At 46.4% G+C, this 288,358-nt stretch overlaps 3 protein-coding genes, 3 long non-coding RNA genes and 1 other non-coding gene across 13 annotated transcripts; 2 read left to right on the forward strand and 5 right to left on the reverse strand.

The window, feature by feature from the left end:
* Window positions 1–28,115: 28,115 nt before the first annotated feature.
* On the reverse strand, window positions 28,116–42,314 carry LOC123282492 (uncharacterized). The gene is made up of 4 exons (XR_006522614.2): window positions 42,182–42,314; window positions 36,480–36,660; window positions 31,723–31,776; window positions 28,116–28,526 (listed from the first exon to the last, which is right to left on the reverse strand). It is a non-coding gene; the product is annotated as an uncharacterized lncRNA (long non-coding RNA).
* Window positions 42,315–51,763: 9,449 nt separating this feature from the next.
* LOC139042003 (uncharacterized) lies at window positions 51,764–77,305 on the reverse strand. The gene is made up of 3 exons (XR_011498176.1): window positions 77,186–77,305; window positions 56,142–56,328; window positions 51,764–52,216 (listed from the first exon to the last, which is right to left on the reverse strand). It is a non-coding gene; the product is annotated as an uncharacterized lncRNA (long non-coding RNA).
* A 1,047-nt stretch (window positions 77,306–78,352) lies between these two features.
* On the forward strand, window positions 78,353–190,908 carry RASGRF1 (Ras protein specific guanine nucleotide releasing factor 1). Of its 4 annotated transcripts, XR_006522625.2 has the most exons (28): window positions 78,353–79,088; window positions 102,274–102,380; window positions 111,251–111,398; window positions 119,599–119,691; window positions 121,843–122,096; window positions 130,417–130,496; window positions 132,603–132,796; window positions 133,369–133,478; window positions 136,903–137,021; window positions 139,158–139,318; window positions 142,852–142,915; window positions 144,964–145,100; window positions 147,360–147,442; window positions 154,815–155,063; window positions 157,835–158,208; window positions 160,296–160,421; window positions 162,068–162,238; window positions 162,856–162,962; window positions 163,469–163,581; window positions 165,649–165,709; window positions 169,427–169,530; window positions 171,004–171,088; window positions 174,909–175,106; window positions 179,305–179,384; window positions 180,851–181,119; window positions 185,627–185,744; window positions 186,761–186,829; window positions 189,596–190,908. XR_006522625.2 is itself a non-coding variant. In XM_014856406.3 (27 exons), exons 1-27 carry the CDS (start codon window positions 78,813–78,815, stop codon window positions 189,686–189,688), a joined length of 3,774 nt encoding a protein of 1,257 aa, XP_014711892.1. In that variant the 5' UTR covers window positions 78,506–78,812; the 3' UTR covers window positions 189,689–190,908. The 4 variants fall into 4 exon arrangements, 3 of the variants coding, with proteins under 3 accessions (XP_014711892.1, XP_070353503.1, XP_044619656.1); XM_014856406.3 differs by lacking the exon at window positions 180,851–181,119 and having other exon boundaries at window positions 78,506–79,088; XM_070497402.1 differs by lacking the exons at window positions 180,851–181,119; window positions 185,627–185,744 and having other exon boundaries at window positions 78,506–79,088.
* Window positions 182,101–187,394, reverse strand: LOC139042006 (uncharacterized). The gene is made up of 3 exons (XR_011498179.1): window positions 187,260–187,394; window positions 187,042–187,108; window positions 182,101–182,217 (listed from the first exon to the last, which is right to left on the reverse strand). It is a non-coding gene; the product is annotated as an uncharacterized lncRNA (long non-coding RNA).
* A 21,793-nt stretch (window positions 190,909–212,701) lies between the features above and the next one.
* On the forward strand, window positions 212,702–232,879 carry CTSH (cathepsin H). Of its 2 annotated transcripts, XM_044763733.2 has the most exons (13): window positions 215,049–215,221; window positions 216,077–216,185; window positions 217,318–217,349; window positions 217,997–218,102; window positions 219,108–219,178; window positions 219,772–219,876; window positions 222,629–222,715; window positions 223,577–223,632; window positions 225,398–225,479; window positions 226,927–226,995; window positions 229,552–229,658; window positions 231,487–231,612; window positions 232,439–232,879. In XM_044763733.2, the coding sequence occupies exons 3-13, from the start codon at window positions 217,341–217,343 to the stop codon at window positions 232,512–232,514; spliced, it is 894 nt and encodes a 297-aa protein (XP_044619668.1). In that variant the 5' UTR covers window positions 215,049–215,221; window positions 216,077–216,185; window positions 217,318–217,340; the 3' UTR covers window positions 232,515–232,879. The 2 variants fall into 2 exon arrangements, with proteins under 2 accessions (XP_044619664.2, XP_044619668.1); XM_044763729.2 differs by lacking the exons at window positions 215,049–215,221; window positions 216,077–216,185 and adding an exon at window positions 212,702–213,072.
* Window positions 232,880–260,035: 27,156 nt separating this feature from the next.
* Window positions 260,036–282,878, reverse strand: MORF4L1 (mortality factor 4 like 1). 3 transcript variants are annotated; one of them, XM_044763749.2, is made up of 13 exons: window positions 282,600–282,863; window positions 278,266–278,312; window positions 276,277–276,344; window positions 272,662–272,778; window positions 271,512–271,598; window positions 270,627–270,707; window positions 266,454–266,479; window positions 265,867–265,955; window positions 264,463–264,564; window positions 263,201–263,289; window positions 262,535–262,707; window positions 262,128–262,212; window positions 260,036–260,425 (listed from the first exon to the last, which is right to left on the reverse strand). In XM_044763749.2, exons 1-13 carry the CDS (start codon window positions 282,637–282,639, stop codon window positions 260,341–260,343), a joined length of 1,089 nt encoding a protein of 362 aa, XP_044619684.1. In that variant the 5' UTR covers window positions 282,640–282,863; the 3' UTR covers window positions 260,036–260,340. The 3 variants fall into 3 exon arrangements, with proteins under 3 accessions (XP_044619684.1, XP_044619695.1, XP_070353543.1); XM_044763760.2 differs by lacking the exon at window positions 272,662–272,778 and having other exon boundaries at window positions 282,600–282,878; XM_070497442.1 differs by lacking the exon at window positions 272,662–272,778 and having other exon boundaries at window positions 271,512–271,594; window positions 276,276–276,344; window positions 282,600–282,763.
* Window positions 282,879–286,937: 4,059 nt separating this feature from the next.
* On the reverse strand, window positions 286,938–287,010 carry TRNAK-CUU (transfer RNA lysine (anticodon CUU)). Its single transcript has one exon. It is a non-coding gene; the product is annotated as a tRNA-Lys (tRNA).
* Window positions 287,011–288,358: the final 1,348 nt, after the last annotated feature.

The following is a 288,358-nucleotide window of genomic DNA, read 5'->3' on the forward strand; positions in this document are numbered from 1 at the left end:
GGATCCAGGTTCATTGCCTTTTCCCTTTCTGCCATCATCAGCTTAAGGTGGCTCAACTTCCCTCCTGGTCTCAAAATGTCTGCCACTGTTCCAGGCATCACACATAGACCAATAACAAGCAGGAATAGAACATGACTTCTTATCTCTCACCTTAGAGTAAGAAAGTCTTTCCCAGAATTCCCCTGCCAGTCTTCCTGTCACATCTCATTGGCCAGAATTGTGTCTCACACCCATTCCTAGGCCAATCACTGACAAAGGACATGGAATTACCATGGTTGGCTTAAACTAATAAAGAGTCACAACCCTGGGGCTAGAGCAGGACCCTGTTTATCTGCTACTGCACTAAACTGGAGTCTATAAGCACGGAAGAAGGGGGTGGCTGCTGGGGAGGCAATTGCCCTGTCTGCCTTGATATTCCAGGTGTGGCCAGTCCCACTCCAAGGACAGGCCAGGGCCTGGATCTCGGAGAAGAAGACTGGGGGATGAAAAGGACTAGTGGCAAGCAGACAATGAGGACAAGATTGCAATGGTTGAACCAAGAAATGATTAACACAGAATGATGGCAGTGGTGGTGACAGTAGAAAAGAAAAGACAGATGCAAGAGAAATTTTAGCATTAAAAATAGTGAGTCTTGGCAATTCCTTGGATGTGGAGGATGTGGGAAAAGGAGGTGAATGATGATGGAGTTTTTCAGCCGGGGTGCTTTTGAAGATGGTAGAGCCATTGGTGTTGATCAGGCTGGACTTATTTATTCCAGATAACTGAGAAGGGCAATGGGAATGCATGCAGGACTTGCCGGTTTTCAAGGCCTTTTCATGCTCATTAGTCTCATCTGTTCCTTATAGCAACCCAGCAAGGCAGGCAAGGTGGGAGAGGTAATGGCATTCCCGTTTTACAGAAGAAGATGGTGGCACTTGTTGGCATCATGGGCCTCATGTCCTCAGAATGACAGAGCCTGGGACTGGAACAAAATCTGGGCACCTGAACTAGGGGACCAGGCTGATTTGGGCTGGAATCTCCTGGAGTGCTACATTCGGTCTTTGCCCAGATTGCACCTGTCTCCATTTTCTGGCTTCAAAAGTTGAAATTACTCCTTTCCCTCTGGTTCATACCAGAGGTCTTTTCATTGGTAAATTTCAAAGAAACAGATTTCCTTTTGCCATATTTACCTGATAGTTTTGAAGCATTATAATGGGAATTTTTATTATTATCTTAGAGTAGGGAAGAATTTTCTAAGTATGGCAACCCCAGAAGCTGTGAAAAAAAGGAAGAAAGAAGGAAGGAAAGTAGGAAGGAAGGCAAGAAGGGACAGAGGGAGGGAGGGCACGTGTTAGGAAGAGAGGGAGGCAGGAAGGAATAGGGAAGAGACGGGAAGGAAGAAGAAAAGAAGGAGGGAATAGGGAGAGAGGGGAGGGGAGGAAAAAGGAGAGAAGGAAAGGGAAAGACTAATAAATTGGAGCCTGTAGAAGTAAACATGCAAAAACCACTATAAACAAAATCAAAATGCAATCTAGGCAAAATACAGTATTTGCAATTCATACCACAGACAAAGGGAAAATTATCCTAATAGATAAAGAGCTCCACAAGTCAATCTGAATAAAAAAAAGACCAAAAGACAAATAAGAAAGTGGGTAAAGGGTATGAACAGACATACTTCAGAACAGAAAATACAAACCTGTAGATTTCTTAAACCTATGAAAATATACTCAACCTCAAATTAAATGCACTGATAAACCATGTTTTAACAGATGGTTTGTCAAGAAGCGAAAAGATTGATGCTGTCTTGGTGAGGGTAAGAGAAACAGGGACTCATATGTTGTTGGCAGAAGAATGAACTGTTGTGAATTCTCTGGAAGGGAGGTAATATTTATCACTATTATAAATATATATATATATATATATATATATATATATATATATAGGTATATATCTATTTTAAAGATATATGCCCTTTCACCCTGAAATTCCACTTCTAGAAATTTCTTCTACAGAAACACTTATACTTGTGCCAAATTACAAATGTACAAGGTCATGTTACAATATTGTTTGTAAGAACAAAAAATGGAACACTACCTAGAAGTCCATTAACTGGAGACTGGTTATAAAATGATGATACATCCTAACAAAGAAAGAACTTTGGTTGTACCGATGCAGAATCATCTCCAAGACATATTAACTGAAAAACAAGGTGTAAAACAATATACATAGTAGAATGCCATTAATGCAAAATAAAAATCTATATGTAATGGTATTTGCACATGGATGTATAGAACTTCCCTGGAAGGATAAGCCAGAAACTGGTAATACATGTTTTCCCAGGGGAGGGAAACTGAGTAACTGAGAACAGGGAAGCAAGAGAAGACTTTTGACTATAAAGTCTTTCACAGTTTTAAAATTTAAAATTAAAATTTACAATTTATAGTTTAAAGCTATAAATATATAATTAAATATATAATTAAAATTATGAAATTTAATACCATATGAATTTATCATCAATTAATAAATTGGATATAGAACAAAATTGGAATGAAAAGGCACACTGAAAGGATGAAAACTTTAATTAGCATAGACTGGTTTAAGAGAGTTGGGAATGGATATTGCATTAGTTTTCTATGCTATATAACAAATGATCACAAACTTAGCAGCTGAAAACAACACACTTTCTCATCTCACAGTTTTCATGGCCAAGAGTCCAGGCATGGCTTAGCTGGGCCCTTTGCTCAGGGTCTCACAAGGCTGCAGTCAAGGTGTCGTCTGGGCTGCATTCCCATCTGGAAGCTTGGCTAGGGAAGAATCCAATTCAAGTTCATTCAGGTGGTTGGCAGAATTCATTTCCTTGCAGTTGTATGACTGAGGGCTTTCGCTTTTTGCTGGTTATTGGTGGCAGGCCACTCTTAGATTCTAGAGGAGAGATGTTTAATAAATAATCATGGGGAAAAAGCATCACAGAATGAGGAGCTAAACCTCAAGGCAAATCTGATCACATCCAGCATGGGTCCCTAGGTCCCAGGACAGAGCTCAAACTCCCCAGTGTGATTCCAGGGCCTTCACCCTCAAAGAGCCCCAGCATCATTCTCCAGACTCATCTCCTGCCACACCCCATCTCTGCCTCTACACTCCAGTTAGACCAACAACACTCATTGCTCCCCAGAAAGACCCTTTTGGACCCCTACTTAGAGAGATGGTGAGTCCCCTCCCAGGTGCCCTTTCTTCTCCACTTTCCTTCACATGTTCTTATTCATCTTTTAAGCCTCAGTTCAGTTGTCCACTCTTCTGTGACACCTCTGTTAGCCCACCAGGCATTAGTCCCTCCCTCCTCTACATTGCTCTCAGCACCCAAAACAATGTAAATAGCTTCCACCATTTACTGAGTACCTAACATGGTCCAGGCACTGCACTAGGCCCCATGCATGCATCAGCTCTAGCTTTTATTAAAATCCTTCCTAGAGAGTGACGTCAGCAACATGGCACAGTGAGCAATTTTCTTTGTCTCTCCCCCTTCGAACTACAACTAATTGGACATTCATCAGTCAACAAAGGATATCCACACAGCATTTCAGGAGGCCTGAGAGACCCGTGCTGCTATACATCGGAAGGTGGATGGATTTCCCCCCAGTAGGACGTGAAGATAGGTGAAAACTCTCTGACCCCCAGACAACCTAGTACCTGCAAGTGACTTTCTACCAGTGGATATGCTCATAGCATCACCACAGCAATGAGGACAGGCGTGTGCATGCATCAGCGGAGCGACAGTGGAAACATGTGACTACAGCCTTACCTAAGCCCACCACAATTGTCCCTTAGCCCAGCAGGAAAATCCATGGTCCCACAGCAGCCACAGGGAAAACCTCTACTCGGCATTACCAGAGAGGTCCCGCCCAGCATTCAGAACACTGGGAGTCCCTGGGGCAGGAGGAGCCCCACCCAGCACAGCAACCCACCTGCCGCCTCTAACACACAAACTCTTGCTGTGGCCCAGGGGGGAAAGGGATACCCAGAGAGACTGTGTGACTGGGTGGTGGCTTTTGCAGCCCCAGCGAGCCTGTTCCATGGTCCAGGGGGAAAATCCACAGTCCCAGAGCAGCCACAGAGAAAGCCTCTGCACAGCATTAGTGGAGAGGCCCCACCCATCAAACACAAGGATGGAAGGCCCTGAAGCAGAAGTAGCACAGCTGGGTGAGCTAACTACAGCCTGCAGCCATAACTCTGCTGTGGCCCATAGTGGACAAGTGAGATCTTGCAGGCCCTGATGGTGGCAGAGCTGCAAGTCTAGGTGAACCTGCTCCTGGCCACTGTGAAAGCCCATAACACTGCTGCAGACCCTAAGGAGGGAGCATGTCTAGGTGGTCTGTGACAGTAGGCACCAGCAACCTGAGGCCTCCTTGCAATTGTCCCCACAACTGATGAGAGATCCCACAGGGCCACTGTGACCATGAGGAGGGGCCCAGGTCCAGTCAGCAACAGCAGACAGGGATCCAGGTTGGTGCAGATTTCACAGCTGCTCCCCCCACTAACTCCAGTAGAAGCAAGGGGAAGCAGTAACTAAACCCTATCTCTATGCAGAGGAACAAATACACACCATAAAGCAGTATGAAAAAATATATTAAGTCTCCAGAACAGAAGGAAAATGACAAGTACCCAGAAAACAATCCCAAAGACACTGAAATCTATAACCTAAATGACAATGAATTCAAAATAGCCATCTTTAAAAAACTCAATGAGATAAAAGAGAATACAGATAGACAACTCAACGAGTTCAGGAGCTATGTCACAAAAGAACTTGATACTATAAAGAGGAACCAATCAGAAATGTTGGAGATGAAGAACACAATAGAGGAGATTAAGAAAAATCTGGACTCTCTGAACAGTAGGGTCGATAATATGGAAGACAGAATCAGCAATTTGAAGGATAGGAATATAGAAATGCTGCAGATAGAGGAGGAGAGAGAACTAAGACTAAAAAGAAATGAAGAAACTCTCTGAGAAATATCTGACTCAATTAGGAGATGCAACATAAGGATTATAGGTATCCCAGAGGGAGAAAAGAAGGAGAAGGGGGCAGAAAGCCTGTTCAAAGAAATAATGACTGAGAACTTCCCAAACCTGGGGAGAGAGATGAAACTCCATGTGACAGAAGCTAATAGATCTCCAAACTTTGTCAACGTAAAAAACCAACCCCAAGGCATATAGTAGTGAAGTTCGCAAAAGTCAATGACAAAGAGAAAATACTAAGGGCAGCCAGGCAGAAGAAAATAACCTACAAAGGAACCCCCGTAAGGCTGTCAGCAGATTTTCTCAGCAGATACCTTACAGACTAGAAGAGAGTGGAATGTTATATTCAAAACTCTGAAGGACAAAAACTTGCAGCCAAGAATACACTATCCAGTGAAAATATCCTTCAAGTATGATGGAGAAATAAAAACTTCCCCAGGTAAACAAAAGTTAAGGGAGTTCATTGCCACAAGACCTCCCCTACAAGAAATTCTCAGGAAGATCCTCATACCTGAAACATCAAAAAAAGGAAAGGGGTTACAAAACCCAGAGCTAAGGAGATAAGTAGAAAGACAAAATCAGAAAGTTGCAACTCTCCATCAGAACAGGTTAGCAAAGGCTAAGTATAACATTAAAGATAAAAGGAAGGGAAACACTAAGAATAAACATAATCTTGTCATTTTAAGCACAAACTCACAACACAAGAAGGAAGGAGAAAAAAAATCTGACAATAACAACTTAGAAGGGGAAGAGGAAAGGGATGGAACAGCTTAATCTAAGGAAATAAGAGGCTATCGGAAAATGGACTATCTCATCTATGAAATGTTTTATGCAAACCACATGGTAACCACTAAACGAATAACAAGAATAAGGACACAAATTACAAATAAGAAGAAAGCCAATATAGAAATCTACCTACCTGAATTGGTAGTCCAAAAATCATGGGATGAGAAACAAAGGAAATGCAAGAGAACTGGAAAACAAGCAATAAAATGGCAGTGTGAGGCCCCCACATTTCAATAATCACTCTAAATGTAAATGGATTGAACTCTCCAATCAAAAGACACAGAGTGGCAGGATGGATTAAAGAACAAGACCCAACAATATGCTGCCTCCAGGAAACACACCTCAGCCCCAAAGACAAACACAGACTCAGAGTGAAGGGATGGAAGATGATACTCCAAGCTAATAATGAACATAAGAAAGCTGGTGTTACCATACTTATATCAGACGAAGTAGACTTTGAAGCAAAACAGATAAAGAAAGACAAAGAGGGGCAGTTTATAATGATAAAAGGGACACTCCACCAAGAAGATATAACACTTATATATGCACCCAATACAGGAGCACCAAAATTTGTAAATCAACTATTAACAAAATTAAAAGGAGACATCAACAACAATACAATAATAGTAGGGGACCTCAACACCTCATTAACACCAATGGATAGATCATCCAGACAGAAAGTCAACAAGGAAATTATAGAATTAAATGAAAAATTAGACCAGATGTACTTAATAGATATATATGGAACACTCCATACAAAAACAGCAGGTTACACATTCTTCTCAAGTGCACATGGAACATTCTCAAGGACAGACCATATCTTGGGAAACAAAGCAAGCCTCAACAAATTCAAGAGGGTTGAAATAACAGCAAGCATCTTTTCTGATCATAACGCTATGAAACTAGAAATCAACTACAAGAATAAAGCTGGGAAAGGGGCAAAAATGTGGAGACTAAACAACATGCTACTGAACAAACAATGGACTATTGAAGAAATTAAAGAAGAAATCAAATATTATCTGGAGACACATGAAAATGAAAACACGTCATACCAACTCACTTGGGATGCAGCAAAAGCAGTCCTAAGAGGGAAATTCATTGCAATACAGGCTCACCTCAATAAACAAGGAAAATCTCAGATAAGCAATCTCAAATGACACCTAACAGAATTAGAAAAAGAAGAACAAACAAAGCCCAAAGTCAGCAGAAGTAGGGAAATAATAAAAATTAAAGCAGAAATAAATGAAATTGAAACAAAAAAGACAGTAGAAAGGATCAATGAAATAAAGAGTTGGTTCTTTGAAAAAATAAACAAAATTGACAAACCTTTAGCCAGACTCACTAAGAAAAAAGAGAGAAGACTCAAATAAAATTAGAAATGAGAGAGGAGAAATCACAACGGATACCACAGAAATACAAAAGATCATAAGAGAATACTATGAAAAACTATATGCCAACAAATTGGACAACCTAGAAGAAATGGATAAGTTCTTAGACTCTTACAACCTCCCAAAACTGAAGCAGGAAGAAATAGAGAATCCAAATAGACCAATCACAAGTAAAGAAATCGAAACAGTAATCAAAAACCTCCCCAAAAATAAAAGTCCAGGATCAGACAGCTTCTCTGGAGAATTCTACCAAACATTCAAAGAAGATTTAATGCCTATTCTTCTCAAACTATTCCATAAAATTGAGGAAGATGGAGCACTCCCTAACACATTCTATGAAGCCAACATCACCGTGATCCCAAAACCTGACAAGGACAATACAAAAAAGAAATCTATAGGCCAATATAACTGAGGAACATAGATGCAAAAATCCTCAACAAAATTTTGGCAAACTGAGTACAGCAATACATTAAAAAGATTATACACCATGATCAAGTGGGATTTATACCAGGGACACAGGGATGGTTCAACATCTGCAGATCAATCAACATGATACACTACATTAACAAAATGAGGAATAAAAATGAGAAAAATAGGACAGTTGGTTACCTCGTTCCATTTGGTGCATATGGGTTCCAGCTTGTTCTTGCTCTCCTCTACTTTCCATCCAGCTCCCTTCCCAACTGTCTGCTGTGTGGAATTCAAGGCCTAGCCTCAGATGCAAATAAACAGCCTTACAGAGACTGCTTAATTAGTCCCCACATTGTGAAAGTCAAACCCCTGTAACATGATAGATAGATAGGCAGACAGATGGATGGATAGATAGATGGACAGATGGATAGATAGATAGATAGATAGATAGATAGATAGATGGTAGATAGAAGATTAAATGGATAAATAGGTGGATGGGTGGATGGTTGAATAAATGAGTGGATGGATATCAGGTGGTAACAGTATTTGCCTCATATTTGTGAGTATTAAGTGAGATATGCATATGCACAGTGCCTGGCACAGAGGAAGCAGTCAATATGTATTAGATGTTATTGTTGTTACTTAACAGGGGTCACAGATTGCTCACGTGTAAAATGGTGGTGGCAATAGCCACTCCTCTGACCCTCAGAACCACGAGTTGTAAGCAAAATTAATTTAGGGTGAGAGTGGTTATCTTTGGTGGGGTCCCGATTGGGAGGAAGCATGAGGGAGCCTGCTGGGGTGCTGGCCATGTTCTGTGTCTTGATATATGTTGTGGTTACACAGGTGTATACATTTGTGAAGTTTCATTGAGCTGTACACATAAGATGTGTACACTTTACTGCAATATGTTATAATCTGAGAAAACATTAAAAAAATTTTCAGTGTTATGGGAGAACCAGAAAAGCTATCTAATGTCCCTCTTCCATCAATTTGGTGTATGATCTCAAATAACTTCTTTGGACCGCAGTTATCGCATCCATAAAACGGGTAAGCCTTGCCAGAGGTCAGGGAACTGGTCCACCTGACCCCCTTGTCCCTAAATTTTATAGATCTTTGTATCAAAATAAGCAAGAAAAAGGAGGCAGCTACAGAGAAGGCATATTAAGAATTGAAGTATGATCCAGTCTGAAGTATTGGTGCTCCCTTTATAGAGTGCCTGGTGCTTACATTTCCAGGCAGTGTGCTCTGGACAAGGACAATTGTGGGTTTGTGTCCACACCAGAAATACCTATGAAAGCACTTCAGAAAGACTAATGCTGGAGATGAATGGAAGCTATTAGAACTGAAAGGGAAGGTGTGTGCCCAGGACCTGGGAGAAGGGGGACAAAAAAGCCTATGACTTGTGGACCCACTCTGTGCAGGCTGAGCACCAAGTGCTGCACGTGTCCCACCTCATTCTACCCAGCAATGGAGTAATGTGCCATCACTAAAAATGACATACATGGCTGAACTTAGAGAGATAGTGTATTTTTTATTCATTTGCATTCAAAAATACAGCAAAAAAAATACTATAGAAATTAAAAGATGAAAAGTGCATGATTGTCAAAGAAGCTATTTTTCTCTCTGAGGGAAGGGGTGCCTATGCTCTGAATCCTGGAATCAGTTGAACATAATCCTAAACAGTCCTAAATTAGTGCCAAGTTTGGCAGTCAGTGCACGTGCTGTGTCATGCAGGGACCGTGATTCTCCCAGTTGCCACGTACTTGATTTCAGCTTTGACTAACAGAAAACGAGCTTGGTTGGAGGCAGAGAGACTAGTTGGGAGGCTACTGCACTGGAAAAAAGTACAAGTGCTGTTAGATCCTGGTGCCATAGCAACACCACTGCAAAGCTATTTTGCTGTTAACCCCTGAGAGAAAAGACAGGACAAAAATTAGCATAAAGTTATAGTGCAATTTGGACTGTGAGTATTTAAGCTCTTTCCCCCCACACTCGTATGAGTGTACTTAGCATGTTTCCAGCTAGCTGTAACTACACTCCCACTCCTCTAGTCTAAAAACTATGTCTGAACTAGAGACAGTGCAGGATTTGGGGATGATCCCTAGAACAGCACTTTCAAACCATAGTGTAAGAATCCCCTTGGGACTGTGTTAAAAAGCAGAGTCCCCTCAAAAGCAGGTCTGGAGTGAGGTCCAAGATGCTGCATTTCTAACAAGATCCCAGGTGATACTGATGCCACCGGTCCATGGACCAAACTTGAGTAGCAAAATGTTGACATAGACTGTTAAACCTTGATGAAAGAGAGAACTAGGATGTGCATGTCTTGTTCTCTGCTGTCTCCTCCCGGCCTAGCATGGTACCTGACACAGAGGTGGAGAAGAGCGGGGGAGGAGGGGCAACACATCCTATATGATTGAATGAACAAGTGGATGAATAGCTGAATATTGGATTCATTCACATGTTTATACTGGTCATCTTAACTGAAAAGTAATATATGCCCATGGTAAAAATTAAAACACTACAGGGGCTGGCCCCGTGGCTGAGTGGTTAAGTTCATGTGCTCCGCTGCAGGCGGCCCAGTGTTTTGTTGGTTCGAATCCTGGGCGCGGACATGGCACTGCTCGTCAAACCACGCTGAGGCAGCGTCCCACGTGCCACAACTAGAAGGACCCACAACTGAGAATATGCAACTATGTACCAGGGGGCTTTGGGGAGAAAAAGGAAAAAATAAAATCTTAAAAAAAAAAATTAAAACACTACAAAAGAGCAAGGCTTCTTCTCATTTGAGTTTTTGGTCATCTGTTAATAAGTTTTTACTTATATTATGTTATCCTTCCAGAAAATATTGTTAATATATATCTTTTTTTCTTGGCACAAATAGGAGCATACTTTGGGCATTGCTCAAGGTCTTGTGGTTTTTTCCTTTTAATATATATATATGAGATTGTTCCACATCTGCACATACAGATCTATATCATGCCTTTAAACAGCTGTATAGTATTCTATATCAAATATATACAATCATTCCCCCTTTGCTGCACATTTCTGACTTTACAACTCTTTTGCTATTTCAAACCATGCTACAACAAACACCCTTATATATATATATGTTTGTGCATGTGAAAGTTACCTGTTGGATAAATTCCTAGATACGAAATAGCTGAGTCAAAGTGTGTGTATATTTTTATGATGCTAGATAGTGTAATTGCCCACTAAAAAAGTTGCACCAGTTTTACACTCCTGTTGATATTTTATAAGAATGTCTATTTCCCTACACTTTTAAATACTACCCTTTTAACCTTACCAATCTGACAAATGAGAAAGAGTCCTTGTTTTCATTAAAAATGAATGAGATTGTGCATCTTTTCACGTTTCTATGCCATTATATTAACTAGTAAAGTATTATTTTCTTTAGGAAACATCAATTTTTGTATATTGATTTGGGAACCAGCAGCCTCACTGAATTCTCTTACTGTTTCTAGTAACTTTTTCAGCTGATTCCCTGGATTTTCCAGTTATGTAATCATAGCTTTTGGAAATAATAATAATTTCGTCTCTTCCTCTACAATTTTTATGCCCCTATTTCTTTTCTTGTTGGTTAGTACTCCAGAAAAACTATCAGTAACAATGGTGAGAGTGGGTGTCCCTATCTTGTTCCTGACTTTAATCTTGTTCGTAGGTTTCCATCACTAAGAATAATGCTGACTTTGGCTTGAGATATTTTTTTTTTGTTTTGTTAAGGAAATATCCATATTCTTAGTTTCCTCAAATCCTATTTTGTTAAAACTTTTTAAAATCAAGAATGGTAATAAACTATAAGAAAACATTACCTAATATTGAACCATCTTCAACTTGTGGTATGAGCCCCACTTGATTATAGTGCTTTCTTTTAATGTGCTATTAAAGGAAATGTCTTTCTTCTAATAGTTTCCATTTGCTATTATTTTATTAGGATTTTGTACTGATCTTCATAAGTGAAGTTCATCTCTATTATTCTTTTTTATATTTTGTCAGATTTGAAATCCTTATCATTCTGATGTAAAGCAAAATGTGTCATGCTTCTTCTGTAGTCCTCTAAGAAATTTTAAGAATTTTGGGGATTCTCTTTTCCTTCAAGTTCTGTAGAACTCAAACTTTGTTTGAAAAAGACTTGGAAAGTCATAAATGCCCAGCAACGGGGAATGATTAAATACCTTTGGAATAGAGTGGAATGAAGCTGTTTAACTGTGTGAGCTGGGCAGAGTAGGAAGGAGGGGGCAGCTCTTTTGGAGGTTTCTCACTTCATTCCAAGACATTCCATCACGCTGGTTTAGGTTTTCTATCTATAATATAACCAATTTTGGAAATTTACATTTTCCTAGAAAGTAATCCAGTTTTTTAATATTTGCATAAAGATAAGTAAAGCATTTTCTTAAAACATTTAATTTCCTCTGTATCAATGATTATTTTTCCATTCTCACTTCCAATTTTGCATATTTGTGCTTTTCCCCTTCCTGTCTTGTGTAGGTTAGCTAGTGATTTACCTATTTAATTATGTGTATATTTTTATTTCAGTTTACCTAGCTCTTGGGTTTCTGTTCTAGGGTCCTATTTTCTGAGCCAGTCATTTCTCTTTTCATTTTTATAAATCCTTCCTTTATTTTCCTTATGTTTGCTTTTTATCATTTTTCCAATTTCCTAGGTTGTAATAATTAATTAATTTTCACCCCTTCATGTTTAGTAATGTAAGGCTCTGAAAGCTTTAGCTGTACCCTCCAGATCTATGCTGTCCAATACACTACCTACCAGCTATTTAAATTTAAATTTTAGTTAATTAAAATGAGATGAAACTAAAAATTCAGTTCCCTAGTGCATTAGGCACATTTTAGTGATTCAGTAGCCATACGTGTCTAGTGGCTATAGTATTGGACATCCCAGATGTAGGCTACTTCTTTCTATTAGACAGCATTGCCATCGAATATAACATATAGTTGTACTGGTTCAAACTCCTCCCCTTACAAGTGACAAAACCCAACTCAAACTCATTTAAAGTCCTAAAGGGAGAACACAGGCTCAGTCCCTGCGAAGCCCTGCAGCACAGCAGCTTCAGCTCTGCTGGATTTAGGGCTTCATTTCTCGCCACCTTCTGGTTCTCTTTGTGTTGGCTTCCTCAGATCACATCATCAAGATTCTTTTGCCCTCTCCCTCTCCCACTTCTCCTTCTTTCTATTTGGCTTTTCTCTGCTCAGCCTAGCAATGTAGCATAGCAGTTGAAACCCCAGCCTACAAAGTCAGACTTCCTAAATATGAATCCTCGTTCTATCATGAGTGTAAGTGATTTATCCTCTCTATGTCTCAATTTCCTAATTTGGAAAATGGAGATATAATAAAACATGTCTCATAGAGTTGCTGCATAGAGTAAATAAGATAAAAAATTTACAGCAGTTAGAACAGTGCCTGGTACATCATGAGTGCTCAAGAAATACCAGCGGTTCTGTTAGTAAGGCATGTTCTCTCCCTGGGGCAGGCTAATTTGGCCGCTGGCAGCTGCAGGCTTCCATTGTCCAAGCCTAGTAGAAAAGAGACAGTCTTCTCCATTAGCTGAAAAATCTCAGCTAGGACTCTGAGAGCCCAAATTGGGTCAAATGCTCATCTTTAAAACAATCACTGTGGTCCAGAGCATGGTAACTCTTGACTATACAGGTCTGGGTCCTGTGGCCCAATTTTGTGGCCAAAACAATATCGGTCCCATTGATACCCAACCTGAAGTGAGTTCTCTCACCCGTTGCGCAGCAAGCCAATCTCTGACACCGGGTGTGGTGGAAGGAAGTAGGAATTTTATTTTTGCACAGCGGTGAGCAGGGAGAGAGGGCAGCTAATGCTGAAATTCCAAACTACCTGAAAAGCTGAAAGGAAGGGTTTTTATTTGGGGTTTTAGGTAGGGGAGGGGGAGCACATGGCCTTGCTGATTGGAGCTTTCCCACAAGCCTGTCTTTGGCCTTGAGACTACTTGCAGAGAGGAGGGAACCCGTGACCTTGCTGGTCAGCAGCTTTCCCACCAGCCTGTATCTCTTTGTGGCGAGGAGATAATCCAGGTGCTTGTCCTTGATGGTGTCTGTCTCCATGGAGGATAGTGGATTCTGGAGCCAGGAAGCCAGAGAGTAAGCAGGGAATGAGTGTTTTGGTTTTAACCTCATATATGCTGGGTTTAATGTGGGGAAACTGATATCAGGGTCGATATCACCATGATTAACAACCCCATCAAAACAACAGAGTACAGGGGCTGGCCCAGTGGTGTAGCGGTTAAGGTCCCACACTCCGCTTTGGCTGCCTGGGGTTTGCCAGTTCAGATCCTTGGTGCAGACATGGCACCACTTAACAAGCCGTGCTGTGGCAGGCAGCCCACATATTAAATAGAGGAAGATGGGCACAGATGTTAGCTCAGGGCCCATCTTCCTCAGCAAAAAGAGGAGGATTGGTAGCAGATGTTAGCTCAGGGCTAGTCTTCCTCAGGGGAAAAAAAAAGACTAGAGTACAAGGTAGAGATAGTTTTCCAAAGAAAAAAGTGGACTACTTTTATCAGAGGAAGGACATGGAAAACTGTGCTGAATAGTCAGAAACTAAAGCAGACAGAGTCTACTACATTCCACCCCTTGAATACCCAACATGTGAACACATACACACTCACTTCTTCCCATGAGTATAATTTTTTTAAATGCCCACCTAATACAATGCAACTATCCTACATACATCAAATATATATATAAACACTTTCTCTCAATCACGTCTGGATGTGGCTGCTAATGGTCATGCAACCTATGACTAAATAACACATTTAACCACCTGCAAACACACTCAGTATACAACGATAGAGGGATAATGGTATAAACACACACACACACACACACACATACACACATAGCCCTACCAAGAAAATGGGAAAGGGGAAAACAACAAGCAGAGTCTCCGATGAACAGTGTAAACCACATCCTGCTTCACAAAGATTACAAGGGCTCCATTTTCTGGCCATGGGGTGAATTTCTTGGTCTGTCACTATGGACGCCCCAAATTTTGCATGCTAAGAAAATCTCCCTTGACCATTGTTCTCCATGACCATGTATTGGAGGGGCTTGGGGACTCCCTTCTGAAAAATATACTGCCCTAGAAGCCTGTTTCCTGTTTGTGTAACTAAGGAGCCCTGGTGCTTTCCTTTGGTTTGAGCAATCACAGATCCACTTTGGCCACAGTTTTGGGTATCAGATCACACAGACTCCTTCAAAATTCTGATCTTCTGCTAGGAAAAGTTGTTTTCTGGTGTCTCCTTTGAGCTGGAATTCCCAGAATAGAAATCCTGCCAAGTTATGCTCTTTGAGCTGAACCCCTCTGTTGTCATTTCTGTCACTTAAAAATAATCCTTCTAGAAAATTTGAACTGAACTGACTTTTCGGTAAATAAACTTTTGGTGCATTTTCACATTGAATCTGAATTTCTCCTGAAACTTTTAAAGAACAACTTGACTTAAGTACACTTGCAAATAACACAATGAAAACATTTTTTAAGATATCCAAACCTTAGTTCCTTCATAATCACATGCAAGCAGAAAAATCCACCCACTTTCCAGAAGTTTAATGAAGAATAAACATCTACTTTTTGTGCAATGTAAGATGACTGAGAAGCACAATCATAATTATATTGTCAGCCATGTCTGCCTTCAGAGTCAAACTTAGCTAGCACTCTGTTTGAAAACCAAATAAGGGGCCAGCCTGGTGGCGCAGCAGTAAAGTGCTCACATTCCGCTTTGGCAGCCTGGGGTTTGCTGGTTTGAATCCTGGGTGTGGACACGGCATCACTTGGCAAGCCAACGTGTGGTAGGCGTCCCACATATAAAGTAGAGCAAGATGGGCATGGATGTTAGCTCAGGGCCAGTCTTCCTCAGGAAGAAAAGAGGAGGATTGGCAGATGTTAGTTCAAGGCTAATCTTCCTCAAAAAAAAAAAAAATAGAAAACCAAGTAAAATGTCAATGTATCAAACTTTGGGGTGCTGTCTCTAAAACCAGAGTTGAAATTTCATTCATGTCTATAAGACATCAATTTCTCCACCCACCCTTAATAATATGTGGGTGTCTATATAGAACAAATAAATAAATTCATGAGTACATAAATGAACCACACTTCTGTTAAATGGCTATATTTCATTTGACAGTGCAGTCTGACAATTATCGGATTCTTTTGATTAGCACAGACCACTATGTCTATCAAGGTTCTTGGCTACAAGCCACAGATACTGTGTCTAGCTGATTAAGCAGCAAAGGAGTTTATTAAAGGATGGTGCATTGCTCTCTGAATGGTTGAGAAAGCTGAGACTTGAGTCTAAGATTCCTAGATCAATGAAGCAAAACCACACCAAAGAACTGTCCTGTTGATGAACCCTGCTTCAGTGCTGCCACCTCCACTATCCCACTGGTGCCACTCCACCTTGCAGTCACTCCACCTATAAAAGTCATATGTCTTGGAGCAAAATGGCAGGGTGAGCTGACCCGGGACTTTCTCCCCTCCAAAATACAACCAAAGAAACGGAAAAACTGAATTTCAACCAATGACCCCTAATGTTGAGACCATCAGAGACCTACAGAGCCAGAAGACAGAGAATGGAGAGGCTGTAGCCAGGGTCGGAGGAGCTGGAACGGGGTAAGAGAGAACTTCACTCCTTCCCCTAGAGACTGGGATCGGGGCGGCGGGTGAGGGAAGGAGCGGGGCAGGGGCCACACAACTGGGAGATCATCCAGGACTCCTGCCACTGGTGCAGTGGAAACCCACTGTTGGGGGAAAGCTTCCATGTGGGGGGACCCCATCAAGTCAGGGCCCCAGGAGACCAGAGAATGAGAGCTGATCCAAATCCAGATCGGTGCGTGAGAGAAACTGCCCCTCCCCCACAACCCACACTGGGCGCCGCCATCTTGGCTGAACACAGAGGGCTCAGAATGTGTGGCTCTCGACTCCCATCTAGTGGCGACAGGCTGTAACTGCAACCAAATACTACCATCATGCGCAAAAACTGCTCCTCTACCATTCAGCAATTCATAAAAGCTCAAGATCAGAATGAACACAATAAAAACACAGAATTAAGTCCTGAGGACTTAGAAATAGGTAAACTAAGTGAAAATGAGTTCAGAGTAGCTATCATCAGAAAACTCAATGAGAGAGAGGGAAAGATAGAGAAACAAGTCAATGGGTTCTGGAGTTACTTCACAAAAGAGATTGAAACTATAAAGAAGAATCAAACAGAAATACTAGAGATGAAAAATACAATGGACCAGATAAAACAGAATACGGATTCCCTGAATGCCCAGGTATACACGATAGAGGAGCAAATTAGCATAATCGAAGATAGACAGGCTGAATGGCTCCAAACAGAGGAAGAAAGAGAACTAAGGATTAAAAAGAATGAGGAAAATATCAGCGAAATAGTGGATTCAATGAGGAGAAGGAATTTAGGAATAATCAGAATTCCTGAGAACATGGAAAAGGAAAATGGAGCAGAAAGTGTGCTTAATGAAATTATAGAAGAGAACTTCCCAAATCTAGGGATTGAGGGAGAAATGTGTGCAGAGGAAGCTTTCAGATCTCCTAGATTTTTCAATGTAAAAAGGCCTACTGCAAGGCATATAGTAGTAGAAATGGCAAAAATGAAAGACAAAGAAAGAATACTCAGGACAGCAAGACAGAAGAAAATAACGTACAAAGGAACTCCTATCAGACTTTCAGCAGATTTCTCTACAGAAACCTTACAAGCTAGGAGAGAATGGAGTGACATATTCAAAACTTTAAAAGATAAAAATCTTCAGCCAAAAATACTCTATCCAGCAAAAACATCCTTCAGATATGAAGGAGAAATTAAATCTTTTCCAGACAAACAAAAGTTAAGGGAATTTTTAACCAAAAGTCCTCCACTACAAGAAATCTTCAAGAAGGTTCTCATACCCAAAAAAAGGAAAAAAGGGAGAAAAGGGTCACAAACCACAGAGTAGGGAGACAGATAGATAGAACCAAAATAGGATAGCAAATATTCAACTATAGCATTAGGATAAAGGTGAGGAAACCACCAAAGCAAAGACCATCTTATCACTCTAACTAGAAACTCATAACACAAGTTGGAATAAGAAATGAAAATAATAATTTAGGAGGGGAAGAGCAAAGGGACTAAATCAGTCTAGGCCAAGTAAGTAAGAGACCACCAGAGAATAGACTATATTATACACGAGATTCTAAATACAAACTTCAGGGTAGCCACTAAACTAAAAAACAGAACAGAGCCACAAAACGTAAATAAGGAAAAATCTAAGAAACCCAGCATAAGAAATTGCAGTAGTCAATGGGTAGGCTAAAACACACAGGACGAGAAACAAAGGTAACGCAGGAAAATCAGATAATGAGTGACAGATTGACAGCATTAAGTCCACATGCATCAATAATCACTCTCAATGTAAACGGATTGAACTCTCCAATAAAAAGACACAGAGTGGCAAAATGGATTAAAGAACAAGATCCAACAATTTGTTGCCTCCAGGAAACACATCTCAGCCCCAAGGACAAACACAGGCTCAGAGTGAAGGGGTGGAAGACAATACTCCAAGCTAATAGCAAGCAAAGGAAAGCAGGTGTTGCAATACTTATATCAGACAAAACGGATTTCAAAATAAGGCAGGTAAAGAGAGACACAGAGGGACAATATATAATGATCAAAGAGACACTTCATCAAGAAGAAATAATGCTTATGAATATCTATGCACCCAACATAGGAGCACCAAAGTTCATAAAGCAGCTATTAACAGACCAAAAGGAAGATGTTAAAAACAACACAATAATAGTAGGGGACCTCAACACCCCACTCACATCAATGGACAGATCATCCAGACAGAAAATCAACAAGGAAATAGTGGAGCTAAATGAAAAACTAAAACAATTGGACTTAATAGACATATATAGATCACTTCATCCTAAAACAGCAGAATACACATTCTTCCCAAGTGCACATGGAACATTCTCAAGGATAGACCATATGTTGGGAAACAAGGCAAGCTTCTACAAATTTTTTAAAAAATTGAAATAATAGCAAGCATCTTCTCCGATCATAATGCTATAAGGCTAGAAATTAATTACAAGAAAAAAGCTGAGAAAGGCACAAGGATGTGGAGACTAAACAATACACTACTGAACAAGCAATGGATCATTGAAGAAATTAAAGAAGAAATCAAAAAAATACCTGGAGTCAAATGAAAATGATAACATGCCATACCAACTCATATGGGATACAGCAAAAGCTGTATTAAGAGGAAAATTCATCGCAATACAGGCACATCTTAACAAACAAGAAAAATCCCAAATAAGCAATCTTAAACTACACCTAACTGAATTAGAGAAAGAAGAACAAACAAAGCCCAAAGTCAGCAGAAGGAGAGAAATAATAAAAATCAGAGCAGAAATAAATGCTGTTGAAACGAAAAAGGTGGTAGAAAGGATCAATGAAACAAAGAGCTGGTTCTTTGAGAAGATAAATAAAATTGACAAACCCCTAGCCAGACTTACAAAGAAAAAAAGGGAGAAAGCTCAAATAAACAAAATCAGAAATGAAAGAGGAGAAATAACAACAGACTCTGCAGAAATACAACGGATTATAAGAGAATACTACGAAAAAATTATATGCAACAAAATGGATAACCTAGAGGAAATGGATAAATTCTTGGACTCCTACAATCTCCCAAAGCTCACTCAAGAGGAAGCAGACAATTTTAACAGACCAATCACAAGGAAACAGATTGAAACAGCAATCAAAAACATCCCAAAGAATAAAACCTCAGGACCAGATGGCTTTCCTGGGGAATTCTACCAAACTTTCAGAGAGGAGTGAATACCTATCCTTTTCAAGCTATTCCAAAAAATTAGGGAGGATGGAACACTTCCTAACACATTCTATGAGGCCAACATCACGCTGATACCAAAGCCTGACAAGAACACCACAAAAAAAGAGAACTACAGGACAATATCGCTGATGAACATAGATGCAAAAATTCTAAACAAAATTTTGGCAACCAGAATTCAGCAATTCATTAAAAGGATCATACATCATGACCAAGTGGGAATCATACCAGGGACACAGGGATGGTTCAACATCCACAAATCAATCAACGTGATACACCACATCAACAAACTGAGGAATAAAAACCACATGATCATCTCAATAGATGCAGAGAAAGCAACTGACAAGATCCAACAGCCATTTATGATAAAAACTCTGAACAAAATGGGCATAGAAGGGAACTACCTCAACATAATAAAGGCCATATATGACAAACCCACAGCCAACATCATACTCAATGGGCAAAAACTGGATGCCATCCCCCTGAAAACAGGAACAAGACGAGGATGCCCTCTATCACCACTCTTATTTAGCATAGTACTGGAGGTCCTTGCCAGAGCAATCAGGCAAGAAAAAGGAATAAAAGGAATCCAAATAGGGAGGGAAGAAGTGAAACTCTCGCTGTTTGCAGACGACATGATCTTATATATAGAAAACCCCAAAGAATCCATTGGAAAACTCTTAGAAGTAATCAACAACTACAGCAAAGTTGCAGGGTATAAAATCAATTTGCAAAATCAGTAGCATTTCTATATTCTAATAACGAGCTAACAGAAAAAGAACTCAAGAACAGAATACCATTCACAATCTCAACAAAAAGAATAAAATACCTCGGGGTAAATTTAAGAAAGTGAAGGACCTATACAATGAAAATTACAAGGCCTTTCTAAGAGAATTGGATGATGACATAAGGAGATGGAAAGACATGCCATGTACATGGATTGGAAGAAGAAACATAGTTAAAATGTCCATTCTACCTAAAGCAATCTACAGATTCAATGCTATCCCAATCAGAATCCCAATGACATTCTTTACAGAATTAGAACAAAGAATCCTAAAATTCATATGGGGCAACAAAAGACCCCAAATTGCTAAAGCAATCCTCAGAAAAAAGAACAACACGGGAGGCATCACAATCCCTGATTTCAAAACATACTACAAAGCTACAGTAATCAAAACAGCATGGTACCAGTACAAAAACAGATGCACAGATCAGTGGAACAGAATTGAAAGCCCAGGAATAAAACCACACATCTATGGACAGCTTATCTTCGACAAAGGAGCTGAGGGCATACAATGGAGAAAAGAAAGTCTTTTCAACAAATGGTGCTGGGAAAACTGGAAAGCCATATGTAAAAGAAAGAAAATTGACCATTCTTTCTCACCATTCACCAAAATAAACTCAAAACGGATCAAAGACCTAAAGATGAGACCTGAAACCATAAGGCTTCTAGAAGAAAACGTAGGCAGTACACTCTTTGACATCAGTATTAAAAGGATCTTTTCGGACACCATATCTTCTCAGAGAAGGGAAGCAATAGAAAGAATAAACAAATGGGACTTCATCAGACTAAAGAGCTTCTTCAAGGCAAAGGAAAACAGGATTTAAACAAAAAAGCAACCCACTAACTTGGAAAAAATATTTGCAAGTCATATATCTGACAAAGGCTTAATATCCATAATATATAAAGAACTCACACAACTCAACAACAAAAAATCAAACAACCCAATCAAAAAATGGGCTGGAGACATGAACAGACATTTCTCCAAAGAAGATATATGGATGGCCAATAGGCACATGAAAAGATGTTCATCATCGCTGACCATCAGGGAAATGCAAATCAAAACTACACTAAGATATCACCTTACACCCATTAGAATGACAAAAATATCTAAAACTAACAGTAACAAATGTTGGAGAGGTTGTAGAGAAAAAGGAACCCTCATCCACTGCTGGTGGGAATGCAAACTGGTGCAGCCACTATGGAAAACAGTATGAAGATTCCTCAAAAAATTAAAAATAGAACTACCATATGACCCAGCTATTCCACTACTGGGTATCTATCTAAAGAGCTTGAAGTCAGCCATTCCAAAAGTCCTATGCACCCCAATGTTTATTGCAGCATTATTTACAATAGCCAAGACATGGAAGCAACCTAAGTGCCCATCAACAGATGAATGGATAAAGAAGATGTGGTATATATATACAATGGAATACCACTCAGCCGTAAAACAGAACAAAATCATTCCATTTACAATAACATGGATGGACCTTGAGGGAATTATGTTAAGTGAAATAAGCCAGTTAGAGAAGGATAATCTCTGTATGACTCCACTCATATGAGGAATTTTAAAATGTAGACAAAGAGAACAGATTAGTGGCTACCAGGGGAAAGGTGGGGTGGGGGGTGGGCACAAAGGGTGAAGTGGTGCACCTACAACACGACTGACAAACATTAGTGTACAACTGAAATTTCACAAGATTGTAACCTATCATTAACTCAATTAAAAAAAAAAGTCATATGTCTTGGCAGCACCTGAATCAGCAAAATATATTCCACCCAGAGCCTTTTCCTCACCTTTATCTCTTTCAAATTAAAGCCTCAAGTAGATGAGTCTGATCAGTAGAGATGAGATCATGTCCTTGTGTCTGGGGCAAGCTGGGGAAATAAGTTTCCAAGCTCCTCCCTTAGGGAAGAAGATGGGACTTCTAAGCCTGGAAATTCTCTAGATGTAGCAATACGGCTCAAAAGGTTCTAAGCATCCATAAAATGTGGTCAACACCCACTACAATCATCAAACTACATTTTTCAGCCAAGAAATCCACATCTGGAAATTTAAATTGGATGACTACCAACATTCCATATCTTTAGGAGTTATGGAGATCAGTTCCCAGAAGCCTACAGACTATCTCATGGATAAATGCCTTCGGGACCAAGAAATCTCTCTCTATCTTTTCCCCCAAAATCTTATTAGGTCGGCTCTAAATAACCATTGTTGAATGAACTTCATGATGAACAAGTTTGGCTTAGGATTCTCTGCTCTCTACCAGATGATAATGAGACAGCTGTTCCAGGCAGAGAATGTGAGACTTTTCTTGGCATTCTGGGCCTTCTGTTTATATCTGGTACACCTGGTTGGTTGTTCTCATTGTGATTGGTCACCTGACTTAGGATCTGTCCTTTTGGTTAGATGGGGTCTTGGAGGTTTCTTTCTCTGTGCCTTTTTTCCCCTTCTGAATAGCAGGAGCTGCAGGTAAATCCAAGTTTCAATTCTGCGCTTGATTTGATGAACTGATTTTTCTTTAGCATTTGGACTGATCTTCTAATGCATTCACACAATGGTGGCAGATGACAGATCAAGACTTTTCTAGGAGCCTCTCCTTGGCAGTCATGGTCACCACTGAAGCTGCTATAAGAGGAAACATTGTCTTCTATACCATTCCACCCCTCACCACCAGCACGCTCCACAGTTCTCCACTGAAAGTATAACAAGTTGTGGCTGATAATAGGGAACATTTGTCAATCCTCCTACAGATTTAGGATTCAACAGGAAAGAACGATGTTATTTGAAAAAGAGTGGGTCTTCATTTGCATACCATGATCTCTGAAGGCTCTTCTGGATCATTCTGATCCAAATTTGATATATAGGTTGAAAGAGAACAGACCGATTCTGATCCTATCTCCCCCGACCTAAATATCACAAACACAAGATAAGGATGAAGTCAGTCAATCTGACCATGTATATTGGTGGCCTGGACCACACAAATCTTTTTTTTTTTTTATGTCCTTAAATTAATTTTCAAACACTCAGTTAATAGAAGCAGCAACTCCTGCCTTTCCTCTTCCCACCTCAAGATTTTTAGCTGATTGGGCATTTACTTCAATATCACAAAATAACAGGCTCCTATTGCTATTTCTTGATTTGACGATTTATTGCATGGTTGAGTTCTTGCCATATTAGACGAGGATATGGCTGTCTAAAACCTCTCCCTTTTCTCTGCCCTTCTCCCACATCCTGAGAGAGTCATCGCACTTGTTAGAGTTCCTCTTTTGTAAATGTGAACAATAAATTAACACTGTATTTCCTGTTCCAGCAAATGCTTTCCCCTTTTCAAGAGGAGAAGCTCAGTAACCCTTGCTTCCCTTCAGCTACGTCCCCTTCCTTCTATATCTCCGTTTCTGTCAGCTGTACTTCTGCCTTTGCACTTTAGCACTGAGAGCATGAGCATTCTGTTCTGTAACAAAAATTAAGCTGTCTTTGCTTTGTCTGTAGGATGCAGTTAAACACTGAAGTCAGTAAGCAGTGTGTGCGTTCTGGTGATTTGGGGACAGCCGTCCACTGCAGGGCCATGCAGTAGAGGATTACTACTCAGTCTTCTCTCACAGCTGTTTGCTTGTCCTGAAGTTTATCATTACACTCTATTTTCCATTATCAATAGTTCTTTTTTTGTCCACTTGCTTCATACTGTCACCTGTTCCCTCAAGCCCCTCTCCCCCCAAGGACCTCTTTCACAGAGCACTCTGCACGACATCCCTCTGGCTTTCTCTTCACTGATTTCCTGGGTTGGTTCCTCAGTTTCCCAAATGCCAGGCCTCCTTCATTTACTCCTTTGCTTTGCAGCAGTACATTCTCAAATAGCTTCCTTAAAAAATAAAAGTTGCCTTTGTAGGAGGTAACATTTCAGAGTCCCTGCATGTCTGAAAATATCCTATTCCTGTCTTCTAACTTCAGTTTGACTGGGTATAGAATTCTAGGTCAGCATTTTGTCCCTCAACCAAAGCAAGTCACCACAATAGACTGGACACGGAAGCAGATAGGGGACTCCAGCTGTCTTCTACTAAGCCGGACATTGAAAAGACTTCCAAAAATGTTATTTTTCATTAAAATGTCATTTGTGCTAACATGTAATAATAATTTTCACTCAAAACTTAGAAGGCATTGCTCTATTGCTGTCCGAAATCCAGTGCTGCAGATAAGAAAGCCACTGCTACTCTACCTCTGTTCTTCTTGAGATGACCTGTGTTATCTCTGGAGTCCTTTAAGCTCTCCTTGGCAGCCTGACACGTCACAGCAGTACATCTGGGTGGTGGTCTTCTTCCCTTGTCCTTGGCACTCAGTGTGCCCTCTTACTCAAAAGATTTGTGCCCTCAGTTCAGGAAAATAATCCTGTGTTGTTGTGGGGTTTTTGTTTTTTTTTTTAATCATTTCCTTCCCTCTGTTTCTCTGTCCTAGGTTTCTGGAACTCCAGTTATCAGACATTGCCCTTCTTTAACTGATTCTTTTGTCTTTTCCTTCTATTTGTCTTCTTACTCAACTTCCTAAAGTATTTCTTCAAATTTGTCTTCCAACTTTTCTTTGAACTTTCTTTTAGCCATGTCATTCTTAATTTCTAAGTGCTTTCTTCTTCCCTAATCATTATTTTTTTCACGGCATCCTGTTCTTGGCTAATGAATATATCTTCTAGAATCTCTGTGGATACTAATTCAAGGTGTGGTTTTTTTAAAGTTCCATTTTGTTCCCCAAAATAATCCATTCTTTCCAGGGTCATGTTTTCTGTTGATTTGTTCTGTCTCTTTCATGCTGGAGGATTTCTTCAAATATTTGATGATCCTTGACTTCCCTTCACATGTGAAAATGAAACAAAAAAGCTGAGAGAGAATTCTGTGCTTGCAGGTGGCCTTGTGAGCTTAGGGTGACAACCAAGGAACCAGTTGGTGATCTACAAGGGTGACTCCTACATACCAGATGGGATGTTCTTGGCTCAGGGCCACTCAATTTCTTTAGAGAGAATCCTCCAGTGTATTTCTTTTTCCCCTGAAGGATGTGTGCGTGCAGTCTGGGGCGCTGGGAAATGGAGGATCAATTCCTATGATTCCTTTATTCATCCACTGGATCTTAGCCCCTCTGTAATGCCCCCACCCTCCCACCCTCCCCCGCCCCCTGAGCTTGGTGTTTGCACGTTCAGCTCTGAAAGGAGATTATACCAGGAGGTGGCACTCTAACAAATGACCATCTCTGCAAGCCGATCATCTCTGCTCCATTAACAACCAAAGTCTCTACTTAAAGTAGCTTCTGTTACAGTATAATGACTTTTATCAAAAGAAAAAATAGATTATATTCTACTCCTTCTCTATATTATGTTCTTCTCTTTATCCTATTTCTCCTCCTTCTCACCCTCCTCCTCATTCCTTCTTCTCACTTCTCCAAGCCAGAAGCTGGCCAAAAGCACCATTTGCATTTGTTTCATTGTTTCTTAAGGCATCAGAGAGAGTTACAAATAGTGGAGGCCAGCCTGGTGGTGCAGCAGTTAAGGCCCTGGGTCCAAGGGGTCAGGTCTTGGGCACAGATCTCTGCACCACTTATCAAGCCACACTGTGGCAGGGATCCCACATAGAAAGTACAGGAAGATGGGCACAGACATTAGCTCAGGGCCCACCTTCCTCAGCAAAAAGAGGAGGATTGGCAGCAGATGTTAGCTCAGGGCTAATCTACTTCAAATAATAATAACAATAATAATAATGAACTCCCTTCTATTTGCGATTGTGGCACTTGCGTCTTCACAGTCCATCAGGTGGCATCATTTAACATTCTAACAGCTTCATCACGATTACCAAAACCAAGGATTTTATTACATTGAATATGCTCCTGCCATATGGTTTTGAAAGACAAGTCATTTCTCAGAAGAAAGACTAGTTTAAGAGATGTGAATGTTAAAATTCCCCCACAGTATTATAGATTTTGAAGTTCTTTTGCTCCAAAGATGAACTTCTGGCAGCTTACTTCTCCTGCTTGGGGATGGATTTGAATGTGATCCTTTATGTTCAGAACATCTCAACCCCCATCTCTCCAGTCTTTGGGCAGGCTTGTAACTTGGGATCTGGGCCCCACTCTGATATCAGCCCAGGGGCTTGTTTCTACTCATAAACCTTTTGCCCTGAGGAGCTCTCTAAGGCCCATGGTTCTGGCTGGAATTGCTTTTTTACATTCAATTTGATCCTTACTCTCACAGTTGAATTTAAATTCTAGCAGAATGGACTAGGATCTCTGCTTCTGGACTCCTTGCAGCCCCTTCTCTGCCTTTTGTCTGAATGCCAATAGCAAGGGGCAACTTGGGTCTCAGTGGTCCCTTGAGTAAAGGCCTTGTTGGCTTGAGTTTCTGCTTTCATCCGGACATCTCAGCCCTCGTGGGAAATCCCTCTTATGTCACAGATTATCAGGTTTCCCAAAGATTGAGAAAAGATGCTTCCACCAGGAGACTTTTGAAAAGTGGGAAATTTGAGAGTCTATTAGATGAGATTTTTTTTCAGAGATTTAAGATCATTCTGTTCAGTGATTATAAAAGTCAGAATGGACCAAAGGCTCGAGGTGAAAAGGCTCCATCTGAAATATCTGAGGGGCTTGGTGGCCAGGCAGGAAGCCAGGCTTACAGATATAAGAGTCTCTTTCAAAGCTTCGAGAAGCTGGTGCTAAATGCCAGCCAAGGAAAGAAGCAAACGCGTGTGCCAGCCTCCCCACTGAGGGCCTACGAAGCGCCGCGTGCTTTTTCATGCTGAGGGTTCAGGAGTCAACAGGCAGACGAGGTTACTGCTCTTATGGATCTCGTATTTTGATGGGGGAAATTAAGAAAAGAAGAAATGAAGGAAGGGAAGAAAAATGTCAGCTGATAATAAAGGCTATGTGATGAATTAAAACAGGGCAACTGAACAGCAATGGCTGGGGCTTCTTCATGTTGCACAGTCAGGGAAGGCCTCTCTGAGAGGGTGAGATCTGAGTAACAAGGAGACAGTTATACCAAGTCCACCTCTTCCAGACACGTGCAGGCAATGCAGGTGATCCTGTGAGGTGTGTGCTGTCACCATCTTCCAGATGAAGAGGACATAGAAAGTTTAAAATAAATTACTCGTGGTCACCCAGCTAGTAGAGAACAAAATCAACCCAGTGCTTCTACCCTGCATGGCTAGCTCTGTATCTTCACTAGACAGAAAGAAGCAGAAACAATTCTCAGGAGATTCAAGGGTTTTCTATCTGGACTTATACTCTGATCTTCCCCAGGCAGCAACAGTGGGTGGTTATAGGTAAATCAAACGTGGGTTTTCTGAGAGAAACTCTTTAAGGGACACAGACCTACAGCTATGATATAAGAGCTGCGGGCTGGCACTGCACAACTCTAGGAGCGTCATCCACAGGGGTGACAATGTGAATAGCACCCCCTGGAGTTGCAACAGACCCTTAGATGCTTCCTATCCCGTGTGGCATACTGCAGAATCAGCATCTAAGGTGTAGGTTGAGTCTGAAATATCAGATGAGTTTTCATTTTTCTGAAAAGGCAAAGGAAAAGATCCTACATCATTATCTGGTCAAGAACTCCAGCATCTCCCGAGGCTGATGTCAGAGGACCACTTGCAAGGCTGATCCTGAACAGCTCGCCTTCTTTGGTGCATAGGAAATGAAGGGAGAGCTGGATCTATTTTTCTTCTCCTATAATTCCCTAGTGCACCTTTCTCCAGAGCTTCTAACAAAAACTCATAATGCTATCCTCCATGACTGCTGTTTTAAAACGTTTGTTCTGGTGGGCATACGGGAAATATAATTAAAAACAAATCCCCTCCCAACCCAGAAAACCTCTCCACAAAGGTAGAAGAGAAAGCAAACAATTTTATTATTGAATAAGTATTAAACCAGATTGTGATGTGCATCTCAGGCAATTCACTAAGAGATCGCAAAGATAGAAAGGAATCTTACCCTTTTACAGAGCCAAGCAGATACAATCCATTACATAGGTGTTCTCAAGCTAAACAATAACTAGTCCTCAAGTAAAAAAACTTGACAGCACCATTTGTCACGCATAGCTCATCTTAAATTCACTTGGCAGCTGGGGTGGCCATCTGTGTTAACTGATTGCCTTTGTCCAAAGGAAACATAAGCTTCTCGTCTCTTTATGGCAGGAGGCAGTTCTGCAGCTCGGACGCTCCTATTCTCCCACAGGAGCTGGCAGGTCGGGCATCAGCTTCCTCAAGGTGACATTTTTAAGAGACAGTTCCCAGGTCCTTGAGAAAGATATTCCTAGGTCTTAAAGCTGGCAAAAGGCTTATTTAGCTTTAAAAAAAGATTTGCACGCATTTCAAAGGGAGACAGAGAAACAGCTTACACAATGACAAGTTTTCTAAAGTAAAGGTTCTAAGGAAAGGGAAGGAGCAAGTCTCTTTTTATTTCAACAGAAGAAGTAAGCCCCTTATTTTTAATTTGTATTTGCCCTTACACGGGCATGAAGAAACCACTGGCAAAACTTTGTTTTAAAATGGTTCTTTGAAAAAATAAATTATGAAATGCTTCTAAGGGTGGAAAAGCTACAATTTCTTAAAGCAGAATCTTGAGGGGAGATGAAAACCACTGCTCTTGGTGACGTAAAGCCACTTTATGCAAAACGGTTGGCACATTTTTAAGTAGCTTCAAAAGTCAGCAATTGTGCAACCAATAGCAGTTGCTATGGTAGCAAAAGTTAGTGTTATTCTAGTCTATTTGGTGATGAATTGTCTGGAGCTGCTGCTGGCTGCAGGAAGTCATATTTTCTGTGTGGATTTGTTAGTTTTTATACCATATTAAGGGCAGGAAGAGGCTGAGCGGACTGTGTGGAAAGCAAGCTATGAAAGCAGGGCATATACAACATGAGGTCTAAGCAGCAGTAAATCAGAAATCAGAGAAATGTTGAAAATTAGAAGCGCCTGGGTTCCTCCTTTCCAACCAATCCTTACTGAGGACCGGGCTAGGGTTGGAACGGGAGACGGCAACTTAGCGGTTGCTCTTAGTGTGGAGAACACACAGCAACTGCGTGCTGCACAGAAATTTCCTGATTGTATACGTGATCTCCTCCAACCCCTCCAATCACTCAGCAGGATATGCACCATTCCATTCATTTTACAGATGAGGAATCGAAGGCTTATGAAAATAAAGGTGACGTGTCCAAGATCATGGAGTTAGTGGCAGAGTCAGGAACAGAATCTAGCCTTTCACTCTTAAAGTGGGAAGAATTGGTAGTATTGATCTGCAAAGAAATTCAGGGAAGAAATCTGTTTACTGGAGGAGGGAGTGGTTGGTTTCAAAGTTAGAGGAGGGAATAGAATCAGTATCATTGGTGAATTTCAGTTCAGGTTATTTAGAGAGAAAGAGAGGGACAAAAAAAAGAGAGCAAGCTGACGGCACAGACGAGTGCTTCACTAGAATATAAGTCACAAGAGGGTGAGGATTGTGTCTGCTTCCTTTACCATTGTATCTCTAGGCCTTGGAATAGCACTAGGCAGACAAAAGATCCCCAATAAAAAGTTGTTGAATGATTCTTGAATGAATTCTTGCAACAACACAAAGCTGAGAGAAGAGCACAGGGGGAGTTTAACCAAGTAGATTTAGGGTCTGAGTAAAGATGAAAATAACACAGTATCAAGAACTGTGACAAGTCTAAGATATCCTACTTACAAGCTACCAAGTTAGCCTGTCACAGTTTCAAGGATGCTGGCAGAAAACAGAAGACTCCTGGGTCAGAGACAAAGGACTTTGTGACTCTTAGTGATAGCAATGCCAGAATATCAGCATTTTCTTTTTTTTTTTTTTTTTGTCTCACAGAGTGACATAAAGAGGTGTAGGTGACACTTGCATTTCAGGAGAAGAACCCTGAATTAGGGAACCTGAATCTTTTTTAATTGGCAGTAAACATGCCCGCCCTTCGCTTCAGAGGGAGACACTATCTCTATCTCCCAGGGCCATTCACTATGTAGACACAAAAAATCCATAATCAATCTATAAATCAAAATTGGAGTGAGTTTATCATGGGCCAGATCTGAGGACTAGCCCAGGGTCTTCCTTCCCCAAAGGAGGAAGGGCACCAAAGAAATGGGGTGTACAGAGTGGTTATATACCTTCTTGGAACAAAGAGCATACATCACATATGATAGGAATGTCCCTTTTACGATTGTCATGAGATACTTAGCTGGCACAGCACGTTGGTGGTCACAAGGGGAGCACAGCAGGTCAGTCATTAATCCTTAGTTTAGGAAAAGATGCTTATCCTTAAAGAAATGCCAATATGGGGGGAAGTTACATCCCTATCTTTAAGGGTATCACTCTTATTTTGGGGACATAGTATGTTTAAAGCAGACATACAACAATGCATGCTCAACAGGGCACATCAGGCCCTTTTGGAGAAACAAGGTCAGGCCAAATTAATTTTAACCCAAATGCCTTTCTCGTATACTCCAATATATCCTTTGCTTGTCATTTATTTATCGTTCCCCCCTCCCCTTTGATCTATAATCTTTCAATAGAAAGCACTGATGATCAAAATATTGTCCCTTGGTGCCAGGGTGGTTACTGTCTGCCTTGGGTCCATCATGTCCCTCATTGCTTTTATCTCATTTATTTTCCCAGTTGTCCACATTAGGGGGAAGTAGTCAGACAAGCATAGAGGTATACATTAACAGAGGAAGCATTTCATAGATTATATAATTTTTCAATTAATTTTAGGTTGTTGCATAAACATTGTACATGTGCTTTTACCTGATTCCTTATGTTCACATTGTTTACAATTATAAAAGATTCATTTAAGACATTCACTTGCTTTTTCATGTGCTTTAGCAGAGAGGACACACTGGAAGATTTACCACATATAAAAGCACAGCATTCAGTTTGAATAATTATATATGTACCACCTTGGGATGCAGTTAAAATATCTAACGCCATTCTATTTTGAAGGACAGTCTTTCCCATTCAAGACATTTTAGTATTTAATAACACTATTCTTTCTTGACTACCATTAAGGGCTTGTTGAGTAAATTTAGTCAGGACTTCTATATGTGATATGACATCCTCTAGCCCCAAGAAGCAACAAATATAGCCATAGGTGGCCATACCAGTGGAACACTGAATGAGCCCATCTGGCCTTAAAGAGAAGAAGATTGGCAACTGGTGTTAGCTCAGTGTGAATCCTTCCTTGCATCCAAGGGAAGCTCCAGGTGCAGTGTTTTAGCCATCCAGGCAGTAGCCAAGGCTAGAGATTTGTTCCACATGACCACCAAGTTCCATTAGGAGCCACCCAATAAATGCTTGGCCTTTGAGACCAGTCTGTTCCAAATCAATCACTTTCTTTAAGTATGATAGTATTCTGAAAACCTTAAATGGAACATTATAAAATAGGTATACAGTTTAAGCATTACAAAGATTTAAATGAGGAGCTACAAGGTTGAGAATACAGACCTGGTCTGGAGTCTTGGGACAGCTGTCTACAACAGATGCCGTCTTCTTCTCATCCTGTTTTGGAGATATTTGCATTGATCAGTTCAAGTCAGGTATCAAAAATAGGAACTGAAACCCACTCAGGTGGAGAAGCCTTTTTTAAATGAAAAATGTGAATGCCTTTTGATTCTGTAGTGCATGAATTGGTTAAAAGTACTTGGTATGGTCCTTTCCAACAGGGCTGCAGAGAGTCTTTTATTTGATGCCTCTTCTGATAAATTCTCCAGGTGAGTCCATGAACCTCAAGGTCTTCATCTTCCAGGAGCTCTCTGTGAAAAGAATCAGCTACCAACCTCTCATTTCTTTTAAGTGTCTCAATGACATTTGACAATAATTAAGATATCTCAGGGGGCAGGCCCAGTGACATAATGGTTAAGTTCACACACTCCAATTTGGTGGCCTAGGGTTCAAGGGTTCAGACCCCAGGTGCAGACCTACACACTACTCATCAAGCCATGCTATGGTGGCATCCCACATATAAAACAGAGGAAGATTGGCACAGATGTTAGCTCAATGATAATCCTCCTCAAGCAAACAAAAGAGGAAAATTGGTAACAGATGTTAGCTCAGGGCCAATCTTCCTCACCAAAAATAAATAAATAAAAACAATTAAGACATCTCCTTTAAGCAAAGTTGGTTCATACATTCCTTTATCTAATTGCATAAGCCATCCAGTTATTATCTCAAGAGGAGACAGCCGATGTTTACCAAAGGGTAAGGTATAAGATTGAGGAGCACTAGCAGAAGAGCTCTTGGCCATGAGAGATCAAACGCTTCTGAAAGCTTTGCCAACCGAGTGTTGACTGTGCTGTTAGTTAAAATGTTGTATTACTGGCCAAATGTCACAAATAGATTTAATTATTTGTCCAGCGAAATGAGTTCCCAGGTTGCTGTATAACTCAGTAGGAATTCCTCAAACAGGAATTATCCTTTCCAATAATAATTTACCTAAAGCCATCACTCTTCTGTAAGTAAAGGCCTCAACCCAATGTGAGAACATACAGATCATTACCAAGGTACATTTATCCTTGAGATGGCGGCATTTGAACAAAGTCCAATTGCAAAGAGGAAAGTGGCCTTGTGATTCATGAAATAGTTTTCCTAGATTATGTTTTGGTCATATAGCACAATGAGTATAGGTTTTATGAGGTACTGTAGGAGAAAGTATCTAAAAGTATTGTTTTCCCCCTTTTGTTGCCACCTTTGTTTCTCTTCTTCTTTAGTGATTTCTTGAGCCTATAGAAGGAAATCTTTTACTCGGTTAGCAGAGTTAACAGAAAGTAGCAGGCATTCTCGAGGGTAGACAGCATATCCAGCCTGATAACATCCTTGCTTATCATTTAAGTAAGACCCACATGTAAACCAAATTAGATAATAGAATGCAATGATGTTGGAAGCAAGGTAGCAGGGTTAAGAGAGTGAATAATATTTATCTATACACTATAACCTAAGAAGGTTTATCATCATTCACTTGACAATGCTTCCCATGCAATTTAGCACCAAACAAGCCTAATTAGTATCTCCCTTCTTTATAGAAGAGAAAACAAATTTCTTTGAGAAGTCCCAGGGGCCCTATGAAAATTCTCCGAGAAAGCTTTTTTTTTTTTAAGTCCAAAGAAAGACTTCATTTAGGATATGAATTTTGGGGATCCTGTCAAAAATATCAAAAGGTTTTAAAACACTTGGTCAAACAAGATCAAGGGGTTGCTGATCTTGTCACTGTGAAACAAGGGACACTGTGAAACAATGCTTAGTTATCCATTCAACCAAAGTAAGACTCACTCAAAAGTAAAGAAAATCTTCTATAATCTCTTCATCAAAAGCAGGCTAAAAGTCCAGGAAAATTATCCTTTTTAAGAGAAAGAGAAAACCAAATTCTAATTTGTGTACCAGCTTACTTCTGATATTAAAACTCATTTACTTAATTAGATTTACTTCAATCTTAGCCAACTTGACCATCCATAAAATTCTTTTTTAGAGTTTGTTTTCAACAAACCTTTTATAACTTTCTTTTCACATTCAGAATTTGCCTTATGCCTTTCCTTTTTTTTTTCCCTCCTGGTACTCTGAGGCAAATTTATCTTTCTTAAAAAAACAAACAAAAATATTTCCATTCTTTATACCTTCCTTACCCAAAACATACATCTTTCCTTGAATTCAAAGATGTTTTCCTTATCAATTTTTAGTAGCTTTAATCACATACATTAATTTGAATTTTAACCCTTATTTATACACCTTAATTTTTAGTGAAAACTAAGAAATAAGCAATAGTAAACTTTCTTTTACATTAGCATTTTGTGGCTTGGCAAATTTATAAATACCTTTTGTAACTTCTAGAAACATGTTACTTCACAGTAACTTTAATAAAATACAAGACATGCTTTCTAATAGACCCAAACACCTTTTAGTTTCTCTGGAATAAGAAGCCAAAAGCAGATAAACTTACACATGTTTAGTAATAAGGTTTCAGTATTTTATCTTATTTGAAAATGACCTAGATATTCAATGAATTTTTATCATTTAACTTCACCTAGCAAAACTTCAAAGTTTCAAGTTACCAGAGAGATTTTGGAAGTTACCTTTAATATACATGCCATAACACACAATTATTCTAAAAAGTTCACCCAACATTTTTATTTTTTTTCACATCAGTTTAGTTTACTCATTCCCAATAATTACTTAGATTGCCTACAAAACTTCATGAGACATTAGGCAAAATTAGCCATTATTTCAAGTTATTATTTTTACTAACCAGTTTTGCAATAGAGATAGCATCAGTTTATTTTACCAATAAATGTAGAATAAAGCCTGCATCATACCCAAACACTGACTACTCTGAGGGCATGCCTATTTCAATCAAACCAACAAATTTAAACAAGCTTTCATTACCAAAGATTATTTCATATCACATTAACTTGAAAGACATTTGGGTTAGCTGCATTTAGAAATAATTTATGTAAGCACTTACTTTAAGCCAATTAAATAGAGCTCTTTAGAAACCATACCATCTGGAGATAAAAATATCACACATACATAACATACATATAGACACACATACGTAGAGACTCCACAGCTATTATTTTAAAATTACTACCATAAATCAGGTACACTAATAGGAAGCTCCCTAGCTATCAATCCAAATTTTGTTTTAAGCTTTTTTTTACTAACATTTTTACAGAAGACACTCAAGATGCTAGATTTGGGGCATGGGTGCTCTTATGGCCATTTTTCTGACTTTTTTCTTCAGTTTTAGGAATTGGTGACGAGCTAGATAACAGTTCCCAGAGAGGTGAGGTCGTAATCCTGTCTGAGATAAAGGAGCTGGGTGGAATCTGAGCCGCCTCCAGAGCTGCTTTTTCAGTCTTACATGAGATTGTAAGTTGAGGACAGTTGCTCTACCTGGCCAACCGCATCACCCTAATTTGCTTTTTTCTCCCCTGGGTGCTTAGTTTTATTTTAATTTAGGGAAGAAGGCCTAAAAAATTCCTATCAGGCTCTGAATATCAGCTTTCAGTTTGGCCAAATTCCTGGTCCTAAAGTTGCTAAATCCTTTCAAATACTTTGCCAGGTTTCAGCCAGGACAAACAGTACCTACCTGGTGGGACTGAACAGTTCCAGTAATCTTTAAAATATCACTTTCCCAGAAAATCTCTCAGAGTCTCATTAACTCAGAGAGTAGATTATAGCGGTGTCTGTAAAGTCATGGTCTATATTTTCCTTTAGGTAACTTTCCTTTATAATTTCATTTTTATTAGCTTTTGGCAACAAATCTTTCAACAAGGTTATTTTGGAATTTTGAAGTCTTTGCTTTTAAGTGCACTTATTAAATGATCTTATCTAATTAGAACATTCCTTCTAATGGCCAATGTAATTCCCCTGAGGCTGGTGGCAGTTTGGTAAGACCCTTAACCACGAATGGAAGGCAACCCATGTTTCGTTTCTGTCTGACCATCTCTGATGGCAAAAAGGGGTTCAACCACAATTTGTCTGACCATATTTTCGGACCACCAACCTGACGATTATTAAGCCAAGACCTCAGGACAAGAAACAAGCTTGGTAAGATTTTTTTCTTTTTGTGTTGTTCTTTATAAATATTTATAGCTTCCAGAACCCTTAGTTTGAGGAATTGTGCTGGCAGTTGGCAAGCTGGACTCTTTAAAAATTTCTCTGTTATCTGGCTCTTGAAAAGGAGCCCCACAGTGGCCGCTGTAATTTTAAATTATCCCAGTCATCTTGTCAGCCATTTACAGCTATCCTTATTTCGTCAAGCACTTGGAAGCTTCAGTATGAAGCCAGCCAGGGTTCTAAGGAGAGGCTGCCCATTCAGGTTAGCCTTTAGAAGCTTGATTTCCTGCTTTTCTTTCAGTTCATTTTACTTTAAAGTCTGAAAACTTTCTAGGGACAGTTTAAGGAGCTGGTATCCCTTCTCTTCGGAGCTGAACAAGTTCAGACTCTCACTTCTCTATCAAGCAGTTCGTTCAGACTTTACAAACATGATTCTTTTCAATTTAAAGCCAAATTAAAAAGGTCAACTTGCCCCATTCACTCCAAAGTTTCCCCTAGCCTCCCCTGGCCTAGGATATCCCCCCTAGGTTCCTCTTACCTAGAGTATGTACTGGTACCCCCTTAAGCCATTTAGTCTTAAGGTTTGAAACAGCTCTTATAAACTCTGAACCATCGACTTAAAATAAGGAGGTCCGGGTTTCAGGAGAACTCACCGGGGTCACCTAAAGAATGCAGTGATCCGGGGGTGTGTTCAGTGGGCCCCTATCGGTATGACTGCTGGTTCAGTGTAGATTCCAGGTTGTCTCTGTTGGGTTTCTCTGCAATCCTGCTGCGACTACATTAAGAACTCTGCAGACATCATTGAAAAATCCAGTGTAGAACAAGGGCCTCTGCCTATAAGACATGCAGCAATGTCAAAGTCCCACAGAGAATTACCTCCCAACAATAAACTAGCACTATTTGACAATCACTGTCCCATGCACACAGCAGCTTCTTACCTCAAGCCCTGGAGACTCCCCACCCAAAGGCTTCCTCTGGCTGTGGGAACATGCTCAGCTCACTCTCAGAACAGGTCAGAAGGCAGAGGAGCGGGCACCCTGGGGATAGTCTGGACCAGTGATGAATAAGAGTTGGTAGACAAACACCCCAGCTACGTGGCCCCTCTGGTGAGACTGGGACAATTCTGAGGCATGTTCACACCATCTCCCGTTGCCCACAGTGGTGACCTGTGATTGTTAACATACACGATATGGACCCGCTTCCCTTTCCTGTCTCACCTTCTCACTTCCATGCTGGTGTTTCCTGGGATCACTCCCAAGTTAACTATGCATCCTCAAAGTCTAGTCTCAAAGTCTGCTTTGTGGGGAACCCAAACTAGGATGATTGATACAAGAAGTGCCCCAAGGGAGCAGACACTCAGGCTGAGATTCTGGAATTGGACCTCTCACTGGCCTGGTGGGAAAAAGGATCTGAATTCTGCCAGTAAGTATGGTGGTAAGAACCCATGCTATGCTCAATATCCCAGTTACTACACAGGAGGAAGGGGATGAGCAGGCTTCAGCAGTGGGTCTGGCACTTGAAAAGTAAGGGGATGATGGGAATTACAAGGATAACAACAATGACTGTTATTAACAGCCATAGAAAGAAAGCCCAGACCACTGCTGTCATGCACTCAGCAGCTCCTTACTTCCAACACCAGTGCTCCCTGCCTCGGGGTTCCTCTGGCCTTAAGACCATGCTCAGCACCCATTCAGTACAGGACATAGAGCTGAAGCCCCTGGATCAAGCCCTGGGAGTTATACCTTGCTCCTCTGGAAAGACAACTCTAAGGCATGTTCCACATGCCTCCCAGAGGTCCCCAGCAGGAATGAGGCCCAGTTTCCCACAGCGGCAACCTATTCACTAACACCCTACATTGGCTTCCTTCCTCCATCTGTCTTACTTCCCTACCTCCCTTTGGTATGTCCTGGAATCATCTCCCAAATAAACTACCCACACTCAAATCCTGGTTTCAGGGCCTGCTTTTGGTAGAATCCACTCTAAGACACCAGTATAATAACTTTCTATGCCTCCTGGTCCACAGGCATAGCTTCAAGTTCAGAGGAACTCTCACTGTGGGCCCTGATGGAACCATTCCACACTTTGAGAAACAGGACCTCTAATCCAACCAAATCAAAGTTTACAGGGAAGGAAGCACAGCCTTCTTAAGTGTGTCACTGGAGCGATAGAGAGAGCAACTATTCCTCCTTCCCCTCTCCTCCGCTCCCCAGACCTGCGCATTTTAGCTACTGGCAACACAGCTCTACCAATTGCTTATCCATTCAGTGTGCATATTGCATCCTGGACTTCAGCACACCAACCCTGCAGGTCATTCCACTATTATGTTAGGCTGGTTCCTTCCAGCTAATGGGATGTATGGGAAGGCCAGTGGAAGCCATTGCGTGTGCCATTATCAGTACTTTATCCATAAAATTGGTCCCTCATGTTGAGGCCACTTTATTCAGAATACCATGTCATTTCTGTCAGTCCACATATGGGAGTGCTGGCAGCCACACTGTAGACAGAGAAGGCAAACCCATATCTGCAGTAGATAAAAATCTAAGAAGAACAAATTGCTGCCCCATTAGGAGAGGAAGGGGTCTGATGTAATCAAGCTGTTACCATTGGCTGGCAGCCTTCCTCAGACAATGATGCCTTATGTAGGGCTCAACATCACTCTCACTTTTATTCTCACTGATCTATGACAATTCTTAATATACAAATGCTATTAATAATTTGCCATATATGCAATAATATTTTCCCCAGTTTTATTTTGCCTTTAAGTTTTATTTTTGATGAGTTTGTAGATATAGAAGTGTCTGATTTGGGGTTTGGGTAGATCTATCAATACTTTCCTTTAGGTTTTTGCCTTTGTTGCTGTGCTTAGAAAGCTTTCCTCATTCTGAGGTTATATAAATTTTCACCAGTATTCTCTAGTCTACTGATGACTTCTTTTTCCTTCTTCCTTTTTGAACATTTAGATGTTTCATCTATTTGGCATTAGATAGGGATCTAATTTTGCCCCCAAATGATTAACCAGCACTTCTAACATTGTAAATTGTATCACCCAATCTTTCATCACTGTCAGTCCACATATGGGAGTTTGAGATGCTGTCATCTCCACATGCTAAATTCTTCTAGATTCTTGGTCTGTGTTGAGATTTTCTCTTCCATTCCACTCATCTACCAATTCATACACCATAATAAACTGTTTCAGTTGTCACAGCTTAAGGCACTTCAGTATCTGGTAGGAAAGCTCCCCTTCTTTATTAACAATCCCTAAAATTTTCCTCGCTATTTTGCATATCTTTTTAAAAGGAGGCTTCAGTAAGAATTGGTGAGAACTACTCTGAAGCATCAGAGATAGAGGAAAGAGGGAGAGGTTTCAAGGTTCCAGGATTAGTGGGAAGGACATGAGGGCTAAGGCCTGAGGAAATTGTGATCCAAGCCACACACGGCTTGCCTCAGTCCAAAAGAGAAGATCCGGTTGTGGTGGGGGTTTAGCCAGCCCTAGGTGAACTGCCCTCTGATGGAGAGTGAAGGTCTTCACTTGCACATTGAGAGGCAGAAGGGTTCGCCAAGCCATAGGTCAGGTTATGCACTGTCCCAGCAGTTGTAGAAGGCTCAGGAACCTCCGGGAAAACTATTTTTGCCTAAGTCTATAACTACAGGAGTCAGGAAGGCAACATGTCAAAATAGAAGCTACAGAAGGGTTTGTTTGGAGAGAAGGATTCAAAATATGAAAGCTTTTCATAGATTTCCCATTGGAATCCTTTGAGAGAGCTGGGGCTAGGTTGTAAAAGAAACAGAGACCCACTAAATTTAAGGGAATAGATTGCCCACCCACTGAGGTGACCAGAGAGTGGCCACCAACTCACAAGGAAGCAGGTCTCCAGAGCAGGCTGTGTGGGAACTGCCACTAAATGGTGAGCTGCCACATCTGAACGGGAATATGGACCAAAAATGTCAGGGCTTGGAAAAGAATGAAAGAGTACATCGAAAACTCTGTCCTCTGAGTTTGTTGGACAGTTTGACAGGTTAGAGATACACTGTAAGAGCTGTAACTTCCCACAGGGAAAGAGGGCAGGTTGAGAGCCATCCTATGTCTGTAGATGTGTCTGATGTTTTTCCCTTTCAAGTGGGAGTTAAAATTGCAAAGAGAGCGAAGAATGCTGTTGCTGCAGAAGCAGGCTGTGCAAGAACAGAGACCATGTGCTGGCGAACAAGGGCCTGTCTGATCCATGTGCTCAGTGATTTAGGAGTCCCTCTGAAACATCGTAATATTGCTCAGCTGGAAAAATGCAGTCACCGTACAAACCTTGGGAGGTTCTACTGGGAGTGTGTGTTTGTTTTAAATGAATACAACAGATTTGATTTTTTTTAATGTTCTTTTTCCTCATGAGGTATATACCGATTAGGAAATAATTTGTTTCTAAAATGATTCTCTGTGTTTTCAAAGTCACGATGTTAACTGAACTTTTTGAACATTTTCATTATGAAAATAAAGAGAGAATGTGAGAAATCTAAATTCAGCTTTATAAATCTGTGTGTTTACTGGATTTTTTTTTTTTTTTTGGCATCACATTTAAAGGCATTTGGATATGCACTGTGGTTTGTGAATAAAATGGGTGAACATTTGTTTTATCAGCTCTGTAAGGTGACATGAACAAAGACGTTTAATACTGTATTGTTTAAAGTGGCAGGAATTGGAGGCTGTCTGGGTGTTCGTCCGCAGCAGAATGAACAGGTGGAGCTGGAAGATGCACATCAGAGTGTTCCATAGCAGTCAGAAGCGCCAGGTTAGATTTTCATACAGCTCCGTAAGAAGATCTTAGAAACACAATGTTGAGTGAAAAAAAGCAATAAACAATTGGATTTATAACATAACACCAATAACAGCAATTAAAAATACATATCCACAAAACAACAATGCACATTTACAAGAACACATACATACAAAATAATACACATTAAGCACATTAGACGGCCTCCTGTGGGGAGGAGGGTAATGAGAGTGCGGAATGTGGAGAAAAAGAGAATAAAAGAAAAAAGACTAGTCTACAATAGTTTTTCAATTTCTTTTCCTTTTATGTCCACTTCATATTTAAATTGTGGTTTTTTTCCTCCTCTAAATCAGGAAAAAAGCCTACCACCCACAATATTCTAGGAAGAGAGATGAATATTCACCATCTAACTTTTGAAATTGAAATTTATTTTGTGATTCAAGAAGAAGATGGTGGGAATAAATAACAGCTAGGGAATCTGATCCATAAAATTTGGAAAACAAATTAGGTTTTATTAATAAAATTTGAACTGGGTATATTCATCAGTTTTGGGTATTTATTTACTTGGTGATCTTAAATTTGGATGGGGAGAAATTTTAATTAGTCGTTTTGCTTATTTTTATAGGAATTAAATTTTTTCCCTGTGGTTTGGGTAGGCACTCACCACTGGATGCAAAACCCATTGCTCAGATAGGGCCATTTTCATTCGGTAATGATTTCTGCACACAAACAGCAATGGAACTCCCTGACACACACTACAGAAGGATCCATCTCTAACACTGTTTTCTGCTTCTGTTGTTACGTGGCCCTGGGATTGCAGCTGCCTCTGTGCCTTTTCTGATCTGGTCCTCAACAGCCTAGACAAGACTGTCAGCAGCACCTGGGTCCAGCAGAGCCTCCTGCTGCGGCAGAACTTCCAGCTCAGACGGGTTGGCAGAGGGATCTTGAGCTGGCCCATTACTCAGGGTTCCCTGTGCCTGCCTAGGCAGGGCCCACAGAGTTGGGCATTCCATTTCTCCTCTTGGGTGAGAAGTCAGAACACCACAGTGAGACAACACACTCACCACCCTCCTTGCTGAGGCATCCAGTGATAGTGATGGGAAGTTCTGCTGGGCAGCTCCTTCGGACATGCTGCTGGAAGGCCCATGGGGCCTTTCAGCAGGAGAATGCCCTTCCACAGGAGAGGCACTTACCTCTCTGCCACTCCTATCAAGCCCAGAAGCAGAGAGGTAGCACTCATTGTCCTAATGCCCCACTTCCTCAAACTGGTTAGTGAGTGTCTTTTGGTAAGCACCCTCTCAACTTACAGAGGAAGGGGGTGCAGTGTCAATAAGCTTAGGGAGCAGTAACTGCAAAGATGCTCATGACATAAGGGCATGCAAGGCCTAGAGTGCTATTTCAGTTATCTGTTGCTGAGTAACTGCTCAAAACTTAGTGGCTTAAAACAAGAACCAGTTTGTTTGCTGGAGATTCTGAGGGTCAGGAATTCAGACAGAGCATAGATGGGTGGTTCTTCTGCTCATACACTGTCCCTCCACTGCATTCAGCTGGTGACTAGGCTGAGTGGGAAGGTCCGAGAAGCCTTCACTCACCTGTGCAATGGCTCAGTGCTCCTCCAGTGGCTTACCTCTCTCTTCATGTGTGGTTTTCTTCATACGATCTCTCTCTCCAGCAAGATGGCTTCGACTTCCTTATAGCACAGCAGCTGGGTTGCAAGAGGAAAACCCCCGATGTACAAGCACTTATCAAGCCTCTGCTTGCATCATGTTTGCTAATGTCCCATTGGCTAAAACAAGTCACATAGCTGAGCTCAGAGTCAACGCGGGAGGGCTCTACACCAGGATATGAACACTGGGAGGCATGGTTCTTTGGCAGCCACGAAAGTAACAGTCCACCACAAGTTCTAATTATAGTTCTTGCAGCCAGAAGAACCTGTTGGGTTAGGACAAGCAGGGACAGCCTACAGATCCAAGCAGAGGGAACCACTTGTTGCCCTGGAAAAGTCTGGAGTTTTACTGCTGCTAAAGAGCCTGGCCAGGTTGTTGCATGTAACTTCACGGTAAACAGCAGTAGGGCTTCTCCAGCCCAGGGACCATGACAGAAAGAAGACTCCAGAACTGGGAGTGAATGAAGGTGTCCTGAACAAGGCCAAAAAGGAAAGTCAGATCAAGGGTGAGTTCCATGAGTCTGGGAGGGGACCCATGCACCAGCGTGGGAAGTGAGAGGATGAACACCCCAGCTTCCTAGCCCCTCAGAGGTGTTCCACATCACCTCCCAGAAGTCTCCAGCAAGACTGGGTTCCACAAGGTAAGCTGCTCATTTAGTTTCCATCCCTTTGCTGTCACACTTCTCCACTCCCCTATCAGGGCTTTTTGGGATCACCTCCCAAATAAGCCACTGACACTCGAATTGGTCCTCAAGGTCTGCTTCTGAGGAAACCCAGCTCAAGACCCTCAGGGCTGTGGACCACTAGATGATCTCAAGAGTCATTTCCAGCTTAAAAACTCCATGATCTGATCAGTGATGCTGAAGTGTGGACCCGGCATTAAACAGCCATAGGCTTGATCCCAGCTCTGCCGCTCACCAGTTCTGTATGTAGACCTTTTGTTTCCCAAGATGGCCACCAACGACCCTTCTCATCCCTGTGTGCATGGCCTGCTCCTCTCACCAAGAGATAGAGTCTGTTGCTCCTCCCCTTGATTCTGGGCTGGCCTGATGCCTTGCTTTGACCAGGAGGAAAAAAAGAGATATTTTAGAACTCCTGAGCCCAGACCTTAAAACTCTTGTAGCATCCACTCCCTCGCCCATTTGGAAGCCAGCCACCACGTAAAAAGCCCTGCCACCCTCCTGGAGATACCTCCGTGGAGAAAGAATGGCTCAGCCAGTCCCCAGCTGTTCCAGCCATCCTGGCTGAGGGTGGGTGGGGCTGGGGGCTTTTGCGACGTCCAGGTGGGAAGAAGATACAGATAACTCCTCTGTATTTCTCTGAATAAAACGCAGGGCCTTTCTTTTGTTGCTTGGGCAAAGAGCTGCCTTGTGCCATCTGAGGAGTTTACAATCGTAAATGGCAAGGCTGTGCGCGGTATGGGTATTTGCGTGTGTGGTGTGTGGGCAGAGTGTGTGAAACAGGCTGCGCAGTCTCCCGCGACCTCACAGCCTCCCTCCTACAGCCCCGCACTCAGCCACACCTGCCCCCTCGATGCCCTGTCTGCTAAATCATCAAGCCTCCAGAACGGCTGGGCCCTCACTCTGTCAGCGTCTAACGCAACACTTGAGGCCAGCCGACGAAGCCTTTCCTCCCACGCCCTTTGGAACCGTCTAGTGTGTTAGCCTCTTCGATAACACTCTTGGTTCTCCTGGAGGATGCCCTTCCCTGGCATTCCGGGGCGGGGGGACGCTGCTCATCCTTGTGCGCGTGCACACACACACCCATCTCAAGGTACCGACGTTGGGATACAGCCTTCCACTGATAAGCATCATCTCCTCCGCCACACCACCAGCTGTAGGGCAGGGTAACCGCACCCGCTGCTCCAGAGGGTGGACCCTGATTAGTCTAAGCCAATCATCGGTCTCTTGCCAGTGATTGGTGCAGGAGTCAGCATGTGACCCAATTCTGGCCAACGAGATGTGAGGAGAGGTCTGCTCAGGGACTTCTGGGAAAGGATTCCTCGCTTCTAGGAAGGAGACTACGGAAAGAGTGCCTGTTTTCTGCCGTTGAGCACTGATGGGCCTGAGTGTAATTCCTGGAACTGCTCCGACCATCTTGCAATCGTGAGGGTCAACAGTGTTTCGATGAAGTTGAGGCAGTGCAATGGAAGGAACCTCGATGATGTTACTGTATTATTGAGCCCTATTACACTGAAAAATCTCCTTCCTCTGGACTTCCTATCAAGTGAAATAATAGAGGCGTTATTATTTGTCATCTATAATCAAGATATCCTAGCTGAGGCAGCCCTGCGCTTCTCCCACCCCCTGGGGACTCCTCCCCTATGTAAGGCTCCTGTGTGGCTCCAGACGGTGGGAGGCCACCAGGGTGTCCTACTGCCAGGACCTGCCTGCCAGATTGAATACCCTGGTACCACCACAAAACATATGTGACCTTGACCCTGATGTCACCCTACAGCCAGAACTGATGATGGCCACCAGTGCCTGTCCTCCAGAACCCTTTGCATGGTATTATCCAGTATTTCTGTCCAGCCTCACATCCAGACCTGCTTCACTGGGCTTCCTCTGCTTCAGGTACACTGTTAATCGATTCACTTAACAAACCTTTCTCCCACACTTGACATGTGCCTAGCACTTTGTGAGGAGAGAGGACACACAGGTGAGGCAGGGGCAGCCTCTGCCCTCAGGGAGCTCAGGGTCTGGTGAGAGACTAGGGTGTACCTGACTACGGTATGAGGTGCCAGGTGCTTTGAGAGATGTACATGTGCATGTCAGAGACTTAAGGGGATGGACTCGGGGAAGCAAAGGAAGGTATCACAGAAAAGTTGACATTGGACCTCTTTGGATGGATGAGTCAGGTGGATGGGAGAAGGACATGAGTACATTCTTGGCAGCCTCTTTTCCTCAACCCAACCATGCAGTTCCAGATCTCTGTGCCTTTGCATAAGCTGTTCCCCCTGCCTGGAATGCCTTTCCTTTACTTGTTGGCCTGGAAACTCCTCCGAGGCCCCAAGTCATAGAGTATGTCCTCTGAGAAGACTCATGACTCCTGAGTCAGGGTCGTGTGCTCCCCTCTCTGTCGCCACAGCTTTGCACTCATTTCCTTGTAAGAATTTGTTCTTACTTTATTTGCCTATCTGTTCCCTTCAGCAGACTGTCAGGAAAGAGGCAGAACTCACTCACCTTTATATACCCAGCACCTGCCCAGTGACTGGTGCACGCTAGACACCTGATAAATGTTGCCTTCTCCCCAAGCCCCTTGTCCCCTCCCAGCCATGTTTTACAAAGGGTTGAGGAGGCTCTGATATGGTTGAGGGAAGCAATGACTGACAACAGGAAGTCCTGTCTGCTGGGCAGGCCCTATAGGAAGGGGTCCAAATACCAAGGCAAGTGGGACAGTCCCAAGACTCAGAGACTTTTCCATTCAGGACCTTTCCATGTACCGTGGTGCAGGTTGTTTACTGCACAAAGACACTCAACTAAGGGGGCAAGAGGGGAATGAAACCAAACAACTCTCCATTTGCCAAACCTTTTGCCTTTGCCCAGTGCTGCATCTACCCACAGGGGCACCTTTTCTTAATTTGCACAGAAGCTCTATGCAGACCAACCATAGCCCTTGTCCACTCACAGCAGAATGCTCACCTGTCACAGGGCTCCCCCAGCAGCCCCAAGCCCCAAGGGTACCAGGGCCTCACCTGAGGGCTCTCGCTGAAGGACAGTCCTGGTGAAGAGAAAGCATCAGTTGCCATAGCTCTGTTGCACTGTTTACACTGTTCTGGCTTCTGGGAATTACACAAAGACAATGTGTCTAGCCTGCAGTGTCATCATATTTGCTTTAAATCATGACGGAAAGTCTGATTCTTACTGTAAATTATAAACATCAGTTACATGGGTCAGTGCGAACAGGGTCCACTGAGGAAGGTGAAATCAGATAAGAAGTCAGCACACACATCTGGCAGGGGATCTGAAGGACATGGGCAGTCACTGCAGCTGCACTACAGATCTGGCCCTCAGTTTCCAGGCGCCAAAGTTCAAGGGGACTCTTGATCAGTTACCTGGTTCTCCCTTCAGTCCACCAAAGCCCCCACCAATGTTGATGGCTATCTACTCCCTGCCAGGCACTGTGCTAGGCTTGGGGGGGGGAGGGGCCAGGGGGGCAATGGTGGCAAGACAGACATGACTCTTGTCCTAATGGACCTTACGTTCTAGTGGGAAAATAGATATTTTAAAAATACCAGTAAACAGACAAATAAGTAAAATGATTAAAAATTCTAATACATTAATGAAAGTAACAAATAAAGGGTGGAGAAAGAGAATAAAGGATACAGGGAGATCTATTTATAACAGGGTGGTCAGGGAAGGCCCCTCTGAGGAACAGCAAATAAACTGAGGCCAGTAGGACAAAAAGGAGCTAATCATCAAAGGAGGCGGGGGGTGGGGGGGTGGGAATAGCATGTGCAGAGGTCCTGTGGCGGGAAAGAGGTTGGATGAAAACGCACCATTTGCTCTAAGCCATGCATTCCATGGCACTGACCCCCCTCCTCACTCTCCTTACCCTCAGTAAGCATCTGCTACCAACACTTTAAGGCATCCTGCCCTGACAGAATGTATAGAAGAAGCTTCATATCAATCTACTCATCCCAGTCCCCCTACTGCACATTCAGCAGAGCATGCCCCAGGTGCTGGACCAATTCAGATTTGAGGCAAGGGAGTCTCAATCAGCCCAGATCCCCACAGGGTGAGTTAGATGTGCAGTCACCATTCCCACCAATCTGAGTCAGGATGCAATCTTTAACCCCTGGGATCCCAATAGACCTCCTATAATAGGCTCAGAGCCCTGGGGTTCCTCTCATTAGGATAATGGAACATCTGTAAATAACACACGATGCTTGGGGGCCCCTTGTAAGTTCTCTGCATTCTTGCCCCTCAAACCATGTATTCTTGAGCCAATAACACCCAAACCAGTCATGCAAAGAAACTCATAGGAGCAGAGAAAACTAGACAGAATTTGCTCATGTCCTTCCTTCCTTCCATCAATCAGTCGTTATATGGCACCTACAACGTGTCAGGCCCTATGCATTCCATACTGAGAGGATGTGAAAAGGGTGGCCATTCAGTCTGGGCTTTTCTCCCACCCAGGCTCATCTCCCCATCTGGAGTAGCTACCATCCATCTCCTCTGGACCAATTCTGCTCCTCCTCCAAAGGGAAGCTGTCATCATCTACTCAGCAGCTGCTATGTACCCAGCATCATTCTAAGCACTGGGGTAAATCAGAGAGACGTGATCTACTGGCAGGGAGCTTCAAGTCCAGTTAGGAAGGCATCAAATGCCTCACTCTACAAAGGATTAAGTAATTCCACCAGCGATGTGGGCTGCAAAAAATAAGCACCAGGGCCTCTGAGAATATAGTGCTCAGACCACCTGGGTGGGGCAGGGAAGGCTGTGTGGAGTTTTCAGTAGGATCCAGCACACTCTGGTTTACTATTCCCATACTGGATCAATAAATAGACAATATAACAAATAGAAACAAAAAAGAGGAAAAACCCAGACCTGCATCATTAGCTTTGCTTCTCACAGCTTGCATTTTGCAAAACACAGACCCCATGCTTCAGAGCATGTCGGTGTAGAAATGACCCTGCCATTAGCAGTGGGTTCCTGGGGTCTGGTTCTGTTATCACTCCTTCCTCACTGTATCACCCCGGCTAGTCTACTATCCTCTCAGAGCCTCAGTTTCTCTATCTATAGAACAGGGCAACATCTCCCCCATGGGGTTGTTAGGAGAATCAGATGAGAGATGCTTATCACATGGTACAGTGTATGGGACCGTGGTTAATTTCTCCCACTGCTTCCTATCATTGTGACAGCTGCATGTTCCTCTCTTGTCATTAATAGCGCTCTCTTTCTGAAACTCCCAGAGCTTGTCGGCCTGATCACCCCATGGACACGCTGGTGCACACCAGTCTTTTTATGTGCGCCTCACAAAGGTACAAGATTCCTACCTGAGCTCGGATCCCCTGTCCTCTCTGTCCAATTCGATTTGACAGCGTGTTGCAAGTACCTATTTGATACTGTCGACAACCGAAATAGAAATCCTGTCTCCAGCTACCCTGGATACAGCTTGCCACTGTCATTAGAAGACCAACTTGGTGATGGCTTCACTTAGAATTCTTTCTAGTAAAGGAAGGGATCACGGAAGCTCAACATTGAGTCCCTTCATCCAGATGTGCGGCAGGAGGCATTGTAATCAACTGAGAGACAGGTGGGACGTGCCCTCACCACGCTGAAAGCTGCCTCCTAGTCATGCCTGCACTGCGCTCCAGCATATTTTGCTCAGTTCATAGAAGCTGTCATTTAAGAAAAATCTACTCTGAGCTGGGCCCTGTGCTGGGACTCCACATCCAACACTACTAATGCTCGTGACCACTTTGCAGAGGGGAGATGATTTTGTTCATTTTATGGATGAGGAAACTGAGGCTTCAGAGAGAGTTAATAATTTGTCCAAAATCACCCAACTCCAGAGTGCTGGGCTGGGATTTGAGCTCAGGTGTGCGGCTGCCCCACCCCAAGCTCTGCCCATGGCCCAACTGTCTCTCCCTCAGTCATGGGCAGTTCCCATCTCTGCCTCCTGTTTTTGGCCTCCTTGGGTCCTGGCAGGCACAGCTGATGTCCAACCCCTTTAAGACTCGTTGTTAAACAGATCCAGGAAAGGCTGTGCCAAATGTGTGCCAGGCCCTTGTGCCCATGCTGCCCCAGTCCCTGCTTTAACACCTACTTCATAGTCTGGCCTTTGCCCTGCTGAAAAATCAGAAAGAGTCTGGAACGCACAGCTGGAGTCAGCCCCAGGCTGCCTGCTAATCTCCATATGCTAATCCTACTCTCAGACCTTCCAACTGGCCTCACTTCCAATCACCCTGCCGGCATTGGGCATGACCTACTCTACCCTTTGGGCACTGGGGCTCAGGCAGCCCTTCTGACCTGATTAAAGTCCTGCACTCATGTTACCTGAAGTCCCCCTTTAGAATGCCCTGCCTTTACTGACATTTCTCTCTGCTTATATCCAGCCCCCAGGTGTAAGGCAGGAACCATGGCCTGGCAGGTGCTCTGCCATGCACACTCACCTGGACTGCTGATGCAAGAGGGGTCTTTACACCCATCCTTCCCAGCCCACACTGCACAGGAGAGACTGAGGCCCAGAGAGGGGAAACCGCACAGGGTCTCACAGATAGAGCAAAGTCTAGAACTCAGGTCAGGAGGCCACTGTGGGTTATTAGGATATGTGATTAGTATCTGGAATGGTTTACAGAAGATAGTGCTATAACAATGCAGGGCTGGGGTCCTGTGGCCAGACCAGGGCTCACCCACACAAGTTTTTCACCACTAGAAAAAGGTACCCTTTCTTTAGGCAGACTCAGCTCCTCACTAGGGCAAAGGTTCAGCAAGCAGACCAAGGGCTAGATTTCCAGTCCCACTTCCCCTTCAGCCAAGTACCTTTGTTCAGTGAAGCACCTGAACAACTGTACATAGAACACTGGAGTTATTTGCTGAAGTGTCTGCTTCTTCACCAGGACTCTGAGAGTGGGAGTCCTGTTTCATTAATCTTTATGTCTGTCCCCATCCTGGCATAAAGCCTGGCAGATAAGGGCTCACTGAAGCCTGTGGAATAAACCGATGAATGAATGAATGATTCACTCTCCCCAGCTTCACCACTACCCTTTGCATATATTCACTTAAGTGACTCTTATCTCTATACTACTCCATTTTCTTTAAGTTTTAATAATTGTTCTGCGTCTCAGTGTTGCCATCTGCAACATGAGAACACTCACTTCTGCTTGTTATCCTCCTCACAGGAGACTGAGAAGGTGGTTGGAAGCAACAGTAGTTTTCTTATCTCCTTGGAGAAAGATCAAAGCTGTTACTGAGATTTTATAGATGAGATCTCCACTGTTCTCCATGAACTCATGTGTCTGAGCCTCTGTCTCCCTGGTTATGCATTACTGGCTGGCTAACATTATTCCGGGCATTTCTTCAAGTGTCACTGGTAACTTAGAACTCACCAGTGACAAGCTGGCAGATTCACTTACAGAATGCAGCTCCTGAAAACTACTAATAATGCTGTGAAGAAACAGGAGACAGAAACCAGCAGTATTTGGTCTTCAGTTTAAGGCATAAATATCTGAAAAGGAGAAATTCCTTGGAGCCAGCCTTCCAGACAGAACCTTTAGTGCTTGGTTACATAAAGAGCGACAGAAGCCAAGAGGTCAGGACAGAGCTGCAGCATGCTGTGCCTAGGCCCCAGCAGGAGTGTGCATGGGGTGTGGGGACATCGAGAGTAGTGCTGACTTCCCTCCTTCCACTCCCAATTCACTACACTGAGCCCAGAGCACAGTGCCGGGCGCTGCAGGGAGGGATTGCACTGCGGCAGCGTTTCCCAGTGACGACATTGGTTGTGCTTTATGATACTACAGACTCATCCAAAGGAGAAAGTTGCAGAAAACGAAATAAGAGGAATCTCTCCTTTCTCCCCTCAAGACAGTCACAGGGGCTCTGCATTCTGAGGTCTGACCCAGGGGAACAATGAGAGGCTTTGATTTCATGAAGTCCAGGCTCCAGGCACAAAGAGCTGGCTTGTCCTGCATGGGCAGGGACTCTGGGATGGGCAGGAAGAAGCTCAACCCACCGAGAGACCCAGGTTTCCCAGAGACAGAGAGCAAAGATGTGATGGGAGATGTAGTGTGTGCTACTCAAAGCTAATAACCTGCCTTCAGGGCAGTGGAGATGGGTCCTGATCTGTAGTGTTTACCAATTTCTGTAGTGTAAATATTTCTACCATGGCCAATTTCAGGCTACCAGCTTGATGTCACTGAAGAGGAAGTCAGGGAAAGCGGTGCAAAGAGCCGGTTCTCACAAGACAGTACAAGCCAGCTGCAGCGGACCAGTGACGCGGAAACATGCACCCGCCTCCAGACAGCGCCTCAGGAGCGGGCAGGACCTTTTACGGGGTGATTCCTGGGTGCCTGGGACTGAAACCCTAGTTTAAGACCTTGTGAGCTGCTGCAAAAGATCTCGGAGCCTGGCTTGGCACGGAGGAAGTGGAGCCACCCTTCCTCAGAATAAACTATTTGAGCTTGAGGAAGAGGTTCCCGCAGCGGCCACGTGGGGCTGAAGAACAGGACCTTTGCTCAAGCTTCAGGACATTGCAAACCACCCTGGCTCACCCTAAGGACGGCATGCTCCAGACAATGACTCCACCGTGGTGACTGGGAGCTCAGAGCCACATTTATGAAAATAAAATACTGTGGTAGTTCTTGCATATGATCGTTGGGATGCAAATTCATGCCTGCTACAAAGAGATGACAGCCTTCTTCCGAGTTATGAGGGCTTATGCCTTCAGGTTTCTCAGTCTAGGAGGGAAAATGAAACTAGTATTCAAATATGCCCCCAAAAATGTGCTATGCACCACAATAAGGAACATCAGTATAGTAAGAAGACTATCACACAGTTACATATTATCACATGTGTAAAGAACTTTCACATGCAAGATCTCCTTTTATCCTCCTCACGACCTTGCCAAGCTGACTATAGTTCCATTTCCCAGATTTGGACGTTGACAGTCAGAGAGGCCCAAGACCATACCGTCCATCCGTGCAGAACCAGCACTCTCCTTACTATCTTCTATATGCCATGCTCAGTGTTCCTCCCCCTACAGAATGACAGACTCATCTGGGTGTGCCCAGAACCTTCCCACTTTTAGCACTGACAGTCTTGCACCTTGGGAAACACATCAGTCCTCCCTTGCATTATGGCCAATAGGATATAAGCGGAGGTTCCTTAGCTGTATTTCCAGGATCAGGTTCCTTAAAAGGATGAGCCAGTCAGGCAATGCCCCTTTGCTTCTTCCTGTTTTTCTTCTTGCTTGGAACTTGCATGTGATGACTAGAGTGCCAGCAGCCATCCTGTGACCCTGAAGATGAAAGCAATATGCTAATGAAGTTGGAGCAGAAAGATAGAAAGAGGCTGGGTCCCTTGTGACTATGAGCTGCCATAACCACCCTGGACCACCTACTTGCAGACTTCCTTTATATGAGAAAATAAACCCTTATGTATTTAGACCACTGGAGTGAATTCTCCATTGCTGGCAGCCAGTCAGAGAATAGCTCAAGCAAAGGCATGAAGGCGAGAATGCACACAGCTTTTGAAATTGTGTGGTTATTCCCCCAGGGTTTAGCTAGTTTTTTAAGATTTTAATCTCTTTAAGATTTCTTCCCCTGCTCTCACTCATGAGCCTCTCCCTGCAATTCACGATGGTGCATAATGGAGTCCTGAGACCCAGGATCTCATGTTTCTTTTTTCCCTTGGTACTTCTGTTGATCTCCTAGCCTTTCATGCATTTAATCAATGGCGTTAACGACCCCTGGGAATGAGTGTGCAGAAAAAAGCAGAAAACAAAAGTGTCAATTCTTGGCTTTTGAGTTACAAAACAGCCTTTTGGAACTCACAGCAAAGACATTAGTTGGAGAAAGGCTTTTTGAATTTCAAAAGCCTGGATACTATACATTATTGTGGAATTTCAGAGTACTGAGGACAAAAGAAGACTACAAGCTTTCCAAGAGCAAAGAACAGCTGACAAACAAAAGAAGAAGAACCAGAATAGCTCCAGAGCTCTCAGCAGCAAATTGCTAGAAAACAGTGGAGCAATGCCTTCAAAATTTGGGGAGGAAATTTTCAACCTAAAAGTCTATTCCCAGCCAGATTATCAATCGAAGGATAGCAGATTAAAGATACTTTCAGATATCCAAATCCTCGAATATTATATCTCCTACAGACCCTTTCTTTAGGTAGCAAATGTAAAACAAGAAAGAGAAAGATACTGGATCCAGAAAGCAGGGGATCCAACCCAGGAGAGCAATAAAGGGAAGCCCCAGGAAAATGTGTTCAGTTGGCCTAACGAGCAACCAGGAGATGGAGCTTGTGGGAAAACCTGTAGCCACAGGTAGGGAGAAAAACAGACAAATGAAAAACGGGGCAATTCTTAACTCCAGGACAAACAAAGAGTTAAATACGATAAAGGCATGGTGATATTGGACTCTTTGTTCAGCTGGGAACAATATTTGCATATTTGTTATGGTATATACACCATCTAATAAATTGACCACAATTGTGATGGAATTGTTGAGCATGGATTAAAAGTGGGAGGGTTGTGGGAGAGTTAATGCACATCTCCCACACAAAACATGAACCAATAATATCTATAATTGCTAAGTGATACAATATCCATATAAACATATTATTTAGAGACACAGTAAATGCAGGAGGAAGAAGTCAGAGGACTTGAGGGTAGTTGTCTCTAGGGAGTGGAACTCAGGACATGGGGAGAAGTGGGATACCATTAACTTTTTTAACTACGTACATTCATTATATCACTAAATATAAATAACAGCTTTGAAAAACCTGTAACAAAAAAGTAACATGAAATTTTTAATATGTTACACAAGTTTTAACACACTGGAGAGCAGCAATATAATCTCTCTGCATCTGTAGTCTGTAATAAGAAAATGCTATAAATTTGAATTAAAAAATAAAATTTTGGGGCCAGCTCCGTGGCCGAGTGGTTAAGTTCATGTGCTCCGCTGCAGCGGCCTAGGGTTCGGATCCTGGGCGCAGACATGGCACCGCTCGTCAGGCCACGTTGAGGCGGTGTCCCACATCCCACAACTAGAAGGACCTGCAACTAGGATATACAACTGTGTACAGGGAAGGTATGGGGAACTAAAGCAGAAAAAAAAAAAAAAGATTGGCAACAGTTGTTAGCCCAGGTGCCAATCTTTAACAAAATAAATAACTAAATAAAATTTTAATCAGTTTTTTCAAGCCAAGGCCCTAAAGGCATAAGCATAGATTTAGAAACATACATAATGGGTCAGAGCGAGTTTTTTCTAGTACATACATATTTTTAGCTTTTTATTTTGAAATAACTGTAGACTCACAGGAAGTTGCAATAACATTATAGAGAGGTGTGATATACCCTTGTAGGGGAGGAAGACATTTCTTCTACCCACTCCGGCTCCTTCTGGCCAGACAACTAATTAAATTCACATGAGACAGACTAACAAGAGAAAATTAAACAAAGCTTTATACCATGTATACACGGGAGACACTCAGGCAAACTGAACAACTCACCAAAATGGCAGAAGCTCTCACCTTAAATACCATCCTCAGCTAAAGACAAAGGAGGATGTTGGGGGTGGGGGGAGTCAGTTTATGGGAGATTACCAGAAAAGCACAGTAAACAAAAGTAAGGTTTTTATGCAGATTTAAGTCCTCGCCTTCTGCACTGATCAGAGTTTCTAGAGATAAGGTCATACCCCCTTCTTCCTAGTACAGAGAGGGAGACACCTTTACAGATGGAGACTTCCTTTACAATGTAAATGTTTCTTACAAAGGGTAACTTCTACTTCTCAGAGTTTCTCTCGTGTCTGTAGTTTTTTAAAAGTAACCAGCCCAAAATAATCCTCATGCCAAAGAGACGTATCTTGGTTGGCCAATTCCAGTCCCCCACAGTCCTGCCTTTGAAAGTTTTAAGTTTCACACTCGTTTGAAACTTTAAGAAGTTTCATAGTCCAGAAGCTGTGTGGTAGATTGTTTCATCTCACTGATCACATTTATTAGTCCTGGCAATAGATCAGTCCAGTTAAGTTTATTTTAGAAGGCGGTGATGCAGCTGGGTTCCCAAAGTTAGGCCTACATTGTAGAAGCAAGCAATCAGGTGTTTAATAAGAAGTATTTCTATGGAAACAAAAAGAATTTTTTCTTAACAAGGTTAATGGTTGGAGCAAATTACAAACCAGTTTCTGACCCAAGGGGCAGCCAGTCAAGATTTCTAGATGTCAGAGTCAAAGCATCTTTTGCAGCTTGAGCTGTCTCTGATGATATCATTGGGCATTCAAGTACCTTTCTGAGTGGCTTACAGCTTACACAGCAACAGACATAAATCTCTCTTAAGTTTATATCAAGTTGTTCAGCTTCAGTTTGCAAGGCTTCAGGAAAAAGGGCAGGTTCAGTTCTCAATGATTCCAAATGAAAATGAGGGAAAAAATTGAAATGTTAGTTTGGAGATTTGTAGCCAGATATTTCAGGAGACTAGAAGAACTGAGGATCCTGTCCAGTTCACAGGTAGAAAAACCCTCAAAGACGATCAACAGAACTAGGATCTAATATCCACAAATAAGTATTATAGTTTTCTATAATACTTTATTATAGATTATAATTTATTATAAATTATGTTTCTGAAACATAATTTTTCTCTCTAAATCACCCTCATTTTTACCAAAGATAGCCAAATTAAGACTAATTGGTTTGCAAAATGTTTAGTTTCAATAAACTTAGTCCAATTATTTACATAAGTACAGCAAGAAAAGCCATTGATCATATAGGCTCTTTTAAATCTGCTTTGCTGGAACTTTTTTTTTAATTTATTTCTTAAAGATTTTATTTTTTTCCTTTATCTCCCCAAAGCCCCCCGGTACATAGTTGTATATTCTTCGTTGTGGGTCCTTCTAGTTGTGGCATGTGGGACGCTGCCTCAGCGTGGTTTGATGAGCAGTGCCATGTCCGCGCCCAGGATTCAAACCAACGAAACACTGGGCCACCTGCAGCGGAGCGTGAGAACTTAACCACTTGGCCACGGGGCCAGCCCCTTTGCTGGAACTTTTTATAAGGAATCTCAGATTGAACTTTAAAGGCCTCTCAAGGCCAGGAAAGCCAAGGCAAGGATTTGTCAGCAGGCCTCACCTACAATACCTTAGATTTGGGTAAATTCCTCTTTCTTGAGGTTCCCCAAAATATTGAGGTTCCTTGCACCTGCCAGATAAATGAGCTTCCTTACTTACCAGGTAAGACTGCTGGAATCTCTGTAAACAAGGTGCCAGGCCCATATTTCCAAGTGGCCTTATTCCATAAAATCCAATCCTTGTTTCTCAAAAGCTGTTCGATCATATCTGAGTTTATGCCTGTTTCTCTCAAATATGACGTTCCAGTCAAAGCTTTGGTAAGATAACCACTGTTTCCAATTGTGTCCTGTTATAAGGAGAACAGATTCTTATTGAACTTATGCAAATAACTATATTGCCATGAAAATAACAATACTCACTCACTAAGTTTCCAAATTCTGAAGGGATCAGGTAGGGAGAACAAGATAAATGTTTCAGTTCTGCTCACAAAGGCATAATATCACCAAATTGCTCTAAGTCATAGTTAGCATAAGAGAAAAGAGAAAAGAGGAAAAGATTTCCTTAAATCTGAGAAAACAAAACATCAAAAAATGAACAATATTTCAAACAAAAGTCATAAAAAATTATAATCATCCTCATCAGTTCATACAGTCCTGTATGACTGATTCTTGATCTTAACCTTCTATTAGCAGATTTATGAGGTCATCAGTTTCTCCATTAGATTTCTGTAATTTCTTACCCAGTTCATTTTATAATCAGAAAGTTCATCAGAAACCTACATTCCAGAGTAAGTGTCAGAGTCCTTTCCATGAATCTCTCTGAAGATGAGACATATTTGCAAAAGCAAAAAGCATCAAAATTTTAACTGTCTTTAAACAACAAGACTCAAAAATGGAAATTGACAAAGAAATTTGGTTAATTTTGTGACATAAAACACTTTAAAATAACCAGAATTATGGCTGACAACCAGGAAAGATCTGAATTTTAGGAATGTTATATAATTTCAAACCATTTATATCAATAACATTTACCCACATAATACCATAGGTCCCTTTGAAACAATGTTTAGTTATCCATTTAACCATAGTGACAATTAAAGATTTTTAGGCAAATCCAGAAGATTAAATAGCTGTAAGACCTTGGTACCTGTGATTAAAGACTTGGTAAACAACACAGGAAATTTATTTTGATAAAACATAAAATCCCTACCCTTCTGCTAGACTACTTGAAGAAAAACTTCCCATAACCTCTTTACCAGGAGCAGACTAGAAATTCAGGGAAATTATCCTTTGAGAGAAAAACCAAATTTTAATTTCTGCACCAGCTTATATTTTTTTCATTAAAACTCATTTACTTAATTGGATTTACTTTAATTTTAGCCAACTTAACCAGGCATAAGAGTCCTTTCAGAATTCTCTTTCACAAACCTTCTATAACTTTCTTTTTACATTCAGAATTTGTCCCATGCTTTCTTTCTTCCTTTCTAATACTTTAGGACAAATTTATCTTTCTTAACCCAACAAACAAAAATATTTCCATTCTTTATACCTTCTTTACTGAAAACATACATTTTACTTTACTTAGATACAAAGATGTTTGCCTTATTGGTTTCCAGTAGCTTTAATTATATGTATTAATTAGAATTTTAACCCTTACAGACCCTAGTAAAAACTGAAAACTAAGTAATTATGAACTGTCTTTTACATTAGCATACTGTAGTTTGGCAAATTTAGAAATACTTGTTATAATTTCTAGAAACATGCTACTTCATGGTACAATCTTAATAAAATACAAGACATGTTTACTGATAGACCCAAACACCTCTTAGTTTCTTTGTAATAGGAAGCCAAAAGTAAATAAATCTAGACATGTCCAACAATAATGTTTCAGTATTTTATCTTATTTGAAAAATGACCCAGATATTCAGTGAGGTTTTTTTATCATTCAATTTTACCTAGCAACACTTGAAAGTTTCAAGTTACCAGAAAGATTTTGGAATTTACTTTAAATATACATGTCATAAGACATAATTATTTTTAAAAGTTTACCCAACACTTTTATCTTTTTCACATCTGTTTAGTTTACTTGCTCCCAATAAATTATTTAGATTGCCTATAAAACTTCATGAGACATTAGACAAAATTACCCATCAATTTAAGTTATTATTTTTGCTGACCAGTTTTGTAATAGAGATAACATCAGCTTATTTGACCAATAAATGTAGAATAAAGACTGCATGTCTGCAGCATATCCAGTGCTAACTCTGGAGGACATGTCCGTTTTAATTAAACCAACACACTTAAATAAGCTTTCATTTACCAAGGATTAATTTACATCATGTTAACTTGAAAGACATTTGGGTTAGTTTCTATTATATTTACAATTTACATAAGCACTTACTTTTAGCAAATTAAACAGAGCCCTTAATTTTGGCCATACCATCCAGAGATAAAAATATCACACACATCTGACATGCATATAGACACAGACACACAGAGTCTCCACACCCATTGTTTTAAAAATTACTGCCATGAATCAGGTACAGTAATACAAAGCTCCCTAGTTATGAATCCAAATTTTGTTTTGAGACTTTTTACTAATATTTATGAAGAAGACACTCAAAATGCTGGAATTTTTGACAAGGCACACTTATGGACTTTTATTTATTTATTTATTTTTGGCCTTTTCCCTTTTTTTTTAATTCAGTCTTAGGAATTAGTGATGGGCTAGATAGTCCGCAGAGGACTTGCAAGCCCTTTGAGATAAGAGAAATGGGTGGAATCTGAACCACCTCTAGAGTTGCTTTTCCAGCCTTATAAAGATGTTTGGTTTTCGTGGTTTTTTTTTTTTTTTTTGAGGAAGATTAGCCCTGAGCTAACATCCGTGCCCATCTTCCTCTACTTTATATGTGGGATGCCTGCCACAGCATGGCTTGCCAAGTGGTGCCATGTCTGTACCCGGGATCCAAACCGGTGAACCCCGGGCCGCCAAAGTGGAATATGCGCACTTAACCGCTGCGCCACCAGGCCAGCCCCAATATAAGGATGTTTTAAGGGCAGTTGCTCTTGATTTCCCAGAAACTGGGTTGTAACTCAAATGACATTATAGGTTGATCTACCTGTCCAACTATATCACAAAGGCACAGAGAAACCCGTCAAGTTTTCTCCAAGATGGAGTTTCTGGGGCATAATCCATCCAACTGAATGTGTCTCCAATTAAAATGCACCCCAGGGGTGAGTCTCCAGGGATGCTTGGGGTGTTCCCCATGGCGGTAAAGGCGGAGTCTGACTGACAGCGGCCAGAGAATGGTGCAGAGCCTGACTATGGGCATCGATATAGTTATAAGATCTAGTCAAGTCCCACTCAGCCTGGGCACTTAGTTCCTGAGCCAGCACAAGGCAAGCCAGGGAAGCAGGAGGCAAAGGCCTGGAGCTGACTAGGGGCTGCGGCTCCCAGTGCTGGGGTTGAGAGTTAAGTCCCTGGCAAAAGGGTTTCAAGCTTTCAATCTTACAGAAGGTCCAAGCTCTGCTCAGGTCCAGCCTGAACTTAGTCTTCACTTGGTGACAGCAGAGGAGGTGACGAATGAGACAGACAAAGAACGGAAAAGAGATCAGGCCTCACCCTCATGGCCTCTTCCCAAGGGTTATGAAGATAAGGGTCATACAACAGTTCCCATGCAGGGGCACAACACCAGCAGGACAGTTCACAGAATGAATCACAGGTCTCCTATCCTCATAACTGTTTCAGTAGGCACCTAAAATAGTCAAGGAGTCAACCACCAAGAGAGGGCACCCACTTGGGATCACCAGGGTGATCAGGCCCAGAAACCAGAGTGGGGTCTCCCAGGGGTGGAGCCTTTGACACTTTAAAGACTTCTTTGTTTCTTGGTTGTAAAGCTCAAAAGAAGCCCAAAATGGCCACTGTAACTTTAAGAGAGACGAAAGAAGAGGCTCCATTACCTTGAAAATCCCCCCTGGACCTAGGGCAGCGTCCTACCCCTTGTTCCTCCTGTGGGGTTCCTATAGTAAGGGGTGATAGGGGCGTCCCCCTGCATTACATCCCTTGCATACCTTCCCTATTATGCCTGGCAGTAATAGGTGCCTGGTGAATGGTCCCAGAGGTAAAGAATAGAGAAAAACAGTTAGGAATTTTCCACCAGTCTGGGGGACACTTTACCCAATTGTATCCTGGAGCCATTCTCCCAAGAAGGGGTTCCCATTCTCAACCAAAGGTTAGAGTTTGGTACTTTCCTTGAACCAGAGTCCTGGTTGGGACTTTCCTATGGTTCAGAGTATGGTCAGGAGCCATAGGGAGAGATCCCAATCCAGCCTTAGGAAAAGAAACCTGCAGCGAGAGTCTTGGAGATTGGCAACCGTCCTAATGACTTAACTGGTCAACCCGTGCCCGTGTAAAATTTATATATTAGAGGTAGGATTAGGAAGGAATGGATTAATTCATTCTTCATCACCCTCAGGCTTAAGGTACTGATTCTCTTCAGGCTGAATGCCATGGTTTGTCCCATAGAGTAGCCCTGGGCAGCAAACGTGGATTCATATGGCTGTCCAAGAAGGTTCCTGATGGAGAAGTGAATTTAGATCCATCCTTGAAAAAGAGGAAGGCACAAGGAAGAAAACTGCACTTACAAGAACTTCAGCTCACAAGCTGGTGAAGCAAGAGCCCCTATGGGCCACCAGAAGAGATGATGCGAGCTCGGTGAGTCGAGGAGGTAAAAGAAAGATTTCTTGGATCCTCAAGGTCTGGCACTAGTGCTCCTTTATTCAGTGAATAGCGTGGGGACGGGGCCCATGGGCAGTGAAGAGGTGCAGCATGGGGATAGGACCCATGGGCAAGACTTTATCAATAGGCCTTGGTCTTATAATATTGGATAGGGAAGTATTCCCAGCCAGACACTTTAAAACATACTCAGGCAAAGTTGATACAACCTCTTTATTAAAAAAATTGGTTTAAGCATTCCAACCTTTGTAATCTTATCAACACTTAGACTTTTACATTTCATCAATTCAATTGTAACCTGAGTCAGGGTCTTAAGACTAGTCATTATTTTTCTGTGTGTGTGTTTCCTTTTTAATTTGGCCTTTTCCTAGGTACCAATAAAAATTATGATGAGAGCCACATGTAAAAGAATGAAAATTGACCATTCTTTCTCACCATTCACCAAAATAAACTCTAAATGGATCAAAGACCTAAAGGTAAGACCTGAAACCATAAGCCTTCTAGAGGAGAATGTAGGCAATACACTCTTTGACATCAGTATTAAAAGGATCTTTTTGGACACCATGTCTTCTCAGACAAGGGAAACAATAGAAAGAATAAATGAATGGGACTTCATCAAACTAAAGAGCTTCTTCAAGGCAAGGGAAAACAGGATTGAAACAAAAAAACAACCCACCAATTGGGAAAAAATATTTGCAAGTCATATATCTGACAAAGGGTTAATCTCCATAATTTATAAAGAACTCACACAACTCACAACAAAACATCAAACAACCCAATCAAAAAATGGGCTGGAGACATGAACAGACATTTCTCCAAAGAAGATATACAGATAGCCAATAGGTACATGAAAAGATGTTCATCATCACTGATCATCAGGGAAATGCAAATCAAAACTACACTAAGATATCACCTTACACCCATTAGAATGGCAAAAATAACCAAAACAAAAGTAACAAGTGTTGGAGAGGTTGTGGAGTAAAAGGATCCCTCATCCACTGCTGGTGGGAGTGCAGACTGGTGCAGCCACTATGGAAAACAGTATGGAAATTTCTCAAAAAATTAAAAATAGAAATACCATATGACCTAGTCATCCCACTACTGGGTATCTATCCAAAGAACTTGAAATCAGCAATTCCAAAAGTCCTATGCACCTCTATGTTCATTGCAGCATTATTTACAATAGCCAAGACATGGAAGCAACCTAAGTGCCCATCAACTGATGATTGGTTAAAGAAGATATGGTATATATATACAATGGAATACTACTTGGCCATAAAAAAGAATAAAATCGTTCCATTCACAACAACATGGATGGACCTTGAGGGAATTATGTTAAGTGAAATAAGCCAGATAGAGAAGGACAATCTCTGTATGACTCCACTCATATGAGGAATTTAAACATGTGGACAAAGAGAACAGATTAGTGGCTACCAGGGGAAAGGTGGGGTGGGGGATGGGCACAAGGGTGAAGGGGTGCACCTACAACACGACTGACAAACAATAATGTACAACTGAAATTTCACAAGATTGTAAACTATCATAAACAATAAAAATTAACTTTAAAAAATTATGATGAGAGCTCTCACAAATTTTTCTCCTAATTTAGTTTTCCCAATTTAAATGATCCATCGTCTGGCCACATTGATGAGTAGGATCTTAACAGTGACTCATATCAATAAGCTTAACCATGGACACAAGAGGAATCCCCAAAACAGATCCAGAAAGTTCACTCCCAAAAATAGTCTAAGATAGTAAAGGCCTTCATTGCACAGCAATCAACAAAGGTTGAGATGACAAAGGCCCCTTATGAAAGTAATTGGGACCCCTTATGACAAATTTTCCTGAGAGCTGACACAGCCAGACAAAGTGAGTGTCCTGGAACCCCAGTCTACTCAGCTGGCCGTCAAGATGCATGCTGTACATGCATCCTCCAAATGGCAGAGACCAGAAAGGTCACAAAGCCAAACTCTCAAGACATAGAACAAGACAAAAGGCCCAGACAACAGGCTTATAGAGATGCCTGTGTCTCATGAAAAATGACAAAAATAGACAGAGACAAGGAAAAATACTATCTCTGGGAGGAAAAGGATCTACAGCCAATGAGTACTCAACCAAATCCTAGAGTCACTGAATCCAAGAAGCTAGCCTCACCAAAATTTTCTCCTGCTAATCTAAATTTAGAAAAGCGAAAAAAAGCTCACCACCCTTGCTTCCATTGGACCCTTCAGGCAGAGATCCGGGAGACTGATGTGGTAAGAACTCTTACTTCCTGCCGGCTCTTGTCAGGGGACTGGGTTTCCCTCAATGGGTTTCCCTCAATGGTTACATTTTGCATAACTATCATGAAACAACAAAACCGGGAAATTGGCATTGGTACAGTGTTTATAGTTCTATGCCATTTTATCACTTGTGTAGATTTGTGTAACCAGCACTATAATCAAGATACAAAACTATTTCACCACTACAAAGATCTCTCTCCTGCTACCTCTCACTCATAAACTCTGGCAACCACCACTCTGTTTTCCATGTCTATAGTTGTGTCACTTTGAGAGCGTTATATAATGGAATCATACAGCATGTGACTTTTGAGATGTGCTTGTTTCATTCAGCATAGTGCTCTTGAAATTCATTCAGGTTGTTGGGTGCATAGTTTGTTGCTTTTTATTGCTGAGTAGTTTTCCACGGCAGGAATGTACCACAGTAAGTTTAGCCATTCACCTTCTGAAGGACATTCTGGTTGTTTCCTGTTTGGGGCTATTGCAATAAAGCTATTATAAGCATTTCTGTACAGAGTTGTATGTGAAGGTAAGTTTTCACTTTTCTGGAATAAATGCCCAAGAGTGTGATTTCTACGTCATATGGTAACCACATGTGTAGTTTTCTAAGAAACTACCAAACCCTTTTCCAGAGTGGCTGTACCATTTTGCATCCCCATCAGCAAAGCATGAGAGATCCAGTTTCTCCACATCCTCGCCAGCATTTGGTATGGTCACTATCTTTTCTTCTAGCTTTTCTAATGGGTGTGTAGTGATAGCTCATCATGGTCTTAATTTGCATTTCCTTAATGGCTGGTGACTTTGAGTATCTTTTCATGTGCTTGTTTGCCATACATATGCCATCTTCAGTGAACTCTCTTCATGCTTTCTGTGCATTTTCTAATTGTATTGTTTTTTGTTTTACTTTTGAGTTTTGAGAGTTTTTTAAATATATTCTAGCTATGAATTGTTTGTCAGATACGTGGTTTGCAAATATTTTCTCTCAATCTGGAACTTGTCCTTTTTGCCCCTTGATAGAGTCCTTTTTAATTTTGAAGTGGTCCAGTTTATTGATTTTTTTCCTTAATAGATCATCCTTTTGTTTTCATATCTAAGAACTCTTCACCAAGCCCTATGCCCTGACTGTTTTCTCATATGCTTTCTTCTAAAAGTTTTGAGAGTCTTACATTTTAAATTTATATCTATGATCCATTTTGAGTTAATTTTTTGTATACAATGTCAGGTTTAAATTGAAGTTTGTACGTTTATCTATGGAAATCCAATTGTTCCAGTACCTTTGTTGAATTCTCCTTCTTCTGTTGAGTTACTTTTGCACCTTTCTTAAAAATCAGTTGACTGTACTCATCTGGATCTGTTTATGGATTCTTCTGTTCCACTAGTCTATGTGACTATCCTTCTACCAATATCACACTGCTATATAATGTCTTGAAAGTGGATAGACTGATTTCCCCCACTTTCTTCTTCTTTTCTAAATTGTTTTAGCTATTCTAGGTCCTTTGTCTTTCTATATAAATTTTAGAATTATCTTATCTATACTACAAAAAATCTTGCTGGACCTTTGACAGGGATTACATTAAACCCATATATCAATTTAGGGAGAACTAACATCTTAACAACGCTGAAACTTCCAACCCATGAACATAGTATGTCTCCATTTATTTAGATATTCTTTGATTTCTTTCATCAGCTTCTACAGTTTTAGGTATACAAGTCCTACACATATTTTGTTAGACTTAAACCTAAGTGTGATAGTAAATTTTATGAGCCAACTTGACTGAGCTAAAGGATACCCAGATGGCTGGTAAAACATTATTTCCAGGTGTGTCTGTGAGGCTGTTTCTACAAGAGATTAACATTTGAATCTGTAGACTGAGTAAAGATGATTGCCCTTACCAATGTGTGTGGGTGCCATCCGATCTATTGAGAGCCTCAATGGAATAAACAGGTGGAGGAAGGGCAAATTTGCTCTCTGCCTGAGCCAAGACATCCATCTTCTCCTGCCCTCAGACATTGGCTTTCCTGGTTTTTGGGCCTTCTGATTCAGACTGGGACTTACACCATGAGCACCCCTGGCCTTTGAATTCAGACTGAATTCTACCACTGGATTTCCTGGTTCTCCAGACTAATGTACTAAGTATCTCTCTCATTTTTGAGCAATTGCAAATGGCATTGTATTTTTAATATAGGTTTCTGTGTATTTTAATGCTATTTTATATAAATACAATTGATTTTTTATGTTGATATTGTATCATGCAACCTTGCTGAACTCACTTATTAGTTCTAGGGTCTTTTTCTCTTTGTAGATTCCTTGGTATTTTCTATGTAGAACATCATATCATCTGCAAATAGGTAGAGTTTTACTTCTTCCTTTCCAATCTATATGCCTTTTATTTCCTTTTCTTGCCTTATTGAGCTATCTAGGAATTCCAGTACTATGTCGAATTGTTTAAATAAGAATTAACGTCAGTTCTACACAATGCCTTCCAGAAAATAAAAGACAGAACACTTCCCAATTCATTTTAGAAGACCAGTATTACCCTGATACCAAAGACAAATATGGTTAAATAAATGAAAACTACAGACCAATTTCCTTCATGAATATAGACACACAAATCCTTAATAAAGTATTAACAACTAGAATTCAGCAATATATAAAAAGAATTACACACCAGGAGCAAATGAGGTTTCTTACAGTGATGCAAGGTTGGTTCAATATTTGAAAGTCAATCAGCCATATTGACAATTTAATAGGCTAAGAAGAAAAGTCACATTTTAATATCAACTGATACAGAAAAAGCCTTTGAAAAAATTCTCAACACTTTAGCACTGCATGACAAAATCTCTCAGAAAACTAGGAATAAAGAGGAACTTCCTCATCTTGATACAGAACATCTATTGAAAAAAACCCCTACAGCCAACATTAGACTTAATGGTAAAAGTCTGAATACCTTCCCCCTAAGATCAAGAACAAAGCAAGAACAAGTACTCTCACCACTATTATTCAAGCTAGGATATACTTTTGAATATTTTTTCCTGTTATATAATCCCTGGGATGGAAGATAGGAATAAGTCCGATGGCAATAAGGAGAGTTAGAAAGTGCAGTGGGTCCCCAAGAAGGTGGGTGTGTGTTCACCACACTCCTGGATTGAGCCCTCTGGAAAGAGGAAATGGCAGAAATCCTATGTCTATTTGAAGGAAATCATACAGCAGAAAGAGTCACATGCCTTATTTCCCAGGTGGAGCTGGGGCAGATGTCCCACGTCCCAGAGTTTCTCCCCCACCTAGAATGGGGCTAGGGCAGTAGAGTAGAGCTGACTTCATCAGGTGTCTAGGCAATGATCCCAGGAAGCTTCAGAGTTCTCCACTCTCCAGTCAGCAGGGCAGGGGTAGGGTAAGGGCTACATGTTTCTTGCCCCAAGGTGGTACAGAAGCTACTGAGAGGAACAAGTACCTAAAAAGGTCTGCTGTCAGTGATGAGGAAGTCACAGTAGTGACCATGTGTATTGGTGACCAAGGTCCAAACAGGACAAAGAACATCTCAGTAGATGCTCATGTGTCATGTCAATGACCTCACATCAAAGGCCCCCTACCCTTGGGTGCTTGGTCTTCTATAATCCACCACCACCCAGAATTTAGACATAATACTAAAGAAAAGGAAAGTGATACCCTAAATAAACTGAAAACCTGAACCAACTGGATTTACTGTCTTCCTCCCGTTAAAATCAGGCTCAAAATAGAAATGAAATTCAATTCTAGGAAAATACACTGCTTGCACAGATCAGTTTATGGCCTGAGTGTCCGACTGCGGCACTCATTGAATGCATATTTGTCATTATCACTTGGCAACCTGATGTAGAATGACCAATAAAGAAACCTAGAGAGCTCAATTTTGAGATATCAGAATCCTTGGACCCATTTAGGTGACTCAGGATGAGGAGGAGGAGGAAAGGGTAAACCTTCTGGCTGAAAGATAGGGTGGTGGGAAGACCCTTACGTTCTGGACATAACAAGAACCCAGTGCCATTCAGGAGTTGAGTCCTAGAGGTCCATAAAGCTTGGAGGAAAGTGTTGGTTCCTAGAGGGAGCACAAGGCTCCCCTCTGCCCACCATTTCCTCACTCAGCACTCAGAAATGCTAGGATCCAGTCCCCTAAAAGAGAAAATCCATGTTTTTACTTACAAGGCCATGCACCAGAATTCTTACTGGGAAACATCAATAGGATTTGAAGGGTTTGAACAGTCTGCAGGAAAAGCTTCATCTCCCACATGGACCTGTGACTGATTAAGAAACTTGTTAAAGACTGCGAGGTCGCAAGTCTCAGGCAAATGTAACTCATTACAGCTACTAAAAATCCCCTAGCAGAGTCAACCTTCTTCCCTGACAGACAGCAGATGACAACCAGCGACCCAGAAAAAATAAAGATGTGTCCAAAGCTCAGACTTTGTTTTGACACAACTCTGGGTTCTGTCCTCAAATTCCTGCACACCACGGCCCCTCTCATACCTCTGTGAGGCAGACAAAGCATCCTCCTGTGAGACTCTGAAATCCCTCCCCAGGGATCAAGCATTTTTTCCCACAATATGCCACACCACGGGATGTAGAAAGGGATACAGCAGACAGGCATCAGCACCTGGACAAAGCTCCGTGGACTCCTGAGGTTGCTGTGTTTGTACAGGACCCACCGCACATCGGCATGTGGGCCATACCAACAAGTCACTCCTCCTTCCTGAGCCTCCATTTCTTTATCTGTCAAATGGGGTTGGCAGGGAGAGGGATATCCCGGGGAGCCTGTAACTTCAACACTTGATGGCTCCATTTTGAGGCACATGCAGCTAATTCAGAAGGCAAAGCCATTCCATTCACTTCCCTTTTAGCTGTACTAACCAAGGTTCTTTTCGAAGTGCCAGAAAATCCAGCTGGTTTAGACAAAAAAGGAATTCCCTGGCTAATTTAACTGAAAAGTGGATTCAGGTACAGCTGGATCCATGCAGTTAAACAACACGGTCCAGACCCAGTCCCTTTCCTTCCATCCATCATCTCTGCTTTTCTCATGTTGGCTTCAATCTTGCAAATGGTGGCAAGATTGGCTGCCAGCAGCTCCAGGCTCATATCACTTAGTTTCAACATCCCCAGCAGAAAAATGAATGCATATTCCCTGATAGCTTCAGAATGGCCCTAGAATTGAGTGTTTTTGGCTCTTATTAACCTGGCTTGGGTCACATGACTATCCCTAATCACTGAGGTCAGAGGGATGTGGTGTTCTGATTGGTCAGGCGTGTAGCCGGGAGTGGAGACACTTTTCATCTGAACTGTGTGGACTGAGAAGTGAGAAAGAGGAGCCCCAAGGAGCATCAGCATACTGTTGCTAGAGGAGGCAATGGGTGCTGGGTGGGAAAAAAAAAGACATGTCCATTCCATTGGCCTTGCTCTTCTCAAAGATGAAGCCCCCATCTAGAATCCTGGCATCTTAGTCTTTTGAAGTCCTTTTGCCAACACTATATCTAGTCTGCCCTGGAGGTGTCCATTCCAGGGCGTGAGGTCCAAGGCAGAGAAGATGGCATGGTGAGCCCTGCTGTCCCTACCTACAACAAGGGCAAATGCTTCCAGTGATCCCTCCCCATCAAGCAAGGTGAATACCCAGCTGCCTGCCTGCCCACCACATGAGCCACAAAGCAACGCCAGAAAAAGTGATGATCCACGGAGTGTACACAAAGCAGCATCAGAGAGAGTAGAATTCTCAGCATCATTTTGAGCCTCTCTGCAAATCAGGGTGCCTGGGCCCCGCAGCTCTGCCCCTGAACTCTCTGGCACCTTTGGCTCTGGCCAGAGGGACATCACTACTGTGGGCCTCAAAAAGGATGCATGGGATATAAAGTCACATAAATTCAACCCTGCCACCCACTAGTTGTGTGACCCTGGCAGTTTCTTTAATCTCTCTGAGACTCAGTTTCCATCCAAATCTGTCATCCCTTTCTTCCCAGGTGCATGGCTAATCTACACGTCCCAAATCCCCTTGTAGTTAGGAGTGGCCAAATGACACGACAATGGATTGTGAGCAGAAGTGGTATGTGCCACTTCTGGGATGGGAGCTTTAAGAAAGGGGGTGTGCCTCCTCCATACTCTTTTCCCTCCCATGGTTAGAATCTGAACGTGCAACCCTCTGTACATGCAGATGAGAACAAGGTCTCTGGACGGTACAATCACAAAACGATGAAAGCGTGGATCCCTGCATCACTGTGTGGGACATTCACCCAAATGCTCCTATTATGGTCTGAATGTTTGTGTCCCCCCACAAATTCATTTGTTGAAATCCTAATGCCCAATGTGATAGTATTAGGAAGTGGGGCCTTTGGGAGGTGATTAGGTCACAAGGGCAGAACCCTGATGAATGAGATTACTGCCCTTATAAAAGAGACCTGAGAGAGCTCCCTTGCCCCTTCACCATGAGAGGGCATAGAGAGAAGTCAGAAGTCTGCAACCAGGAGAGGGCTTTCACCAGAACCCAACCATGCTGGCACCCTGATCGTGGACTTCCAGTGTACAGAACTGTGAAAAATAAATTTTCCTTGTGTATATGCCACGCAATCGCAGGTATTTTGTTACAGGAGCCCAAATGGACTAAGACAACTCCGGACAGTCAGATGAGAAAGAACCAAACTTCTACTGTGTTAGAGCCATAAAATTTTGGATTCACTTGTTATAGAATTCAGTCCATGCCAACTGAGACCCTGAAGATTCATTTTCAGTGCAGTTGGGCTGTGAGAGAAGGCTCCTCGTCCTTCCCCATGTGTTCAAGGTCTTGTACAAAGCATAAGGTTTGGAAGGGTAGAGACATCCTGAAAAGTGGTTTATTAAGTGACTACCCACTTGGGTCATCTCAATTATAACAGAAATTCCCTCATTGATTTTACTTTTTTTACTTAAAACTCTGAAATCAACCTAATGATAACAGATTGATTTTAAAATCCCTCTGAATTCCATTCTCCTATTTTGGATCCTGCAACAAACCCACCCCAAAGAATCAATATGGGGCCCAGGAACAACTGTTCCTCATCTAATAACTCAGTAAAATCTCTCCTCCAGAACACTCTAGATCTCTCCAGAACTGTACCATTATGGATAGGTAAACTCTAAATCGTAGAAGATTTGCCTACTCTTTTAAACACCAGCAGTTTTTGACTGAAAGCACTTCTCAAAAGTCTTTGCATGTCCCTGTCTTACTTCTTTACTATAGTAACTTTTTATTACAAAAAGTAGAAAATACATTTAAGAAAAAGATAAGAATATCGAATCAAAATGAGAAGCAGAGCACATATGCCTACCTCTCCTCCCACTCCCTTAAAATGATTCAAAAGATTAGATTAGCTGGGCCTGATTCCAGTGAAGGGGGCGGTAAATCTTTGACTTATTTTTCGTATTCTTCCATGCTCATAAGTGAATTCTAGCCCTCTATATTGTAACAAAATGCGATCCAAAGAGAGAATCCTGGAGAGGCAAAAATGGCAAACCCAGACTCCAGAGACCTTGATTCTGGTTCTCGCCAGACATGAATTTTCTGTGAGACCTTGAGCACATCACTTTCCCAATCAAAAGATGAGCAGGTTGGACTGAATTATTCCTAAATTTCCTACCAGCTCTGAATCAGTTAGGGTCCAGCAGGAAACAGAGAGAACATTCAAATTGGATAACTTGAGAGGATAGTGTAACAAAGAGACTAATACCAGAGGTTTGGGCTGGGAGCAGGGAATACACCAGAGATATTGCTCTGCCCTGGAGTAAGTACCACTTCTGTCCTGAGGAGTTAGGGGAGGGAACAGTCACTGAAACCTAGACACCAGGCTACATGGAGAGCACCCCTGACAGGAGGGGTGCAACACCAAATTCATTCTCTCCCTCCAGGAAAATGTTTCTTTTGGGCCAAACCCAACCAGAAACCCTTGATGGGGTTGAGACCAGGAACCGATATTTGCCTCCTGGGACACAAAGCAGGCAGGAGAAGAGTGGAGAGCCACGGAGAAGTGGCGAATGGGAGATGCCCAATAACGACAAACTCATTACACAGGTGGTTGGACAATTGTACATACTCTATGCTCTGTGCTCATGGAGGACTGATAGCTGCTTTTTTTAATTTACTATCAACTACATGCTTGGTTCACTCATCTGTGAATTTTTTGCTCCTAATCCTCAGAGGACTAAGAAGCCCAGTAACGAAGCTCACTAGAAGTCAGTGTACAGTGTAAATGCAGAGGCGTTGAAGGAAGGCTTAGGGAGCTCGACTCTGGTAATATCAGAGCTTTGGAGCACGTGGACACTGTGGTTTTCCTTTTGGCTACTCAAAGGCCCTTTATGTTTGCTTCCTGGTCTTCTGCTTAGCTCTGGATTTTAGCAAGTTGCTGGACCATGGGGACACTGGACTGTGTTAGAAGGGAACATCAGCTTTTCCCAGCCCTGGTGCTCACAACTGTACAAACATCGGTAGCTTCTGTGCACCGCTGCCAGCTGTCCTGAACAGAGGTCAGAATTAGCAATTTATTCCTTAAAAATATAATTTATTAAATTGAGCTGCTAGGTATTTATCAAACTCTATACCCTGTGAACAGAATATGTGTTTCTTTCCCAGGGTCCATGGAACAATCACAAAATTAACCGTATACAGGGTACAACAAAAACAGCAATAAATTCCCAAATGTAGAAATAATACCACATTCTCTAAGCACGATGTAATAGAACTAGAAATAAACCAAAATATCTATTTAAAAATTCAGAAAATATTCAGTTAAAATTTGATAAGTGGGGCCTGCCCTGTGGCAGAGCGGTTAAGTTCGCGCGCTCCTCTTCAGCAGCCCAGGGTTTTGCCGATTCGGATCCTGGGCACGGACACGGCACCACTTGCAAGGCCATGTTGAGGTGGCGTCCCACATGCCAAAACTAGAAGGACCCACAACTAAAATATGCAACTATGTACTGGAGGAATTTGGGGATAAAAAGCAGAAAAAAAGAAAAAAACGTTAACCGCTAAAAGAAAAATTTGATAACTATCCACCATTTATGATAATCATAAATTTAATAGCAAACCTACTGGATCTGTAAAAAATCTCTACTCAAAAGAAAAGCCATAGTCTTAGACAGCTACTAATAAGAAATAATGAAAATAAACAAATTAAGCATTCAAGAAGTTGGGGAAAAATAACAAAACAAATCTAAAGGAGGTAGGAGAAAGAATTTAGTGAAGATATAGGTGTACATTAACGAGCTAGAAAAAGAGTAGAATTAAATAAATTTAAAGTCTTAATAATGATATAATTAAAACTTTTGCAAGAAAAGAGGTAATATAAAAACACAAAATCAGCACCTAAAAAGGAGAAGTAACACAGAATGGAGAGAATTAGAAAAATTGTAAGAGAATGTTTGGTTCAGGTCTATGTAATAAATTGGAAAATGTGAATAAATGATCTTGGAAGTTTAAATTACCAAGATTGACCCGAGAAGAGATAAACAAACTAAATAAATCAATTATAATGTAAAAATCCCCCGTGGCTAAGTGGAGTTTATCTAAGAAATACATGAATGCCTAAATATTGGAAAATGCATTCCAATTGTTGAATTGGCAAATGCAAACAGATAAATTGTTAGAAACAAGAAGAATTCAGGATAGCAGCAGCTTACAAGATAAATATGTAAATAGCAATAGCTTTCTTATATATGTCTAGTTTTTTAAAAATAGAAAAAAGATCATATTTCCATTAGCAACCACAAAAGGAAAAATACTCAGAAATAAATTAAACAAGAAATGTGCAAGACACATACAAAGAAACATATAAAATTCTATCAGAATATTTTAAAGGACACAGAATTAGAATGACATACTCTTTCTTGAATAAGAAGACAAAACTTGAAAGTATTTATTCTTCCTAATTAATAAATATTTTCAATGTTATTCCAGTCAAAATCTCAGTGAGACTTTTATGGAACTTGACAAAATGAGTAATGAATTAACCTTGAAGAATAAATACAAAAGACTATTTAGGAGTACCGTAGAAAAGAAAAGTGCTGAGCGTGTTCCTCTACTACCAGACTTCAAAATGGATGGTAAAGCAACAAGAAAATCGTGTGTCACTGGTGTAAGAGCAGACAGATAGAAGAATGGGACAGAACTGGAAATAGACCAAAATATAGACAAGAATTTGGTATATGATAAAGATGCGACTTCATATCAGTGGTAGAGTTTGGATTATTTAAACAACTAGTGTTGGGACAGCTTGCCAGCCATTTGAGAAAAATTAGTAATAAGCCAGGTCCCAACCTCACTCTCAAAAATAAACTCCAAATGAATTAAAATTATGAATGGAAAAAAATGAAACTATAAAAACAGAGAAAATAGGGGCAAATATATTTCAGTCTTGAAGGATCTGGCACAAGGGCAGGGTGTCTAAAATCGGAAACCATAAAGAAAAAGATACAGGGCCAGCCCCATTGCCGAGTGGTTAATTTTAGGCAATCCGCCTCGGTGGCCCAGGGTTTCGCTGGTTCGGATCCTGGGTGTAGACGAGGCACCGCTCATCAGGCCACGCTGAGGCGGCATCCCACATAGCACAGCCAGAAGGCCCTGCAACTAGAATATACAACTATGTTCTGGGGGGCTTTAGGGAGAAGAAGAAAGAAAAAGAAAGAAGACTGGCAACAGATGTTAGCTCAGGTGCCAATCTTTAAAAAAAGAAAAAGATTTGTCTACACCCAAATTTAAAAATTTCTTACAATCCATAAAAAGACATACATAATTTGTGGATATAGATATACAGATTGAAGAGAAGCAACAAACTATGGGAATTATTTGCAACATATGTGATGGTTGATGGTTACTATCCTTCATATATAAAGCACTGTGATAAATCTACAAGAAAAATATAAACACACATAAAAAAGAGGTATTAGAAATTCACAAAAGAAGGAATGAGAAAGATTATAAACATTAAAAAATGTCTACCCTCACAAGCAAAAAAAGAAATGAAAATTAATACAAGAAAGGGATATTATCTTTGCCCTTTCAAAATGGGCAAATATTTAAGAGATTGATAATATTAACATCCAGGATTAACAAATGGATGGAGAAATGGGGTCTCGTTCACTGTTAATGGCCATGTAAATGGTAAGGGCTGTCTCTGGGAATCTGTTAATATGGGCCAGTGTTTCAAATGCACATTCCTCCAACCTAGAAATGCCACTTCCAGGAATTTAGCTTAAGGGAGGGAAATGCATATACAAAGATGGCAGCATTATTTCCCAAAACTATGAATTGAAAACAACCTAAATGCCCAATCATAAAGAATCTATTAATTAAATTTGTGGTAATACGGAGAAATAGCCCCACACGCTGTAAGTAAAGAGAGAGCTTGAGAGAGATTGAGATTATAAAACAGCCTGTATTATAGAAGCCCACTTTGGTAAATATATTAGCATAGAAAAAAGTCAAGAAAATTAGATAGCAAAAGAAGAAAATCATTGGAGTTATCTCTCTGTGTCCTACATTGTCTTCATTTTTTACCAAGAGCCTGCATTATCCTTGTACTCAGATGGAATAACATGGCTATTTTCACTGGCTAGAAAGTAAAGGGGTAACCCGCTGGGGTCTGCATATGGGTGCCTGGGCAAAGCTAACTGACTGAGCCCAAAGGGGGAGCAGTAAACCCTCATGGGCGAAGCCTCCATTTCCAAAAATGCCTCTGCCTCCACACACTCGATTCTTCTTCTTTTTAAGTGATGTGGAAGCTACATTTTTCTTTTGGAATATGTTGCCCAAAAAGCAAAGGTTCTCTAAACGTTGCACACACACACACTACACATATACCTCTCATGTACACACTGCACCACTCAGAAACTTGCATACACACACAAACACCACAGAAGTCCCCACTTACCAGGGCCCCAAAACCAGTCAGATCCACAGAACACCCATCTCAACAAATGCCCAAGTGGAGCTCAGCCAGAAGCCCAACAAAAATCCTCCCATGAAGATGCAGCAGGGTTTTGGACTGGGCAATGCCCCTGTCATCCACTAGCCATTTCTAAATGCAGAGTCAAACCCAACAAAATACTTAATTCTCCTTTTTGCTTCCTTACCTACAGAGAGCTCAGCCCAGAGAGCTGGAAGGTGGGAAGAGAGGGAGATCCTCTGGGATGAGCTCTGTGTGAGTAGTCAGGACACCTCATCTCAACTCCTCCCTGTAAGACTCTGGGCACATTGCTTCCACTCTCTGGGCCTTAGTTTCTCCATCTGTGAAATGGGGTTATTAACTCTTGTCCAAAAGCCTTATTGGGAATGTGGAATGAAACCAGGCAACACCCAGATGCTCTCGTGGCACTCCTGTGGACACCCTCTCCAACTTTTGGGGAGGGTCCGCCTCAGGCCTGGTGGACAGCACACAAGACAGCTACATGTACCCACCTCTGCCAGTGCCTCAACACACTCCCTGACACACCCCACCCCAGCCCAAACTGGAGCCAGCCTGGTAAATAAGGTCTTCTTAGCCACCTCCTCTAAGTGCCTTCCAAGGACCCTGAACTCTAGCTGGAGATCAGGGGAATGCCCGGAAGGCCCAATCACAGGCTTTGCTCAGTTTCTGCCCACAGAGACTGGAGAAAAAGCAATATGCATAGAGCTCAGAGGGGAGTAATCAAAGTGTCAAGGCTGCTGCCACCTCCTCTCTCTGACATGGATACTTTGAGCTAAGCCCAGCCTTCCACTGTGGCCTGCCCCACCAGGAATTCCTGGAGTTCTCACCAGGAACTCCAAGACCAGCAAGAGGGGGCCACTCAGCCTCCCCAATGCCAGCTGTGAGGAGGGAGGAAGTTGAGAGGGGATTTTCTTGGCCATAGCTTTAGGAAAGTGGTTCTTAGTGCTGGCTGCACATTGGAATCACCTAGGGGGCTTTCAAAAGCAGTGACACCCAAGCCCCACCCTCAGAGTGCCTGGCATGCAGCCTGAGCACAGAAATTTTTTAAATCTTTCCAAGTGGTTCTAAAGTGCACCACGATTGAGACGCCCTGAAGTGCTTTCAGTTCTTTTCCTGGTTTATGCCTCTCAGAACCTCTTCCCCAGACCCGGAGGAATGTGGTGTTCCTGCTGCTACACTAAGGGCTCTGTTGAGAAGAGACCCTTGGGCTGGTCTAAACTCCTCGAGGCGGAGACTGTGTTTTGCTTATCACTGTGTCCTCAGTGGCCCAGGCCAAGGCCTGGCACAGGCTAGGGGTTCAACGAACACTGGTGGGATGAGGTATGTGTGAATGAATGAATGATTGAATCCGATCCCCTCCCACCTCCTGAGAGCCCTAAATGCTCCAAAATGTGGTCTGCAGATTAGCAGTGCCACATTACCTGGGAGCTTGTTAAAAATGCAGATTCTCAGGAATCTGCCCTGGAATGAGAATCTGCATTTTAACACGATCCCAGGGGATTCATGTGGGTAGGCTTGTATCACTGGTTCTGCCATATGTTAGTGGTTCTCCAACTTTGCTGCACATTCAGATCACTCAGGAAAGTGTACAATCCACTCATGGCCTTTTGTGGGTCCTTGTTAAATGTTCCCAGGTGATTCCAATGTGCGGTCCAGGTTCAGAACTCATGTCCCATAGGGCTCCCAGTCACAACAGCCTCCACACGGTTCCAACCTTGATTCTGGCCCACCTGAGAGATCCTGCTCCCTTTTAGGATAAAAGCCAACCCCCCCTACAACCGAGGGACCCCCGCTAGGTTCTACATAGATCTGGGACAGACTACCCAGTTCAAATCCCACCTCTGCCACTTCCTAGCTGAGTGACTCTGAGCAAGTCACTCAACCCCTCCGTGCCTCAGTTTCCCCCATCTGTACAATGGAGCTGATTGGGGTGGAGAGTATCTACTCCATCGGGCTGTGTGAGGATTAAATGACTTAATTGATCTAAAACACTTAGAACAGTGTCCTTTCCCTGAAGTTTTCTTGGCCTCTATATCAGGCTTCCTAATTAAAGAGTTTAGTTGAAGAGAGCCCAGATGCAGAACCCCACTCCTGGAAACTCTGCTTCCACAAAGAGGGCAAAAGAGAAGAAAAGGTGCTCACAGTGTAAGGTCCCTCTTGGGAAAATCAAGGCTAAAGGAAGTCTTAGCTGTCTCCCCCTCTTTGTTTTCGTTATTCGTGAAGAAAAATCAGCCTCACCTGGTCCTTGGAGAGAGTTCCGTGTCCGGAGTGTGGGTACTGAGAGGGAAAACTAAGGTTAACACGGTCAGTCCCTCCCTCGGAATGTGCCCCACCCGAGGAACGCAGGCCTGCGCCTCTGTGCCCAGGTTAGAGTGGGTGGCGGTAGCTCCAGTTCCTCCGCTGCGGGCTCTCTCCGTGGATTCCCGTGGGCCTACCCAGGGCTACCCGATTCTCAGGCGCCTTCCCTAGCGCCTGACCGTGTGTGTGTCTGTGTGTGTCTGTGTGTGTGTGTCTGTGTGTGTGTGTGTGTGTGAGGGGAGGGGGAAGGGTGCCCGCAGGTTCAGGTTCGGCGCTGAAAAATTATTGTCCTCCCTTCCTCTCCAGGGCTGCGCGGCCGCCCATCCCGGCTGCAAACAGAGAGGGCCGGGCTGAGCGCCGCAACGGGTCCCAGCGAGGCCGCTGCCCTCTGCGGCAGACGGCGGTGCGCGTTCCCCGCTCGGGCGCCCTGGCTCGCCTGGCGGCCCGCGCGCCCTCCCGGTGCAGCACGCGGGCGCTGTGACGTTCTCGGATAAATGCCGTGTAACTGTGTAGGCGAATGGAAGCTAAAAATAAGAACGGAAAATCTATCATTAAGGTATCATTGCGCCAGCGCAGCTATTTGAAGGCTCCCATGGTCCCCGGCGCCTGTGTTTGAAGCCCGCCTTCAGGCTTGGGCGGGGGGGGTGGTATTTGCAGACAACTCATAGCAGCGGCTCGCCAGCCAGACCTCAGGACGCAGGGGTGGCGCTGGTAATTATGGAAACACTCAAAATAAAATAAAATAAGCGCTCACCACTCACCTCTCCCCTCTCCATCTCACCCCCTGTATTGTCCTCAAGTCGCTGAGGAATCGCCAGGAGTGACCTGGCCGACTACGCAAAGATTAGGACTGAAAGCTATTTCAGATCCATTTCGCCATCCACCTTCCTCCATCCACCTCAGATTAGAAAAATTAAGTACCAGGAGGAAGCCTTTGGAGAAGAAAATGACAACTGGGACTTCGCCCCAGATCTACAGTGCGCAGCGGTGGGGCACAGAGACGCAAACTCCCGGGATGGCGAGCCTCCGGGATTCCATTCGGTTAAATGAAAATTGATCTGAATTCCTTTTTAACACCCAAAGGGGAGAAGGAGAGAACAGGGGAGGGAGGGCAGGATTCGTGTTCGTGCGTGTGTGTGTCCGGGGAGGGGGAGGAGGCGCCAGGGTGCAGCCTGCGCGCCGCTCTGCGCCTCGGCGGGCTGCGTGCGTGTGTCCCTGTCCGCGCTGCCGAAACGGGCTCTTCGAGGGATCGGCGTCACATGACTCCGCCTGCCCCTCGCCAGCGCGCAGCTTTCCAGTCCCTCAGTTTGCCCTGCGCCGGGGGAGGGTCGAGCGGCACCGTGGTTCTGCGGAGCGGAGAAAAGGTTCCGGTGGGCAATTGTACATCTGGATTCCAGAAGCCGCGGCTCATTGCCAGATCCCGGAGTGTAGATATTTGCGGGGAGGGGAAAGCGAGAAGGAGCGAGGGAGCGAGCGCCAGAGAGAGGCAGCGCGCACGGACAGGGAGCTGCTGGGTGCCGCGCGGAGAAGATGTAAGCGCGTGGGGTCTAGCTGGCCTCCGAGCACCATGCAGAAGGGGATCCGGCTGAACGATGGCCACGTCGCGTCCCTAGGACTGCTAGCGCGCAAGGACGGCACGCGCAAAGGCTACCTGAGCAAGCGGAGTTCGGACAACACAAAATGGCAAACCAAGTGGTTCGCGCTGCTGCAGAATCTGCTCTTCTACTTCGAGAGCGACTCCAGCTCGAGGCCCTCAGGGCTCTACCTGCTGGAGGGCTGCGTCTGCGACCGCGCGCCCTCCCCCAAGCCTGCGCTCTCGGCCAAGGAGCCACTGGAGAAACAGGTGAGGCAAGCACGGTGTCTGACCTCCCAGCGTCCAGACCGCGGCCCTTGGGGCTCAGGGCCTTCATCCGGCCGGCCGATGGCGCCCGAACTTTGGTCCCTCTACTCTTGGCATCCTCGGCGCCCTCGGCAAGAGGGGAGGGTTGGCCCAAGCGGGAGGGTGAGCTCCCGCGGGGCAGAGTGGGCAGCGACTGCGGACAGGGAGTAGGTGCGGGCTGCAGCTGCTCTTCGCTTGGCGAGCTCCATGGGAGGCGGGGACAGAGGGGCCGAGACGCGGAGATGCGGCGGGAGATGGTGTCGAGAGGACTAGACAGAGCCGATGAATGTGGACCCACATCCAGCCAAAAATGATCCTCCCAACCCCTACTCTCACCCCTCAGGCCCGGATAGCGATCATCTGCCCCAGACCTGAGAGGTGTAATTCCCCGCGCTTAGGCATGGGAAGGGCTAGACCGAGGCGTCCCCGCTCCGCAGCTCCCTGCCTCACTGCAGTTGGGAGCCTGGGCTGGCTCTGCCAAGTTGGGGGGTTGCGGGGCCTCAGATGCCATGGACCGGTGATGGACTCCCAGCTGGCCCCAGGCCCAAGCAACAAACCGAGGGATTCCAAGGACCAACCCCCCCCCCCCGCCCTGACGCGACGGGGCTAGGGCCAGGGCTGCTGCGGGGGCCGTGGGTCAAGTGGGCGCTTCTATCCTCCCCCGCCCTCTGAGCCTCCGCCGTCGCCGCAGCGGTGGCTTTAGCGCTGCCCTCGCGTTGCCGGAGCTGCAACACTGAAGTGCCAGGCCTGGATCTGCAGGGGCCTGGGCTGGTGGTGGTGCGCCTTTGGTGCGGAGGGAGGGAGCAGCACCTGCGGCTGCCCAATGGGAGCATCCTGGCAGGGAGAGAGGGTAATTTTTAAGCTTGATGCACCCTTCAGAGGCATCTGGTCTGTCCTCTTGCCTCTGGGAAGGTAAAGTCAAAGATAGTGAATCCTAAAATGCCACCACTGGGAAGGACTGGAGATCCATGGGCCCAACCAGCTGGTTAGTGCCTAGATGAGGACACTAAGGCCCAGAGAGAGAAATTTACTTGCCCAGTGTCATACCAGGTGTTGAGGCCACCTCGTGGTTCTGAGAACTGAGATCTCAAAAGTGGTTGCTGCATGCAGACTGGTGGTGATTGAATTGGCTGCAATAAAAGCCTCACTTGAAGTTGCCCTCCTCATTGTCAAGACAGAGCTCTGAGCTCAGTCTCTGCAGCACACTGCTTCCTTCCCTACCTCAGCCTGTGGGTGCTGGGAAATGTGGACAAGAATGTTTGAGGGTGGGTCTCTGGGAATGACAAGCCACATGGCAGGTAGGGGCTCCCGATGGCAAAGCAGAGCAAAAAGCAGGCAGCTCCTTAAGCTTAAGGCACAAATGGGGCCTAGAGAACTCACCTGGGAGAGCCAGACCCAGGCTGGGCCAGAGACACTGCTCTCAGCCCTTGATAACTTGCCCTCGCCAGCCTTCCAGAACATTGCCAACTCTCACCAGCCAAAGTCCACCAGTACCTACCAGTGGCCTACATCCCCGGCCAGAGCCCACCTCTATCCCTCAACCCCCTACACTGGTGCCTAGAGCTGAGCTCCTCGGCAGACAGGGAGGGAGGGGTGGAGGAAGCTGAATTGCTATTGAGTACACAGTGTCTGTTCTCAGCCCCTTGGACACAAAGCCAAAAACAGGCCTGAGACCAGATCTCAGCTCTGCAACATCCTGTCTGTGTGACCTCAGTTAACACACTAAACTCCTCTGAGCCTCTGTTTTGTAATCTACAAAATCAAGATAATAAGACCTACCTTTCTGGGGTTTTGAGAACACAAATAAAGAATGTATATGAAAGTATGCTCACAATACATTTTAGTTGGATCTAGATAAATCTTGGTTGAATCTAAATTATACCCAGCTGGGCAGGGAATAAAGGCCTAATACAAAATGCTAATGGTGAAAGGAACCTCAGAAAGATTGTACAGCCCATCCTTCCCATTTTACGGATAGAGAAACTGAAGACCAGAGAGGGAAGAGAGTTACTCAACATCACAGAGTACGTCAGTGGCAGAATCAGACCTAGACTTCATCTATTTTCTAAGAATTCCTGAAAATGAGATCCTACAATGATTCCAGATCATTAACTCTTGGCTCCGGTATTGGGCTGTGCTAGCAGTGGCTTATTGGAGGCACAGGAGTGCAGAACCAACTGATGATGTGCACGCATGCTCAGAGCCGTTTCACTGGAATACCACCCATTGGAGATCCTCACACGTATCCACGAGAGTAGCCCTCTTGGCACAAGAGAAACGAATAGGGTTGAGTGCAGTAGGTGATGGTCGGGTGCTGCCCCGCTTGGGCACTGATTTCTGCTGAAGAACCACGCTTCATCTCATCTGCTTACACAGACGTCCCGTTCCACTCCAGAGCGAGAGTTTGACTCATGTAGAAAGTGGATCCTGCTCCTTTAGCCTGTATATGTCCACAAAAATTTGTAACATTTTCCTTTCTAAATCTTCAAGTAAAATTGATGGCCGCAGCAGCTGCTCCCTGTTTCTCCTTGACTTGGGTGTCCCACGGCACCCACAGAGCCCCAACATGAGAGGCCTCGCTGCAAGCCATTCTGTGACTGAGTTTGCCTTGCATGTGGCCCACAGGAAGCCTTTCTAGAAACCTGCCGCACATGTGGCGGAGTGCCCATGTTATGAGACTTCCAAGAGGCTCTCAGTTTGACAGGACTGGCTAGTATCTAGGAAAGACTTGCTTTTAGCAGGATGTAATTTTTCCTTGGGTCCAAGCAGAGCTTCCACATTGAAGGACTGGGGATGGTTTCTGAAGGAGTACAAAGCAAATATTGGCTAGGAACCTCCCCAGTTGCAGGGATGAGTTAGGGATGGAGCACATAGTAGGTGCACAGGAAATGCTTATTGAGCTGAACTTGGTATATCATCTGTTAATTCCACATTTCATGTCTTGAGCACTGACTGGGCACTGGTCCAGGCCCTGAGCTATGTCACAGGCTTAAGAAGCTGGATGTCACAGTCCCCAGCCCCCAGGGAAAATAAACCCACATAAAGATGGGCACCCCGCACTGAGAAGATGCTCTCGTAGCAGGATATGCAGGGTGCTCTGGGAGCCCCGGAACCAAGCACCAGGCCCATCCTAACATTATGTACTCTCATCTGGCTGTTTCTACATAGGTCTGACTGCATCTGGTGCAGCCCTACCGTCCTGGAACTCTGGCCTGGATCCTAAGGCCTCATGAAGTCAGACTGGCACAGCCATGCGCCTGTGCCCACTGGCAGCTGCAAGGCACCTCTTTGGCCTGGGCCCTGCTCACTCAGTCCTGACCTCCTCTCGTGCCGACCCTCCAGACCACACACTGAAGGCACAGGTGCCTGGACTTAGAGTTTGGATTCGGCTTCCCTAGAGGTTGACCCTTGGTGTTCCTTGCCCCGCTTTGGTGTGGAGTCACCCCAGACTGCCTCTTCCCACTCTCATTCTGAGCCCCCTGCAATAAAGCTTCCAGCCCCAGCTTCTCAATGGAGGATGTGACCAAACCAACCCCAGCACTCTCCTTACCCCCGAAGCAGGAGTGGTCAAATGTGAACACCAGGCTCTTCCTTATTCACTTAGGACTGAAGGGATACAGACAGATCCCCTCAGCCAGAACCTCAGCAGTGATGTAGGTGGAGGCTCCAGAAGCTGGGGGCCTGTAGTACTTGTTGTCCACCCCTACCCACCATGGGTGCCTCATGGGTGCCTTTCCCTGGAGACAAACCAAAGCCCCACCCCGGTCCCCAATCACAGGACACATTACGGGCTGGCCCAGTGGATCAGATCAACAACAGCCCTAAGGCGGTGAGCGTGCCCGTTTGACAGATAGGGAAACAGTCCCATTGGTGCCATCTAGCAACAGTGGCTGAAGTAAGACTGGTTCCCTGGCTTTCTCACTCTGCAGCTATCTGTCTTTGCCACAAAGCATTCCCTCCTGTTGCTCTAGCACATTCACCCTCTCCGCCAGTCAGAGAAAAGCAAACCTGAACACAGGGGAATAAGGTTGATCTAAACGCAACACCCCTCAGACACAGGACCCTGGGACACCAGTGTGTGTGGGGTGCCAGCGACTCAGACTGGGGTTGCTTGCACTGTGGAAAGGCCAGCAAGGCTCCCCACCCACCCAGACCAGGCCCAGCCCTGGCAGGCGTGAGGCCCCAGGATTAACTGTGTGAGGTGCCCATCTCCCCACGCATCCCCCAAACATTTCTGGAGCTGGAACAAGGTTGAAGAGGCTCAGTAATTATACTTTAATTGGAACAAGGAAGTACCAGGTCACTGTCCCTCTTCTTGGGGACCGGGGGGCTAGGGCCAGGAAAAGACTGTACATAGACAAAACTAAACTAAAATCTCACCACCATTTATCCGTGCAGTAAACATTTTGGCTCTCAGTGCCAGATCTGTGGTAGGTGCAGTGGATCCAGAAAACAATAAAACTTAATCCTTGTCCTCAAAGTGTTCACAGTGGATGGGGAGCCCTCCTTAGATTCGCTCCTGGTCTCACCAAGTGCTGGGAATTCTCTCTCCTAAACAGTCCCAGACTCACCTCTGCCCCTGCCCCTGGCTCGGCAGGAGCTCCTGCCATCTGCTTGATGGACTGAATGCCCTCACATTGTCCTGCCTCACCGCACTCCAGGTCCCCCCTCCGCATAGCAAGCTGCCAGAGTGATCTTATAAACTGCAATTAGATCATGGACTGAGCCACTGAAAGCTCAGTGGCTCCCATCGTCTTTAGAAAAACATGCGGACTCTCAAGTATGCCCTGGAGGACCCAGGGGAATCTAGCCTCTGCCCACCTCCTAACCCTGCCCTCCCCTCCCCTTCTCCCCCTTCCGCACCCTACACAAGCCTCATCTTTCCTACCTCAAGGCCTCTGCAGTAGCTGCTTCCTCTGCCTAGAATGATCTCCCACCCCTATGCCCTTTTAGTGACCAACAACTCCTTCTCTTGCAGGTCTTAGCCTCAGAGTCATCCTCACTTCAGAAGCTAGAATAGCCCCAGGTTCCCCCATCACGGGCATTTACAGCACTGTCCTTCATCCACATCGCTCATCACAGTCTGTGGTTATTTGACATGTTTGGCTGGTGAATGTCGTCCTCCCCTCTAGAACAAAAACTCCAGGAGAGCAGGAGACCAGCAGAGGCCAGAGACTAGCTAGAGGGCTATTGTTACTAATAGTCTGGTAAGAGATGTCAAAGCCCTGAAAGGGTGAAAGAGTGATGTCTTTAAGATAGAGACTTTATTAAGAGATACTCAGATGGAGAACTGGCAGGACCTGCCATCCAATTGGACTGGATGAAACCTGATGTCCACATTTCTGCCCTAGTCCTGGGTAGATGCGGGGCCACCAGCTAAGACAGAAAGACAGGTGGAGGAGCAGACTTGGGGGCAGTGGACGATGATGAGTCCCCTCTCAAGAGGTCAAGTTTGAGATGCCTGAGGGCAGAAAAAGACTTTATTTATTTTTTGTTTCTGCCGAGGAGGATTCTCCCTGAGCTAACATCTGTGCCCATCTTACTCTATTTTGTATGTGGGTCACCACCACAGCATGGCCACTGACAGGTGGTGTAGGTCCGTGCCTGGGAACTGAACCCGGGCCGCCAAAGTGGAGCACACCGAACTTAACCGCTAGGCAACCAGGGCTGACCCCAGAAAAAGGCTTTAGTCTCTTCCCAGGCATGGTGAGAATACTGATCACAGAGACAAATGGAGCCCCAGAGGCAAATGACAGTATGTGCTAAAGGCAGGGACTTACTGAGTTTTTGTTTTTGTTTTTTTTTGAGTTAATGATAGGTTACAATCTTGTGAAATTTTGGTTGTACATTATTGTTTGCCAGTCGTGTTGTAGGTGCACCACTTCACCCTTTGTGCCCACCCCCCACCCCACCTTTCCCCTGGTAGCCACTAATCTGTTCTCTTTGCCCACATTTTTAAATTCCTCATATGAGTGGAGTCATACAGAGATTGTCCTTCTCTAACTGGCTTATTTCACTTAACATAATTCTAAAGGCAGGGACTTATTGAAAGGGGTGTTCAGAGGTCTGCAGGCAGCTGCCCTGTGGCCCAGAGCCCTTGGAATGAAGTGATGTACCCTCCAGGTGCACAGCAGAGGAGGCGCAGCTAGCTGGGGACAGTGCCAGCTGGGCAGAGCATCCTGTGGTCCCTCTGGGATCTGCCTATGTTAGACACTTTCACAACCTGCCTGGCTTGGCAGCCTTTGCCTTCTCTTCTGCAAGTGCACCTAGAGGCGTGAAGATGAACTTGTTGGCAGATTTGCACTCGGATCTCAATTTCCCGACACTGCCAAGCAGGTATTGTCACTCCCCCTTCACAGAGGGAGGACAGGAAGCCCAGAGGATTTACCCAGGCTGCACAGTAGAGCTGGGGTTCTGAACCTTCCCTCCCACCTGGTGACTGTGGACCAGTCATTCAGCTCTCCTGATCTACAGTCTTCCTGCCATTCTAGGAGCCCCGGGGCTTTGAGGGCTGCCATCAGGATGAAGGGGTGGCCCTGGGGGCCACACCCCCACATCAATCAGAGGAATCCCACTTTTAACTGCTTTACATATTAGCGTTCCACATAAGATTTTACCTTTATTAACGCTTGAGAAAGTTTGGCTTCACCAGAAGTCGTTGCTCAGTGCCTTTAGTTCTGACATGCCATGAATGCTAATTTAGATGTGTATAAGCTTGTAGCAGAGCACTTCAAAACACTAGACCACAAAGACTGAATAACAGTAAATAACCATTCATTGAGCACCCACCATATGCCAGGAACTGGAGTACACGTGTTACATACTGCGCCTCCTTAATCGTTCCAACAGCCCTGGGAAGCCATCACTGTTCATGTTAACCCATTTTCGAGATGACGAAACTGAGGCTCAGAGATGGTAAGTAACTTGTTCAAGGTTCCAGACCGTGTGCATGGCAAAGCTGGGACGTGAACCCAGGTCTCCCTGACTCCAAAACCTGAACTCTTCAGCCACAAACAACATAAAGACTGAGCTGGAGTGTCCTCTGCCAAGATAAATGGAGAAAAGAAGAGAATTAATAGCAAGTGAAAATATGTCGCTGTCTCTTCGGTGACTTTTGTGAAGCAGCGTTTGTTTCTGTTTTGCTGGGAACCTTGCAACTTGAATCCCATGAGCATTGAGGGAGAACTCACCTAGGCAGCACCCACACGGTTTCCCTGGAATCCATGGGAGCCTGGAGCCGGTGCCTGAGTGCACGCGCCAAGAACAGGACACAGCCCCTGATGTTTATGCAGGAGCGTTGGTGACGCGTGGACTTGACAGGGGCCCAAAACAGTGCCAACGCCCAAACGCCTCCATGAGGGCGGACTGTCGTGCAGGGAGCAGCTGGGAGCCTGGGACGCCCCCACTATCATGCTCCGCTCACCAGGGAGCGCACTCCCCCTCCAACACACCACCTCGATTCCCAGCTCATTCATTGAGGAGTTATTCCACCTTTGGCAATGAGGCACATTAGGTAAAAACTGTGGGTTTCGAGCCACACAGACTAGCTTTGGATCCTGGCTCTTCCACCTTCTCACTTGAGAATGTCTTCAAGCTCTCTGAGCCTCAGTTTCCCCATCTGTGAGTTGGAGACCATAACAGAGCCTGCCTCACAGCCCCGTTTTGGATGTTAAACTGAGTGCTGTTTATCAAGCCCTACCACACACGGTAGGTCTTATCAATAAATTGTAGCTGTTATAGCTTCAGTTTTATGACCAGGCTCTTTCTCAATGAAGCGACGACTCAGGTCACCTGGCGCTCTGGCAGTTCTGAAACAAGTCAGCCCCAATCCCTGACCGTGGACATAAAGAAAGGATAGTAAATCTTAACTGAGGGAACCTGTGGGTTTCTGGAAAAGTCTGAGCAAGGATGCTTCTAAAAGAGGAAAAATGCTTGCTGCAGGAGTTCCTCCATCCCTGGTGGCAACAGCATCCCCTGGCCCTGCCAGTCTTACTCTTTAATCGCTCTCAGACCCAGCCACTTAGGTCCCTCTCTTCCTCCACTGCGTTAGTCCAGGCTGCCATCATCTTACATCTGGGCTTGAGTGGGGGGCTCCTAACCAGCATACTAGTCAGCATGGGCTGGGCTATGCTGCAGTAACTGCCAACCCCGAAATCTCCATTGACACAAGAGTGGTTGATTTCTTGCTCATGCTTTATGTCCCCTGCAGTTGATAGAAGGGTGCTGCTCATTGTGATTTCTCAGGGATCCAGGCTGATAGTCATTCTGACACCTGCCTCCACAGTCATCTCTGCAGAGAGGAGGGGATGTGGCAGATCTCTCCCTGGCTCTTACAGCTTCCACCCACAAGTGACTCACTCTGACCACAGTTCACTGGACAAGTCACATGGCTTCAGTCCGGAGGCAGTGAGGAAGTGCAGACCCACCACGTGCCTGCCAGCAGAGCACCAGAAATACTGGGTGAACAGCACGACTGTCATCCACTGTCCCTAAATCCACTGTGTGCCCCCGATCCATTCACCTCTCTGCAGCTGGAACCGTCTTTCCAAAATGGAAATCTGATCATGTCACACACACACATGCAGCAGCTGAGGAGAAAGGCAAAGGGACCTTCATGATGGGTTTAACAGGAGACAGAGATGTGCTGAGCTGGCAGGGTCCTGGCCAGGCCGCCCCTCTTTTCGTTAAGCTGAGTGACTCTGTCACCTTGACCAAGTATCACCAGAAGCACTTTGGCCACTGGGCTTCCCCAGAATTAACAAGGAGAATTTGAAATGTCAAAGTGGCATTCTGAAAACATCGACGCTGCGTCAATGGCATTTGTTCCCCAGAGATTTACCTGTGTCTCCTAGAAGCAAGCCCATGCTGCCTAGCCTTGGGAGGATGGGACAAAGGGCAAGGGCCTGCCCTGGAAGAACTCACCATCCAGTGAGGGACAGCCCACCAGTAAGCAAGGACAGCACAGGCTGCTCAGCACTGGTACAAAGGAAAGCCCAGGAACCATGGGAATCCAGCATGGGCACCGCCCCCAGCCTAGGGCATCAAGGGGGCTCCACCAAGAAAGGGCATGTAGGACAGACCATGTAGGTTGCCGAGGAGGCCGAAGCTGACCCTTAAAGCCTGTGTGCCGTGTTACAGAGTGCAGGCCTTCCCCCAGTGCAGTTGGGAGCCAGCACAGGCTCTAGACAAGAGAAGGGCTGCTCTGATCACTGCAGGGTGAGAATGAGCAAGAGGAAGACCCTTCCTGAGGCAGGAGGCCAGGTAAGAGATGGCTGTAGAACTGAGCGGCAGCAAAGGCCTGAATTCGGGGAGTGCCGTGAGCACCGAAGGGTCCCCTGCACTCCCACCCCCGCCGTGTCACCACATCGCTGAAGCCCATGCTTGCGCTGTGCCGCTAAAACCATCCCTGGGCCTGCATCCACACCCTCTGCGGCTGCCACACCCTGGGCTTGGTGGGCAGCAGTGGGGGGTGGGGAGCCTCATCCTAGAAAAGTTCCAGGGGTTGTCTCCATACCTTCTTCTCCAGCCGTCACCCAGATAAAGCGCCTTTTCAGATTACAGACATCAGAGTCCTTACCACGCGAAGCATCTCCTCTAACCACCGTAGGAAGCCTGCAGTGACTATGGTGTGGGGATAGACGTAGTCCTCATTTGGCAGATGAAGCTCAGATCAACGGAGCTCAATCCCTCAACAGAGACCTACCGAGGGTCTGTTCTGTGCCAGGCCCCGAGCACTCACTGCTCATTACTGTCAGAGTCAGAACTTGAGCCAGGCCTCCCCGTTCCAGGTCATTAAAGTCAGGGACATCCAGGCCCATTGTTAAATTTGGCAGTTTATACTTTAAAGACTACATCTTACTAATCCGCCAGGACTAATGCAACTTCTTTCTCCTGAAAAGTGAGATAATTATTATCAAAAAGATATGTCCTAGTTGAATTTGGATTTTTTCAAATTGGACAATCCAACTCAGACCTTAAAAGCCTTTCAAAATTAATTTTAGAAGAGCAAATGAATGACTGAATGAATCCTTAGCAACCTTAGCCAGTATTCTAAAAACCCATCTAGAAATTCAGAGAAACCTGATCTAGACTGACTTTCCCCTGTCAGACTATATGAGTGAAATATAACCAACTTTGTTTAGATGCCTCTCAGGCTCTTAGCCCAACTCAGGAAGTTAGTAAAATATTTTGGGAGAACCTGGTCAGTACGTAGCTTTCTCAGCCTCAAGCCTGCTGCTGTCCTTCCACGCTCTCTGCCCCCGCACTGGGCCTGCTCTGCTCTCTGGCCACCCTGGTTGCCAGCTGGGCTCCCTACACCTTTAGTCAGATCTTCAATGGGGAAGAGGGGAGGAGAGCAATACTGTGGGAGCGCAAGTGAGAAGAGGCAAGGACTTACATCTGGCAGCTTCCTGGTAGCCTGGACAAAGAGGGAAACAGGCTGGTTATGGACACCCGCTGCCTCCTGGAAAGACATGGTCCAGTTCATCAGGCAAAAGCACTTGTGTCCCAGGGGCTCGTATAAAGGGAGCCAGGAGGGAATTGATGATGACCTCAGGGGAAGAATCTCTGCAAATCCAGGGATCTACTCCAGCAGCAGCTCCTGTTGGCTTTCAGGGCAGCCTGAGCATGCTCGGCGAAGACCATTCTTCAGGAGGCTGGAACGGTGGGGTCCTAGAAAGATGGACCAGACAGTGCAGGGTGTGGTTTGGAGACAGTGGGGAGCAGATAGTGAGTCAGGCACTTTCAAATAGCCCGTGCCTTCTTTTACTTTAAAATTTTAGAATTGGCAATACATTATCATGATTCAACATTCAAAAGTTAGAAAGAAGTATACAGCAACAATGTTGCTTCCCACCTCTGACCTCAACAACTCAATTCTCCTCCCTAGAGGTTGTCATTGTTACCAGTTTCTTATGCATTCTTCCAGAGAGGTTATATATGCACAAATATGTGCAAATATATGTAGATATGTGGACATATATATGCATGTGTGTATAATTATACAAATTGTAACATACTATAAACACTGTTCTATACCTTGTCTTCTCACTATATTGTGGGGATAGTTCTCTGTGAGTGTATTGATCATCCTAATCCTTTTTTACAGGTGCATAGTATTCCACTGTGTGGATGTGCTGTAGCTTATTTAGCCAATCTCTTCTTGAGGGACAGTTGGGTAATTTGTGGTCCTTTGCTATTACCAACAGAAGTTGAATGGCAAACATGTCTAGGCTGGAGTTCATTCCTTCATTCAGCAAACATCTAGAGAGATGGTTGGTGGGAAAATGAAGGGCAGATTTCTTGAGTGATAGATTGAAGAATGTTCATGCAGGACCAGCTAAGTGTGACATCTGTGGCCATGGCTCCTAGGGTCTAGAGTAACATACGTGAGAGCAGACCATTCAGCAGCAGAAGCTTGGAGGGCTTCACTGACACAGACCCCCAGGCCATGGGTCAAGCACTGCCTAGTTCAAGGCTGACTCTGAGGGTGAGTAGCTTTCCCCAGGCTTTTAAGCTCTGACATTGCAGGCACTCCTCCCACCTCCTTCATCCCCATTCCCAGTGTGGGAGGCAGGGAGTGTAGGTGAGCGAGTGGTAGGGTGTCCAGGAGGCCGGTCCCCAGCAGCAGGCCTGAGGCCTAGGCTGGTGGGGGGCCCAGAACAGTGCATGGCTCAGGCCCCGTAGGAGACGGGGAGCTAGACAGGGGCCTGAGACAGGCAGTTGGCTGGGGGATGGAGCAGAGGTCCTGGTGCAGTAACCTAGGAAGACTCAGACTGGAGAACTCAGAGGCAGAGGTTGCGTGTAATGAGGCCACTTGTATCAGGGGAGAGGGTCATAAAGTGGGGTCCAGACCCCTTGTGGAGCCACATCAGGTGAGTGGGGGGTTGTGAGTGGGGCAGAGTAGGTCAGTCCTTTCTAGATTTGTGTGGGAGCACCAGTGGGACAGTAGAAGCCAATACTTCCACCAATCAAGCAGGCCCATTTGGGAAATATCACATGCAGTGAAGCCCCACTGTGTGCCAGGCACAAGCTTGGTGCAGCCAGGGTGGGAGGAATGAGCAGTAGATAAACAGGTGTTGCGCTGCAGAAGCGGAGAGAAAGACCAGAAGACTCTGGGGTGGCCTGGCACAGGTCAGAACAGGACTTGTCCTTCCAAGGGCTGGAGAACAGAGGGACTTCCCCTGGGATTCTAAGGGTGAGAGGTGGAAAAGGGATCTGGGGTGTCCAGGAGGACCTAACGGGGGCTTGGATAGATGGCCCCATACTGAGGGAAGAGAGGGGAGAGATGGACTCCAGGCCAGGGCATGTATACACATACATACACAGAGCTGAGGCCCATCAGGTTCTCTCTATCACAGCTCTCTCTGGACTGGGATATCGAGCAGCATCTGGCAGAGAGGGCTGGCTGAGGCACAGGGCCAGCTGGGACCATGGCGCCAAAGGTGGATCAGGAGGGAAGAGCCAGGACCCAGTTGGGGAGAAGCTGGCCCTGCCTGACCAGGGCATCAGAGTGGAGCCTAGTAAGGGGTGGAGTTGACCAAGAATGATAGCGTCCACTCTGCAGCTGACCCAGCCCACCTCTCCTCTTGGAAGAGGCAATGAGCAGAGGCCCAGACATGAGTCTGGACTCTAGCCAAGCAGGATGAATGTGAAGGAATGAGACCAGAGGCAGGGAGACCAGAAGAGGGCAGTTTAATGGTCCAAGGGGAGATGATGAAGCCTTGGAAGCAGGGTGTGGCAGTGAGGATGGAGGAAGGCACAGATTCCGGAGCTATAAAGAGCAAAGAAGTTGGTGCTAGTTGAACATCAGGAATGAGAAAGAGACAAGCTGAAGGTGATGCAAAGAATGCCAAAAATTTCTGATTCATAGTAATCCTTTGATCCTCACACAACTATGACTATTCAGTTTACAAGGCCTCACCCTCACAGCAGTGGCTGGATCGTGTGTGCCCCTACATGTGGGGTTTTTTGGGTTTTAGTGTAAAGCAACAGAAATTTACTCTCTCACAGCTCTGGAGGCTAGAAGTCTGAAGGCAAGGTATCAGGAGGACCAAGCTCCCTCTGAATTTTCTAGGGGAGAATTTTTCTTGTCTCTTCTAGCTCTTAATGACTGCTGGCAGTCCTTGGCATTCCTTGACTTGTAGATGCATCTCTCTGACTTCTGCTTCCCTCTTCAAGTGGCTTTCTCCCCGTAAGTCTGTGTCCAAATTTCTCATTTTATTAGGACCTCTTCTTATTAATCCAGTATGACCTCATCTTAACTTGATTACATCTGTAAAGACCCTATTTTCAAATAAGGTCATATTTACAGGTTCCAGGTAGACATGAATTTTAGGGGACATTGTTTGTACACACACATGTGAATGATGTGCTTGTGTGTTTCCTAGTAATTTTCTGCTGATAGGTTGATGAGATCCATCACTTGAACTTTGAAGATGATTCAAGTGGTTTAAAAACCCTTATGGAGCACTTCTATGAACCACAAGCTCTCACAATTACCTGTTTTAAACAACTCTGTGAGGTTGGCAATATCCTCCCCATTTTGTGAAAGAGAAAACAGGTCCACAGAAGTAGAGACATGTTGGAGACTCCAAGGCCAAATAATAAATTTGAACCCATGTCTGGCAACTCCAAACCCTGGCATGTGCCACAACCCCAGGGTCCTAAAGTGGATCCCCCAGAACACTGATTTTAAGGAATGTTGATAGATCTTCCAAAAAATGAAAACAAAAGGGTTCCACGGTGGAATAAGTTCCAGAAAAGGTTCCTTCATCTCAGGACTGCTCAGTGCCTTTACAATGTGAGTCTCCTCCTGCTCTCCCTGAAGAGTCACAGCTCTCATTCATGAAAAGCCAGTGCCCATACCCTTCCAGCCGGCTCGACTACTCAGGCCTGAGAAGCAAATTCAATGCCACTTGCTTTGTAGCTTTTGCTGTTAATCAGTTAATAAGCTGGGCTCCTGTGCCGTGGTGACAAATGCATTCAGTCACCCATTCAGCAAATGAAGACTACTCTGCACCCAGGCCGAGGCATAGTGCCAGGCTCTGGGATATTTCTTGGTCGGGAACCCTTTATTTGAAAGGAACAGGAGCCCATTCAAAACAGCTTAAGCAAAAGAGAGGACTCTTCTGGAATAGTTACAGTGGTAATTAGTGGAACCCAAGGAGAGAACATGTGTCTGGGGCTCCAAGGACCAGGAACCACCTCTGCAGCCCGCCTTTGCCCCCTACTCTAGTTACATGGTCTTCCATCTCTGCTTCCCTCTGAGACACTTCTGCTTACTTCTTTGTCTTGTTACTTGCACTTAGTTCAACACACAGAGCTCATTAATCTGGTCTCTCCATATCACTATTCCAAATAACTGGGAACTCCTGGATTGGTGGCTTCTGGGGCATGTGTCCACTGCTGCCCCAGGACTGTGGGTCTCGAGGAGAGCAGGGGGTGGGCAGAGGGTGAAGAAGTCTTCCCCTGCAGACATTGCTCCCCACAGGGGCTCCCAGCGCTGAGTGAACACTAGAATCAGCGGGAGGACTTTTAAAACTACCAGTGCCCCAAACCTACCCCTGCCTCGCACCCCTCCAACCCCCGTGTTCTGTTTTAATGGGTCTAGGGAGGGACTGAAGCATCAGTGTCTTCAAGTGCCCAAGTATCTCTGATGTGCAGCCCGGATTGAGACTCTCTGCTGTAGTAGGAAAGACAATTAAAAAGTCAGCGCAATACCAGTTGATAATGGCTTTGATGGGGAGGACAGAGGACTGTGGGCACATGTGGCACCCCTGACAGTCTAGAAGGAACAGGAAAGAGATAAGCTAAGACCTGATGATGAGGAGTGCCTGTGTCTTTCTGAAAGCACTCAGCACGCAGGCTTTTGTGTTTGTCATTGATAGCCATGGGGTAGACAGTGTCTGGGTTATAGTGGGCACTGGATAAATCTTGGTTGAATTCATGGGTAAGAAGTCATTCAGGTAGAGAGTAAAAGGTGGGGAGGACCTTATTTTTCATGATTGACACCACTTGTGTGTAGTTGACCAAGGCAAGTATTATAGTCTTGCCCATTTGCCAGTGAGAGATGAAGAGGCTGCCCTCAGCTCTGAGCAGTATTGCAGACCCAGACCCAGTTGTTGGGACAACCACCTGCTGCATCCACCTGTAGGGTGACCAACTGTCCTGATTTACTCAGGACTGTTTTGGTTTTAGCACTGAAAATCCATGCCCGCGGCAACTCCTCAGTCCTGGGCAAACTGGGACGGTTGGTCACCCTGCCTGTCGGTGGTTTCTCAGTGTTCTGTGGAGGTGCTGCAGGGCCAACTGGGAGATGCAGGATGCAAGGGGAAGGCTCCCAGCCCGCCTTCCCACCTTCCAGAGGTTCAAGTCTGCTTTAGCTGTTCTACGTGTAGAAGTTTGTTATGCTATAGGCACTGGGGACTTCAGAAACAAAGGCTGGTCTTGAGGCAGGAGGGGGAATAGATCCAGCCCCAGACAGGCACTGGGCAGCAAGAGCCATTTGGTGGCACGGTCATATAGGGGGGAGAAAGGGCATCTTGGGGCCAGGCATGAGCTAGAGCCCAGGACCTCAGCCCAGGTGAGGCCACAGATGTGGAGGACCATTTCCTCCAGCCACGATAAGGAACCAAATGTGATTCTGGTCCTGGCACAACCCCAGGTATGATTTCTGGATCTCTTCCTATGAGCCTGATAGGTCATAGATGTAGTTTCTGGATCAATCCCTCTTAACCTGCTGGAGCCCCAGGTGAAGGTCTAGACCAGTGAGTGGTTCTCAACCTTGACTGCATGTTAGAATCACCAAGGGATGCATATGCCACATGCAGACTAATTGCATCAGAGTCCAATGTACAGCCATGGTTGAGACCCACTGATAGAGATACTCAGCAAGCCAGGTGAAGCCCTCATGGTCCAGGCTCTGACCTTGAACCTGGTAAGGCTCCTGGAATAATTCTGGATCTGTCACAGTGGTCTGGCTTTGATGCTCAGGTATTTCTGGATCCACCTTAGTACTCCTGGAGGAGCATCAAGTCAAGGTATCCATCTCTTACTTCAGGTCTAAGGAAGCTCCTGGTCTGTTCTGGATCTCGGTGGAGGCCCCAGGTGGAGTTCTGTGCCTATCCCTGCAGCCCTGGTGAGGCTCCGAGAGTAGTCCACCAAGTCTTGCTTCTTCTCTGACAAAGTCAGGTGGTCAATTCGTGGTTTCTGCTTCTGTTGCATTTCTTGATCTGTTTCAGCAACTCTAGTCAGGCCTGTTAGGATTCGATATTGAAAACATGGATTCCCGGAGAGGCTTCGGGTTTGTTTCTGAATTTATCTGATAAATTCTGGAGTGTCCAGCAGAGGAATCCAACTGGGATCTACATGAGTGGGTGTGGTCACATTGTTGTGGCAGATGTGGCTCAGATCCTATCTCATGGTCACGCTGAGGCCCATGTCTTATTCTGAGTGAGTCCTCCAGACTCTGAGAAGCTCCAACGTAGTTCTGCTTGGTCAGGCATCATTCTGGGCATGGCCGAGATGTAGTCCTGTTCTCATCACAGCAGCTCTAGCATCCCCAGTGTGAGTCTGGTGTCCCACTCTACAGCTCTGCCCAGGACCCATCTCTGGCCTCTGCCCAGCCTTGTAGCTCTGGGGAAACCCAGGGGCAGTTCAGCTTTCATGGGTGACTTGAGGTCTGTCTGAGCTCTGATCTGACACCACTGAGACTATGGGGCTGTCTCAGGTCTGGTAGTAGCCAGGGTCACTATTCCTCCCTGGAAAAGATTGATAATTGAGATCATTTATCCAGAACCACAAGAAACACCCCAACCTCATTCTAAACCACCAGCCTCGTGAGGTCCTCAGGCAGTTGCTGGTGATGGAGCACTCCTTGGTTCTCTCTAGCTATCACAGAGCTCCAGTGAGCTAGGCTGGCCCCACCAATGCCTTGGAGCCCAGGACCTGGAACCAAAGCAGACCAGTGGTCCCTCTTTCCTCCCTAAGCCAATGCCCCAGTCAATGATCATACTGCTCCAGTATCAAGAAAGCCTGTCCCAAAATACAACCAAACCAGCCAGAAAGGAACTTAGGGGGAGGGGAGAGAGAGCGTTGGGGCCAGAGGAGTGTGTCCAAGCTCCTGGGGCAAGGAGAAAGAGACAGGGAAGCCTCTGACTCTGGATGCAACCAGTCACCAGCCTGAGCAAGAGGAGCGAACCAAGGAAGGGGAAGCCAGAGGGCCCATATGTGGGACTGCTTCTGTGACTGTTCTGTAGTTCTGGCCAGTCAACTTCAGGACTTCACCTGCCATATGGAAGGAAGCTGGAAGAAGGAGGAGGACAGCTCTGGGGAGGGAGTAGAGAGGAGAAAAGCAGGAGCAGAGACACAGAGAGAGAAAGGGGCAGAGAGGTGCTAAGAACAAAAAGGAGATGGAGACAGAGAACAATGCAAAGAATGAAAGCAAAGAACCACAGAGGGAAGGGGAGACGATGTCTTTCCAGCTCAAAGAACCAAGAGATGGGCTCCTCCTAGCACTCTGGCCCATCCAAGCCAGAGCAGCCCTGCTGCCTGTGAAGGGTTCAGGGATGGGAAGCAGCCTTCCCCTGGGTCCTGAGAGTCATCATCGAGGCAGGGCTTCAGTCTCAAGCATCTCCGAGCCAACATCCCTCTGTTTTGTGTCCTTTCTCCTGTGATGCAGTGCCTGCATTGGTAGCCCTGCCTGGGGGTGTGGCTGCTCCCCGCCTGCTCCTAGGGCTGCCAAGGATGAGAGAACAGTCTTGGGTGTCCTCTGGGGAGGGCCCACCCTGATCCTTGACATGCTCCTGTGCAGCCACCAGTCACCCACAAGATGGGCAATGCAGATCCTCACCAACTGTGCAACTGTTTCTTTGATGTTGCCCTGAACTTCTGATATGGAGCAGGGCCTGGACAATAATCCTATTTTTACTCCAAGCCCACAGCAGTGCATACAGCCAAGAAGTCGTCTCTGTTTTAAATTAGGCTCAGCTGTACTGTCCAAGAAAGCTTGCCAAGGAGAATGACATTATAAAGATGTTAATAAAATAAAAATTTTAGCAAACGTGTATTGGATGCTTGCTGTTTGGCATCAGCATCATCTCATTTGACTCTCACAACAATCATGAAAGGAAGGGACTCTTCTCATGCCCATTTTGTAGATGGAGAAACTGGGTTAGAGTGATCAACCAACTTGCCCAAGGTTACACAGCTAGCAAGTAATACCAAGAAGAACATTTCCCAAACAACAATGCCACCTACACCTTTCATTTATTGTCATCCAAAACATGTAGGAATATGAACCACCACCCTGTCCTTTCCTCCTCCAATTAATAAGGCCATTTCTTAATCTCAAAAGGAAATAAAATTCTTCCAAATGGAGTCTCCCTTTTTTTTTCATCCCACACAGAAATTAAGGCTGAATGACAGCATTTCTGCTCCGTTTTTCACTTATTATCCTCTGTCCCAGCCAGAGGGGCTCCCCAGGTGGAGGTTGAGTGGAGTGTGGGCTCCTTACTGGATTATTCTAACCCTAAGACTCTCATGTGTTCTCCATCTCCAAAGTCCCAGAAGATCATCAGGACTCATAAGAAATCACAGACCACCCCCGTCCCGCCCCCACATCCATGGAAGTTAGGAAACACAAGAAGAACCAAGTGTAACCTCAGCAGAAGCTTACTGCCTGAACACTTCCCGAGCAGAAGCCAGGTGCCCGGGGCATTACTCCCAGGCCGCTGGACTGTTACCAGCCGTGGACCACCTGGAGACCCCCTGAGATGTGGGGCAGTGGGCTTCCGCTGCCTCCAGGGTGTCTGTCATCCCATGCCAACTCGTGGGTGGGCTCTCCCTGCTGGATTAATTGTGCACCTAGAGCCTCTCATAAACAGCTATGATTTCCTGCAGGTACCGTAAAGTGTTAATGGTGGAATCTAGGTAGTAGTATATGGGTTTTTACATAAAAATCTTATAACATTTGTGAACAATTAAAATTTTCATAATAAAATGTCAGGGAAAGGGTTTGGCACAGAGGAAATTGTGCCACCACAACACCCACCCCCAGGGCTCTGCTTATTTGGGGTGAACCTACCTTGGTGATGAAAAAATCAGCAGTCCCAGATCCCCACTAACGAAGACAACAGAGGGCTTGTGCCCCTGAGAGATGCAGCCACACAGGGCGGCCTGGCTGCAGGCAGCATGTGCTCAGGAGGGTTATTGGCAATGTTATCACTAATATTGACAGGAGTAAGGAGGTGAGGACCACAGATGCCTGTGGTAGGAGATAGTGTTCATGTGTCTGTTCATTCTTTCCTTCCTCAGCCATTTGTTGGTACTTACTTAGTACCAGGCTGTGTATGGGCTTCTAGAGTCTCCAGTGAAGCCCTCCCAGGGCAGTCAGCCAGGCCTGTGAGGCTCCAAGGAAGGAGAGGCCTCAGGGAGAAGGCAATCCTATAAATGAAGGAAGAAGGCGTCCCCACAGAACACACGTCTCTCTGCCCAGCCTGAGTCAGGCCTGGGATCCAGACCAGCACCTACCGCAGACTGTGTCCTGGCCTGGGTGTTCTCTGGCTGACTCCACGACCCAGTGCCACACCTGGGTCCTCAGGCCACACCAAGGCTGTACACTTGACCCTGAAAGAGAAGAGGGCCAGGCCAGAACCACACCCAGAGCATCCCTCAGGCTGTGAGGAGAGACGAGGAACCACCCAGGGCCTATCCAGAACTCCAGGGAAAGATCCAGAACACACATGCATACACACTGTCTCATTCATGTTCTCTGCTCCCTCCTTCTCTTCCTCCAGAAGATAGGTAGGTAGGCAGATAGATAGACAGATAGATAGAAATGTAGAGATATATAGATATATCATGGAGCTCGTAATGACCTTAGAGCCCAGCTCATCTAACTAACTACCCATTTCACAGATGAGGAAGCTGAGGATGACAAGGAGGATAACACTTACTTGCCCCAAGCCATGCTGTGGGTCAACTGCAGAACTGACACAGACCAGACTCCATTCCAGTGCTCCTTCTCTGCCCAGGAAGCTCTTCTTGCCCCGCTTAACTCTAAGTGCACTCTTGTCCTTACTGTGAAGAGAACAATGGGGGCCAGGGAAGAGCCCTGGGCTAAGAGCCAAACCCCCTGTCCACGCTGGACTCCATTGGGCTCGGCCCCTGGAGTCTCCACCTCACAGCCCCCTCCATGAGATGGGAGTCGTGTTGCCTACCGTGCAGGTGGCTAGGCTCCCGCCGGAACATGTGCACAGTGTCCGCACCATGCCAAGTACGCAGGAGGGCCTCACAAGACCACAGTTGGCTTCCCTTTCGCACGTCATGGGCAGTTTATTAGGTTTTTCTGTATGTAGGTCTGAGAATCCGACATGTTCATTCAGTCTCTTTCAATTCAACTTCCCTTTTCTTAGCATCTTCACAGAGCCTGGAGCTCACCTTTCTCTCCAATGTGTGGGCTTTCTTCTTTCCAAATGGGTTTTCCCTCCTTTCTCTGTGTCTCTGTGTGCTGCTCTCTGTCTCTGTCTCTCTGTCCCTCTTTCCGTCCTCTCTCTCTCTCTGTCTACATCCTACTTCCCTCCTCGAGGGAGTCCCACATAGAGCCGAGTCTCGTTCATCTGGCTGCCCCAAGTGGGGATTGGCAATGACTCAGAACTGCTGGGTGGAAGTTTAGTTTCCCTTAGTGAACGCTTTCTACTCCCCATTCGGGCAGTGTGGTTGTATAAAGCAGATGTCAGGAAGGTTTACAAGCATGAGGGGAGCGCACTGCTCTCCAGTGGTCAGAGGTGCTCGCATTCCAGCAGAGGCCACCTGGGCAGCAGAAGCACCACAGGGCCAAGAGCGGCCTTTGGGGCGAGGTTGGGGGGTCGTGGTACACAGGGGTGCTTCTCACTAAGCAGGGCTGATGGGAGTGAAGCCTCTGTTGAGAGTGAGGGGCCGAGCCCATCACTCCCTGCAGTTTTGAGGGGCCAGACCCAGGGGTCTCTACCAATGCCGGCTCCTCCCCAGAATGAGAGCTCTGGGTCCCCCAGCAGCCCAGTGGGGAAGGAAACCACTCCTGCCCTGAGAACTCGGCCTGACCCCACCAGTGGGCCCATCCAGCTCTGGGACATCCCCCTGGCGCTCTAAGGGGACCCAGCAACTCACTGTGCCTGTGTAGCTGAGAGTGCCTTCCTTACGAGTTAGGACCCCAAGTCTCTCCTGCCTTTGAGGTGGGACCTTCCCTTTTTCATCTTTATATCCCAGTGCCCAGCCCAGGGCCTGAATGGTGCCCAGTGAAGGTACGTTATCCTGGCTCCTCTGTTTTCTAGCTGTGTGGCCTCGGGGAAGTGGCTTCACTTCTCTGAGCCTCAAGTTCATCCTGTAGAACTGTAAAACAGATAGTGATACCTGTTCTACTTGGTGACTATGGGAATAAATGAGATCACAGGAGACAAGCATTTGTGTGCTTGTCTCTCAAGAGATGGGGAAAGTGCTAGATAGCGACCTGCAGCTCTGTTTTTAACCTGCTTCCTTCTTGAAGGGGAGGAGTGCCCACTGGGCCCTTCCAAATTCAGCTATGTGAGGCTGCAGCTGACATTTCATTCTACAGCCCCAGTTATCTGTTTCCTAGGAAACAAGTGAGAGACAGTGACTCTGTGACAACATGCATGCACGCGCACACACACACGCACCCTGGCTGCCACCGAGACTGACAATTAACAGAAATACAATAAATGTCATAAAAGCTAAAAATAGTTTACGTTCCGTGCCTTGTGCTGCACTCCCTGCTGCCCGGGCACCGAGGGATGCAGGGATGGAGGACAGCACTCTCTCTGACAGCGCCACTCCATCAGCTGCGGCGCATCTTCTGAATGGACAGGCTTGAGGCTGCTCTCTGCCCCACCCCTGCCTGCCTCTCTCCTCCTGGTTTCACCAAGAGCAGCTTCAGGGGACTTCCCCAGGTTGGGTCCCCAGCACTTGGCTTGTCCACCCACTCTGACTGACCTCTTTCCCTGCTTTCCTCTCCGCCCCGAGGCTGGCACCCTCAGCCCCTATCTTCAGCCTGGAGAATGCGGCCTACAAGCATGCACAGTCTGCATGTCCATCCCCCTACCCTGTCCCTGACCCCCTAAGACCTGCCCTTTATCCTGCCAATGCTCTCCATCCACCTAGTTGCTCAAGCCAGAAGCCTGGGAGTTGTCCTTCTGGCTCTCTCCTCCCACCCCATCCCTCTGCTCAGTTCCACCACCGAGGCCCTGTCCACCTGCCCAGCCTTGCCTCTGGCATCCCTGTTCCTGCTATATAGGCCCCTCCCACCCCCTGAACATGTCTGTGTCCCCGACATCCATGCTACTCCCATGCTCTTCCATCTGACTGAAAACCTGGACCAACACCCCATCCTCTGGGAAAGCCCTCCCGCTTTCCCTGGGCTGAATCAGTGGGTGGCTTCCTCTGTGCCCCCACAGCCCTTTTTCCCCACCTCCATTACAGTAATGATCATTGCCCTGAATTAACTGTAGCAGACACATTGCTGACTAGGTTTCAGGTGTTGTTCTAAGAACTTCATGGGAATTCACTCATATACAATATTACAGACATGTGCCTACCGTTGGCTCCTCTGCTTCCTTGGGAGCTCAGGGGGCAGGCCCTGCGGTTGACCCAGCTGTAAGTCAGCCACCTGCACCCGACACAGAGGTGGCTTCCAGTGGGCTCTCCTGGGGCCCATGTCTGCCAGTTCATTGCTCTAACCCCAGGACCTCGAAGAGTGCTTAGCAAATTTTTGTGGAGTGAATTAAATGCCTGCTGCACAGAATTGGCACCCCGTTCCCAAAGGGGCTGCTCTCCTAGTGAGTGTCCCTGACTTCTTTCTAGCATACCTGATGGTTTGAAACTGGCTTTTTCACAATTTGTTGGCGAATAGGGCTTTGTGGGGTTTGCTTTCTTCTTACAAAATCCTAAGCATAGGTTCTGTTACACTACACAAAGGCTGCCTTAATCGAGAGTCTGAAACTGCTAAATAGAATGGCATTCTGATGATCACAAATAATGCAACTGTGCCTAGCTGATGTGGCAACAAGCGCTTTGCAAAATGGCTAGATTGATAGCAAGAGACGCTGCTGGTTCCTTGGACCCCCTGGTAATCGGAGATGTCTTCTTCTTGGTGCAGCATTATTTCACGGTTAACTTCAGCCATGAGAACCAGAAAGCCTTGGAGCTGAGGACAGAAGATGCGAAGGATTGTGACGAGTGGGTGGCAGCCATCGCTCATGCCAGGTATGTCCCCCCTAACCCCACAGTCCAGGCAGGAGGGACTGAACCCAAGGGTCCTGTTTTGAGCAAACCCCAACCCCAGGAAGGGCATGGCAAAGGAGGAGAGGAGGGGAGAATGAAAGCTGGACAGGGTCCACCTTTAGAGCCCTGGAACTCTGAGTCTGTGCCTCCCTGGGGAGCTGGGGAACGAGAGGCCGTGGGGAGCAGCATTGAGCCTCCCACCCACTTCAACCAGACTAGCTTCTTTTTTTCATTAGGGGAAGTGAGTATGATTTTTTTGGATTAAAGGGTTTTATGACTACCAAAGTCAAAGTCTCCGGGGGTCTAACCCAGATGCAGCCACTAATTTGCTGGATGACCATGAACTAGTCCTATCTTTTCTTGGGGCCTCAATTTTCTCATCTATAGACTGAAACTCTCTAAACCTCTCTGAGCTTTGCTATTCAGGGATTCTAGACGCGCTCCTCCCCTCATTCCCAACAGTGTGTGCCCCTCTGTGGAGGAAGACTCGCTGGGCCAGGGGCAGAAAAGCAAAAGAAAGTATATGCTGCAGAAAAAATGGAGGCTCCCTACTGGATGGAGTCTTGATGGCTCCTGGGGAAATAATGGGCTCGTGGACTGGGCTATGGCCCCAGAGCTAACAGTCCTCCAGCAGGGCTGGAAAGGGACACCCAGACTCACCTCTCTAAGCAGTAGATCTTTCTGGCTTAGTGGATACAGTGCGTTTCTGTGTCTACCTCCCTGTAAAATATAAGCTCCTGGGGACATGAAACAAGTGCAATTCTTTGCATCCCCAGGGCCTGATAAATGCATAGACAAGTGCTCAGTAAATGTGGGTTGGAAGAATGAAGGGATGAATGAGTAGATAGATGATGGATGCAAGATTGGATTTTGAGTTTATATAAGGAAGATGAATGGAGGGTGGATTAATGATAAATGGGTGAGTGTTTAAAGTATTTGTGGATGAGGGAAGGCTGGCTGGCTGGATGGATGGATGGGTGGATAGATGGGTGGATGGGTGGATGGGTGGATGGATGGGTGGATGGATGGGTGGATGGGTGGATGGGTGGATGGATGGGTGGATGGATGGGTGGATGGATGGGTGGATGGATGGGTGGATGGGTGGATGGGTGGATGGGTGGATGGATGGGTGGATGGGTGGGTGGGTGGGTGGGTGGGTGGATGGATGGGTGGGTGGATGGGTGGATGGGTGGATGGGTGGGTGGATGGGTGGATGGGTGGGTGGGTGGATGGGTGGATGGGTGGATGGGTGGATGGGTGGGTGGGTGGATGGGTGGGTGGATGGGTGGATGGGTGGGTGGATGGGTGGATGGGTGGATGGATGGATGGATGGATGGATGGATGGGTGGGTAGATGGATCCAGGGCCCTTCCTCGAGGCTTGGATCAAGCCAGCTGACCAGAACCCCCTTGTTGTGGCCATAGCACTGACCTTGGCCCTTTTGTTAAGCCATCTCCATCCCTGTCCTCAAGGGGTGTCCAGTCTAGCTGTGGAGACCAGGTTCTCACAATGAACCAGTAGAGTCAGGCTCTGAGTGTGGTGTTGAGTGGACAGGGAAGGGACTCCCCTAGGGACATCACAGTCCAGTCAGGAAGACGTTAGACGTGTGCACATATAGCTCTGGTGCAGGAAGCCTGTGTTAAGTACAAAGAACCATGAGAGAGAGACGTTACTTCCATCTGCAGGGAAATGGGGGAAGCTGGAAATAGGGAGACATTTGACCTAAGTCGGAGGACTAGGGCGTATTTAGTAGGTTTAGATATGAGTACTTCAGCTGCCACCACACCCCAAAAAGCCTTAAATAAGGCCACTGATATAGGAAAGAGAATTCCAAGAATAATGAAGAGACAAAGTTTGGGTGTCAGAAGGCAGATGAGGTTGGACGTTGGACTGAACCAGCCAGACTGGCCTTGAATACCTAGCTGAGATGTTTGACCTCTCCTCTGTAAACTGTGGGGAGCCATCGAGGTTTTATGCCAGGAGAGTAACATGATCAGAGCTATGATTTGGAGTAGAAATGGCTGGTGTTGTGGAGGATGGAATCAAGTGGGCAAGAACCCAGGTTCAGGGAGAGCAGAGGGACCTCAGTCTCCCCAACACTAAAGTGAAAGCAAAATACCAGGGTTGTTTTGAGAACCAAAGGAAATTATTTATGTGAAGGGACTTTGTAAGTGTTGAATTATAGAATGTTAATTTGTTATACATCCTGATAACCAGGACAACATTGATTTAGAAAATCAATTAACACAAAACTTTCTAGAGACAATAAGATACCACTACCTATAAAGTCTAGAATAGCTAAAATGATAAAGACCAACAGTACCAAATGTTGGAGAGGGGGTGGAGCAGCCATAATGCTCACAGCATGCTGGTGGGAGCACAGAATTGTTCAACCACTTTGGAAAATTGTTAGGCAGTTGCTTAGAAAGTTAAACATAGGGACCGGCCCCATGGCCAAGTGGTTAAGTTCGTGCACTCATCTTCAGTGGCTGGGGTTTCGCCTGTTCAGACCATGGGCGTGGACATGGCACTGCTCATCAACCCATGCTGAGGCAGTGTCCCACATAGAAGAACTAGAAGGATCTACAACTAGAATATACAACTATGTACTGGAGGGCTTTGGGCAGAAAAAAAAAGAAGAAGAAGAAGATTGGCAACAGATGTTAGTTCAGGTGCCAATCTTTAAAAAAAAAGTTAAACATACACCTACTCTATGACCCAGCAATTCCACTTCTTTGTATTTACCTAAGAGAAATGAGAAATGTCCACAAAAAGCCTTGTAATGCAGATGTCCTTAGCAGCTTTATGCACAATAGGCCAAAAACTAGAAAAAGCCAAGCGTCCATCAACAGGCAGATGTATAAAGGAACTGTGGTATATCCACACAATGGAACGGAACGCAAACAGCAATCAAAAGGAACCTGCTACAAACATGAGTAACTGTGTTTCAAAGTCAATGCTCTGGGTGAAAAAAGCCAGGCACAAAAACAGTACATGTTGATTCCAGTTACTTGAAATTCTAAAACAGGCAAAACTAACCTGTAGTGATGGAAACCCAAAAACTAGTTGCTCCTGGGGTGGGGAGTGGCTTGGAAGGGGCACAAGGAAACTTTCTGATTGATGGGAATTTTCTTGAGCTTGATTAGGACGCACGATTTATCAAAGCCAATCAAACTGCATTCAAGGTCTGTGCTCTCCATCATATGTGCATTGAAGCTCAAATTTTAAAAGCGAATCATGTGTATTAGAGAAAATATTTTAGTTCTCTATTGCTGCAGAACAAATGACCACAAACTTAGCAGCTTAAAGTAACACCCACTGGCTTTCTCTCAGTTCTGTAGGTCAGAAGTCTGGGCTCGGCTACAGTCTCTGTTCAGGGTCTCACAGGCTGAAATCAAGGAATCAGCCAGGCTGGGCTCTTACCTCGAGGTTCTGGAGAAGTCTCTGCTTCCAGGCTTATTCCTGCTGTCGGGAAGATTCACTTCCTCGTGGGACTGAAGTCTCCGTTTTCCTTGCTGGCCGTCAGCCAAGGGAGGCTCTTGGCACCAACAGGCCACCTGCGTTCCTTGCTTTGTGGTCCCATCCATCCTCAAGCCAACAACAGCATGTTGAATCCTTCTCCAGCCCCAAATTTCTGACCTTCCCTTACATGACCAGCCAGAGAAAACTCCATGTTACAAGGCTCCTGTGATTAGGTCAGCCTCACCTTAGACAGTCTCCCTGTCTTGAGGTCAGCTGGGCCGTATAACATACCCTACTAACAGGAATAAAAACCCAGCATATTTATCATCCTGGGGATAATACAGGGCTTGCAAACCAGGGTGGGGCAGGAAAGCTTGGGGCTATCTTAGAATTCTGCCTGCCACAGAGAGAGGACAATAATTCTTTAAGCAACTCACTAAATTGAAGATTGGCTCCAAGTAGCCAATAAAATAATAATCAGCTGAGAGAAAAGTCCTACCCAGCTTGCCCGGGCCTCTCGCAGCCTGGCAAAGCGTGTCCCCATCCAAGGGTACCTCTGTCTACTGCACAGTCCCCTAGAGTCTGTGAGGCTCTTTCACATGGCGTGCTGTTTGCTCCTTATGACAATCCAGTGAGGGGTCCCTGCAGCCCCGTTTGACGGATGTGGACAGTGAGCCCAGTGGCACACAGAGGGTGGGCACCTGAGTGGAGCTTGGGGGGCCCCAGATCCTGGCTCCCAGCTTAGCAGTCTGTGACTCCCAGGTAAGGCAGATTCAACTAGAACCCTGCCCTCCCCCGAAGAGGACCAGTCAGGCAAATTGACATCACGTACCTTTGAACAGAGACCTCTCCGAACTCCTCATCCTTCTGGAAGCCAGGGGCACCTGCCAGTTGGACATGCTGCGGGTTTCCTTCCCTTGCCAAACCCTGGGGGCTGAGTCAACTGGCTGGCCTCAGAGGAGTGTGCACCTTTCAGCCTGCAGGGAGGCACCGTGACGGTCACTGATGAGGGAAGCTGAGCCCCTTCCCTAGAATAGCCATCCTCGCCGAACTGTCCAGGCCGGCTGTGCTGGGCAGCTCCTGGGCCAGCACAGGCCACAGGGTCTTCTCTGGGATGCCGGCCGTGCTGGGCAGCTCCTGGGCCAGCACAGGCCACAGGGTCTTCTCTGGGGAGCCGGCCGTGCTGGGCAGCTCCTGGGCCAGCACAGGCCACAGGGTCTTCTCTGGGGAGCCGGCCGTGCAACTAAATGGGAAACCGCAGACTATGAGCTTTATTTAATCTCAGACCTCATACATCGCAAGTGTATGTGAGTGTGCATGTGTGAGTGTGTGTGTGTGTGTGTCAAGAAAGGGACTGGCTCTCTTCCACAGCCATATTAAGTATTTTTGCATATGCCTAATTTACCTTTTATTTACGGATACATAATAGATGCACTCTATATACAAAAATAAGCAGCTTCGTCTATGAATAGCGTGTAAAGACACAGTATACTCTCATACTGTATGTATAATATTCTGGTATTATGGGATCCCTCTGTGGTATGTGTATTTACAGCAGTGTATACAATGTAACACTGAGTGTGGCTTATCGTCTACATTTCACGGAGAAGAACTATGTGCCAAATTAGCCCGTCACGTGTGTAGACTTGCGTCATCAGGGACTGAAGCCTAATGCCAGCTCCAGCTTTGACACTCATTGACTTGTTTGGGGCAAGCCACTTCCCCTCTCTGGGCCTCAGTTTCCTCATTTATAAGATGAAACAATTGGCCTTTCATGATTCCTGAGTTCCCTTCTAGCTCTGAGAGTCCATGAGCGTATAAAGACAGTGCTGCACGAAGAGGTGCTCAGTAAATTTGTATTGGATGGAAGGGAGGGAGGGAGGGAAGAGAGGGAGGAAAAAGCAGCCCGCATCATTCTGCAGATAAGACTCTGGCCCCTGGTCTCAGAGCACTAAAGCGAGTGCCATCACTAGGAACAGACTGATGACTTCTCCGTGTTTTCACAGCCCTGGAGTAGGGGGAGGGGCAGTGGTGTGAAACGCTCCTTCGTGCTCTCAGCTGAATTTCCTCTGCAAGTAAAGACAATTAAGCCTCTTGGGATGTTGGAAAACTTTAAAACCTGATGTTCTAGTTAAAATTTATTTTAATAAGAGAAACACAAACTCCTCATTTTAATCAGATAGAATCGCAAACCCAAGAATTCTCTCTCAGAGCGTGTTATTTATCTTTAGAAGGGGTAGGGGAGAAACAATTGTAGCTTTGATTTCTGGTGTTTTCCCCAGGCACATGCTCCAGGTACACTGCCCTCCCTTTGCTCCAGCTGTCCCCAGGCCCGGACTCCTGCCAAGTCTGCCAGCCTCGCCCTCCCACCTTCAGGGCACTGCTGGAGTCAGCCCCGTTCTCCGACACTGTCAGGGCCAGGCCCTCTAATCTCCTCAGGCCCACCATGTCCTTGGTAGAGCTCCTTTTCATATTGCAAAGCTCTTTCCCACCCATAGCCTCCTGGGGTCCTCACCTCAAACCTGGGGCTTATAAGGAAGCTATTATTGTGGGGGGAAAAAAGCTACTTTGCCATAAGGGTCACAGGGGCTTAGATTGCTGTGTGTCACAGCTCCTGAGTCTGTGACAAAAGCCAATGTCTAACCTGGCACCCCACTGACTAGCCACATCCAGGGTACTTGGAAGGTCGTGTCAGAAGATGCCAGACTGAAAAATGTCCCCTTGACTTGGCAAGTGGGAGATAGTTGGTGATCCCAGAGAGGGACCCGGTTCTCATGGGGGCTGGGGACAAACACCAGACTGCCACCGGCAGAGGAGCAAAGGGGAGGAAAGACAAAGGGGATGGTGAGTACAGGCTGCTCTTTCAGCAAAGCTCCCTGCAAATGTGGAAAAGATGAGGTAGGAGCTGGAGGGAGAGGGAAGACAGAGGGAGGGCTTGGTTTTGTCCTAAATGGGGAGCGGCTTGAGGCTTTTTATATGGTGAGGAGAAGGAGCCGATGGAGCAGGGTGGTTGCTAACAGAGAAGAGAGAGGCATAATGTGAAACATAGCGATCGTGAGGAGAGGTCAGGGGTGGGCCCTGGGCTTGGGCAGGGGCTGGGGATGAGAAGGGCCTTTGCCCTCTGAGAAGGAAGGGAAATTGTAATATTATAGCTAAGTGGCACACATCATGTGCTCCATGTGGGGTACTGCACAACATGTGTGTCAATAATTTAATCCTCACAGCAACTCTGTGAGGTGGGGACTGTCATCACCCCCATTTTATGGGTGAACATACTGAGGCACAGAGAGGTGAAAGGACCTGTCCGAGGTCCCTCAGCTGGTGGGTGTGGGAGCTGGGGCTGAGCCCAGGCAGACTGCATCAGAGCATGGAGCCTCAGCCAGGACAGCACACACGAGGTAGGATGAGGGTGGGTGGGCTGGGGCTGGCAGGAAGTGACAGAACAGCATAATACAGGCAGTGAAGGAGGAACAGGATCACCTACAGGGAGGGAAAGGGAGTGGTGAGGAATGAGGTTGAAGAGGGCAGGCAGCTGACGGACACCTGAAACGTCTCAAGGCCCCAAGGGGGTTGGAGGGCTCCTCAGCTGGAGCTCTCCCCTGCTGAGAAGGGAGATGTATGACTGACCCAGAAATGGGACTTTGCCAGGTAGGAGGGAGGAGGGGCAAAGGTGAGGAGGAAGCTGAGGATAGGGACAGAGAAGGGTGGAGGGGGTGCTTCTGAGCCTATGAGTCCTATGAGGTGGTCCCAGGCTTCTGAGGTGGTCCCAGGCTTCTCAGGTAGTCCTATGAGGTGGTCCCACGCTTCTGAGGTAGTCCTGTGAGGTGGTCCCAGGCTTCTGAGGTGATCCCATGCTTCTCAAGTTGTCCTATGAGGTGGTCCTGGGCTTCTCAAGTGGTCCCAGGCTTCTCAGGTAGTCCTATGAGGTGGTCGTGGACTTCTGAGGTGGTCCTATGAGGTGGTCCCAGGCTTCTGAGGTGGTCCTATGAGGTGGTCCCAGGTTTCTGAGGTGGTCCTATGAGGTGGTCATGGACTTCTGAGGTGGTCCTATGAGGTGGTCCCGGGCTTCTGAGGTGGTCCTATGAGGTGGTCCCGGGCTTCTGAGGTGGTCCTATGAGGTGGTCCCGGGCTTCTGAGGTGGTCCTATGAGGTGGTCATGGACTTCTGAGGTGGTCCTATGAGGTGGTCCCGGGCTTCTGAGGTGGTCCTATGAGGTGGTCCTGGGCTAAAGCAAAAGGGAGGAGGAAGTGGGGGTCAGGGAGAGGGAGAACCAAGGGCCGAGGGCCCCAGACCTCCTTATGACATTCCCAGAGCCCTCTAAACCTTCCCTCCAAGCTGGTGGCCGCCTTTCAAGTCTTCTGCCCAGATGGGCACCTTCCCCTGCAATGCTGGGGTCTGCTGTCTGAGCCTCTCTGCCCTTTGAGGCTGGACTCCCTTTATGGAATCAGGTTTTTCTCCAGCTCTGACACTTTGGAATGACCCTGCTGGTGCTGTGGGGGGTCAGGGAGAGGCCCAGGCCTGGAGTGCAGGGAATAGTCCCACCTTCAGAGGCCCGTGACCTTAGTTAGGCAAGTCATTCCACCTCCCTGGCCTGGCTAGTCTTCCAAGTCCCACCTTCCCGCCCTCCCCCCAGCTGCAATGCCTTGCAAATATGAGACATGTTAATTTACACAAATGCTGGGGCTACTTCTTGTACCCTCTGCTTATTCTTTGGGGTACTTTCTGATCTGGCCCCACCTAACCATCCAGCCCCATTGCCAATTACCCCTCAACACAAGCCTTCTACCTGAGGCTGCCCGTGGATGGGAAGGCCTGACTTCCAATTCCAGGGGGAGGGGGAGGGGCTATTCCAGGAAGTCTTCCCTGATTACAGGTCCTTGTTGCTGGCCCCCTCCTGAATTCTGACAGCCTGTAGCACACAATTTGGCACCCGCCTAATCAGTCTGGCCAGTGCTATGGTGTTAGAAGCCTAGGGTACTGTGAGAACACCTCACAAAGTCTGGGGGGAGGGCAGGGAAGGCTTTGTGGAGACGGTATTTACACTGAGACCCAAAGCTAGCCTTGGAAAGAGGATGGAGCTAACCCAAGGAAAGAAAGAGGGAGAACGCATGTTTCAGACAGAAGATCTCTCTGTGCAAAGGCCCAGGAGGAGGTGGGGGAGGGGGGAGAATAGGACCAGTTAGAGGAACCAGAGGTCAGAGTGTGAGACGAGAGTTGGAGAAGGGACCGGAGTGATCAGTAACAGCACAGCAGCCTGGTCAAGCCCCTGGGCACTGTGTCTGGGAGTCGGGACCTTCCCCTAAGTGCAGTCAGTGGGGGAGCCCCACTTCTGGTTGGATCTCTGAGGGACAAGGATGCAGGGTCTCACCCACCATGTCCGTCTGTCCACAGCTACAGGACCCTGGCCACAGAGCATGAAGCGCTGATGCAGAAGTACCTGCACCTGCTGCAGATCGTGGAGACGGAGAAGACTGTGGCCAAGCAGCTACGGCAGCAGATCGAGGACGGGGAGATCGAGATCGAGAGGCTAAAGGCGGAGGTGACTGCTGGCCAGGGGCATGGAGGAAGCTGGCCGGGGACCCAGGCCCCAGACCCAACACCTCACACCCCGGGCTCCTGCAGGATCAAGGGGGCACATGATGGCCAGGGAGACCAGCTCCCAGCTATAGCAACACCAGCCTCCAAACTTAAAATCAGTGATGCTGGCAGAGTGGGAAGGCCCTGTTGTCAGATCTGGGTTCATATCCCACCTCTGCCACTTAACACCTGCAGCGTGGAGCAAGTCCTCCCAACCTCTCTGTGCCTCTATTTCTTATGGGCCTTTTACACTTAACTGACAAGGCTGTGAGGATTGAGTGAGACTATTTATGGGCAAGTTCCAAGTTTCTCTGCCTACGTCCACATTGCCTAAGCCTTCTGCATTATCAGCCCAAGGCCCTGGGGCACAGTGTCCCTGGTACATCATTAGAGTGTGGGCTCCTAGCTTAGCTCCAGGGCGGTCCCCCCCTCCCTCTGCCTGCCACTGTAAGAGCTCCTACTGGGGCTTACCAGGCGTCTGGAGCCACGCTGTTACTAGGGTAAGCTTTCTAGAACTTCTACTCAAAGTGTGGTACATGAAGCAGCAGTAGCAGCCTCAGCAGGAGCTCATTAGAAATGCAGAATCTCAGGCCCCACCCCAGCCCCCCTGAATCAGAATCTGCACTTTAACAGCATCCCAGGTGATTCCCATTCACATTAAAGCTTGGGAAGCGCTGGCTTCAGGCCCCTTAGCCACCCCTCACCAGCTCTCCACCTCAGCACAGAATGATCTGATTGCCTCTCACCCCCCACCTCACAAGTGTGCTCAGAACCGTCTGGCCACATCACACAAGGACTGTGGACTCTGAGCTGAGGAGACAAAAATTAAAAGGCAGCTTCCTGTAATCAGGGTCAGCTACATAATTTGCAGGGTCCAATGCAAAGTGAAAACTCAAAGCCCTGGCCAGAGTCGCGAAGTCTATCTCCCCTTCCCACGGCCCACCTCCCCATGGCAGACAGGTGACCCCCAACTTCAACCTCCAACCTCCCCTAACCTCTGTGCCATGAGGCACTTGATACCTAGATTAGGGGTGGGCAAGAAGCCCCTGGCAAGTCAGCCCCCTAATGCACCAGGCACTGTCTCCTCACTCTGCCCTGAGACATCACCCTCTCTGCACTACACTGAGACCCCTGCAGAGGGTGGAGAGTGACGGTGGGACTGGAGTCTCCTCCAGTTGCCTCCCAGACAGAGGGTAGCAGTGGTCATGGGTCCTAGGGTGTGGGGAACGGGAGGCAGGACCACATGGGAGCCAAGTCTCCAAGCCCCTGAGGCATGCTCCACTGTGCCATCAGATGTCACTTACAAAACACATCAACTTGGAACTTCAGTTTCAACAAAAATTTCAGGTTCAACACACATCCTCTAGCCCCACACCAGGCACCTTCAGATATGCTTCCTTAGTCCATCCCCACAGCCATCCTGAGAAGATCAACCACCTGTGTTTTACATGAGGAATCAGGCTCAGAGAGCTCAAGTCACCCGTCCAAGCTCACACAGCTGGAGGTGGCAGAGCCGGGACTGGAGCCCAGGTCTGCCTATCTGCTTGCCAGTCTTTCTACTCTACTCAGAGCCTCTTCCTGCACAGCTCTGGGGATAGGGGCTTGTCCCATCTCTAAACCACCTGGTTCATTCTGGGCTCACACTCCAGAGACAATCCCTGGGTTCTATACTAGCCCAACACACATCCCTGAATCCAAGTTGAGCCCCTGTAAGTGACCAGAGGTCTAGCCCCAGTACCAAGTTATTAGCTTCATGATCAAGGGTGTCCAGGTGTCATTTGTTCGTTCACTCACTCATTTACTAAATGCCTAAGACCACTTACCACTGCCTCATCCTCCTCCCCAGGCTTCTCCTCTCCAGTCAGCTGGAGCTCCAGGCTCCAGGGACAGCTCCATAGCTGTGAACTGTGCATCTCTTGGCCTTTGCACATGCTAGTGCTCCTGTTTGGAATGCCCTTGTCACCACCATACTTCCCTGCCTGGTGAAATCCTCCCAAGTTCAAATGCCTCCTCCCGGGGACTCCCACCCCAGAGTGTACTCCCTGCTCCTCCACTTCCGCACCCTCATCATGCCACCTCAGAGCCAGCTACCGCCCCACCCCATCCCCCCACCCCCCACCCCCCGATGTGGCGGGGACTCCATGGGGGCAGAGCTGTGTCCTTTATCACTCTCTCCCTTAGGCCTGGCTCACAGTAACTCCTCAGAAAGGGCTTGGGGTTTGAATGGACGTGAGGCTCTGTGGTAGGCACTAGAGAGGTGGAAGTTTCTGCCCTTAGGGTCTGATTGTGGTAGAGTGATTGGTGCTATAATACAGCTTTCTGTGTGATCCCAAGTCAGGAAGTGAGTCATTTTATGGCCAAAGTGAGTGTAGGTTCATGTTGCATGTAGCCTTAAAAGCTTCCGGGTGTGTAGGCCAGAGAAGGGGTGGGTGCAAAGGGCAGAGCCCCCTCTGGTGCTGGGGAGCACAAAGCAGGTCAGTTGTGAGTGAGCACGTGCATGCATGTGTGTGCGCACACAGGCATTGTCAGAGTGGCAGCAGAAGCCCATTCGGTGGGAATTTGGAGCAATGCTTCCAGTTGAACACGTTAGCCTCCAGGGCAAGAGATTTTTTTAAAGACTTTGAAAGAAAGACCACTTCGGTAAGGCTTTCTGGCGGTAGGCTTTCTCGCTCGCTCGCGCTCGCGCTCTCTCTCACACACACACACACCCTGCAGGGCAGAGGGCACCAGTTTGCTCTGGATGGCTCCAGGAAAGTGGAAACAGAGCCCATTTCCCAGGAAGTAGGCCATCAGGGAGCAGGAGGCACTGAGAAGCCAAGTAAGTGACAAGTGACCCCAGTGACAAAGACAGTGGGTCTTAGAACATCAGAGCTGGGAGTGATCTGAAGACGCTGAGGTCCATAGAAGAGGAAGGGACTTACCCGAGGTCACTCCAGGACCCCTGGAGTCCAGGCTCAAACGGATGTCCTGGCTCCAGATCTTTGGCCTGTGCCTGCCCTGCAACTTACTCCTTCCCGCTGAGGAGACAGGCCTGATAAGGGGTGCCTGTCAGGGAATGACTGTGTCTCCTGGATGATCCCAGGCTCTCAGGGTCCACCTTTCCTCTGATAGCCAAATAAAATTCCTCAGGCCCCATCCCACATATCCCTGAGGATTTACAGGGGGCTTACCTTCTCCTGGCCACCTCTCGCTTCCAAATTCTGCCCTCCTGACTTCCCACATCACTTCCCACAACAGCTGTCTCTACTCAGTCCTTACTGCTCTTTATCTCCTGGGTGGTTGCTACATGTATCTGTCAGGATGAGCTAGATTATGCTGCAATGACAAACCAGCCCCAAACCTTAATGGCTTAAAACAACAAAGATTGCTTTCTCACTCACACTGTGTGTCCAGTGTAGGTTCTGCTCCGCAACATTCTCAGTCAGAGTCAGGGATGCAGGCTGGTGGGGCTCCTGCCATCAGGAAATTCACCAGTCCCATGGCAGAGAAGGAACGTGGTAAATGATGCCTGACATCTCTGCTCACATTGCATTGGACAATCAAGTCACATGACCACACCCAACTTCAGGGGACTGGGAAGTATGATCCTGCCCTGTCCACGGAGGAGGACCAGAGTATCCGGGAAAGCCCTGACTACCCAACTGAGGCTCCTCTTTCAGCCCCCAAGCCCCTGGCACAGGCTGTTGTATGTAACAGACCTCCCAAAAGGTCTGCGTATAATACAGCAGGGTTTCCACTACTGAAGTAGGAAACAGCTTAGAACTGAGTAGAAGATGTCCCTGTCCTTGTGTCTCTCAGCCTCTCCTGCTAAAGGATTTCTCACTGACCTCCTCTGCTCACATTGACCTCTCTCCGTGCACTCCCACATGCCATTTTGTTGGTGGTGGTGTCGTTCATAATCTCTTTACTACCAAGACATCAAGTTATGGCCCTGCATCCAGGGTTGTGCTGGAGCTGGCTCATACCAGCCTGCAAGGGCCAATTGTTAAGTTTTCAAGAATTTTACAAGCTAGTTACTCAACCTTTAGTAGCTTACAGTGGGCCAAGGTAGGAATGTTTACACCATGGAAGTTGGCAATTGCTTCTAGTCAGTTTTTCTTTCAGGGAGCTGGTCATTAAGCATTTACCAATATACCATTGTCTGCATGTTTTTTCAGGATGAGCTACATAATTTGCAGGGCCCAGTGCAAAATGCAAATGCAGGGCCCTTAAGAATTTCAAGGCAGCAACAGCAGAACCTTAAACCAAGTATCGGTCCCTTCGGGGACCTGGGGCTCTGCACAGGTCATAGATCTAGGAGGCCAGCCCTGCTTCCACTCCCTCTATGCTCCCCAACCCTGTAGCCCCCGCTTCTAGCCATCTCTCCCTAGGGGTAACAGGAGATCACATCCAAAGTCTGCACAAAACTTGATTAAGCAAAACTATCCACCTCTGTCTTAGTCTCTTCTCTCCCCTCTAAACCACCCTATCAGGCCTCATCTTTCGTAACCAGAAAGCTCCAAGGTCCACCTCAAACACAGGGAGCCTGTCCCCTTGAGAAGAATCCTCCCCTCCTCTAGAATGCTCACTTGGCACCATTTCATTGTTTTAATAACTGTGTTTCTCCCAGTTATGATTGGGAGTAATTTGGAGAGCTCAATCAGGTCCTAAAGGCAGGATACGAGTTTAGAGATAGTCGTAATATTTTACTGGTTTGGAAGCACTCAGAATCCTGGAAGGCTGACTCTGGAAGAAACTCCAGAGATCTTTAATTCAGGGTTTAAAATAAAAATTTAGCCATGGAATCAGTTTTGCAAACCAACTTTGACATGGAGCCCACTCCGTAAAATAGGCCAATGAGGAGATTGCTCTGGGGGCAGTAGGAGAGTGCAGCCCTGACCCCTCCCCACGCAGCCCCTCCCCAGGGCCCACCCTCCATGCTATCGGTCCTGCTTCTCATCTTTCCTCCTGCCATCCCCACTCCTGCTGCCCTGCACTCAACACCCTATGATACTCTGTGCTTTTGTTCTCACCATCCTCTCTGCTCCAATTCCCTCCATTCCATAGCCCACCTGTTGGGCTCCTATTTGTCCTTCAAAACCTCTTCTGGGTAGCCCTTGCCACTTCCGTGGTGAGACCCTCCCACTGCAGTAGGTGCACACCTCTGTTCTAGCCTTGCCTTGTTGGATTATAAGTTACCTCTGTGGGTGTCTGACTGGAAGCTCCTCCAGAGCAAGGGATCTAACTTATCCACCTCCAGCTGCATCTCACCAGTGCCCAGCATGGTGCCCACCACAGAGACCCCATCAGGACATGCTGACAGGGTTAGCACAAATGGAGACAGGGGTGGGCACCTGTTGGGCTTGGAAGAAGCCAGAGGCAATCAAGACGGAAGGAGAAAGAACTGAGTTGTACAGCAGCTGTTAGAAAAGCAGGAAATACAGAGATCTTTCTCAAAACCTTGGCTGCTAGCAAAAAGAAAAAGACCTGGGTTAATTCCGTCATCAGTTAGTGCACTGGCTAAATGCATTCTGGATTAAAGACGCTATCTCCAGAGAGGGAAGTTGGGTGGGGCAGGACCCAAGGCACAGTGCTTCAAAGGAGTGTGGCAAAGGAGGGTTTGCTTCTGATTCACCAAGAAAACCAGACTGCAGGGTGCCCAGTGGGCAGGGACCAGTCAAGACACCCGCAGAGAGCCGGGTTGGGCAGCCAGAGCTGGACTCTAGCTGGCGAGTTGGGCCATGAGCCAAAGTCCCACCTTTCCATGGCCATCGTTGACAAGGGTCAACTAAGCAGGCCCGGGACATCAACCAAGCCAACCAGGGTCCAAAGCAAATCCCTCTCCAGAAAGGACGTGCCAGGATTAGAGAAAGGCTGCCTCTGTGAGCTCATGGGGACTGGGGCTCCTGCCGCCATCCTGACACTGGATGCTAGCAGGGATGGGCCAGGGCCCAAGACTTCTCTAGGGACTTCCAGCTCACAACTCTCCAGAGCTTTGCTCGCCCAGCCTGATCCTTAAATAAAGACTCCACGGCTGTAGGTGTTGCCTGCATGGAGCAGAGCGCCTGACCTAACTGCATCTCATTTTTGCCCTGGTCCCTGCTGAGTAGATGTCCTGGAGTGCCTCTCTCTGAGAAGAGTGCCATGAGTTTTAAATACAGACTGCTTATGCACATGCACGCATGCACACACACACATTGCCATCCTAAAGAGGAAAGGGCACCACGTGCAAATCCCAGAAGTGGCAAAGAAAGCACGCTGGCGCAGAGGTGATAACATCAGGTCAGAGGGGAGGGTGTTGACTGGGCATCCTCGTTTCTGAGCTCTGCAAGAGCCTGCGTGTGCGTGTGTCCCTCAGCCCTTTAGAGTACAGATCAAAGAATCGGGCTTTGTTTCAATGTGCAAATTTCTCAGAGAATCGACAGAAAAAAAAGGCAGAGGGGAAGCCCATGTCAGCACTAAATATTTCTCCATTAGATATTTTAGGCCGCTCTTCAAGCATAGGCTGGGGTAATTTTAGCAACCCAGGAGTGGAGAGCGGGTAACTGTTCCATTTTGCTTTCAAAGTGCCCCATTCGCTCAATTGTGAGGGCCCATTGATTCTGTGGTTCAGCAAGTGGCCTTGAGGGGACAAAGCCACATGCTCTGAAGAGGCAGCAGTGCTGGCTCTAGGGCCCATTTACAGATTTGCCTGAGCTACTATCTTTAGACGTGCGGGGCTTAGTGACTGCAATGTGCTCCTGTGGTTGACGTTTCTGTGGCTGCTGTGCTCTGATTCCTTTTTAGTTCACTTATTTATGTAGCCAACAAATACGCGTGGAGTGCCCAGCCCCATGCTAGGCACCAAGAGCATGTTAGTGAAGGAGACAGCTACAGTCCTGCCTGCAAAGCTCCCAGCAAAGATGGGAGAGGGGGTAAGCAATGCCAGCATCTCAACAGGAAAGTCCGCAGCGCTGCGGAATCCCTGAGAAAGGGCACCCAGCAAAGAATCGCAGCCAGGGTGGGGGGCCAAGGAGCCCTGCCCCAGAGGATGCACGACTGGCCTGTCCACCAGAGGCCTCCAGCCACAGTGCAACTTAAGGCCCCCTTCTCTTGGGCACCACATTTTGGGTTTGTTCTTGCTGCTGTGCTGGCCTCTCTGATCCCCAAATCAGGCAAATGGAGACTTTTTTTAGGGCAGCTCAAATGTTCGTTCGAAGGGCTGTCCCTTTTCTTCAGGCCGGCAGTTTCCAGTTTATGCCCCAAAGTGGGCTCTCGGTCGGAGAAGTGTTTCAGGGCTCCCCAGGAAGGGGCAACCAAGTCAGCAGGCCTTCGCCTCAACCACCTGCGGTTATCTGATTTCATACTGGGGTTCCAGAACGGTTTTGTTTGAAAAAATAAGGAGACTATCCAAGTGTCCATCAATGGATGAGTGGATAAGCAGTGCAGTGTGCACCTACAACAGACTATTGTTCAGCCTTAAAAGGAAGGAAATGCTGACACAGGCTACGACGTGGAAGAACCTTGAGGACAGTATGCTAATAAAATAAGCCAGTCACAAAAAGATAAAAATTGTGTGATTCTACTTAGATGAGGTCCCTGGAGTAGTCAAGTTCCTAGAGACAGGAAGTAGAAGGGTGGTTGCCAGGGGCTGGGGGAGGAGGAATGACGAGTTATCGTTCAGTGGGCACAGAGTTTCAGTTTGGGATGACGAAAGAGTTCTGGAGACGGATGGTGGTGATGGTTGCATGACAGTGTGAATGTCCTTCATGCTGCTCAACTGTACACTTAAAACTGGTTAAAATGGTAAATTTTATGTTACGTCTATTTTACTGCAATAAAAGTCCAAAAATAAAGGGACTGATGGTTTGGGGAGTAGGGAGAAGGATCACAGGTTTAGGCCAAAGCTCGCAGATTACAGATGGGGTGCCTGCACCCCAGAGAGCGGAAGGGCCTTGCACAAGGTCACTCAGGGTCAGAGCCCAGCTGCCCGGAACCCATGTGGATGGTTACCTGTCCAGTGCTCACTGTCTCACAGTGTCTAGAGCATGTCTGGCTCAACGATCTCGCCCAGAGCAAGGGACTTGAGCTGCGGTATCACTGGTCTTCAGGGAGGAAGGGGCAGGGGGCTTGCTCACCACGCTGTGGGGAGGCCTCCACCAGCCAGTGCCCCTCTTGGCAGCTGACCTATGTTTCTATTGCAGATCGCATCCCTGCTCAAGGACAATGAGCGCATCCAGTCCACCCAGACTGTCACGCCCAATGACGAAGACAGTGACATCAAGAAAATTAAGAAGGTCTGTACCATCTCTCTAGGCTGGCAAAACCACCCCAGCCCTCTTTAGGGAGCCTTCTGGCACAGCCCAGGGTCAGCAGTATCCACCCACTGTCACACTGCCTCCAGGGCACACCACCCCCACCTCAGCTCCAGAGACAGAAACAACAGCCCCTCACCCCTGATCAGAACCTTGTCAAGCCATTTCTTCTGGTTGCCCCTGTGAGGTATGGTCGTTCTGCCCCATTTTATAGAATAGAAAACTGAGGCTCCAAGAGATGAGGAATCCTACTTGTTGAGAGCATCAAAGGACCCCAATGCCATCCAGACCAGAAACTGCGGACTGGCATCCCACAGGCCAAGTTCAGCCTACTAGCATGCTTGGGGTTTTTAGCTCACCTGGTGTTCTTTGTTTTTTTTATTTTTTTGTTGCCAGTGCTTTAAAAGCTAAACATTTCACACAAAAATCTGGATTTGTGGTTTCTCAAAGATAGAAATAGCTAGCATTCATGAAGCCCTTTCTATGTGCCGGACACTATTCCAGGAGCTTCACGCAGATTAATTCATTCCTAACTAAAAACCTTCTGAGGTTTTATTATTATCTGCATTTCACATATAGGGAAGCTGAGGCACAGAAAGGCAAAGTGACTTGCCCAGGTCACACAGCTAAGTATTTGCAGAGTGACATTTAAACCCTGGCCTCCAGGGTGCAGAGCCCACATCCTCAGTCACTGGGACACACTGCCTGCTGGAAAAGCAGGAGGTCCTGCAGCCCCAGGCCCACCTCCCACACGCTTGGCTCCAGGCAAGGAGGTGCTGCCCCATTAGTCCCTACCCAGCCAGCTTCATGCATCTCTAGGACCTGCCAGGCCCCCACAGGCATTGGGATTTGCCACCAGGTCTGAACCAAGCCCCCCAGGCAGGGGTGCCCTGGCCTGCCTTCTCTGCTGTGGCCCCACTGGGCTTCCCAGCCCATTGTGAGAAGCCATTCTGGTTGGAACATTTTGTTAAAGACCAGCTGAAATCCACGTCCCTCCCTCTATTTTCATCCTCCTGGAGCCTCAGAGCAAGCCCCTCCCTCATCAAGAAAGCCCTCCCACCTTCAAAGAAAGCTGTTCGGGGCTCACATCAGGCCTCTCCTCTCCAGGACCACACCCTACCCAGTGAGTCTGCACCCACGTGGCTGCACCTGCCATTCATGGCCAGTGCCCCTTTCAGCTGATAGTATTTTGATGAGCACCTCTGCCTGATCCCTTAGCAGGTGGCTCGTGGATCCTCAGTCCTTCCACCCCAGGACCACCCAATGCCCTTGCTCTGGGTGCCCTGGGTCCCTCCCTGTGCAGACCCTGATCTTGCACACAGCTCAGAGGCAGAAATGGCAGGGAGCTGGATGGTGCCTTGACTGGAAGCCTGTGCAAGAATTCTCTGTGTCTGTGTGAATCAAGGCCCTTTCCCAAGTTATTGCCAAAACGAGGCCACTCCAAGCAGCTGGACTCTTAAGACAATCAAGTCAAGTGTCAGTGTTCATTTCCCCGCAAAGGCAGGAGGAGAGGCTCCAGGCAGGTGCTGGTCCTCAGAAGCTCTGATGAGGCCCAAGCACGAGATTAACTAATTTGCCATGTTCTGTTCAATTTGAAATCACCCGCTATCCAGACAAGCTGTAATTGAAACTTCTGGGCTTTCAGGCTCGTCGTTAGGTAAGATGCGGTGTGAGCCAAGCCCAGCACAGCCTGGACACCCTCTATGCCCGTGCCACCTCCCGTTATGGACACTTGGGGCCACACTTTTCCTCCTTCAGAGAATGCTTCTAAAGCAAACTTGAGGATCTTGTTAAAATGCAGAGGTCTGGGGCAGGTCTAGGAAATCTGCATTTCTAGCAAGCTCTTGGGAGAGGCTGATGCTACCAGTCCATGTGCCACACTTTGAGCCCAGCTGTCATCTCATTAGCCCCATTGTGCAGATGGGAAAATTGGCTCAGAGGTTCCCGTTGACTTCCCTTGCACCATGCAGGTAGGCAACCAGGCATGGTCCTTGTCTGAGCTCTTTTCCCTACATGCCGGGCACGGGGGATGACAAAGCCTTGGTCCCTGCCCTTGGGGCACTCACAGCCTGGGAGGACGAGAGAAGCCAAGACTATGTAATGGGAGCCTCTCCCGCCTGTCTCGGTGCCCAGGTGCAGAGCTTTCTGCGGGGCTGGCTGTGCCGGCGCAAGTGGAAGACCATCATCCAGGACTACATCCGGTCGCCCCACGCAGACAGCATGCGAAAGAGGAACCAGGTGGTGTTCAGCATGCTGGAGGCCGAGGCCGAGTACGTGCAACAGCTGCACATCCTTGTCAACAACTTCCTGCGCCCGCTGCGCATGGCTGCCAGCTCCAAGAAGCCTCCCATCACTCACGATGATGTCAGCAGCATCTTCCTGAACAGGTGAGCACCCCAAAGGTTGGCCCCACCTGGAGTGCTTGGCCGAGGCAGGGAGAAGGAGACTAACCGGCACAGAGCCGAGTTTCAACATGAGCCGTCCTAGTTCCCACCGAGTGCTGATGAGGAAACTGAGGCCCAGACAGGAAGGAAGTTGCCCAAGGTCACATGGCTAGGAGCCACAGCCTCAACAATTGTGGGGTCTGGGGCAGGAGTACAAACAGAGGCCCCCATAGCATATGTCTAAAGTTGCGGTTCTCAACGGGGGCAGTCTTGCCCCCCAGGGAACATTTGGCAAAGTTTGGAGACATTGTTAATTGTCAAACTTGGCTGGGGCGGTCGGGGAGGGGCAGGTTTGCTACGGGCATCTAGTGGGTAGAGGCCAGGGATGCTGCTAAACATCCTACAGTGCACAGGGCAGCCCCTCAACAAAGAAATATTCCACCCAAGTGTCAGTAGTGCCAAGGTTGAGAAACCCTAGTTTAAATGATAACTCTTAAGTTATGAATCAAGCCAGAGAAAGCTAACCAAGTTCCGTTCTTCTACCTGGACACCGGCATGATGACCTGGAGCCCAGGTTCAAAGTTAGACTTTTCAGGCTCCTTCGAATTCTGCTCTGTACCATACTCTCCACGTACCTTAGGAAAGCAGTTCCTTTTTATAAGGCGACCCTGGTCGTTAATAGGGTTTCCTGTACCTCAGAAAGCTAAGCTGACTACTGCTCTTGTACTGTCGGCCTCTTTTGAAAAGGATTTTCTTAGGAAAGGGTTTAAATAAATGAGCTTTTTGGTGGGTAATAAAATTGAGAGAACTAGATAAAAGTGGCAAACATGAAAACATATGTACAAAGTGCTATTTACAAATGATTCTCACTGAAGAATTAAGGTAGATCATTGTGTGCTCCTAGCTGTTCATTCAGCTGCGTTTCTGTTAAAATGTTCGTCAGCCAGTCATTTCGCTAATTGCAAGCGGCCCTCATCCAGGCTCCCTGTGTGGGTGTCAGGATCCAGGGTCCCCTTCCCTGTGCCCTGCTTTCCTTTCTCCCTGCCAGTGTGGAGTGGCGAGTTGGAGGGGCCTGCGGGACACCTGTGGGGAGATGGGAGAGCCAGCACATGAGGGTCAGATATGGGTCTGATGCCCACGTGAGAAATCGGGCTACAGAGGCTGAAAGTCATTAGGGTGGGACAGGGCTGACCCTGTGGATTGGATCAGGCACCAGAGTTGGCGGACAGGGTGGGGAGGGGAGAGAGAGAGGTGGGCAGAAGGAGGTCTCATAAGATCTTCAAGAAACTTGGACTCACGAGCCTTACAAGTTGCTTTTTAACATACATGTTTGAACTCAATTTTTAAACATTAAGTGAGTGCTTTTATTCACCAGCTAAAACAAAGAAAACAGATAGTATCTTTTTGTGAAATCAGGTAACGTTTATTCCAAAAACGACAATTGGGTTTTTTTTTTTTTGAGGAAGATTAACCCTGAGCTAACATCCGCTGCCAATCCTCCTCTTGTTTGCTGAGGAAGACTGGCCCTGAGCTAACATCCATGCCCATCTTCCTCTATTTTATGTGTGGGACTCCTGCCACAACATGGCTTGCCAAGCGGTGCCATGTCCACACCCAGGATCCAAACCAGTGAACCCCAGGCCACCGAAGCAGAACATGTGAACTGAACTGCTACACTGCCAGGCTGGCCCCTACAATTGGGTCTTTTAGACTTAGCGACCTGAAATTTGGCTGAAAAGTGGGAGGAACTTGTTCCTTCCTGAGTAAAGCCTGGACAGCTCAGCTGGATTCACAGACCTTCAGACACGAGCGCAGGGTGCTGGGCCCCGCCCCGAGTTCCTCTGTCTGTGGGTCTGGGTGGAGCCTGGGGAACTGCATTTCCAGCACGTGTGTAGGTGCTGTGGCTGTGCTAGAGCTGCAGGCGACTGCCTGTGTCGGGGGCTCCAGCCGCTAACCTCAGAAATCCTTCAGGAGACGTCGTCACAGTTCTGTGTTGTTTGTGTATTTTAGTCCACAATTACAAGCTTTTGGTGACCGCTTATCATAATCACTGAGAGATACAGGTGTCCTTTTGTATTTATTTAATCTTCCCATAATTTTGTTATACTTCATTGATCTTTAATGGGATCCTTTTAGCCTGGAATCTTTAGTTAAGAGTTTCGTGCCAGCTCACAGCATTTGTTCAAAAGTTGTTTGAAAATATCATACTTTTATATTTTTATCTTTTAACAGTTGCACGGATCAGGTCAGATGACTTTGAGGCTGAACAGGAGGGAGGGAAGTCTCCTCTACTGGTGCCCTGCCAGGCTCCTGCCAGGCCGGTTTCCCCTTTTCCACCATGGGCCCAAGGTTGACTCTTGCCCATCTTAGTGGTCTCACTGAGCCTGGTCAAAATAGCGGCAGCCTGATCAATTCTTAAGGCCTCCAGAATGTGGACTCTGGCGGTCATCAGAAACAGCTGACCCAGGAATGGTCCCTGCCTCTTACACTTGTCGGAAGATCAAATGAGAGTGTTCATGTCAAGCATCTAGCACAGAGGCCAGCCTATCCCAAGTGCTCAGGAGGAGTTAGACATTATTATAACAGTACATCTCCACAATGAGGCACCCTGTGGGAAATCGAATGCAAATCTAATGTGGAGTGAACACTTCCCAACTCATCCTATGAGACCAGCGTGACTCTAATATCAGCCACAGAGACCTTATGAGAAAAGAAAACTACAGACCCAAACCTCTCATGATCATAGATACGAATATTATCAAATTGAATCCAGAAATATAGTAAAAGGATAATACATCATGACAAAGTGGAATTTATCCCAGGAATGCAAGGCTGGTTCAACATTGAAAATCAATGTATTTTACTGTGTTTTCTTATTATATTAAGAAAAACCAATGCTCATCTCAGTGGATGCAAATCTGATGCAGCTGCCCTCTCCTCCTCTGCCCTCGCTGCTGTTCTCAAACAGGGGCAGGCTACAGTTCTTTCCTCCCCCTGGGGCCCGGGATGGGCATGGAAAGAGCTAGAAAATGACCGCCCTGTGAGCATTCTCACCTCACTATATGGTCTGCTGGGTACAGCATAAGTTTCACTATCTTAGCCTCTATGCTTTTTTGTGAGCATAAAGAACAGCTGAAGGTATTTTTTCCGTTAACCTTATAACAACCGCTCCCAGCACTTTGCAGAATTGAACCTTTTAGACCATACTCAGTACATTAAGCTGGTGCTTTGTGGGACCTGCTTTGTGCCAGGCTCTCTGTAAGCGCTTGACATGCGTGGTTTCCATTCCTCAGAGATGCCCCATGAGGCTAGACCTCAGAGAGGTTGGGGGATGTGTTCAAGGGCACACAGCAAGTTTGGGTGGGCTGCAATTTTTACCCAGTTCTGTTTCATGTTAAGACCTCTTCTTCCCCTGATACCCTGTTAAATAATGGGCTGGAATCCTCTCCACTGACCCCTATCCTCCTTAGCCCTGCTCCCAGCTCCCAGAGTGTGGCTCATCATAGTGCGGGGCACGGCATGCACTCTCTCTCACTCCTGCACCGTTAGAGAACTTTCCCTTGTGTGCAAGCCCAGCCTTCCCACTCACTGCATAAGCACTATGGAGGCAGGAGCCAGGCCACGAAGCTCCCAGGTCTCCCTGCCTCCACCCACAGCGCAGAGGGCTGTGGATCACAAGCAGGGGCAGAGGCTGCCAGCCACTTCTTAGAAGGCATTCTCACACGTACCTTTCCCCTGCGTTTGCTTTTAGGCTGACGTGTACAGCCACATTAGAAATCTGATGCTAATTTGGTGATTTCATTTGCTGGAGCTCATTAAAAGAGATCCTTGGGAAGAGAGAGGCCTCTCTCCGGTTTGGCAGATTCGTGGAGGATGTTGCAGAGCTGGGGAGGGGGTTAATTGTGTGCTTCTCCAATAGGGCGAAGAAAGATCTTTGAACTAAACATCTGTAACAGGCTTTGTTTAGCCAAAACAATAAGCTTATAGACTTGTGCTATTTCCCTTTAATAAAAACCATACCCAGCAATGTGTGCCAGGAAACACAGGCATTGTCCATGACGAGAGGCATCTCACCCGAGTGGCAGACGGTTTGTCTTGATGACTGCTCTGACTGATTGGCAGTGACTGCGGGAGCCCTGGGTTGAGAAGGATGGTGAGACTCGGTGGGGGAGCATGCGGTGATCAATTTGTCACGTCTGCATGCTAGGGAGTGAGGAGAGGAAGGCGCTTGAACTCATGATGAGTAACTGGCAGTGTGCGATGGGCAGGGGTGGGGCAGGAGTGTAGAGGCCTGGTTCTGCCCTATCTACCTTGGATTGGCCTTGGGCAAGTCACACCCCTTTCTCGGCTCAGGGAAGGAACCAGGCAAAATGAGCACTTCCCCAGTGTGTCTGCAGACAGGTCGCTTCCTCTCCCTGGAACACTCTTCCCACCCTACTCTCCTTCCAACAGCTATGTCCTACCCTTTCTTCACAGCTTTCCTTGGATGTCGTGTCCCTGACCACCCCCATGTCCCTTGCCACCACTGGTTCCTGTTGCCTGCTTGTCTGCTCCCAGGGCCCCTGTGCTGCCCCTATGTAGCATTCATCACACTTACATAATGACTTCTTTTGTGTCTGGGTCCCCCACTGGACTCTAAGCTTTCTGTAAGTAGGGATAGGGCCATAGAATACAGCTGCACCAGCTGTGCACTGCACAAGTCAGGGACACAACTCACATAGACTAGGGATCAGCAAATTTTTTCTGTAAATGACCAGGTAGTAAATATTTTAGACTTTGTGGGCCATACGGTCTCTGCTGAAACTAAACAGTCATAGACAATCCACAAACACGTGAGTATGGCTGGGTTCCAATGAATCCTTACTTATGGACGCTAAAATATGTATGTTCACATATGATGAAATATTCTTTAGATTTTTTTAAACCATTTAAAAATGTAGAAATCTTTCTAAGCTTGCAGGTTGTACAAAACAGGGAGTGGGCCAGCATGCTGCATGGAAAGATTTCATATCATAAAAATGCCATTTTCACTCCAAATGCTCTATAAATTTAATATAATTTCAAGCAAAGTACAGCCTAGCAAAATGATTTTAAAGTTCAACTGAAGGAATAAATACATATAAATAGGTAATTATGTTCTGAAAAAAAGCAATGAAAGAAACTGTCCCTACTTTAATTAAAATATATTAGAAAGGTTATAAATATCTTTAGGAGGTAGTGAAAACAGCCTGAGAGCAGTGCCAGAATAAACCGATAGAGCACCAAAGTAAAATCAAAAATCCAGAAACAGACTGAAGAATGTGGAGAATTTAGCAAGAATAAAAAGGCATCATAGCAAAGTAGTGGAAACGGTCGGTGTACTTGGTAAGTGGAATTGGGCAATTGGCTAACCAAACTGGGGAAAGATTACTTTCTCTTATTCACGTCTTACACCAAAGAAAACTCTAGTTGGGTGTTTATGTGTAAAAATGAAACAGTAAAATATAGGTGAGTGTGTATGCCATGATCTCAGGGCAGGAAAGGCGGGCAGGGCATGGCACACTGCGCAAGGCAAGACGACAGCTTCAGGAAAGCGAGCACATGGCCCACAGGCCAGCCGAGCAAAAATGTCTGCAGTATATGTGTTAGATTAAGTGCTTCATATAGAGAGTTATTTAAAATTAACAAGAGAGAATAGTAAATGGACAAGACTAGGCAAGTCCCAAAAGAAGAAATTCAAATGGCCAATACATAGGAAAAATGTATAGCCAACACACTAACAATCATGTTTTTAGAAGCAAATCAAATCAAAATGAGAATTTTTTTTCTTATTAGAAGAGTAACAATGGTACCATTGTTACTTTCTAAGTAATAGAGTTACAGGTGAAATCCCCACAGTTTATACTTTAAAAATGGAGGCTTCATCAACTATATTTTTATAATCCTGGCTTATGATGTTCCTAATATGTTACTCTACAAGTCCGTGCAGTATTGGAATTTGAGAAGGTTTGTTTCCTCCCTGAGTAGTTGTCTGATGGAACTGCCTGGGAATGGCTTCCCTGAGTCTAGCTGTGGCAGTACTCAGGGTTACCCAGAGCCTCCTGGCCTGCTCAAGAACCCTTGAAAGTCCCCCAACCTCCATACTGCCCCAGGTCAGACATTCTTCCCTCTATGCACTCTCATGTGCCCCTGGGTTGCTCTCTTGCTTTTGAACTTTTCAAGGGGTCTTCACATGTAGACTACCAAAGTTCTTCAAATTGGTACTTGTTTATCCATTCAACAAACTAGTTCAGGGGCCACAGACTGGCAGAAACCAGCCTTGTCAAGAGTCATTCTGCGGGGGGACTTGCTGCCTGCAAAATGAAAATGACTTCAGCCATCAGGCAGGGCCCCTAGTCCAGAAATACATGTGTCGCCACACCTGGAGGGGCCCGTCCTCTTGGGACTTTAGGGAGATGACAGAAAATTCACCATAATGATAGGACCCACGCTCTGGAATGAGAACTCAGACAGTTTCTTCTACTTAGGTTTTTTTAAGTTCCCACTGGTTTCAGTCTTTATGGGTTTTCCTTCCCTTTTGTACATCCTACGGTTGTGAGGCAGTGCCAGGCTTTGCTCTTCAGCCTAGAGTGTTGTGTCTGTTCTCTCCCTCTCCCCCACTTCTCCCCTCCCCTCCACCTCCCCCGCCACGCGCTCTCTTTCTCGCTCTCTCAACTATCCCCTCTTTTCTCTCTCATGCCGTCTTCTCCACCCCACCTGTTTTCTCTGCAGAGTGCAGGTGCACAGGACATTTCAAATCTTTTTGGCGTTCCCAGAGCCCCTTGCCTCTGAGGGCCTCCTCTGTACATGAGGCTCTGTGCTCTGTGGCCCACGGGCCTGTGCCTCACAGCTCAGGGTCCACTCTGTGCCCACTCAGCACCTTCCAACCCTTCCCCTTGTTGTACCGAGAGAGGCAAACCCCAGGATGGGGGTTTGCTGTCAGGGCACAAACTGCTGGGAAAGGGAACAAGCACCCAATGGCAGCTCCCCAAGGTGGGAAACACCAGGCACCTCAAACAGCCAAACAAAGAGCTGGGACAACACAGAGGGCAGGGAGCAGACAGCACACTGCGGAGGGTGTAACCAAAGAGGGGCCTTTGATGTGGCGGAAAAAGACAGAGACCATTCCAGGGAGAGGAGAGACAGGCTCCGAGGCTGGGGCAGCCCCTGACTCCTGGGAGATTCACTCTTCCTCTTGGGCCTCAGTTTTCCTATCCATAAATGGGGTGCACGACAGAGTCCATTTGGCTTCCCCTGTCTGGTTCAAGCCTCAGACACGTTGGGGAGACCCCCAGGTCTCCAGGGAGGTAGGAGGTGGGGGTGATGAGCAGGAGGAGGGGAGGGGCCTGCGGGAGGTAGCTGGAGTCTCTCTCACAGCTCGTCCAGGGCCAGGAGACTTGGCTGTGCCTGGGCAGGCTGCTTGGGGAGCTGTGGGTGGGGAAGGGGCTGCCGGTAGCAGAGCCAAGGCAAATGAGGCTGCTTGGGGTGCTCAAAGGCCCATCACCCAGCCCGTGCTAAGCTGCCAATGAGAAGGCATGGTCCCTAGGGCACTCTAGGTGGTGGCAAAGCAGGCACTTGCTGGCTTGGAGACTCTGGGATTTTTGCTTTTCTAACTTTTCTCCAGAAAGGAGGTGGTTGAGACCTAGCACTTGCTGAGCATCTTCTGTGTACCGAGCACATGAGTAGTCCCATTACTTGCAGGGGTTACCTCATTTCATCTTCATATTTTACACAGAAGGACCTGTGGTTCAGAGATGTTAGGCATCTTGCTCAAAGTCACACAACTGGGTAGGGGCTTAAGGCAGAGTTGAGCCCCACTCTGTGTGGGTCTCAAGCCCTGCCTCTTTTCATCTCCTCGGTAGCTTTTACTCCATGTTCTCCAGAGCCCTGGGTCCCTGCAAGAGCTCTCAGGGCACCCCAGCAGGTGGGGACCTGAGGGGGCATGGGCAGCTGCCCTTCTCTCCCAGCTTCGTGGGTGTGCGACCTGGTGCTCAGAAGAGCCCAGGCTTGGTTTAACACTCTGCTGTCACCATCTCGAAATTCTTAATCATTTTTTAACAAAGGACCACTCATATTCCTTCTGCACTGGGTCCCGCAGATTGTATAGTCCATCCCGCTGATGGGTGTTCACATAAGGTCTCACTGGGGAGAGGCATTTGCTCCTAGAGTCCCACGGGCAGTAGCAGCCCCTCCCGGCAGTAGCGCTCTCCTCTGGGCCCCTCAGCTTGCTGGACTTGGGGACGGGGGCCCTCGAGAGGGGCAGAAGTACACTTGGCTGGTGCTTACTCTGGGCGTTCTCTTTCAGCGAGACCATCATGTTTTTGCACCAGATCTTTTACCAAGGCCTGAAGGCTCGCATCTCCAGCTGGCCCACACTGGTCCTGGGTGAGTAGCCAGCCCTCGCAGAGGTCCCCAGCCCCTCCTGCCCCCTGCTACCAGATGTCCCTCTCCAGGGCCCACCCCTCCCTGCTGGCGGCACTTTCGGCCCTCAGAGCATAATGGAGTGGTCCCTTAAAAACCCAGACTCCCTCAGAGGGAGCAGAAATGGAAAGACAAGTTGGCAAAAGCTATATTTCTAGTAGGAAGCGATATATATTTTTAGTTTCTTATCCACTTTTCCCTTTTAAAAATAATATATACATACCCATTTCAGAAAATTTGAAAACCCAGAAAAGTAGAAAACATTTAAAAATATCAACTATAGTTCTGCTTCCTAAAGATAACCACTATAAATGCTTTGGTGTGTTTTCTTCCAATTTTTTTCTATGTGTAGATCTTGGGGTTTTTTTCCCATTTTACATAATTGCAAACATACTGAATATAGAACTTGAATCTTGCTGTGGGTTTTTTAAATTAACATTATAGCATAAGTGTTTTCTCATGTGGAAAGCCTGCTCCCTGATAGCTGCGAATTGCTCCAATACACCGTGAACGTGCCATGCTCTGTGCAGCCGTCTCCATCACTGGCTCTCAAAGTTGTTCCAACTTTTTGTTATGAGATATAGTCATCTCTCATGTGAAGTTTTCTCCTTGTTAGAGAGTATTTCCTTCAGGTCGGTTTCCAAAAGTAGAAGACTGAAATAATGGGCAGGACGGTGTTGAGGTCCCGCTCCACGCGTGGCCTCGCTGCTGTGCTGGCCGTGCCGTAGCTTCTGCAGTGCGCCTCGCCCGCGCTGGCTGTTACCTTGTTTTGTCACTTTCTTAATTTACTAGGTAAAGCTGAGCACTGGTGTCACCTCCACTGTGGAGACAAGGGAACAGGCTGAGGGAGGTGAAGCATGGCTAAGATCGGGCAAGGCTCTCCAGAGCTCCCCTGCCCTCAGGCCGTGGGGGCTTCCAGGAGCTGGGCACCTGTTTTGTTTTTCTTGAGTCAAAGACCCCCCGTGTTTCTTCATGGTCATGGTCACCATGAGAAGCTGCCCTGGAAAGACCGGGTCTGCATCCCACCCTCTGCAGTTGGTGGTGGAGGGGCATCCGCCGGGGGGCCGGGCACCCTGTGTAAGAGCTCCCAGGTGGAGCTTATTACGAGGAAAGTGTGTTTGTCTTTTTGAGTGGGCTTTATAAGCAGAGGGTCTGGTGGGTCCTTGGCATCGCATCAAGCATTGAAGAGCAGGTTTGCGGAGCTGGGTTAGGCTTTCAGGGGCTGAGGGCAGGATGTTCTATACCCAGGAGGTTGCGACAGAATGGACCAGCAGGGACCCACCTCACTGAACCAGGGGCGCAGAGCTAGGGAGGTCTGGAAGGACGGGGACGGACAGACAAGTGAAAGGACAGAGACTCAGGAGGGTGTGTCGTGGGGTGGAAGCCCTGGAATGGGGGTGTCAGGAGACTGGGTTCCAGGGTAGCTATTGAGTCACCTTGTGACGTCAGATGGGTCACTTCTGTCACAGGCAGGACACTCTGGGAGAGAGGGCTCGTGGGGAGCCCTCAGCATGGCATAGTCGGGGAGCCAGGGCCACGGGGAAGTTACCACAGGGTCCTCAGCTGACCCCGTGGAGCTCTGGAGCTGGGCTGGCCCTTCAGAAATCTCCCAAACTGCAGGGCTAGCCTTTATACCCCTACCTGGAGCCCCAGTGGGCAGGGTATGACTTGTGCAAGGCAGCTGTCTAAAGCTGAGAGCAGTTCCTGGTGGGGGAAGACCCAGCTGAGAGCCTCGGCCACCAGCACTCCTGGTGCCTGGGTCCTCAAGGTGGTGGGGGGACACAGCACAGCACCCACTGCACCTCCTCTCTCTGACCCTCCGGTACACAGGTGTCAGACTAGACAGGGTCTCCACATCTACCTGTGACTCTGATGTGGTCTCAATGCTCATGTGGGGCCACTATCTTGCCCTGGTACCAGAGTCGTCCCCAAAGGTAGGGGTCTCTCTGGGGCAGAGTTTGAGCCTGGCCCTGACCTTCCTGGGCGGGGCTGAGAGAGCTGAGGGCCTGCGGGGCCTCTGTCTCCCCGAGGGTGCCTCCGGCCGTCCCCTGAGCCCTGCCCTCCTTCCAGCTGACCTGTTCGACATCCTGCTGCCCATGCTCAACATCTACCAGGAGTTCGTCCGCAACCACCAGTACAGCCTGCAGATCCTGGCCCACTGCAAGCAGAACCGTGACTTCGACAAGCTGCTGAAGCACTACGAGGCCAAGCCCGACTGCGAGGAGAGGACGCTGGAGACTTTCCTCACCTACCCCATGTTCCAGGTGGCTCAGCCCCGGCCGTGAGGGCGCGTGCGTGGGGAGCCCCTGGGGGCCACAGCAGTGCTGGCCGTGGCTGGGAGGGAACCACACCTGGAGGCACCGGGGGACCCACAGGCCCCAGCTCTGGGCTGCCTGGAAAATGGGGTTAGAGCCCACCACACCCTGGCTGGCTGCAGGCCTGTCCAGCTCCAGAGAGCAGGCTGTGCAGGAAGGCGAGGGGACAGCTCCTCCGGGGGCCCTGTCCCTCCTGGTCCTGAGCCCACCCCCAGACCCTGCCACCTGAGGGGCTGAGCCTCAAGCTCTGGGCTCTTGTCCCAGAGGACACCCTGGAAGAGCCTTCAAATCAGAGTCTAAGGCGAGAGGTGCAGCGAGGTTCCTTCTTAAGCCCTGCTCCTGGATGTTGCCAGAGCGGAGAGAACCACTCTCTGCCTCCCTCTCCTTCTCTTTCGATCCTTGTATGTTGCTGCTCTGTCTGTCTCTTTCTCGCTTCCTTACTGCCTCTCTCTCCCTGTCTCTGTTCCTCTCTGTCTCCCCATCCCTCTGTCTTTCTCCATCCCTGCCTCTCCCTGCCGCAGATTCCCAGGTACATCCTAACGCTGCACGAGCTCCTGGCCCACACGCCTCATGAGCATGTTGAGCGCAACAGCCTGGACTATGCCAAGTCAAAACTGGAAGAGCTGTCCAGGTGAGCTGGCTCCTGGGCGCCCTCCCCAGTGAACAGGCCAGAGCTGAGGACACCCCCATCGGAAGTGTGCTGAGCCCCAGGTAGTAAAAGCTCATGTTCAGGTTAGGATTCCGAGGGAGGGGTGCAGCCTGCCTCACCTGGAAGCGGAGTCCCATGGAGCAGTCTGAGGAGTTTACAGCTCAAGCCCAGGGGGCACTGGTGGGATGGTGTGGGTGGTGTGCCATCCCTGGCAGAGATGGGGTCCAGGGAAGGGCCCCGGACACTCAATGGGCCCATATCCCAGGACAGGGATCTGCTCAGGGGCTTGCAGATGCTCTCTGCCCATTTCCTCTGTTCTCCAGTGTCGATTTGTCAAAACCTGTAGCTCTCAGAGCCCCAGGGGGATCCTGGGCGACCTGCCTTCATCTGCCGAGGCTCCAGTCAGCAACAGGAGGTGTTAGTGGGCTTGTCCGATTTCAGAGGCTCCAGCCCTCTAGTCAAGGCCCCTCCCCAGCCCCTGTCACAGTCCCCGAAGCCCAGGGGGAGCTTCCTTCTGCTAGGGCAGGTGCAGAGGGGCGAGGGAGGAGGCGCCTCAGCAGTCCAGGCAGCAGCTGCAGCAGGTGGTGGCAGTGAAAGTGAAGAGGAGGTTCAGATTCTGGATGTATTTTGAAGATGGAACCAACAAGAGTTTCTGATGGATTAGATGTGGGGAGAGAGAGAAGATTGGAGTCAAGGGTGATTCCAGAGGTTCTGGCTGAGCAACCAGAAGGATAGAGTTGCTGTTAACTGAGATGGAGAAGACTGCCAGCGGGGCAGGTGTGGAAAGGAAGGCTTTCTTGCTTCACTGGAGCTTTACTGGGGCCATGCTGAACTTGAGATGGACAACAGTGGTGGCAATGACAAGAAGGGAGTAGCGTATTTGAGTCTGGAGTTTGGGGGAGCAAGACATGCAGAAGCCATCAGCTTGGAGATAGTATTTAAAGTCACAGGAGTGGTGAGATCACCAGGGGAGTGAGTTCAAGCAGGAACGAGATGCAAACCAAGGGCTGAACCCTGGGGTTCCAAGAAATGAGGACGGCCTTGTACACAGAGATGGACTGCCAGACGCTGCAAAGGAGGGTCGATCTGCAGTGTGTGGGGTCCAGTTCCCAGCTCTGTCCGGGACCCTGCCGACCACTCAGTGCCCTAAAGGGCTTCCCAAGGCCAGCAAGCAGCAGCCAGTCAGGCCACAGCTCCCAGCGGGTAGAGGGAGAACCAGGCTGGACCAGGGCAGGGCACAGGCCCCAGAGTGGAGGATCAGCAAGAGGGTGTAATCAGGGTGTGATTGCAGACTAACAAAACCATTGTGGGGTGGGGACCCAGTCCTCTCATGCCCCAAGGAGCCAAATCCTGCAGACTCCCCAAGGAAAAGACTTGGGGCTCCAGTGAGGCTCCTCGTTGCTGTGGGATGCCCTGTCCAGGTGCAGGCAGGGGTGCAGGTGGCATGTGGGTGCCAAGGTATTTGGACTAAGACCTCCATCCCCTTTCCCCCAGCTAGCTCTTCTTTTGTCTTCCCCATCACCTACAGCTGAACCCAGCCCTCCCACCACAGAAGAGGGTTTTCCTATTGTCATGACAATAGCCCTTTCAGCCCCAGCCCTGGCAGGAAAACATCAGATAACCAACCCCTCCCTGGCTGTGCTGAGAAACACTCCTCCCCAGGGGCTGGCAGCTCTCCTGCCCCTGGCCTTTGTCCCACCTTTTCTCCTGAGCCCTATCTCCCTGGCTCACTGATAAGGGAGGTCATCACTTCCTGTTCCCCTAGGAGCATCTGGCCCTGGAAACTCACACTGCCCTCCCAGAGCCTCCCCAGCAGCGTGTGCAGCATGGGTCCCCCCAACACAAACCCCAGCCTGGGGCTGGCACTCCTCCTGAGCCGCTGCCATTTGCACGTGTCTAACAGCAGAACTAGTTTGCTGCTTCGGAATCACCCTCTTGTTTTTAGCAAATGCAGCCCTCCTTAGCAACATCCCAACCCGTATCTAAAGAAATGGTTCTGCTTACCTTTGCTTCCTTCCAAAAATGAAACTACCATTTCCCAGAAAGGTGCCTCCCTGTCCCATGTCCCTTCCAGAAGAGGGCTAGAGCATGGGCTTCTGAGAAGGGCATTGCGGGGGAGGGGGGAGGTGCCGAGGCACCTAAAAAAGAGACACTGTCTCAGTGCCCCAGTGTGATAAGCAGAAAAAATAATGGATAATTTTTTTATAATAACACTTTTGCAACCAGTGATAATAGCAACAATGATCACTACCCTTTATTCAAGCATCTGACATGTGCCAGGCATGAGGTCAGCACATGAAATACATTATCTTCCATCCTCACCCCAACATTCTACAGACGAGGAAACTGAGGATCAAAAGGGTTCAGTAATTTGCTCAATGTCATGCTGATTCCATTAATCACAGATCCAGCGCCACTAGCATCGTCTCTCATTGTTGTGGGGTTTAAATGGGATCATGTCTGTGAGAGAACTTTGTAAGCCACACGCATATTAACTAGCCCTCTTGGTGGTCTTAATTGTAGAATTTCAGACAACAGGAGGCTTTGTGCTTTCCTTGGAGTAGGTGGGGTAGTCTTTCCAGACCTCCCCCCCGAAGAAATTACTCACTACCTTCCTAAGACTCCTGGAAACCCACTGAGGCTCTCAGCAATGTTGGCAACTCACACCCCTCTTTTCCTACCAATGCTGTTTTTAAAAAGCAGTTAAGTGGTGCCACCTCCTGGAGAGGAACAGTGTTGCGGCAGTGAGAACAGGGACAAATAAGAGAGTTGTCCGTGTTCTCAGACAAAGTGGCGAAACATGTTCTGCTTCCCTCCCGGACGTGCTGGAGCCTACAGAATAAACCAAAGTCAGGCTTTCTCTGAACCAGCTGGATTGTCAGGCACTCCAAAAATAAGCCATTCCAGAACCCAAATAACATGAAGGGAACAAGCATATAATGAGCATTCAGGGGGAGGAAACATCAAGTGCAAAGGCCCCAAGGCAGAAATGAGTTAGTTTGTTCTAAGGACGGCAATAGGCGCTAATGGAATGAGGGGCCAGATAATGAACAAGGATGTCTCCTGTACTCCCATCTTCCTCCAACTCTGCTGTCTCTGTTCCAGGTGGTTCAGACTTTTAAATCAGATAGACCTGCTTCCTAGCTATTAACCTCCATTTCCTTTTCTGTAAAATAAGAACACCTGCCTCCTTGGTCTGTGAGAAGGATAAAATGAGATCACGCCTGTGAATTGCCCAGCACACAGTGGGCACTCAATAAATGTATGCTGTCCCCCTTCGTGACCACAGGCTCCACCTGAGAGTCCTGGGTGTAGCCTTTCTTCCTCGGTCCGGCCAGAGGCCAGCATCCCCTCCTCCCTGAGAATTAAGGGCAGCCTGTCTCTGACTTATTTCCTGTCCCCACAGGATAATGCATGATGAAGTAAGTGAGACAGAGAACATCCGGAAAAACCTAGCCATCGAGCGCATGATCATCGAAGGCTGTGAGATCCTCCTGGACACCAGCCAGACCTTTGTGAGGCAAGGTACGGCCTCTGCACCCTGCCTCCCTGCCCCGCCCAGGTGGGTGCCAGGAGTGGGAGGCAGGCGGCACTCAGGGACACCTCTAGTTCGTTTGGCTGCCACGTACTAAAACCTGTCGGCATGATGGCGGAGTGTTGCAGGGCTGCTGGAGGAATGTGACAGCTATATGGAGACGTTGGTGTCTGTACATATAGATGCAGATACTGATTTTCACAGTTTCCTTCTCTCTAGATGTAAATATAACTCTTCCCAGATGGCCTTGGTTTGTCTATCGTATGTCATAGTAAACAATGACATGTCATTTTTGGGGAGAAACAGGGGAGGAGGATGAGCACTTTCAGCGTCCGAGAGGAAGGCGATTGGGTCAGTCCTTCTCTGCTTTGCGCATCATCCTTGCCTGTTGCAGGAGGCCGTGATCACGGTGTTCTCCCAGGTTGAAGGTTTCCCTCACCCTCAGCCTCCGCTTGCCTCGGGAGCAGGGTTTGAGAGTCACAGCCCTGCTGAGAGGGGCAGCTAGAGGCTCTCTGTGGCTGAGGGCACTGACTTCCCACTCGGAGATGTTGGAGCTACCATGCGTCTGCAGGTCACCTCGTTCCGAGTCCACGTTCTGTGGGAAACTCAGCTTCTGCCTGTGTGCCCCTGAGGTGACCTCCACCTCAGATGGACCGCCTGAGTGCCTTCTACCCAGCCCTGCGACTCTGACCAGATGAAGAGCTTGCCAGGACCTCTCACAGCCTGTGCAGCTGCCTCTGGCCCCTGCTGCCCTTAGCAAGGCTGTTGCTGACTTGGAGTTTTGTTCTGAGCCCCTGTGTGTGGCCCTTCCGAGAGGCCTGCCCTGTGATCTGCTGAGCCCACAGCCAGCCTAGCCTGTCTCCCAGCTCCTCCTGAGCTGCTCTGGGCCCAAGTTGGAAGTGGCCAAAAGAATGACCTCTCCTGGGGTGGACAGTGTTCCCCCAGACCAGGAATCTGCTCCAGCACCCTGAGCCAAAGCATTTCTTCCCCTCCCAAGGGCCTGGGCTGGACCTAGAGACCAGACAGGGAGACCCGGTAAGCCCTTTCTCACTGTTCAGCCATGCACCCAACACTGACCCCTGCCCCACCCATGCCAGTCCAACAGGGGGCTCCAGGGACACCCAGAGAATAGTCCCTGCCCCACCCTCCAGAAGCAGACTGTGCAGAAGAGAGTCATGAAGAGACAAATACAAGAAAGGGTTCCAGGCAGTGATGGACGTGGACAGGAGGCAGAGGGGTGGCCCAGAGCAGGACCAGGGAGAGTCAGGGAGGGCTTCCCAAGGAGGCATCCCTGGAGTCGAGTCTTAAAGGATAAGTAGGAGTTCACGGCGTAGATGGAGTGAAAGAAGGGCTTTCTAGGCTGAGGAGCATCATTCAGGGAACTGCAGGTTGACCCAGAACTAGGTTTGGGGCAGAGGAGGGAAACAGTGGTGAGAGAGGAGATGGGCAGGGGCCAGATAGCTGGAAGGCCTGAATCCTGAGGACAGTGAGAACTGTTGAAGTGAATGGGGAAAGGAGGCCTGTAGCCCATATATGGGGTGGGGGGGGGGGGGTGGGCAGAGCAGAGCAGGCAGAGTAGGGTTGGCAGGTGGGTTCGTCACTGACACCTGCTCTGCCTGGCAATGCCTTCCCTGCACTGTATTGAGGATTGGGAGGTCCTGTCTGGGCTCTGCAGCAAAGTGCGCAGCAATTGATTGGTGATGTCTGCTGTGGCCGCAGGTGGAAGCAGGTGTACAATGCATCTGGTTAATCCCTCTGGACCAGAGCCAGCTCCCCACTTGTTCAGCCTGCCACCACCCCCAGACCCCAACCCCACCCTGCATTCTCACCACATGGGCCATGCCCTTTAGGGTTCCTTTGCTTGCCAAGTTCCTGGCCCTGGCTGGGAGGTCAAGGGTCCTGCATGGAACATCTCTGATCATCCCTCAACCCCCTATCCCACCATCTGGCCCTGAGCAGGGGCTGGAGGAAGTGTCCAAGGGGCGTGTTTGCTACCAGGAACTGGGATTGCTTGTTGCATAGCCGCTGCCACTGGCATCACAATCCCACATTCGACTTCAAAGCCGGGCCAGAGGGGGAGGATCATCCTGGGAGATGGGCTCAGGGTCTCTCTCCTCCGTCCATAGGTTCCCTCATCCAGGTGCCCATGTCGGAAAAGGGCAAGATCACCAGGGGGCGCCTGGGGTCTTTATCCCTAAAGAAAGAGGGCGAGCGACAGTGCTTCCTGTTTTCTAAGCATCTGATTATCTGTACCAGAGGCTCTGGTGGAAAACTTCACCTGACCAAGGTAAGGCCTGCAGGAGAGGAGCTGCAGAGGCTGGAGGTCCAGGGGCTCACAGCAGGCACTGCCCTGACCATGGGGTCCTGACTGACCCTGACCCTGGGCACAGATTGTGGCAAAGGGGTCGGAGATACGTGAGTGTACACGCACGCACCCTGGTTTGACAATGGGTTGAAATGAGCAGGCCATTGACTGATTTTCTACTGGAAAAACCATGGGAAGTGGGAAGGTGAGTATCAAGAGCCCCAAATGTGCCCCCCACAGCTGGGTACCAGGGCAGAGGAGCCAGGGGGTCTAAACAAGCCCCTAAAAGGCCCATGTGTGTGTGTGTATGCGCGTGTGTGTAAGGGGCAGGGGGGAGAATGGCACCTGGCTGAGCACCAGACCAGCACCCAGAGAGTTTCTCTCATCTCCAACCAAAAAGAGCTCAGACAGAGCCCCTCCCAACGCCTTCTCAGTTACTCACTCTACCAGCACAAGAGCACCGACTCGGCCAGGCAGCGCCTGCTGTCTGCTGAGGTGCTCACACACAGGGCCAGTCCTCAGGACCTCACAGCCCTACGTGAGACCCCACACAATCAGCTAACTGGCCCATCCCAAAGGTGGAGGGAAATAAGCACCTCACACCACCCTCCTGCTTCCTCAGAGACCCCAGGGCCTTGGCTCATGCCATCCCCTCAGCTGCACAGCCTTCTTTCTCCCCTGGCAGAGCTCCTCCACATCCTTCAAGGCCCACTCAGGTGCCACCTGCTGTAAAGCCTACACCCCAGGCAAAATCTACTGCTCCCAAACATGGCACCCTGCTCATCCCACCACTCTGAGCTCAGGATCTGGTCCCAGCTCTGTCTCTCACGCATGTGTAGTCCTGGAGAAGTCCTTGCCCCTGTCTCCACCTCAGTTCCTCATCTATAACATAGGGGTAACTGTCCCCCCAGAGGTGTGCACAGGTGCGAGCAGGTGGCGGTAGGTCTGCTCTGTGAGCATAGAGTGCTTGCCTCTGTGAGCAAGCATCTCTCCAGCACCGTGTCTGTCCCCATGGAAGCTCGCTTCAGGAGATTCAAATCTGAACACGCTATGGCCTGGAAAGGGCCTGAAGATGCCCTTAATTAAGCCAGAGCATTGGGGAGACCATTCTTCCACACCCTGGATGCCTGGCCTGGAGTCTCTCGCAGAGCTCAGGGATGAGGCAGTGGCTTTGGGGGGTGTGTTGCATGTTAACACGTCAGCAAGTTAGTTGGTTGGCTGCACAAGGGAAACTTAACTTACAAACACTGAATATTCCAGCTTCAACCAAATTATGGATCGAGGAAAGCTTTCATTGTTTATTGCCTCTGGACTTCCTCCTGTGGAGATCTCTGTCCAGGCTGGGGGCAGTTCCCAGCAGGAGGGGTCCATGGGGCAGGTTGAACCAGAGACCTTAAGGCAGCTTCCTAGTCTGAAAGCAGACGTTTTTATGTTTGTTACTTTTATCTTATTTTGGTTTGGGGGGTTCGTTTGAGTTTTTAAAAAGTCTTTCAGCATGCTAGTGAAGAACACGGAAGCAGAGTACTGCTCAGATCCTAGCACTGCCACTTAGCTGTGCACAACCTCACCGAGCCTCAGTTTACTTCTCTGCAAAATGGGAGTGAAAACGCCTACTTCAGAGGAGTGCTGTGAGGAGGGAGTGAGGGAGTGTGTGCAAAGCACGTTGTCTAGTGCCTGCCGCACTGTAAACGCTCAATAGGTAGCTGTCATTGTCACTCTTAATTACATAATAATGAACTTGTAATGATAATGATAGCAGGCCCTTGCATAATAATTACTATGGACCAGGCACTATCCCACATACTTTATGTATATGTACTTCCTACCACAACCCACTGAGGCAGATACTATTACTTTCCTTGTTTATGATGAAGGGAACTGAGATGTCTAGAAGAAGCCAGGAAGTAGCAGAGCTGAGCTTTGAACCCGGGCAGTCTGGCTCCAGAATCTGTGTTCTTAAACCATAAGCTAAAATTCAAACCACTTCTCTTTAAATACTGTAATTGGAAATAGAATGCATTAAGTCCCTTCTGAAAGGGGCATGCTACAAATCCACAAGATTTAAAACTACCATAAGAATTTTTTTGGACTTAAAAGTGAAAGAATGTCAGAACTAGATGGAGCTTTCAAGATCATCAAGCCCAGTGACATCACTGGGCAGGTTAGGGTCTAGCAAGACCTCGGGCTCACCCAAGGCCTCTGAAGAGTAAAGCAAGAGGCAGAACTCAGGATTTGGGGGCCCACTCTGGTGTTCTCTCCAGCGCCCCTCTGCCTCTCAGAAGGCAGCCTGCCCTGCGAACATGTTCCTATAGATTTGCCATATGGCCATAGGATAAGAATATGGTTGTCATCAGTTATTGTATTACTTATCTGTTGCTGTGTAACAAATTACCCCCAAACAGAGTGGCTTAAAACAAACATTTACTGTCACACTTTCTGTGGGTCAGGAAGTTGGGAGCAACTTAGCTGAGTAGGCATGGATCAGGGTCTCTCATGAGGTTGCAGTCAAGATGGCATCTGGGGCTGCCATCATCTGAAGGTGTGACTGGGCCTGGAGGACCCTTTTCCAATATGGCTTCCTCACATGGCTGTTGTCTGGAGGGCTAGTTCTTCATTTGTAGACCTCTCCTCATGACATGGCAGTTGTCTTCCCCCTGGAACAAGTGATCCAAAAGACAACAGGGAGCAAGCAGGAGGCTGCAGTCTCCACAGTTTAACACCATCACTTCCGCTTTATTCTTTCAATGAGAAGGGAGTCACTAAGTCCAGCCCACATTCAAGAAGAAGGGAAAGTAGGCTTCAACTTTTGAAGGGAGGAGTATCAAAGAATTTATGGGCCTATCTTACAACCACAACAGTTGTGCTTACTCTTATTTCTCACTACGGTATCAAGGAATCTCACATACTCAAGGATGGGGGGCATTTTTCCCACTATTTCCAACAACTGAAAACTAGTAACTGACCTTGGGCTGGGGTCAGGCCCCAAGGCTCTCTCTAGGCTCTCCCACTAACCTGCCAGGTGACCTTGGGCAAGACATTTACCTCTCTGATGTCTGATTTCATTCCTTCCTCTGTAAAATCAGAATAACAATACATGTGACAGGTCCATAAAATTGGCCTGTTTCCTTATGGGTAATTTGAGGAGGTTGGCTTAGAACAGGGGATTTCAAACTTCTGCAGATTTAGAGCTACGAAGTGATGCCTCAGAGTTGCTGCAGGGGCAAGAAGAGGCCAAACAGGCCAGATTCTGGCCCCTCTGCCCTCAGCTCAACCTTGACCCTCATTCAGGGAAGGCCTCTCTGAGACAATCCCATTTGATCCACTTTATTGGCTTCTTATATAAAGATAAAGTCCCTCAACTTAAAAAACAAAACGCCCACTTGGAATATAACATACACATCCATATGTGTTTGCACACGATGCTTGCCTTTAAAGTCCCTTCCTGCGCTGATACTCTGGACTCCTAAACTGTGTATCTCCTCCCTTCATGCACGGGGGGTGCTGCTCTTTTTCAGAATGGAGTCATATCCCTCATTGATTGCACCTTATTGGAGGACCCAGAAAGCACGGAGGAAGAAGGTAGGTTTTGAAGTTGCATGTGTGCCTGTGTGTGCTCACACAGATATACACACACATTCACACCCCCAAAGATTGAGCTCAGGCATCATTTTTGTTGGGAGGAAAGGAAGATGCTGAAGTGTGGTGGCCCCCCTCTTGGACCCAGTGAGGTCAGGCCTGGGTGTTTAGAGAAAGAGCTCCCTGGCCCAGCAGGTGATGGCCTTCATCTGCTTTCCTGATTCTTCCAAACTCCTTTGGCCCTTGGACTTGGCGCCGACAGATTTGGGGGTCACGGCACCTCAGTGAGCACCCTGCATTCGTGCATTCATGCATTAGGTGCACGGTGGCTCACTGGGCTGTGCAGAAGGTCAGGGAGCACTGGGCCCATCAGTGTCCTCGGTGGAAGAGGTCACATGTGCCACTAGCGGAGGGAGTTCAGGGGACTGTCCCCCGCAGTGGGGTTGAAGTGGACATAAGGGAGGCAAGACTTCTAGGAGAAGGGAGTGTGTGAGCAGGGCCTCAACAAACCAGAGGAGGTTAGACAGGAAGGTAGGGGGACGGCAGAGCCCTGGGCTTGGAAAGCCCCCATGTGGAGGTGTGCTGTGGGATTTCTCTCGCCAAGCATCAGAAGTGGGGGATGGAGTCAGTATTTTAGGTTGGGGGCGGGTTCATTATGTCTCTTGACTGGACCACAGTTGGTCCTTGTCTCACTTGTTCATAGCCAAGGCTCAGAGATGCCCTCTGGGTGCCCGGCCCTGGGGTGCACCAGCAGGACTCTCCATCCTTGCCTTTCCCAGCCTCTGGACCTTTGGGGCAGGGCTGTGTCTAAACCTCCTCAGATCCCAGTCCCACCATGACCTGGGCTCGGGCTTCCAGTTTGCTGGGACTGGGGCCTGGTCCCCATACACACTTGACAAACACACGTGCACTTACGCACACGCGCCTTGGTGAGCCCCAGCTGCAGCTGGGCTCTGTGCCTTTTATGCCCCTCCTGTGAGAGCCCAGCCAAGCAGCCCCACAAGGGCAGAATAAGTGTGTGCAGCCATTTACCTGGAGTGCTCTTATCAGCACCACCTTCTTGAATCTGGGCCACAGCTGGTCGGTGGACTGGGCTGGACATCTAGCTCAGTGTCCCCAAACCCAAAGTGGGAAATCCCAGACTCAAGTGGAATTGTCAGGTCCCAAAGCCCTTTTCCCTCCAGGCACAAGGCAGATCGGGGAATGACCCCAAGTGTCCCCCCACTCAACACACCCACACACAGACACCCTACTTTTCAGAGAAGCCAGCACCACCCCACCCCTGAGTCACTCCATGGAATGGGCTGTCCTGTGCCCAGCAAGGAGTTCTAACGTTCTCAGGTGTCAGAACTGGAGGACATCCGACGCCCAGAGGGGGAAGGCCGCCACCCCAAGGTCACATAGCCAGCAAGCAATATGGCAGGCCAGAGATGTAGCAGACCTTCCACAGCGTTCAACCTCATGGAGTGCACCCCCAGTTAACGTGGGGGAATTGAAAGGAATCCCTGAACTGTGATCTTAGTCTTTCCAAATGAACAGCTTACAAGAGTTCAAGGAACTTTTCAGGTTAAGAGCAGTAATAAAAATACCTGTAGGATTTACTTTGGTTTGGGGGAGACTGAACTGATTGTCCAGCCTTGTCCTTCAAAACTTAAGATTTGAATCTCCCGTTCTAGCCTGGCATCACCTTGGGGTAGCAGGAGGGTGGTTCTAGTCCTGACCTAGCAGCTGCCCCACTGGGGGTCTTGAGGAAGTCCTCACCTGGGACCTCAGCTCTCCATTGGTGTAATGAGGGCAGAAGGCTCCCCCGTGTTTCCTAAAGGCTCTTCCAGCTCTGAATCCGGAACTGTCCCTGTGTGTAGCTACTTCTGCACTCCGGGTCTTAGTTCCTCACCTTAGGAAAAAAGAAATGTTCTGAAACTAGCAAGTGGCCTGGAGCCCTATCGATGTAGTGCCTTACCCAGTGGGTAAGACAGGGTATCATTAAAATGGATTCCAACTCAAAAAGGGCCCACACTCACGCTGCTAACTCCATGTTTTGCAACTGGAAGCCAAAGGATCCAACCAAGACATAGAGCACTTGGATTTTAAGATCGGGGTGGAGCCAAAGGACTCCCCGTCCTTCACAGTCATCCTCGTGGCCTCATCCAGACAGGAGAAGGCAGCATGGACCAGTGACATCAGCCAGGTGAGCAGCATCACCTGTTCCTGAAAGCAGGCGGTCCCTTCAGGCCTAAGCTGGTTGGAGGCATGGGAGTAGCTGCCAGTTTCTAATAGAGAAGATGCAGGTGTCCTCCAGGGACGGCCCAACCAAGGCAGAGCCCAGCTCTCCCGCCCTGTTGGCAGAGTCCCCTGGGCCTTCCACAGAGTGTGATCTGGGAACCCCTTACATCTGGATCACCCCTACAGTGATTTTTAAAACTCCAGATTCCTGAGCTCCCCCAGAATCCCTACAGACTAGATGCGAATCTCTGCTTGGGGGCCTAGGAATCTGCATTTTAGCACGTGCTCCAGGTTGTTGGTATGCACAGAAAAATCTACACACTGTGACCCAAGGATGTTGGATATAGCAGAGCTAAGAGACAGCCAGCAGAGCTCAGTGTCAGCTATGCAGAGGAAAGGTTTACCCTCCCTCTTTGCCTGCGCAAGTGATACAGTCAGTCAGCCCAGGGAGCGTTACAGGAAGCACAACTTCCCGGGAAATAGCAAGCAGACCCAGAGGGCTGTGGGCACCTGTAGGACCAGGGCAGAGATGTGAGTCTGGAAAGAGGCTGTCAGCAGGAGGGGACTTCAGGCCCAAGACAGGCCTTTCCCTGGGCCAGCAAGGGCCTGTGACGGGTCAGCACAGCACAGCCCCATCCCAGCAGTGGAGGAATTCCTCCAGTGCCGTCTGCCCACAGTCTGCTCTCTGCAGAGTGGGTGAGCATGTTGGGAGCAGCTGACAGTGGAAGGAAGGGGACAGAGAGGCTGGAGATTTCCCCCATACAGAGCAGGGGGCCTAGGGGAGCTGTGTTTATGGAGAACTGGGGAGGCAGAGTCTTCGCTCTATTAAGGGTGACCTCTCTCTGCCCCTCGTTTTTATGCCCCACTTGCAGGTTGCCCTGACTGCCTGCTCCCCATCTTCTCTGGCCTGCCTGCACATCTCACAGTCCCAGAAGAGCGAGGCAGGGCAAGGATAATGTGTAGCAGGTGTCTGCTCTTTCTGAGTCTTACTATACTTCCTCCAAACACCCACCGTGCCCTGGAGAAACCTGGAAAGCCCGAATGTAGCCCTTTCGTGTCCCCAGGGAACCGTGACTGACAAAGGCTCAGGACTGCTCGGCTGGAGAGTGCCCACCGGTCCTCTGCCCTCCTAAGGGAGCATTGCTGATGCTAGCAGCGTTGGCCCCCAGCCCCTTCCCCAGGCTCTCTGACGCCTCCGGGAAGCTCTGATCCGTGGCCAGGTCCCTGCATTTCAGTGTTGCTGATAGAGCTAGAGCTACAGAGGGTCTAAGTGTGGTGGGTTGGAGAAGGTGGGCCAGGAAGTGCAACTGACAGAAACCTTCCTCTGGGAGGCCCCCAAAGAACTGGGGGCCTGGCCTTCACCAGGACACTGGGCCTTGGGCACCCACCGCCTATTGTGCCAGCCTCTCTCCGCCACTTCTCGGTGACTTTGACCCACCCTGACACACACATCCTCAGAACCAGAAGATTCTGTGGCGTGCCCCGTAGAGGCCTCCCCATCCCTATGCCAAAGAGGAAATCCTCATGTAGCAGAGATATGAAAGCTGGCCCAGGGGCCAGTGAGAAGGAAAAAAGCCCCTGCCACCAGATGTCTTTTCTTTTTGTTTGGGTGGGCACTTTTTATTCAAAGCAAAATTTGGATTTTGAGTTTTTTCAGAGGCTGAGTAAATGTACGATCTTCTGGTCCCCTAGTGCCAGCAACCTTGCCTCCCTGGGCAGGATTTTTACTATGGAAAACCATCAGAGCATTGGCACTGTGGTGGGCAGAGGACAGAAGGTGCAGGACAGCACTTGTGTGCAGGGGGCACAGAGGCCCTTCTGGGCTGGCCCCCAGGAGAGAGATCTCAGATCACCGTGGGTCTGATCTTGTCCTTGACATTGGACCTCAGAGGTCAGCAACACAGTGGCCAGGGTGAGATGCTTCCGTTTTGCAAACAACCCAATGAGGTAGGAGTCATTATGTTCATTTTGCAGATAAAGAAACTAAGGCTCAGGGAGGTCAAGTAAATCCCCAAGAGGTCACTGAGCTGGGACTTGACTTCCAACCAAAGTCCAAGAGATTCTCTGCATTGACCCTGCCCTTACCTGGACAATGCCCTTGAGGTTTGAGGACCCTGTGTCAGGACCAGGCATGTGAACCTGTCACTCAGCAGAGCTCCTGCTGGGCCTAGTTCCCAGAATGGAGACCGAGCCTCTGACCCCAGGGTCCTCTCTCTGATTCCAGTGTGTGGATAATATCCGGTGCAATGGGCTCATGATGAACGCGTTTGAGGAGAATTCCAAGGTCACTGTGCCACAGATGATCAAGTAAGTGCCTTTAACCCCATCTTGACCAGACCGTGTTTCAGAGACTGAGGGCCACACAGTGACAGCAAGCCAGGTTTTTGGGTATTTGCTTGTCTGTCTTGAATTAATGTCTGTTTGGATGATAGCTTTGGCTTAGTTTTTGTTGATTTTTTTTTTGAAATCTGGATTTTTGTATTAGGCTGTTTAAAATATAACATGAGGAATGAAATTTTATGCACTCTTTCTTTTTTTTAATAACTATTTTTCTTTTCCTAATTAAAAAATGAGGACACTTCAAAAATGCAGGCTCCAGGGCCACTGTGTTTGTTTGAACCACCCTGGGGTCAGGGGGGCTGGCCTCCTGCTGAACTCAGCTCTCTGAGCCCCTGGGTACCAGGCAGGCTTCTCCTCCAGGGTCTGCTCGCCTCACCCCTGCCCCTCGCCCTCCTTCCTGCCACACTGGGGTGGCCCACTGGCTCTCTGGCATCCACCCAAACCTCGATTCCCAAGCCTGCTGTGCCCACCTGGCACACACCAGGACCCAGCTCCCACCTGGGTACTTTGCTGCTGCCCAGAACAAGCACTTGGGTGACCCGCCGCTTCTCTGCTGCTTCAGGCGTGTGCTATGAGTAACCGCAGGTGCATTATTTAGCCAAGTATGTGAAAGTTCCCCAGCTGCCACCATTATGGTGGCAGGTCTGATGAAGCGAGCACTTGGTAAACCTACAGTGTGCCAGGAGTTAGGCACTAGCCTAGGCACTTCATGGCCACCAGGCCTTTTAAGCCTCTGGATGAGTTTGTGAGGTATCATTCCTCCCCATGACCACACTGTTTAACAGCTAAAGGTGGTGAAGTCCAGAAGGAAGGTTTTGAAGGCAACAGCCCTGATCCACAGCTCTGGCTCTGTGTGTGACTATGGAAAAGTCACTTAACCTTCCTGAGCTTGGGTTTCTCATTTGTAAGTGGGAGATGATAATACCTCCTGGATTTGTTTCAATGATCAAATAAAAATCAGATGTAGAATTATGGTTAAATGTGTGGTGGGTGCTTACTCATTTTCTACCAAGAATGCATGTTGGGGCAGTAAAAGTGAGCAGATGAGACCAAAATAAAGTCACCTATGAAAAAAATAACAAAATTTTAAGCTATGACAGTGATAAAGGGAATGGAATGTCCAGATAAAATGACAACTCTGAGGACGTGTACACCCCCAGGCTCAAGCCTGGCCTCCCCAGCAGGAGTAACCCATGGGCAGCATCCCCTCCGTGAGGGCACTGGAGAGCAGAGATGAGCAGGCATGTCCTCTGTCCTTGGGGAGTTCACCATTTCCTGAGAGAAAGAGACAGAGAAAGAAATTATAAAACACTGCAGTGAGTGCTATAAAATAAAGTTTGTGTGGTGCTGGGAGGGTTCAGAAGACGAGTGACAAGTTCACCTGGCACAGTTGGGGAAGACTTCCCAGAGAACGGAACATCGGAACTGGCCTTGAAGGATAAGTTAGGGTTTACTGAATGATGGAAGGGGCAGGGCATTCTGGGAAGAGAGAACAGCATGAACAAAGGCACAGAGGCAGGAGAGCACATCTGTGTTTGAGGAATGATAAACAGTTCCATGGGGCTGCAGGGTTGGGAGAATGGTGTGTCATACGGGAAATAACCTTGATGCAATTGTAGCCTCCAGTGTCACTACCAGACAAACTATCCCAGAGGTCTTGGAACAGATAGGCTCACAGACTGAATTCAGATGCTTGACTGTACAGCCTGGTGAATCAATGTTAAACACATAGTGAGAAGCCAGGGGAAGAGATGGGCTAGTAGGTTAGGCTAGAGTGCATGTTCCACTTGGTACACAAACTGGATACGCAGTGCTCACTGTCCTGCTTCTCTCCCTGCCCCATCAGCCTTCCCTGCTGATGGAGTGGCTACAAGGACCAGGATTGAAGCTTGACCAAGTGGATACAACAGATGGAAGGTGCCCGGGCCAGTGGCACATGCTTGCTCTATCCGAGGTGTCAGGGCGAGTATACCTGGCCACAGCTGCAGCTCACCAGTTAGCCAGAAGAACAGTTATGGGTTTATCTACATTTCTGGGGCAGATGGTAAAGGGCCAGAATGGGTGTCGCCAATGGGTGGCTGCCTTAAGACATGAATAGTGAGTGTCCCCTCTGCCTCATGAATGTTAAGTGTAGCATGACTACTTGTGCCTCATAAAAATTTAGTGCCCACTTGGTCCTTCCTTCCCTTGCTATGCTCAGCACATGTGCTCTCTACTTAGTTGATATGCGGCTCCAGGTCTCACAAGCTGTATGTTCCTTCGTCTATCCTCCTTGTTCGTTTCTCTTATTTTTCATAGCACAATTGGATTTTCTTAAATAATGTAGTGACCCACCCTCCATTGTGAACAATGGGGCTGGAGACGTGGGCAGGAGTCAGATAATGGAAATGTGACAGGCAGGATTAGATTTTCTTCTGTAGGTGTTAGGGTTGCACCCAGGGGAGCAATGGGCTTCCCATGGTGGCCACTCTGACAGGGAGTGAGTAGGGATGGAGAGCCTGGCTGCAAAAAGGCATTGGTGCTGTATAGCTGGAGGGTCAGTGGCCAGGGCACATTCTCTAAATATGTCTCCCATAAGCCTCTGAGCTTCTGGCAAGGTCTCCATGTCAGATATCCTACCCTGTTTGCAGACTGTGAGTCAAGAGCATCCTGGTTTTTGGTTTACAGCACAAAGAGGCATCAAGTCCCATATTTAAATCCCATGCGTCCTGAGTCCTCCTGCTTCTTCCTAACACAGTGCATCTGGGCCCTCTGGTGGGTGGGTGCTGGTGTGCAGGGTCTGAGAGGAGGGTCCCAGAGAATGACGAGTGTTGGACCACCAGCAACCCAAAGAGCTGAGGAGTCTCTTTCCACCTGCCCCAGGCTCCAGGGTGCTGAGGTTCTGCCCCAAAGTGTGACCTCAAGGACAGATAAACCCAAGGCAGGCCCCTCTCCCTGGGGAAGCAGGAAAAGGGAGCCCTTTCCCATCAAGCCCAGACCTTTCCTCGATGCCTGGGAGGCCGGAACACCACTGGAGCTTCCAGCAAGAAGTGTTGGAAGAGCAAAGAGAGAGGCAGCGCTGAATTTACGGTCAGAAAATGCTGACCTTGTAAGGGACTAAAGACCCCTTCTGGCAGGGATGGCAAATATCTGGCACACAAGCCAGCCATCTCCAATCCAGAACCCATGGCAGACCTTACTAATGGGTCACAGGACTCTTAGGCTGAGCCTGGAATCGTCGGCACAGCCCCAGGCAGCTACTGCCAGTCCATCAGAACTGACATCCAGGATGACACCTGTGCCTACCCCCGCCATAGCGCACCTGCCATCTTACAGAGAGGAAAGTCAAGTCCAGAATAAGTTTACTGGATGTTGGAGTTGCCAGAGGCGCTGTAACCAACAGTGATTACAAGGTTTGGAACAAAGAAGGGGAAAGGGGAGGTTTATAGAAAGGGGACAGCTTTTCTCGCTTTCTCTACCCCTTCACATGGCAAAAGGAGCCCAAAGAGAAGGTACCAGAAGCAAACACTTGTCAGAGGGGCCCAATAATCACCATTAGGATGCCAGGCCTGGGCTGGACACTTCAGGATCCATGGTGTGTGAGGAGTTGTACTCTCCTAGAAGGTGCAGCCCCATGGAGGAGAATTGGCTCCGCTGGGGAGTCCCGTCAGCGCCGGGGCGGGCGCAGCTCCTCTGAGGCGTGCCCAGCGAGTCCTCCCAGTTGTGGGCGCTTTCCCTGCCAGTTCTCTTGCAGCGCTGCTTCTCCACGGCTCCACTTCTTCCCTTAGAGACTTGTAGCGAGCTGGCTGGATCCTCTCTCGTCTGTTCCGTGTTGTTTGCATTTTCTCTTACCATTCGAATCTCTTTATCCTTCCCTGAGTTCTAAGAGACTTTCTTAAATTTGTTTACTATGTCCCTCAGGTGATTTTTCTAAGTGTCCAATCGGCTGTTTCTGGCTTTCCTGTCCTTTGATTGAGCATCCTATCTTTCTTTTTCAGGAAATCTTTCTGAGTTCAGATTATTCCCTCTTCATGGTAGCTTCTCAAGCTTCTGTTGATGGGATGTATATTTCCCTGGACTCGTGGACACATGAGCCGGAAGTCTTCTAAACTGTCCTGTGTCTTGCAGCAGGCTGCTTTAGAAGGAATCATTCCCTCTGTTTCTTCAGGATGGTCTTTTCAAACTGCAGTGTCTTTGAGGCTCTGTGCTTTTTTCTGTATTTTTCTCATCCTGAAAAGAAATCCCCACTGCCTGGCTCATTGGAGACACTCGATGAAGGTTGTTTCTCTAGTCATTAATGTTTCAAATCCCATGGATTTTTCCAAAGAAAGGCCTTTAAGGACAGTGTGAAGGAGTGGATCCATCCAGTCCGCTCCCTTCTTCTGAGCACTGTCTGCATCCTGAGTGGGAGACACCCTCTAAAGAGCCGGTGACTTCAGAGTCCAATTCATTTACCACCCGCTGAACACCAGGCTGGGTTCTAGGCCCCTTAGGTCACTTATTTTATTAAATCCTTGCATAAGTCTTGGGAGGTAGATCTTATTATTTCCTCTTTAACTGAGGTCTAGAGAGTAAGTACTTTGTCTAAGGACACACAGGAAACAAGGGTCACAGGTGTCATTTGAACCTGTATATTCCAATTCCAAGCCTTGTATTCTTCCCACTCCACCACAGATGCTAAAGCTGTTCTTGCCAGGACAACCTTTATGGGCTGAATTCATGTTTCTTTATTTGTTCCCCTGTAAGCTCATTATGTTAAGATTTCCAGGCTTATCCTTTCAGTAATATCATGTATTTATTTATTTATATTTTCTTCTAATCATATCCCACCAGAACACAAAAGAGATTTAAGGCCACCTCCTAAATGCATATAAAGACAACTAGATAAAATACAGTTGTGAGTGTGTAAGGATTAAGGGCAAACAGAAAATAAGGAAGGAAAAATAAAATAAGGCCCAGAGGAGGTTAACTGCGCTTGCTAGAAGTGAGCACTTAGACGTGATTCCAAGTTCTTGGCAGTCAAAACAAAAAGGAAAACGTGATTACAAGGATTCACAATGTCCAGAACACAAAAAACCACAGTTGCTCAAGAGTCATGATAGCATCCATTTCCATGGTTTCAGCACAAGAGGGTGCTGTGTGGAGCTACCACCATGCCCAGGAGAGATGACTGATCTCAAACTCACACAGGGCTGAGAGAAAGACTTGTGGAAGTCTTGTTTTTTTTATCGCAGTAAAATTAGTTTATAACATTATATAAATTTCAGGTGTACATCATTATATTTTGATGCCTGTGTAGATCACATCATGTTCACCTGTGGAAGTTTAGACCCAGCTCAGCCCTCGGGTCCTCAGCACGCTATGGTCTGGTTGACTGTATTACCTGTCCTCACATCTTGGCAGCCTGAGAGGAATGGGGCTTGCTGCTACCAGATCTGATTCAGAAGGTCCCACTAGAGGACGTACATTCCTCTAACTTGACTCAGATTCTCAGCGCCCGCAGAAATCACTTTGGCCAGGGATGAAGGATTCTGATAGATCCAGTCCAGGACACCCGCCCACCCATGAGGGTTTCTCTTTTAGTCAAATACTCGGAGTCTAGCTGATCTACTGCTGGCTAAAGACTGACCCTAATACTTTAATAGGCAGCCAAGGTGAGGTCAAGGAGGGGATGATCTCCCCTTCCAAAGGCTAAAAATGTTTGAGAGACATAAACTGCTAAGAAATCCACCCCACCCTGGCACAGGGGCTGGAGGTTCATGACAAATGCCCATCGCAGAACCAGCTTCATCCTTAGCAGCTCTTTGCAACTAAGGGGGGAGAGGTGGCAGCAGGTTGCTGGTGGGAGAGACAACTAGTAACAAAAATTAGTAGGATTTTCAGACAAAAAAAAAATTAGACTCTTGGGGATCTAACTCGGCTATTTGTTATATCTGCTGACTCTTGCTCATGGTGGCTTGATTTCTCGTGTGGTTCTTAATTTTGGATTGTGTGCTCATTTTCAGGAGGGATTTATCTGTGAATGTCTTGTAGAGCCTGGGTGAGTGGTACCCTTCCAGAACAGTTTTGCGTTTGTTTCCACCCAGTACCCCAGAGGCATTACAGCCTGTGACCACTTTTTTATAGTCTTTGTTTGAGGTTCCCAGGCCACAGAGGTAGTACATATTTGTATTCCAAAACCACTGGGAGGGCAAATACTACATTCTCGAAGGAGCTTTGTGCTGCTTCCTCCCCCCAGAGCCTGGGCTAAAACAGAAAACTTGCCATCTCCCTTTCCTGATGGGTAGATTTTCTCTAGGCCACTTTTCACTGAGTGTGTAGTCCTTCAAGAGTCTCGGCTTTACACAGCTCCCTCCTCTGGCGGGCCAGGCCTCACCTGCTTCCCTGCTGACACCCAAGACACTTGGTACCCAAGAGCAGCAGAGGCCCTAAAGGCAGCTAAAGCATTGCTGGTTTCCAAATTTCTCTTCATTTTTGGCCCCTGGGAATTTCCCTTATATCTGTTTTGCCCCTGCTTATATTTTTATTGAGATATAATTCATATAACATAAAACTCACCATTTTAAAGTGTACAATGCAGTGAGTTTTAGCATATTCACTATGTTGTGCAACCATCACCACTATCTAATTCTAGAATATTTCCATCACCCCAAACAGAAACTCCATACATCTCAGCAGTCAGTTCCGATTCCCCCCTCCCCCCATCCTCTAGCAGCCACCAATCTACTTTCTTCATCTGTAGATTTGTCTGTTATGGACATTTCATATAAATGAAATCATACAATATGTGGACTTTTATGACTCCTTTCACTTAGCATGTTTTCAGGATTCATCCATCTTGTGACATATACAGCACTTCATTCCTTTTTATAGCTGAATAATGTTCCATTGTGTGGCTATACCACATTTTGTTTATCCGTTCATCAGTTGATGGACATTTGAGTTGTTTCCACTTTTTGGCAATTATGAATAATGCTGCTATGAACATTCGTGTCCACGTTTTTGTATGAACAGATTTCCCTTATATCTTGTGGATCCAGCAGCACATTATTTTTAAGTTTGTTATATTTTATTCAATATTTCTAGGAGTTTTATAATATCAGATTTTTAGGATTTTGTTGGGAAAAGAAGTTGCAGCCCATTCTTCCTCAATGTCATCCTTACAAAGCTTTTCCTGTTCCATAATAAGCCAACCAGTCCTTCAGCAGTCCATCCATCTTTGGCTGTTGGTGTGCCGGGGAGACAGTGATGGGTTGGCCATGGCCCAGCCCTCAGGGAGTTCGCTGCTGGTGGGGGAGACAGCCATAGGCTCAGACATCTTCAAACCCAAGTCACCCCTTGGTCCTTTCTCCCTCCCCAGGTCTGATGCCTCCTTATATTGTGATGACGTGGACATTCGCTTCAGCAAAACCATGAACTCCTGCAAAGTGCTGCAGATCCGGTATGCCAGTGTGGAGCGGCTGCTGGAGAGGCTGACGGACCTGCGCTTCCTGAGCATCGACTTCCTCAACACCTTCCTGCACTCCTACCGTGTCTTCACCACCGCCGTCGTGGTCCTGGACAAGCTCATCACCATCTACAGGAAGCCCATCAGCGCAATCCCCGCCAGGTGGGCAGACCCACGGGCTAAGGCTGACTTCTCCTCCCAGACAGATCCACAGATCTTCCAGGCCTAGAAGAGAAACTGAGCTTGGCATCAGAGTGGTCAGGGAGAGGCTGTAACCTGAGCTGAGGGGATGTAGGGCACCCCCAGGAACCGAGCCAGCCCTCTGCAAAGAGGAGGGGAGGGTTGGCCTGCCTCATGCCACCGCTCAGTCCCAGCCTTCTCCACCTCCTCCTACAGGCTCCTGGGGTGGGGTAGAGTTTGAGGGGTACCCATTGCCCTCTCCTCCCTGCTCTCACCTCTTAGGCCCCTCCTTGAAGCATAGGGCCCACCCCTCTCCAAAGGACAGGGCTTTCCCGCCTTCCCCATTGAAGAAAGAAAGAAAAACAAGAAGGGGGGAATAAAGAGAACGAGGGAGGAGCGAAGAAAGAGACAGAGAGAGAGAGAATCTTCACCCTTCTCTGCTCAGACCACGTCCTGCTCTGAGAGAAGAGGGAGCCCCTTTGGCACACTTGGAGTGATACCACATATGGAGGCAGGCTGTCACAGCCTTGGCTTCAAGTTCTTCTCTTCCATCTACATCGTCACAGCTCAGCCCTGTGCCGGACCATCTGGGACTCAGAAAGGCCAAGAGACTTTCCCAAAGTCCCTAGCAGTCTGTGGCTGAGTGGGGACTTGAACCCAGAGCCTTGGGCTTGTTGAGCCCCTTGCAGGTACCCCTGTCTGAGTCTGAGTAACAGGCAGGGTGGAAGTGGCCCATATTTCCCTTTCCCTCCTGTGCCCCTCACTTCCCTGCTCCCACCAGTGTTCAACTATACACCCCAAGCCCAGCCAAGCCTTGAGGGGCCTGGTGGGGTCGCTGTGAGCCCTGTGAATGCCCTGTGAACCCTGCCAGGCGAGACTTCCAAGGACAGGCACAGCCCACGTCACAGGGTCAATGCTCGACTGGCTGAGGCCTAAGGCCAACCCAAAGAGCCAGCCTCAGAACTTCAAAGTTTGTAGGACTGTATGGATGGGGAAATCGCCAGTCCAGCTGCTGGGCACCCAGACTCTTAGTCAAACAAAAATGTTTACCCCCATCTCACCAAATGATCACCTAGCCAAGGGTAGTGCCAATGACGAACTGGGGAAGTGGTGTCAAATCCAGTGAGGCCGTGCCTGCAGCCCAGTTTGAGATATGTAAGGGAGGTATTTTCCCTGCCATTTAGCAGAGAGAAAACGTGGAGCACTGAGTGATGAGGGAGTTGCCTCAGGCTACCCAGCAGCAGGTCAGGTCCAGGGACAGGATCTAGGCCCCTGATGGACGTCACTGCTCCAAGAGGGACCTGTCAGGAATGGGAGGGGCCAGCAGGTACTTTCCTTTGCTGCCCAGACCTCGGTTGTACACGGCCAAGCCTCAGAATCCCCAGTGAGTGCTCACCCCCCGACACCAGGCAAGACATGGGGCCAGAGCCTCAGCTCGAGGGCTGTCTGGAGCAGAGCTCCTGAATCACACCAACTCTCCAGGGCTACTCAGAGGCCACACTGCTCCCAAATGCCAGCCCAGGACATAAAGAGGCACCAGAGGCCTGGAGGCTCTAACCATCTCTCCTCCCACCCCACACCTCTGCTGCCAGAGCAGCCCGTCTGCCCAGAGTACACCTCCGTACCCTCCCCAGGTCCCTCCCTCTGCAACCCCCCCCCCCACCCAGTGCTCACCATCCACCTGCTCAGGCCTCATCAGGGCACAGTGGGTCCTGCCTCTCTGCTCTGAACTTCTGGAGCCACCGCAGTCAGTTTCCCAGGCCCCTGAGAAAGCAGGAGAAACCACCCCATCCAGGGTGGATCCATGCCTGAAAACTCATCAAGACCATTCCCCAGATCCAGAAGGCTGCTCCAATGAACCCCCCAAGTTTCCTTCCCAGCAGGAAGAGCCATCAGTGGAAAGAGGCAGGGTCAGATCCCAGCTCTCAGCCCTGTCGCCTTGGTGGAGGCCCTTAACCTCTCTGAGCCTCAGTTTCCTATCTGTGAAATGGGAATAAGAATACCTACCTCCTAGGCAACAGTAGGGATTAAGAGAGAAGGTCTGTCCCACGCATAACACAGAGCAGACACGTTCCATGCAAGTAAGCTACTGTTTGCGTTCTTATGTATCTTTCACCTGTTTCCACCCCAGCCCTGAGATGTGGGCCCTGTCTGAGGATGGTAGTGGCATGGCCAGGGTTCCTGGGAGATCCCACTTTCAGCTTCCGGCCCCCCCCAGGTTTACACCTGAGGCCAGTCAAGCACCCTGGTGGGGTAGAAAGGACTCGAGGTTTAGAGTCGGGAGGCATCAGATGAGTCATTTCTCGTCTCTGAGCCTCATCCATAAACATCCCTCAGGACCTGTGTGATGATGAGGTCAGAGCGTGTAGGTGATACCAGGCCTGTGTGTGGGATGGAGAGAAGCTCCACAGAAGCCTGCAGGTCAGGAGGACCCTTAGCTACCCAGAAGGAGGCAGAGGGGGAGCATTAGATGGACTCAGTATGCCACCAAAGCCCATGTCCCTTGCCCAACCCAGCGAAAGCAAGACACTCGTGTTTATAGACACCTGGCCGCAGGCCATTTAACCACATAGTCCCTTTGGCCTGGCTCCTCTCAGACCCACCTGCTCAAAGGATCAGCCCAGGTGTCAGAGATCATGAGAATGAGGGAGCCATTGCTGTTCCCCTAAGCCCAGAACAGGGGGACCCCCAGGCTTGGGCAGGCAGGCCAGCCTACGCTGACCGTTTGTTGTCATCCCCTGCCCTCCCTGCAGGTCGTTGGAGCTCTTGTTTGCCAGTGGCCAGAACAACAAGCTTCTGTACGGTGACCCCCCCAAGTCCCCACGTGCCACCCGCAAGTTCTCCTCGCCACCACCCCTGTCCATCACCAAGACATCATCGCCTAGCCGCCGGCGGAAGCTCTCTCTGAACATCCCCATCATCACAGGCGGCAAGGCCCTGGACCTGGCTGCCCTCAGCTGCAATTCCAATGGCTATACCAGCATGTACTCAGCCATGTCGCCCTTCAGCAAGGCCACGCTGGACACCAGCAAGCTCTATGTGTCCAGCAGCTTCTCCAACAAGATTCCAGATGAGAGTGATATGACTACAGAGAAGCCCGAAGACCCCTCGGCTCTCAGCAAGCAGAGTGAGTGGATGTGTGGGCTAAGCTGCCCCTTTGGCTCATGGGCCCACTGAGGCCAGCCCAGCCTAGCCAAGCTCCTGCAGGGCAGGAGGGGAAGGCTTGGGCATCCTGGCCAGATCTTGGTGGCAGTGCAGAGTCTGGACAGTGTGGAGAGGCAGCCATAAGCAGGAGCTCAGGCTGCAGAGTGAGACAGACAGAGGTTCCCAGCTCATTGGATTACTATGACTCCTGTCATCAGGCGTCCTGCTGCCCTGATGACAGCTTCATCCTGCATCCCTGTGTTTGTCCGTCTCTGCAGAGGATGTCTCCTAGGCCAGGCCCCAGTCAGGGCCCAGGAGAGAAGAGGTCATCAGACCTAGCTCCTGCCCCCCAGGATTCACGGTGTGGCTGAGGAGCAGGACCAGACACAGAAACTTGGACGCCTGATACCTGTTGTGTTAGAGGGACACTCGAGGGGCACAGAGGATGGGGTGGGGACACCACTGAAAGAGTCAGAGAAGGCTTCCTGGAAGACTTGTTACATCTAGGTCTTTACCAGGAGGAAGTGAGAGCATTTCGATAAAGGGAAGAGAATGGGCAAGAATGAGGAGTAAGGAAAAGCATTGTGTGTTCAGGGAACAGCTTAAGCTCAGCATACCTGGAATATTGGTGTGTGGGCAGTGGCTAGAGACGACATCAGGGCAGACTGGGACCTCCCTACTCTCAGAGTCCTCCTGACTGTTCTAGAAGGGCATTTGTTTGAATGATTGGTCTGGTTCTGTTTTAGATCCGGTCACCCCATATCATGGGTGCCGCCAACCTTGTCTTGGTTAGCATGCATGTGCTTGTGTGCACGCATGCGTATGCGGACACACACACACACACACACACACACACACAACCCTGGGCTGGTCAGAAGCCCCAGGCTTTGAAGAAGAAGGCCTTTGAAAAGATTTTGAAGATGGTCAGGATTTCTCTCCTCTGAGATGAGAAGAGGGAAGTCAGGGAGCACCCCCCAACAGAGGGCATAGCCGAGCAGAGGTAAAGCCCCCAGGAGCCTCCATCACCAAGTGCCATTTACTGTGGCATGTACAGTAATTGTGTAGCCTGTGCAGCTGAAAGTTGGTAACCAAGGTAACAGCTTACCAGAGAGCCCTAATGCCATCCTGCAGGAACAGAGGATAGGACCCTCGAGGGGCAGCATCAGGGCGCAGAATTCCATCTGACAGAAACCTGCAGTGAATCCAGGCCTGTCACACCATAAAATGCAATGCAAGACAGTCCTAAGAAGTCGTCACATGCCAGGGTTCTTGACCAGTGATCCAGGGGCCCCTGAGCCTGTCTAATTGTGTACCACATTGTGTGTGTGTGTGTGTGTGTGTGTGGACATTCTTTTCTAAAGAGAAGACCTAGAGCTTTCCTTAAGTTTTCAGAAAGGTCAAGTGTAACTCCACTCCCTTTCTAGTTGGGGAAACTGAGGACCAAAGAGGTCGCATCTTTTACCAAGATTTCAGCCAGAGCTGAAGTTTTAATATAATTCCTCAGCTTTCCCCAAAGTGTGTAAACCATGAATCTCTCAAGATTGGGGAGACTCTGTGATATACTGCCCAAACCTGGACACTTTGGGTAGTGACCAGGCGCAGGGGACAACAGGTATGAAGCCGGACTTTCCTAGGTAGCCATGGCGGATAGTTACCCTCACTAAGCTGCTTCACGCACACACACACACAAAAGCGAGGGGTGTGGTAGTATCCTGCTACTCACAGTGTGGTCCATGGACCAGCCACATGGGCATCACCTGAGAGCATGTTAGAAATGCAGCATCTCAGGCCCCACCCTAAACCTCTGAATCAGAACCTGCACTCTAACCGGATCCCCAGGTGTGTCAGGTAAGGTCTGAGAAGCCTGGTGGAGCAGAAGCCATCTTGGAGATTCCCACTGCCCATTAGCACATGAACCATCCCATAGAGCCCGTGCAAATAAAGCTGTTCACTTTTCTTCAACAGCTGTATCCCACATTTACGCTGTTTTGCTTCAGTAAATTATAAACCTGAATTTAAAAATCAATGTCTATTTGAGAAATGTAAAATTATATCCTTCTTTTCTCTCAGGCTCAGAAGTCTCCGTGAGGGAAGAGTCAGATAATGATCAAACCCAGAGTGATGACGGTGATACTGAGACATCACCAACCAAATCTCCAACAACGCCAAAATCTGTCAAAAGCAAAAGTTCCTCAGGTACAATTCACCAATCCGAAACTACAGCTAGATTCCCGGAGGCTGTGTGAGACCCAGGCTGGGAGAGGCAGCAGGCCAAGCTGAGTGAAGGGGAGTGGGTGTCACCCCTCTGTTTTATGAGGGACTCGTAAGTGCAGGAAGCATTCTGATGCTTCATAACCCCGAGGGGAACTGTGGGTGCTGAGACAACTGCCTGGGCCACTCCTGCTCTTCAACTCAGCAGAGTCGCTCCCCTGACTCCAGACAAGACTGCATAACCCACCCAGCAGAGGCGGGCAGGAAGGCCCAGCATTAGGGTTCATTCATGGCAGATCCAGAAGGTGTTTCCTGAGTTCCTGCTACATGGCAGGCTCTGTCCTGATGCCTTGTATAGTGGCCAGGGTATTCCCATTTTTCAAATAAGGGAAAAAGCTCCGAGAGGTTGTGACAAGCTCACCCGAGTCTCAGACTCATGATCCTGAAGGATTTTCGAAGAGCCATCTAGGTCTCTGGTTCCCATAAAGTATCTCCCCACACACAAGAGACACTTTGAGACACCCAAAGGTGAGGCAAGAGCTCAGGGGGGCCCCGCCTCCCAGGACGGCTCTCCCGCACCTCGCACTGCCTTCTCGAGCCCCTGCACCCACATGCAAGGGGTGGCCTGAATCCTGAGCCCGCCAACTCTCCAGGCCTTCTGGAGAGACCCAGTCAGTGACAGGGTCCTCTCTCCGTAGAGAGAAAGCGCCTGACGCACCGCAGGCGTGCCACAGCTTCTCAGTCACGGAAGCCACACTTCGGAAATAAGCTTTGAGATTTGAAAATAAGGCATTTGTTCTTCACAGCATAAGTACTATTACTTTGAGTATTAGCATGGATTACTGTCCAGAGACTTATAAGATGAAGCTAAAGGTTTCCAGAGTCAGATTCTACTACTTCTAAAAAGTTGTTATTTTTAATAGCATTGCTATCCATGGCATACACATAGCTTTTCACACAATACTAAGTACTTTCATCCATGTTATCTCCTTTAATCTTTACATCCGTCTTTTGAAGTAGGTATCAATATCCTTATTACCCAGAGATTACTGACCCTCAGAGAAGTGAAATAACTTATCCAAAGCTACCCAGCCAGTAAGTGGCGGGAGCGGGGGGCACTCGAGTGCGGTGCTCTCTCAGCCCCACCATGCCAGTGAGCCCGTCATATGAATTATCGATGCCAGACATCGGACAGATTGCGTGTTCGTTCCAAATAGACAAAAGGGTGAGAAAAGTCATGGTGCTGTCCTCAAGCAGACCGCGCCCAGCTGGGCCTACGAGGAAAAGGGGTTGGGAACAGCAGAGAGGTGGCAGGGGTGGCTGGAGACTTTCTTCAGAAGCAGGAGGATAGTGGGACCTTCTGCCTCTCGGCGGAGGAAGGCAGAGGGAGGCAGAGTTTTCCCTCCCCCTGAGACAGCCCTGGAGGTGGCATGGCATGGGCTTGCCCCTTCCCGGGGACTTTACAGGGGGACAGACCCCACTCCCTACCCCACCCCACCCCCGGACAAGCCCTGGGTGCAGTGAAGACAGCCTGCCCATCTGGAGGCTGTTGTAGCCTCAGGACCCCCGGTTTTCTAACAGCCATGGGCTGGACTGGGAAAGGCTGAGGGTTGGTTCCGTCCTCTCCACAGAGTTCCCGCTCTTTTCCTACAATAATGGAGTCGTCATGACCTCCTGTCGCGAGCTAGACAATAACCGCAGCGCCCTGTCAGCAGCCTCTGCCTTTGCCATAGCAACCGCGGGTGCCAATGAGGGCACCCCACACAAGGAGAAGTACCGGAGGATGTCCTTAGCCAGCGCAGGTGCGTGGGGGTCTGCGCTCACGGCCCTCCCGGAGGTCAGCCCAGCTGTGAGGCCGGCAACAACAGCCCTGATCCCAGGACCCTGTCCACCTCACGGTGGTTGGCGCTTGCTGCTCCAGGCCTTGGCCAAAGCTGGCCCTCCTGCCCGGAGTCTCTTCCTCCCACCCCTCCCCCTCTGCTACTGGGAAAACTACTCCTAATAGAGCCCCCTGCCTGTGGAAGCCTTGGGCACCAGCTTTCCCTCCCACCTCCAAGGCATTGGTCCTGCCGCAGAGGCTGGAGTAGGGGCCACAGGGAGTTCTCACCTGTGCGGAGGACCAGTGTGGCCCTATCTGGAGAGACTGCCAGAATCTTCCAGCAACCCCTGAAGATGCAGAGGTCCCATAGAGGTGGATGTGTGTGGACTGTGTGCACTGAGAAGTCGTGGCATCCAGTCTTACTGGTCAGAACCTGGCTGGCTATCACATATTTTATTGTCCCCTGCCCATAGCCCTCCCGCTCCGCAGCCATGAGAGCAGCCCCAGCTCACCCAGATCTGGGTTTGAATCCAGACCAGAGCCAAGCTCTGCTTCTTGTCCTCATATACCATGTCTCCCCTCTGCCACGTGTGCCACCAGGGTTTCCCCCCGACCAGAGGAACGGAGACAAGGAATTTGTGATCCGCAGAGCGGCCACCAATCGCGTCCTGAACGTGCTCCGCCACTGGGTCTCCAAGCACTCTCAGGTGAGTTCGAGCCCCCAGGCGGGCTGCTGGGGACCTGCAGGCCTGACTCCAGGAACCACCTGCCCTGGAGAGCAGCTGCTGGCAGAATGAGGGGGAGGGGTGTCAGAGAAGCAAAGAGAGGGAGGGAACCCAGGCGTGTCAGGCCACTTTCTCAGAAGGGCCTGCTCAGATCCTCTAGGAGGAATCAAGGACATTCAGGGGACAGGGGGCCTCTGTCTCCCCTCTCTGTCCGCAGCAGCGGTACAGGGTAGGTCTGTACCTCCCAGGGTCCTGGCCTAGAGGTGCAGTCAGCCAAGGGGTGGTCCTTGCTCTTGCCCAGTGCCTTCTACCTAAGGGTCTCTAGGCTCCACTGGTGCCTGCCACACCACCAGTGACAAGGAGAGTTAGGCAGGGCAGCCTGCCATGGGCCAAATGGAAACTGCGGCCTCCTCCTCTGACCTGGGCCGAGATCACTGCAAGGCAGCTTGAACACAGTCCCCAGAGCCACCGTCACATCTTCCCTGCAGGACTTCGAGACCAACGATGAGCTCAAATGCAAGGTCATCAGCTTCCTGGAGGAGGTCATGCATGACCCGGAGCTCCTGACCCAGGAGCGGAAGGCTGCAGCCAACATCATCAGGTACAGGCAGCCCCGCCCCCTGGCCTGAGGACTCGCATATAGGGCTGGCCAGAGGCAGGGAGATAGTGAGGACCCTTCCCAGGCAGAAGGACAGCCTCAGGCAGCTGTGCTTGAGAGGAGCCCAGAGCCCTGAGCTGTCTGGGGCTGTGTACCCCGCTTCTGTAGCCAGGCTCTGGAGCTGGTAGTCCATTTGTCCTTCCTCCCCTCTCCCTGGCCCTCTTCAGAGGTTGATCTCCATTAGGTAAGAGCTGTGTGTGTGTGCCTGCTTCTCCAGCCATGTCCACAGCTGCTGGCACCTATCTAGTCCATGCTGTTCTATGTGGGAGCCACTAGTGACATATGGCAGTTAAATCTTAATTAATTAAAGTTAAATAAAATTTAAACTTCAGTTCCTCAGTCATGCTAGCCACGTATCGCTTGTGGCCATGCCTTGGGTAGCATGAATGAGAAGCATCCCCATCAGCATAGAGAGTTCTGTTGGGCAGCGCTGGCTAGCCCCTGCTTACAGGTGCCCAGGGAATATCTGTTTAATTGAACTAAGTTAAATTGTCTGTCCCCAAACCTGTACTTTTTCCTCCTGCCCAGGATGCCTCTCCTGGTGGAGGTCAGGAGTCAGGAAGTCGCACGTCTGAGCTGGCTCAGCCGGTGACTTGCTGTGAGACATTGAGCAAGTCCCTTCTCTCAGCTTCATTTTTCTCCTCTGTAAAATGGGTGAACAATACCCACTGCAAGGGCTGCAGTGAGGCTGGTTGAGATCATACTGTTGCTTCTGCAGGTTGCTCAGTGGGTGTCGAGCACAGGACCACTGTCCGCCCACTGTTCTCATCCGGCTGATTCAATTGGCCCCTCACAGCCCTGCCCAGGTGCGAGGGCTCAGGGTCAGGCCTCACCTCCTTCCTTCTTCCCTGGCTCCAGCTGCCCTCTCCACTCCACAGTCATTGTCTCTGATCCAGACTTTCAGCCACTTCCTGCCTAGGACTGAAGTCTCCAGCCTTGCTCCTACCAGACCATCCACTTTGCATTCCCGAGGCCTCATCATTGCCCCAGGCTCAAAGCCATAAAATCTGTTCCAGGACTCCCTCATTTTCAGTACCCACACCCACCCACCCACACACACGCACACACACACGCACACACAGTCAGCCCCCAGGTCCTCAAGTCTCCCTCATCATCCTCCCTGGGAGGCCCCTCAGAGTGTGCTGAGCCCCTGAGCCTCTTGGTCGAAGCCCCCCTCAGTTAGGGAGCTTGTTCTGGATGCTCCCTTGGGTGCGGGGGGAAGAGTAGGCCGTGGAGTTGGGCCGCCCTGGGTTGAATGGTAGACCCACCGTGCTCTGGCTGCAGGCCCTCAGGTGAGACATTCTCTGAGCAACTGTTTCCTTGGCTGTAAATACACTCAAAGCACTTTGGCCTGACTCTGAGGTCCACCATCATTCCCTACCACTGCCCGGGGCCCACTCCACTCCACTGCCTCCTTCCTTACTTTCTCTCAACACAGTCCCACATCCGGGCCTTTGGCCACCATGCTGCTGCCTTCCCCTCCCCTCTGTCCCTTGAATCTGGAAGGCTTCTCAGCACCTCCTACCTGCTCTAGTGCGCCCCTCTTCCCCTCATTCATCCTATCATTCTACATGCACATAGCACCAGCCTCCTGCCCAGCCCTGTGCTGGGTGCCAGAGCTATGGGGACAAATCAGACCTCACTCTGCCCTCAAGGGTTTCCAGCCTGGGTCTAGCAGGGGCAGGTGCATACACAACTGTTCCAACATGGAGGAACTTGGGCTGAGACCACAGGAGGTGAGGGAGGTGAGGGAGCCCCAAGTGGGCCACTCACCCAGCAAGAGAGTCAGGGAGCTGAATCCTGAGAACGGACCATCAGGAAGAAGTCACTGAGAAAGAAAGGGGGACGAGGGCTCCTGACAAAGGGAATGCAGAGCAGAGACAGGGGGCAGGAGCCTGCCGAGAGCGGGGGGCTTGCAGAGTGTTCAGGCCAGTAGGGTTCGGGGTGCTGCCCTAGAGGTGAGGTTGGATACAGACTGCATGGGGCTCCTCATGCTTTCTTGTCCCCTAGGACTCTGACCCAGGAGGACCCAGGTGACAACCAGATCACGCTGGAGGAGATCACGCAGATGGTGAGCTGGGCCTGCCTTTTGCTTGCCTGCCAAGCCTGCCTTTGCTGGCCTTTCGCCAGCCTCTGGGGACCCTGCTTTTGTGACCCCCTAACAAAGCACGGTCACCCCCTAGAGTTGCCGTAACAAAGTCCCACAGATTGGGTAACTTAAAACGACAGACGTTTATACTCTCACAGCTCTGGAGGCCAGCAGTCTGAAATGGAGGTGTTGGTGGGGCCCGCTCCTCTGAAGTCTCTGGGGGAGGAGCTTTCTGGGTCTCTTCCAGCTTCCTGGCATAGCCCCTCGCATTCCATGGCTTGTGGGAGCCAATCTCCAATCTCTGCCTCCATTGTCACATGGCCATCTTCTCCCTGTGTGTCTCTGCGTCATGTTCCATCTGTCCCTGTGTCCAAACGGCTCCTTATCAGGACAGCAGCCATGCTGGATTAGGGCCCACACTAATGACCTCATCTTATTCTGAGTACATCTACAAAGACCGTATTTCCAAACAAGGTTGGGGCTGGGCCGGTGGCACAGTGGTTAAGTTTGCACGTTCCACTTCAGCGGCCCGGGGTTCGCCGGTTCAGATCCTGGGTGCAGACATGGCACCACTTGTCAAGCCACACTGAGGTAGGTATCCCACATATAAAGCAGAGGAAGATGGGCAGAGATGTTAGCTCAGGGCCAGTCTTCCTCAGCAAAAAGAGGAGGATTGGCAACAGAAGTTAGCTCAGGGCTAATCTTCCTCAAAAATAATAATAATAAGGTCACATTCATAGGTACCAGGGTTTAGGATTTCAACCTACCTTTCTCTGAGGGCTGGGGAGAAATCAACCCATAACACCACCACCTCCCTTTCATCATCCTCTGCCTCACATCACCCCCTAAGCCCTCTGTTCCTTCTCTGCTCACACTGTCTCTGGAAGGAGGAGGGTAAGAAGTCAGGACTGTGGTTGGTGGGTGCCCCTGTGTGCTGGCACTGTGCTAGAACATTAAAGACTCAAGGCACTCTTATCAACATTGCTGCAAGTTTATATCCTTATCCCCATCTTCCAGATGAGGCAACTGAGGCAGGGGGAGGTGAAGCAACCCACCCAAGGTCATGGTAGGCGGCAAAGCTGGTGCTCATGCTCAGAACTCATCTTGCACGTGGCACTGCCTCATCCTGAGGAGTCAGAATGCAGCTTGCCACCTGCCTATAAATGCGGGATCCCAGGGGAGAGTTGTGCTTGCCACAAAGGAAGATGAGCTAATGGTGGCGCTCCACACGGTGGAAGGGAATGATGGTCTCATGTGCTTCCAGGGCTTGGGCCCACTTTGTTTTCCAGGTCAGCAATATGCACCCCATAGCTCTGGGCCCCTGCTATCATGGTGGCCAAGGGAGTTTAAGGCAGACTGACTTTGACCTCCCTGTAGGTGGAGATTGCACAGCCCCAAGCTGGCTCACTCCCCAAACTGGCTGAGTGACCTCCAGTCTGTTCAAAGTAACCAGTATGAGACCTGGGTTCTGGGCCCGTTGCTCCCCTCCATCAGCCCCTGTGACTTCCGCAGCTGACTCTGCTGGCCCCAGGGTTGTCTGAGGCCAGCCAAGGAGCAGCTAGCACCCTTCCCACGTCCTGCACTGAGAGCAGCACTGCAGGTCTGATGCCCCCTGGAATCCACATGTGCCCCTCGGGCAGGGAAGCTGATTGTACCCAGACACCGCTTCTTGCAGACTGACCCTCTGAGGCAGAAGTCTGGGTGACCCCTGAGAGGGAAGTTTTCGGCCTGCACTCTGCTCCTGTTTCCACCAGGGGCCACCTGGAATGTTTAGCCTTCATGAGCGTGAGGGCCCCTTGTTCCTTCGTGAACAGCCTGAGGCTCTTCTAGAACAAAGTGCCGCTGAGTTGCCTGCTGACCTGACGTGTTCCCAGAGCCCAGAGAGCCTGTATGGGGCACCTCCAGTTCAGAGGAGGCCCCAGTAGCCTCACCAGAGAGGTTCTCCCTGTGAGGGCTTTCGCAAGCCCTGTGAAAGGTGCAGGGAGTGGGCAGTTCCGGCCTCTGCCTCCAGGGTCACCCTCTTCCCTACGCCACACCTAAAGGGAGCAAAGGGAGCTACCTGCTCCTCCTTGCCAAGCTCACCTTCTCCGGGCCTGGCCTCTTGGCCACTTGGTCCCTGGGCCATACCTCACTTGAGACCCGCAGGCCTCTCCCCAGTCCAAACCAGAAATTGGCCCTTGGCCCTGACAGTTCAGCCATCCTGGGCCCTCAGTGGGCTGAGCTGCCCACCTGCCTGCACCTGCTTCAGAAGCTGGGGGCTCCTTCCCCATGCGGGTCCTCACCCCTTAACACAGCATCTCAGGTGGCACCTGCTGCTCTCATCCCCATGTCCCTGCTGCCTTCCTAAGAAATTGTCGTTCCCTGATGGCATTGTGTTCCCTCAAACCCATGCTCTTGCATCTGGGCTTCTGCACAGGTCATTCCTGGCCCAGGGGTGACCCTGCCAGGGGGAAGTCGTGGACGCCCTACCACACGCACGCACACACACACACACAGAGGCTGAAGCAGGAGCTCCCACACTCTGTCCCTGCTCTGGTCCTGTGACTAGAGCTCCTGAAGCCAAGGACTGTGTTTTCTGGTCTTTCTGTCTCCAGTATCTAGCAAGGGCCCATCAGTGCAGGCCTCAGTGACCATTTGCTGAGGACGTGAAAGGGAAGGAAGGAGGGAGACACAGTCTAAGAGGGATGGCTTATTCCCTCGATATGGGGTGGACCCCCATTCCCTTGTGATCAGTGCAGCTTTCGGGCACTCAGCCCAGCTCTCAGGGACCTCTTGGCAGGGTAGCTGGCCCCTCTCCTCCCATGTGGCCCTGCCGGCCACTAGGTGAGGGGCAGGGGATTCTTGTTCCTGACTCATCCCTCAGTGGATGCAGGCTCCTCCCAAAACCAGCACAGTTGTCCCCTTCCTGAGTTTTCTCCAGCTCCTTCCAGCCCCTCCCAGATCCAACAGACTGTCCGTGAGGCCTCTGTGCCCAAGAACCCCTGGCCTCCTTGGGTCCCCCTCTTATTTAATCCCTGCCACAGGGACCTTAGTCCCCTGGCTAGTCTTTCTTGAGTCTTTCTCTTGCTCAAGGGGCTTAGGTGGTGGACAGCTTTAAAGGTGGTGTCCACAGGTGGCCCTGGGGACTAAGGACATGGTAACCCTGAGACTAAGGCCAGACAGCTGTCTTCTGGGCACAGAAGAGGAGCACTGTCCCAGGGGGTAATCAACCTGTGAGTCCATATCTGCTAATGGAGTTTAGAAGGAAATTTTATGGAACCAGTTGTGGACCGAGACAGAACCTAAAGGGAGTGACAGATCAAAATAGTCTGGAGCCAGACCGCCTGGGCTCCCTTCCCAGTCGCCCGTTCCTGGCTGAGTGACTTGCTCTAGTCACTGACCTCTGGAAGCCTCTGTTGTCTCATCCACACACTATGGGGAACAGTAGCTCCCTTGCAGGGTAAGAGATGACTAAACAAGGTGATCTTTGTGAAGCACAGAGCACAGGCCTGCACACACACAGGGCATGACAAACCGTGGCTCCTGGCTCCCCTCGTCCCATTTCTTCATCTCCCCTCATCCAAGTCTACCAGGAGGGCCTCCCCCAGTCACGCCCCATCCAAGCACCTGCCAGAATCGAGGTGGAGATTCTCTCAGAGAAGTGACCAAAGGCCAGGAGGTGTCCCTTGTGGGCCTAACTCAGGACCTTGCTCCCCTCAGGCCGAAGGCGTGAAGGCCGAGCCCTTTGAAAACCACTCAGCCCTGGAGATTGCAGAGCAGCTGACCCTGATGGACCACCTCGTCTTCAAGAAGATTCCTTATGAGTAAGTGGGTTTGGGTGCCAGATGCCTCCTCCGTCCTCTCCCTCAGGGGCGCCTTTGGTGGCATCCCTGAAGCATGTGCAGCAGACTTGCAGAGCTGCCCAGACTCTCCACAGCTGGAGACAAAGATGCATGTGTTGGAAGGAATGAGGGGGGGACATCCCTGCGCCCTTTCTCTCCTTACCTATCAGCTGCACACATGCACACGCACTTTTCCAGAAGCATCTCTAACTTGGCACTCCTATTTTGGAGGTCTAGAAAATGTATGTTCATGTATGTGCGCACATGCACATGTGAGCAAATGTGCATCCATGCATGAGTGAGTGTGTGTGTGTGTGTGTGTGCACGCACCCCTCCTCCGGGAGCAGACTTTGGGGACAGCTCTGGAGTTTGAAGAAGCCCCAAGGCCTAGTATAACCTGCTCCGGCCAGTAGTCAATCACCCCCAGGTGTTCATTGTAATTATACTGCTTAAATAATTTTGTACCATCCTTTCTTCGTCTAACGGTACACCAAAATGGTATTTGTAAACACCATTTTTAGTAAATGCACAGTGTTCCCTACCAGTGCATTAAGCTTGGGGTTGCTTTCAGTTCCTGCTTTTATGTTTAAAGCTGAGATAAATCTTATAACTACTAAATATTTCTGTGAACTTTTTACAGTTGTCCTAAAATAGTTTCCTGAAATTGGAATCACCAGATCTGAGGCTATGAATCCTTGTAGGACTTTTGATCTTTGCTTTCCAGAGAAGCAGCCCCTGGCCCTCTTGAGGCCTTTACCAACATGGCACCACCTCAGCTGGGTGGAGAGTTTTGGCAGTTTGGAAACCTGCCACATCTGGTTGTAGAAACAACAGTTTTTCTTGATATGCTCCCTCTAGGAGGAGAAGCAGAATATGTTTTCAAATACAGTGCACCTCCCCCGGCACCTCCTGCCCACGGAACTCTGCCAAGGTCACTCTCATGGTTACTGTCAAATGAGGAGCTTCTCCTGGGAGTCTTGGATGGTCTGTGGCTTCCCATGAGGTCACCATCACCAAAGCACCCTGCTGGCTTGGCTTGCAGGCTCCTTTATCCTTTACCTGGCCCTTTTTTAAGGCCTATGTCCTCCCTAGTCTACGGACCAGCTTCTGCAAAGTGACTCTAGAATGTGAGTTCTCTTGTGAGAAACAGGATCCAAAGAAGACCACCCTTTGCGGTGTGCCTTTCCGTCCCATATCTCCACTCAGCCTCACAATAACCCTGTGAGGAAAGTCGTTATTCCCATTTCAAAGATGAGCAAACCGAAGCCCTGAGACCTAAAGGGCTTGCCTGAAGCCACACAGCTGGTATGAGCAGAGCAAGACTGGAGCCCAGGCTCACTTCCTCTCTCAGGCTCTGCAGAAAGTCACTCCTCCAGAAATGACAACCACAAAAAGCAAATAAATCAAAGCAAAGACTAAGCTCATCTGCCTGGGTTTCCCGCTTCCTTCCTACAGGGAGTTCTTTGGACAAGGCTGGATGAAACTGGAAAAGAATGAGAGGACCCCTTACATCATGAAGACCACCAAGCATTTCAATGACGTGAGTATGGGATGGGCAGCCTTTCTCTCCGGGCTTCTCTTTGCAGGAGCCTCAAAAGGCTGCATGGGGAATGGGCTAGAACCTGGCTAGAACCAGACCACCTGGTCCTCTTCAGCCCCCACGCCCTAGCCGTGGGGCCTTGGGCTGGTTGCTCCATCTCAGTCTCAGTTTCTTCTCCTATTGAATGAGGCTGACCCTAGGAGGGTCCTAGGAAGGTCACAGCCGAGCCCTGGCTCTTAGTGAGCCTGTACTCAAGACTGATTGCTGAGAGGAGCCACTCCTCCGAGCAGCTTTTTGTTGAATCTGTGGCAAAGACATCTTGGAAAGAAAGGAATGAAGACCTCCTTGCTATGCTTCTTATTTTTAACCCTCATCTTAGTATTGAAAACAAGTAATATCTGGCTGGGGAATAACAGACAATTTCCCTCTAATAAGTACATTACCGAGAAGCCTCTGTACCTCCTGAAATTTTGGCTACAAGTTTCAACTCTCCTAGAAGTCATGTTCTAACCCTCTCCCTGTTTCTTGCCTTAGCTTGTGGGTAAGATGGCCTCAAAGGATAACGTTACAGAGACCAAAGGCCACACAGACCTGGATGAAACCAAGGCCGGGTTTGAGCCAAGGGCTCATGAGAGTAGTGTCCCTGGCTAGGATCTGCATGACCCAGAATCTGGTTCCTCCAGCCCCTCCTCCTGGAACCCCCACCCCCAGCTCTCATTGTCCCCTTGATATGGGACCAAGCCCTGGACCAGTGTGTGTCGAAGGAAGGGCCTGGACTGACTCTGGTTGGGCACTAAGACAGCAGTGTATCACACACCCCTGCTCCCAGAATCTCGTCTAAGGGAAACATGGGAGCAACAGAGAACTGGGTGCCAGAGTCTTCCAGAACGTGCTTCAGGTCTACAGGGAGCATTCCCTTGGCTCTTTACTCTTTAATAAAGTAATAACTGCCCCTTCACTTGGGCCCTACCTTGTGCGGAGCACTGTGCTTTATATGCATGATGATCTCACTTAAACCTCACTCCAACCCTAAAAGATGGGGACTGTTGTCACACCTTAGACGTAAAAAAAGCTGGGCTCTGAAGGGCAAATGCCAGAGGTCTCTGAACTAGTGTCTGGGAGCTGGTGGCCTTCCTCTGCTGCAGAGCGCCAGCTATGAGGAAAAAATCTCTCCAGCAACTTTCCCACATTTGCCCAAACCCAGCCCTGCAAGCAGAGAGCCGTTGCTCCCAGCCTCGTGACAGCTCTGAGGGCATTTGCACGTGACACCTTCATTCCTCTGAGTTTAATCATCAACGCAAGTAAAGAGCCTTTGATGGCTGGAAATGGGACCACATGATTCTACTTGTCCTCACCACCAGTCCAAGGCCACAGCATATCCACCACCGCAAGGGACAGGGATGCCACCCCTCCCTGCACCCACCCCCACCCATCTCCACCACCACTCCCCCCCCATAGCCGCAAACACGCCCCACCCCCCCTGGGAGGGCCCTTGGCAGCTGGGAGGAAAAAAGGAAGCCCAGGTGTTGCAGCTCAGGGAGGAGCACCGTAGTGAACACAGCAGCAGACGGAGAGCTGCACGTCTGTCCACAGAGAGTAGGTGACGGAAGCAGGCAGGCCCCAGGAAGCATGCATGAGGCCTGAGTCTCACCACACCTTACATGCAACTCCAACAACAGCGCCAGGCAGCAAAAACAAGTCCTTTTCCCGCCCTTGTTCCAGTATGTGTCCAGAACTCAAGTTAAGTCAAAGACTAGACTGTGAAGTGAGCATTTATTGAATGTGTACCACATGCCAGGCACTATGCTAAGGGTTTCATAAGCATCATCTCATTTAATCCTGTTATTTCCCTTTTATGGATAAAACAAAACTGAGGCTCAAGGAGGTTAAATTGTATTCCCAATGGTACACAGCGGGAGAGCCCGCTTCAATCCCATGCCGTCCCCCTCCAGAGAGCTGCTCTCGTCACTGCTTGGCATTAGGCCACATCTGTTCAAATCCACCCTCTTTTTCAGGTACACTGAATGTGTGCCTCCAAGATGGTGATCATCAGGCCTGCGACTGTGTTTCTTAATCTCTCCCTGGCACAGGGCTTTCTGCTGTTTCTCAGTCCTTTTGGCTTGCTTTCGTCGTCGTGCTGAGGGGTACTGGCCAGGATCTCCAGTATCGGAGCTGGATCCAGGGTGGGGCAGGCGAGGGGCCCAGGGGCCTCCAGGCCCAGCTCTCCAGGACAGTGTTGACCGGAAATGGCGATAGTGAATCTTGTTGGTTTAAAAAAGAATGCTTCTACTATTTCCTCATTTGGGATAATGTTTGTTTCTTTATCAAATTAAAGAAATTCTTATCTATTCCTTGTTTTCTAAGGGTTTCTACCATAAGTGAATTTTATCAAATTTTTTTTCTGCATCGATTAAGACGGTCATCTCGTTTTTCTCCTTTATTCTGCTGATGTCGTGAATGGCGGTTAGAGATTTTTCTTCAATATTTTCTTGCATTCTGGGGACAGATCTAATATGGTCATGGTATATTAAACAAATGAGTGTGTGATTTTCTTTTCTTGTATTGTGTGTATTTGATTTTGGAATCAAGATTATACTGACTTCATAGAATAAATTGGCAGGTCTTTTTTTCTCTATTCTCTGAAAGGTTTAACTGATCTTTTCCTTCTAAAAGCTAGTATAACTTATATGTAAAACTTTTGAGTTCAGTGTTTTCTTTGTGGAAAAAAATGTTAACTGCTACTTCCATTGAATTAAGAGTTATACTATGTGTACTGTTTTGTGTTATCATTTCTTCCTGGTTCTCGTCAGTACTTTTCCATCCTTAAGTAGTTTTACAGTCCATTCTTCCTAATGTACATCCTCTAAAACTTGTTTTTAAGAAGATCTCTTGTGCAAAAGCCCTATAGTTTTTACTCATCTGTAAAGGGAAATCTATCATATCATCTTTTATCACTTTTATTTTTTTATAACAAGAGGTCTTTTTTTTTTTACTTTTTACTTTGAAATAACTATAAATTCACAGGAAATTGCAAAGAAGTGTACAGGGAGGTCAGCACTTCTTGCTGCCCCAGCTCCTTGCACTTCTAGCTTCCTGATGTTCTGGCCCCAGCTCCCCATCCCCCTGGCTGCTCCAGAGCCAACCCACATTTGGCTTGTTTGTGTGTATGTGACTCTTTGCTGTGGGAGCAGAAGAAAGCAGTCCTTAGAGATCTCTTCTACTTTGTACGTGAGGCCAGTGATGCCTCCAGATGTGTGTCCTCTCCAAGCTCTAGTTGTCTGGCGGGAGATTCCCTCAGAGCATGGCCCTTCCTCCTTCCAGATGAACTGTAGAATCACTGTGTCAAATTCTTGAGAGAACTCCCAAGGCATGTTTTATTGGACTGCATTAAATTCATGTATTAATTTTGAAAAGTGATACTTACATTCCCATTTGGGAATTTGATCTCTTTCTTCATTATTCAAACCTTTTATAACATTTATTAACTTTTTTCATTTCAACTATGAAACATCCTACATAGTTCTCATTAATTTAAGTTCCTAGGTAACTTACAGATTCCTGTTGTTATTTTGAAGATAACATCTTTCTCATTGTACTTTCTAATTTGTATTACTAACATAGAGAACAATTTTCAGTTTTGTGTATTGAGTCTTTAGCCAGCCACCCTGTCGAGCTCTGTTAGTTGTTCTAGTGGTTTTCCAATCCAGTCTTTTGGTGTTTTCAAACAGGCACTCATACTATCTGCAAATAATGATGATATATCTTCTTTACAATACTTATTCCTCTTCCTTTTTTCTTGTCTTACTGCATGGACTTAAAGATCAGTAACTTGATTGCTTCAGAAATCATCCGCAATGAGGACATCAATGCGAGGGTGAGCGCCATCGAGAAGTGGGTGGCCGTGGCTGACATATGCCGCTGCTTACACAACTACAATGCTGTGCTGGAGATCACCTCATCCATGAACCGAAGCGCAATCTTCCGGCTGAAAAAGACGTGGCTCAAAGTCTCTAAGCAGGTGCGGACAGGAAACTGGCACCATTGCCTGCCTGGGGCTAGGCTGGGGCTGGGACCGGGAGACCAGAGGCCTGGCCACTGGGCATCCATAGATGAGCAAAGGACAAGGCTGAGGGCCAACACTCCCAAGTAAAACAAAGAACCTCTTCTCCTGCATCACCTGGGACCAGATATCAGGCTCACAGATGTGATATTGGGACCCATGGGACTTTAATTCCCACTTGAATAATTAATACTGTAAAGTGGGAAGTATAAACCAGTGATTATTGGTCCCAACACCCTTCTCCTTGAGTTGGGACAAAAGAGTGATGGCCTTCTGGGAATCCCAGTCCAGATCTGCAGATTGCTGAGATGGTGCTCAGATGATCCTGCAAGTCCCTTCCTAGGACTCTGATTTCACCAGCCTTTTGGCCACCAGAGAGTTAGCTGGTCCCTGTTACCCACTGGATAGTTGGTGATTTTAAATGTGGGTTTGATTTTTATTCATTCAGAACATAATTCTGAAAAGCCATAGGTGGATTCTTTCTCAGGAATAAAGTTCCCTGCACTAGGGTCACGAGGGGGCAGCTCTCCTGAAAGGAGAGCTTAATGGGGCACTTGGGTCACTTCCTTGGGGCACTCGGTGGATGCCCAACCCCGGCCTGCATATGTGCAGGAGGATGGACAGCCACCACCAAAGGACAGGGTAAGCCTCCGAAGGCACTGAGACCTTGGCAATAGTGTCTATGGTCCTGCAGCTGGGTGGGCTGTGCCAGGCCCAGGGCTTCCAAGGGGTCTATCTCATCTGGACCATTCTGGATTTCCATACTGTGTCCCTCTCATTGTTCTCTTTAGCCCCTGCTCCTCACTACCCTCCTCATGCCAATTGCAGGTCACGATTCTACCCCAATAGCAGGCAGCAGGTCCATAAATCCCTCCTACTTAGATAAGCAGCCAAACTCAGGACAGCCCTGGAACATCTCCGCTGCCCTTCCACTATGGTCCAATCACTCCAGGCCCGGATTACAGCAGGACTGCAGAGGGCTGCAAGGGTACCCCTTGTATCCCACTGAGGTGGGGCCTCCTGTTTCTTAGCACACAGAGATGCCAAGGTCAGGACAAGGACTGGAAGATGCCAGTCTTGTTAGTGGGCCCCTGGAAAGAACAGAGGTTGGGAGCACAGGAGCTCAGGGCTGCAGGCACATCTGGCCACACGTGGCACACAATGTCATGAACTCCTGAGGTCAGGGGTTGAGCAGGGCTCCTGTAGAACCTCCAAGTCCTCCAGGCTGATCTGGCCTATCAACCTTCCGCAGGGCTATTGGCAGAGTCTGAGGGGTCCATTCCATATCAACATCTTTCTTTTCCTGCCCTGTGCCATCGGAATGATGTCATCTTTTCCAGAGGCTCTGTAACTGGGCCCTACTCTCCCATCACACTGGGGATTCTGTGAATTTCTTGGCCTCATTCTCCATCATCACTCTTGTCATGGGGTTTGGAGGCAACTACCTTGGTCATCCTGAAGTTTCTTGTTCTCTTAGGAAAGTGCAAATTGAGGGCAGTTAGAGGTCAAGGCAGAGGCCTGGCCTGCGTTCTAAGATGTCATTCAGGACTTAGGGCCAGGCAACCTGGTCCAAAAATCAAAGATTCCTCTGAAAGCACATGCAGGCCTGCACCCTCGAGACAGACTGGACCCCGCTGGCTTCTCCCAGCCCTTCAGCTGTGCCATAATTGTACGTCTGCACAACACCTGGCTCCAAGAGCTTGTGGGTGGCCATGGCCATGACCTGGTCAACACCAGCCAGGGACAGTTCACTATCATCCTCCACAAATATCCCTTGGATACTTGTGACCCACTGAAATGGCCACATTTCTTAGAGGACCTGAAATGTAGCCTCAGGAGCTAGTTTTTATCATTCCCTTAAATGTACTGGCCCAAAGCAGAAAATTGTTATGTCCAAGTCCAGTCCAACCCTTGGCCAGAGTCAAGCGGTCAAGTTTAGTTTGAGCCTTCTGGTCTCCCTTTCCCCTTTCTTCCAACCCTCTCCCCATCTTCTTTGAAAACAAAACCTTCCTTTGGGAAAGATGATGCTCCACCATAGAATGATGCAGATGATTAACATGGTTTTGTGTGTTTCCCCTCCGAAGGATGGTTACATTTTAATAGAGACAAAAGCCTCTCTTTTACTAACAATACTGTTTGGCCTCTTTGGGAGGGAGCAGGCTTGGCCATCCAGAAATCTTCTGTTTGTGAACAGGAAGGGATGGTATTTGGGAAGCCATATAGTCATCTTTCTTCCTAACACTATTTCCAAGGCAGGCTCCTTGCTTGGTCTCTGGTTTCAATGACATATTCCAAATGGCCCCATATTTCTGCCCACTGGTGTTCACATTCCAGCAGAGATGCCCAAGATCCTGGGGGCCTGGTATCCCAGTGAGCATCAAAGGATGGCAGCTCCTGGCCCAGCTAGAAGATACTTTAGCTGCGTCAAGTTGGAACACACTTTCTAAGCAGCAACTGGGAAAATCCTCCCAGGCCACAAGCTCCTTCCTAGACAGTAAGCACAGGGATGTAGAAGGAATCAAAGTCGGCCCAGCTTGGAGCCACAAATTAGTCCCAGGTGTATACAAAAAACCCACACATCAGAATATCCTCTGTACATTTTCATGGCCTCTAAGCATAGCGATATTTCACCCAGAGCTATGTAGCCACCGGGGCCTCCTGATTTAGTGTTTGTGTCACCTACAATTCTAGAATATCTAGGATATTGCCCTTAGGGAACACCCGGACCTGCCCTCCCATTTTCCAGATGTGAAAGCTGAGGCCCAGGAAGGTGAGAGGGGTGGTGACTTGCCCATGGACACACTGAAGGTTGTGACAGAGCCCAGTGAGATCCCAGGTCTCTGGACACTCAGTCCCCACATCTGGCCTCACACCATGTGAGGTCATCCATCCACAGGTGAATGGGAAAGAAGAGGAAGCAGAGGTGCAGCTCTGGAAAGACATTCAGGGCAGGAGGGCAGCAGAAAGCCTGGGGCCGAGGTGCACCTGAGCATCTAGGCTTTGCCAGGACTCTGAGAGCAGTCAGCTCGAGTGAAGCCCTTGACTCGGTGTGGCCTGTGCTGTCCTGGCGAGTGTCTCTTTCACCAGATCCAGAATACATTTCTGCTTTGAACAGGGTCAGTCCAAATAATGCTGCTTTTCTTCACTGATACAGGACCACACTGAACAGTGTGCTCTGCTAGTCTTTCCCCTTGAAGAGCCCACATTGATCTCGTCTTCCATCAGAATGAAAACTTAGATTGTCATTTCCTGTGGGCGGATTTCTCAAATAAAAATGGTCTCAAAAATTAGGGGTGTGCTTGGCCTCTGTGGCCAGCGTTCCCCCTGGGCTGGTTAGCACAGCTGGTCTCCAGCATGGTTGGTTTCTTGGCTGCATCTGGATTTTGAGGACTGGAGCTGGAAAGGAGGTCCCTAATCTGTCTCACGGTGTCATCAAGGAAGGAGCTGAAGATTGCAGAGGCAAACAAGTTTCCCCCAGGCCATGCAGGGAGAGGAGCCCGAAGTCAGGCTCGCAGTGGCACACACCTGGTCTCTTTAGACAGACTCCAGCTACCGAAACTGCTCCAGCCTAATGTGTGGGCAGGGCCTGGCTTGGTCATTTGGCAGAGGGGACCCTTAGCCATGGCATTTACTCTTCTCCATCAAGCCCTTTTATTCTTGATGATCAGTTCATTTACCATCTTTTTTCTTGATTCTTAAGTTTGGGTGGTGTTCCTAATATATAAAAGTGAAGATGTGAAAAGACGGTCACATGCTTTAGGGACATTTCATGAGAAAGACCATGATAATGAAACATGGGCCATTCCCTGCTCTAGGTGTCGACTCCTGGGAGTTACCCACCAATCTTCTATACCATCAGGTCTCAGGATGGCACAGTGTTTCTGGGGGTGGAAGTTGACACTCAGGCCCTGCAGGCCTCGCTTCTTTGTTTCTGAAAGATGTGTGTATGAGCACGGGCCACAAAGCAAGGGCTGTGTCTGCCTCCTCAGGAGCTCAGGGGCCAGGCTGCCAGACCCAGGAAGGCCCGAATCCTGCCCCATCACAAGGCCAAGCAAAGGCGGCTCGGGAGCTCTGGAGGGCGGCCTGTGGAGTGTGGGCCAGAGCCTTGGGCCTTGATGTGCACGGTGTGCTAGTAAATGCTTCTGATTCCTCCTAGACAAAAGCTTTGATTGATAAGCTCCAAAAGCTTGTGTCATCAGAGGGCAGATTTAAGAATCTGAGAGAAGCTCTGAAAAAGTAAGTGTATGTTGTTTTATCACTGTTATTTTTGAAATTGTAGAACCACATTTCGGAGGCATTCACGTGCCACCTCTGGCTGGAGCAGGAGGTCTGTCTGTCTGTCCGTCTGTCTACCCGCAAGACCCTAGGATGTCACAGACCCCCAGGGTGGGTCAGCTTTGATCTCCATCCTCTACCAAAGAGATTCCAGGGTTTGGGGCGTTTCCCGGGAGTGGCACAAGAAGATCACTGGAGTCCCAAGAAGCATAGTAGCTGTGATGAGAATAATAGTGGTGCCAGATTCTTTGATTCCAAAACGTCAGCTTTTTTTTTACATTTTACTATTTCTGACATCAGGATATGTCTTAAAGTCAATATGTTTATTTAACATGATTATGTTTCCTTTTTTTACTTGATAATTAGTCATCAAAACAAGAGTGCATTTTATAGACAATGGTATCTTGGAATCAAGGAAATGCAGTTGTACCAACAATTGCCCCTTACAGTCTGCAAAGCTTGCGGCTTTGCTACCACAGTGTGTGTAGCCCCATCGACATTGCCTGTGAGGTGAGGCTTCTCAACCCGGCCCTCTTGTAGTTAGACCAGGATAATTCTTCGTTGTGGGGCTGTCTTGTGTATTGTAGGATGTTTAACAGCATCCCTGGCCTCTACCCACAAGATGCCAGTGCCTCCCACCCCCGAGCTATGACAACCAAAAATGGCTCCAGACCTTGCCAGATATCCCCTGGGAGACAAAATTGCCCCCATTGAGAACCACCACTATAAGATAGATTCCCCATCCTGTTTTTCCACACAAGGAAACTGAGGAGCTAGTGGCTGGCCCAAGGACATGTGGTCATGGTGACAGAGCTAGGCCTTGACCCAGGCTAGCCTCCAAGGCCAGTGATCTGTGGTTTGGCTGAGGCTGCCTCCTGGGAATGTCCAGGCCAGCTCTCCCAGGGCAGCAGTGACTCAGCTTATTCGTACACACTTCGGCCACACAGTCACATGAAATGTGAGCTCGCTCTCATTAGGTGTGCACTTGGGGTTTCTACACTAGTCTCTGCCCTCCTTTCATTGACAGTCTCCGCCATGTTCCCCATGGGCACCTAAACACGTGCCCCGTTGGGCTGGCCCTCACCCTTTCTCTCCCTCCCTAAGTGGCTACTCACTGGACCTTGGAGAGACCCTGGGAGACCCCTGGGTCCTGGCTCCCTATAAAGCCCAGGAATGCCTCTCTTCCCTTCCTCAAGGGATCACAGGATCACTACCGATTCAGGGCCCACCAGAGTTCACTACCCCCCAGAACCGGGGGATGGGACCAGTCAGTGCCTCTAGCCCTGGACAGCGGCTCTGACACACCGCACACCACCCCACGCCGGCCTGGTCTGCCCTTGTCGTTTTCTCCCTGCCGTACTCGGTCTGTCCCCAGCCAGCTCCGTGTGCCATCGCCTTGACCATCTCCACTTTGTTTGTGTCCTCAGACAGATGTTCCACCCATCTGTGCTGTCCGGCCGTCTCTCTTCCGCCTGGGCTCCCTGGAGCCCCTGTGGACTGTGCTTGTGGGGAGCTGCCCCCCGTGCATTCACCAACTTGTCCGTCTGCCCCCGGGCGCCGCTCCATCTGCCTCCTTCACATGGCTTCCTCGTCCACCGCCGCCGCCACCACCGCCTCCACTGCCTCCGTGGTCCCCCATTCTGTCTGAGTCCCCCTCCTGACTGTCTTCCCTCTTTCAGGTTTCCCGTGGGCCTGTGTAAGTGCCTCTCCCTGATGCCTCTGCTCCCTGCCACAAGGGCGGAGGTGGCCTTCGGGCATTCTGGGAGCTAAGACCTTTATGCAAACTGGGTTCTTGCCTTAAAGAGACGTAGGCCAAGCCATGCAGAGGAAGGAGAGACTGAGGAAACTTGGGCAAAGCTTTCTGCACCCTTTCTCCTGCAGCACTAAGGTTTTCACGTACAGCAGTGTTCTGTGAACACGGGGAGTCTGTCACACCAGGCAGGGGACAGTGGTCAGAGGGAGTGACATGGCTGTCTGGGGCACAGCTGGTGACCTGCCCAGACAAGGAGCCCATGATGGGCCTCACCGTGTGGGTCCTCATCCCGCTCAGCCCCATGCCTCCTTCTAGCCTGTCTTTAAAACATTCAGTCTTCTGCCAGCACCTGGGCCAGTGAATCGCCTTCTTACCTTTACCAGCCAAGACTGCACCCCTGAATCCTACCTCTCTCCCCCAGTCACTCCCTTAAATATCCCCTAACCCACCTCCAACCCTTGCCATAGGTGCCCCCATTCAGACCCCTGTCCTGGCACCCCAAGCATGACCTTATCTCTCCTTGTCATTCCCCAAACCCACACCCGTGTGAGGCCATGAGACTGTCCCCCGTCTCAGCCTCCCAGTGATCAGAACCTTCCCACAGCTCCATGCAACAAAAGTTGCTTGAGAACTCAAGTTAGCAGTCCAGTCTGGTCACCAGCTCTTTAACGGTTCACTCGGGTTTTGCCTGCCCTGTCTAATCTCAACCCAGCACACATTTGCATATCTGCACCTTTTGTCTTTAGTGTGAACAAGAAGGCCTCAATTTAGAGGAACGCGGGGACAGGGCTTGTTGGAGGCTGCTGCAATAAAAGCCTTTCCCCTTTGCTCCCTAAATGAAGGATGGGAAGAGCTATGGAGGAGCGAGTCAGCCACCAGGACATTGCCAGACACCCTCCAAATGGGTGAAATCCATCCATCTCTGTGGATACGATGAGTCCAAAGGCTGAAGTTCTGGAGTTCCAGAGTTTCAGGGGTTCCAGATACCTGTTTCCATCTTTATTTTCTGCCTGTGGCCACACAGCAAAGCCTAGTCTCCTGCTAATGAGACAACAGAGCAGTTAATGTCCATGTGACCAAAAGCAAGAATGGACTCTGAGCCCTACCCCCACTCCCACCCCATCACTATTTTTTTTCCCGAAATCTGAGTACCTCATTTTCTCACACCACGTGCCAGAACCTTGGACCCTGACTGCAGGGGTTCCAGCCCACACAGCCCACGTGCCTCCCATGCCCCCATGAGAAGGAGAGGAGATCCCTGACCAGAGCCCGCAGAGACGTGTGAGAGAGAGTGGTCGGTCCCACAACTGGGGCAGAGGAGGGAGGGGACGTGGAGAGGGAGCACCTGCTTGTCACTGGCCCTGGTTCCTGGGGTTTGGTGGAGAGCTAGTGGGACAGCTACATCTTACTTTCATTCGCTGGTACCATGTAATCTTTATTATCCCGCTTGACATCACGAGGATTTTCATGTTAGAAACATCAAGTGTGGGGGGCCCAAATAACCACAGGCAAGGCCTGGATGCCACGTGTCACCAGGCATTGGTGTGCCACATGCAGGCACCACCCAGAAAACCAGAAGCAGAATGAAGGGTGGGACGCCTGCCTCTCCACACCCTGAAATGTCAGCTAAAGACATGTGAGAAGTCTGCCAAAAGAGGAAGCCCCTCAGTTATCAGCTTTGTTGGCTAGGCCCTAATGCGGGGCAAGGCTGGATCCCCCCTGAGTGGGGCCACAAGGCCCACAGGGAAAGTCCAGAGCTGGGTGGGCGGTTTGCGTACACGAAGCCCTCAGCGGGCTTCCTTTTCCGTTCAGATGCCCAGCATGGGTCAGTCCTTGTGCACTGGTGCCCTTTTGGGACCCTCTGCCTTCACTCTCTACCCCACACCTGCCCCCTACTGTCCACCCCCCATGCTGGCCACTCTGGCAACCCCATACATTTAACAACATGGCTCTGGATTTTGGTTGGTTGGTTGTGCGTGTCTGCGTGCGTGTGTGTGTGTGTGTGTGTGTGTGTATGTGGTTGAAGTGATTAAGTATGCTGTTCCCTAGGCCCCTCCTGCAAGGCCCCTCACTGTGAAGGGTAAGTAGGGACGGAGTTTGGTACTGGGGCTGGTGGTGCCACTGGAAGTGACTAAATTGCACGTCCATTGCCTTTCCACAACTGGATCACGAACCTCAGAGACAAACCTCAAATACCTCAGAGAATTCCCCCTTAGTGACCAGAGGACCCCCCTGATTTTTCTCACTGGTCGGGGTAGTCAGAGACGCAGTGAGGCCTTCAGAAATACTTTATGTCCTTTGGTCATTCACAGCCACCTGGCCTCCCCTCCTCCCTCTCTCTGAGATAAGAGGTCCTGCCAGCTCCCCAGGTTCCTAGTTCCCATCATGAGCAGAGACAGCAGGGCTGGGGGGAGCCCCTCTCAGAGGCTGCCGGTCAGCAAACTGCCATACCTTCCAGCTCCAGAGTTACTTCTCAGATCTTTGAACTATTTCTCCATCAGATCCACGAGCCTGTGCTTCAGAAAAGCCAGGCACGCAACAATCAGACCATATAGGCCGGAAGGACCCAGAGAGGTCTGCCAGTGGCCAGTATGAGTCTTGCTTTGTTTATTCTACAACATACCATAAAAAAATTATATTTGACAGTGTGACCCTGTCTAAAAATTCATATATGCATAACAGGAAGAAAAATTTCACAGAACAACATATACCTTTAGTCCATGCAATGAACTCAGATATTTTCTGTTCTATTCTACTTCTCTTTTAAATACAGTCAACACTCACTAAATTGATTGTAACACCCATGAAAGAGTGAAGACCTACAGTTCAAAAAACATCCCTCCTGTCTTCTGTTTCCCAAACTCCGCCTCCTTCACAACTTTGCCAAGCCCATGTGCCAGCTGTGTTTGTGTTTACTTCATAGTCTCCTTTAAATTAAATCATTTTCCCCCAAAATAAATTTAAATAAAAAGGAAAACTCTATATCATGACACTAAGCAGGAAACCAGCATACTTGCCATAAATACAAAGTTGTCATGACAAATAAATATAGCAAAGACGGAACAGTGTTATTAAATTCTGGCCGGATCCTGATGTTTGCCAACACTCTAATCCTGAGACCTGTTGCTATTTGTTTAAAAAGAAAAAAGAGTGGGAGGAGAGCGGCAAGTGTTAGGAAGTCCCAAAGCCATACTGCCACCAAACGAGCCCTCTCCTTGAGCACCAGGGGGAAAAGTGACAGTCAAGTGTTTCCTGCCCTGTGAGTCAATGATATTTAATATTGTGTCTGTGCCTCACCTCGAATCAACTCTCAGGCCACCTAAAATGATCTCAGCTATAATCAGTTCTATTGTACAAGAGGAACCTGAGGACCAGAGAGGGAAAGAACTGGCCCAGGGCCACAAGGCAAACAGGCGAGGGGCAGGGGCCGGGTTTCTGTTCTTGATCTACCATCCGCCTTGCCTCACCTTCCTCCAGAGTGGCAGGATTGCCAAGTGGTCACAAGGAGACAAAGGTGAGGTGGGCTAGAAATGAGGGTCACCTGCAATGTGTGCAGCGAGTCCACTTACTTCTGTGTGCTGAGCTGAGAGGAGGCTGCAGAGCACTGTGTGAGGAGTCGCCTGAGGGAGCTCTATGGAGCTCTGCCAGAATATAGTGGCCACTGGACCCATCACAGAGCCAGCCCCTTACCTAGCACCCGACCCAGGGGTGCCAGGACAAGCCTCAACGGAGCAGTAACAGGAGCCCCTGCTTCAGAACCACAAATCAGAGAAGCGTGGCCCATCACTCCTAGCTCCCCTCTCCCAAAAATGCCGTCCCCCAAGAGTCACCAACCACAGAAGCTGTCACCCAGCCCCCTGCCCAGAAGCTGCTTCTGGGAACGTGATCTCAGAGGGCAAAGTGTTGCTGTTCTGGCAGCCCAGTACTCAGGGGGGCAGGAGATCCCGGTGGGACAAGAAGTCGAGGCAGAGGAGAGGTCTCAGGAGCAGAAAGAGACAAGAGGGCCAGACAGGGTGGCTAGTGGTGACTGGCAGGATGGGGATGGGAGCTGCAAAGCCGTCCAGGAGGTGATTCTGGAACATGATTTGGATAGAGAGTTTCCGTGGAGAGACAGAGAGGAAAGGTGGGCTGGGAGGGGTTGGTGGCAGAGCCCAAGGACTCCGAAGGGATGGAGAGCAGAGAGGTAGAGAAGGGCCTTCTGGCTCAGGGAGGGAGGGGACGACTAATTGAGAAGGCCCAAGCGCCAGTCAGCACCACGTCACCCCCACCACCCCCGAGGACTGACCCTCAGACTTAGATGGCAATCCTAGGCCAGAGAGCTACTATTATTCTTGATGAATAGAAATCCCTTTGCCTCCAGCAAAGCAAAAGATGCATGTGGGGTGTTCTGTTCTTGGTAGAAGCTTGTGTTTTTAAGTGAAAAATTTTGTTAATGCCGTTTGCTTTGAAGTTGTGACCCACCCTGTGTCCCTTACCTGGGGATGTACCTCACCGACCTGGCCTTCATTGAAGAGGGGACACCCAATTACACGGAGGACGGCCTGGTCAACTTCTCCAAGATGAGAATGGTGCGTTTCCCACAGCAAGGCCGGGTAGGGGTCATCAAAACCCAGGCCCAAGCCCTGGGACCACTTAAGCTCTGCCCACTAAGCCCAGCCTGCTCGATAGGGACACCTGAATCCAATTTCTCCTATAAGAACCATGGCTCCTATTAATGAGCAGTCAGCAGTTGACAGACCCTGAGCCAGCCATACCTGCGTTTCTCCTTTAATGCCCACAGTCTGATGGGTGAGTTCTCTTAGTGTTCTCCACCTTACAGAAGAGTAGGCTGAGGCTTGGAGGGATCCATGACCAGCCCAAGGTCATCCCACAAGTAAAGGACAGAGCCGGGTCTAGAGGCCAGGTCTGTCTGACTCCAAAGCCAGCACCTTTCTTCGCAGCCCATCCATCTTTGTTGATATGAATACTTGCTTTATGTGGCCAAAGCAAAATCACTTATGCAGCACCTCCCAAGCGAGGAGGTTTCAAATTTCCCAGAGAAATCTAGGACCTGGGAGGGGAGATGAGGGTCCCCTCCAAGAAGGGGCCTGATTTTTAACCATCTCTTTTCCCTTCTCACTCCAGCCAGAGAGCTACTGCTTTTAGCAGTTTTGCACAAGGGGCTTCCACCTAAGATTCTGATAATAGGAAGGGTTTCTCTGTCAAACACTAGCTGGAAGCACTGTCCTGATGACAAGACAGGAGCCCTGTGCGGGGTGCCTTGCACATAGTGGGCACTTACAGAGTGGCGGACACCTTTAACTTTTGCTGAAGTTGTGACGTGCTGTTTTAGGATGTTGGATGTATTTTTTTCTCTCAATCACATAGCATAATTAACCTATAGATTCTTGACAAGCATCGCCCTTGGAAGCAGATTGCTGGTTTAAAGAAAACCATGATGCCCCAGTGGGGCTTCCCAGGAGGCAAGGTATATGGGAAATAAGTGACTGACTTCAGACTTGGCTGTTGCTGCCCCTCTGTCCTGAAAAGTGGGAGGTGGCACCAAGACAGCAAACTGTTGTCTAAAACTCCTTCCTTCCCACAGATATCCCATATTATCCGAGAGATTCGCCAGTTTCAACAAACTGCCTACAAAATAGAACACCAAGCAAAGGTAAGCTGGAGCATTTTTCACAGCCACTTCTGCTTTTGCCACACTCAACCACTTTCCCTCCCTGCATTCCGCAGCCCTGCCCCGCCCAGCCAGCACCAGAGGCCCTGCTCTCTCAGGGAGCGCCCTCTTCCCCGCGCCCTGAGCTGCGCGGGGAGTTGTCCTTCCTCCACGCTGGGCTGCTGCTAATCCTGAGGCTCCCGTCTGATTTTTACCTGCCATAGGATGCTTGATGGTCTTGTGTGATCTCCCCGAAGGCAAGAGAGGCAGCATTTATAACACCTGTTTGGAAGGTAAAACACTCACCAGATATAAAGGGCACATGGCAAAAAGTCCCCCAGCCACCAAGTTCCCCTCCCAAGGGCAACCGTGTCACCCATTGTTCATGTATATGCAAACACAATGAAAGGTTTTATACTGTCATGTAGCATACCATACGTTGCTCAGCATCATTCTTGTTTTCCTTAATGACATCTCTGAGATCATTTCCTATTGAGGCAGAAGCATCCTCATTCTTCCTTACGGCTGCAGAGAAATCCATTTATTCAGCCAGTCGTCTGTATTGATGGACATTTAGGTGATTTCAGTCTTTTGCTGCTACAGACAAGGCTTGAAAAAGACACTTGTACATCCAGGAAATGGAGAGTGCCATGACAGTGGGAGTCCTAGACTGTGCCTGGCAGGGGCCAGGGAGGTTCATCTGGGGAAAAGACCCCTGGAGGAGTTGTCCTGGGCAGGTAGGGCATGTCCTTCCTGCAGAGGGACAGGCTTGCAGGAGGTGGGAAGGGTCCATCTGAGAAGTGCAGAGCATCCGAGTGGCCACAGAGAGCCGCATCAGACAGGCCTGAACCAGATGAGACTGTGGGTTCCTAGGAAGATCTGGGACCTTGTCCTAAGGATGATGGAAACCCTGAAAGGAGCTTATAGAACTGGATTCGTTTCCATTTTTAAAAGATAGCAGGGCTATAGGGAGAGTGGTTGGCAGGTTAGTCTCATTTCACTCTTCAAACCCTGTGCCATTGACCCCATTTTATAGACAAAATAGCTGAGATTTGCCGATCCAGACTCTTCAGCTCCCAATCCTGCAGCCCTTCCTCTCTGCCCAGAAAGAGATCTATTCACTTCCCAGCCAGCATCTTAATCTTCTATCTTGCAGTTCACAAAAGTATCCAGCTCCCGACACACCCTGAAAGCACAGCAAAAAATCAAGCTGTTATTCCGTTTCCCTTCTACTTTCCTTTGGACTAGATTTGCCCTGTCAGAGACTATCTGTCTTCTGCAGCGCTCTGTGAACTCATTATCTGTTTTATGTCTAATCGTCACGTTAGAAAAGACAAATCAGTGGGGTAACCAATTAGGCCACTTTTTCCTTGCTCTCCATTCATTCTCTCACTCAACAAACATTCACTGAGCAAGTACTATGTGCCAGGCACGGTATTAGGCCTTGGGCCTCCTCTCCTTGAACTTTCCCTCAAGCTCCAATGTGCAATGTAAATAAATGCTACGGCTCTTTGGAGTACTTTCATTAACAGCTTTGTAGTGGTGGCGTTTGCTGCCAGTCTCCCACTAAAGTGAAATTTCTTAGGGCAATTGATCTTGAGCGTGCTCATTATGGAGAAAACCAACCAATCAGTCTGCTGATTCCCAGAGGGTTTGGGAGGGAGAAATTTACACCCTGTAGAAAAGGCTGTTCACATGAAGCTACTAGCTAGGAATAAAAGACTAGTCTCTTGCACATGATGGTAAAATCACCACATCTTCATCAGTGGGTATGGGTTCGTCTAGACTGTGGTATCCGAAGTCAGCTTCCTAGAGGTGCTGGGTGTGAACCGTTGCTCAGACATCGTAATCATTTCATCTGTGACTAACAATCGGCATACTAGACAGTTGGTTCCATCCCTCACAGTATCAGAAAGTCAATTAGACAACATGCAAACAACAAAGACTGGAGTTTTCTCAAGCAGCTATCAGAAGATTCTCAAATATGTTATAAGAAATATAATTTTTTTCGTCCTTCCACTCTGGTTTTCTGTGGGGGGAAAAAAATGAACCTTCAGTTCTGAACAACTGACAAGTAAATGAGCCTTGGAAAGACTCTTTCTGAAGCTGGAGGCGCCTGTGGGGCCTGGGCCCTGCTCTCTTGTTGCATGTGTGACGTGCAGGAATTCAGCAAAACACTTGGGAGCAGGAGTGAAGTAGGGGCGGGGAGGAGGAGGAGGAAGAAGAAGAATGTGATCCACTCCGGTGAGTCCTCCTGATTCCACTCCAAGATTTCACCCTGGTGTGAGCCACATGAGGTGAGAAAAGGGGGCAAAAACCCACGTGAAGGAGAAAACTGATCACACAGCCTCAGTTTCCACTTTCCTCTCTTGGAGTGAATATCTGTCAGTGCTATGTAGTCCTAATGTTAAATGTATTTTTCCCAAAATACAGAAATGTTGAAAGAATTGTGAACGTCCATATGCCCACCACCTAGACTTTACAATTGACATTTTAGATATGTATGGTAAATATGAGCCCAAAATGCTTCATCTTGTGTTCAATAAAAGAAACAACAACCAAGAGTAATTTTGATCATGTGTAATTTAATATTACTATTAAGACAATATTAAATAATAGTAGTAAAACAAATAATATCAAGACTAACAGTGATTAATGCATTTTTGCCTCATGTGCCAGCCTGGTTCCCAGGAGATGCCCAGTGTCCACAATCATAGTATTACGGGAGTCCATAACCCTGCTATCCTTTTTCTCTTTTTTTTTGCTCAGGTAACCCAGTATTTACTGGACCAATCTTTTGTAATGGACGAAGAAAGCCTCTACGAGTCTTCTCTCCGAATAGAACCAAAACTCCCCACCTAAACCTGTACCCAGCCCAGACCCAGCCGCCCCATGGACACATGTATGATATTGTACATATTCGTTGGTTTCTTTGGATTTTCCTCTTTAGGATGTGCTTCTCCAAGAATTCAAATCTGCTCTTGCTCTTAGACTCCTGTAGAGACGGAATATGAATTTCCGCACCATTTACGCCTTCACCCCCCATCCCACCCCTCGTCTCCTGCCGTGCCTGTTTCTTTCAAACAACTGAATCTTAGTCTGTCCTTCCTAGCCCCTCACTCTCCTCGGAAGGGAAAATAGAACCTGTGCATACACGACTCTTAGGCCCCAGTGCCGCTTCTGTCCTTCCCCAGCCCAGGGCCCTGGGTCGAGTTGGCCACCCCAGCAGCCTCCCAGCATGTTCCATGTAGTTGTTATAACTGGGTGGGGAGGGAGGGGGACCATACCCTGAAGCCCAGTCATCAACAAGGCTTCCCGCTGATGATGATGCCAATTTCCAAAGCAGCTTTTTCAGCCAAAATAGCAGGTCTTAAAACTCCCCATCTCCCAGTCACCTGGATGGAAGGGAGTCCTCTCCGCTGAGAACCATGCCCCGTGACACCAGCACCACCATCTCGTTCAGGCACTACATCGCTCCTTGCTCTAGGAATAACACCAGATAGCATGAATAGCCATCTCAATAAAAGTGGACGAGGCCCTGGAACTTCCTGAGGAGAACCGAATCACAACGCAACGTCGTGTCGAAGTCTGCTGACCGCCGCCCAGCGTTCACTGCAAGTTGGGAACATAAAAAATGTCACTTTTCCTCCTTTAGCTTCCTAACGGTCACGACGAGCTTACATTGAGATGCTCCTCTAAGTCTGTATGCCTTGTGAAAATAGTACCACACGGTAGAAATAAGAAACCAATCACCAAGTGTTTTTATTGCATATACTGTAGTCCTGTCTAAATGCCTTCTAGCAGGAATATAGGACTGTAGTGCTTATTCTGTGAATAGTACCATCTATTTTTTACATTGTACAGAATAGAAAACACAGGCTCACTCTGAAGTGGCAGGCATGCTCCACTACGACAAACAGACAACTTTTGCTGTAAGCAATACCTAGTGGTATGAGAATTCTATTTCAAGTCCTAAAATATTTCAACTTACAGCTTGTTTGGAAAAAAAAATTTCCATTTTTGTAAAAATATATGTTTCCTGATTACCTCTTGCTAATAAATCTATTCTATCTCAGGGTGAACAGTGGGATGTGATGGGTTTCATTCATTCATTCACTCAAGGGACATTTGATGAGCACTTGGTCCTTATCAAGCCCTGGGCTGTGACTAGAGATCCAGAGTGACAGGGACACAATCCCTGCTTTTGGGGGACTCACAGTCTGATGAGGGAGATCTTTTGAGTTATCTATTGCACCTGGAACAAGTCACTCCAAAACTTAAGGGCTTCAAACAATTATTATTATCTTTCACAGTTCTATGAGTTGCCTGGGCCCAGCTGGTGGTTCTTGCCTGGGGTTTCTTGTGAGGTTGCAATCACACAGCAGCGGAGGCTGGAGTCATCTGAAGGCGCCACTGGACCGGATGTCCAGGATGGTGCTCTCACATGGTGAGAAGTCGACGTTGGCTCGGGGCTAAACTGGGGCTATTGACTGGAGCATCCACACATGGCCTGTCCATGTGGCTTGGGCTTCTCACAGTATGTCACCTGAATCCTAAGAGTGGCCTTCCAAAAGACTCAGGCAGAAGCTGCAAGGCTTCTGATGACCTAGCCTCAGAATTCCCAGAACATCAAACCCACACGGCCTCAAGGCCAGACCAGTCCCAAAGGGAAGAGACTCAAGCTCCTCCTTCAACAGGAAGAGGAGCAAAGAATTTGCAACCATCGATAAGTTACTAGAGAGACAGACCATTTGAGCCACACTGTCACAGCATGGTGCAGAACGTGCCTTGGGGACACCAAGGAAGAAAGGGCAATGTGGTGGGGGAGATTGGAAAAAGCTCCACAGAGATGTGCGGAGGCTGTGGGATAAGTAAGAATGATTTGCCAGGCAGAAAAGTGTGGGAAGGGCATGCCAGGCAGAAGAGCAGCAGAAGCCTAGAAGCAGGCAAGGATGCGCTTGTTCAGAGAATAGCTAGTGTAAGCATGCAAGTTGTTGGGCAAAGAGATGGAGGAAGGACAGAGGAAATGAAGCCACAGGAAGGGCAGAGAAAAGGGTTCCCAAAGGTGAGGGTAGTCCCAAGGGCAGGGTCAGGCAAGGCGGAGGAGGTCCTATGTGGCTGCAGACATGGCCACCACCCAAAGCCTCCAGGGATAAGAGAGGAAGTCGAGCAGAAACGCACCGAGGAGGAAGGGTCTGAGCACTGACCCCAGAGAAGGCAGGTGGGGTCCACCTCAGATGCCTCCTCACAGTCACCCATGAAGGGGGCCCAGAACACTGCCTCCATCAGAGGCATGAGGCCCTCTGTAAGGTGAGACCCACTTCTGGAACTTCCCGAGAGTGCCTTCCCTGGGACCTGCAGCCAGCTGGCCCCATAACTGCTTTTCAGTTTCCTCCAAGTGTTTTTCATCCCACCCCAACTTCTGCTGTGACCTGAGAGTGGAAACAGAGTGGAGAGGAGGAGGGCTCTACGGAGAGAAGGCCTGGTTTTGACTACCAGCTTCACCACTAACCTATTGAGTGAGCCCAGCCAAGTCACTTAATCTCTCTGAGCCTCAGTTTCTTCATCTGAAAAAGGGGGATGAAAATAATATCTCATCATAGAGTAGAATTAAATGAACTAATACACATAAAGTGCTAGCAAAGGATGAACAGTTAATGGCAGGGGAGAAAGGCTGTGTTTTGAGGTGACAAATGAGGTAGTATGGGAAAGGGTGTTTAATTAAGCAAAGACATCAGTTGTTACTCCTTCTGGCACCAAAAGCCATGCTGGGGCTCTGGGTGCCTAGCCTGCCAGGCTTGCTGCTTCCTCCTCTGTCCCATTCCTCTTAGGTCCTGGGAAGGAAAGGCCAAAAGCACACCTGAGTGTCCTTGGCCTTCTGGCCTCAGGATGAGGACCTCTGTGCCATTTCTCCACCATGAGCTGACCGTGAGATGATGGAGGCACCAGATGGGAACTCAATGTATTTCTTGATCTATTCCTGAGAGGAAGGCAGCATGGGGTAGCCATTAAAGACTCTAGAGTGGGGCTGGCCCAGTGGCACAGTGGTTAAAATCATGCTTTCTGCTTCGGAGGCCCAGGGTTTGCAGGTTCGGATCCCGGGCGCAGACCTACACACGGCTCATCAACCCATGCCATGCATAACCCGTGATTATGCTACCTTTGCAGGGTTAGGATACCGCGGCCGTTTAAACAGATGTCACTGGGCAGGCAGCGGCAGCGTCCCACATACAAAATAGAGGAGGATTGGCAGCAGATGTTAGCTCAGGGCCAATCTGCCTGACCCAAAAAACGATACTGTGGAGTAATGGTTATCAACAGGGGCAATTTTGCCCCCACAGGACATCCAGAGACATTTTTGGTTGTCACAGTTGCGGGAGGGGTGCTACTGGCATCAAGTAGGTAGAGATCAAAGAAGCTGCTAACCATCCCATGATGCACAGGACAGCCTCCCACCAGGAAGAATTATCTAGTTTAAAAGGTCCATAGTGCCCAGGTTCAAATCCCAGCTTCACCACTTACCAGCCATATGATCTTAGGCCAGTCACATAACATCTCTATGCCTCAGTTTCCCCATCTGTAAAATGGGGACAGTAATAATACCTGCCTTGCAAGGTTGCTGTGAGGATTCAATGAGCTGCTGCACATGAGGTGATTAGCACATGGCAAGTGCTTGATAACCATTAGCTGTTGTTCCTTCAGGAAATGCTTATAGAGCGCTTACTGTGTTGCAGGTTATTTTAGGCCCTGCAGACTCAGTAATGCACAATGCAGTCAAGCTCCCTGCCTTCACAAGGCTTACGTTCTAGTGGGTGGCGTTAGTGGACCATGTTTTAAAATACCCAGGGCACGGTGGTAAGTACCATGAGCACATTCAAGCAGGGTGGTGTAAAGGCTGCCTGAGGCTGGGGCATCTGACTGGAATCTTGGATGATGCAAAACCAAGACACCTTTGTGAAAGAAGCTGTACAGTCACCACTCACCTGAGCGTAGGCGCTGTACTCTGGATTGGTGTGAGGCACTGGGCAATTCTCTGAGGCTTTTTCAGGGCCGGCCTAGGTGAGGCAAGAGATACACCCACCTCAGGTGTAAAATTTAAAGGGCTGCCAAAAAACTCAGTGATAAAGATAACATTCTTACACAATATTTCTAAAACATCAAAATTAATATAAAATCCATGATGAACAAAATATCAAAATTTTCAATAAAGACAGGATCGGTATTACTGATTTTTCCTCTGGCCTCAGGCTCCAGTACTGAGTGGTGGCTTGGCACTGGTTTCACACCCCTTTTGGAAGGGAAGTATCCAAGGGCTCCGGTTCAAGAAAAGGAAAGAGACTTGCTCCAGATTACAGGCTAGTTCACACAGAGAGGTGGGGAGCTTGGTTAGCCTCTCTGCTTGTTTGCGTTTGGTTGGTTTGTTTTTGAGGCTGTCTCCCACCCCAACTCCATGAAGGAGCTTTTTAAGGTCAGGACATGAGAAAAAGATTTCCCCTGGTCCACTAGTGTCCTTTGGTGTAAGCAGGTTTCACAATGGCAAATGATGTTGCCTGTCGGCATTTGGCTGCCCTGACACCAGCTTCTTGCTCTCGCCCAGTCTCTTTCCCACAGTGGCCCTGTGTGGGACCTTGTGGGCTGCAGGAGCAGGAGTGCCTGAAGGGGCAGGTTGTTGTCATCAAGGAAGTATGAAGGTGCCACCCAGACCCACCCACCCTCCAAGCATTTATCAAGCTCCCACGTGAAAATACCTTGGGGTAACAAGCATCCCATCCTATTCCTAACTTCCTAGAGCTCTGACCTAGTTGGAGAGAGGAAACCCATGAAACAAAGAACTCTCACATTCCTAACTTTATCCCATACCTCCCTCCAGGCTCCAGACCCTTATAGCCAACCACCTAGAAGGCATCCCCACTGGCTGCCCTACTGCCACCTCTAACTCAACTGGACCAAACTGACCTCATCAACTTCCCCACTATACTTGGGCCTCCTCAGGACCCTCATCCAGTTGTTCCAGCCAGAAACCCAGAAGTCACCCCTGACTCCCAGGCCACCAGGTCCAGTCAATGTTAACCTCCTAATTATCTTTCCAGCCAGACAACAGCTCTTCACTGCCTCTGCCACCACTCTGGACCAGCTGTTCTCAAACTTTTTGGCTTATGGAACCCCTCTGCACTCTTAAAAATTATTGAGGACCTCCCTCCAAAAAAACCCACATAAGTGGGTTATATCAGCCAATATAATTGTCTCACTGATTATTGCCTTTGAAACTAAAACTTTGGGAAAATTTTGAATAATTATTTATTAGTTCATTTAAAAGTAACAATAACAACAGCAATTCCACTTCTGGGTATATGCCCCAAAGAACTGAAAACAGGGTCTTGAAGAAGTATTTGTACATCTATATTCATAGCAGCATTATTCACAATAACCAAAAGATGTAAGTGATCCAAGTGACTGTGAATGGATGAATAGATAAACAACAAGTGGTATATACATACAATGGAATATTATTCAACCTTAGAAAGGAAAGAAATTCTGAGTTAGACATTAGCATCATGGCAGAGTTCTCTTAGTCTCTTCCAACTAAGTTACAACCAAATGGACTTTCATTAACTGACAGAGGATTCCCTACAAAGTACAATAGGACGTCTGAGAGATCCATGCCACCATATATCTGAAGTGGGGGTACTGGATCCCTGGGAGGTAGTGTAAGAAGGTGAGCAGATCCCCTCCCGCTCCCCAGCAGCAGTGATCTAGCTCACGGGTCTTCATGCAACTGCTGGCTCACAACTAGAAGAGAAGGCGGTGGGAGAAGGGGGCACAGGGAGCAGGCAGGCCTGGGCATGAACGCTTTCACTTTTGGAGTTGCAGCCCAGTATGCAGGAAGGCTTCACCCCAAGTGGCACAGCTCAGCCACCGCATGGGTGCCCCCACAAAGTGCAGCAGCCCAGGCAAACACCCATGAGCACAGAGAAGGCCCACACACTCAAAAGAAAGTGCTCCTCCTCTCCTGCCTAGCACACCACCAAGGCAGTACTTCTGCACCAGAGTGCCTGCACATGTGTGTGTGACCCACCAAGTGTCTGTGGCCAGTGGGCAAACACAGATGAGCCCTATCAGCACAACTTCCAGGAGACTTGGCAGGTTGAGAAAACACAGCTCCTGCCCCCTCAGTGGTGGCAGGTAGAACCTGTGACCTGATACCACCACTATGCACCTGCAAAGGATCACTTCATCAAACATCATGAAGAACTACATTAACACTCCAGAGCAGAAGAAAAACAACAAGTCTCCAGAAACCAAACCTGAAGTCATAAAAATTTACAATCTAAATGATAGAGAATTCAAAATACTTGTCATAAAGAAACTCAACAAGTTACAAGAAAATCCAGAAAAACAGTTTAATGAAATCAGAAATAAAATTAATCAGCAGAAGGAATTCTCCACAAAAGAAATTGAAACTCTAAAAAAACAAAAAAACAAACAGAAATTCTGGAGATGAAGAACACAATGAATGAGATAGCAAACAATGTAGAAACCTTAAAAAACAGGGCTGACATTATGGAGGACAGAATTAGTAATTTAGAGTATAGGAATGCTTCAGGTGGAAGAGCAGAGAGAACTAAGACTTTAAAAAAATGAAGAAATCCTTTGAGAAATATCTGACTCAATTAGGAAATGCAACATAGGGATTATAGGTATTCCAGAGGGAGAAGAGAGGGACAAAGGAGCAGAGAACGTGTTCAAAGAAATAATAATTGAGAATTTCCCAAACCTGGAGAAAGAAGTGGACTTACAAGTATATGAAGCCAATAGAACTCCTAATTACATCAATGCTAAAAGACCTTCTCCAAGGCATATAATAGTAAAACTGGCAAAAGTCAATGACAAAGAAAAAGTGTTAAGGGCAGCAAGGCAGAAGAGAATAATCTACAAAAGAACCTCTATCAGGCTTTCAGAGAATTTCTCAGCAGAAACCATACAGGCTAGGAGAGAGTGGAATGATATATTCAAAATACTGAAAGACAAAAACTTTCAGCCAAGAATACTCTATCTAGCAAAAATATCCTTCAGATACAATTGAGAAATAAAAGCTTTCTCTGATAAATGACAGCTGAGGGAGTTCATTGCCACTAGACCTCCCTTACAAGAAATGATCAAGGATGCTCTCATACCTGAAACAAAAAGGCAAGGTTTACAAAGCCTTGAGCAAGGAGATAAATAGGCAAAATCAGAAAATTGCAGCTCTCTATAAGAACAGGTCATCAAACAATTATAACATAAAAGATAAGGGGAAGGAAAGCATCAAAGATAACTATAAACACTTCATTTTAATCAGAAACTCACAACACAACACAGAATAATTTGTGACAATAATAACTTAGAGGGGCTGGCCTGGTGATGCAGTGGTTAAGTGCACACATTCCGCTTCTCGGCTGCCCAGGGTTAGCCAGTTCAGATCCTGGGTGCAGACATGGCACCACTTGGCAAAAGCCAGGCTGTGGTAGGCGTCCCACGTATAAACTGGAGGAAGATGGGCATGGATGTTAGTTCAGGGCCAGTCTTCCTCAGCAAAAAGAAGAGGATTGGCAGTAGTTAGCTCAGAGCTAAACTCCCTCAAAATAATAATAATAATAATAACTTAGACAGGGAAGAGAAAGGGATGGAACCTTCTTAGACTAATGGAGATAAGAGGCTATCAGAAAATGGACTATCTCATCTATGAGATCTTTTATACAAACCTCATGGTAACCACTAAACAAAAAAATCAGAGCAGAGACACAAATCGTAAATAAAAAGAAAACTGAGAAAACCACCAAACTAAAATGGCAGTCAGAAATACAAGGGAAGAGAAATAAGGGAAATAGAGAACAATTAGAAAACTAGAGATAAAATGGCAGTATTAAGCCCTCACGTATCAATAATCACTCTAAATGTAAATGGATTGAATTCTCCCCTCAAAAGACACAGAGTGGCTGGATGGATTGAAAAACAAGACCCAAAAATATGCTGCCTCCAGAAAACATATCTCAGCTCTAAAAACAAACATTGGCTCAGAATGAAAGGATGGAAGACGATATTCCAAGCAAATGGCAAGCAAAAGAAAGTAAGTGTTGCCATACTTATATCTGACAGAACAGACTTCAAGATAAAAAAAAGGGAATGAGAGACAAAGAGGGGCAGTATATAATGATAAAAGGGACATTCCACCAAGAGGACATAACACTTATGAAAATATGTACACCTAACACAAGAACACCAAAGTATATAAAGCCACTATTAACAGACCTAAAGGGAGAAATTAACAGCAATACAATAATACTAGAGGCCCTCAAGACCCTACTTATATCAATGGATAGATCATCCAGACAGAAAGTCAACAAGGAAACAGTGGACTTAAATGCAAAACTAGACAAGATGGACTTAACAGATGTATATGGAACATTCCATCCAAAAACAGCAGAATACATATTCTTCTCAAGTGTACATGGAACATTCTCAAAGATAGACTAGATGTTGGGAAACAACGCAAGCCTCAATAAATTTAAGAAGATTGAAATCATATAAGCATCTTTTCTGACCAGAGTGCCATGAAACTAGAAATCAACTACATGAAAAATTGCTGGGAAAGTCACAAATATGTGCAAACTAAACAGTATGCTACTGAACAACCATTGGATCAATGAAGAAATCAAAGGAGAAGTCAAAAAATATCTCGAGACAAATCAAAGTGAAAATACAGCATACCAAGTCATATGGGATGCAGCAAAATCAGTTCTAAGAGGGAAATTCATCACAATACAGGCCCACCTCAACAAACAAGGAAAATCTCAAATAAATAATCTTACACTACACCTAACAGAATTAGAAAAAGAAGAAAAAACAAAGCCCAAAGTCAGCAGAAGGAGGGAAATAATAAAAATTAGAGCAGAAATAAATGAAATAGAGACCAAAAAAAAAACAGTAGAAAGGATCATTGAAAGGAAGAGCCAGTTCTTTGAGCAGATAAACAAAGTTGACAAACTCTTAGCCAGACTCACTAAAAAAAAATAGAGAGAGCTCAAACAAATCAACTTAGAAATGAAAGAGGAGAAATTACAGCAGATACCACAGAAATACAAAGGATTATAAGAAAATATTATGAAAAACTATATGCAAACAAATGGGATAACCTAGAAGAATTGAATAAATTCTTAGACTCATACAACCTCCCAAAACTGAATCAAGAAGAATAGAGAATCTGAATAGACCAATCACAAGTAAAGAGGTTGAAACAGTAATCAAAAACCTCCCAAAAAACAAAAGTCCAGGACCATTTGGTTTCTCTGGAGAATTCTACCAAACATTCAAAGATGTAATACATATCCTTCTCATACTATTCCAAAAAATTGAAGAAGACAGAGTGCTTCCTAACTCATTCGATGAGGCCAACATCACCTTGATCCCAAAACCAGACAAGGACAACACAAAGAATGAAAATTACAGGCCAATATCACTCATAAACATAGATGCAAAACTCCTCAACAAAAGATTGGCAAACCAAATACAGCAATACATTAAAAGGATCATACGTCATGATCAAGTAGGATTTAAACCAGGGATGCAGGGATAGTTCAACATCCACAAATCAATCAATGTGATACGTCACATTAACAAAATGAGGAATAAAAACCACCTGATCATCTCAATAGATGCAGAGAAAGCATTTGACAGGTTCCAACATCCATTTATGATAAAAAAAAAAAAACCTCTCAGTAAAATGGGTATAGAAGCAAAGTACCTCAACATAATAAAAGCCATATGTGACAAACCCACAGCCAACATCATACTCAACAGTGAAAAACTGAAAGCCATCCGTCTGAGAACAGGAACAAGACAAATGTGTCCACTCTCACCATTCCTATTCAACATGGTGTTGTGGCCAGAGCAATTAGGCAAGAAAAAGAAATAAGAAGTATCCAAATTGGAAAGGAAAAAGTGAAACTCGCACTGTTTGTGGATGACATGGTCTTATATATAAAAAGTCCTAAAGAATCCCAGAAAACTAAGAGAAATAATCAATTACAGCAAAATTGCAGGTACAAAATCAACTTACAAAAATTAGTTGCATTTTTGTACACTAATAACAAACTAGCAGAAAGAGAACTCAAGAATACAATCCCATTTACAATAGCAAGAAAAAGAATAAAATATCTAGGAATAAATTTAGGGAGATGAAAGACCTATACAATGAAAACTATAAGACATTATTGAAAGAAATTGAGGATGACATAAAGAAATGGAAAGATGTTCATGGATTGGGAGAATAAACATAGTTAAATGTCCATATTACCTAAAAGCAATCTACAGATTCAATGCAATCCCAATCAGAATCCCAATGACATTCTTCACAGAAATAGAACAAAGAATCCTAAAATTTATATGGAACAACAAAAGAACCCAAATAGCCAAAGCAATCCTGAGAAAAAAGAACAAAACTGGAGACATCATAATCCCTGATTTCAAAGTATACTACAAAGTTATAGTAATTAAAACAGCATGGTACTGGCACAGAAACAGACACGCAGATCAGTGGAACAGATTTGAAAGCCCAGAAATAAACCCACACATCTATGGACAGCTAATCTTTGACAAAGGAGCCAAGAACATACAATGGAGAAAGGAAAGTCTCTTCAATAAATGGGAAATGTGCAGTTGGGAAAACTGGACAGCTACATGCAAAAGAATGAAAGTAGACCATTATCTTACACCATACACAAAAATTAACTCAAAATGGATTAAAGACTTGAATGTAAGACCTGAAACCATAAAATTCCTAGAAAAAAATATAGGCAGTACACTCTTTGACATTGGTCTTACCAGGATTTTTTTTTTAAAGATTGGCCCCCAAGCTAACAACTGCTGCCAATCTTTTTTTTTCCACTTTATCTCCCCAAACCACCCCCCCCCCACGTACACGGTTGTATATCTTAGTTGTGGGTCCTTCTAGTTGTGGTACGTGGGATGCCACCTCAGCGTGGCCTGACGAGCGGTGCCATGTCTGCGCCCAGGATCCAAACCCTAGGCTGCCGCAGCAGAGCGTGCAAACTTAACCACTCGGCCACAGAGCCGGACCCCAGCAGGATCTTTTCAAATACCATGTCTACTCAGGCATGGGAAACAATAGAAAAAAATAAATAAATGGGTCTACATCAGACTAAAGAGCTTCCACAAGGCAAAGGAAACTATTAGCAAAATGAAAAGACAACCCACCAAGTGGAAGAAAATATTTGCAAATCATATATCTGACAAGGGATTAATTTCCAAAATATAGAAAGGACTCATACAACTCAACAACAAAAAGACAAACACCTGATCAAAAAATGAGCAGAGGATATGAACAAACATTTCTCCAAAGAAGACATACAGATGGTCAACAGACACATGAAAAGATGTTCAACATCACTAATTACTGGGGAAATGCAAAGCAAAACTACAATGAGGTATCACCTTACACCTGTCAGAATGGTTATAATTGCCAAGACCAAAAGTAACAAGTATTGGAGAGGATGTGAAGACAAGGGAACCTTTCTTAATGCTGCCATGAACATAGGAGTGCATATATCTTTACGCATTCGTGTTCTTTTGTTCTTTGGATAGATACCCAGCAGTGGAATAGCTGGATCATATGGTAGTTCTATTCTTAATTTTTTGAGGAATCTCCATACTGTTTTCCCTAGTAGCTGCACCAGTTTGCACTCCCACCAGCAGTGGATGAGGGTTCCCTTCTCTCCACATCCTCTCCATCACTTGTTATTTCCTGTCTTGTTAATTACAGCCATTCTGACAGATGTAAGGTGCTATCTCTTTGTAGTTTTGATTTGCATTTCCCTAATAATTAGTGATGTTGAACATCTTTTCATGTGCCTGTTGGCCATCTGTATATCTTCTTTGGAGAAATGTCTGTTCAGATCTTTTGCCCATTTTTGAATTGGGTTGTTAGGTTTTTTGTTGTTGAGACGTGTGAGTTCTTTATATATTTTGGATATTGACCCTTTATCAGATATATGCTTTGCAAATATCGTCTCGCAATTGTTAGGCTGTCTTTTTGTTTTGTTGATGGTTTCTCTTGCTGTACAGAAGCTTTTTAGTTTGATGTAGTCCCATTTGTTTATTTTTTCTATCGCTTCCTTTTCCCCGTCAGACATGGTACTTGAAAACATGCTGCTAAGACGGATGTCGAAGAGCATACTGCCTATGTTTTCTTCTAGAAATTTCACGGTTTCAGGTCTTACATTCAACGCTTTAATCCATTTTGAGTTGATTTTTGTGCATGGTGTAAGGTAATGGTCTACTTTCATTCTTTTGCCTGTGGCTGTCCAGTGCAAATCTCTTTACTGTCTGGCTTAATAGAAGCAGTTGGATTCCCATACCTGCTTCTGCATCCAATCTGCTGTGCTATCACATGTCGTGTAGTCTTTGGAAAAGTCTACTGTATAGTCATGAGAGAAGAAGAGTGAAAAAGGCAAATCATGTCTTAATATTACTATAACAACAGTTTCGGCCTCACAAACCCCATTTGAAAACCCCTTTAGCCAAGCCACCAGCATGCCTTGACTGGACTTGTGTAATCTTGCCACCTCAACCACTGAGGCTCTCTTAGACACATATCCTCCCTATAGTTCATTTTCCAGCCACAGCCAAATTGATCTTTCAAACACAGATCTGATCATGTCATTCCTCTCCTTAAATTTCTCTAAGGACATTCCATTGCTCTCAAGAAAAAGTTTAAAATCTTCAATTGACCTCCAAAACCCTACACTGTCTCTCCCCAGCCTACCTCCTGTCTCACTTGCCTTCTGGACTCCAGCCAGGCTAGCCTTCTATCTCTGTTGCCAACCAAGTTTCTTTCCATCTCAGGGCCTTTGAGCTGGCTGTCCCCTTTTTCAGGGAGGTGATGTTTAACCATCTTTCAGATCTCAACCCAGATATCACCTCCCAAGAGACGTCTTTCAAGACAACATTCCTGTCATACATTCCATGCTTCCTATTTATTTTCATTACAGAACTTTTTACTTGATTCCTGTCCTCCCCAACTAAACCGTCAACTGCATGAAGGCAAAAACATGGCTCTCATCCATCACTGCCTAGCACAGAGCCTGATATATGGTGAGATTCTACAGTGAATATTTGTTGAATAAATGAACCGGATCCTTGCCATTCAAAATGTGATCCCTGAACTAGCAACATCAGCATTGCCTGGAATTTGTTAGAAATGCAGGGCCTCAGGCCCTACTCGAGACCTCCTGAATCAGAATCTGCATTTTACCAACAACCCCCCAGTGATATGTGTGCATGACCATTTCAGAAGCACTGGGCTGGAGAATATCTCAAAGCCTCACCACGCAAATGTCATTCCACCCCCTGGATATAGCCACACCCCACCTGTCCACCTTCATCACCCTCTAATCCCACACACACCAACTAGACCATGCTATTGGCTGTTATCATTATCTATCATGGTCGACTGGCACTGTAGCAGGCAGAATGGTCCCGCAAAGACGTCCATGCCCTAACCCCTGGAACCTGTAAATATATTCTATTGGCAAAAAGGGATTCTGCAGATGAAATTAAGTTTACAGACTTTACAATAGGAAGCTCATCCTTGATTATCAGTGTAGGCCCAATCTAATCACATAAATCCTTAAAACTAGAGAACTTTCTCCAGCTGGAGGCAGAGAGATGTTGCAGAAGGAGAAGTCAGAGAGATGGAAAGTGTGAGAAGGACTGGACGCTTTTGCTGATTAGAAGGTGGAGGGAGCAAGGTGACGAGGAAGGTAGGTGGCCTTGCGCTGAGAGCGCCTCTTGGCTGAAAGCCAGCAAGGAATCGGAGACCTCAGTTTTACAGCTGTAAGTACTAAACTCTGCCAAAAATCTGAATGAGGCTTGAAAAGGATTCTCCCCCAAAACTTCTAAGTAAAAGCCCAGGTCAACTGACTCCTTGAGTCCGGCCTTCTGAGATCCGGAGCACAGGAATCAGCCAAGCTCGCCTGAGCTTCTGACCTACAGAACTGGGAGATAATAAAGTTATGTTGTTTTAAGCCTCTAAGTTTGAGACAATTTATTACAGCAGCAATGGAAAGCTAATAAACGCACCCCCCGTGCTTGACCCATTACATAAATCTCAATGAGGTGGGCACCATCACCCCATTACACAGGCAGGGAAGCTGAGACTGTCGCACAGCAAGTGCCCAGCCCAAAGTTACGTAGTAAATGTCAGAGCGAGGATCTGAAGTCATGTCCACTTGTCTAAAATTCCATGTACTCTCCAATTCACTGCCCTTTCCCACTCCCCTGCCTTTGTTAGTGCAGTTTCTTCCAAAGAGAGCACCACCCTGGCTCTCCCTTTTCTGCCTTTCCAAATCCCACCCTTCTTCAAATGTCCCTCCCTTCAGGAAGACTGTCCCGATTTTCTCCTGTCAAAGGCTTCATCTGCATGCATCACAAGTCAATCTCTGCCTGTGTCACAGACCTGTGTCACTTCCTTCCCACAAGAGGCCACATGGGCCGAGGCAGTCTGACTCCACTGGTATCTCCTGCAGCTCCCTGTACCTCACCTGCCCCATGAGAGACGCTCAGGAGTCAGGTCTGATTCCAAGTGGGGCTGCAAGAAAAGGGGATTGAAAGGGAAAAGAGATACAGTGGACTTCATCAAAATTCAAAACTTTTGTGCATTCTCAAGAACGTTAAAAGACAACCTGCAGAACAGGAGAAAAGATTTTCACAAATCATGTATCTGATAAGAGTTCAGAATATATAAAAAACTCTTACAATGCAACAACAAAAAGACAAATAAATCAATTAAAAATGGGCAAAGGTCCTGAACAGATGCTTCTCCAAAGAAGATATACAAATGGCCAACAAGCACACGAAAAGATGTTCAACAACATGTCATTAAGGAAATGCAAATCATCAAAACCACAACGAGATAGTACTTCACACCCACTCAGAGGGCTACGCTTGAAAAAAAAGGAAAATAACAAATCTCTGCATGAGAAATGGGAACACTTATACGTGGCTGGTGGGATTATAAAATGGTACAGCCACTTTGGAAAACAGTCTGGCAGTTCCTCAAAAAGTTAAACATAGAGTTACCATATAATCCACCAATCCCACTCCTGGGTATATATCCAAGGAAATTAACAATATACGCCTACACAGAAACTGGTACATGAACGATCACAGCAGCATTCTTCACAACAGCCAAAAAGCAAAAACAACCCAGATGTCCATCAACCGATGAATGGATAGATAAACGTGGTACATACATCCAATGGAATATCGTTCAGCCTTAAAAAGGAATAAAATACTGATACATGCTACAATCTGGATGAACCTCAAAAACATTATGCTAATAGTGTGTGATTCCTTTCACATAAAATGTGCAGAATAGGCAAGTCCATAGAAATAGAAAACAGATGAGCGATGCCAGGGGACGAGGGCTGCAGGGAATGAGGTGTGGTCAGTTAATGGGTGTGGGGTGTTCTTTAGGATGATGACAAAGTTTTGAAACTAGGGAGAGGTGGTGGCTTCACAACATTGTGAATGCGCTAAATGCCACTGAGTCAGACATCTTAAAATGGTTAATTTCACCCCAAAAGAGAGAGAGAGAGAGAATGTAAGCGTCTGCTCATTAAAAAGCACTGCAGATGTGATCAGAAATTATTTAGATCAGTTAATGGGATAACTTCGAATTGTACACTTTAAAATGGTTAATTGTATCCTACATAGATTTCACTTCAATTTAAAAGAACAGTAAAAAAAAGAAAGGGGAGGCTGGTCAGAATGAGCTTCTCAAAGGCTGTATCTCAAACTCGGCCTTGAAGGACCAGAACCCCAGGGTTTCTGGCTGAGAGAAGAGGAGAGCAACGGTGTCTCAGAAGGGGAAGAGTCTGAGTGGTGCTTGAGTAGGGACCTGGTGAGGAGTCTAGAGTGGAGACCTGGGGCGGGGGGCAGGGAGGAGGCCTGAGTGGCTGGCCAGGGAGTCATCCAGATGTACCACAACATGGCTTGATGGTGAAACCCTGCAGGCTCCCTTCTCGCCCAGCTTGATTCCATTCCATTTTTATTCAGTCAGCCCCTTATCACAGCCTATGCATAATGTATGTTTACTGTGCAATTATTACCCACACTCAGACCAAGCGACTCATGGCCCCAAAATAGTCAAGGCCCGTTTCTCATTGCCAGGAAGGGAAGTCAGGAGTGTTCTGCTCACACAGGGCAGGATCCAAGGCAAACTTAGCCTCTTCACTCACTGTCCCTCCCGGGAGGGCCTCTCCATTCCCAGACTGCCACTTTCTCTCCATTTGTTCCCTCCAAGCCTCTAGTCTACCCACAAACCCCTTCCCCCCTACTCTTGTTCCTCTCCAGCCCTCTCCTGGGACCCACAAAACTCAGCAGGAGGCAAACACAGCACCTCCAAACTGCTCTCATCCAGGACCCAACGCCCTTCAGATATCACCTTCAATGCCATCAGACTCAGAATGAGTAATAAAGATGACAACTTCTGCTACTGCTGCCATTTATCCCGTGCCTGTGGTATGTCAGGCTCTGTGCTCAAGCACTAGCATTTGGGTATTTTTACCTCCATTTCACTGAGGAGGGCAAGATACAGGAAGCCTGATTTTCAAAATATTTAGCTATCAATAGGGCACAGGCACTGACCTCTCAGGCTAACAGCCAAGTGGGCACAAACTGGCTGAAAATCAACCTGCTGAGTAGGACACCCTCCAAAATAGCAAAGGATAAAGCATGACAGTGTGTGGTGCAGATTATTAATTCAGGAGTTCAGGAAGAAGAAGTTCCCATGGAGGAGAGAGGACAAGGCAGGAGGAAGGGGATGGAAGTGGACTTGTTCCCGGGACAAGGAGCTCACCTGTGAGCTGATGAAGAGTGCAGTGGTGGTAGACATTACAAGCAGGATAGGGATATATCACAAAAGGTCTTACATGACAGACAAAGGAGTGTAGATAATGAGAATTTGTGAGCAACAAGATTTGAAGGAGGCCTTAGAATGGAAATGACTGGAGGCAAACACACTCCAGGCTGCAGTCCCTGAGCTCCTGCCTCTCCCAGATGCAAGAGTGAGGCCAACTGAGCAAGGATAAGTTCCCACTGCATAGGAGTGTGGAGGCTTGTAGAAAAGTCCAGAACCTGGTGCTCCCTCATAGGGCCAGGACTAGGGTGAAAGAAGTGAGGCATACCACTCAGGTGCAAAACATAAGGGAATGTCAAAAAACTCAGTAGTCAAGATAACATTTTACGGCAATATTTTAAAAAATCAAAAATGGGGGCGGGCCCCGTGGCTGAGTGGTTAAGTTTGTGCACTCTGCTGCGGCAGCCCAGGGTTTTGCTGGTTCGGATCCTGGGAATGGACATGGCACCGCTCGTCAGGCCACGCTGAGGCAGTGTCCCACATGCCACAACTAGAAGGACCTGCAACTAAGATATACAACTATGTACCGGGGGGATTTGGGGAGAAAAAGCAGAAAAAAAAAGATTGGCAACAGTTGTTAGTTCAGGTGCCAATCTTTAAAAAAAAAAGAATGCAAAAAAATCTATGATGAACAAAATATCACACTTTAATCAATAAAATAAAGATAGGCTCCAACCCTGCACTTGTACAACATGACCTAACTGCCTTCATCCTAATCCCAGCCGCGACGGAACGTAGCTTCTGGACTTGTCTGCAAGCCTCCACACTTTGCTCGGCTGTGAGAGAAGCATTTTCAGGGCTTAACCAAGGAGATGGTGGTTTCCATGCTCCCTGCCTTCTCAGAGGACAAATAATGCCTTCTTATGCAGTTTCAGGTTGACTTCTCTGACCCACAGCAAGGGAAGTAACCAAAATGGCTAAGCAGGATGGCTCCCGGTCAACAATGGTCAACAAGAGGTCCAAGTGCATATTACAATCCAACCAAAGTTGTTTCAGTGTCTGAACCTCTTTGATGCAGACTATACACCTCCTGTATTCATTACCTTTCTCACTCTACAAACGCTCTGGTCACTTGTCTCTACATCCATCCATCCATCCATCCATCCATCCATCCATCCATCCAACTTTTCTTCCTTCCTTCCAACCAATTATCCATTTAGTCATTCAGCCATAAAGCCATTTTCCCATCTATCCATCCATCCCTCATTCTATCCATTCATCCATACATGCATCTCTATAGACAGTCACCCACCCAGCCACTTAACCAACCCTCTGATGACCTGCTACGCAAAATCAGTAGGTGGGTATGGAAAGAGCTCCATCACTTACCAGCAGGCCTACTTAACCTCTCCAACTTTCAATTTCTTCATCTGGAAGGTGGGTATGTATACGGTCAAAGAACCTTCACAGGGTTGTTATGAGCATTAAATAACAAAATCCACGTAAGTGGTAGTTATTATGTTATTATTGTGATGATAATGATTATTATTATTACAAGATGCAGAGGTAGAGTGCAGAAATGGGTCTGGTGAGGGACCCAGCTTGTCTGCTAAGACATTGACTCTGACAGGTGATCTGGAAAACCAGAGAAAACTGTGGGCAACATTTAGGGAGGGGACAAAGTTCTAGCGGGGAGAAGGGAATGAAGCCGACTCTTTCTTGGCCTACAGACGAAGGATAAAGGGAGGTAGGGTAGGCGACAGTCCCTAGAACAGTCAAGAGGAGGCACTCTGCATGCAGGCGTTGATTGCAGAATCCGGGAGCTGTGGGTGGTTGGATGCCTGACCTCTGCTGATGCCTCAGGGTATTCTAGGCCAGGGTGGTTAGGAGGTAGGCAGACCTTGGGGCTCACCTTCATTCACCTGCTCCACTGGAGCATGTGCCTACTTTTGTGGAGAACTCTGGACTCCTTTGGCCAGAGGTTCAAACCTCAGCTCTGTTACCTATTAGTTGTGTGGCCTTAGGCAAGTTTCTTAAGAGCCTCAGTCACCTCATCTATATAACGGGGATGAACAGTGAGAATTAAGAAAGTTTATTCATGTGAAGCACTTGGAACAGAGTCTCACACATCCCTAAAGGAGGCAATGACTCCTGAGCGCGGAGGGTGAGATCTGCTCTCCTCCGTTGGCCTCCTAGATTCCAGAAGTACAAAACTGTGCCCACCTCCATGTGTACCAGAGCCTTAGACCATGCCCAGCCCTCTGTCACCAGAGGCACCTGTCAGCCTGGGCATTCCACCTGGAGTATTAGTTTCTATCGCTGCAAAACAAATTACCACAAACTTAGAGGCTTAAAACAACACAAATTTATTATCTCACAGTTCTGGAAGTGAGAAGTCCACACGGATTTAGCCAGTTTCTCTGCTCCAGGTCTCACACAGCTGAAATCAAGGTGTCGGCAAGGCTGCCTTCCCTTCTGGAAGCTCTGGGGATGAATCTGAAACTGGCAGAGAGTTAGCCATTGATGATTAAGTATCAAGGAACTAAAGTTGTTTCCTTTTTGCAATTACTGATTATAGCCTTTAGCTATTTAACCTGCCCATTGTTAACTGTGCTGCTTAGGCAATATGCTGTCTGACTCCCACTAGGTTCCTATAGGTAACATCTGCCTGGAACCTGGGTCACCATGGTAATGGGTGTGTGAGCTGTTTTTCAGGAATTAGAACCCCTTGTCCACTCCAGGCCAGTTGAGACCACCAACTCATCAACTGGGCCTGCGGAGATGTCCCATAGGTGACCTTTTGACGTCAAGAGGCTAAAAACTCCACCCTCTGATCAGGCTAATGCAGCCATTTTGTGAGCATGGGTCCTATGAAGAGGCATGGTCTGACTACGCTTGCACAGATCATCGATTACCTCACCCCTCCTTCCCTCCAATCACCTCTTTCCACATTTCAGACCACCTTGCCCCCATCCCATAAATATCCCTGAGTCCCTGTTCTCGGGGAAGCAGGTTTGAGGCTCATGCCCTTGCTTCCTCGCGTGGCTGCCACGTGAATAAACCCTCTCTCTGCTGCAATCTCATCGTCTCCGTGTTTGGCTTTCCAGGCGGTGGGCAGAAACGAACCTGACTTAGTAACAAATCTGTTTCCAAGCTTATTTAAGTTGTTGGTAGAATTCAGTTCCATGAGGTTGTGGGACTGAAGTCTCCATTTCCAGCTGGCTATCGGCTTCTAGAGGCCACCCACATTCCTTGGCTCACGAGCCCCTTCAAAGCCAGCAGTAGCAGGCAGAGTCCTTGTGGTTCAAAGTTCTCTACTTCCCTTCTGCTTCATCTCTCTGACTCTTCTGCCTTCCTCTTTCGCTTTGAAGGGCCCATGTGACTACATCAGGCCCCTCAGATAATCCAGGATAATCCGTTAAAGTCAGCTGATTCAAAACCTTACTTTCATCTGCAAAGTTCCTCCCCAGCAATACCCAGATTATGTCCGACTGAATGACCGGGGGATAGAGCCTTAGAATTTTGCCCACCACCCCCTGCCCAGCAAGGCTCTGTCACCAGCACCAGTCCTCAGCCTCCCCTGTGTAGCAGTGCAGAGGACCCGCACTACAGAGAGACCCTCACAAAGGCTGTTCACACCCGCCCAGCTGGAGCCAGACGGGCAGACAAGCTCACCGTGACAGGGGGTGCAGGTAGTGAAGGACAAAGAGGACAGGACTGAGGCCATGTTTGGAGTGAGTCACTATCACAGGGCCATGCTTGGGGCCAGATGTTTTGCCTGTAACTGTATTTAAACCATGTAACTGTACATAACCACCCTGGAAGGCAGGGACACCTACACCCAGTTTACAGCTGAGGAACTGTAAGCGATGTGGGCTTGGTGAGCCAAGGAGTCGAAAGAAAGATTTCTTGGACTCTCAAGGTCTGGCAGTAGTGCTCTTTTATTTAGAGAATAGTATGGAATAGCGTGGGGACAGGACCCATGGGCAGTCAGAGCTGCTGCTGCTGGCATGGGGACAGGACCCATGGGCAGTCAGAGCTGCTGCTGCTGGCATGGGGACAGGACCCATGGGCAGTCAGAGCTGCTGCGTGGGGACAGGACCCACGGGCAGGAGGAGCTGCCGCTGCCGATGCAAACATGGGTTGAGAGTAGGGCTAAATTGAAGGCATAGGTATGTGAGTTATCTCTGTCCAAGACAAAGGAAAGAATATGTAAAAAAAAAGTTGTTAAAATGGTATCAGTGCAGGTGGGCTCTGGTTATTGGGTGGTCTTATAACTTTTAGATAAGAATCAAACCAGATTAAGAAAATGGCAGAAGCCACCACCTTAAATATTATCTTCAGCTAAAAACAGAGGAGGCTACTGGTGGTGGGGGGAGTCAGCTACGTGAGGTTACCAGACAAGCACAATAGACAAGACTTAAGCCCTTGCCGCCCCCATTAAGAGTCTCTAGAGATAAGGTCATCCCCCTTCCTCCTGGTGCAGAGAGGGAGACACCCCCACAGATGGAGACTTCCTTCACAAATGCAAATGTCTCTCATCAAAGGGCAAGCAAATCCCACTCCTCAGAGCCTCCTTCTCATCTGCAGTTTTTAAAAGTAACCAGCCTAAAATAATCCTCATCATAAGGAACAGATGAGGAAACTGAGGCCCAGTGTGGGCAAACCACTTGCTTAGGTCACACAGTGAGTCTGTGGTAGGACTAGAACCAAACATTAGTCTCCAACTGACCAGGCCGGTGCCTTACACACTGCACCACCCCCTCTCAGGCCCTCTGTTCTGATCCACAAGAAGGGTCACTGGGGACCCAGCACAGGGGGCAAGTCTGATATCTAGGGTCTAATATCAGGGCCTTCAGTCCTGCCACTCTCCAGGGGGCTGGGATAGGCAGAAAGATGAGGAGGGCCCTGCACACCAGAAGGACGAGACATCTGAAGAGGGGAGACACCTTGATCCCAAGGTCAATGACTTCACTTTCCAAATAGCAACCACGCAGGGGCTTTTCTGAGACATTTGCCTCAGAGCATCCCTGGAGGCCCCCAGACAGGGCCAGATCCATAAACTGACAAAGCTCTGCTCTACTGGAAAGGCCAGCGTCTGCTGGCACCGATTGCTGAGTGTGTGCAGATTCAGTATTCACACAGATCCTCCCGAGGGCCCCTTCATTGCAGATTCCTGAGCCCTACCCAGACCCCACAGGCAATCCCAGGAGAGGCCTCCAGGAATCCGCTCCCCCATGGGCCTCAGAGGCAGAGGGGGGCTGAGAACTACAGGGGAGGAAAGACAGGGTGGAGGGACCCACGGAGCTGTGGGAGAGCCCAGATCCTGACAGGCCAGCTCAGGCAGGCTCTCACCACACCAAAGAGCCTGGGGCTGCAAAGAGCAAAAGGAGAGCAGGAGATCACACCTGAGTTCAGACTCCCTCTGCACAAGCGCGGGAAAGTTACCATCAACCCTGGGAGCCTCAGTTTCCCCATGGGTAAAACGGGAGTCAACCACATGCCACTCTGCTGGGTGATATGTAAGGGCAGAACCTGGCTCTGCTGAGTACTTGAGGCGTTGCCGCGTGTCCAGGCTCCCCTTCTTCTCTCCGAAACCGAGCGCAATGCACGTTTCCTTCGTTTGAAATGATCGTTGTTCTAGTTGCTTATCTCAATCCAGACTCTTATACAAATCATCTTCCTCCTTTCTTCATATTTGCAAAATAAATTTTTTAAAAATGGCCTACAGCTGCCAACGTTACTTTCTCAACAGAAAGACTAAACTGCCTATTAGGGGCGTGGGGGACTCACAAACACAGCTGTCTAGTTTTTCTGGTTGTAAGTTCATTTCCAAGCAGGGGAGACAATCAGGGGAACGCGGTTACTGAGGACGGGAGTCGGAGGCGCTGGGGTGGGAATGGGTGGGGAGACCCGGGCTCTGGGGTTGGGGCCGGGCAGGGAGAGGGAGAGGTCAGGCTGGGCCCCGCCGCCCCACCCACCCCCCGCACCAGCCCTGCCCTCGGCGCCAGCCTGTCCCGCAGATGGAGGACCCCGCCAGACGGAGCGGTCCAACTTGCCCTTCCTTGCGGAGGAGAAAGGGAAGTGATGTGGCCCGGGAGGGAGGTGGGAATGAGAAGGGGCGGGAGGAAGGAGGCGGCAGAGACCCGGAGTCGGTGTCGCCCCGCCCCGCCCGCCGCCCTCGGCCGCCTCCGCGGCGGGGCTGGGAGCCAGTGCGCGGGCCGAGCCGCCGCCGCCGCGATGCGCTCCGTGCTGCCGCTGCTCTGCGCCGGGGCCTGGCTCCTGGGCGCCCCCGCCTGCGGCGCCTCCGACCTGTCCGTGAGCCCCTTAGGTAGGAAAGGGGTTCCGGGGCCGGGCGGCCTCCTGGGGGCACCGCCGGAAGGGGGCCTCGCGGGTCCGAGACTCGAGGCTCGGGAGGACGGCGGGGCAGGGTGGGGAGGACGGCGAATAAGCCCCGGAGGAGCCGGGCAAGTCATTTCCCAGGTCCCAGACTCAGGGACTCTACGCGTCGGGATCCGGGAGGGGCGAACTGCGGTGGCGGTGGAGGTAGGGAGGGTCGGGAGGGGGTGCTTCTTGCTTGACCAGAGCAACAGGTGGGCTAGGTGTCCAGGATCCCACTTGCCCAGGCGGCTTCAGAGCATAGAAGCCCGCGGCCTCTTCTGCCCTCCACCCCTGACAACTGGGAAACGGGGGACTTTGATCTGCCCCTGACGGAGGCGAGCAGGGACTTTCCAGCTTCTAACTGCTTTCCCAGGACTGGGCACATAGGGGATCCCCACGGGTGCCTCAGAGCCCTTCTGTAAAATGGGCTGGACGGGCTATTGGGAGGAGAGACTACTCTGCAACAGCAGTTTTAGCCCCTGAAAACTGAGTGTTTGTTCCAAGGGCCTTTGGTGTAATCAAGCCGCAGGACTCCCCCGCTTTAGCCGGGTGGGCTGGGCCTGGTCCAGCTTCATGCTGCTGCTGTACCCCTTCTGCTGGGGCTCCCCGGGCCTCCCCAGGCTGAAAGCTGGCAGCTTACTCTCCCCCGCTGCCTCACTTCTTCCCTATTGCCACTCAGTCTCAGCCCAGCCCCCAAAGACTCTGGGCTCACAAGACCACCTGCCCCCCTCAGCCTGGGGACAGAAAAGAATAGCCAAAGAACAGCCTGGGACAGACGAAGTCACTGAGGCTGATGGCTCAGAATCCTGCCTTATTCCTCACCCACTTTTGTAGAAGAAAGCCCACCAGGCTTACAAACCTGGGAGGGTGCCCAGCTCCAGGTCAGTCCCAACCTAAGCTGCCCCCAAACAAGGGCTTTGCTTTACCATGGCAGTGTGGCCTGCATGATGGAGGACTGGTGCCGGAAGGCATCTTAGCTCCAGAGCACGGCTTGGCAAACTTTCTCTGTAAAGCTCCCAACAGGTAACTGTTTTAGGCTTTGTGGGCCATGCAGTCTCTGTAGCAACTACTTAACTCCTCACTGAAAGCAGCCATAGACAGTATGTAAATGAACGAGCACGGTTGTGTTCCCACAAACCTTTATTTATGGACCCAAATTTGAATTCAAATGATTTACAGGTGCTGCAAAATGTAAAATTTTTTTCTACCATTTAAAAGTGTGAAAAACATTTTTAGTTCGTGGGCTGGACAAAAACAGGCAGCAGGCCGTAGTTGGTGACCCCTGTTCTATATGCTCCCCACATGGTCTCTCAGATAGGGCAGACATAAAGATGTTTCTTCCAGAGATCACAATGAATTGAAATGGATCTTTCTGAGGTTGGGACGCAGGCGTCACCAGCAGATCCTTCTGGCCCTGCCCAAAGTCATCTCTGGGTTTTCCTTCCACATACCTCCAGCAAATGAGTAGTCCAGGGTTTTCACATCTGCTTGTGGCTTTTGAAACCTCCCAGAGTCAGACACTAGTCAGTTGTCCTAAACTCCATCCTGCCTCAAACCCTGGTCCTGAGGTGAGGTCTGTCTTCCTCTGAAGCCGCCAGGGAGCCATCAGCTTCCTCTGAAGCTACAGCAGGGCCCTTCACCAGGATCTGCAGTCCTCTGAACCGAGTCACCCCCACCCCGCAGAACGTGTGTTGGGGAAATGTGCATTTCTTTCCCAGGGGAAAAATGGCTTTGCTTGGTTTTTGGAACAGAAAACTTTGTGACCCACAAGGGAGATCTAAGTTCTATACAGCAGCAATCTTCAAACTGGGGGGTGTGGATCTGTGGGAGAGCACAAAGAAATTCCAAGAATAAGGGCACAGATCGGGAATCAGTTTCCACACCTTTTACTTCCAAATGTCCTCTTTGCTAAAACTGATCTGCCAGGAGAAAGTGCCTGAAGAAGTGGGGATCTTCCTCTCACTCATCCTGAATCTGAACCTGTGGGTATAAATGCATCAGAGGCAGCAGACAGAAAGACGAATGGTAACAAATCCTCTTCGAGTCTGTTGTCAGTTCTTCAAAGAAACTGAAATCAAAGGAGAGAAGACCTCACTGAGGTATCAGCTGATCCGGTCTTAGAAATAATGTTGAGCAATAGGGCGCCATGTGATTTGGGGCATAGGAAGGAGTGCAAGGAATTGAGTAACATTACTCTGAAGATTGCCTTCGTTGCCAGAAGCAATAAGCAATCCTGCTTATTTGAGCAGGATTCCTCAGGCCTTTGACTTATAAAAAAACCAAAGACCAGAATTAATACTGACCCATTCAACAAATAGGTAATATTCATCCATAAATATATAAATCCAGGGAGAGGGATAGTTAATAAAGTCCTGTTTATCTCATTAAGAGATGCATTTCCAATACAAGTTTACTTTTTATGTTTAACAATTACTTTTCATAATTTATAGTATATTTGAAATATTTCACTCAGTTGGGGTATTAATGATGATGCTTACTCAATCCAGAATACATTTTTTATAATATTCAGAGATGTGTGGGTCACAGGAAGTAAAAATAATTTAAAATTTATACTTTTTGTTGTTGCATAAAAGGATGCTAGGGTGATCAAGTTATAAACATATGCTCCCTTAGGATAAAATTCTGTGAGGTAGGGATGGAGATGGGGGTTCAAAGAGAAAAATAAACTACCGTGATCCTCCCTTATCCATGGGGATACGTTCTAAGACCCCTAGTGGATGCCTGAAACCGCGGATAGTACTGAGCCTGTATATACTATGTTTTCTACTGTACATACATACCTATGATAATGTATAACTTTTAAATTAGGCACAGTAAGAGATTAAAAACAATAAATAATAATAAAATAGAACAATTATAACAATATACCATAATAAAAGTTACCATACATCTTAGCAACCTCAGCATATGATTTTTTTCCTTTCTTTATTAAGTGGAGAACTTTCACCTTTTGGCTTAGAGGAAGCACTTTATGGCTTCTCTTTGGCATAGCTGAATTACCAGCATCACTACTCTTGAGCTTTGAGGCCATTACTAAGTAAGGTAAGGGTTACTTGAGTACAGCCACTGCTATACCGCAACAGTTGATCTAATAACTGAGACAGCTACAAAGTGGCTAACAGGTGGGTCGTGTCAACAGCATGGATATGCTGGACAAAGGGTTGATTCATGTCCTGGGTGGGATGGAGTGGGATGGCGAGAGATTGCATCACGCTACTCAGAATGGTGCACAATTTAAAACTTATGTTTATTTCTGGAATTTTCCATTTAATATTTTTGGACCATGGTTGACTGCAGGTAACTGAAACCATAGAAAGCAAAACTGTGGGTAAGGGGGCACTACTGTATGTAAAATACCCAATTCTTATAGAAGAGCTTGTTCATGTTATCACTGGTGGGTATCAAGTCATGATGGTATAGATTCCACTGGCTAGCTTTAAAAGAACGAAGTAACGGACTGTTTTAAAATGTCGATATGTACAATAAACTGGAATACGTCCTTTGCAGTTACTTAAATTTAACGTGAAATTTTTAGATAACTTAAATATGTACAAGTGGGGATATATCAGGGATCCACAAATGATTTTCCAGCCTGTTTTTGTAAGTAAAGTTTTATTGAAACACAGTCACACCCATTTGTTTTCACACTACAGTTGCAGAGTTGAGTAGTTGTGACAGAGACCATAGAGCCTGCGAAGTCTAAGATATTTACTATATGTCCCTTTAAGAAAAAATTTGCTGACCCTGGGGGTATATAGGTTTTTTAATTAACTTCCTATTGAAATATAACAACATACGAAAAAGTGCACAAATCATTAAATATGCATTTTGGTGAATTTCCACAATATAAACACACTTGTGTAACCAGCACCCAGATGAAGAAATAGAACATGACCGGTACCCAAGAAGCTCCTCTTGCCACCACTAAGGATAAGCACTATCCTGATTTTTAACACCGTAGGTTAATGGCATATCGTTTTTCAAAATTAATTTGGGTATCAAAGCAGTAAGAGTTTGAGGTTTTTTTGCATTCTACACTAGATAACACTATTTTTGGTGCTTTAAATTTAGCCTAGTTTCCTAAAATGCAAATCACTTCTAAAGTGCCCTTCTTTGGCTGTAGACTCAACTTTGCCACAAGGAACCCAGGCCTAATTGTTTTTTCTTTTTGCAGAGAAGTTTCACTTTAAGTCATGGATGGTGCAGGTCAGTGCTCAACTTCTTCTTTCTGAAGTTTTTCATTTCCCTAAGTTTCCTGTTATCAAACCAAACTGTGCCAGATTTGAGACAATGAAGAGGAATTTTCTAGCTCTGCCCCCCTGGGTCTTTCCAGAATTGGCCAAACACTGGGAAAGATTCAGTTAAGTAAACTCTTTCCAGACAGTGGTCCCCTGTGATGAAGGTGACTGGCAGCCTTCCAAGCACTAGGATTCATTTCCATATTATGTATTCAAATCACATTGTGTGCCGGCTGCAAAATCAGTTGGAGAACACTAGTGCATGTGCTTTTGAAAGATGGTGATTTTTGCCATAAACTTGACCCAGCACCAGCTGTGGTGTCCAGGGGGTGCCCACGCTTGGCCAGTCTCCTCACCAGGGCCTCTTGGACTGTTTGTTGGCTGACCTTCAGGCAGCTGCATGGGCTTCCTTCTGGCCACAGGTCCCTGGAGGCAGGGGTTGTGCTTTGTAACTTCCCGACTTTGACGGTGGAGACCCAGGACCGTGTCCCACCCACCAACACTGATTTGGCCTGAGAAGCAAACCTCTCTCCCTCCTCTTAGAAAACAAAACTATCTCGGTCTGGTGATCTGCATCCTGTTTCCGTGACTTATTGCTGATGTGTTTTGTTTTAGCACCAAAAGAAATACAGCTCAGAGGAGTACCACCACAGGCTACAGACGTTTGTCAGCAACTGGAGGAAGATAAATGCCCACAACACTGGGAACCACACATTCAGAAGTATTGTGGGGACGCCTTTTCTGCAGGCTTCTTGGCCGGCCCTCAGGAGGAGGGAGCATCTCAGATCTGGAAAGAAATCAATTACTGACCCGTTCTGATTAAAGGGCCCACTGGGGGCTTAGGGTGGAGAGAGCAGAAACCCAGGCTCTGAAGCCATTCTGGCTGACCTCAGATTCTGCCTCGGCTGTTATTCTCTGTGAGGCTCAAGGGGTTGTAAATTTAGGACAATGCTCGTACCCCTCGGAGTGGTCATGAAGTGTGCAGGAGACTATATAAAAGCCCCTGCCCCATTCCAGCCATCCGAGGGTCCAGCCTAGATGCTGAGCTCTGACCTTGGATGCTCTGGGGGCAGGGCCTCTTCAGAGATGTGCTCTGCACCCATGAGCAGCCTCTAGGGACATCTGCCTTCATTCTGCATCCGTTTCACTGGAAACACACACAGCATATAAGCCTAGGACTCAGAAATGATGGCAGTGTCAGCTAAGTTGGTAATATGGACAACAAGCATGAGCTGGAAGGAACCCTTGGTTTGAATCTCATTTCTGCCCAGTGCTAGCTGTGTGAGCCTGGGGAGAGTTAACATCCTGAAGTTTTACTCAGCTATAGAGTGGAGATGATAATGCTCCCCTCGCTGGGTTGTCATGGATGAGGTAGCAGGTGGGAAGGCACTTGGCGCAGGTGTAGTGGTTCCTTACCTGGATGTCCATCAGACTCCAGTGGACTATCTGAAAAATGGGCACCCAGGCCCCACCCCAACCCACTGCATCTGCATCTCTGGGTGCAGACCAGACATATGAACTGTTGAAAAGCTTCCCAGGCAATCCGGAAGCACAGTGAGGGTTGACCTTGGTGGATTGAATTATGTTACATTTAAAAATGTAAAGAAGTCAAGTTGCAGCAGCCTAAGTAGGATACAAGTAAACATAGGGTTTCATTATTTTTTGTTTCTTTATTAGTGATTTACAGAGCTCATCTTTTTTGTTGTTTTTCCCTTGTCTTTTTCAGTGGGACTGAACCAATTTTCAGCCATGAACTTTGCTGAATTAAAACACAAGTATCTTTGGTCAGAGCCTCAGGTAGGTGTTATTTATTGTGACCAAATCTACGTCTTTTCACTCAAACCTTTGGAATAAGCCCATAACTTGCCTGCTCTGCTTCTAGCCGGATGCAACCCCATCCCCACCTGTCGCTGGGGGTGTCCGCAGATCCTTGGGGGAGGCAGAGAGGTCAGCTCCCCGCAGCTCCTCAGTCCATACTCGTGGCCTCGACAATGTGGACCCCTACCCTAGGGTTGTCAGATAAAATACAGATGCTCAGTTAAAATTGAATTTGTGATGAACAACAAACAATACTTTTGCATAAGTATATCCTAAATATTGTACAGGACATACTTACACTAAAAAATTATTCATCATTTATCTGAAATTCAAATTTAACTGGATGAACTTATTTTTATTTGCTAAATCTAGCTACCCTGTCCTAACTGCCCAACCTGGGCTCTCAAAGGGACATGTCACTTGGCATTTGGCACTGACACACAGCGGGCAGGAGAGTTCAGACAGCTACAATCTTTCTCATTCTCTCTTGGTGATTCCATTTTAATCACACATTTTTTGTGTCAGAAAGAGTTTTTTTTCGCCACTGAAAAAATTATATTTGGTTCTTCCAGAATTGCTCAGCTACCAAAGGTAACTACCTTCGGGGTGCTGGTCCCTACCCACCCTCTGTGGACTGGCGGAAAAAAGGAAATTTTGTCTCACCAGTGAAAAATCAGGTATGCCTGGCAATCGCCAACCTTTCCCCAAAAACTAGCCACATTCTCAGGCAGTATACCATGAAGAAAAACTCAAAAAAACCCTAAAACCACAGCAAGTCTATCCCCAACTCTATTTCTTCATCATTACCTCTCCAGCTGCCTTCCTCTGAAAGGTGGGAAGATCATTATTTCTAAAGGCTGCTCTGGAGGATGAAAAAGTACTTCTTTCTTGGGCTGAAGTTTACTCATTCACCCACTACACACACCGCCCAGAGTTCCCCCTTGGTCCTGGGTCTTTCCTACAGAGTCACCAAAACATCATATTCAGAGGTTGGACACCAGGGCCCCATTCCTAGCGCCCATGCGTTTTCTCTTCCTGTCCTCTGTCCACCCCACAAGGCACCAGCCCTCCCTGGCTGGCTGCTTCCCTCTGGGGAGTTGTAGGCAGTCAGGGAATAGAATGAAACCCAGCATTTCAGACATGCTCTAGGCAAGAACAGGAGGCTGGCCCCTCAGTGGCCCTCTCCGGGGGGAAGAGCACCCCCTGCAGGGCACATGTACCCAGCAAGGCCAGTGGCCGTGCCTTCCCTGCACTCACAGAGCTGAGCACTGGCTGCTGGCTAGGGGGTCCCTACACATTTGGGGGTCCCAAACACTCTGTTTGGGAGAGTCTCGACCCTACCCGCTGCTGTGTATCCCCTCTGCCTGCTGTGGTCCCTGCCCTAGAAGGGACAGTGCAGTGGCCTTCTTCAGAAAGGTGCCAACCTCTCAACCCCAAGAAACACAAGATGAAGGTTTCCTGCCTGGAAACACTTGACTTTCCACTGAAATTCTCCCTGAGAAACACTTTCTCCTTTTCTTTGAAACCATGTGGCACAGATTACCTCCCAGGCTCGCTGGGTTCCTGGAGCCTGCCCAGTGATCTGGACGTTTAAACTGCACCCAGGAGCTGGCCCTCTCCTCCAGGACCCAGAGGCAGCTTCTAGGCCGTCTGAGAATCCCGTGACAATTCAAAGCAACAAGTATTAAGCGTGGAAGCCTGAACCTGCTCACCGTTTGGGCAGGTGGGAAGGGGAGGTCCTCCAAGAATGTACCAGGTCCTCATGTTAACTGTTCCCAGGCTGTCATGCAGGACTGGGTCATGGACGAAGGGCCAGAACAAGGTCTTACTCTCATAGGTGTGTGTGGTAGCTCACTGTGGCCACTGTGCAGTTACAGATAGAGTGACAGGATCAGCACTAACCCTCAGCTGCCCCATGAGGGTTTCTCATTTTTCATAAGAGGAGGAAACTCTGAGGGAAGGGGGCTTGCCCCGGGTCCAAGGGAAGCAGGTGACAGACAGGACTCCAAACCAGGTCTCTGCTCCAAGTCCAGTGCTCGTGGCTCGGCCCTGCTCTCCTCTTTCAGCACTGGCCAAACCCACCTCCTTGACCAGCCAGAGACCCTCTGACTAGGTCTTCCTCTCCCTGCTGAGGGAGGGATTTGAGAAGAGACTAGAGAGGAGGCCGGCTTGAGGGTGCTTTCCAGGGAGACAAGCACTGAGGACTAAATTAGGGCAATGAAGCAGGGACTCTTCAGAGACATTTCAGGAGTAGAAGATGGAAGATTGAACCAGAGAGGGGAGGAAAAGAGACAGAGGTGAGGCCTGAAAATTGGTAATAGCAACTACAGTGCTGAGCCCGTGGGGTAACTGCTTGATAGGCATGATCTTATCTGCCCCTGTAACGGCACTGTTGTTCCCATTTTACAAATGATGAAAGTGGGCCAGCACGGTGGTTAAGCTCACACATTCCGCTTTGGCCGGCCCGGGGTTCACTGGTTCAGATCCCAGGTGTGGACATGGCACTGCTTGGCAAGCATCCTACATACTGTGGCAGGGGTCCCACATATAAAGGAGAGGAAGACGGACATGGATGTTAGCTCAGGGCCAGTCTTCCTCAGCAAAAAGAAGAGGATTGGCAGCAGATGTTAGCTCAGGGCTAATCTTCCTTAAAAAACAAACCAAAAAAAGATGAAATTGAGGTTTCGAGAGGGGAGGTAACTTTCCCAGGTCACCTAGCTGGTGTGTGGCAGAGCTATAATTTGAACCAGGTAGGCTCTGGTGCCCAACTCCCAGCCCTCATGTTGCTCTAAGGTTCTGTAAGTAAGGAGGCCAGGCAGTGGCAATGATTGTGGTAGAAGATGGTGAGATGGATGGATGAGGCAGGACCTGCAGAGGGTGAGGTGTCTGGGGCATCTTAGGTGGGGTTGTCTGGGAGACAAGGATGTCTGGACCTGGGTGGAGGTCAGGGGTAAGGTAGGGTTTGGGTAGCTGTTGGTTTAATAGGACTGTGAGTGGGATGAGATTGGAGGTGGAAAGATGAGAGAGAAAGTTCTAGAAACAAGACTTTGGTGAGTCCTGCTGAGAAACAGTGGGAAGAAGAGGAGCCCACGTAAGATTCAGAAGTAGAAGGAAATCCAGAAAACCATAGAATGGAATCAGGAGGGGCTCCGGCCCTTGAAGGACGGTAGGGATTGGTCAACGAGAGGCCAGAATCGGGAGTCCACAGGTGCCGGTCAGTGGTGGCTGCTCCTGCTCCTGTGCAAGCCCCAGTCACCTCATTAGTAACATGGGGAGAAGAAGGCCAGCCTCACAGGGCTTGTGTGGGTCAGAGTGGACAGATATGGATCAGGGCTTTGTAAACTAAAGGCATCTGGAGCCCGGGGGTTCTCACTGGGGCTGTCTCAAGGTTCCCCGATTACTGACTCCCCTCCTCCATGGCCTCTCTAGGGTGGCTGTGGCAGTTGCTGGACCTTCTCCACCACAGGGGCCCTGGAGTCTGCGGTCGCCATCGCAAGTGGGAAGCTGCTCTCTTTGGTAAGCACTGGGCCACAGGGCTGGGGGAGGGGCCACCTCCTGCAGGCTCATAGCTTTGCCCGGAGCCCTGACAGGGAGGGCCCCTGCGTGGGCCTTGGGCTCCTTTAGGGCTTTAGCTAACCATTTCAGTTGGACTTCAAGCGTCCTAACCTTGTGGACATTTCGCATGTCAATTGAGGCTTTTCCTAGAAAGGAATGAGGCTTATAGAGGAAACAGCCCAAGGGCTCATTCCTAGGGGGATCTGAGTGTTCCTCAGTTTGGGAACCTGGGGCCTTTGGAAAGCAGAGCATGCGTGGGAGCCAGCCCTCTAGGAGCTGTGCCGCTTCCCAGGCTGCCTCCCTCATCTTCATGGAGGGAAGAGCCAGGGACCTGTGTGTTCAACCCCTGCCCCCCGAGAGTGAGGGGTGACAAGTAGGCGCCCAGCCCCTGCCTCCTGTGTGGGGATGAGGGAGAGAAGAGGGCAGGGTTGGCAATGGCTGTGAGGTCCCAGGTTGGGGAAAGGTGGAGCAACGTCTCTGGCTAGGCCTGTCCCCACCCCTTCCCATACACCACCCCCGTGCATAGCTGGTCACCCATGACCACACACATGTGCATAGCTTTAGGGCAGCGCTGGGACAAGCAGGGCCCACCTATGCCCTCTCACCTGTCTGCTTGATTTCTGAGCCCTCCTGACAGGTGCTGCTGGGCTGGGACTTCAGAGTATACAGAGATGGTCCCTCCCAGGGGCTTATAATCTGGTCATCTTGACCCAGAGCTGATGGGGCCACAGGTGTGGATCAGCAAAGCAGGCTCTGCACCTGGTGCCAAAGCCTCTGGGGCTCTCAGCTTTCAGCTCACCAGGTTTGTGTTCATTTCTCTAGGCAGAACAGCAACTGGTGGACTGTGCCCAGAACTTCAACAATCACGGCTGCCAAGGGTACGTCCCTGACCAGGAGGGGCCCGAAGCCCCTTCTCCTTTCCCATTGATCGCTTCTTTTGGATCTAGTATGTGCCAGCTGCAGCCACAAACAGCTTCATCCACTGCCCTGGGTAGTAGCAAAATGGTCCCCATTTTATGGAGGAGGAAGGTCACCTCACATGCCCAAGGTCCCTCAGCCAGAACGGGGCAGAGCTGTAAGCTGAGCTCGGACTGTCTGGTCCTAAAATCCCTCCTCTTTCCATAGTGTCACCCGGCTCTCTCCCCACAGCATGGCTGGCCTCATCAGCCACCAAGGCCTCTGGGCAAGTGGCCAAAAGAATTAATAGAGTGAGAAACACATCATCTTCCAAAACCAAGATCCACATAACAGATGTTGGATTGGCCTTGCTACAAGCTCTCTAAAGTTCTAACTGGCCCAGCTTGGCAGGCCACGGGAAGGAGCTTCTCTGTAATTGTGGCTAAGTGTTTGTGCACAAAGGCTGTATCTTTCCTGGGCCTGCTTTCCTGGCTTATTCTTAAAACGGGTTGTTAGGGACTTGCTCACATTTGTACAGTGTCTCTAGCCCTCTATCTAGCCCTTGTCTCATTCTCTACATATGCAGTGCTCTGAGACGCTTCCGTGGGCTCAGCAGCTTTCCCAGCACATATATGGGTAAAGCCAGGCCCTTCGTGCTGCCCTGGAGCAAGCTTCCAGCCTTGCCTCCCCTCGCCTATCTGTGGCCCATCCCTCTCCCAGCCCCAGCCCCAAGGCCCTTGCCCCTCCTCCTCTGGCATCGTGGCCCTGGGAAGGCCTCGTGGTCCACCTGCTCCCACAGGGGCCAGCATGAGGGCCTCCTGCTGAGAGCTGTGTTCGGCGGAGTCCGTGGGCGTCAGGGGTGAAGTCACGGCCTAGTTACTGATCCACCGTCCTGTTCAGCCTCACCTCTCACCTCATTTTTGGTCTCTTTCCTCTCTGCAGCTTACAAATACTGCCCATAACAAGAGTCTGAAAGAGGACTGTGGGGCCCCACCATTTTTCAAAGGGGTCTGTTTCTTTGGTTTATTTCATTTTTTCATTCATTCAACAAATATGACTGAGCACCTGCTACGTATCTAGGCACTGGGGATGCGGCAGCCAACAGAACACAAGGAGCTGACCTTCTGATAAACAAATGTGCCATAAGTCAGGTGGTGACAAATGCTCCGGGAAAAAAACAAGGGGTGGGTTGGGGATTGCTGGGGAGCTGTGGCCGGAGAGCTGTGGCTGGGTTTTTGTTTACTCTGGCAGGCAGCACAATGTAGAAAAAGATCCACCTTTAGACCCCATCCTGGTTATAGCTATGTGGCTCTGGGCAAATTGTTCAGCCTTTTTGAGCCCCAAGAAATAACAGCGTCTACTACGCGGGGTTGCTATGAGGGGTCAGGCCATCCAGTCAGAGGCTGCCCAGGTGAGGACGCAGGGGCGTGGCCATGGTAATGATGGTGAGCTGGGTTGGTCCCATCAGCCATCCTGCGGGATTGCCTGCTCTTCCTGACAGAGACAGGCCTGGCTTCGAGGGATCTCTATCCCACCGAAGCACATGTAGCTGGACCTTGGACTCCAGCAGCCTCTCCTGAGTCTGTTGAGCTTTATCCTGAAGCCAGTCAAATGGGGTGACATTGCTAACCCCTGTGAGACCTCCTCTGCCGCTGGGCGATGCCCCGACCAGACCTCCCTGCCCTACAGGCCCCACCCCCACCAGGACCAGTCCCAGGTGGGCACATCTGTGTGTGCTTCTTGCAGGGGTCTCCCCAGCCAGGCCTTCGAGTACATCCGATACAACAAGGGCATCATGGGTGAAGACACCTACCCCTATAAGGGCCAGGTAATTCTGGGCAGCCTCATCTCCATCTTCTTGTGTGGCGGTGCTCCTCATCTCCACTCCTACCCCAGCCTCCGAAATGTCCCTTCTGTCCTCACCTCCCTTGAGGACTGCCCCCTGCTGCTAGAATTCTGAGAATTGTCTACACTCTTCAAGTTCGTTCCTTCACCTCCTCTGCTTGCCTGAGCCCACAGCTCTCACCAAATCCTGGGACCTCTGACCGCCCTCTCTGTGGCAGCACCATCACTCTCTCCTCCTCACCATCTCTCCCACACCTCACACTGCGCTGCTGTCTTTCTTCCCAGCTCCTCCTTCCTCCTGCCACGAGTGCACCGGAGCACCATCCTCTGGCTTCTTCCCTTCCCGTCCGTCAGCATCTCCAGCCATGCAGTCAGCCTCATGCTGACACCACTCTCCAAGGCCCACACCTACTTTGTCCAAGGCCTGCTGAACATGCCAGGGGCCTCCCCTGCCATCACCTCAGCCCAGCCTGTCCACTGTTAAGCACCTCGTCTCCCCCCAAACCTGTGGCTCCTCCTATATTTCCCCTCTCAGTGATGAGCCTCCCTTAAAACCTGTTGGTCACCAGGGGTCTGTTCTGAGGGCGGTCCCTCCACCCACACCTTCACTTCAGTCAGCCTTCTGACCATCGTAGGCCTTCTCACGTCTGCTCCTTTGGTCTATCTTATGTCTCTGCCCCTACTCAGACCTTAGCCTCTCTTCATCCTAGATCACTAAGGGTGGCCTCTCCTTGGACCACTCTCCACTCAGGGGCTGCCAGAGTGGCCTCTCAGACCCAGCTCTGACCACACGGTTCCTTGTTCAGAACTCTTCAAAGGCTCCTCAGGACCTGCAAGATAAAGCCCAGACTCTTTGGCCTGCCCTTCAAGGCCTACCCCACCCCGACCCAAACCAGTCTTTCCCATCTTATCTCCCTTTATTCTCCCCCGGTAAACATTATGCTCCCAATGAACCACTTGCTGGTTCCTAAACACCAGGTCCTGCCTCTCCTCTCAACCTGACCGTCTCTCCCATCTCAGAAGGGCTTGCCCTTCCCTCCATGTGACCTACCTCTGCACCTGCCTCTTGTCAGTGAAGTTCTCTGGACTAAGACTAGCCTTGCCTTCCCCTGCCATGCAGGCTCTTACTTGGCTCCATTTCTTGGCAAGTTTCTTGGACTGGGTTAGGCCCCTTCCTTGGGCTTCCACTAAGTTCCATGTAAGCCCACCTTGGCCAAAGCCAGCACAGGACTGTCTCCTGTCACTAGACTGTGAGCTTCTTGAGGACAAGGATGCCTCTAATTCTCTCTTAAGTCACCGCATCAACCAGGCCCTGGCACATGTAGCTTTTGCTTCGTAAATGCTATCAAACAGCATGGGGGAGGCCTGAAGTCTCAGCCTGGGGCCAAGCATCCCTAACCTTATTCTGTGCCCTTTGCCACCCTGAACAGGATGGTGACTGCAAGTTCCAGCCTAATAAGGCCATTGCTTTTGTCAAGGATGTAGCCAACATCACACTCGTGAGTACTGGATCCTTCTCTCGGATGGGGAGTGTGTTCTGATAAGGAGTCCAGCCTCCACGGCTGTCAGGTGGCCAATGGTCTCAGCAGGGCAGCCTTTCCTGGGAGCATATCACTTCTAAGTGTTGATCATCACTGAATCTCAGTAACCATGATGGCAGCATGGTGGAAGACAGGAGGGAAAGAGCATGAGATGGGCAGTCAGACGCTCTGATTCTGACCCAGGTCTGCACGAGTCTTCATTCTTGTATTACACTCTTGTTGTCTGTAAAATGCAAGCCATAATCCCCATCCTGCAAAAGAGGGTATAGGTGTGTATGTGATGTCAGCGTATGCGTGTTAGAGATGGAATGTGAATTCATTGAGTATGAACATAGGTCGGTCAGGACAAGTCAGCTTATGCTGCAGTGACAGACAACTCCAAAATCTGAATGGAACAAAACAAAGTTTGTGTCTCACTCATGTGACATGTCCCTTGGCTTAGGTGGAGCTGTGCTCTGTGTCGTTGGCTTCACTCTAGGACGCAGGTGGAAGGAAAGAGAGTGGTAAACTACGACTGGCTCTTAAAGCCAAAACAAATTACACAGTCAACACTCTGAAACTCAAGTGGATGGGGACATGCAGTCATACCCCGTTTCTCTGAGAGAGATCTGGAACAAGTATGAACAGCCCTTGTGACTCCAGTGTGTGTGTATTTGCAAGTGCGGGAGAATGTGTGTAAAGATTGAAAGAATATCTCCCCGGGTATGTGTAACTGGAGTATGTGAAAGCATAAGTCTAAGCAGGAATTCCCACAAATGTCTGCATAAATCACAAGCATGATGTCTGAGTAATAACTGTGGCCACCATTTAATTGAAGCACGTGCCAAGCTGTCAGCAACAGTAATGACAGTTTAAGGAGTATTTACAGGCACTACACCAACCACTTAACATGTATTATCTCTTTTAGACTCAAGACAACCCTAGAAGATAAATGTCATTATTACCTTGATTTTATAGATGAGGAAACAGGTTCAGAGTGGTTAAGTAACTCGCCCAAGGCCACAGAGCTAGGAAGAAGAAGCTGGGTTTGAACTGAGATCATGTTATTCCAAAATCTACACCCTGTAATAGGGATGTTTCTGACTAGCATGACTCTATCTTCAGAAAATAGCCAGTTTCTCTTAGACATACCCACCAAGGGCTGACCTGCAGTGGGCCATTTGTATCCCACTAAGAGCTGAATTGGGGGCTCAGAGGTATCCCTTTTGCCTGGTCGCCAGGAGAGCCTTGTCTCTGACACCTGTGGGGCCCTGAAGAGCAGCCCAGAACCAATGTCCAGCCCTCCTTGATGGGATGGCCATGGGAGTGGCTGCCCCACTGCAGTGCTCACCTTCTGGGTAGGCAGATGCCCATGCCTTCCTTGTCTCCATCTGCTGTGGCCTGTTTGGGCTCACAAGGCCTTTTCTGAACATGGGGAAGGAAGCCGCTTGCTTGACAAGCAGCTGTTCACTTTCTGCAGCTGGGTCTCTGCCCACCCCTCCAGGGAGGCAGGACTGAAGGAGGGCTGGGTGCCCTGCACCCCCGCATCCCCTGCCCTTCAGCAGAACCCTGGCCTCCGCTCGCTCTCATCTCAACTCCCTAGGGTCTGCACCAGGGGAATGCCCTCCTTAGCTCACTCTAACCCAGTGCTTCCCAACCGGGACACCTAAAAAATCCTGATGCCTGGGACCCACCGCAGAGACACCAATGTAGTTGTCTGGGGTGCAGCCTGGGCATTGGGATTTTTTAAAGCTCCCCAGGTGGTTCCAACTGCTGCTCTCACCTGGTCTCCGCTGCTCTGTCCCAAAGCTGCAGCCTCTAGGAGGCCTCTGACTCCCTCCCACCTGCCTTCCCCAGCTAAAGGGGGCAGGTCCTCCTTGGGCACTCAACCCTTTGCTGGGTCTTCGTGTTTCCACCACCATCTGGGCCTTATCTGCTCATGGACTGCTAACCCCTGTGTTCTACCAAAAAGCTCTTAGGACTGGCTTTGTGGGTGCAGGGGGTTCTGGGGCGGGGAGAGTCACCTTTGTCTCTGCACCCATTGGAGCACCTGGCTCATGAGAGGACCTTAGCGAATACTTGTGAGTGACCAAATAAGTGGGTCTACACTGCTTCCGTGGTCCCTATCCCAAAGGGTGCAGGACTCTTTAGGAGCAGTGAGGTGAACAGAGACGACCGAACAGACCAGCTGAGCGAAGGGGAGGGAGGTCACAGGGGAGCCAGGGTTTGGGAGGAGGGACCTGTAAGCCAAATGAAAAACCCAAAGGATCCTGGACATTCAGGCATAAGAGGGTGGGGGCCCTGCCATGCCAACCCGCAACATCCAGTGCCCAGTTGTGCTGTGAAGAGGGGCAGCCCGCCCCTTGGTAGCTGCCTTCAGGTCTAAAGCAGCCTCCTCTTCCCTTCCCTTCCTTCCTACTGGACATCTACATCTCTCTTGGCCTCTGTCCTACCTTGGGGCAAAGGGTGATTTTTTGAAAGTAGAGTGGGGGAGATGATGTGTGTTCGTCTGTCAGTCCTTCTGTCTATCCACAGAATGATGAGAAGGCAATGGTGGAGGCGGTGGCCTTGTACAACCCTGTGAGCTTTGCCTTCGAGGTGACTGAAGACTTTATGATGTACAGAAAGGGCATCTACTCCAGGTGAGCTGGGGTCCTAGCAGCCTGCATGGAAAGACGCATGAGATTCAGGCTCAGCCAGGACTCCTGGTCTGACCATTTCTCAATACCTACCACGTGTGCTGGCATCTTACATATTCCCCCAGTTCATCCTCCTGCCGCCCTGAGGGTCAGAAACCACGGTCTCTGATGAAGAGAGGTCAGGTGCAGGTCACATGGCTAGTTAGGGCTAGGCCCAACATTTGAGCCTCTTCCTCAACAGAAGAGCTGCCTCCAGTTACAAAAACCCATGTGCAAAAATTTGAAGATGTGAAATAGGGAAGAGAAAGTAGCTGCTCTCAGATACCAGAACCCTGTGCTGCAAGCTTCACCACAGGGTTCTTCAGAAAACCCACTCTCCTGAGCATATCTAATATGGGGTTCAGCTCATCCTCGCCTCTTGCCTGTTTTGCAACATGAGTGAGTTCAACTGTCTCCCCAGCCACTTCCAGCAGCTGCCCGGCATGTCCTTCATAGTCTCCTCGTCTTCTGCCCACTCCTAAAATGCTGGTGTTCTCCAGGGCTTAATCCTCAGCCCTCTTCCCTCTTCTCAGACATTCCTTGAACTCCATGGCCAACTGTTTGCTGAGAACTTCCAAGTCTCCATCCATCAGGCTGGTCTCTGCCAAGCATTAGACCCGTAGATCCAAGGGCCTCCCTGCCATCTTCAAGCCAGGTGGCCCATAGAACCTCAGGTCCTGTGTTTCCTCCTCATCTTCAGGTTCTGCCCCGTTAACATGGCTCAGAAATGTGCTCTCTGCTCCCTCCCCATGTCTCTGCCCTCGCCCACCATTGCTCTCCTGCAGCCACTTCCTTACCGGTTTGTCCTTATGCTCCCACCACTGGCCGATCCTCCACTCAGAGCCAGAGTCAGCCTTCTGGAACACTCCTCTTGCCATGCCAACTTTTACATACTCCAGTTTTTCTCCATTGTCCAGTGTCTTAGCTTGACTAGGGGGGGACCCTCTGACCTGGTCCTTCTTTTTCCTCCAAGCTCATCTCCCATCAAAACCACCCCCAACCTCCCCATTTCACCCTGTGCCCCTGCCCTAGCCGCACTGAAGGATTTGTAGTTTCATGCTGTCCCCTGCCTTCGCAGGGAAGCCTTCCTTGACCCCACCGCACCCATCCCCATGGAGCTGGATCCCCTCCTCAGGGCTCCCCTCAGCCTCCCACTGTCACAGCCCTCAGTCCACTGTATAGAAGGAACCTCTTTGCCAGTCTGCTCCCTGCCAAACGAAGCTTCCTCAGGGCAGGAGCAGAGTTTTGCATGTTGCTGGTGTGCCCGGCACCTTTCCCAGGCCTGGCGCTTAGCAATAACTCAGTTACACATCAGCTGAATTAATACACAGCCATTGCTGTTTTTCCTCTTGAATTTCTTGGAATTTCTTAATGGAAACTAGTTCACTATCATAAATAGAAGGCCTGTTTATTTGCCCTAAATACCAGTAATCTTAAATACAGTGGCAACACAGAGTGCTATGTGACACTCTAACTGGATGCTGTTGCATGCAGAGTGTGCAGCAGGAAGGCTGCTCTGTCCTTGTCATGAAAGAGGCATCAGAAAGTGTCCGGTGGTAGAGTGGGGCTAGCACCACGCGAGGGCTCTCTCCTTTGGGTGAGCAGAACCGAAAGAACTAGAGAGAATACTGCTCTTGCACTGTGATTAAACGAGAGCTAATTCACCACCTTCAATGCCTCCCAGGCCCCCCTGGGGAAACATTGCTCTAAAGCGCTCGGGTTGTTGGATGTGATTGAGTCATTGCTTTTATCCTTCCCATATTTTCAAACCTTTTTTATTTTCGTTTTCCAGTACTTCCTGTCATAAAACTCCAGATAAAGTAAACCACGCAGTACTGGCTGTTGGGTATGGAGAAGAAAATGGGATACCCTACTGGATCGTGAAAAACTCTTGGGGTCCCCACTGGGGCATGAACGGGTAAGCAGCTCCCAGGTCCCATGTGCTGGGAGGGGGTGTGATTGCTCATGTCTGGGGGCCCTGGAGGGGGTCTCCTCCACCTCAAATACATGGCTTCTGAGAAGGAGCTGGTCATCTGAGCCCTAGTCCAGGCCAGGGGAAGGGAGCGTGAGAACGTAACCCCCACACGCCCAACACCCCGCTAGCAACCCCTCTCCTATTCATGACCCCAGATCTTAACAATTCTGTGTTTTGAACAGGAGTCCATTTGGCTCCGTAGGATCTGTGACCACCGCTAGGAAAACAGTTCGTAACACAGAACCTGGTAGAACTAAGCCAGCATCTGGGAGGGTCCATTTGTGAGAAATCAAGGCAACAAATTTACCCCTGATGCTTGGCAGCTCCTCCTTCTAGGAGAAGGAGGCTGGAATCAGGGGTCCTGGGTATGTATGTTGATGTGACTTTGTGTCTCTCCTGTCGGACTCCATGTCCTGATCCAAAAAGGAGAGATTTGTTACCACAGGGGGCCCGGTAATGATTAAATAACTACATGAGGGCCAAGCAGGGCTAGGAAGCAGCCGGAGGTAAATTCTGGGGAGAAGTGAGTTATGGATAGAATAAAGAAGGGAGTTCATTTGATGGCCAAGGGGAGTTCCAGAGGAGAAATTATTCACCAAGTCAGGTCAGTGATTTCCTGGTAATAAAATAAGCCCAATGCTACTGTTTTATGAATAAATTCAGAGAGCCTAATCTCTGGAGTCAGATCTTGGTGAGCAACAAAACATTCCAGAAAGGTCTATGGCGAGGAAGCCCCCAGCCAGGGCCTCAGCTTGTTCTCTCTGCCCAGGTACTTCCTCATTGAGCGTGGGAAGAACATGTGTGGTCTGGCCGCCTGTGCCTCCTACCCCATCCCTCTGGTGTGAGCCAGGATGGCAGCAGCGACTGGTTGGTGGAGAGAGGGAGGAGCAGGCAGCCTGGCCATTGGTGGAAGTCCTGCCCTGGAGGAAGTGGGGGGATAGACTCAGGAACCCCTCACTTTGCATCCTCACCCCCGTGCTGTGTCCAGAAATCTAAAGAAAATTAGGAAGAAGAATTCCACCAAGCAACAAGCCCACCCACACCTTCTGATGCAAAGGATCACCAGCCTTGTGCCTTTTAAGCATGATTTTTAACTGACTCAAACCCACATGGACCAAGAATATTCTTTCCTTCCTGAAGGGCTACTTTTCACATTTGGAGAGTACTGTCTTTTCTGTGGTCTTTATTCAATAAACATTCAGTGAGCACCTCCCTGGGCCAGGCCTGTGCTGTGTGCTGGGACCAGACGTGACACAGACCTGGGTCTGCCCTCCAGGCTCAGGTCTCCTAAGAGGGAGCAGTTGCCCAGGTCTCTGGCTGGGAGGATGGTATGGCTGCTGGTGTCACTGTCCACCAGGTGGGGGACCCAGGGGGAAAACTAGGTTTAATTTGAGATCGTGACCATTGTCCCCGGATGAGGAGATGGGGAGCGAGGAGGAGACATGCCAAGCTCAGGCAGAGCCAGGATTCAAACCCGCGACATGAGCCTGGAAACATGTACTTCACCACGTGGCCTCCCCACGTTCCTACCCCTACTCAAATGCTGGCCCTCTGCCTGGGACTACCCCCCTCCATCCCTTCCTCACTGACCCCTTCCTTTAACATGCCTGATGCTCCTGCCATCTTCACACCATCACTTCCCTTTTGAGAAATCTCGGTCTCCTTCCAGAGGGTGGCTGTGGAGTTGCTGCTGCTTCCTGATGCCTCCTGGCTCTGGGGAGCAGGGTCTGCAGGACGAGTTGGGGCCCTGCTCTCTGTCCTACAGTTCATACACTTCCTCAATAAGAAAAGCTTTCAAGTCATTTGGGCCCCCTGGAGAGCTAATGGCTTGAGAATATTTGAAAAAATACGTTATTTTCATGACAAGACTTATTTAGAGAATGCAAGTGTGGTTTAATCTATTAGAAAATGGTAAGAATGGCAAGACAAAAAACAATCATCTTAATAGACTTAACAGTAATTGGATGAAATTCATTGCCTATTCTAGATTTTGTCAAAACTAACATGAAATGATAGCATAATTCCCTAACACGATGCAGATTCCCAAACCCACAGTCAGGGGTATAAAAGGAGTTCCATTAAAGGCAGACATGTGACACACAGGCCCAAGGGCAGCACTGTGGCCTAACATCGGTCTGGAAGGTCTGGCCACTGTGTTAAAGGAATAAACTAAATTATATTTGCAGACAGAATGATAATGCGGCTAAAAACATTCAAGAGGATCCACGTTAAAAACTCAGAACTAAAGAAGGGGTTCAGAAAGTAGCTGGTTACCAGATAGACACAAAAAATGAAAATCTTACAACAAAACTCAGAGGAAAAATACTTTACACTGTAGCAACACAACTAGTCACTAGGACTAACCACCAAAAAAAAGTCCTATTTGAAGAAAATGGTTAAATTACTAAAAACCATGAAGGAACACTTCAATTGATCAAGAAGTCTACCATATTCTTGAATCGAAAGATTAACGTAAATAAGTTGATTCTTGCCCAAAATAAAAATACAGTTTTGGTACATTTCCAAATAAAATCCCAATGCAATTTTTTGATACTTTTTACCTGGGGGAAAAAAGGCCAAAATGGTGAAGAAGATTTTATAAATGAGAATGAGGTTTTTTTAACATATTAAAATGTATAGAATATCAACACTTAAAAGAGGGTACCAGTTAAGAATAGATAAATTACCCAGAGTCCAGAAAATGAAAATGCAGTACATAAGAAGCAGATGGACAAATCAATTTTTACCGTTTAATAAAAGGTGCTAGGAAATTGGACAGCTGTTTGGATAAACAATTTAAGCTAAATCTTCACCCAGCATTACACTCTTTGTTTTAATAAACTTTTAAATTTTCTAACAGTTTTAGATTTACGTAATTATTGTGACAGTGGTACAGAGGGTTTCCACATACCACACACACAGTTTTCTCTATTATTATCTTGCAGTAGTATGGCATATTTGTCAAAATTAATGAACCAGTATAGAACATTATTATTCATTTTACAGAAAAATTCTGGATGAAGTGTCAGAGAAACTCAAATTACCACACAGAAAAATAACCATTTTCAAAATTAACCTCCCTTGGGGGATTTACAAGCTCCTTCTAGACTGTGGACTCACGCTTGGACATAGGTCCTGGGCTTCAAAGCAAACATTCTCTTCACAAGTGCCTGGTATGTCTGCTGCCTTCAAACCCAGAAGATGATGACGGATCTCTTGTAAAATAAGTTGCAAAGGCCAGTTCCTGCCCTTCCATTCAGTTACCAAACGTCTACCGAGTGTCAACCATGTGCAGCTCCCCTCCTGTGCTAGGCACCAGGGAAAGCACAAGGACATCCTTGGGATCCATGTAGGCATGACTGTTGTGAAACAGGAAAAATCACCCATGCATTGGTCCTCTTTGGATTTAAAGAGAGGAGCAGGCAAGGCTATAGCTGATGAGGATGAATATGTTCCAAAAGGACTTGACCTTGAAGGATCCAGAAGACAGCCTGGTGTAGAGCAGCTGTGGCTCATTTGTCTCAGCCGCCATCTCTTAACCTGGCCACAACAGTCCCTGTGCCGAACTCTAGGGATCTGAGGTTCATGGGACACATCTTTGGCCCCAAGGGGCTTTGGGGGAAAAGACAACAAAGTAAAACATAAAATAAAACAAAAACCCAGTTTAAGTCCAAAGGTTAGAAACAAAGACATCACAAGAAAAGAAAACTACAGATCAAAGTTTCTTAGCAATATAGATGCAAAAGTCCTCAATAAAATTCCAGATGCAAACCAAATCCAACAACATATAAAAAGGATTATACACCATGACCAAGTGGAGTTTATCCCAGGAATAAAAGGTTGGTTCAGCAAATGAAAATCAACCAATATAATATACCGTATTAATAGAATAAATGATAAAAATTGCATAATCATCTCAATAGACACAGAAAAAGCATTTGAAAGAATCCAACAGAGGCTGGCCCCATTGTGTAAGTTCAGCATGCTCCACTTTGGCAGCCCAGGTTTGCAAGTTCGGATCCCGGGCACAGACCTACATCACTTGTCAGCCATACTGTAGCAGCAACCCATATATGAAGTGGAGCAAGATTGGCACAGAGTTAGCTCAGGGTGACTCTTCCTCAGCAAAAATAAAAATAAAAGAATTTTTTAAATCCCAGCTGGCTTCTTTGCAGAAACTGACAAGCTGATCCTAAAGTTCATATGGAAATGCAAAAGACCCAGAATAGCCAAAACAGTCTTGAAAAGGAAGAACAAAGTTGGAGTTTTCACACTTCCCAATTTCAAAACTTACTACAAAGCTACAATAATAAAGACACTGTGGTACTGACATAAGGATAGACTTAGAGATCAATGGGATAGAATTGAGATCCCAGAAAGAAACCTATACATTTATGGCTAATTTTCAACAAGGATGCCAAGACAATTCACTGGGGGAAAGAATAATCTTTTTAACAAATGGTGCTAGGACAACTGCATGTCCACACGCAAAAGAATGAAGTCGAGCCCCTGCTTAACACCATACACAAAAATTAACTCAAAACAGATGATAGACCTAACTTTAGGAGCCAAGCCTATAAAACTCTTAAAAGGGGCAAATCTTCATGCCCTTGGATTTGGCAGTGTTTTCTTAAATATGATATAAAAAGCACAGGAAACAAAAGAAAAAATAGATAAATTAGACTTCATTAAAATAAAAAAATTTTGTGCTTCAAAGGACACTTCTGTGAAGAAAGTGAAAAGACAACTCATAGGCTGGAAGAAGATATTTGTAAATCATGTATCTGATAGTGATCTAGGATTCAGACTATATAAACAAGTACATCTCAACAATAAAAACACAAATAACCCAGCTTAAAAATGGGCAAAATATTTGAATAGACATTTCTCCAAAGAAGATATACAGATGGCCAATAAGCCATGAAAAGATGTTCAACACTATTAGTCATTTTAGAAACACAAATCAAAACCAAAATGAGATGCCACTTCACAGCCACTAGGATGGCTATAATAAAAAAGATGGACAATAATAAGCGTTGGTGAGGATGTGGAGAAACTGGACCCTTCACACACTGCTGGTAAGAAAGTAAAATGTTACAGTCACTTTGGAAAACAGTTTGGTGGTTCCTCAAAAAGTTAAAAATAGAATTACCATATGACCAAGCAGTTCTCCCTCTAAGAGAATGGAAAACATATGTCCACACAGAAGCGTGTACACAAATGTTCATAGGAGCATTATTCATAATTGCCAAAATGTGGAAACAACCCACGTGTCCATCATCTGGCAAAGAGATAAACAAAACATGGTCTATCCATGCAATGGAATATTATTCAGCCATAAAAAGAAAGGAAGTCCTGGCACATGCTGCAACATGCATGAACTTCAGAAACATTATGCTAAGTGAAAGAAGTCAGACACAAAAGATCACATACTGTTTAATTCCCTCCATATTAAATGTCCAAAACAGGTAAATCCATAGAAACAGAAAGTAGATTGGGGGTCACCAGGAGCTGGGGGAGAGAAAATGGGGAGTAACTGCTTATGGGTCTGGGCCCTCTTTTTAGGATCTTGAAAATGTTCTGGAACTAGATAGTGGTGATATTTGCCCAACCTTGTGAACATGCTAAAATTCACTGAATTGTATACTTTAAAAGGGTGAATTTTATGGTATTTTAATTATATCTCAAAAAGTGCAGGGGTGAGCGCTGTGAAGGATTTATATGGGATACCATCCATATAGATAGGCACTGGCTCTGCCCTCAGGAAACCAGAGGGCTTCACAGATAAGACGACATTAGAGCTGAGGTTTGTTTTTTGTTTTTTTTTTTAAAATGACATTTATTTTTTAAAAGTTAACATGTGCATAATAGGAAACGGAAAAACACGAGAAGCAAAGAACAAAGTCATCCATAATCACAAGCAGTTTACAGTTTGACATGTCCTTCTAGGTCCTGTGTGTTCACCTACACAACTAAGCATCCATTTTTATGTAATTAAGATCATACAGTTATGTATCATGCTTTTTCACACATAATGAATATTTATCATTTCAAAGTCCCAAAGCTATATAAGTATTTTGATAACCAATACACTACACCAACTCAATCTGGAAAAAAAAATGTAATCGTGACTTTCTTGGCGACAAAAGTAGCAAGAAGCCTCTAGATAAAGATACTGGCGGCATTATGATTAAAATACTGCATTCCCTTAATGTTCAATTAAAAATGAGACATAAAGCAAGAGTACACAAAATATAATACTTCTAAGAGAACTCAATATCCGATCTATACTATTAAAATATTAGCAAAGAGGTATGTTCCCACTGAATTACTTAACAATGTATTCCTGTAGGACAGCCAAAAGAGGTGCACAGAGATCAATGCTTATCATCAAAATGTAAGTATGAACACACCTTCATACATCCCTCCCCCTATACTTCCTTTTCTCCTCTGCTGCCAACCTAACAAGTCCTCAAGTACATTTCTCAGAGCTGGTTTAACAATTCCATGTCCAAGATGGTTCTTTTCTACCAATTAGAACAAAAAGATATTTACAAATTGGTTAATTCACTAGCTCTACTTTTTATCATACGTTGTCACCTCAGGACATCTAAAAAGCTTAGATGCTGCAAAATAAAGAACAAACCCTGTCTACAATAAACACAGGTACTTTACAAAAATGCATTTATAGACCTATGTTATTACCTAAAACTGTCTTCTAGATATGGAGATACCAGCAAAGAGCCCTTCCCTGCACCCTTCCGCTTCTCCCTCCTCCACCATCTCAACGACTAAGTGTAGGACCACATCTAGCTCCAAGAGGTGCATTAACAAAGACATCCCAGAAGACAGTCCTTCCTAAAAACTAACAAAAGGGCATTTATAAAAGTGTTACTACCTCTACTTTTCCTATACTTTGGGCATTAGGACTTGTTTATCCTTTAATACACAGCAACATTAACTAAAATGCACATACAGAACAATGGTTAGACAGTCTAAACTTATGTAGACTCATGGGCACAGAATCCTTCTCTCGGCACTTCCTTCCCTGCCCCTCACCCCCACACCCAGTGAACAGTCAGCATACTCTCTAAGACATCAAGGTTAACGATCCCATTCCAAAAACGCAACCATTCCTACGAATTAACTGAAAAAACACTTAAAGGGTATTACTTTAACACTCTACTTTTAACATATGTTGTACGCTTTTAAACATCTAGAAAGACTAGATGTTTCAAATAAGGATTTAAGTTTCTCCACCATACACACAGTAGCACTGAATAAACTGCACAGAAAGGCTATAATCTGCAAGTGTCTTCCAAACAGCATCATCTAGCCCAGAACCCTTCCCCCTCTCTCTCAACCCAGTGGACAAGCATTTGTAATGCTTCGAGGGGATTTGAACTATTGCACTTCCCTCAAGTCGTTTTCAGAACAGTCTTTCCTATTGATTTTAACACAAAGTGTACACAATATTTGTTTTCTAACTCTACGTTTGTCATACACTGGCAACCTCTTTAACATCTAGAAAGACTAGATGTTGTAAATTAGGACGCTCATCCTTTCTATACACTATCTACACAGCTAAGTAAAACAAAATGCACAGACGCATGGGACAATGGTTAATCTTGTCTGACTATAAACATACTGGTAGAAAGCCCTTTGTACTCTCTTCTCCTTCCTCCCCAAACCAGCACAAATATAACAGGTACTGCTCAGAGAGGTGGTTTGATCATTTTGATCATTCCATTTCTAAAAGACAATATTTCATATGAATTTAACAAAAGGGTATCTACAAAATGTGTTATTTTACTACCTCTACTTTTAACATACTTTGTGCACTTCTAAACATCTAGAAAGACTAGATGTTTCAAATAAGGACTTATATTTGTCCACTATATGCACAGTAGTGTTGAATAAACTACACACATGTAGCAACAGTTATTTCTGAAAGTGTCTTCTACTTCGGACATTCTCATCTAGAATCCTTCATTTCTCCCAACTCCTCCTCTCTACCACCAACTCGGTGGGTGAGTACAGGCACATGTGTCACTTGGATGTCATTTTACAATTTCATTTCCAAAAGTCCTTTTCAGAAGACAGCCTTTTGATGAATTTTAACACAAAGTGTACAAAATGTGTTAGTTTACTAACTCTACTCTTGTCATACATTGGCAACCTCTTTAATATCTAGAGACTAGATATTATAAAATTAGGACCCATTTGTCCAGTATATACACAATATATACAGAAAAGTTAAATGAAATGCACATAACATATAGGGCAATGGATAAGCGGACATTTTCTAGTACACACTAGCAAAACATCTTATGCAATTTCTTCCCTCCTACCTCCCTCAATCCAACGAACAAGTACAGGGTATACTGTTCAGAGAGGTGCTTTACAATTCCATTTCCAAAGACAACATTTCCCATCAGTTCTGAAAAGCTATTTGCAAGAAGTGTTATTTTACTTACTTCTACTTTTAAAAAAATCAAGCACTTCTAAATATCTAGAAAGACTAGATACTTTATATAAGAACTTACTCGTCCACTATGTACACAGCACTATTAAATAAAATTGCACACACGTAACAATGGTTATAATCTGAGGTATTTCTAAATATGACCATTTTGGCCTGAACCATTCCCTCCCTCACCTCCTCCTCTCCACAGCCAATCCAGTGGACAAGTACAGGCATGAGTAATGCTTAGAGGTGGCTGCACAAATTCCTATCTGAAAGTCATTTGCAGAAGGCAACACAAAGTGAATTTCAACACAAAGTGTACAAAATGTGCTAGTTTTACTAACTACTTTGTCATACACTGGCAACCTCTTTTAACATCTAGAGACTAGATGCTGTAAAATTAGCACTCATTTGTCCATTATATACATTATATACACAGCAAAACAAAATGCCCATAACATACAAAAAATGGTTTTGTCTGAACATGTCCAAGTATGCACACACTAGCATATTACCAATTGCAATTCTTTCCCTCCCACCTCCTGCAAACCACTGAGCAAGTATAAACAATAATATACTGTTCACAGAGAGGGTTTAACAATTCCATTTCCAAAAAGCAACATTTCCAATGAACTTTAGCAAAAAAAATATTTACAAAGTGATATTTTACTATCTCTACATTTAACATACGTCGGGCACTTCTAAACATCTAGATGGACGAAATGTTTCAAATAAGGACTGAATTTGTCCACTATATACACAGCAGTCTTGAGTAAACTGCACACATGGAACAGAATCTGAAAGTCTTTGGAACGTGAACATTCTAGCCCAAGACCAACCTTTCCCTTCTCTCCCTCCTCCACCAACCCAGTGGGCTAGAATGCTCAGATTTTCAGGAGACAATCCTCCCTAGGAATTTTAACGCAAAGTGTATAAAATGTAAACAACTCTATTTTTGTCATACACTGGCAACCTCTTTAACATCTAGAAAGACTAGATGTAAATTAGGACTCATTGGTCCATTATATACATTATATACACAGCAAAGTAAAACAAAATGCAGGAACATCAGGGACAATTGTTAATCCTGCCTCACTATCAACACACTGGCACACAGCTCTTTGCACTTCCCTCTCCCCGGGAACCGGCGCACAAACACGACGTGCACTGTTCAAAGGGGTGGTCTGGCCATTCCCCCCAAAGAAACAGTATTTCATAAGAATCTTAAGATATTTACAAAAATGTCTTTTTACTACCTCTACTTTTAACATATATCAGGCACTTCAGAACATCTAGAAAGACTAGATATTGCAAAAAAGTACTTAGCACTGTCAACTACATACACAGTAGCGAGGACTAAAATGCACACACAATAATATGAAAATGTCTTCCAAACATGACCACTCTGGCACCGAGCCTTCGTTTCTTCCTCCTCAAGGCCTTCCGCGCCACGTCCTCTAACCCACTGCACAACCGTGCACGCGCGTGGCTCCTGCTGTCGCTTCCAGCGGTGGTCTAACAATTCCATTTCAAAAAGTCATTTCCAGAAGACATTTCTATGATGTTTTTGAAAACAAACGGGCATTTTACAAGACGTGTGGTTTTCTAACTCTACTCTATCGTACGTCGGCAACCTCTTTACATCTAGAAGGCCTAGATGTAGCAAAAGTTTTCTTCTGAAAGGGTGAGGGGAAAGTTGAGAGCAGCTTTTTCATATTATATACACAGGCCTTCCATAAACGGCCAGTAAATCTTCCCAAAGGGTGGCGGGCACTTCCTGTGGGCCAAACGTGGTCTTTTCCTACCATTTCTGCCTTCCAAGGTCAAGGTCTGACAGAACGGAGACCGAAAGCCCGAGGGCCCGCCGCCCCTTCCACCGTCATCCACCGGGACGCCTCACCTTCAGGGCCCCGAAGGCCTTTGTCCGGCGTCGTCCGGACGAGGGGAGATCTCGTCCCACTGGGACAGAGCGGGCACCGCCATGTCCCGGATCCGCGCGGCTCCAAGGCCTACGGGTGGCCCAGCCCGCGTCCAGCAGAGCCACCTACCGGCGCTCCTCTGCGTTCGAGCGGCCGCCATTCTTCCGCCCCGCCACGCCCGACACCCGACGGCGCCGCGTCCTCGGCGGCTCGGCGGGGGCTTCGCCGCGGCCCAGCAAGGCTGGGCAGGGAGACAGGGGTCGGCAGAGTCCGGCCCGAGAGGCCGCCGCCATTACGACGCGGAGGTGGGGGTGGGGCCAGAGGGTCGCTCCTGCTTCAAGGTCGGCCCGGCCCGCGGGCAGCCGCGGCGAAGGCTCCGGGTCTGGCCCCTGGCCCCCCAGCCCACCCCCGGTCCGAGGCCGGAGGGCCTGGAGGGCCCCGGGACACAAGGCCGTGGTCCGCTTCCCACCGCGCGCTCTGCCGGAACTCTAGAGCTGAGTTTTGAGGGATGAATGGGCTTTATGGAGAATCATGAAGACATTCCACTTAAAGGGCAAAAGCACGTTCAAAAGCTCAGAGGTGGCAAAGAACATTGCAGGTCACCTTCTACCTGCAGGAGGTAGAAAGGGGACAGCTTGGGAGGGACGTCAAATGCCACACTAGTGAGCCTGGGAAACCCAGCGAGTGATGAATTCCTGTGAAAGTTGGCTTAAATCAAATGGTAACATTTGGAGAAATTCCAGAGAGAAAATTTCAGCTTAATAAGCTCTAACTCTGAATGAAGCATCTGTTTCCTCTTATTTTGTAATAGCATTGTGATTGGTGTGAGGGGCAAAGGGGACAGCCTGTTAGTCCCTAAGGTTTGACTAGAGGGACTCTACCCCCACCCCACACACAGCAGGGACTATGTAACCTGGGCCTTGTCAATGGCACTGCCTCATCCCCCCAGCCAGTGATTGGTCCAGAGGAGAGCACATGGCCCCCAAGATGGGCCAGTCAGAGGCAATGAACATGGGGGTTGGTGGGGACCATCAATAAGAGGACTCCCTTCCCACTGGGCGGCTAAGTTACTAAGACCATAACCTAGAGCTGCCTGTGGCCACCTGTTTGGCCATTCTCCTGAAGTATGAAAATTTTGAAAAATGAAAATGAAGCCAAAACAGGGAAAGCAAGTTCAAGAGATGAGATATTCCTGAGAACACTGTTTGAGCACCTGGATCTAGCCGTGCCTGAAGCTTATCCACATAGAGTTTTCAGTTACATGAGCCTATGATTTCCTTTTTTTTGTTTGAACCAGTTTGGGTTGCAACTATCACTTGCACCGGAAACAATCCTGATGAACACAATAGGCTATGTTTAGAAAAAGAAGTCTGTGTACTCAAGACTTAAAAGTTTCAAGGCACATTAATTGTGGAAGGGCCTATCCCTGCCAAGATCCTTATTATTGCTAATGAACTGGGCCTCTCCTCCCAAGACGGAAGTGTCTGTGACAGCGAGAGATTTATATGGAGTTTATATGAGCCAGTGCCATGTCTGGCTCTGAGAAAGTGCTCAGTAGAAGAGGGTTATCTTCACTCATTTGTCCAAGAATCCATTGTGTACTAAGTCCCAACACGTGCCCAGCCCGGCCCCAAGAGTCAGGAGGGCACGTGGCAGGGGCAGGTCAGGTCTAGGAGCTGCATTCACAAGCGCACAGGACTCGTTCCCAAGTGAGTCTGTCCGCCTTCCCTGGAGACAGCCAAGAGCCCCCCTGCCAGCGAGGCTTCACATGTGACTGCTGTATGTTTCCCACCTGAGCAGATCAGTCACTCTTATTTATCAAGCACCTACTGCAGGGCAGTCTCTGTGCTGGTGCTTCAGTCACACGACTCCATTTAGTCCTCCCCCAAACCTTCTATGAGGCAAGATGACCCCATCTACAGAGGAGGAAGCTGATGACGTGGCTTGCCCACGGTTACAAGTTCTGGTCCTGGGAGAGGAACCTAGATCTGTCTGAGTGCCAGGCAGCACCTACTCCACACACCCCGCCCCCCCCCCCCCCCACCCCAAGCATCTGTGAGAAGGGCTGGATGTGTCAGTACAAGAACTTTCTCTTCAGGACAAGTGCTCATGGTCTGCAAAAGTGATTAGGGGCACATGCAAGGACATCCACTCCTACAGAGCCGAGTGGGAGCGATCCCCTCCTCCGAATCGAGCCACCCCTAGACAACAGCGTCTGGTCACAGAAGCTGCTCTGCTGGGGGTGGGGCTGAAGACGTTCAGCAGTCCTCAAACCTGAAAAGATTAAGCTTCTACTCCTACTCAGATATGTGTGTGCGAATAAAATTCATAATAGATTGATGTTTTTGAAGTGTCACAAATATACATACATGCAAAAATTAAAATAGCTTTCTTCTGGGTTGTCAAATTCTATCTAAGATCATCGAAGGAGAACTTAGGCTGGGGTAGCCTTGTCTGGGGTGTAGGGTGACTCACCATCCCAGTTTGCCTGGCACTGATAGTATTCCTGGGACTTGGCACTTTTAATACTAAAATTGCAACATTTCTGGGAAAATGGGCAGGCAGGGCTTGCTTCATGCGCATGTGACCAGGGGTAGTTATTCAGGGCACTAAACTCAAAAGGGCCCATGGTTGGGGTTTAATGCTCTGCAGTCACCATCTTAACATTCTTAATTATTTTCTTTTTGAATTTGCATTTTACGATGGGACAATGGAGCATGTGCTAGGGCCCTGGGGCCTCAGTTCACGTGCAGTCCCACCTCTCACCACCTCCCTGCCTCTCCTGGACAGGTTCTCAACTACCTGCTTCTGCAGGGGTTGAGGCTTAGGATTGGGGAAGGTTTGGAGTCAGCGCACATGCCCTGTGGCCCTTCAGGGTGGAGCATGGCAGTGGCTGTCCCTGACCCAAGCCGGCAGCTCCACAGCATGCCAGCCAGGCAGGTGATTCTGTGAGGGTTCGACTTCCTGCCCAGGCCAGTCCCAAACATTGGTCCGGAGGCTGGTAGGTCCCTGGGCACCTATGAGAGTCTTCACCAGGCAACTCTCCCTGTACCCAAAGGAGCACGACATCAAATAACAAATCAAAAAACCATCATGAGAGATCAAGAGAGGGACTACAGAAGAAAGGAAAACATTTTTATATTTTTGTCCCTTTAATGAACTTATTTTTCTGTTTTTTTGAACAAAGGGCCCAGCATTTTCATTTTGCACTGGCCCTGCAAATGATGAAGCCATGCCGGGAAGAACTGGTCACCCCGTTGAGGGCCCCATGGTTTGTGAGTGCTCTGATGCACACGCAGTCTTCATCTGCCCTTGGGGCCACCAGCCCTGCTTCTGGCCGCCACCTGGATGCTTGGTCAGGGCCAGACTCCTGTTCTCATCCAGAACACATGCCAAACGAAGGCCCAGAAACTGAGCCAGGGACCCTCGCTGGCTTCCAGGAGCAGAAGGCATTCAGGACACCAGCTCAGACTCTGATCACTACTGTCACCTGTGGTAATTAATCATTACCCGAACACAAGGAACGTACAACACAGCAGTGGCCTCAGGCTGCCCAGGTTCAAATTCCAGCTCAGCCATCGACTTGATCACCTTGGGAAAAAATTAAATAATAAATACCTACAGCCTCCTTGCTGTACTATACTGGACTAAGCCATTTTACACTTATTACCTCCAACCCTTACAATGGCCCTATAAGGTGGGTTTCATTATTATCCTCATTTTACAGGTGGGAGTATGACCCTAAGGCCATACATAATACAATATGACAGAGCTGGATTCAAACCCAGGTCTGTCTTGTTCCCAAATTCTTTACTGCTATACTTTCCTACTTCCCAAGTCCTGCTCTAAACCTCGAAAATGCAGCTGTTATTTACACCTTTCTCATGGGATGAGGCATCTATTAGAAAATGTCTGCAAATCGGCAGCACAGCACAGCACAGCACAGGCAATGAGATGCGAACAAATGAGTCATTCTCCTTCCTTCCCTTTTAACAGGAGACCTCTCATTTCAAGTGCTTTTCAGAGATGGTGCGGCATTGTTCTAAGGCTTCTGAGACAAACAGACTGTCTTAGTCCGTTCAGGCTGCTATAACAAAACACCACAGACTGTGTGGCTTATAAACAACACAAGTTTATTGCTCACCATTTCAGAGGCTGGAAGTCCATGGTCTGGTGAGGGTCGTCTTCTGGTCTGCAGACTCGTTATTGCTAGGGAGTCTCTCAGGTCTCCTTTATTTTATTTTATTCTATTTCATTTATTTTCCCTGAGGGAGATTGGCCCTGAGCTAACATCTGTGCAATCTTCCTCCACTTTATATGTGGGTTGCTGCTACAGCAGGGCTGACAAGTGGTGTAGGACCACCCCCGGGTTCCAAACCTAGGAACCCAGGCCCCAGAAGCTGAGTGCACAAATGTAAGCCATGGGGCCAGCCCCTCAGGTCTCTTTTATAAGGGCCCTAGTCCCATTCATGAGGGCCCCACCCTCATGACCTGATCACCTCCCAAAGGCCCCACCTCCTAATACCTTCATTTTAGGGGTAGGTTTCAACATACAAATTTTGGAGAGTCATAAACATTCAGACCATAGCACAGACCATTGTGCTTCCAGTTGTAGAGCGACATTAGGATAAAAACCCAGCCCACAAGCACTGCTACAGCAAACTGGGGAGAACCCGACCTCCGCAGGAAACCCTTCAACCACATTTAGTTAATTCCACAAAAAAACCAAGAGGTCAAATTTCAGTTATTCTGTATCAAATGCTTTTTTCTCTACAGATGATAAGTTAATGTGTATAAGTACATCAGCTCTCAGGAATATATAAATATCTCATTACAGAAATTCATTAATCTAATGAATCAAATAAGCCACCCTACTCTTAACTTCCCATCACAACAAAAACCCCTGAGGTTTTTCTCCTAATGTCAAGAAATGCCATGCTGGTATTAAAAGTTAAGCTGAATGGAAGGTTTACCTGATCCCCACCAGCAGTCACTTAATTCACTGAAGTTTTTGGACTCAGAATGAAGTTTAAACTTTTACTAATTGTTTTTAGCATCCAAACAGCTTTTCTTTTTTTTTTTTTTGAGGAAGATTAGCCCTGGGCTAACATGCTGCTGCCAATCCTCCTCTTTTTGCTGAGGAAGACTGGCCCTGAGCTCACATCCGTGCCCATCTTCCTCTACTTTATATGTGGGACGCCTGCCACAGCATGGTTTGCCGAGCGGTGCCATGCGCACACCCGGGATCCGAACCAGCGAACCCAGGGCCACCGAAGCGGAACATGGGCACTTAACCACTGCGCCACTGGGCCAGCCCCCCAAATAGCTTTTGAAAGGCAAATGAACTGGCAGCAGAGTTGAAGTAAACACTCGAGTTTCCGCTGGAGGCTGTGTCCACAGGGACTGATGAGGAGGAGAGCAGGGCCAGAAGCAACCTGCCTGAAAGACCACAAAGCCTCCTAGGAAACTGCCACCCTGGGGAACAGAGAGGGAGGGATTCTGCTGAGTCAGGGCTGCAGGCAAGTCCCCTGTGGAAACCCCCACCAAGGGCACCCCTGGTCTGTTCAAGGCACCTGTGCCCAGCACCGGCAGAAAGGAGGTGGGAGGACTGAAAGAATCCTTTCCCGGTGGCTCCTGCGGTGCTTTGGGAGCCCAAGGACATGCCAGCCTGTGGCCTACAACCCAGGGCAAGGCAGAGGCCCTCCCTTGTTGGGAGTAGAGCAGGTTACGCCAGCTCATCACATACACCAGCATTTTCTTAGTGGTCTTACTTAACAGGGACGTTCTGCTTGCCAGGCACTGCACCTAGGAATGCACAGTACATCCACTCGGCACAGCACCCCTGTGAGGTAGACACTATTATGATCCCCATTTCAGATGTGGAAACTGAGGTACAGATTGGTTAAGCAACATGCCCTAAATCACAAGATCAGTAAGTGGCAGAGACTGGATTCACACGCAAGCCCTCTGGCTCCAGAGTCTGTGCCCTCAGCCCCTTGGCTCTGCTGCCTCTCCAAAGAAGATTTCTTAAAATCTTTGAAAGTAATTAGAATATGCCCTCAAGAGCCTTGGCCTTGCCCTTGCGGGCACTATCCATGCCTTTGGGTTTCTGCCTCCTGTCTGCCCTGGCAGAGAAGTTCCTTCTTAAACTCTCCTCAAACTACCCAAATGAGTTGCCCTTTTCTCTTGCCGAGACCCTGACTGATACAAAGGAGTACCTGAAGGGTAATTTCATCTATTTTCTTTTTATAGCTCTTGGTATATTTGGAAAAAAATATGTTTTTTGAGGAAGATTAGCCCTGAGCTAACATCTGCTGCCAGTCTTCCTCTTTTTGCTGAGGAAGACTGGCCCTGAGCTAACATCGGTGCCCATCTGCCTCTACTTTATACATGGGATGCCTACCACAGCATGGCTTGCCAAGCAGTGCCATGTCCGCACCCGGGATCTGAACCGATGATCCCTAGGCCTCCAAATATAACTGCTGCGCCACCAGCCGGCTCCTGAAAAATACTTTAAAGGAAGTATTCTAATGTACGGAGATACAGAATTTAAGTGTAGGTCAGAAACAGCGGACGGATGTTCATTATAACAGAAAAAATCCTTTGACCAGCCTCCCATGGTTATGTGAATGTAAAACCAGCAAGTTGTTCTGGGGAAAGGGGACAAACGAGATCTCTGGAGTGCTGTCGTAGTTCAGCAAAGACTGCCTCTCTTGGGATTCCAGCGTGCAGGGTGGACCGAGTTGCCCAGAAACACAGAGGACGAAGTCAGGGACAGCCATGGGAGCAGTCTGGGGTGGCTCTGAAGCAGGCTCATGGCAGGAAAGGCCCTTAAGGGAAAGGGAAAAGACTCTAGAGGCTGACCCAAGTTCAGAATCTAAAGGTTCATGAGGACAGGTTCCCACACTGAGCAGGGCTGAGCGAAGCCCCTGAGGACGCAGGAACTCTGGCAGATGTCTTGCTCTGAGAAACAAAGACTCAACACATGACAGCCAAGAGAGGAGTAGCTTTAGGGCACAAGAGTGGGGTGTTACCACAGCCCTGTGCAGGCATCCCCACTGAGTGGGCTAGGTCCAAGTGTTGTGGGGAGACCCTTACAATAGTGACGCCTGTGGTCACCACCATCCATTTGTGCACATATCTAATTTGCTGGTCTCTCAGTCCAGCTTTGGAAGGAGGACTGGCCCCTGGAATTCTTGGATAACCAGGGGAGGGGTGGTCAAGAGGGAGGAACCAGATTCCTTGCTTTTAGAGGTGAGGGCTTCAGCAATCATCTGGAAAAGCAAAAGTGCAAGAGATGTGCAAAGCTGGTTACAGGGTCATACTAGGCACCGCCAGGGTCCCAGACCAGTCTCCCCATCCAGGCATCGTCGTGTCTCCAGCTCTGGGACCAGGAAGGGCAGAATGACTTATCCCTGAATGAAGGCACAGTGCCCTCACCTATGTCATGAGCGCACTGGAATGCATGTTACCTCTCCTACTCCTGCTCACGACGGTGGAGTTGGCAATGCTAGTACCATTTCTAGGCCCACACGATGGTCTGCCTTTAGCTCTGCCCATGGTAACTTCATGCCAGAGAGCACCAAATCAAGGACGTACCACACTGCCCCCTTCTTACACACACACACACACACACACACACACAGAGGTTTGTCTAACCTTAATCACTCCGGGACACAACACCTGTGTCTCCCACATCCCGACCCCGGCCTGGGGCAGGGATCATCTCCCAGGCTCAGTGGCCTTCCTATCTCTCTCAAGGCTGCTTTACAAAGTACATCCATTTGTTCTTCTGAAACCATCTATTTCATCTCTCATTTCTTCTTCCTCATTTTCAATTCCTATTTTTCTAATTATTTCCAGTATTCTAGATGTGAAATATAAATAAGCAATACTTACAGACTATTTTATTTTGGTTTCTTTTCTGCAGCTCTCCAAAGGGTGCTGGGATCAACCCAGCCTGGCAAGCCCCAGGGTGGAGATGTCCCCCCACTGCATGACAATAACACAGAATGTTTGCTCTCCTCCCTCCTCTTGGTTGCGGTGGGGCTGAGTTTCTCCCCTCTGCCCTGGTCCCAGTGAAACCCAGCTGTGTCGTCCCATAGGGAGAGGTCTGGAGGGACCTGCGCCAGGCTGTTTAACAGTATTTAATTCTGGATAGGTGTGAGGAAGAAGAATCGATACTCTGAGTTACGTGACTTTCTTTTAACAAAGTACATACATGTTTTGTAACTAGAGTTCTGAGAAAAAAAGAAACAAGCACAGGAGCCACTGGGACTAAAACAGCATCTGCTTTAGTGCTGGATCTCACAGCCAAGAGAGGCTTCCCTCACCCCATCTCTACCCGCCCACCCCACCGCCCCCCTAGCCTGGCCCTACGAGACCCAAGGGTCTCCAGCCGCCTCACACAGCAAACCTGCAGACACAGAGGGGCAGGAGTCATGGGGGGACACGGAGAACATGGTGGACTTCAGACCCACCCAGGCTTAACAGGTGTGTTTCAGTGAGAGCCAATCAGTGGGAGCCATGACCTTCTTGCCATTTTGGACAAATAAGAAACAAATCACTGTGTGTCTTGTGGGAGTGAGGGGTGGGAGACATACAACTTTCCTTCCCCAAATCGTCCAAGAATGTTGACCAGTTGGCAGCACCCATTTACTATTTTATAGACAGAAATCTGAAGAAAGAAGAGATTTCTCCTTAAAGTCATATTTAAGGAGTTTTTTTCAAAGATCTGCTTAAGAAGACTACATAATTATCTGTTTATATATCCGTCCCCTACTGTGAACTCCCTGAAGGCGCTGGAGCTGTTCTTCTCCTCCCCCTTTGACTCACTCTACGGTTTCCCACAGAGTAATGCAGTGAGGGGCGGGGCGTCCCCATGCCCTAACTGCACAGGGGCCATCCAAAGGCTCTTCCTTGAGCTCAACATGTGGCTCCTGGATCAATTTAAACATGGTCTGTCTTTCTCAAAGGTGACAGTGGCCTAATTTCCAGATAGAAAATATTGATTTTGTTAATGCCTTTCCATCTCTCCCTCCCTCCCCACTCCAATAAGTTACTAAGTAGTGAAGTCCCCAGGCCAGTTTTTCTCAAACAGAATCTTGCACTGATAGTGCTAAAAATGCAATCGCATTTTGACTTATTTTCAAATGATTCAGAAAAATAAAGTGATAGAGTGTGTGTGTGTGTGTGTGTGTGTGTGTGTGTGTGTGTGTGTGTAGAGAGAGGGAGAGCACATAAATACAGCAAAATATCAACAAGGGGTAAATCTCATAGGTGAGGAGTATACATGTAAGTATTCATCCTACTATCCTTGCAACTTTTCTGTCAGATTGAATTCAAAATAAAAAGTTGAGAAAAATTTTTGACTAAACAATAAGCAGATTTGTGAGCCCCATGTTGAGCCTGCTGACCCAGAGTCTCTGGGGACAGGGCCAAGAATCTCACCACTGCCCTGGAAACAGTCTCAAATGGTTACAAGAAAACGTGTGAGTACACTGCCAGCGATAATCAGAAAGCTCACGTCAAGCAGTGGGGTCGTGGACTCTCACACACATCACTAGCCCACTCGGCTCACTGGGAGAAAACCTACAAGAAGCAGCAGAGGCCCCGACCCACAAAGTTCTCATGACCCGCTGGTGGGGAGGGGTGCTGAGGGTGGCCACAGCGGGTTTGGACACAGGACCTGCCCCCATAATGCTCTACATATTTCAGGTGGGGGCTGGGAACATAGAAACATCTGTGTAACAACAGCGCTTCCTGGTTAACAAGGTGGCCTTGTTAGCCAGCGGGAAAACCTCTGGAATTCAGCGTTCAGCCTCAGCCTATTGTTCCTTTGAGCTAACCCACACCTACTGAGCCAGCTCCTTGCTAAACCACTAAAACGGGAGGAAGGGAGCTTCCAGAGCCAACTGATTCTCTTGACTACTAGTGTAAAAGGAGGACTACTCTATTCGGTCACAAGAATCACTCACTTTGACAGCACATGACAATTGTCTGGTAAGTTATGGCATCCTCCTAACAACCCGCACTTCTCAGATGGAGAGACTGAGGCTCAAAGTGGAGAAGTGAGAGCCGCACTGCCAGGAAAGGGCAGAGCCCAGGTTTGAGCTAGCTCTCTACAGCTTCAAATGCCAGGTTTTTCCCGGTAGATTTGATTTATAACCATTCCCAAGAACATCTGGACATTTCACCATTGGGGCAATATGGATTGCACAGGGGAACAAAAAGGAAATCACAGGGGGACTCCTAGAAGCAGATGAGATTCCTTTTTTTTTCTTCAAAGGTATGCTTTTTGTAAGGAAGATTGGCCCTGAGTTAATATCTGTTGCCAATCTTTCTGTTTTTTGTTTTTTCCTTCTCCCCAAAGCCCCCAGTACATAGTTGTATATCCTGGTTGTAAGTCATTCTAGTTCTACATGGGACGCTGTCACAGGTTGGCCTGCTGAGTGGTGTGTAGGTCTGCGCCCAGGATCCAAACCGGCGAACCCTGGGCCACCAAAGCAGATCACACAAACTTAACCGCTACACCACAGGGCCCGCCCCTGAGATTCCCTTTAACTTCAAGAACTTCCACAGAACAAAGGTAAGGGTAATCAGGGAGCTACACATGTTAAACCCTTTTGAGGAGAGGGTACTATGGAATCTTGGTTGAAAAATCAGACCTACTCCTTTCTGTATCTCATTTTCTAGACTTTGGTCATTCCTGATATCTCTTCCTCAACCCCACAGCCACAAATATTATTGCCTAAACATCTATTGAATGCTCCTCTTCCCTCCATCTCCACTGCCAATAATTTGGGCCTAATGACCATTATTCCTTGAGGCCTGGATGAGCACAACCACCTGCCTGGCCTCTGCATCCGACTCTCTATCCGATCTTCACCCTGCAGCAGGAGGGAATTTCTCAAAATGCAATTCCTATCATGCACCACTCTCTTTCCTCCACTCACCTAAAACCCTATGTTTCCCAATCATTCCTAGAATAGAGGAGACAGCAAGGTCCAGTACGCTCCAGCCCCTGCCCTCCTGCAGCCTCACCCTCTTGACTCCACACACACTGGACTTTCAGGCCTTATATTCCACGCTCTTTCCTGCTCTGGAGGCTTTGCACAGGCTGTTCCTTCTGCTTGGTTAACACTTCCTCAAGCATCAGATCGCAGCTCAAGCATCACCTCCTCAGGGAAGCTTCCCCTGACCTCCCTGAGGAACTCAAATCCCCTCTCACAGGCTCTCCCAGGATTTCACACATTTGCAACTTTATTTGGGGGCAGTCTTTAAATAGACCACCACTGTCCCCACCCCACTCTACCGTTTGGCTTCATTAGGTAAGGACATCTGTTTCTGCATGCACAATGCCTAGCCTAGCGCCAGGCACATGGTAGGCATGGAATAAATATTTGTGAAATAAACCAACAACTGAATAAGCAAACTAATTTCTCAAATTGGGCCAAGGAACCTGGAATAAACCAACTCCCATCGTAGACGGACTGTAGACAGATCTGAAGCCTTCTTTGCAATCACTTTGTTGCCCTTTTTAGGAATTCACCCTTTAGATTTGGATGAAAATGTTACCTAAATAGATTAGCCTCAAAGCATAAACAGTCCTTTACTTGCTCAGGGGATAACTAATGGGTAAGGTCAAGCATCTTGTAAGTGTGTGACTTCTGCTTCCCACAATCCTACGCTCTCACATCTGACATGCTCTCCAGCTGCCCACCAGGACTGCTGGAGTTGGGACATGAAGTCTGGAACCCCTGGGGCCTGGGCTGTGGTTTCCAGAGCTGCCTGACAGAAAGGCAAATCTCAGAGAATGTGCTCCTCCACTAAAGCAAGGCCTAGATAACACCAGGAAGGGCAGGGGTGTGTCACACAACCAGGGACACTAAGCACATGCAATCTATATAAGTGTCCACCAAGGTTGTGCAACGCAGTGGGCCTGAGGGCAGGCAATGGTCTCTAGTACAAAATCATTGGCCGGTAGGAAAATGAGGCCAAGATTTTGGATAGGTCTTCCATGAGGATGCTGAAGTCTCTAAGAAATCTGATAGAGGCATGAGTGGAAAGGAAAGCGGTGGGCCAGGCATGAAAGTCATCAGTAGTGGAGAAAAGAGGGGTCAATAAGGAGGGGTGATGGCTAATTTTCCAAGATCTGATAGTATGAGCTTCCAAGATGCTAGGATCATACAATGCACTTCATCTTTTTTTACTCAAACACATTATTCAAATTTTGTCAAATTACCTTGTATACACATTTAAAAAAAAATTTTTTTATTCCTTTTTCTCCCCAAATCTCCCCCAGTACATAGTTGTATATTTTAGTTGTGGGTCCATCTAGTTGTGGCATGTGGGATGCCACCTCAACATGTCCTGATGAGTGGTGCCACGTCCGCACCCAGGATCCAAACCGGCGAAACCCTGGGCCGCTGAAGCGGAGCTCACCAACTTAACCACTCGGCCACGCGGCTGGTGCCTTCTATAAACTTTTTAATGGCTGAATAACATTCCATGGTGGGAATGAGCCATGGCTATTTCCCTTTTGATAATCTTTCCTCCATCTGAAAAAAAGAGATTTGCTAATAACAAAGAGAATACCTTTCAACTTGGGCAGTTCCACCCCCAAGATATGATTTATATGAGTTACAAGAAGCAATGAGGCAGAATGAAAGTATGAACTGTTGTTTCTGGCTGGTGCTGGAACCTATGAGGGACCAGGATAAGGCTATTTCTGGGAGTCCCTCCCCGTCCCCCTCACTCGCCACCAAATAGAGACTGGAATCAACAGCTGTTATCAGGTAGCTCACAGAACAGCAAGTCACCAGGAAAGAGGAAGACCCTGTTCCCCAACCCTTCCTTCCAGTTGCTCCCCAATCCCCCCTACCAGCAGAACCAGCAAGAAGCCAGCAAAGAAGAAATAGGGAGTCCCAACCCCAGTGTCTCAAAGCCAGATACAGAGGTGAGACCAAATAGCTTCAAAACCAATCCAGTGCTCCCCTTAGGATGCTCTGCATCCATGCATACCCTTCTACACATATTTAACCACCATATAATAACAGAAACACAACACGCTTTTGTCTAACAAAATGCAACTATCCCCCATACAAAGGAAGCCACTCTCCTGCTCTCCACCAAAAAAGAAGTGCCTACAGTCATTGTACCCATCACTGTGCAATTACTCCTCTAACTCAAACACATTCCCACATGAATATTCCATAACGTAGGAAAGTGCACATAGTTGCTGTAGTCTTCCTTTCCGTAATTCTCACAAGGCCATAGCTGATATTTTAAAACTTCTCCTTCCTATTTCATGTTTCCTTTGCTCTTAGCCAGCAGCTCAGCTATTTCTTCTTTTTTGTTGTTTTGTTTTTACCAGATGGAGTGACTACAAAAATCACACCTGAAGGATCTGAATCCTCAGTGGTCTTACCTTTTCTCGTTTCTGTAGTCTTCTGTTAAATTTTACCTAGGGACATGGAAGTATTAAGAGGTGTCCCAGAGAATCCTCTGGATTCCAGACATGGTTCTCCCTGGCCCCACTGTATAACGGCATCTACATTGGTCCTTGGTAACCAGAGCCAATCATTCCAGCCAGTACAGTAGCTTTCTTCACCTACTGGTTCAGTGCAATGAAGAGTCCAAAATGCTCTCATTCTCCAACGTGAGAGAGGTCACTCCTACTTCTACTCATTAATTTCCAGTCCTGTGTATTCTGTGAGATTACCACCATATATGGGTGATTCAGTCAAAGCCCATACTACTACTTTGATGGGGTATGTCAGAAGCAATGTTGTATAGAATACCATCACAGTAAATAAAGATTTCTGAGTCCACAGATAAAGGTGTTGGCAAAAGGATTAGAGAGAAGGCAAATCCATTACCTAGACATCCAGAACACATATCTATTCTAGTAAGGACAAATTGGTGTCCTCTATATGATGGCAAGGATCCAAACTAATCAACCTGTCGACGGGTGGCTAGATGGTAACCCCAGGAAATCGGACCTTATCTGGAATTGGCAGACTCAGCAATCAGTAATAGCAACTACTGTTGCATAACAAACCAGTCTTCCAATCTACTTCTCTCTTCATCTGTGTGTTAAACTATTAAGTTTCTATTTTAGCTGTTGTTTTGGTTCTACAACTCCCATTTGGTTTCTAGTTTTAAGTCCTCTGCTTAAATTCTCAATCACAACTCTTATCTAAATATAGTAAGCATAAGTGTCTTATAACTCCAATATCTGAGTGACTTTTATTAAAGAACTTAGAGTGTGTCATTTGGTTAAATTGTAAATTGAATCTAACAGCCTATATCCTGAGTCTGTCTCAAATTTGCTTCTCTTGATGCTTTTAATTTTGCTCTTCATTCTATCTCACATATCTAAGTTGTTATTATGTGCTAAACATTTCATTCGCAAATTTTTTTTAAGAATATGTCTTGTTCACCTGTATCCCAAAGGTATAAAACCTTATGGCATCCTAATTTCTTGGCAGGTCCCAGACTCTCATGTTCTTTAGTCCAAGGGAGATTGTCCAAAGCACGAGTCAGCCTATCAGGCAACCTTGACAAACACCTCCAAGAAAAAAGTAGTGCTAAACAATGGGCTTACATCCCTGGAACTGTCCTCTTCCAGATCCTGACATTAAGTTTTTCCCATCTTAACTCTCCAATGCCTTCAAGCAGATGTTTTATATTTCTGCTTATTTTCTAGTAAAAGTCCACAATGGGAGGTTAGTCTGAATTACCAAGTGTGCCACTGCTTTATACTGGTGTCTTTGAAGTCTGTCTTCTTCCTTTTGTCAGGTTTATCTTTTTCTCTTTAAATGTTATTAAAGACACTTTACTTAGGTAAATATAAGATTAGGATATACAGTATCCTTATATGTTAACTAGATTTATGGCAAACACTGAGGGTGTTTAGAATTTTATCCTGTCTCTTTTGTGCTCACCTATGCATGCACAAGACAGTTATACTTTTATCTTGTATTTCTACACAATCTGTAGTGGGAACAGTTTCTGATTATATAGTCTAATGCCCTGAAACAAGTCTTCAGACCTTTAAAAATCACATGCACATCCCTGAAAATGCTATTTTATAATACACTGCAATAACGTTCTCCACTTGCTTTTTCCATTCAACAGCACGTGAAAGCAAGCCTAGGGGCGGGGGGGGGGGGGAACCTGGCTGAAACACAGAATGGTAAAGTGAAAACAGGAAAAAGAGTATTACTTACAGTTTGGACTTTAACCTAACATGACTTCATTTCCATGATTCAAACAGTATCAAACCATTTCTTTTAAGCAGGGGAGCAGCATGATTGTTCTAAATACCAGTGACAGTGGGAGAATGAATCAATGTGTGGGGGGCAGGGAATGCCAGCAGGTATTAAAACTAGAACACTTAAAATACACACTCTAAGACAGACACAAAAGCAGCAGATAGAAAAAAGGCAAAAAATACTTGATAATTGTTAAGACACAGCCACTGAATGGATGTCTGTGTGACTAGGGAATGGGAAGTGAGGGGTTGGGGGTTTTGGTGTGTTTAGCTAAAACACCATGGCAAAGTTACTTAACCTATGTAACCGTGACTTCCTGTTTGCAATACATACAGCAAAAATGGTAGCAGCTATTACTAACAAATGCTCATAAAACAGATGGCAGTCACAGGGCTGCACAAAATCATGCTCAGAAAGGCCAAAAAAGGGGAGGAGAGGCTAAGCAGGAGCAAAATATCTCAATTTTGAGAAAATAATTTCAAAACCTTAAAAATATCACAACTGATTCAATAGGACAAAATAAAAAAGAAAGTGCCTATATGTAAACAAGGTACCAGTACACTGATACACTCAAATGCCATGGACACGCCAAAGCTAAATAATCAACTATTTCACAAGTAGATCCCACTCCTAATAACACAATTAGAGCCTACAGCTTTACAAATCTATTTCTCCATAAACTTGTCTATCAAGTTCTACTGAGACTGTACTAAAGCATGACATACAGTTTGCCATTTTCCCGACAACTATTTGAAAATAGCTAACTTTAAAAAACTATGTATAACTTATCAACAGTCCTGGACATTTAACTGAACTATAATACTCAACAAGGAAAGGAGATGGCAGCAAAAAGCAAAGAGAATATTAGTTTAAACACACCCACATCATCAGCAATGCAGCCTCCTGTCCATTAAGTCCATTCCTTTAATTTGATTGAATCACTAGTTTAAGGAATGAACTTAAAAGCAAAAATTCTAGATGGTAGTGCATGGGGTAGTTAATCCAGAAGTCTGAAACATGACTGTGACTCAAAACTGCATTGGATAGCTGAATAAGTATTGGGAAGTACAAATATGTGGAAGACCTAGGTTTAAAAAGAAAGTATAAAAACAAAACGGCTAAAAAAAAAATTTTAACTGACGTATGGCAATACGTATTAACTAGAGTTACTGCAAGGTGATCATTTTACAACATATACAAACTTCAAATCAGTATGCTGTACACCTGAAACTAATGTTATATTGTTGTGTATACCTCAATTTAAAAAAAGGTTTTAATATTAATCCAATTTCATTTTTTGGGTAAGCAATGATTAACTGTAATCATCAGGTCAGGATTATCTTGACTATATTTAATTATAGCTACTCTTATTACTGCAGAAGATATTCTAGAGCCATACTAAAAATTAATAGGGCCGGCCCCATAGCTGAGTGGTTAAGTTCGTGCACTCCACTCTGGCAGCCCAGGGTTTGGCCAAGTTTGGATCCTGGGCGCGGACATGGCACCACTCATCAGGCCATGCTGAGGCAGCATCCCACATAGCACAACCAGAAGGACCTACAACTAGAATCTACAACTATTACTGGGGGGCTTCAGGGAGAAAGGAGAAGAAAAAAGAAAAGACTAGCAACAGATATTAGTTCATGTGCTAATCTTAAAAAAGAAAAAAAAAATTATTATTAGTAAATGAGGAGGCTGGCCCTGTGGCCCAATTCAGGTCCCGGGTGTGCACCCACACCACTTGTCAGCGGCCATGTGACCCACATACAAAACAAAGCAAGACTGGCACCGATGTTAGCTCAGGTCATATCTCCCTCAGCCAAAAAAAAAAAAAAGAATGATGAGTAAATGGAAAAACACTCAAAAATACTGTAGAGATTTAATGTCCAGGGAAGATATTGCCTTCTTAAGTATAATCGGGCAAATCTACCAATGTTCTATTCTTATGCTATATTTAAAGTGGGGGTAGGGAGGTCCTTAATAAATCATTAAGAAAATCCTGATTTTTAGGCATTGTAAATAATGTTGGTAAACTTCTTAATTATAGACAGAAAAAAAGTTGTCATATATGCAAAGATTCCCTTAATGCTCAAAATTAGTAATAGTCTAGGAAAAGTAGAAAAACAGTCATGTGAACCTCTAATTTCTAGCCCGGACTCAAGAGAGCAAACTGCCAAAACTGCTGTGGATTAGTGTTAGGTACTGAAGCCAAGCTTCTCATTTCACTAAGATCAAACAAGAAAATTAAACAACCTGAAACAGCTGAAAAAAATCACTGTCAAATACAAGAAGGAATACACAGTATACAAAGGTTTTTTAATGCACCCACACAAGCACATTGCTCTTTGAAATTTAAAGAAAAAATTTATTGAAGATCTGAAAAACAATTCCTAGAAGATTGACTTTTCCAGAAAACTGCAGCTACACAATGCATTGCGTCTATCATGTTAAAACGTGCATTAGACACAAATACAAAAACCATGAAACAAGCCACCATTCTTCAACAATCTTAGCAAAGATAGAATGCCTAAGAAACGACATGGATGACTTGCAAAGGATGGGCTCTTTACTTTAAGCACCATTTAAAAAAAAAAGCACAAATGGGTGAGTGTGTTCAGTTATATACACTGAATTGAACCTTTGGCACTAGGAATCAGAGCATTTTGTCATATAGCATTAACACATATTATAAAAGTGCGTAGTGTCAAAGGAATAGAACCACCAGCATTCAAAAGCAGCTTTGTCAACTAGGCAATAAAACACTCTACAGTATGTCTCTCCATTGTCCATCATGAATACACTGGTAGTAACTTTGAAATGAAAAAAAAAAAAAGAAAAAAGGAGCTGTAACCCCTTTTATTTTCTCTGTTTAAAATCAAACAGAAAACAAACAAACATCAATTCTGTTATACACTGACATTTTCAAAGTACATCATTTGTACAAGAGAAGGACTAAGAACAAAAATGTGTTTACAGAGATCCAAACATAAGTGAGTGTCAGCGCCTCTCACACAGCTTTCCGGTGGTACTCAGGGGGAGCCACTTCATAATCGCTGGCACTAAACAAAGTTGCAGAATTCTTTGCCAGGTATCTAAAAATAAAATGTTCATCATTACAAAGACGAAGAAGAATCATATCTTGACCCGAATCCCTTCTCACTTAATTATATACAAAAGCCATACAAAACACTTTCTTAAAATATACTAAAATAATCACACCTCACAGTAAAACCACGTAATTACAAACTCAAATAAACAGGGCTATACCAGACAACAATGCACAAAAGAATGAAGTCCAGAATTACTCATTTCCAAACAGCAAACAGCTGTCTTCAGAATACCAACTTGAGAGCTTGGACTATCTTTTAAGAAATAGATGTTATTATCAAAAGACTAACATATTGGTGTTTTCTTTAACTCTTTGAAATTCGTTATATTAAATATAGATTCAGAAATTGACAAGTAAATTTCAAATTTAAACTTGAAATTAACACCATAAAAAGCAAAGGGATCTGAAATGTCAAGCAGAAGAGCACTTTTATTTCATAAATAAACTGAGATAAAGAGAAGATGTTTATCATTGGTAGAGTGAGGACTATTAAGGCTGTTTAGATTCCAGGCCCATGTTGCAGTTTTAAAATCTTTACGATGAAATACACATTTTTGAAAATTCAAATACAGAAATAAAGTAGAAAGTAAAAACTGAAAACTTCAACCTTCCCTTCCCAACACTATGTCCAAGAAATAATCCACTGTTAAGTATGATCCACGTTCTTCCAAAAATTGAAACTGTTTCTCTACAAATGAGGGAGTCATATCATACTCTATTGTCAACTTTTTTTAAATTAACACAACTTGGATATCTTTCCTGATCAGTGTATTTAGACCTACCCCATCCCTTTAATAGCTGCTTGGTTGTTTACAATTCATCACTACTATTAAAAAAAATACCCAATGCAATAAACATGCTTGGAAATCTTTGTGTATTTAAGTATTTTCTACAGGATATAAACACACTTGAAATTTTAACATGCATTGCCAAAATGCCCTCCAAAAGGCTGTAGATTGCCCTTTTCCCCACTTCTTCAATCTTTATAACCTTGGCCAATCTGACAAGACATTTTAATTATCTTAATGTTAAACATATTTTTTGTGGCCTTTTGTACTGTGAATTTCTGTGAATTTCCCATGTCCTACTTTTCACTAATGTTTTTCTTACTGAATAAGAACTCTTCTTTGTTTATTAAAGATTCCAGCTCTTTATCATATGTTAACATATATTCCCTTCATCTTTAAGAGAATATTTTTATCACATAGAATCTTAACTTTTTACATAGTCAAACTGATCAATCATTTCCTGTATTGAGTGTTATTTTTAGAAAGACTTTTCTCACTGTGAAAATCGTAAAAACATTACTCTTTTTCCCTTCATTATCTTAGTAGTTTTAATTTTACACTGAAATTTTTGATTCATCCAGAATTTTGGTGCACGACAGTAAGTGTGGGTCTAAGTTTCTTTCTTTCCAAAGACTAGCCAGTTGTTCCCATCACCATCTACTAAGTACTACATCTTTTCTCCATATTGCTCCAATATGCCACTCTACCACTTCTGATCTTTCCATACATTTGCATTTATATTGTTCCATCTACAATGTATCTACTCCTGTACCAATACCACGTTGTTTTGTTTAGTTTTGTTACGTTTTAATAACTACAGTGTCAATCTATCAGAGTAATTTTCAGTATACCGTACTAAATTCATGTTTTCAATTCAAACACACTCTTAAGACTTACTTGAGGAAATCATGAAGATAATTCAGTAATAAAGCAAGGCTCTTCTCATCCAGAGGTGTATAGGCCAACATTGCTCCAATTCGTACTATTTAAACAAAAGAACTTAGTCAAAGTTAACCCAAAGTAGCACTATAAGAACATAATCATGTATGTATATGCAACCATCACTGATTCCTTTAAAATACATGACTTTAGAATCTCTTCTCAAGATTTTGACATTTAATAAATTATATTAATGAATTAAAAAATAGATTAGATTTTTAAACAGATTCTGATATTTCACATTTTAGATAAGTTCAAATTAAAATGGAATGTTTTCAAATGTTACTTTGATATCAATTAGGAAGGATAAAATATTAAAGGCCCAAGGAAAACAGTAAAATTTTATTTTCTAAATGGTGCATTACCAAATAATCTCAGTAGATGTGGCGCTCCATACACCTGAGACATGGGAGCATCAGGGTGATCTGCAAGGATTTCAGCATACTGTGGTCTCTCAAATTTGTAGAGTAGCTGAGTGCCCAACATTACATTGAAGTATTCCTTTATCCCTGCCACAACTTCATTAACAGCATACTCCCTATAAATGAACAAAAATATTTTACTTTCAAAGCAGGTCACTGAAAAGAAGTGAGAGATGGGGGCTAATTCAACCAACATGAGGGAAGGGATTAAGTTAAAGGTTGAACGAATGACAACGAACCTTTACTGAACAGATGTTTTAAAAAAGGGATTTAACAAAAGCACAAGAAATCATTTCCAAAAATAAACATCAGCAGCAAGCAAACTACAGCCCTCAAGCTAACAATGGTTTTTACGCTTTTAAATAGTATTTTAAATGGTTATGTATGTATGTACACATAATAGTTTCAATTTTTCCTAAAATCTTTACTATCTGGCCCTTTAAGAAAGTTTGCCAGCCAGACCTCTTGTATCAAACCAATGAAATTCTATTTTACTAATTTCTGATGGTATTGTTTTAGATTAAGTACACATTTCAGCTGACTTATTTGGAAATAAAAATATTCTAAAGAAAATGCCTGGGTATACTTCAAAGATGTATATATTCTTACTTATTGTCTGTGTTTCCTCGAGATTTCTTATAATTTGCATAATCCTCTAGAATGGAATCCACATTCTTCTTGGCAGGAAGATAAAAAAGCTATGGAAACAAAAACATTTGAATGTCAGTATTTTCTTTTTTAAAGAAAAACTACACTGGAAACGCTTTAATGCAATAAAAGATCACCTAATGGTATTACAAAACAGGAAAAGGCACTGTTCAGTGCTTGAAACACAGCCAATGTGGCTGAGGAACTAAAAATTTAGTTGTACTTACTTTCAATTAAATAGACAAATGTGGCTAGCAGCTGCCATACTAGACAGCACAACTCTAAAGACTGGTAATCTATTGGACACACATACACTATATTACTACATATAGAATGTACCAGACATAAATGTACCTCCTCCATAGTATCATGACGTCTTCATTTACTGTGCGCAATTATGTGCTAGACCCTGCCTAAAGCATTTACATGAATTCTCTTTTCACCTTCTCATCAATACTACAAGGCAGGAAACCATTATTCCACTAAATGTGGAAACTAAAGCACAAAAAGGCCAGGCAATTTGTCTAAACTCATATATAGTAAGTGGCAGAGCAAAGGTCCGAGCCCTAGCAGTTTAGCTCAGAGCCCCATTAAGAATCAAAGTCTACTTATTGCATATGACTGGTGTCTCTCAAGTCTCATAATCCTCCAGCAGTCCCTACTCTTCCCTTCATTTGTTATAAGAAATTGGTTCATTTGTCCTACAGAGTTCCTCATTCTGGATTTTGATGACCGTACCCTTGTGATGTTACATGTACCTCATAATATCCCTATTTTCTGTACACTACTAATTAGACCTATGAGCTCGATTAGATTCAGGTACTTTTGGAAACCATGAATACCTTGCAGGTGCTACTGCATGCTTCCTATTACATTCCATTAGCAGCGACATATGTGAGGACGTCTCATTTTCAGTTACAGTAAGTTAGGAAACACATGCTTCTCTGTCTAGTAATTTTCAAAATGATTTCCTGCTCCAGCAACCTCCACAAATGAGTTGTCTCCACCTTTTTTATCATTATAAACTCATACTTTTACATACCTCTTTGTTTATCCCTCTCCAAGCCATTCTTTCTGATGATCAAATTGTTTAGTCTCTGAATTAAAATAATGTCATACCTTCAATATTTAAGTCTATACAACTTTTCCCTTAAAAAGAAACTTTTTTCCACACTAGCAAAATCTTATCATATAGACGACAATCTGCGTAGCTTTCAAGTTACCTGTTTTTGCCGGGTAATTAAGTCCCAGTCATCAACAAGCCATGGTTTTAGTTCTTCAGGAATCTTGACTTTAACTTCAACTCTGTTCATGAATGTTTCCTCCTATATAGAAACAAGAAGGGATTAAAAATCTGTCTTTTCTTGCTGAATAGCAACTTTAAAAGACAGGGGTTGGGGCCACCCAGTGGCGTAGTGGTTAAATTCGGCACACACTGCTTTGGCAACTCGGGTTCACAAGTTCAGATCCCAGGCGCAGACCTACACACTTATCAAGGCACGCTGTGGCGGCGACCCACATACAAAATACAGGAAGACTGGCACAGATGTTAGCTTGGGGCTAAGCTTCCTCAAGCAAAAAGGGGAGGATTGGCAACAGATGTTAGCTTAGGGCCAATCTTTCTTACCCACCCCCACCCCCCAACAAAAACCCACATGGCTTTTCTCAAGTATTAGAGGCACTGGGTATAAATTAGTTCTTTAAAGTACCCCAATGAGTTGCAGAATTGTCATTTCAAAAACTGTAAATGAAAACAACAGACAGCTAGCTGCTGGGACAAAGAATCTTATCTTGATAGATAACTGGTCTATTTAGTGCCTTTTCACATGAAGGCAAAAATTCTTTAGCCAATTTCCTTTTCTTCTATAAATGAACACTTACTTGATGCACTTTTAGTATTTTCATATTGACTGCTGGTATCAAATGACTATCCCAAACACAACTATCTTAAAAGTTACATCTTTAATACACAAAATTAAATACACTGACTTCTAATCAAGTCTTCAAGAAGTGCCCAAAGGCGCCTAATTTTTCAGAACATACCACTATTCATAAGTATACCACTGCTTTAAAACCTTAGCTTCAGAAATATAAACTGTATCAGTTAAAAATTAAAACCCTAATAAATTTTCAAATTCACAACTTTGAAAAGTATAAATATAATAAATTAGAAGACATTTTATCACTTACATAAGAATTCTATAACTATTACACCCACACATACATATGTGGAACTGATAGGCTTTTATGGTATTTTTTTTTAACTGGTTTATTAAATCATCTTAGGACATATTAAATCATTTAATGTGACCTAATAAATATACAGTCTAACACCAAAAAAGTATTTAGTCATGTACATGAACAAAGAGCTTATAAACATACATCTACCGATGAGCTGTGAGGCGGAAATCTAGCAGGGACATACGGACATATCTAGAGCTACAAGTGACATAAAGATTTATACAAATATATCCTTTATCCAAAAAAGGGGAATATTTTCATTTCAGTAGTTAACCATGTTAGCAATGCTTTTGAGATCCAAAGTTCTATGACTATTTCATTGTGTTGTAACATTGACAAGACTAAAAATTCTAAGATGCTATTTATAAACTTAAGGAAAAACTCACATTTTCAACAGTAGGATCTACTCGAGCCCTTTTCTTGCGAGGAGGCTGAGGTGTCTCACTGGTACTGCCACCATCTCCATTTCCAGGTGCTATAAAAATTCAGGGGTCAGAAGGGAGGACTTTTAGCTTAGCAAATGAGAAACTCCTTTAAGGAAAATAGTCTCAAGACACACCCTCTCTTCATTTTTCCATTATATAGGTGTTACTTGAATCTACATTAAAGAATCATATTCCCACCAAAAATATAACTTTTATCAACAGCCCTACCACACATTTAGTATAAGGCAACATTTAATATTATCATCTTACATTTATTAAAAATTTTTATCTTCTCAGGGTTAGTCATTAAGACTAAAGAACATGAAGGTAATACATGCTTACAGGTTTCTCCATGGTAAAGAGTATCAGAGTTAGGTCTCTACTACAAGGTACCTCACTCTGTAACATTGCTGTGACTCGTATCTGACACCATCAACAAACATGAGAAGCTAACTCTAAAATTTTATAACTTTTAAAATTTACCAGTGAATTCAAAATGTAAATATTTCATAAAGGTAAAATAATTTTAACAAAGTTAATATTCTTACTTTTCTGCTTGTTCTTTTTTGTTTTCCTGAAAGGGGTGACAAAAGGAGAAAGAAAGTTAAGTAATTATTGCTAGTAAAACTGCCTCTGTTTACAGGGTTAAGTTGAGAGAAATACTGCCTTGCATAAGATCAGCCAGTGAACATAGTTTCCTGCTAGGACACAGGATTTTTATTCATAGTTGGCTAAATTCACATCTCTCTCCATGTAACAGAAAAATAAACCAAGACACATCAGAAAGCTTCCTTCCCGGGTTATATTAACTTATAAGTTTATAGCATATGTTACAAATAAATAGTTTATAAGAATATTACATTCATACCACCAAAAAAAAGTTTCAAAGGTCAAAATATTTTTCTCAACTACTTTAGTACCAACGTAAGTTTATTTTAGATTTGTATGCTTTAAGATCAATCCAGAGGCTGGCCCTGTGGCAAAGCGGTTAAGTTCAGACATCCCACTTTGGCAGCCCAGCGTTATGACGGTTTGGATCCTGGGTGCGGACATCGCACTGCTGCACCCCACACACATAACCAGAAAGACCTACAACTATGTACTGGGGAGCTTTGGGAAGAAGAAGAAAAAAAAGACCAATCCATTACTCCACTCTCCCTGGTCTGAACTCTCACTCTATTTCTTCTCTAAACTACATTCCCTCCTTTTCAATACTGAATACTCTATTCTCTCATGTGTAAAACAAAGCTAATGTCTCCTTCCTCTTGGTTATCATATCTAATAGCAACTTAATTCACGTCTCTTTATATACTGCCAAATAGGAAATTACTAACATTGACTTTATACATAATTATTTCTGGAATACAAGGAAAACAGTTTGCAAAGCCCACTGATTACGGATTACATCTGGTGAGACCACACCGAAACACCTGAGTATTTACTTTTCTATAGTTTTAAATAATATTTATAAACATTATTAATTAACTGTACTCATTTTTAGAGCTTGGGTTTCATTTTACAACTCAAATTAACTTATATTTGCTTATAAACACAAAAATATGGCCACATGAAAGTGCAGGTTTTTTCCTGTTTCTCTAAGGTTAACATCTCATCTGTAACACAAGTATTTGTTGGAGAGAATTTGTGGGTCAGATTAAACCATGAACTTTTACTTGTACATGTCAAGAACACGTGGGAACGAAGAGAAACACAGAGCCCTTACACTCACTCCTTACCATAAAATTTAAAAAATATTGACAACTGATCCCAACACTAAAGTAAAGATCTATAAACTATACTTCAATAAATCCCAGTAGTAAAGACTCTTGGACATTCTCACTTCAACCTTCTTGCTTGTGTTAAACATTCAAGTTAGTTTTTCAAACCATCCAACAGGATTTCATAGAATAAACTGATGGCATTGTTTATACTCCTATTTCCAAAACTGCTGGCGTTGCTTTTATTCCTATTTCCAAGGCCTATGACTAAATATTATATAGTCAAAATACAAGCTGTTAGAGTCAATTTGAAGAGTAACTAAAGTCCTAAGTCATTCTTTTTTTGAGGAAGATTAGCCCTGAGCTAACATCTGCCACCAATCCCCCTCTTTTTGCCAAGGAAGACTGGTCCTGAGCTAACATCCATGCCCATCTGTCTCTACTTTTATATGTGGGACGCCTACCACAGCATGGTTTGTCAAGCAGTGCCATGTCTGCACCCAGGATCTGAACCAGTGGACCCCGGGCCTGCCGAGGCAGAATGTGCACACTTAACCACTGCACCACCAGGCTGGCCGCATAAGTCATTCTTAAAAAAAAAAATCACTCCAGGGTCCGGCCCAGTGGTGCCGCAGTTAAGTTCGCACGTTCCACTTCTTGGCAGCCTGGGGTTTGCCAGTTCAGATCCTGGGTGTGGACATGGCACCACTTGGCACACCATGGTGTGGCAGGCGTCCCACATATAAAGCAGAGGAAGATGGGCATGGATGTTAGCTCAGGGCCAGGCTTCCTCAGCAAAAAGAGGAGGACTGGCAGTAGTTAGCTGAGGGCTAATCTTCCTAAAAAGAAAAAAGAAAACAGAACAATAAAAATTTCATCAAAATCAAAGAATGAAAAAAAATGACCAGGTTAAATTACTCAATATTTTTATTTTAAAATAGACTGCCTATACTACCACAGAAAAGCAACACTCAAGATTACATGATACCTTCTAAGCACTCAGATTATAATCTTATCGAAATGTCACTTTTGCAGTGGTTAAGTGTGCATGCTCCACTTGGGCTGCCGGGGGTTCACAGGTTCAGATCCTGGGTGTGCACCAGCACCACTTGTCAAGCCACGCTGTAGTGGCTACCCATTTAAAATAGAGGAAGATTAGCACAGATGTTAGGTCAGCAACGATCTCTGTCAAACAAAAGGAGGAAGACTGGCAACAGATGCTAGCTCAAGGCCAATCTTCCTCACATTATAAATAAATAAATAAAACACTTGCCCCACTAAAAGGAAAACTCCTGGAGAAGTATTAGGTTCCATGTCTCAGGGCAGAAAACGTGCAAGGTGAGCCTGGAACATCTTATCCCACCTACTGACAAGGAAGGTCCAAGATCCATCCCTCAAAGGACTCAGGAAGCCAACTCATTTGAAGAGGCCCCCACTGTCCAAGGACGGCAAATTTGAATTTTAAAGCTTTACTTTATTATATACTTACTCAACCATTATTTTTGCAGTCAAAACTGTGCAACACTTTACATTCAAATACAAATAATTTTTAGGCCTACTACTACCTAGATTAGGTTTCTACACTGACTTTCTGCACAGTGATAAAGAATTAGCAATAAACCAAAATATGACTTTATTGAGAACAATCCATTGTATTTTTCCATATAATAAGAAAGTCACTGCCTTTTAAGACTTAACTGCTATTAAATCCTAATGAATATTACTATAGAGCCAAAGAACCAGATCATGGTTATGCTACTACTTATTAACAAAAGCTATGAGCCATCCTCAAATAGTAACACTTAATCTTGCCAAGTCAATTATCTTCTCAACAAAAAGGTAAAACTTCAAACATTTCAAAACGCATAATTACCTTCACTAACACCTAATTTTTAGGTAAAGTCAGACCAGTAACTCTAAAAGCAACAGAATGTAATTTCAAGGAAAAATATACAAACTTCTCTTAAATAAACATTTTAGAGCATGTTACTTTTAATCTTTTGACAAAAAGCCCATGACTATTCATTAAAATTATCTGTTCTTAAATGAAAATATTCAAGTGTCAAGAAATAAAATAATCTTTTAATGCTTTATGTTGTTTTCATTTACTAAGTAAAGTTACCATTACTACATTGGCTTTCAGGTACATAAACTTTAGATATACGCCAACGTGTGTGCACGTGACTTCCACAAACAGGCTTATTACCAAGATATTCCGAATCTTAAGCATTAACAAGGAATGGTTTTCTTTTTGGGGGGGGGGGGGAGCGGTAATTTGAAACCTTAATATCTCACGTATTCTTACCATGTGTTTTGAGAGGAATTAAATGTATTTTTAGCACTTCTGGAAAAGCAAATCTACCCCAAAAATATCTCAAAACTCGTGTCCTAGTGATAATTCAATACTATGTTTGAAAAAGAAAACATACTACATGCATATATATAGATTTACACATACAACTTGAAGATAAGGGTTGTGAATCTATTTTAATGCCACTGAACTATACACTTCAAAGTAAGTTAAGGGCCAGTCCTGATAGCCTAGTGGCTAAAGTTTGGCATGGTCCGCTTCAGTGGCCCAGGTTCAGTTCCCAGACACAGAACCACACCACTCGTCTGTCAGGAGCCATGGTGTGGCAGTGGCTCACACAGAACAACTGGAAGGACTTACAGCTAGAACATTAAAACTAAGGTATTGGGGCTTTGGGGAGGAAAAAATATATATACATTAAAAAAAATGAGTTAAGTGCTTTTATGTTATGTATGTTTTATCATAATAAAAAAAAAGGGGGTAAGCAAATCTGCTAAGGAAAATAAAGGCATTACTATGTATTATCAACAACCCAACACACCTCAGAATGGGATTCTCATTGGCATTTTTCAAGTTACAACAATGTTCCAGTTTCCCTTGTCAATAAACCCTAACACATGATAATGGGTATGAACTTTGAATTTCACTTAAAAAGCAGTATGCAGAATTAAAACAAAGATAGAGCTTCTTACACTTCAACATTTTTCTGCTGCAGCCCAGATGTCTTCTTTCCTGGAGCAGCCCCTCTCATCTTCCCCTCTGCATATTGCTCCCTTGAAAAATAATTTCAATAGAGTTATCATAAAATGAGTACTGACGTGGAAAAATAAATTGTGCAGCTTAATTCCATTTTGAATTTTATACTCAAATTGAGGCCCCAAGCCTATACATATTCTGATACAAAGTTCCTAACAAGTTGGACAAAGAGATAATATATTTACAAAACTCAATTCAAGAAAGCAAGAGTAAAAATCCCCAAGAATTTGCTCTTTTATATCTACTAAAATTAAAGTAAATGTAGTAAAAAGTGACCATAATAGATCTTCTCTCATATAATCAAAAATTCCATTTGTTTTGGGATTCACTAATCCCAATGTTTTTATTTGATCCCATTTCATTTCCATTTTCTTGACACACATTTCAGCATTGAAATTAAAAGAAACCAATTACCCTACAGACCACATAGTCTTTCTGGGCTCCTTTTCTCAACATGCTTTCGGAGATGAACAGTAGTTTAATAGGGATGCCCCTTCTCTCTGCTTTGTTTCCCATCAAGTGTACCTTCTACAGAGCCCAGAAGATAACAAGTTTGCAACTACAGAAATTTCCAACAACATCCTGCTCTCGTTTCCTACCTACCTCTAAGGACAAACTCAAGAAATGGCACGTATGCTACTTTCCTTTCCTAGGAAAAGATTCTCTGATTAATTGAAGTCAAAGCCATAAAACAGCAGCTGACAGGTACCAGGAATTGTTTTATGGGAAGGCAGCCAACATGATTCCTATTGTTCATTCCATTTCCAAAAATTAATTTAAAAACATTTCTCCTCAATATTCATGTTGCAAAACAAACTTACTGATTGGCTTTTTGAAGTTCTCGCTGTTTCTGCAGATTGGTGTCCACGTATTTGAGTACTCGGCTTTCTGGAACCCATTCATCCCAACTGAAAAAGAGAAAAGTTAAAATATCATTGAAAAATATTTTCATTACCATTCAGACTGTCTTCCAATTATTTTTTAGAGATCCAAAAGGCAAGACTCTGGATTTCTCTGAAGTTATCGGATGAACAAGCACTACAAATCCATTCTCAACTAAAATGAAAATCTCTGTTCTGTAAAGCAAGTAAACTTCATAGTCTCAAAAGAAGCATTCTAAATCTAAACTGCCATAGTCCAAAAGCAGATTATTCAAATAGTTTTTTTAAATGGCCTAAGAACACAGCAATGAGGAACCTAAGTTCCTAAGGAATTATCTTTACAGAATAAAGATACTTTAAACAACTTTAATTTCCAAAAAATGAAGCACAGTAGTCCATAAGCTGACTTCTTAGAGAACTAAACTAACTGGCTAGTTAGCTGTGTAGAACAGCAAAGTTACAGAACTCTGTACTATAAATGGGGATAACAGTACCTATCTCAAAGGATTATTATGAGAAATAAGTAATAGATGTAAAACACTTCCGTCTCACACATAAAAAATAAACACTCAAAGTATGTCAGAAACACATTACATCTACAATACTCAAATACCATCTAGATCAACTCAGCTAAGACTGTAAATTAAAGTATTACAACGGTTTAGCAGAGTATATCATCTTCAACCTTCACTCACTCACAAATGAAAACACTAACTTCCAAGGCACAACCAGAAAGATAACTTTCTAAACAGCAACAAGTAGAACCAATCACTCTCTTAAAATATTCAGTTGCTAACACATTCTGACACTTAGAAAAAGCTCCTTCAAAGCAAGATTTGTGATGTGGTTTTTTCCCAAAGGGCGGGGAGAGATTTCTTAGGCAATGCTTAACTTTTCGTGCAAAATGACTCTTTTCTCCTGCTGATGGAGCTCCTTTAGTGACACAATTAGATGTATCCTCAAAGCAAAGTCTTATTTAATGATTTCCCATCTCTGACCTCTTATATAACACAGTCAAAAGGAGAATAAATATATAAATAAGCAATCCTCCACATGATTTCCTAGAGAAAACTTTAAAGCATGCATTTACCTAGAGGTCAGGAGGGGGTGGTGTACTGAGGGAGCTCCTTCAGGAACAGGAAAAAGGGCTACAATATCCTCACGTGTCTTCAAAGTTTTTTCAGAGCGCCTGGGCCTCACAGCACTTCTGATACAGACAGCATAGTACAAAGTAATCTCAGTAACTAGGTGCAGAATTTAGCTTAAGCTTTATTAAGATTTATTTACAAATGGAATATTTAAATGTTTGTGTCAACAAATTCCAATAAGGAAAATTTGAAAATTTAGAAATATTATCTACTGTGCTTTTGAAAAGTGTATCATATTTACTGAAGTTTAAGAAAATTCCAGGGGCCGGCCCCCTGGCTGAGTGGTTAAGTTTGCATGCTCTACTTCGGCGGCCGAGGGTTTCGCCAATTCAAATCCTGGCTGCAGACATGGCACCACTCATCAGGCCTTGCTGAGGGGGCATCCTACATGCCACAACTAGAAGGACCCACAAGTAAAAAATATACAACTATGTACTGGGGGCTTTGGGGAGAAAAAGGAAAAATAAAAATGAAAAAGAAAATTAAAAAATAAATAAATAAATCGAAAATTCCAGCAGGCGGCCTCAGGGCCTAGTGGTTAAGTTCAGTACGTTCTGCTTCCACAGTTTGGGTTCAGTTCCTGGGCTCAGACATACGCCACTCATCAGTGGCCATGCTGTGGCAGCAACCCATATACAAAAGAGAGGAAGACTGGCACAGATGTTAGCTCAGGGCGATTCCACCTCAGCAAAAAAAAGAAAATTCCAATTTGGAGATTGGGTTTTTGCTGTATGATTTTCTGAGAGTAAGGTATCCTGAAAACCATTTTCAAAATGAGGATCTTAATTTTTATTTATGTATCTACTTACATCCATTCCAATGCTGTCTAAATTAAAGGGAGCTAGCAAACTTTTATTTACCACAAAGTTCCATTTTAGAATCTTGCAAATCCCTTTCCCCTGACATAAAATGCATCTAAACAAGCACCTTTATCTTAAAAACTAAGTCAATTCTATAGTTTCCTTTATATGTCAGGAGCTGAAAACCCTTGCTGAACTACAGGAAAATGAAATAACATCTTTTGCTCTGAAGAACATCACTACTAAGGTAGAAAGCGAAGGCCAAACGTGCAGCAATTTTTACATATAGGTCAAGCATAAAAGAGTCTCAGGTGCTCGCTTCGGCAGCACACTACACTAAAAAGAATCTCAGAATTTTCTAAAGGTAGATTTACTAATCCCCAAAGTCACAGTGATCCACAGCACTACTTAGAAGGCACTAAATAAAGACATAACATAGTTGTCGTGCACTTGAGTAACCCTCCCCATTTCAAAATGGGTTTAAAGGCTTCTCTACTTACTAAAAATCAAACTTTCCAACATTACATACATTTACCTACGTATCCAGTGAACTACAAAAAATACACTGTTCATTAATACTCCTCAATACATCTACAAAGACATTAATGAAGAGCTCCAATTTTAATGCCATTTTTAAATTCTTTTTCCAAGGAATAATTAATAATATAAAATTAGCTGGAAACAAAATATAAAACACAATCTATGCTGCCTATCATTTACTTGTTACTGGACTGTAACAAGGGAAAAAAGTGTTAATTTATTTCAAAGTAGTAAAATCAGAAAATACAAGCATTTGGTATTTTCACAATTTCTTATAAGCTACAAATGCCACTTAAAAAACCCAGTCTTTAAGCTATACACATTTACAGTCATGTCACTTAACAACAAGGATACATTCTTTGAAACACATCAACAGGTTATAGAATGTACTTACACAAATGTGGACGATATAACCTACTGCACACCTAGACTACAGAGTACTAATATTATGGGCCCACCGTTCTATGTGCAGTCCATGACTACACATGTAATTTTATACAAAATATTATATATTCAAGAGTTAAGCACAAAAGCTGTGTCCACAGCTATTAAGATGAAATCCTAAAATAATTATTTACAAGTGTACATGGAGAGGGCACATGTCTATCCCATAAATTTGTTATTTGTTTTTGATTTCCTGGATAAACTTTAACTTTCCCATATATAATACAGATAAGTAAGATATTCTATTTCTTGTCAAGAATTGAGATTTTCATTATATCATAATACTCTCAACTTTACCTGATATTGATAAAATATCAATATGTAAAATGTCAGTCTAATAAAAGACTAAAATAGTTTCATATTTCATTTTTTTAAACAGGGAAGAAAAAGGTATAACATATGGTAGGATCCATAAGATAAACTTTCCTGGATATTAGAATCAATTTAACATTAATACTGAAATCACATTTAAAATCATAGAAAGTTTACTTCTATAAGAACAAAAGATAGTTTTCTCCATTATTTTCCCAATTTCTCAGTATTTAAAAGCTCATGGGGTAACTTTTAAGTTACTGGTATTAGCTACCTACCATTTTTAGTAATGGAAAAAAAGAAAAATCACAAGTTGTTAGAATGTGCTTTTACACATTTTAGATTGTCACCTTTCTACAACTACACTTGGAAGAAAAGTTAAGAGTCTGACACTTCTTAGCCAAAAGCATTTTGTGAAAAAGATCTTCTAACAAATAAAACTAACCGGGTTGGTGACCTGGGTAGGGGACTGTAGGAAATAAGATCAAAGTCACAGGGTCAGTAAATGTCAGAGAAAACCTCCTTCCATAGCAATAGAGTACTCATCAAGTCAGATGGCAGTGCTCACACGGAGAACCAGGTTATCAGAGCATGGCTCAGGTGACACAAAGCCTTAAAGCTGCTAGAAAACAACTCCTAAAGAACTGTACTTTCTGGCAGTGCTATCTTTGAAAGACAAAACATCATTAACAAAATTAATTTAAAACTTCTCATGGTAAAAATTATAGCCTACCCACTTAGAAACACCAAAAATGGGTAAATTATTAGATGTGGTATTTGTGGGCCCCCAGGAAAAAGACTCATCACTGTAAAAAGAGCTCCACCAGCTGGATATTCTAGACTATGTTCAATCTACAACCACTGTCCACTCCCAGTAACAGCTGATCAATACACCATTGCTTTAAAAAAAAAAAAAAAGTCTAACTCTTCAACATGGAAAACTAGTTTGTGCAATTACATTTCTCTATCTGTTAAACCAAATGCTAAAAAGTGAACCACATGAAACAACCTTCTGTCAACATTTAATTATGTTTCCAAAGTTCAGAACATAAATTGGTCATTTCTTTCAAATCAGGCAATCTTTATCGTTTTCCCTTCTCTAGGTAGAAAAATCCAACTGGCTTTGAGTATAACTGCTTGAAATAAGGCACATAATTATCGAGTTTGTGCTAAGGGAAAAAACTCAAGCTGTCCAAAATAATAAAAAAGTAGCTGGTTGACTAATGATTATTAGACATTATACTAGAACACAAGAAACACTCCAAAGAATTTAAAATAAAATGGCTACATACCCTAATTTCTAATATATTTTCACCATACTACAAATGGTTCACCCCTGCTTTAATATGTATTATATTTAAACTGTACAAGAATTAAGAAGCATATGCCTGTACCAGTCTATGACACAAGATACCTTGTTAACTATAAATAAAACACTGCTTTTAAAGATCTAATACTCACTTTTTATTCCAACCACTGTAATGTATAAAATATTTCACTTGCTTGTCCTTTATGGCAACCTTTACACACTGAAATAAAAAAGAAAAAATTCACTTAGAAATATCAAAAAAAAAAAAAAAAAAACAGAGAGAGAGAGACCAAGAGAGATCACCTGGATGATTTTAAAGTACCTGATCTTTGAAAGCCACTCTCTACAATTAAACTCTTTGGTGGTCAAAATGAAAACAACAAAATGTGACTCTATAAAAAGAACATTACTTAAGCTTTTAGCATAGTTGAGTATTAAGACTTATAAAACTGTCAAATATTCACAATTTGTTGGAGTCAGTCCAACAAAGCCAAAGAACCATAAGCATAAAAGGTCATCCTACACCTTAAATCAACTGGCTAGATATCCAAGAACAGCTAGTGAAAGCTATGCTTCTGATTTCTCAAAGTCTAACTAGCCAGAAGCTGTATTTATTTCAAAAACAAATTCAGCTGAAGAAAAATATTTACACATCACTAAAAAACTTCATTATCTTAAGAAAGACAATAAGCTGTTTTGCTGCAGAAGATCAGCAACTACCTAAGTAACAAATTAAACACTTCATGTTCTTCTTAAAAGCAGCCAAACAAATTAGAATGAATTTAACTATGACAAGTGATGACTATCTGGTTTTGGAGTTTAAAGTATTCATCAAAGAATCACGATAGTTTAAGCTATTCCAATAACCATTTAAAAATCATTCACTGGAGTGTTTTTGCTGCCAGAGGAGAAAAACCTGCCAGTTTAGTAGTTTGCCAGAAGTTGACAGAACAAAATGATCGACAGGACTCGTATTTACTTACAAACTGTATTAGCATTCTAACATAAAGATATATGTACATATGGGGCCGGCCCAGTGGCTCAGCAGTTAGGTGCACATGTTCAGCTTCGGCGGCCCAGGGTTCGCCAGTTCAGATCCCAGGTGCGTACATGGCACCGCTTTGCAAGCCATGCTGTGGCAGGCGTCCCACATATAAAGTAAAGGCAGATGGGCACGGATGTTAGCTCAGGGCCAGTCTTCCTCAGTGAAAAGAGGAGGATTGGCAGCAGTTAGCTCAGGGCTAATCTTCCTCACAAAAAAAAAAAAAAAAAAAAGATAAAAGTACATAAAATTCCTCACTACCTCCATGAATCCAAATTCGGCCGTTCGACAACTTTAAAAAAACACATCTATGTATTCAAAACAAGTAAAAAGTAGTGAAAATGGTTATTTTATCACACTGACACTTTACAATTGTTATGACTATTTTCACAGAAACTATTCAATGAGAATATACGTAAAAACTGCTTTTAACTAAATTTTATACCATTCTGTATACCGTGTTGATTTTCTTAAAAATTACAACTGTTAAAAGTAGTCTCATCTTAAATATTTGTGCTTAAAAAAAGTTACCAGAAACAAAATACCAAAAACATTTCTGACTTTGGAATGCATCATCCCATTTATCTTCAGCTAAATGTATAATCAGTTTTTATAATCAGTCTGTATAACACTGATACAGAGGAAAGGGAATCCCCCAGGATTCAAACTTTGCCAGACAAACAAAAGTTAAATGTACTCATTTTTAATGTTAGCTTTCACCTATAATATAATTAGCTCACTGTTTACTCAGCATCCCATATTGGCATATAAAATTGATTTTGGCAGTTATTTTCTCACATTCTCACAGTTATACGATGCTATTTGCTCCCACAACCAATCTTCTATCTTTCCCTTCAAATACTCCTCCTAACTCCCAGGGCTTTAGCAAGTCAGTGAGATGAATGGCAAGGTAGCAATGCTTTGACCAACTAAACAAACAGTAAGACACCCAGAAAGAAGATGAGGAGCTCTACGAACTACTAATCTATGAAAAAGGCAACTCTCTTACTAAAGCTATCAGTCATTGAAATTTGATACGAAAAAGTCAGATCTAACCAGTAATTTCAGCTAACATCTCAAAGGAAGATGGGTTTCATACCTTTGCTTCATAAAGAAGAGGCCCATGAAAGCACAGCACTCGCTCACCTGCAAAAGTAAAAAAAATACTAGGTTAATTGTAATTTCTCTCCATATACAAGAAGATTCACATCTGAGAAAGCCATCACACTTTTACTATGGTATTCCTCGAAAAATCAGCCAACTGGGTACGGCTATGTATGGATCAACACTTCAGATCAAACTTCAACAGTACCCTACAACAAAAATACCTTAGTATCCGATGCAAACAACAAAAAATAATTAGGGGCCAGCCCCGTGGCCGAGCGGTTAAGTTCGCGCGCTCCGCTGCGGGGGCCCAGGGTTTGGATCCTGGGCGCGGACATGGCACTGCTCATCAGGCCACGTTGAGGCAGCGTTCCCATGAGCCGTAACTAGAAGGACCTGCAACTAGGCTATACAACTATGTACCGGGGGGGATTTGGGAAGATAAAGCAGGGAAAAAGAAAAAAAAAAGATTGGCCACAGTTGTTAGCTCAGGTGCCAACGTTTAAAAAAAAAAAAAAATTACTGCTTTTAAAACATAGTTTTGAAAACTTACCACAACTTATAAATCTTCAACCCTGAAATATTGTTATCCCACAGCAAATCTGCATACTCATTTCCAACATATTTACCCAGTGTCTTTTGTGTGCCTGCTTGTGCTAATAAGCACTGTCACATTAATGGGGGATATTGATATGTAAGCAAGTAGATTTGCACAATTTATTGGATTTCATATTTTAACTATCTTCATAAGCGATAAAAAGGAGGACCGATGAGCTACTTGGGAAGGTCACAGGGAATCCAAGCAGAGGGAAACAACTGGTACAAAAGCATAGAAACATGATAAGGTGACACTAACAGATTACTATTTAAATATGAACGGTTCACTATCACTTGAACATAGGATAAACATATAAAAGTAGAAATGAAAGTTACGAAGATTACGGAATGCCTTACATGTCATAAAGTCTGCACTTTATCCTGTACAGAAGTATTCTCAGATCTGACCAAGAATCTCTTGCAGCAGTTTTTAAAACTAGATTTTCAAGCCTCACCAGAGACCTATATTAGAATCTCCCCAAGTAGCCCCAGTGTAACTTTTAATATTATCAAAGTTCTCTACATAATTCTTGTGCAGTAGTCCACTCTGAAGAACCACTGCCAGAGATTGTTGGACCTGTGCAGAACTTCAAGTAAAGATTGGAAACAGGGAGTCTGGTCAAAGACTTCCTCCAATGCGCAGGATAAGAATTGAAATAAGTATGAATGAAAAGCAATGAGAAGTTAAGGACAACTAAGCAAAAGCAGAAAGAGTTTAGATGACTTCCAGGCTGGTGAGAGCACTAACCAGAACAGAAAATGGAGGGAAGGGGTTTCAGATCAATTTCGGAATATGTGGCTACAGCACATGGGAAACCCAGCCATCTTGTAAGTAGTTGACTACACATGCCTGGAGCTCAGGAAAGAGCTGGGCTGGAACCATGATTGAACACTGCGGGCAAGAATGAAACTGTGGGGATATAGATAAGCTATGGCATTAATAAAGAGCAGCACCAAAGATCAGATATCTGTCTCCTAATTTCACTCTCCAGGTACACTTTAAAAGCACCCTGAAAACACCCCTACTCCCCACTCCCTTTGGCTGCCGCTATCAAAGACAAGTGCACGAAGCTAACTGCAATCTTGATCTCTACTCTAGCTCCCGGACCCTAATACTGTTGAAAAATCACACAGCTACCTGAGGCGGGTGACCCAGGATAACAAATGCCTATTTATGGAAGTGGAACTGGAGAGAAAGATAGGTTAATTGGGGAAAGAGGAAACCACCGTAAATGTTTTTTCAAACCTTTCTCTCCTCTCATTCCTTTCTAGTAACAAACTACAAAGGTAATTCTGCCCAATGCTCTCAACTTCAAGGCTGATGAGATTCCAAGTCCTCATCTTCCCACTGGTTTGTGCTTACTAGGAACATCACTCAAAAGCCAGCATCAGTCAATCTCAATTCCTGACAAGGCGGAAAAAACCTTCCCTCTGACAATGGGCTAGACCCCCAACAGGTTTCTTTACCCTGTGCTTTAACAGAATTTGAAGTGGAAGAGCAAGTTCAGTGCAAAACAGTCACTATGCTTAAAAACTGCTTATTTAGACTATGTTGTACCATTGTTAAATGAGAAAAACCTTAGAGTTTAAAAGAATCATGAAAAAATAGTACTTCTGATGATTCATATTTCCACCATTACACAAGCTCAATTGTGTATGGTAAAGTGATGATAAGGGCAAAATAAGGGTAGCTTTCAAAAGGTACTCTGAAGAATTACTTTCTAAGGGTACCTTTAAAAGGGTACCAAGGGTACTTTGGTCCCCACTCTTAATTCACCACTAGAGCAGCACATGGATTCTAGTTTGCTGTTATCCCCCCTCACTCTATCATCCCGTTAGTTTAGAACTAAAGCTTTTCCTCCAGAAAGCCATCCTTGACTGTTCTGAATCTCAACTGATTTTCCTTTGATAACCTACAGTAGGGATTAACTTTTTGTGCCATGGACCCTTGACAGTTTGGTGAAACCTACAAGGCCTTTTCCTAGAATGTTTTTGTAAACACACAAAACACAGTATTACAAAGGAAACCAACTATATTGGAATAGTTATTAAACGTTTTAAATACTTTCTATGATATTGCATGAGCTCCATCTGCAGATCCAGTAACTACCGTAATTTTGAGGTAATGAGGAGCATAAATGACATCGGAATGTTATCTCCCACAACTATACTGCTGGGATATGAAAACATACTGCTACTACTACTGCGGGGTTGGGGGAGAGGGAGCTACATTCATAACTGAAATACTGAATTTCAGTTAGACAATAAAGAAAAATAACTTTTTCCCATCCAAGTTCACAGATCTTCTGAATTATATTCACAAACTCCAGATTAAGAATCCCTGGTAAAAAAAAAAAAAAAAAATCCACAGGAGATAGTTACAGCTTCTCAAGGTGGGAGAAGGCAGGTATTAAAAGTCTGAAATTATCAAAAATACCCTTGAAAACCTCTTAAATAGTCCACAAAGTTACAATATACTTGGGGTTTGATTATATGACTCCATAAGTAATTCTAACGCACATTAAAGTTTGAAAATCCTCACAACAAAATTTTCTTTGCAGATATCTGGCCATCTACGGTAACCAGCACATATATAGATAGCAATGAAAAGGTCATTTTAAAGCGTTCCCGCTTCCCTACAGTTTTACTGCCATTTTGGTTTACTGTTAAGCCTCCTCTTGAACCACACGTTAATAAACGCGTTAATCGTGAGAATTAAACACGTGTCTTCCATTGGAAGTCAGGGTCTACTGTTAGCCAAGACTTGTCGATCAAAAGTCAATTAAAAAACAACTTTCAAGTCCCTGTTAAACGTTACTGCAATTAGCCAACAACTGTATTTAAAAGACGACATCAAGGGAACTGGACTTCTAAATGGAAACATCACAATACAGCACTGAGGGAGCTTTTATTTATTTTTTTTACGAGCAATCACACAGCACGAGCGCACTCACATTCCCATCGGATCTTGGCACTGGGCTTTTTGGAGAGCAAAAGGATGCCTTCGGGCGACACAAAGCAGACAAAGACGCTCGTGCTCTTTTCTCCTGCCCCTAGCCACCTCCCCGAGGTCGGCGAGGAGCAACTGGCTTCCGCGCGCTGGCGGGGGAAGGGGGCGCTGCTCCCGCCCTCCAGCTGCCGCCGCGGCCGGAAGCCGCCGCCAGCGGCCATCATGGGCCGGCCGTCTTGCGGCGGCCATTTTACAACGCAGTTCTCCCGCCCCGGGGCACGAAGCCCACTCGCCGGCCGCAGCCTGGCGGCTCCGCCGAACGCCACCGCCTCGGGGCTCGAGGGAGCTCCGGAGCGCCCGCCGCAGGCTGCCCCCGCGGCCGGAGACGCCGCGCGAGCGCCCGAAACGGCCGCCGCTCCCTCCTCCCCCACGCCACATCACTTCCCCTCACCGCCGCCATGGCGCACCCGTCGTCGCCCCACAATAGGCTACTTTCTCCGCGCCCTCTTCCTCAGAACAATAACAAACAGCTGACTAAGGCTCTGCCACGCACCAAGCGCGCTCTCCCACTCTCACGCCGGCAGAACGCTTTCGCCTCACAAGGCGTTTTCTCCCAATGACGCACCGAACGTACCGCCGCAATGCGCTTTCTACACAAAGCCCTGCCCGCCGCCTTCTCTGGGCGCCGCCCGGCCGCCCCCGGCCCCCAAACCTCGACCACGTCGAACCCGCTTCCCTCTCCTGCGCCGTTAGGTGCCTTCTCCCCAAAGGCCCAGACTCACCCTCCTGGAATTTAGGCTTCGGGTCCTGCTTCGGCGCCATTTATAAGTGATTCGCCGCCGCCGCCTCCTTCTCCCACCACCCCCGACTACCGCCCCCTACTCTCTACCCCACCCAACTCCGCGTCAGACGCGCCGTCAGGCACCGCCAGCTCTACATCCTGGGCCCGATTTGCCAGCGCCAGCGGACCTCACAGCACCGCGACCCGCGCAGCCGCCGCTCCAGCCAACGGCTGCCCGCCGCGCCGACGCTCCTGCGCCGGCGCCGCCGCGGTGCACGCCGGGACTGGTAGTTCCGAGGCGCGTTAGGCGCCGCGGGATGGTGGGGGAGGGGCGGCGGCCCCTTCCCGTCCTCCACCCGCTGTTTACTTTCTCTGAGACGGCCTAGGGGTGTTAAAGCCTGGACTTGATTTTGTGCGTTGTTGGGGCAAGGGGAAGACCGGCAGTGTGCATCACCGGCGATAAAAGAATGGTAAAAGCCCAGTTGTGGAGGCTCATGGGCAATATAGGGCCACAATGATGTGGGCTTTGGCGTGACCTGAAAGAAAAGGCTGCCTCTGAAGCCTACTTTGAAAAGCATCTCCAGTTTCTGCACAGGACAGCAATCTGGCCAGAAGGGGGTTGGTAATGGAGTCTGCGTCTTCAGTATGTACTCCCGAAATAGGTATTCTCCTACACACCACAATACCGTTATCATACCTAACGTGATTAACAATAATTCCTTAAAATTATATAGTTTCCGCTCCACATTTTCTCACTTGTTCTTAAAATATTTTTATATTTGTATGCTTGTTGCTTGTTTTTCAAAACAGGATCCATTAAATGACCATGTATTGTATTTACTTGTTAAATCTCTTGTCTTTTAAAACCCAGACCAGAAGTTCTTAAGGTAGGAGTCCATGGATACAATTTAGAGGGTCCATTGGATGGGAGAAAAGTTACATCTTTAGTTTCACCAACCTTGAAGTGAAATTTAGCATGTCTTTTCATCATAAATGAAGGTAGCAAACCACAATAGTATGAGCAGCACCCATGGCTTTGTCACAATAAAAATCAAATGTTTTCGTATCACATTATAGTTCTTGCATATATCTCAGAGACATTTACATTCATCATTCCTTTGAAATTACTGTACTTATTAGACCCATGTTAGATCTTATTTAGTGCATTAAAAAGGAAACGTACATTACCATATATTTTAAGATGTTTTGATAGTTGTATTTTGATATAATTATTTTCTTTAATATTCCTATGTTTTTTATTTAAACATTTAAAAACATTCTGAGGGCCATCCCCGGTGGCCTAGTGGTTAAGTTGGGCATGCTCTGCTTCAGCAGCCTGGGTTTGGTTCCCAGGCACTGACCTACACCACTTGTACGTGAATGGCCATGCTGTGGTGGCGGCTCACATACAAAATAGAGGAATACTGGCAACAGATGTTAGCTCAGAGTGAGTCTTCCTCAGCAAAAAATAAATAAAAATAAAGACATTCTGAAAAAAAGAGTTCATTGGCTTCACCAGACTGCCATGGGGATGGGAGGGGAGCCCTTGGCACAAAACCAGTCCATCCACACACATACACTTTATTGTTAGTGGTATTAGTTTTTGTTCAGAACATTTGCTTTTTGAAGAGACTAAGGCTCTTTGAATGTCTGACATTCTGGATTTATCTGACTGTTTACTCATGATGTTACTTAACTCGTTTCTCTTTTTGCTATATTTTCTACAAACTTAACGTTAGGTCTCAAGACTTGATTAGATCTAAGTTGAGTGTTTTTGACAATATTTTATAGCTGATACTATGCACTTCTCATTGCCTCACATCAGAAGGCACATGAGGTCTGGTTGTCTCAGTGATGCTAAATTTGATCACTGGGCAAGGAGGTTACGTGCCTCCTTGGACACTTTTGTTTTTGCATAATCAAATAGTGTTTAAATTTATGGAAATTTAAAAACAAGCAAAAGCAGAGGGGATAGTACAATGAACCATGGTGTATCCATAACTCAGCTTCTACAGTTATTAACATGTGGCCAATCTTGTTTTGTTGGTACCCACTTATTCCTCCACCCACCCAAATACATACACACAAATCCCAGATATCATACCTGTTTCATTCATAAACAAGTTAGTAGGTATCCCTAAAAGATAAAGGCTCTCTTGTTTTGGATGCAGTACCATTGTTACATTAAAAAACCAAAGTCCTTAATATCTTCAAGTATCCAGTCAGTGTTCACATTCCCCCAATTGCCTCATACATGTTTTTTTATGATTGGTTGGTTCAAATCAGGATTCAAACACAGCCCACTCATTTCACGGAATTTCATTTGATTGAGTTGACTCTGTCTCTTTCTTTTTCTGGACATTTACTTGTTGAAAAAACTGGACCACAGAATTAGCATAATTTCTTAAAATGATTCATTCATAGAATAATTGAATGTAAAATCTTCAAATATGAGTTCCATGGGAGAATAAACTGTGTTTAATTTGGTCTATCTTTGAATATATTCTTTTAGTACAAATAGTAGTAAATTAGTCAACATGAGAAATTATCAGCCAACAATAAAAAGAAAATATCCTTTGAGATCAAGCTCATTTTTAGATATTACTTCTGAAGGAGCTGTTATCCTAACTTCCTCACTTGAGCTGAACTTAGGTCTATATTGAAACAAACCATTGCTTTTCCTAAGGCTTTTGAATGGAAATGAAATGAAGCTGATGACAGTTGTGTAATATAAGGTATAGGTATAAAAAAATAAATTTAAAATCAAAATCACCTCCCAAAAGAAGACTGATTATATCAGTTTCCTGGGGCTACCATAATAAAGTACAACAAACTGAGCAGCTTAAACAACAAATTTATTATCTTACAGTTCTGGGGGCTAGAAGTCCAAGATCAAGGGGTTGGCAGGGTCAGTTCCTTTTGACGGATGTGAGCGAGAATCTGTTCCATGACTCCTTCCTAGCTTCTGTTTGTTTGCTGGCAATCTTCAGCATACCTTGCCTTGTAAAGGCATCACCCTGATCTCTGCCTTCATCTTCACATGGCATTCTCCAGTGTATCCAAATGTGCGTTTCTGGGTGCACATCTGCATCTAAATTTCCCCTTTTTGACAAAATTACACCCATCATTTTGGATTAAGAGCCCATTCTACTCCAGTATGACCTTATCTTAACTAATTACATCTGTAACAACCCTATTTCCAAATAAGGTCACATTCTGAGGCACGAGGGGCTTGGACTTCAACATATGAATTTTAGGGAGACATGATTCAACCTGTAGCATCAATCTTCAATGTAAATATATGTATGATATCTTCATTGACATGTCATCAATTTACCAGTTTGCTTTTTCTCTGATGGGGTTTGCCTCTTGAAAAATTCTACTTCACTTCTCATCACCTAGAGATTAAGTACTCCTCAGTAATAATACGGGATTTAGGGACCTTCATTCTGATGCTGAAATTTTCCATGAGTTTCTTCCAAAGTCTGAAATTCTATTTGATGATAATAACATATGGTAATTGTGGAGAATGTTTGAGAATTGCTGGGAATGTCTGAAAATATGTAACCAAGGAAGGAATTTGCAGCTGTCAACATAAAAGCAAAGTTTTGTCCTGAGAAAGTGAGTTCTTTTAGGAAAATACATGAAGGAAAAGATAATTATTTGCTTTGAGATATGTTTTGAGACTCCAAAGCGGCTGAAGGAAAAAATTTTCAGTTTGAATCACTAAAAACAAAGGATACAAACAGTCCTAAGGTCTATTCACAATAGCTACCTGATTAGCTAAACACTGAACAATCTTACAGAGGTTTAAACAACCCATAATAATCCCTAGCCCTTCCCACAGGCAAAAAGAAGATCAATTTACTTAAAGGAATTTAAGGATATGAAATTAATATGCGTAGCAAGTCCTGTGAATCAGAGCTGGTCTCCAAACTAATCTTGGGCATCATATAGCAATAAGTTAAAAATACACATTTCCGACGTTTTGACAGAGATGAGTTCAGTAATATTTATGAACTCTACAATTTCATAAATTTTCATGTCTTCTTATCCCCTAACCTTTGGTATTCCACTGCCCTTCAGCTAGACTTCTCAGTAACAAATATTTTTCTACACCAGATGACCTTTAACTGTGTACTTATAAAGATAAGTTGTTTTCTAGTTTTACCTTTTCCTCTTTCAAGCAGTTCAGTCTTACAGTTTTTCATGTATTGAATTGCTCGAAAGTAAACTCCGGATTGAAAGCAGTGATTACTGTTGACGAAAGCCGAAGCTGGATAAAGGATTACCCTTGATGAGTCCTGATGGCGAATTGGAAAAACTGTGAAACTAGCACCGCCCAACGTGGGGCTCGAACCCACGACCCTGGGATTAAGAGTCCCATGCTCTACCGACTGAGCTAGCCGGGCAGCTGAAACTAACCTCTTTTCTAGATGTTTTCAAAGGAATAAGATTACTTTAACTTATTCCAAGATTTATGTTTTGCATTAAATTATTTACTTTATAATTTGTTTTGGTAAAGCTTTTTCACTGCTCTCAAAATTGTATTTCATTTCTGAATCTGCGCTCACAAACTTCTATTCTTTAATAAAAATGTATAAATGGCCCTCTAGCGGTCAGCGGTAAAGCGGCCCAAACTCCCGCTGAGAGAACGGAAGCGAGCGTGGGGCGCCTCCTGAGTATCCCAGAGACTCCCACTGGCAGAGCGCTGGCGTCTGCTGCACAGGGCTCGGAGAATGTTCTCGACGCCTGCGTGGCCAAGTACAAAAACAGGCTCCCTAGGAGTGTCCTGCGTGCCCTCTGGAAAAGCTCAGAATCTAAAGCACAGCTGTAAAGCCGGCTGGCCTCTCGCGGCCCAGTGTGGCTTTGACTTTTGTGGGATTTTTCTAAGGCATGACGGCGGTTCAACTAAGCCATGCTGTATTGTTCACACAATAGATTATTAAAAGCTAAAGCAGTCTCAGAAATTAATGGAAAATAACATAGAACGTTGGCTCACACGAAAAACGAAAAGATGAAGACATTGATTCTATGGGTGATAGCACCCCAGGGTGGGGAGGGATTGCTACTTCAAGCCTCTCCCAACTAAAATGAAATTAAAAATTTATTCTGCTTTTCTAGTAGGAACTGTAGTTGCAAGTAACCAAACAGTGCAAGCTGATGAGAGAGTGCTCTACTTTGTAAGAAAAACAACCCAAAACAAAACCATGTAGGATTAGAAAAAGCATAATTTGGCAAACCCTTATAAATGAAGATTATCAATTGTGGTTAAACCATTACATTAATAGTTGTTGGGGAACTGGATATTCACACAGGGTCAAAGTAACACTACACGGGTTACTCCTTAGATGCAAGGGGGCAATCTAACTGTATGATGGCGGCTGTCACCTTATTTAATTGAGAAATTAATTTGAGTTTTGCTAGTGGTTTACTAATCTTCAAGACAGTGTGTCTTCATAGTAATATAATATGAAGTACACAAGATCAATAGTAACTGTTTATTCTAGCCAAAAAACTGTTTTAGGTAGGTCTGTCAGCCATTAGACATCAAACCAGTTAACAGGAAATAAAGAGGCATGAGGAACCAGATGAATAACACCACAAGGAAGCACTAACCCAAAATCAGAAGGTGGGAAATTCTACAGGACAACTGGCCAGGCGTCTTTAACAGTAACTATTATATTTTTAGAAATGACTTTTGCTAAATTAAAAGAGACACAGGGACCATAATAATCAGACACAACAGGTGATCCTGGA

Source organism: Equus asinus, chromosome 2, assembly GCF_041296235.1.
Source record: "Equus asinus isolate D_3611 breed Donkey chromosome 2, EquAss-T2T_v2, whole genome shotgun sequence".
NCBI lineage: Eukaryota > Metazoa > Chordata > Mammalia > Perissodactyla > Equidae > Equus > Equus asinus.

Coding starts and splice junctions, on each gene's coding strand:
- RASGRF1 (XM_014856406.3), top strand. CDS start 78,813: ATGCAGAAGGGGATCCGGCTGAACGATGGCCACGTCGCGTCCCTAGGA. Junction 133,479..136,902: donor AAACTGGAAGAGCTGTCCAG/GTGAGCTGGCTC, acceptor CTGTCCCCACAG/GATAATGCATGATGAAGTAA. Junction 185,745..186,760: donor ACTTCTCCAAGATGAGAATG/GTGCGTTTCCCA, acceptor TCCTTCCCACAG/ATATCCCATATTATCCGAGA.
- CTSH (XM_044763729.2), top strand. CDS start 212,829: ATGTGGCCCGGGAGGGAGGTGGGAATGAGAAGGGGCGGGAGGAAGGAG. Junction 218,103..219,107: donor TGGGAACCACACATTCAGAA/GTATTGTGGGGA, acceptor TGTCTTTTTCAG/TGGGACTGAACCAATTTTCA. Junction 219,877..222,628: donor TCTCACCAGTGAAAAATCAG/GTATGCCTGGCA, acceptor TGGCCTCTCTAG/GGTGGCTGTGGCAGTTGCTG.
- MORF4L1 (XM_044763749.2), bottom strand. CDS start 282,639: ATGGCGCCGAAGCAGGACCCGAAGCCTAAATTCCAGGAGG. Junction 272,779..276,276: donor TACAGTGGTTGGAATAAAAA/GTGAGTATTAGA, acceptor TGTCTGTATCAG/AAGTGCTGTGAGGCCCAGGC. Junction 262,213..262,534: donor ACATCTACTGAGATTATTTG/GTAATGCACCAT, acceptor TTGTTTAAATAG/TACGAATTGGAGCAATGTTG.